Consider the following 288358-nt stretch of genomic DNA (forward strand, 5'->3'; position numbering starts at 1 on the left):
TATAAGCAGGAATCATTTCATCAAATCTATTTTAGAAAAATATTTTTTATAAGTGTATGAGAAAATCTGATTGTTAGGATACCAATTGTTAAGTGAATCCGAAAATGAAATTAACACTTTCATATATTCAGACATGATTTTTGCTATAGATCTTGAAATTAAATCAAGAAGATCAAACAAGCTCATGATCATGGATAACTTAAAATCTCATGCATAAAATTGTTAATAACCATTTAATATTACATCTTTATGCATTACTTTAAATCAAACGTGATTTCATTCAACAATGTTAATCAAACATGATACACATTATTACTTCTTAACCATGATCAAAATCATTTTATTTGTTTATCATGCAATATTATCATTTTTGAAATTATCAGCATGATCATAATTTTTGTATTTTTATTTTTAAACATGTAATTTTCAAGAAAATTAATTCTAAACTAAAAAAAAATATATATCATGAAAGCATCAAGTAATTTTAAAATAAACCAAAGGCATTTTATTTACCTCAATGTCGTAGGCTGGTAAGGCGTAGTTTGCCGCCTCGCTTTTGTTGACTTTCTCGTCTTCAGAGGAGCTCGATTCATCCCAATTTTTGCTCTTCTTCTTGCGTTTAAAGCAAGTATTTCCATTCTTTTTGCTTTTTAATTTTCGTTTCATTTGTAGTTTAAGTTCACCATCACTTGAGCTTACTCTCGAGTGGTCTTCAAATGTTCTATGTCCCAAATTCTTCCTGTTCTTTGGAAGGTTGGTTTGTTCATCATTGTCCTCATCACTTGAGTCATCGCTCAAGTGGCATTCATTTGTCCAGAGTTCCAAATCCTTCCTGTTCTTTGGAAGGTGATTGTGTTCAACATGTTTATCATGTGCATTGTGCACCATTTCATATGTCATCAATGAACCAATTAGTTCTTCAAGTGGTAAGTTGTTTAGATTTTTAGCTTCTTGTATTGCAGTTACTTTTGAATCCCACTTTTTAGAAAGAGAACGCAAAATCTTGTTTACGAGTTCAAAATCCGAAAAACATTTTCCAAGAGCTCTTAAACTATTGACGACATCCGTGAAACGGGTGTACATGTCGCCTATAGTCTCGCTTGGTTGCATTTGAAAAAACTCAAAATCATGCAATAAAAAGTTAACTTTCGAGTGTTTGACTCTACTAGTTCCCTCGTGCGTGATTTCAAGAATTCGCCAAATGTCAAAAGCCGTTTCACACGTAGAAATCCGATTGAACTCATTTTTGTCCAATGCGCAAAATAAGGCATTCATAGCCTTTGCGTTTAAAGAAAAATTCTTCTTCTCCAAATCCGACCATTCGTTCATCGGTTTGGAGGGAAGTTGAAAACCGTTTTCAATGATACTCCATAAGTATAAATTCGTAGAAATCAAGAAAACTCTCATTCGAGTTTTCCAATAAGTGTAGTCCAATCCGTTAAACAACGGTGGACGAAAGACCAAAAAGCCCTCTTGAAGAGCCATTTCTCACGGGTGTAAATCCGAAATGAGAAATACCCCGCTCTGATACCAATTGTTAGGATCGAGAGCACTAAGAGGGGGGGGGTGAATTAGTGCAGCGGAAATCTTACAGCAATTTAAAAACAAAAGCTGCGTTCATCCGATAAAAAATGATTTCGATATAAAAGTAGAATCACAGTGCAGTTTGCGTCTAAGCGCAGTTTGCGTCTAAACACAGTTTGCGTCTAAGCGTAGTTTGCGTCTAAGCACAGTTTGCGTCTAAGCGCAGTTTGCGTCTAAGCGCAGTTTTACGTCCAAACGCAGTTTTACGTCTAAACGCAGTTTTACGTCTAAACGCAGTTTTGCGTCTAAACGCAGTTTTACGTCTAAACGCAATTTTACGTCTAAACGTAGTTTTACGTCTAAACGCAGTTTTGCGTCTAAACGCAGTCTTACGTCTAAACGTAATTTTACGTCTAAATGTAGTTTTGCGTCTAAAAGCAGTTTTGAACCTTGAAAAGCGTTTTACGTAGAAAGCAATTTGCAGTTATAAATGGAATCCGAATGTAAGCGTAAGCTGCAGTGTGAAGATCGTACGAAAATACGATTTACGTTTGAATGCAGATTCTGAAAGATCAGAGCTTAGAAACTTGTTCGTAAAGGCGCAGAGGGCAGTAGCAATGTAGGAGGTTTGCAATAATGATAAAGTGCTCAAAGTAAAAGCAAACCAGAGATTTAGAGTGGTTCGGTCAGTCTTGACCTACTCCACTTTTGGCTTCCTCCTCCGACGAGGTCACCGACGTCAACTAGCTGCCTTCCTTCAATGGGCGAAGGCTAACTGCCCTTTTACAGTTTCTCTCCTTTTGACAGGCTCAGGAGACAACCCTTACAGATCCTTTCTCTCCTCTCTTTACAGCTCAAGACTTGAAGAACAGAAGGAGGAGAACTTTAGGACTTTACACAAATTTGAGCTCTTAGAATCACTGAAAAGATCAAGAATTCGGTGTGGATCTGTATCCTTTCAGTGTTGAACGGGTGGGGTATTTATAGGCCCCAACCCAATTCAAATTTGGAGCTCAAAACGATCAAATCCCGGAATTCCGGGATCAGGCGGTTGCACCTCTTGACTGGAGAGGTGGCACCGCCTGGCAGAGCTCAACGACTGAGCTCAGGCGATTGCACCTCTCTGCCAGAGCTCGAAGACTGAGCTCGATGGTTGCACCGCCTGGCAGAGCTCGAAGACTGAGCTCGGTGGTTGCACCGCCTGGCAGACCTCGAAGTCTGAGCTCGGTGGTTGCATCACTTGGCAGAGCTCGAAACTGAGCTCAGGCTGATGCACCTCTCTGCCAAAGCTCGAAGACTGAGCTCGGTGGTTGCATCACCTGGCAGAGCTCGAAACTGAGCTCAGGCTGATGCACCTCTCTGCCAGAGCTCGAAGATTGAGCTCGGTGGTTGCACCGCCTGGCAGTGCTCGAAACTTGAGCTCTGGCGGTGCTACCTCTTGATAGAGGAGGTTGCACCGCCCAGTCTAGCTCGAAGACTGAGCTCTGGGCGGTTGCACCTCCTGGCTGGGGCGGTTGCACCGCCCAGTCTAGCTGGGAGACGCAGCCCTGGCGGTTGCACCTCCTGGCCTAGGCGGTTGCACCGCCTGGTGCAATCAGGGTCCGAATGGTTCGCTCCATTCGGCCCAATTTGAATCTTTTCAGGGGCCCAAATGCCCCAAGATTAAGCTAATGGGATCACCTCCCATTTTCAAGCTTAATCATCGTGCTAACTATGATTAAATCTAAGACAACTTCTGCAGCTTTGCTCCGATGCGTCAATCGCTTCTTCCGGCGAGTTTCCGGCGAACTTCCGTCGATCATCCGATAAACCCTCGGTGATCCTTCTGTGGACATCTGGCATACTCCTGGACTTTGCGACGATCCACTTGGCGAGTTCCGACGAGCTTCGCTTGGCAAGCTTCTGGACTTCTCGGATCTGTTCTCGCTGAACCTCCGACGACCGTCCGAACTTCCGTCGAACTCTCGAACTCCCAACGTGATCATTATCTTGACTCCGGCGCAACACCTGCTGCTTGTCTTACTCTCATCGTAGTTAATCCTGCACACCAAAACAAAACTTCGATCGAGACAATTAATCCTAAGCAATTAACCAAGTTGTCCGACATGTCATTGGTCCCTCGACGCTTCGTCCGATTCTTCGGCGCATCGTCCTCTCCTGCAGCCTATTGCCCAATCGGCCAGTTAACTCTGCAACTCCGATATCCTTGGCACAATACCCGCTCTTCTTGGCCCGATGCCCGAGTTCACGGCCCGAAGCCTTCTGTCGATACGTCGACCGATCCACCGGCCCGACGTCCAATCTTCTGACATGTTCCTTCGGCACAACATGATTTTCCTGCTTTAATTATCTCATCCTGATTGTAGCACCCTGCGCCACTCAAAACGCAGATTAAATCATAAACATATATCAAGTAGTTTCATCATCAAAATACGAGATTCAATAGAGATAAGGTGCATGTGCCCTGAAACTCCCTTCGTCTTTGGCACCATGCAAGATGAGTCCGCTCCGTCAGAATGAAGGACCCATGGAACAACATGATCTTACTCTTGCCTCTGTAAGAGTTCATGTCCTTGACCTCTGTCTGAGGAAAGCACTGTGCCTTTACTCCATGTTCCAACTTCTTTGCTGGCTCACTTCATGCGGCTTGGGTACTTCGCCAAGTTACACCCAAGTTGCTCCGCTCCTCGTTTTTGCATTGAGTCGATGATGGCCCTCGCGCCCACCATTCCACGGGTCAGCCCTCCCTTGAGTTCGATCTCCACATCGACTCCAAGTGTGCCTTCATTTAAGTTGCTTTAGGTCCCTCCCCCACTTGATCTCGCAATGCATCCACCAATGCATTCTCTCGACGAGATCATGCGACAACTCCTCGCCGTTTGCTCAGTCCATCGAGCTTCGTGGAGTTGTTGTTTGTTGAGGTACTCCTCCTCAACATGTGAGGTCCGTCTCACATGATTCTCCCTCTGGAGAGCCGGGACTTATCCCTCTTGGATAACTACCCCGTTGGAGCAACATCTCTCTTCATTTCGGAAACCACCATCCCCTTGGACTACTCTGATCTGCTGAACAAACTGTGCATTGTTCTGCCTCCTGCAAACGCACTTGCTAGATTGCGACTCCACGTCAATACAGCCCCCGCTGCACCCCTCAAGGCCTAGCAACATGCTGAAATCATTGCACACTTCAGCCTCCTACGGACGTATCCTTCACATGCCAAAGAGAAAGTTTCAATGCTCCATGGCGCCGAGTCTCGGTCGCCTTGGGATGGCCACGAACATTCCATCGTCCGCATACAAGCCCATGCATGAGTACCAAATTCATCGAGATAGCAATTCCCCTCACCTCTGTGAGCTTTACATAACTCTTTTGGTCGTTGAGCAACTCATTCCACCTTGCATGGTCTCATTCTTGCCAAGCGCCTCGCTTGCCTAGAGCACCATCAAGTATAGTTGTCAACGTTGAGCCGTAGCTCAAACTCAGCCATCCCAACCTTTGTGCGCTCCACATTCTTCCAAGCTTGCCTATTCTCGTGGTGCCTCTTGCGCGAAGGGTTGGCCATTCCTCTGAATGCCAATATCATATTCCCGCTCCTTCGAGCGACTCCTTTTCCCTACATCGTAATGCCCGTTTTCCCCCAAACGGTCGCGCGTGTGCTAACTGCCCTCAACGCAGCCCCGCTAGGTCCCCCACGTTTGCATGTCAAGTGTTTCTATGAGTGCTTGTCCCACTCTGATACCATGTGACACGGACTTAGCTGGATTTGCCTAAGTCGTGCGGCACCCTTGCGTGTCCGTCCGCAAAGGTCAACCTCCCCGAAGCCTCCCATTGTCAGTTAGGACCGACAAAAGAGAGAACGGATTAGAGAGAACGCCTCAATCGGGATCCACAAGCAAACATGTCCGAAAAATACTTTATAGACAATGCAAATTACAAACAGACTTTACAAGCTCTGAACAGTGGCACAACAAAGGGTAAAATGGTCCATTACAGACTAAAAAGCTCTCGCACGTGTCCACATGACACAACCTTTATTTACAAGTCTAAAGAGGCCACCAACCTAACTCAAATGGGACTTTGAAGCCTTCGGCCGCCCCTCTATATGTTGTACAAGGCATGAACATGCCAAAAGACACGGACACACATAAGCATTACATCCAACATCTTGTTGAGAAGTTTGTCCGTGACAAAATGTCAAAAGCCGTTACGCACGTAGAAATCCGATTGAACTCATTTTTGTCCAAAGCGCAAAATAAGGCATTCATAGCCTTTGCGTTTAAAGAAAAATACTTCTTCTCCAAATCCAACCATTCGATCATCGGTTTAGAGGGAAGTTGAAAATTGTTTTCAACGATATTCAATAAATCCAAATTCATATAAATCAAGAAAACTCTCATTCGAGTTTTCCAATAAGTGTAGTCCAATCCGTTAAACAACGGTGGACGAAAAACCGATAATCCCTCTTGAAAGCCATGAAGAGCCATTTCTCTTGGGTGTAAATCCGAAATGAGAAATACCGGGCTCTGATACCAATTGTTATGATCAAGAGCACTAAGAGGGGGGGGGGGGTGAATTAGTGCAGCGGAAATCTTTCTGCGATTAAAACGAAACTGCGTTCGTTTGATAAAAACGATTTCGATGTAAAAGCCGATTCTAAGATTACTTTAACTTAAGATTAAGCGATATGACGATAAAGTAAATCTACGAAGGCAGTTTGCAGTTTACGATAAAAATCAGAATGCAAGCGCAAACTGAAATGCGATGTTCTTACGATAAAACCGGTATACGTCTAAATGCCAATTTTGAGGATACTGAACTTTGAGATACGTTTTATAAATACGTAGAAGGCAGTTTGCAGTTATGTTTGAAATCAAAACGTAAACGTAAACTGATATGTAATGATCGTACGAAAAAGTCGATTTACGTTTAAACGCAGATTCAGAAAGTTCTGAACTTAGAAACTCGTTCGTAAAAGCGCAGAAGGCAGTAGCTATTTAGGAGGTTTGTAGTAAAGATAAAATGCTCAAAGTAAATGCAAAACGAGATTTAGAGTGGTTCGGTCAATCTTGACCTACTCCACTTTTGGCTTCCTCCACCGGCGAGGTCACCGACGTCAACTAGAGGCCTTCCTACAATAGGCGAAGGCCAACCACCCTTTTACGGTTTCACTCCTTTTGACGGGCTTAGGAGACAACCCTTACAGAAATTTTCTCTCCTCTCTTTACAACTCAAAACTTTGAAGAACAGAGAGAGGAGAACTTTTGGCCTTTTCAACAATTTTGAGCTTTAAGAATCACAAAAAAAGATCAAGATTTCGAGTGTAAGTTGTTCTCTTTCAGTGCTGAATGGGTGGGGTATTTATAGGCCCCAACCCAGTTCAAATTTGGAGCTCAAAACTGTCAATTCTCGGAATTTCGGGATCAGGCGGTTGCACCTCCTGACTGGGGCGATTGCACCGCTTGGCAGAGCTCGAAGACTGAGCCTCTGGGCGGTGCCACCTTTGTCAGGGGTAGTTACACCTCTTTGCCAGAGCTCGAAGACCGAGCTCAGGCGGTTGCACCTCCTGACTGGAGCGGTTGCACCACCTACCAGAGCTCGAAGACCGAGCTCAGGCGGTGCTACCTCCTGTCAGGGGAGGTTGCACCGCCCAGTCTCGCTCGGAGGCTGAGCCCAAGCGGCTCTACCTCCTGGCTGGGGCGGTTGCACCGCCCAGTCTCCCTGGGAGACTTAGCCCAAGCGGTGCTATCTCCTGGCTTGGGCGGTTGCACCTCCCACAGCAATCAGGGTCCAAATGGGTAGATCCATTCGGCTCAATTTGGGTTTTTCAGGGGCCCAATTGCCCCAAGATTAAGCTAATGGGATCACCTCCCATTTCCAACTTAATCATTATGCTAACTACGATAAATCCTAAGACAATTTCTTCAGCTTGCTCCGGTGCGTCAATCGTTTCTTCCGGCGAGTTTTCGGCGAACTTCCGTCGATCATCCGATGAACCCTCGGTGATGCTCCTGCGGACTTCCGGCAAACTTCTGGACTTGCGACGATCCACTTGGCGAGTTCCGACGAGCTTCTTTGGCAAGCTTATGGACTTCTCGGATTTGTTCCCGCAGAACCTCCGACGATTGTCCGAACTTCCGTCGAACTCTCGAACTCCCAACGTGATCATTGTCTTGACTCCGGCGCAACTCCTACTGCATGTCTTATTTTCATCGTAGTTAATCCTACACATGTAAACAAAACTTCGATCGAGACAATTAATCCTAAGCAATTAACCAAGTTGTCCGGCATGTCATTGGTCCCTCGACGCTTCGTCCGATTCTTCAGCGCATCGTCCTTTCCTACAGCCTATTGCCCAATCGGCCAGTTGGCTCCGTAACTCCGATATCCTTGGCACAATACCCGCTCTTTTTGGCCCGATGCTCGAGTCCACGGCCCGAAGCCTTCTTTCGATACGTCGACCGATCCACCGGCCCGACGTCCAATCTTCTGACATGTTCCTCCGGCATAACATGATTTTCCTGCTTTAATTATCTCATCCTGATCAAGGCATCCTGCGTCACTCAAAATGCAGATTAAATCATAAACATATATCAAGTAGTTTCATCATCAAAATACGAGATTCAACATGTTGTTGTCCGAAGGTGACATATCCTTCGTCTATGCTAGTGAGCTTAGAGAATTGAGATGGATCTCTAATCATATGCCTTGAGCATCCACTATCAAGGTACCATCTCTTGCTCCTAGCTTGTGGTGATATATGTTTCTGCAAAAAAGGATGATTTTTAGGTACCCATTTAAACTTAGGTGCCTCAAAAACCGATCTAAATTGTTTGTCCTGTTGCACGGAGTTCTTTATGGTTCTTTTTGGAACCCAAATCAATTTATTAGGACTAATCTTCTTGAATGGACAATGATAAGTTCTATGTCCATGTTTACAACAAAAGTTGCACTTGTTTTGGTCTGAAACATGCAAGATAGGGCCTTTAATGAAAGTGGTTAGATTTTGGTGAGGACTTCTCACAAATCTGATTCCACTTCTTTTAGGAACGTGACCCTTATTTGTCATAATCATGTTCAAAGACTTACTACCAACCTCGAATTTCGTCAAGGTGTCCTTAAGTAGCAAGTTCTCCTTTTGGAGAGTTACTAGATCATGACATTTCATACATAGAGCTAAACTATCATTTAATTTATCAAAATTATTAATAAGAATATCATGCTCCTTTTTTAATAATTTATATTTTCTACTAATTATTTTGCATTCATCAAACAAGTAATTAACAATTCATCAAATGATAAATCTACATCAATTAAATTCGTTACCTCCTCTCCGATGGTCATTAGGGCGTAATGAGCAACTTGCTCGATGTTGGACTCCTCTTCTTCGGACGCGCTTGAGTCATCCCATGTTGCTTTGAGCGCCTTCTTCTTTGGTGTTCTCTTCTTGGCTTGGGGACAATCACTTTTGTAGTGTCTCAGCTTCTTGCATTCGTAGCAAATAACTTGGTCCTTCTTGGGTTCAAATTTATTTTTTGTGTCATTTTTAAACATGTTTCTTTTAATGATTTTTTAAAATTTCCTTGTTAGAAGTGCCAAGTGTAACATCCCCCATTTAAAAAAAAATTAGTAAAAGGTTTGTTTGTAAAAATAAGGATTATTTAATAATTATTTTATATTAAATGATATTATATTAAAAGTTTATAGCTAGGGACCTAAGAGTAAATATTAGATGTTTGATATAATTTATAAAAGATTCAGATTGAAGTTTAAAAAAAAAAAATGGACACGTGTCACTAGCTAACCTAAGTTTGGTGCCACTTATCTTTGCTCTAAAGATGACACATAGCCCCTTTCATGCATGCATGACACCATGCAACTTTTGCATTAGCCAAAACCCAAATAATTAGATGAAAGGTTAAAGAAATCAAACCTGAAGAGTTGCAACCAATGTGAGTTTGAGAAGAAGAAGAAGAAGAAGAAGAAGAGCTTGAGGTTTTTCATCAATTTTCTCACATTTGGGATTCAAATAATTTTAAGGCAAGTGTTCTAACCCCATCCCATAGTAACCTTAATCTCTGTTTCCATTTTTATTCTGCAAAATTTGAAAGATTTCAACTGAGAACCAGACCTTCTTTCATTTTGATATAAAGCTATGAATCTGTAATTTTTTGGGAATCTGACCTCTATCCAATGTTTTGGTTATAACATTTTGTAATAAACTCTGATTTAGACAAGACCTATTCCATTTGAAAGTAGATAAAAAATTCTTTATTTTGATACTAAGATCGAATGATTTGGAGTTTAAATGCCTACTAAGACTTCTGTTTAAATTAACCCTACAGATTCTGTAAAACAGGGACCGAAATTTCTGACATCTTGTTGCTTAACTACTTATAACTTTCTACTGTGAACTCAGATTTATACAAAGTATAATTTATTCGAAGCTAGACTCAAAATTCTTTCTGTATATACCTAATTTGAAATTTTTGGAGTACAATTGCTAACTAAAACATCTGCTTTCATCAACCCTATGGATTCAGTAAAATAGAGCTAATATTTTCAGACCTTTCGCTATGAAATTATCTGTAACTCCCTGTTATAAATTCCAATTCTTGTTAAACTTCATTTGCCTAAAACTAAATTCACAAAGCTTTCTAATGACACATATTTTGTATAAATTAGAGTATAATTGGTTATCCAAATAGTTCATACAGTGTTCCTATCAAATTCTGCCAGAATCGAGCTTTGGTCGATTTTAGCTTTATTTGTTTCTTCTCATTGGAAATCGATTTCGGCAAAAACTCTTACTTCAGTTAAGCTTTACATTATTACCTTAAATTCCTGTCTACTTTTGTCCTTTATTTATTTGTACATCTGCAGCTATCATCTAAAGATCATGGTTGCATCGTAATGATTCGGCACATGCATCCCATTGTAACGCATTTGCTTTCGATATGTGCCTTTTCCAGTTTCATTTTATTGGACATTGAATTTATCTAACTTTCTTATTTCAATTGAGCTATATATGATTTCTTGAAATCCTTGTATGCTCTTGCTTTTGTTTCCTTTCAAATTTGAATATATTTGTGAAAGATTATGTTTGTATCGTATTGACTCGAAAGGCATATGTACATTTCGTTGTTCCGCATGTGCTTCCAATATATGCTAATTTCATTACTCATACTGTCCCTTTGTACTCCGGTGTTTGTGGGATAAATGTGAACCTTTGCCAGAAATAGTAAAGGGAGTTATGCTTAGAGCCCGCGATGCTCTACCGGCCCCGTATGACTTCACTCAGACGTGGGTGGATGGAGCTCCCAAACGTGGGAGACTTATGTTTGTTGGTCATTCAGAAATGGATGGACCATATTATGTTATGATCCCACTTCACCTTCTATGTGTTTGATATGATATCCAAAGCTTTGGCTATGTTTCTATGCATGCTTTGGATAAGAATGAAATGAATGCATCGTCATGTGATATTTGAGCTTCTATTCATGTTTTGTTCTTTAATATATTTCCGAAATGTTATAAGTCTTTGTTATACCTTGAAAACTACCATATGTCATCGATATGCTCTTTATGCCAATGATATGCTCCAATTACCTTTCCTCGATTGTATAAATAAAACGTGCTTCGAACGATACAATATTATAATTCTGTATTCAAATAAAACATGCTACTGTTTCATCTTGTATCTCTGCTTTGTATTTTGATACCTCATTTGTTTGAAAACTGGTCTATTTGCTATGGATATGTTAGTCATTTGCTGAGCTTTATATGCTCACCCCGTTGCTATATAAATTTTTCAGAATAGCTTATCGCTCACTAAAATGTGTAAATTGGGTTGAGGCAATGGAAGACTAGAAGATTTTGGGGCAAATATTTTGTACTTGATAGGTTGATGTTGTATAAGTTCTTTTTGGGTGTAATGAAATATCAATGACAAATCTAGATTGATGTATCTTGTAAATATTTGAAAAGTACCTCTTACGTTAGGATTTTGGAAATGTTAAGTCTAAACTGTGTACCGATATAAACATGTAGTACATGTTGGTTTTGTGATTGCATTAATTACCGCACTTATGGATTTATGATATAGTTATGGTTTAGTTAAGTTGCTTTTGGATTTTAAGAATCATCTAGTGACATGATGTATGATTATAGACTGCACAGGTTTTGTGAATTGTGGATTATAGAGGTGAATGACTTGAATGTTTTTCTTAGTGACCTCAAATGTGTGATTGGATCCTGGATTGTTTGTTGAATTAAATATTATCAATCTTGAATTAGGTTCACACCTCCTAAATTCGGGAGGAGTGTGATAGAGTGGTATCAGAGCATGGTTTAAGGATCACTGAAACATTTGATACGTTGAAGTGCAAAATATATTGAGGTCTAGTGAACTATAGTGATTGGTGAAAATTTTCTTTGATGCATTGTAGGAATCTAGGATGACGAGGACATTTAGTCCTCCTACATCATCTGCTTTTGATTAATTAAGTGCGATAAAAGGGTTGATCGGGGATATTAAATCAGAGTGGCGCAGTAGAAGTGTGGTGAACCTAATACATTGGTAGCAAAAAAAAAAAAATAGATGATGCAATTAGAGAAGATATTTGATGTACAAAATTGTTCTGATGATCAAAAGAATTTATGGAGATCAAGGACAAGAATAGCAAGGATAAGTTTACCAAAAAAAAAAAAAGATTAGAAATAAATCAGAATGTGATAACAAGAGGGTCAAGAAATCATCGATTTAAAAAGGGAAGTCACCATAAAAGATTCAATCCTATGTACGATGTGAGTTAAATTATGAAATAAGTTTGTATTTGTAGGTGACTGGAGCCTATTTTGCTTATGAAAATTTGGATCATAAAATAAAAGACTATTCAGCCCATAAATCAACATCCCATAAAATTTGGACAAGAAGAAAGAATCACTGCCTCATAAATCATCAGCCCATGTCAGAGTGTATGTTATCACGGAATATTATTCTAAAGCTTTTGAATTAGTGGTCGAAGGTACTATTCATGTTTATGAAAGAATGCAAATATTTGTTTGACTATTTGTCTCATCTATGATTTGATTCATAATATTTTGCTTATCACATGGGCATTCAACCTGAACCACTAGATTATATGCTATATGTAAATACAGCTATTGGGGATTGTTTGATAACAAACTCAAAATGGTAATCATGTTTGATTTCTATTGGAGAACATGAACTTCTTACTGATTTGGTTCTCCTAGATATTTGGAGTTTTAATATTATACGAAGTATGGATTGACTATCTTCCAATCATACCAGTATAGATTGTTATACAAAATGATCACTTTTTGCATACTAGATCATCCCATCTTTTATTTTGAGAGTATTGGGCATGATTTACCTCCTTGCCTGATGTATTTCCAGATGACTTGTCTGGTTTACCTCCAGATAGAGAGGGTGAATTTACTATTGATTTGGTCCCTGGGATAATCCCAATATCTAAGCCTCCTTACAGAATGGCACCACTCGAGCTAGAGGAATTGAAAAAAAAAAGCAACTACATGAACTATTAGATAAGGGTTTCATTCGACCCAATGTTTCACTATGGGGTGATGATTGTGAGCAAAGTTTTCAAGAGCTAAAAAGGAGATTGACTAGTGCCCCTATTCTCACTATTCCAAGTGGTGATGAGGGATTTATGGTTTATACTGATGCCTCAAGAAAGGGTCTTGGATGTGTTTTGATGCAAGAAGGGAAAGTGATTGCTTATGCTTCTAGACAACTAAAGAGTTATAAACTGAATTATCCAACTCATGATTTGGAATTGGCAGCAATTGTTTTTGCTCTAAAGATTTGGAAGCATTACTTGTATGGGCGAACATTTGAAATCTTTACTAATCATAAGAGTTTAAAATATATTTTTACTCAAAAAGAGTTAAACATAAGATAGCGGAAATGGATAGAACTTCTAAAGGATTATGATTGTACCATTTGTTATCACCTGGGTAAAGCTAATGTTGTAGCAGATGCCCTTAGTAGAAAATCTACAAGTTTTATGGCGACTTTGGTTGTGAAGCAATGGAAGTTATTAGAAGAGAATTATGATTTGAATGTTATGAGAAAAGGGCAAGACTCAATGATATTAATGGCCTCCATCCAAGTGCAATCTCATTCAACAAATTAAAGAAGGACAACTATGAGATCGACGCTTGATCTACTTAAGGAATGAAGTAGAAAAGGGATTGAAACTGAATTTTCGAGTTTCAGAGGATGGCCTATTGATATTTGGGGATAGAATATATGTTCCAAATGACTCAGATATCAAAAATCAAATCCTGAGGGAAGGTCATAATTCAAAGTACACCATGCATTTTGGTAGCACTAAGATGTATAGAGATCTCAAAAGTCATTAATGGTGAAAAGGCATGAAGAAGGAGATTGCAATATATGTTTCAAAGTGTTTGACTTGTCAGCAAATCAAAACAAAATACTAAAGACCTAGAGGTTTGTTGCAACCTTTAGATATTCCTGAATGGAAATGAGAATGTATTACCATGGACTTTATTTCAGGACTACCCCGAACTTCTAGAAAGCATGATGCTATTTGGGTTATCATTGATAGGTTAACGAAATCTGCACATTTCCTACCGATCAATATGACTTATTCTCTTGATAGGCTTGCAGATTTATATATCAATGAAATAGTAAGACTTCATGGTGTTCCAAAGGAGATCATCTCTGATAGAGACTCTAGATTTCTATTTAGATTTTGGAGAATGTTACAGGAATCTATGGGCACTAAAGTCAAGTTTAGCACTGCTTATCACCCTCAAACTAATGGTCAATCAAAAAGAACCATTCAAAAACTTGAGGATTTGCTTCGAGCCTGTGTTATGGATTGGAAAGATGAATGGGATAAAGATATTTCTCTTATTGAGTTCACTTACAATAATAGTTATCATTCAAGTATTCAGATGGCTCCTTATGAAGCTTTATATGGGCGAAAGTGCAGGACGCCTATATGTTGGGAAGAAATTGGCAACAGAAAATTATTAGCACCAGAAAAAGTACAAGAGACTACTGAGAAAATTCAACTTATAAGAAAAAGGTTAAAGACTACTCAGAGTCGTCAAAAGAGTTATGCTGATAACAGAAGATGAAATATTGAGTTTCAAATCGGGGATTTTGTATTCCTGAATGTCTCCCTTTCTAAAGGCATTGTAAGATTTGGGAAGAAAGGAAAGTTAAGCCCAAGATTTATTGGACCTTTTGAGATTCTTGAGAGGGTTGGTTCTGTCGTTTACAGGATTGCCTTGCCACCATCATTGTGTCATATCCATGATATATTTCTTGTTTCAATGATCAGAAAGTATATACCTGATCCCTCTTATATCATTAAGTATGAGACGATGGTGATTGATAAAGATTTGTCTTATGTGGAAGAGCCCACTCAGATTATTGATAAAAAAAAAAAAAAAGATCTGGAGGAATCGGGTTATCCCTCTAGTTAAAGTGATCTGGAGATATCATTCTGGATAGAAAACAACTTGGGAGTTTGAGGAAGAAATGATGAAAGCTTATCCTCATATTTTCGTCGAATGAGGTATGATAAATTTAGGGGACTAAATTTTTCTTTAAGAAGGGGAGAGTGTAACATCCCCCATTTAAAAAAAAAAAATTAGTAAAAGGTTTGCTTGTAAAAATAAGGATTATTTAATAATTATTTTATATTAAATGATATTATATTAAAAGTTTATGGCTAGGGACCTAAGAGTAAATATTAGAAGTTTGATATAATTTATGAAAGATTCAGATTTAAGTTACGGTTTGATATAATTTATTCTGCAAAATTTGAAAGATTTCAACTGAGAACCAGACCTTCTTTCATTTTGATATAAAGCTATAAATCTGTAATTTTTCAGTAATCTGACCTCTATGCAATGTTTCGGTTATAACATTTTGTAATATACTCTGATTTAGACAAGACCTATTCCATTTGAAAGTAGATAAAAAAATCTTTATTTTGATACTAAGATCGAATGATTTGGAGTTTAAATGCCTACTATGACTTCTGTTCAAATTAACCCTACAGATTCTGTAAAACAGGGACCGAAATTTCTGACATCTTGTTGCTTAACTACTTATAACTTTCTGCTGTGAACTCAGATTTATACAAAGTATAATTTATTCGAAGCTAGACTCAAAATTCTTTCTGTATATACCTGATTTGAAATTTTTGGAGTACAATTGCTAACTGAAACATCTGCTTTCATCGACCCTATGGATTTAGTAAAATAGAGCTAATATTTTCAGACCTTTCGCTATGAAATTATCTGTAACTCCCTGTTATAAATTCCAATTCTTGTTAAACTTGATTTGTGTAAAACTAGATTGACAAAGCTTTCTAATGACACATATTTTGTATAAATTAGAGTATAATTGGTTATCCAAATATTTCATATAATGTTCCTATCAAATTCTGCCAGAATCGAGCTTTGGTCGATTTCAGCTTTCTTTGTTTCTTCTCTTTGGAAATCGATTTCGGCAAAAACTCTTACTTCAGTTAAGCTTTACATTATTACCTTAAATTCCTGTCTACTTTTGTCCTTTATTTATTTGTACATCTGCAGCTATCATCTAAAGATCATGGTTGCATCGTAATGATTCGGCACATGCATCCCATTGTTCCGTATTTGCTTTCGATATGTGCCTCTTCCAATTTCATTTCATGGGACATTGAATTTATCTAACTTTCTTATTTCAATTGAGCTATATATGATTTCTTAAAATCCTTGTAAGCTCTTGCTTTTGTTTCCTTTCAAATCTGAATACATTTGTGAAAGATTATGTTTGTATCGTATTGACTCGAAAGGCATATGTACATTTCGTTGTTCCGCATGTGCTTCCAATATATGCTAATTTCATTATTCATACTGTCCCTTTGTACTCCGGTGTTTGTGGGATAAATGTGAACCTTTGCCAGAAATGGTAAAGGGAGTTATGCTTAGAGCCCGCGATGCTCTGCCGGCCCCCTATGACTTCACTCAGACATGGGTGGATGGAGTTCCCAGATGTGGGAGACTTATGTTTGTTGGTCATTCAGAAATGGATGGACCATATTATGTTATGATCCCACTTCACCTTCTATGTGTTTGATATGATATCCATGTTAAGATCAAGAGCACTAAGAGGGGGGGGGGGGTGAATTAGTGCAGCGGAAAAACCTTCTGCGATTGAAATCGAAAACTGCATTCGTTCGATAGAAGTGATTTTAGTAAGAAAGCCGATTCGTAAATCACTTCAACTTTTGACTAGGAGAGATGCAGCAAAGATATGAACGTAGTTTGCAGTTATGATGGAAATCAGAATATAAGCGCAAATTGAAATACGGCGTTCGTACGATAAAACTGATTTGCGTCTTAAACCCCGATTCGGAAAGCACTGAACTTTGAAATACGTTCGTAAAAATACAAAAGGCAGTAAGCTATTGAGGAGGTTTGCAGTAAAGATAAGATGCTCAAAGTAAATGCAAACCGATATTTAGAGTGGTTCGGTCAATCTTGGCCTACTCCACTTTTGGCTTCCTCCACCGACGAGGTCACCGACATCAACTAGAGGCCTTCCTTCAATAGGCGAAGGCCAACCACCCTTTTACAGTATTACTTGTTGAATCTCGTATTTTGATGATGAAACTACTTGATATATGTTTATGATTTAATCTGCGTTTTGAGAGACGCAGGATGCTTCGATCAGGATGAGACAATTAAAGCAGGAAAATCATATTGTGCCGAAGGAACATGTCAGAAGATTGGACGTCGGGCCGGTGGATCGGTCAACGTATCGACAGAAGGTTTCGGGCCGTGGAATCGGGCATCGGGCCAAGAAGAGCGGGTATTGTGCTAAGGATATTGGAGTTGCGGAGTCAACTAGCCGATTGGGCAATAGGCTGCAGGAGAGGACGATGCGCCGAAGAATCGGACGAAGCGTCGAGGGACCAATGACATGTCGGACAACTTGGTTAATAGCTTAGGATTAATTGTCTCGATCGAAGTTTTGTTTTAAGTGTGCAGGATTAACTACGATGAAAGTTACACAAGCAGCAGGAGTTGCGTCGGAGTCAAGTTCATGATCACGTTGGGAGTTCGAGAGTTCGACGGAAGTTCGGACGGTCGTCGGAGGTTCTGCGAGAACAGATCCGAGAAGTCCAGAAGCTTGCCAAGCGAAGCTTGTCGGAACTCGCCAAGTGGATCGTCGCAAAGTCCAGGAGTTTGCCGGAAGTCCGCAGAAGAATCACCGAGGGTTCATCGGATGATCGACGGAAGTTCGCCGGAAACTCGCCGGAAGAAGCGATTGACGCATCGGAGCAAAGCTGCAGAAATTGTCTTAGATTTGATCATAGTTAGCATGTTGATTAAGTTCGAAAATGGGAGGTGATCCCATTAGCTTAATCTTGGGGCAATTGGGCCCCTGAAAAGATAGAAATTGGGCCGAATGGAGCTAACCATTCGGACCCTGATTGCACCAGGAGGTGCAACCGCCTAGGCCAAGAGGTGGCACCGCCTGGGCTAAGCCTCCCAGCGAGACTGGGCGGTGCAACCTCTCCAGCAAGGAGGTGGCACCGCCTGAGCTCAGTCTTCGAGCTAGACTGGGCGGTGCAACCTCCCTGACAGAGAGGTGGCACCGCCTGAGCTCAGTCTTCGAGCTAGACTGGGCGGTGCAACCTCCTTGACAGAGAGGTGGCACCGCCTGGGCTCAGTCTTCGAGCAAGACTGGGCGGTGCAACCTCCCTGAGAGAGAGGTGGCACCGCCTGAGCTCGGTCTTCGAGCTCTGCCAGGCGGTGCAACCTCTCCAGTCAAGAGGTGCAACCTCCTGATCCCGAAATTCCGGGATTTGATCGTTTTGAGCTCCAAATTTGAATTGGGTTGGGGCCTATAAATGCCCCACCCATTCAGCACTGAAGGGACACTGATCCACACCGAATTCTTGATCTTTTCAGTGATTCTAAGAGCTCAAATTTGTGTAAAGTCCAAAAGTTCTCCTCTTTTCTGTTCTTCAAGTCTTGAGTTGTAAAGAGACGAGAGAAAGGATCTGTAAGGGTTGTCTCCTGAGCCCGTCAAAAGGAGAGAAACTGTAAAAGGGCAGTTGGCCTTCGCCCATTGAAGGAAGGCAGCTAGTTGACGTCGGTGACTTCGTCGGAGGAGGAAGCCAAAAGTGGAGTAGGTCAAGACTGACCGAACCACTCTAAATCTCTGGTTTGCTTTTATTTCGAGTACCTTATCATTACTGCAAACCTCCTACATAACTACTGCTCTCTGCGCCTTCACGAACAAGTTCTAAGTGCTGATCTTTTCGAATCTGCATTCGGACGTAAATCTGTGTTTTTCGTACGATCAGCTTACGTTTGTGTTTTGATTCTGCAAAACTGTCTTCTGCGCTTTTATGAACTAGCTTCTGAGTTTAGATCCCTTTGAAACTATTTTAGACGCAAACTACGTTTAGACGTAAAACTGCGTTTAGACGTAAAACTACGTTTAGACGCAAACTGCGTTTAGACGTAAAACTGCGTTTAAACGTAAACTGCGCAAACTGTGTTTAAACATAAAACTGTGTTTTAGGCGTAAACTTCTTTTAAACGTAAAACTATGTTTAGACGTAAAACGACGTTTAGACGCAAACTGCGTTTAGACGTAAAACTGCGTTTAGACGTAAACTGAGTTTGGACGCAAAACTGTGTTTAGACGCAAACTGCGCAAACTGTGTTTAGACATAAAACTGTGTTTTAGACGTAAACTACTTATAGACGCAAACTGCGTTTAGACGTAAAACTGCGTTTAAGACGTAAACTGAGTTTAGACGCAAAACTGCGTTTAGACGTAAAACTGTGTTTAGACGCAAAACTGCGTTTAGACGCAAACTGTATTTAGACGCAAACTGAGTTTAGACATAAACTGTGCTTAGACGTAAACTGCGCTTAATCTTAAGTAATCTTAGAATCGGCTTTTACATCGAAATCTTTTCTATCGGACGAACGCAGCTTTCGTTTTTAAATCGCTAAAATATTTCCGCTGCACTAATTCACCCCCCCCCCCCCCCCTCTTAGTGCTCTCAATCCTAACAATTGGTATCAGAGCGAGGTATTTCTCTTTTCGGATTCACACCTGAGAGAAATGGCTCTTCAAGAGGGCTTTTCGGTCTTTCGTCCACCGTTGTTTAACGGATTGGACTACACTTATTGGAAAACTCGAATGAGAGTTTTCTTGATTTCTACGAATTTAGACTTATGGAGTATCATTGAAAACGGTTTTCAACTTCCCTCCAAACCGATGAACGAATGGTCGGATTTGGAGAAGAAGAATTTTTCTTTAAACGCAAAGGCTATGAATGCCTTATTTTGCGCATTGGACAAAAATGAGTTCAATCGGATTTCTACGTGTGAAACGGCTTTTGACATTTGGCGAATTCTTGAAATCACGCACGAGGGAACTAGTAGAGTCAAAAACTCGAAAGTTAACTTTTTATTGCATGATTTTGAGTTTTTTCAAATGCAACCAAGCGAGACTATAGGCGACATGTACACCCGTTTCACGGATGTCGTCAATAGTTTAAGAGCTCTTGGAAAATGTTTTTCAGATTTTGAACTCGTAAACAAGATTTTGCGTTCTCTTTCTAAAAAGTGGGATTCAAAAGTAACTGCAATACAAGAAGCTAAAAGTCTAAACAACTTACCACTTGAAGAACTAATTGGTTCATTGATGACATATGAAATGGTGCACAATGTACGTGATGAACATGTTGAACACAATCACCTTCCAAAGAACAGGAAGGATTTGGAACTCTGGACAAATGAATGCCACTTGAGCGATGACTCAAGTGATGAGGACAATGATGAACAAACCAACCTTCCAAAGAACAGGAAGGATTTGGGACATAGAACATTTGAAGACCACTCGAGCGTAAGCTCAAGTGATGGTGAACTTAAACTACAAATGAAACGAAAATTAAAAAGCAAAAAGAATGGAACTACTTGCTTTAAACGCAAGAAGAAGAATAAAAATTGGGATGAATCGAGCTCCTCTAAAGACGAGAAAGTCAACAAAAGCGAGGCGGCAAACTACGCCTTACCAGCCTACGACATTGAGGTAATTAAAATGCCTTTGGTTTATTTTAAAATTACTTGATGCTTTCATGATATATTTTCTTTTTTAGTTTAGAATTAATTTTCTTGAAAATTACATGTTTAAAAATAAAAATACAAAAATTATGATCATGCTGATAATTTCGAAAATGATAATATTGCATGATAAACAAACAAAATGATTTTGATCATGGTTAAGAAGTAATAATGTGTATCATGTTTGATTAACATTGTTGAATGAAATCACGTTTGATTTAAAGTAATGCATAAAGATGTAATATTAAATGGTTATTAACAATTTTATGCATGATCATGAGCTTGTTTGATCTTCTTGATTTAATTTCAAGATCTATAACAAAAATCATGTCTGAATATATGAAAGTGTTAATTTCATTTTCGGATTCACTTAACAATTGGTATCCTAACAATCGGATTTTCTCATACACTTATGAAAAATATTTTTCTAAAATGGATTTGATGAAATGATTCCTGCTTATAAATTCCATCTTGAAATATGAATGATAGTGTTTTTGCTTGCAAAGATTTGTTTCACATTCATATCTCCTATGATTCATGTGAAGAAAAAGAATTTATAAATCATAATACAATGAGATTTCTTATGCAAAAATAAAGTGCTTTTGTGATTCTTTGCTAAAGAGAATAATTATTAAAATCATGATCTTGGTAATTATAACATGAAGCTCTTTATAAATCAAGATCGTTCATTATGCTCCCTACATTTATCAAAAAGGAGTTCTTCAAATGAAATGTAATTCAATGAAGTGTCATATTGATATCTTGAAACTTGGAATATTTTAAAATATGATCTTGATAAGAATGTTTCAAGTTACTCTTTGTACTATATCTTTTCGAATGAATCATAAGCCTTGATATCATATATTTCATAATACAAGATTTATTTACCTTATGTCTTGAACTTTTATGCTTATCTTAATTTGGCATATAAAGACTAAGGCATGCTTAGATGAAAAAGAATCTCTTAAAAAATTCTTTTCCCATCTGATCGAGATTAATGATTTCATGATATTTTGTGAATCTCGAAATTAATTTTAATGACTTGATTATGAATTTCAAGTTAATGATTTGATTTGAATAAGTTTTATCTAAATCATAATCTTGATCTTGCAAAATTGAAGTCACAAATAATATCTTGTGGTATTCATGGATTGAAACATTGTATGCTTAAATTAATCATTCTCCTATGTTTCAAAAATTCCTTAAAAGCCTTATGTGATGATTGAAAACTAACTTGCTTTATGATGAATCACGAATCATGACTTGATCTATGATGTAAATGCCTTGAAATGATTGAAATATTTAACACTTTTATGCTCTTCCCCCTACTTTCTTCTTGTTTTCAATGATAAAATGGGGAGAAGTTTTGATCATGCATGGTAGGATATAATTTCACAAAATTGATATCATCATGATATGAAACATTTATGATGTGCAATTATGCATGCAATACTTGTGCTTTCTAATTATGATGTGATGTATTGCATATGATGTAAATCATGATTTAAAATGCTATGAGTGCCAAGTTACACATTTTGAGAAGAAATTGTTATATTGAAACATTAATGTAATTATGAATGGTGATATGATATCATGCATGTAATACTTCAACTTATGATAATGATGCATGCAATGATAAAATATTCATGATGAAAAATTGTCTTGACATTCATAACTTGATTATTCATCCTTTGTCATGATTTTGAAATCGTGTAAAAGGAAAAAAGAACTACAAAACTGTATTCTCTCTTTCTTTTTTACAATGACAAAGGGGGAGATAGCTAGCTTGTACAAGTCAAGAAGATGCAAAAACTTGATTGCTAGCTTGCCTATCTTAAGTAGCAAAGATTGCTAACTTGCTTATTTCAAGAAGAAAAATTGTCTTCTTGAACATCACTATCTTGAATATCTCAAGAAGCAAAACTTGCAATTTGCACATTGCAATAGGAAGCAAGAATCATGAGCTTACACAAGAAAGCTATCTTGCATTTGCTTTCGAAATTTTTGCTAGCTTATATATTGTGAAACTTGTATATCGTAAAAATTGCTAGCTTGTTGGTCTAAAGAGAAGCAAAAAGTTGCTATCTCAAAAGAAGCAAATGTGCTATCTTGCCTATCTCAAGAGGCAAAAATGCTAACTTGCGCATCTAGCAAAGTGAACAAAATTTTCAAGAAGCAAGAGTTGCCTTCTTGAACATCTCTAATTTGCTAGCTTGCATGATGTAGAACTTGCTATCTTGAACATTACCAAAAGTGCTATCTTAAATGATATAAAACTTGCATATCTAAAACTTGATAGCATGAATGTTCTAAGCATGATGTAACACTTGCTAAAACTTCTAGCTCCAAGATTGCATGATGATAAAACTTGATACTATGTTTTTCATGCAATGAGTTGAATCAATATCACAAACGATTGATTGTGATACTTCTACTTTTTGTTGATGACAAAGGGGGAGAAGTATGTTGATGAAAGTACGTTGATGACATGACATGTGATGCATAAGTTTATGCATATGTTCATGTTGACGTGTTGCAAGTATTCATGATAAATATTGCAATAACTTGAATTCAGTTTGAATTCAAGGTTCTATCAATATGGCATATTGATAGGGGGAGTTTGTTTAAACTCCGGGAGTTAAGTTTAACTCCGTCATCAAGTGATTGTCATCATAAAAAAGGGGGAGATTATTGAATCTCGTATTTTGATGATGAAACTACTTGATATATGTTTATGATTTAATCTGCGTTTCGAGTGACGCAGGATGCTTCGATCAGGATGAGACAATTAAAGCAGGAAAATCATGTTGTGCCGAAGGAACATGTCAGAAGATTGGACGTCGGGCCGGTGGATCGGTCAACGTATCGACAGAAGGTTTCGGGCCGTGGAATCAGGCATCGGGCCAAGAAAAGCGGGTATTGTGCCAAGGATATCGGAGTTGCGGAGTCAACTGGCCGATTGGGCAATAGGCTGCAGGAGAGGACGATGCGCCGAAGAATCGGACGAAGCGTCGAGGGACCAATGACATGTCGGACAACTTGGTTAATTGCTTAGGATTAATTGTCTCGATCGAAGTTTTGTTTTAAGTGTGCAGGATTAACTACGATGAAAGTTAGACAAGCAGTAGGAGTTGCGCCGGAGTCAAGTTCATGATCACGTTGGGAGTTCGAGAGTTCGACGGAAGTTCGGACGGTCGTCGGAGGTTCTGCAAGAACAGATCCGAGAAGTCCAGAAGCTTGCCAAACGAAGCTCGTCGGAACTCGCCAAGTGGATCGTCGCAAAGTCCAGGAGTTTGCCGGAAGTCCGCAGAAGAATCACCGAGGGTTCACCGGATGATCGACGGAAGTTCGCCGGAAACTCGCCGGAAGAAGCGATTGACGCATCGGAGCAAAGCTGCAGAAATTGTCTTAGATTTAATCATAGTTAGCACGTTGATTAAGTTGGAAAATGGGAGGTGATCCCATTAGCTTAATCTTGGGGCAATTGGGCCCCTGAAAAGATAGAAATTGGGCCGAATAGAGCTAACCATTCGGACCATGATTGCACCAGGAGGTGCAACCGCCTAGGCCAAGAGGTGGCACCGCTTGGGCTAAGCCTCCCAGCGAGACTGGGCGGTGCAACCTCTCCAGCCAGGAGGTGGCACCGCCTGAGCTCAGTCTTCGAGCTAGACTGGGCGGTGCAACCTCCCTGACAGAGAGGTGGCACCGCCTGAGCTCAGTCTTCGAGCTCGATTGGGCGGTGCAACCTCCCTGACAGAGAGGTGGCACCGCCTGGGCTCAGTCTTCGAGCAAGACTAGGCGGTGCAACCTCCCTGACAGAGAGGTGGCACCGCCTGAGCTCGGTCTTCGAGCTCTACCAGGCGGTGCAACCTCTCCAGTCAAGAGGTGCAACCGCCTGATCCCGAAATTCCGGGATTTGATCGTTTTGAGCTCCAAATTTGAATTGGGTTGGGGCCTATAAATACCCCACCCATTCAGCACTGAAGGGACACTGATCCACACCGAATTCTTGATCTTTTCAGTGATTCTAAGAGCTCAAATTTTTGTAAAGTCCAAAAGTTCTCTTTTCTGTTCTTCAAGTCTTGAGTTGTAAAGAGAGGAGAGAAAGGATCTGTAAGGGTTGTCTACTGAGCCCGTCAAAAGGAGAGAAACTGTAAAAGGGCAGTTGGCCTTCGCCCATTGAAGGAAGGCAGCTAGTTGACGTCGGTGACCTCGTCGGTGGAGGAAGCCAAAAGTGGAGTAGGTCAAGACTGACCGAACCACTCTAAATCTCTGGTTTGCTTTTATTTCGAGTACCTTATCATTACTGCAAACCTCCTACATAACTACTGCTCTCTGCGCCTTTACGAACAAGTTCTAAGTGCTGATCTTTTCGAATCTGCATTCGGACGTAAATCTATGTTTTTCGTACGATCAGCTTACGTTTGTGTTTTGATTCTGCAAAACTGTCTTCTACGCTTTTATGAACTAGCTTCTGAGTTTAGATCCCTTTGAAACTGTTTTAGACGCAAACTACGTTTAGACGTAAAACTGCGTTTAGACGCAAACTGCGTTTAGACGTAAAACTGCGTTTAAACGTAAACTGCGCAAACTGTGTTTAAACATAAAACTGTGTTTTAGACGTAAACTTCTTTTAAACGTAAAACTACGTTTAGACGTAAAACTACGTTTAGACGCAAACTGCGTTTAGACATAAAACTGCGTTTAGACGTAAACTGAGTTTAGATGCAAAACTGTGTTTAGACGCAAACTGCGCAAACTATGTTTAGACATAAAACTGTGTTTTAGACGTAAACTACTTTTAGACGCAAACTGCATTTAGACGTAAAACTGCGTTTAAGACGTAAACTGAGTTTAGACGCAAAACTGCGTTTAGACGTAAAACTGTGTTTAGACGCAAAACTGCGTTTAGACGTAAACTGTATTTAGACGCAAACTGAGTTTAGACATAAACTGTGCTTAGACGTAAACTGCGCTTAATCTTAAGTAATCTTAGAATCGGCTTTTACATCGAAATCTTTTCTATCGGACGAACGCAGCTTTCGTTTTTAAATCGCTAAACGATTTCCGCTGCACTAATTCACCCCCCCCCCCCCCCTCTTAGTTCTCTCGATCCTAACATCACTCCTTTTGACGGGCTTAGGAGACAACCCTTACAGAATTTTCTCTCCTCTCTTTACAACTCAGAACTTGGAAGAAAAGAGGGAGAAGAACTTTTGGCCTTTACAACAATTTTGAGCTCTAAGAATCACAGAAAAAGATCAAGATTTCGGTGTAAGTTCATGCCCTTTCAGTGCCGAATGGGTGGGGTATTTATAGGCCCCAACCCAGTTCAAATTTGGAGCTCAAAACTGTCAATTCCCGGAATTCCGAGATCAGGCGGTTGCACCTCCTGACTGAGGTGGTTGCACCGCCTAGCAGAGCTCGAAGACTGAGCCTCTGGACGGTGCTACCTCCTGTCAGGGGCGGTTGCACCTCCAGCCAGAGCTCGAAGACCGAGCTCAGGTAGTTGCACCTCCTGACTGATGCAGTTGCACCGCTTGGCAGAGCTCGAAGACCGAGCTCAAGCGGTGCCACCTCCTGTCAAGGGAGCTTGCACCGCCTAGTCTCGCTCGGAGACTGAGCCTAGGCGGTGCCACCGCCTGGCTGGAGCGGTTGCACCTCCTAGTCTCGCTCGGAGACTGAGCCCAGGCGGTGCAACCTCTTGTGAACCGCCTAGCAGAAATCAGGGTCCGAATGGGTTGATCCATTAGGCCCAATTTGGGTTTTTCATGGGCCCAATTGCCCCAAGATTAAGTTAATGGGATCACCTCCCATTTCCAACTTAATCATTGTGCTAACTACGATATTCCCTAAGACATTTACTGCAACTTGCTCTGGTGCATCAATCGCTTCTTCCGGCGAGCTTCCGGCGAGCTTCCGGCGAACTTCCGTCGATCATCCGATGAACCCTCGGTGATGCTCCTGCGGACTTCCGGCAAACTCCTGGACTTGCGACGATTCACTTGGCGAGTTTCGACGAGCTTCTTTGGCAAGCTTATGGACTTCTCGGATTTGTTCCAGCAGAACCTCTGACGACTGTCCGAACTTCCGTCGAACTCTCGAACTCCCAATGTGATCATTGTCTTGACTCCGGCGCAACTCCTGCTGCATGTCTTACTTTCATCGTAGTTAATCCTGCACACTTATCTCAACATATAGATTAGATAACAAATGACAATTGACTTCATCATCAAAATCCGAGATTCAACAATCTCCCCCTTTTTTATAATGACAATGAATTGATAATGGAGTTAACCTTAACTCCCCCTGTCTATATGTCATACTTGAGATAAGTCATTCTTGAATTCAAAACCTAAGAATTCAAGAGACATATTGATAAGTTAAAATCATTTGAACTTATCAATACTCCCATCATGATTCCCATCATGATGTATCTCTCTGAAGTTGATGTCAATGCTTGACATTCATTTTCAAATTTTAGATTACAAGTTTGAATGATGGTAATAGTAGCAATTCATCATATTGTAAGATATCAACATGTAAAGCTACGAAGTATGATTTTGATATCATTACATGATGTACACATTTCAAATATTTTAGCAAGTATTGCATTTCATCACATGGTAAGATATCAACTCGTAAAATTACGATGCAAGTTTTTTGTTTGATATCTTGACACGATACAAACAAGGCATAATGCAAATCAATCATAGCATCTGTTCATATATCTCTTGGTGATGCAAGCATGGCATAATCATAGCATTAGTGTTTATAGCATCAATTCATATATTTCTCGGTGATGCAAACATGGCATAATTATAGCATCAGTGTGTATAGCATCAATTCATATATTTCTCCCCCTTTGTCATCAACAAAAAGCATAGTAGTTGTGATACCAGGAGAACAATATAAGCAAATTTTGAGCATAAGTGCGATAATTGTTCATGCCTTTACTGGGTTCATGTTATTTTCTAATAGTAAGTGATAGGAAATCAAGCATATAAAGGAAAGCATGATACGTAGATTACTTTGAATACTTCTTCCTTTTTTATTTGTTATAATCTTTTTGCATGAAAAAGGAAAGCCATTTGTGATACCAGCTATTTGTGAGTTTACTTTGAGTCAAGATATATGTGTGAAACAGCTCTTTGCAAGTAAAAATACTATCATCCATATTTCAAGATGAAATTCATAAGCAAGAATCATTTCATCAAATCTATTTCAGAAAAATATTTTTCATAAGAGTGTATGAGAAAATCTGATTTTTAGCATTTCAATTGTTAAGCGAATCCGAAAATGAAATGAACACTTTCATGCATTCGGACAAGACTATGCTACAGATTTTCAAATACAATCATGAAGACAAAACATTTTTGTATTCAACACATAATTTCCAACATGTTATTTTGGCATGTAATGGCAATCAAGTGATTTGATCATTCAATAAAGTCCGAAAAATAATTTTAACTAGTTTATGTATTCGGACACATCAACATTCCTAATTCTCTTCTTATGAAATCAAATTGCTCTTCACTTATAGGTTTTGTAAAAATATCAGCTAGTTGATGTTTAGTATCAATGAACTCTATGATTACATCATGACTAGTAACATGATCTCGTATAAAGTGATGTCTAATATCAATATATTTTGTTCTTGAGTGTTGTATAGGATTCTTTGTTAAGCATATTGCACTTGTGTTATCACATTTAATGGGAATATTTTTAAGATGAACTTTATAATCTTCTAAGGTGTTTTTCATCCATACAACTTGTGCACAGCATGCACTTGCTGCAATATATTCAACTTCGGTTGTTGATAGTGCAATCGAGTTTTGTTTCTTAGATGACCAGGAAACAAGGGCCTGTCCTAAAAATTGACATGTTCTTGATGTGCTTTTTCTATCTAGTCTATAGTCAGCAAAGTCTGCATCAGCATAAGCAATTAACTCAAGATTCTCTAATTTTGGGTACCATAATCCTAGATTTGTGGTACCATTAAGATATCTAAGTATTCTTTTAACTGCTTTAAGATGAGATATCTTAGGGTTTGATTGAAATCTAGCACAAAGTCCTACACTGAACATAATGTCTAGTCTAGTTGCAGTGAGGTAAAGTAAACTTCCTATCATACCCCTATAAGTTTTTTGATCGAAGCTTTCTCCACTTTCATCAATTTCTAACTTAGTGGAGGTGCTCATAGGAGTGTTAATAGCCTTTGAGTTATTCATATTAAACTTTTTTTGTAAATTCATAGCATATTTAGTTTGACTAATAAAGATGTCATTCCTTAGTTGTTTGATTTGTAAGCCTAAGAAGAATGTTAATTCTTCCATTAAACTTATTTCGAATTCAAGACTCATAGTTTTAGCAAACGATTCACAAAGAGATTCATTCATGGAACCAAAGATAATATCATCAACATAAATTTGAACAATGAGAAAATTATTTTTAAAATTCTTGATGAATAATGTAGTATCAACCTTGCCTTTTGTGAAATTATTTTCAATAAGAAAAGAACTAAGTCTCTCATACCAAGCCCTTGGGGCTTGTTTTAAACCATAGAGAGCTTTAGTTAATCTAAACACATGATTAGGGAGGCTATTATTTTCAAATCCAGGAGGTTGTTCAACATAGACTTCTTCGGAAATAAAGCCATTAAGAAAAGTGCTTTTAACATCCATTTGAAACAACTTAAAATTATTACTATTAGCGTAGGCAAGGAGCATCCTTATGGCTTCTAATCGAGCCACAGGAGTGAAGGTTTCTTCGTAATCGATACCTTCTTCTTGGTTGAAACCTTTGGCCACTAATCTAGCCTTGTTTCTAGCCACGATATCATTTTCATCTTGTTTATTTCTAAAGACCCATCAGTACCAATAACTAAATGGTCATTTGGCCTAGGAACAAGCTTCTACACCTCATTTCTCTCAAATTGATTCAATTCATCTTGCATTGCGATAATCCATGAATCATCTTTCATGGCTTCGTCAACACATTTGGGTTCAATTTGGGAGAGAAAAGCGGCATTCGCACAAAAATTTTTAAGAGAAGATCGTGTTTGAACCCCCTTTGATGTGTCTCCTAAGATTAGCTCCTTAGAATGAGCATCTACATACTTCCAATCCTTGGGTAAGGATATTTCGGAAGTGGATGCATCCAAGTTGCTAGTTGGAGACGGGGTTTCATTTAAATTCAAGGAATCAAAATTAACATCATCATCAAAATTGTTTTTCCTGATTTCGGAAATCTCATTGAAAACAACATGAATTGATTCTTCAATAATTAAGGTTCTTTTATTGAAAATACGAAAAGCTTTAGAAACCGAAGAATAACCAAGAAAGATTCCTTCATCGGATTTAGCATCAAATTTTCCTAAGTTATCCTTTTCATTCAAGATAAAATACTTACACCCACAGACTCTAAAATATGAAACATTGGGTTTTTTGTTGTTCCATAACTCATAAGGAGTTTTGGTGAGTAAGGGTCTTACCAAAACTCTATTCAAAATATAGCATGCAGTGTTTATGGCTACGGCCCAAAAATATTTGGGTAGGCTATGTTCATTCAACATGGTTCTTGCCATTTCTTGTAAATTTTAATTTTTTCTTTCTACTACTCCATTTTGTTGAGGATTTCTTGGAGTAAAGAAATTATGGTTGTATCCATTGAGTTCACAAAATTCTTGGAAATCATGGTTTTGAAATTCTCCACCGTGATCACTTCTAATTGACGAAATCATAGACCCCTTCTCATTTTGAACAAGTTTACAAAACTTGGTAAAATATCTAAAGCATTCATTTTTCTGTTTTAAGAAGTAAGTCCATGTATATCTGCTATAGTCATCTACAATGACGAAGGTGTATTTGCTACCTCCTAGACTTGATGTAGAGATTGGTCCGAACAAGTCCATATGGATCAATTGTAGGGGCCTAGAGGTGCTTATTTGATTCTTAGATTTGAAACTACCCTTAATTTGTTTACCTAATTGGCAAGCATCACATACATTATCTTTGATGAACTTGATATGAGGAATTCCTCTTACAAGTTCTTTAGATGATATTTGAATGATTAGTTTCATGCTAGCATGACCTAATCTTCTATGCCATAGCCAAGCATCCTCATTCAAAACCGAAAAACACATTTCATGACACAAATCATTGATGTTAATAGTGTATACGTTATTTTGTTTTAATGCAATCATATACATGTTTTTGTGTGGTTTTTCAATGATGCAAGCATTAGATTCAAATCTGACAATGTATCCTTTATCACATAATTGATTGATGCTCAAGAGGTTATGTTTTAAACCATTAACTAACAAAACATCTTCAATAAAGAAGTTGGATTTGTTACCTATGGTTCCTTTGCCAATGATTTTACCCTTGTTGTTGTCTCCGAAGGTGACATAGCCTTCGTCTATGCTAGTGAGCTTAGAGAATTGAGATGGATCTCCGGTCATATGCCTTGAGCATCCACTATCAAGGTACCATCTCTTGCTCCTAGCTTGCGATGGTATAAGTTTCAACAAGAAAGATTGATTTTTAGGAACCCATTTGCTTTTGGGTGCCTCAAAAATAGATCTATATTGTTTATCATGTTGCATAGAATTTGTCATGGTTCCTTTAGGAACTCAAATTAATTTATTCGGACTAATTTTCTTGAATGGACAATAATACGTTTTGTATCCAAGTTTGCAACAAAAGTTGCATTTGCTTTGGTGTCGAACATGTAAGATGGGGCCTTTTATGAAGGTGGTTGGATTTTGGTGAGGACTTCTCACAAATCTAATTCCACTTCTTTTAGGAACGTGACCCTTGTTTGCAAGGATTATGTTCAATGACTTGCTACCAACCTCGAATTTCTTCAAGGTGTCCTTAAGTAGCAAGTTTTCCTTTTGGAGAGTTTCTAGATCATGACATTTTATGCATGAGCCTAAACTATCATGATATTCAGCTTTTAACTTATCAAAATTACAAGTAAGACTGTCATGCTCCTTTTTTAGCAATTTGTATTTTTTACTAATAATCTTGCATTCATCAAATAAGTCATGGAAGGCATTTAATAATTCATCAAATGATAAATCTGCATCTATTAAATTCGTTACCTCCTCTCCGATGGCCATTAAGGCGTAGTGAGCAAATTGCTCGGTGTTGGACTCCTCTTCTTCGGACGCGCTCGAGTCATCCCACGTTGCTTTGAGCGCCTTCTTCTTTGATGTTCTCTTTTTGGCTTGGGGACAATCACTCTTGTAGTGTCTCGGCTTTTTGCACTCATAGCAAATAACTTAGTCCTTTTTGGGTTCAAGTTTATTTTTTGCGTTATTCTTAAACTTGTTTCTTTTAATGAATTTTTAAAATTTTCTTATTAGAAGTGCAAGTCATCGTCACAGTCCTCATCACTTGAGTTTTCTCTCAAGTGGTCTTCTGAAGTTCTAAGTGTCATATCCTTCCTGTTCTTTGGAAGGATGTCTTCTTGCTCTTCATGAGCTTTGCAGGTCATCTTGTAGGTCATTAATGACCCGATTAGTTCTTCAAGAGGAAAGTTGCTTAGATCTTTCGCCTCTTGAATAACAGTGACTTTAGGATCCCAACTCTTAGGAAGGGGTCTTAGATTCTTATTTACGAGCTCAAAATCCGAAAAACTTTTTCCAAGTCCATTTAGACCGTTGACGACATCCGTGAAACGGGTAAACATGTCGCCAATGGTTTCACTCGGTTTCATCTGGAAAAGTTCGAAAGAATGTAACAGAAGATTGATTTTTGACTCTTTCACTCTACTTGTGCCTTCGTGAGTCACTTCGAGTGTGTGCCAAATATCAAATGCGGTTTCACAAGTCGAAACACGGTTAAACTCGTTTTTATCAAGTGCACAAAATAAGGCATTCATAGCCTTTGCATTAAGAGCGAAAGCCTTCTTCTCCAATTCATTCCAATCGATCATTGGAAGAGAAGACTTCGAAAATCCATTTTTGACAAGATTCCAAAGTTCAAAATCCATAGAAATAAGAAAGATCCTCATTCGGGTCTTCCAATAGGTGTAGTCCGTCCCATTGAACATGGGTGGACGTGTAATAGAATGGCCCTCTTGGTTTCCGGCGTATGCCATCTCTCTTGGGTTTTAATACATTAGAGAGTTAACCCCGCTCTGATACCAATTGTTAGGATCAAGAGCACTAAGAGGGAGGGGGTGAATTAGTGCAGCGGAAAAACCTTCTACGATTGAAATCGAAAACTACGTTCGTTCGATAGAAGTGATTTTGGTAAGAAAGTCGATTCGTAAATCACTTTAACTTTTGACTAGGAGAGATGCAGCAAAGATATGAACGCAGTTTGTAGTTATGATGGAAATCAGAATATAAGCGCACACTGAAATACGGCGTTCGTACGATAAAACTGATTTGCATCTTAAACCATGATTCGGAAAGCACTGAACTTTGAAATACATTCGTAAAAACACAGAAGGCAGTAAGCTATTGAGGAGGTTTGCAGTAAAGATAAGATGCTCAAAGTAAATGCAAACCGAGATTTAGAGTGGTTCGGTCAATCTTGACCTACTCCACTTTTGGCCTCCTCCACCGACGAGGTCACTGACGTCAACTAGAGGCCTTCCTTCAATAGGCGAAGGCCAACCACCCTTTTATAGTTTCACTCCTTTTGACGGGCTTAGGAGACAACCCTTATAGAATTTTCTCTCCTCTCTTTACAACTCAGAACTTGGAAGAAAAGAGGGAGAAGAACTTTTAGCCTTTACAACAATTTTGAGCTCTAAGAATCACAGAAAAAGATCAAGATTTCGGTGTAAGTTCATGCCCTTTCAGTGCTGAATGGGTGGGGTATTTATAGGCCCCAACCCAGTTCAAATTTGGAGCTCAAAACTGTCAATTCCCGGAATTCCGGGATCAGGCGGTTGCACCTCCTGACTGAGGCAGTTGCACCGCCTGGCAGAGCTCAAAGACTGAGCCTCTAGGCGGTGCTACCACCTGTTAGGGGCGGTTGCACCTCCTGCCAGAGCTCGAAGACCGAGCTCAGGCGATTGCACCTCCTGACTGAGGCAGTTGCACCGCTTGGCAGAGCTCGAAGACCGAGCTCAAGCGGTGCCACCTCCTGTCAGGGGAGGTTGCACCGCCCAGTCTCACTCGGAGACTGAGCCCAGGCGGTGCCACCGCCTGGTTGGAGCGGTTGCACCTCCTAGTCTTGCTCGGAGACTGAGCCCAGGCGGTGCAACCTCCTGCCTTGGGCGGTTCAACCGCCTGGCAAAAATCAGGGTCCGAATGGGTTGATCCATTCGGCCCAATTTGGGTTTTTCATGGGCCCAATTGCCCCAAGATTAAGTTAATGGGATCACCTCCCATTTCTAACTTAATCATTGTGCTAACTACGATATTCCCTAAGACATTTACTGCAACTTACTCCGGTGCGTCAATCACTTCTTCCGGCGAGCTTCCGGTGAACTTCCGTCGATCATCCGATGAACCTTCGTGATGCTCCTGCGGACTTCCGGCAAACTCCTGGACTTGCGACAATTCACTTGGCGAGTTCCGACGAGCTTCTTTGGCAAGCTTATGGACTTCTCGGATTTGTTCCCGCAGAACCTCTGATGACTGTCCGAACTTCCGTCGAACTCTCGAACTCCCAACGTGATCATTGTCTTGACTCTGGCGCAACTCCTGCTGCATGTCTTAGTTTCATCGTAGTTAATCCTGCATACTTATCTCAACATATAGATTATATAACAAATAACAATTGACTTCATCATCAAAATCCTAGATTCAACAATCCAAAGCTTTGGCTATGTTTCTATGCATGCTTTGGATAAGAATGAAATGAATGCATCGTCATGTGACATTTGAGCTTCTATTCATGTTTTGTTCTTTGATATATTTCTGAAATGTTATAAGTCTTTGTTATACCTTGAAAACTACTATATGTCATCGCTATGCTCCTTATGCCAATGATATGCTCCAATTACCTTTCCTCGATTGTATGAATAAAACGTGCTTCGAACGATACGATATTGTAATTCTATATTCAAACAAAACATGCTACTGTTTCATCTTGTATCTTTGCTTTGTATTTTGATACCTCATTTGTTTGAAAATTATCCTCTTTGCTATGGATATGTTAGTCATTTGCTGAGCTTATCACTCACCCCGTTGCTATATAAATTTTTCAGGATAGCTTATCGCTCACTAAAATGTGTAAATTGGGTTGAGGCAATGGAAGACTAGAAGATTTTGGGGCAAATATTTTGTACTTGATAGGTTGATGTTGTATAAGTTCTTTTTGGGTGTAATGAAATATCAATGACAAATCTAGATTGATGTATCTTGTAAATATTTGAAAAGTACCTCTTACGTCAAGATTTTGGAAATGTTAAGTCTAAACTGTGTACTGATATAAACATGTAGTACATGTTGATTTTGTGATTGCATTAATTACCGCGCTTATGGATTTATGATATAGTTATGGTTTAGTTAAGTTGCTTTTGGATTTTAAGAATCATCTAGTGACATGATGTATGATTATAGACTGCACAGGTTTTGTGAATTGTGGATTGTAGAGATGAATGACTTGAATGTTTTTCTTAGTGACCTCAAATGTGTGATTGGATCCTGGATTGTTTGTTGAATTAAATATTATCAATCTTGAATTAGGTTCACACCTCCTAAATGAGAATTAAATTCGGGAGGGTTGTGACACCAAGTCATCGTCATAGTCCTCATCACTTGAGCATTCTCTCAAGTGGTCTTCTAAAGTTCTAAGTGTCATATCCTTCTTGTTCTTTGGAAGGATGTCTTCTTGCTCTTCATGAGCTTTGCAAGTCATTTCGTAGGTCATTAATGACCCGATTAATTCTTCTAGAGGGAAGTTATTTAAATATTTAGCCTCTTGAATAGTAGTGACTTTAGGGTCCCAACTCTTTGGAAAGGATCTTAGAATCTTATTCACGAGCTCAAAATCTGAAAAAAATTTACCAAGTTCTTTTAGACCATTAACGACATTCATGAAACGGGTGTACATGTCGCCTATGGTCTCGCTTGGTTTCATTCGAAAAAGTTCAAAAGAATGTATTAAAAGGCTAATTTTTTAATCTTTCACTCTACTCGTGCCTTCATGAGTCACTTCGAGTGTATGCCAAATATCAAATGCAGTTTCACAAACCAAAACACGATTGAACTCGTTTTTATCAAGTGCACAAAATAAGGCATTCATAACCTTTGCATTAAGAGTGAAAGTCTTCTTCTCCAGTTCATTCCAATTGATCAATGGAAGAGAAGACTTTGAAAATTCATTTTCAATAATATTCTAAAGTTCAAAATCCATAGAAATAAGGAAGATCCTCATTCGGGTCTTCCAATAGGTGTAGTCTGTCCCATTGAACATGGGTGGACGTGTAATAGAGTGACCCTCTTGGTTTCCGGCATATGCCATCTCTCTTAGGTTTTAATCTGATTAAGAGTTAACCCCGCTCTGATACCAATTGTTAGGATCAAGAGCACTAAGAGGAGGGGGGGTGAATTAGTGTAGTGGAAAACTATCGACGATTTAAAATGACGTTCGCACAATAAAAACACTTTCGATGAAAAAACCATTTCAGAAAGTTCTTCAACTTAAGATTAAGCAAAGTACAGTTGAAGAAAAGCAATGGAGGCAGTTTGCAGTTAAGATAAATAGCATAATGTAAATGCAAACTAAGATTTAGAGTGGTTCGATCAATCTTAACCTACATCTACTTTTGGCTTCCTCCTCCGATAAGGTCACTGACGTCCACTAGAGGCCTGCCTTCAATAGGCGAAGGCCAACCACCCTTTTATAGCTTTACTCCTTTTGACGGGCTTAGAAGATAACACTTACAGATTTTCACTCCTCTCTTGAATGATCAAAACTTAGATGAAAAGAGGGAGAAGAACTTTTGGCCTTTTACAACACTTTTGAGCTCTCAAATTCTCAGAATAAGATCAAGATTTCAGGTACCCTTTCATGTAGAAAGGGTGAGATTTATATAGGCCCCAATTAGTTTGAATTTGAAGCTCAAAAATGTCATCTCAAGAATTTTCAAGGTCCGGGCGGTACTACCGCCATAATTGGGTGGTACTACCACCTGACTTTGCTCGGAGACTGAGCTCAGGCAATACCACCGCTTGACAGGGGTGGTACCACCGCCCAGCATTCCTGGGAGACTAAGCTCCTAGGCGGTGCCACCACCGGCCAGGAATTCTGGGTCCGAATTGTCACGGACTTAGCAGGTTTTGCCTAAGTCGTGCGGCACCCTTGCGTGTCTGTCTGCAAAGATCAGCCTCCCAGAAGCCTCTCATTGTCCCTTAGGACCAACAAAAGAGAGAGCGGGTTAGAGAGAACGCCTTAATCGGGATCCACAAGCAAACATCTCCGAAAAATACTTCATAGATAATGCAAATTACAAACAGACTTTACAAGCTCTGAACAGTGGCACAATAAAGGGTAAAATGGTCCATTACAGATCGAGAATCTCTCGCACGTGTCCACATGACACAACCTTTATTTACAAGCCTAAAGAGGCCACCAACCCAACTAAAGTGGGACTATTAAGCCTTCGGCCGCCCCTCTACATGTTGTACAAGGCATGAACATGTCAAAAGACACGGACATACATAAGCATTACATCAAACATCCTGTTTAGAAGTTTGTCCGTGACATTCTCCCCCACTTATACCTTCGACATCCTCGTTGAAGCCCTTGTCGACACTGCAACTCCTCGCCTTTGCTGAGTCTTCAATCTTCTGCTCTAGCTACAATGCGCCTCTTGGCTCCTAGTTGCTCTCCGTTGCTATTTTTTTTTTTTTTTTTGAGTAGTCGAACCTTTGATCCGCCATGCTGCTTCAACTCACCAATGACTCTGACTCTGGTGTGGGGTTGGTTGAGTTGTGTTGATCCTTGTTGATTCCTGTGGATCCCCCCAGATGAAGGAAAAGACCATCCTTACTACGCCAGTCTCTTAAATTCCTCATGCTACTTGAACTGGGTGGATGCTTGTTGGAGCTTTAACGAGCATCGCTCGCAAACTTCTGAAGTTTTGGGTCCTTCCTCCACAAAATTTGCTCATTGACTCTTCTTTCACTTAGTTGTCACATCCAAGTAGGTTCGCATCACTTCCGCTTTCGATTGGCATTTCGTTGGGAAATGAAGCGGATAATCTACTCTCAATAGCACTGGTCACCGTTGGTGAGGATTTGACAACTATTGTCTTCCATTATCTTCGAAGGGTCTTTGAACTTGCAGAGCTCCTCTACTGGATAGATAAGAGAATTGGGGTACTCGGTTTTGCCCATTCTCTTAAGAGTTGAGAAGGCAAAGGTTACTTGACTCTGCCCGCCTCCTCGAGGTTGTACTCCATGCATCGAGCTAGTTACTGGCCTTCGCCTACTCTTTGCTCACACTTCTGAAGCACTTGAAGTGTTTGCACTCCTTGCGTTGAGTTAGTTACTGTGATTCACCTTCTCAATGCCATCGAACTTCTGGAATGCAGGAAGTTTTCACCCCAACTTAGAGTAATTCGCTTATAGGTTTGGTCGCCTCTGGGATTGTACCGTCTTCTCCATCAACCCTGTCGCCTACTCCACTGAGTAGCAAAGGTACAGCACCACGTACTGCTTGCTTCGTTCCTTGGTTATGCACTCTTGCATGACCCGAAGTCCTTCACTTTCGGCTAACTTGATGAGAAGCTCGTTGACACCAGTCTTACGAAGTTCCTCGGCCTCTACCCTTCAGCCTTGTCTCGGTACTTGGAGATTGCCTCTGCATGCTCCACCTCCTCGGCCCCTTTCACGACCAAGCGCTCTCCCTCCATGAGAGCAAGGGATCAATGACTTTCACGGAAGTCCCGCCTCTGCGGTACCATGGCGCTGTCATGCCCAAGGCACTACTATCCGTCGCCTCGCATCTGCATCCCTTTTCTTCACAATCAGTAGATATGCCTCTGTGGCACTCCTCCGAGTCCACCTCCATTCTAACTGATGCTTGATTTTGGGTAGCTAAGTCCCTCTGGACTCGTCGTCGCTTCCTCGCCCCTTTCGACCCCCTGCTTCAACACCTATGTGTTCTCCAAGCAGTCTGTTTGGTTGATGGAAAGATAGACTGCAACTCCCATGCATGGCCTCTGCCATTACATTGTAGGGTTTGCACCGATTCTATTCTCCTTAGCTTCCTTGGTAGCAACGTTCGCTTACTCGGCCTTGTCCTCTGACTTGTCAGGCTCCCTTAAGCGAATATGAGCTCTGGAGCAGTCCAACTCTCCAGTTGCTTCGATCATACCTCTGCATGATCAAGTCCCTCCCATGGAACTCACTGGTACTTGCATTCGAACTTTTCCCTTGGTGGAACCCAGCCCCCATATGCTGATGACCAAGGTTTTCATCCGATGCAAAATTCGATGCACGCCCGGAAGACCTGCCTCTGTGGTACCATGCCCTTCACTCCTTGAATCCATAGCCCTTCTTACCGTCGTGTTGTTCACCGAAGTGGAGCTTCCAGTAGCTCCCGATCATACCTCCATATGATCTAGTCCCTCCCGGGACTAGGTCGTGTGTATCGCATTGCCAACGAACTGTTCCACCACGATCCGCTGCACCATGTCGCCTCCTGGTGACATCTTCATTGCATTCTGATCCTTATGGAATAAACTCGAATTATGAACCCTCCATGTGTGGCCTCTGCCAATACATCGCAGGGTCTCTTCCACCTTCGATTTTGTTCGCTCCTTTTGGCAATCGACATTCATCCACCCACTCTTGGGTCACACCTAGATGAAGCACCGCTCTAGGACAATCTATCGCCTAGTAGCTTCCGAAGTCCACCGACTTCACTGTAATTTGTGCACCATTGTCTGGATCTTGGGCCTCTGCCCCTACTAGCACAATCTCCACTGCGCACCGCTTCCTTCATGGCAACTTGAATGGCAACACTGTGGCATATTCTTCAAGAGCGCCTGCCTCTGCATCCTCTTGCCCCGTGCTAAGGCCTTCTGAACCCAACTTCGCCTCCACAAATTGAGTCGCCTTAGTTCCTCCATCAAATGCTTTTCCGAGATAAAGTGCATGTGCCCAGAAGCTCCCTTCGCCTTTGGCGCCAGGCAAGATGAGTCTACTCCGTCAGAATGAAGGACCCATGGAACAACATGATCCTACTCTTGCCTCTGCAAGAGTTCATGTCCTTGACCTCTGTCTAAGGAAAGCACTGTGCCTCTGCTCCATGTTCCAACTTCTCTACTGGCTCCCTTCATGCGGCTTGGGTACTTCGCCAAGTTACACCCAAGTTGCTCCGCTCCTCGTTTTCACATTGAGTCGATGGTGGTCCTCGTGCCCACCATTCCACGGGTCAGCCCTCCCTTGAGTCCAATCTCCACATCGACTCCAAGTGTGCCTTCATTTAAGTTGCTTTGGGTCGCTCCCCCACTTGATCTCGTAATGCATCCACCAATGCATTCTCTCGAGCGAGATCATGCAATGACTCCTCGCCGCTTGCTCAGTCCATCGAGCTTCGTGGAGTTGTTGTTTGTTGAGGTACTACTCAACATGTGAGGTCCGTCTCACATGATTCTCCCTTTGGAGAGCCGGGACTTATCCCTCTTGGATAACTGTCCCATTGGAGCAAAATCTCTCTTTGTTTCGGAGACCACCATCCCCTTAGACTACTCCGATCTGCTGAACAAACTGTGCATTGTTCTGCCTCCTGCAAACGCACTTGCTAGATTGCGACTCTTCGTCAATACAGCCCCCGCTGCACCCCTCAAGGCCTAGCAACATACTGAACTCGTTGCACACTTCAGCCTCCTATGGACGTATCTTTCACATGCCAAAGAGAAAGTTTCAATGCTCCATGGCGCCGAGTTTCGGTCGCCTTGGGATGGCCACGAACATTCCATCGTCCGCATACAAGCCCATGCATGAGTACTGAATTCTTTGAGTTAGCAATTCCCCTCACCTTTGTGAGCTTTGCATAACTCTTTCGATCGCTGAGCAACTCATTCCACCTTGGATGGTCTCATCCTTTACCAAGCGCCTCGCTTGCCTTGAGCACCATCAAGTATAGTTGTCAACGTTGAGCCGTAGCTCAAACTTAGCCATCCCAACCTTTGTACGCTCCGTATTCTTCCAAGCTTGCCTGTTCTCGTGGTGCCTCTTGCGCGAAGGGTTGGCCATTCCTCTGAATGCCAATGTCAGATGCCCGCTCCTCCGAGCGACTCCTTTTCCCTACATCTCCATGCCCATTTTCCCCCAAACGGTCACACGTGTGCTGACTGCCCTCAACGCAGCCCCGCTAGGTCCCCCACGTTTGCATGCTAAGTGTTTCTATGAGTGCTTGTCCCACTCTGATACCATCTGTCATGGACTTAGCTGGTTTTGCCTAAGTCGTGCGGCACCCTTGCGTGTCCGTCCGCAAAGGTCAGCCTCCCTGAAGCCTCCCATTGTCCCTTAGGACCAACAAAAGAGAGAATGGGTTAGAGAGAACGCCTCAATCGGGATCTACAAGCAAACATCTCCGAAAAACACTTCATAGACAATGCAAATTACAAACAGACTTTACAAGCTCTGAACAGTGGCACAACAAAGGGTAAAATGGTCCATTACAGATCGAGAATCTCTCGCACGTGTCCACATGACACAACCTTTATTTACAAGCCTAAAGAGGCCACCAACCCAACTAAAGTGGGACTATTAAGCCTTCGGTCGCCCCTCTACATGCTGTATAAGGCATGAATATGCCAAAAGACACGGACATACATAAGCATAACATCAAACATCCTGTTTAGAAGTTTGTCCGTGACAGAATGGGCTAATCTATTCGGCACAATTTGGATCTGTCAAGGGCCCAATTGCCCCCAGATTAAGTTAATTGGATCACCTCCCATTCCTAACTTAATCTTCATATTAACTATGATATTTAAGACATTAATACTACAACTTGCTTTGGTGCGTCAATCGATTCTTCCGGCGAGCTTCCGGCGAACATCTGATGAACCCTCGACGATGCTCCGGCGGACTTCTGGCAAACTCCTAGACTTGCAACGATCCACTTAGCGAGTTCCAACGAGCTTCTTTAGCAAGCTCCTGGACTTCTCGGATTTGTTCCCGCAGAACCTCCGATGACCGTCCGGATATCCGTCGAACTCTCGAACCCCCAACGTGATCATGGTCTTGACTCCGGCGCAACTCCTACTGCATGTCTTACTTCCATTGTAGTTAATCCTAGACACTTTTCTCAACATATGGATTAGATAACAAATGTTAATTAACTTCATCATCAAAATCCGAGATTGAACATAAATGTCCCCAAACCAAGAAGAGGACACCAAAGAAGAAGGCGCTCAAAACTGCATGGGACGACTCAAGTGCTTCCGAAGAAGAGGAGCCAACCAACACCGAGCAAGTTGCTCACTATGCACTAATGGCCGTTGGAGATGAGGTAACAAGTTCAATTATTGCAAATTTATCATTTGATGAACTATTAAATGCTTTTCATGATTTATTTGATGAATGTAAATCAATTAGTAAAAAATATAAATTAATAAAAAAGGAGCATGATTCTCTTATTAGTAATTTTGATAAATTAAAAATTGAGCATAATGATAGTTTAGCTCCATGTATGAAATGCCATGATTTAGAAATACTTCAAAAGGAAAACTTACTACTCAAAGATACCTTAAAGAAATTTGAGGTTGGCAGCAAGTCCTTGAATATGATCCTTGCCAACAAGGGTCACGTTCATAGAAAAGGCGGAATCAGATTTGTGAGTAGCTCTCACCATAATCTAACCACCTTTGTTAAAGGCCCTACCTTGCATGTTTCACCCCAAAAGAAATACAACTTTTGTTATAAATTTTGACATATAGCTTATCATTGTCCATTTAAAATGTGTAGTCCACACAAATTGATTTGGGTTCCTAAAGGAACCGTAAAGAACTTCATGCAAAATGATTAGTTAAGCTGATTGGTTTTTGAGACACCCAAGGTCAAATGGGTACCTAAAAATCATCCTCTTTTGTAAAAACGTATACCATCACAAGCTAGAAGCAAGAGATAGTATCTTGTTTTTGGATGCTCAAGGTTTATGATCAGAGATCCAAAATAACTCATAAAGATCTCTAACCAAAATAACAAAAAAGGGGATCATTAGAATTAAAACTATCAATTACAAAATCTTATAAGTTCATGATACAATCTTGTGTGATAAACACTTAACATTGATCTCTCAAATTTTGAAACTTGTGAACTCTTATGCATGAATTCCCCTTCTCACATCTTCCGAATTTCTAAATTTATCGGATACATTCCTTAATCTTTTTTTCCGGATCGAATTCTATCTAACAAGATCATGAATCTGTGTTCGGACATTCTTTGGATCACTCACATGAATTATGATCTTATAGTGTGCGCAATGAGCCATATGCATTTTTCCATACAAGTTTTCCGCTGCTAGTGTATAAATTTGATATGATGAATAATGAACTTATTGTAAACATATGAGTTCTATATAATGTTTGGGTATGGCATGTATTTTATGTGATCAATCTTGAACGTATGAATCTTCTCCTCTTATGATGTGAATTTTTACATGATGATGTAAATAAGGTTGTGTGCTTCACAAACAAAAACTTCCTTCAAATTGAAATCACCCACATCAGCCCCACACAACCTTATGAGTAGTGCTCACTTCTTGTAGATGGTGGCACCGCCCAATCGGAGGTAGCACCGCCATCTATCATGGGTGGCAGGCGGTAGCACCGCCCAGCCAGTAGTGCCACCGCCCGCAACCTGCCCCCTTATAAATCCAAGCTAGGGCCGTGTTAGGACTCTAGCTAGGAGAGTCCTAATTGAGAGAGACATTTATGTAAAACCTACCTAAGCCGACCCCTATTAAAGAGGTGAAGAGGCCGGCTAGGGTTAGGAGGTTGTTTCTTAGAGAAGAATAAGGAGTTGTAAAGGAATAGGAGTCTTGAGTAGGAGTCCTATTAGGAGTTGGTTAGAAGTAAGAGTCTTAAGTAGGAGTCTTATTAGGAGTTAGGGTTTAGAAGCCCTATAAATAGTCATGTATTCCTCCTCCTTTCATAAGCAATAGATGAATCTTTTCTGTAGCCTTTGAGCAGCAACTTGGAGGGATGAACCCCTATAGAGTTCCAAGGAGGTCGATCCCTTAAAGAGATCAACCCCAAGTTTAGAATCTGCAAGGGTTCTAACACCTGGTATCAGAGCAGTGTTCTTGGCATCTTGCTGCCCTTCCACAGCCACCTATCAACCCTCCACAACCATCCAAAGCAATTCCCACAATTGCTTAAAAGATCATCGTCGAATTCTGCCATCATCTCCACCACCGTGGATCATCCTTTAATCTCCCCATGAATTGTAACAAGTTCTGGTTTCCTACCTTACTACTGCTGCAATATAGTTATCCTTATTCGAAAATCCAAAAAAAAAAAAATTCCTATATAGCTGCATAAACTTTTCATCACAAAGTTTTCATCTCTACGACGAAAGATACATTGCAGAATTCCAACCGCATAGCACCATCTGTTTGATCTTGCTACTGTGCTTTTTCTATCCAAATTTCTATGAAATTTTTATGACATCTTTGACACTTCCTAACAGTGAATTTTCCTATTGTTTCATCGAAAAATTCTCAATATTAACTACTGATCTTTTATGCCCAATCTGCTACACTTGAAAATCTATGCTGCAAAAAATTTCAGCCGCATATTGTTGCCTTAACCCATCTATTTGCAATCTTTTTTAAATAAAATTTCATATACACTTCATAGATCATCTTGGCTTCCATCTAAGATTGATCTATTTAGAAATTCATCTCCAAAAATAATTTTGTGTTGCTGCAAATTTTCGTCGTAAGCCGCTGAAATTTTTCGACGAGAATTCTGCAATCGCAACTTGCACCAATTTCCTTGCTATTATACTGCCGAAATTTTCTTGATTAAATTAGACATCCTTGCTGTCATATAAACTGTGATTTTGCTATCAATTCCCTCCTCAATTCTCTCAAGTTTTTGGTGGAAATTATGTCGAGAAACCGTTGTTCCTTCGACGACAATTCTACTCTTACAAAGATAGCACATACTTGCTGCAACTTCCACTTATTTCTATCAAACCTTTGCTACCATCTACCACAGATCCAAAACTTTCATCCACAACCCTAAAACTTCACCAAACCACACCCTCAAACTGCACCCAAAATAGCCACAAAATAAGCCTAAACCGTAGCCTACATCCACCAATCTACGAACCCTTTCGACCATCACCTCTCTCAACCAATACATGCCTTTAACCCAACAACAAAAGAGATATCTTAATATCACAGATTTGGTGGCATATACTATGGCATCTGAGAAGGTAATCAATGCTAAATTCGAATCCTTTGAAGCGCGAATGGAGGATAAGATTCGGACGCTCTTTACCGAACTTAGATTGGGCCAACCACTAAGCCCGAAGAAATCACATAAAGGAGAGAGCTTTGCCCAATCGCACCAAGCCCAAAGATATGACTTCCAAGAGAGGGGAAGCTCTATGATTGACCCCAACTATCCATGCATGAGAGTGGACTTCCCTAGATGGGAAGAAGGAGACCCGATTGGTTGGATCTCGCGTGCGGAGCGATATTTTCAGTACCACAAAACCGCGGATGCATCTTTGGTGACAATTACAGCTATACATCTTAAAGGAGATGCTATACAGTGGTTTGACGAGTTTGAACATACTTATGGAGTCCTTTCATGGCAAAAATTCAAAGAAGGATTGCTGATCCACTTCAGACCAACCGATTACGAGAATATTGACGGACAACTAGCTAAGATCCGACAAACCTCCACCATTTAGGAGTACCAAACTAGGTTTGAAAGGTTATCTAATCAAACTCATGATTGGTCTCAAAAACAGCTATTGAGGACCTTCATTGAGGGCTTGAAGCCAGAGATCCGAGGAGAAGTTAAAGCGCGACAACCGTATACGCTTATGGCAGCCATCTCTTTCGCACGACATCAAGAAGAGCAATTGAACCATGAAGCTCGGAGGACTAGGGTCGCTCCTCAACTAGTAATATTGAACCCCTCAACCCCCTCTTCTGTCGACCAAGTCCCTACACCAAATAGGTTAACAAGAGAAGAGCTTCGGGAGCGATATGCGAAGGGGTTATGGTGGCATTTTGACGAGCTGTGGAGCCGTGAGCATCGTTGTAGTAAAGGGAGACTTCTTATGATTGAACCAATAGAAGAAGAGGTCATTAAATATCCAGAAAAGAGCCTTGAACATGAAGAAAAAGATGCAAAAGAAGAGCCACAACTGACCGAAGTTACGGTACATGCACTAGCCGGCTACTCAAACCCGCAAACGATGAAAGTTGGAGGCCTTCTCAAACTATAAACGATCACTGTTCTCATCTACACGGGCAGTACTAATAACTTTCTAAACAGTAATGTTACTATCCAGATGGCCTTACCTATCGAGAATTGCAGCAAGTTTGACGTTAAGGTCGCCGATGGATGGATTTTGAATTATGATTGTAGGCGCCCGCAAGTGAAACTGTTGCTGATCATAAGACCTTACGAAGAGATAATTACATATTTCTTCCTTCTTCCTCTTGATGATCATGAGGCTATGCTCAGAATTAAATTGTTGACGACATTAGGTGACACTGAACGGGAAACGTGGGGGCGACGTAACGATAATTTGCACACAACAAATGGAGAAGATATATTTGACGAATCGCACAACCTATCTCTTATCCGTCGGCATGATCATTATATAACGATTCTTTCAAGCAAACCTCCAGCAAATACTCGGCCATATCAGTATCTACATCTCCGAAAAGATGAAATAGAAAGGATTATAAAAGAGATGCTCAAAACAGGAGTTATTCGGCCAAGTTGCAACCTCTACTCTTCACCGGTGCTACTTGTACGCAAGAAGGACGGAACATGGCGAATATATGTTGATTACCGAGCTCTCAATGGCATAACCATCAAGGACAAATACCTTATTCCAATAGCAGATGAATTGCTAGATGAAAGGGAGCACAAATCTTCACAAAGCTGGACCTTTAATCCGAGTATCATCAAATACGAGTGTGCGAAGAAGACACACAGAAAACCACATTTTGAAGACACAACAACCACTATGAATTTTTGCTTTCTTCAATAGAAGGTGGAATATCTTTGGCATATCATATCAGAGGAAGGTGTGGCAGTGGACCCCTTCAAAATTAGAGCAATGCAAAACTGGCCGACCCCGAGAAACATAAAATTGCCACATGGCTTTCTGGGTTTAACAAGCTACTACCGCAAGTTCATGAAAAACTATAGAAAAATCAATGCACCACTTACTTCCTTACTGGAAAAAGATGTCTTCCAATGGTTGGACAGAACCTCCGCTGCCTTCGACAAACTTAAGGTAGCCATGACGATGACGCTAGTGCTAACACTACTAGATTTCAACCGACCCTTCATTATTGAGGCCGACATATCTGGAGTCAGAATTGGAGCCATTCTCATACAAGATGGTCGACCACTCGCATACACTAGCAAGACATTATCTCCCTCCCATCAAAATAAGTCAATATATGATAAGGAGATGCTCGCTATTGTGCGTGCAGCAACGAGGTGGAGATCCTACTGTTAGGACCGGAGCGGCACTAAGAGGGGGGGGGGGGTGAATTAGTGCAACGGTAAAGTATGATAAACTTTTGACGATTTAAATACTTACGGAAACTTCGTACGATAAAAGCAATGTTTCGTTTGAAACCGTTTCGATTGCGTTTTAACTTGAAGGCATATGTAAGAAGGAGACAAAGAAGTAAAGCATTAAAGTGAAGATGGTTTGCAGTAATATAAATGACAATAAGATAAATGCAAACCAAAGAAGACGGTAGTTTATAGTGGTTCGGTCAATCGTGACCTACATCTACTCCTCCGATTCCTCTTCCGTCGAGGCCACCGGCATCCACTAATAATCTTCCTTTACTAGGCGAAGATCAACCTCCATACACCCCTCTTACAACCTCTTACAAGTGGTTCACCCTTTTACAAAGATTTCAATAAAAAGAAAGGAGGTGAACACTCAAGCTATTGAAAATAAGACTTTTCCTAAAGCTTTTCTCAACTTCTAGCTTCTCAAAAGGTTGTTTTCTCTACTGAGAATTGAGGGGTATTTATAGGCCCTAAGAGGATTCAAATTTGGGCTCCAAAATTTGAATTCTCTTGGGTTTCCGAGGCTGGCGGTGCCACCGCCTGTTAGTGTCAGACACTGACAGTGGACTGGCGGTGCCACCGCCCAGCCAAGCGGTGCCACCGCCCAGCTCTCGAGTGCTGGGCGGTGCCACCGCCTAGGCCAATTCAGCTCACTGGTTGGGCTCCAAACTTGGCCCAAACCAGTCCGAACTCGGGCCCAATTGGCCCCTACTTGGGTTATAGGATTAACACCTAATCCTAACCCTAATTAATGTGCTAACTACGAATTTAAAGATATTTTCTAAGCTATTACAAAGTCCGTAAGTCAAGACTTCTTCCGGCGAGCTTCCGGCAAACTTCCGACGGTTTTCCGATAAACTCTCGGAAACCATTCTGCGGACTCCCGGCAAGCTCCTAGACTTCACGATTTTATCTTGGCGAGTTCCAATGAGCTTCTTCGGCAAGCTCCGATCTTTCTCAGAGAGCTCCGCGAACTTCCAACGAACCTTCCGGCGAGCTTCCGAAAAACCCTTCGGCAAGCTCCCTACTCATTCTCGGCTAGTTCCGGCAGCATTCCCGACGAACCTTCGGACTTCCGTCGAACTCTCGAACTCCCAACGAATCCTTCGCGCTTGACTCCGATACTTTATTTTGCTTTATATCTTCATCGTTATCGTAGTTAATCCTGCACACACAAGCCAAAACTCTACTCCGATCTAGACAATTATTACAAAGCGAATTGACATACTGTTGCCCGGCACGTCATTGGTTGGCGCTTCGTCCGATTCTTCAGCGCATCATCCTCTCTTGCGGCTTGTTGCCCAATCGGCGGTTGACCTCCGCAACCCCGATATCCTTGGCGCAATTCCACTCTTGGCCCGATGCCCGACGTCCGAAGCCTTCTGCCATCCAATATCCTAACGTGATCTCCTCCGGCGCAACGTCAATTCTTCCTGCGTTAACTTGTCTAATCCTGATCGAGTAGACCTGCATCACTCAAAATGCAGTTTAAATTATAAACACATGTCAAGTGGTTTCATCATCAAAATATGAGATTCAACAATCTCCCCCTTTTTTATGATGACAACCACTTGATGACGGAGTTAACCTTAACTCCCGGAGTTTAAACAAACTCCCCCTATCAATATGGCTTATTGATAGAAACTCTTGGATTCAAGAATCCAAGCAACATGTCATCATAAACTTATGCATAACATGTCATGTCATCATACTTCTCCCCCTTTGTCATCAACAAAAAGGAGAAGTTCCTACTCTTATGTGTTTAGAGATAAAAAGTTCCATACATTGCATGAAAAACATAGTATCAAATTTTATCATCATGCAATCTAGCAATTAAAGATGTGTAAGTTTAGCATGTTTGCTTTTCTTGAGATAACAACTAATTGCTTCTCTTTAGACTACAAGCTAGCAATTTTCATGATATGCAAGTTGCAAGCTAGCAAATTTTTTGCTTCCTTTGCAATGTTTGAGCTAGCAATTTTGCTTCCGTAACAAGTTAGCATGTTTTGTATTTTGAGATAGGCAAGATAGCACATTTGCTTCTTTTGAGAAAGCAACTCTTTTGAGATAGTGATCTTAGTAAATTTTACATCATGCAAGGTAGCAATTTTTGTGATGTTCAAGATAGTAAGTTCTTTCTTCTCTTTTGAGAAGTGCTATTTTTCACTTCCTTTACAAAGTGCAAGCTATCAAAGTGTTTGAAAAAATGAGCAAGTTTTGCCACATACAAGCTAGCAAAAATCTCGAAAGCAAATATAAGATAGCTTTCTTGTTGAAGTGTGTAAGCTATCGATTCTTGCTTCCTATTGTAATGTGCAGGTTGTAAGTCTTGCTTCTTGAGATAGGCAAGATAGTGATGTTCAAGAAGACAACTTTTGCTTCTTGAAATAAGCAAGTTAGCAATCTTTGCTACTTAAGATAGGCAAGCTAGCAATCAAGTTTTTGTATCTTCTTGACTTGTGCAAGCTAGCTATCTCCCCCTTTGTCATTGTCAAAAAGAAGGGAAGACCCTTTACATCAATTATGACAAAGGTAAGTATAAATCTTATTTGTGCATCATCATATTTTCAAATTAGAATATGCACATTTTTAAAAATCTTATATTGATTCATGCACGATATTGAATAAATCGATCAACATTATGAGGATATCATACATGATACTAAAATTTTTAACTATTTATCAACATTTTGATCATGATACCAAACATTCATCGTTTAGAGTATTCATGATACAAAACATTAAATCAATATTTATAATACATCATTTTAGCAACAACTCATAGTATTTTAAATCATGATTTACATCATATGTAATACATCACATCATAATTAGAAAGCACAAGTATTGTATGCATTATTGCAAATCATAAATATTTCAAATCATCATGGTATTAATCTGTCAAATTGCATCATGCCATGCATGATCATAACTATTTCCATTTTATCATTGTAAACAAGAAAGAATAAGGGAAGAACAAAATAGTGCATAATATTTCAATTATTTCAAGGCATACAAGCTATAAATCCAATGGCATCATGTCATGAAGGATAAGACCTCTTGAATTACAAAAGACATGATTCATTTTATCAAATCACTTCTTTTTATAAATAACAAAAATTGTAGGTGTACAAAGAAGAGATTGTGATTAAAAAAAATCTCAAGTAGTAAATCCAAGAAATCAAGATCATAATTTGAATACAATCTCATTTAAATTCAAATTGTCAAATTCATCAAAATCTCAACATTACTTTCAAGAGATTCAAAATGGTATACATAGACTTATCATAATAAACATCAAGATCAATAGGATAGAGAAAAATAAATTTTCAAGGAAAAAATATTTTCCTCTTTTTAGTTGTTTCAATTCATATGATTTTATTTTACTTATACCAAATAAAAACATGTATCATGTTTAAAAACGAAAGTGTAAGATTTATTGCAATAAAGATTAATAAGGCACTTTCATTTTGGTAAAAATCAATAATTCATAAATCACAAGATTCATCAAGCATAATTTCAAAATTTATTAAGCATGATCATTATGCATTACTTCAAATCAAACATGATTTCATTTATTTTCAAAATATTTATCACGATAGAGTATATAAGCCAAAGAAACTATTAAACATAAAGCATATTCATTAATGATGGTTTCATTGAGTATAAAGTATTTTCAACCAAAATCATTTGTCATTTGTTGTAGTCATACATTTTTCTTTTTAGTTGAATCTATCTTTTCATGCTTAGTTTGCATACAAGGGTCGTGCATCATTTTCGAAAACAACTTTCATCATGGTATAAATCGATAATCCATAAATCATAAAATATCATTATGGAAATCATCAATAATCAATGAACTATAAATTATCCAAAACTCATCATCATCATGCATACCTTTAAAAAATAAATTTATTAGGCATGATATCACATTTCATAAGGCATTTTTAATCAAGATCATTTTGTTTATTATAAACATACAATTTTTATGATTATTTTTAAAATTACTAGAACGATAAGCATGATTTCTATTTTTTTATTTTCATGTAATTAATCCTAAATTAAATTAAAAATAACTCATTGAAAAGTATTATGTAATTTCAAAATAATTCAAGAGAGTTGAGTTACTTACCTTGTAGTCGAAGCACATCAAAGTCCAATTCGTCGTTTCACCTTTGGAAGTTCTTGATTCATCCTTGGGTGCCTTCCTTTTCTTTGGCCTCTTCCTCCGTTCAAGTTCATTGTTTATTTTAGATTTTTTTTCAATAAACTTATTAAGATTTAGTGTTCGAAGTTCAAGTTCATCATTGTCCTCATCACTTGAGTCATCGCTCAAGTGGTATTCATTTGTTCGGAGTTTCAAATCCTTCCTGTTCTTTGGAAGGTGGTTCAAGTGTTCATTGTGTTCATCATGTGCATTGTGCACCATTTCATATGTCATCAATGAGCCGATAAGTTCTTCAAGTGGAAAAATATTTAAATCTTTTGTTTCTTGTATTGCCATTACTTTTGATTCCCAAGCTTTAGAAAGTGATAGTAAAACTTTACTAACAAGTTCAAAATTCGAGAAACATTTGCCAAGAGCTTGTAAACCATTGACGACATCCGTAAAATGGGTGTATATGTCAACAATGGTTTCGCTCGGCTTCATTCGAAAAAGCTCGAAATCATGTATTAAAATGTTAACTTTCGAGTGTTTGACTCTACTAGTTCCCTCGTGTGTGATTTCAAGTGTTCGCCAAATATCAAAAGCCGTTTCGCACATTGAAATCCGATTGAACTCATTTTTGTCCAAAACACAAAATAAGGCATTCATAGCCTTTGCGTTTAAAGAAAACATCTTCTTCTCTAAATCATTCCAATGGTTCATTGGAAGAGAAGACATTTCAAATCCATTTTCGACTATGTGCCATAAATTCAAATACAAAGAAAGTAAGAAAACTCTCATTCGAGTTTTCCAATAAGTGTAGTCTGTCCCATTGAAAAAGGGAGGACAAATGAGAGAGTGACCCTCTTGAAAGCCGTAAAGAGCCATTTCTATTTGGGTGTTAAACCAAGGTAGAAAAACGTGGCTCTGATACCAATTGTTAGGACCGGATCGGCACTAAGAGGGGGGGGGGGTGAATTAGTGCAACGGTAAAGTATGATAAACTTTCGACGATTTAAACACTTACGGAAACTTCGTACGATAAAAGCAATGTTTCGTTTGAAACCGTTTCGATTGCGTTTTAACTTGAAGGCATATGTAAGAAGGAGACAAAGAAGTAGAGCATCAAAGTGAAGATGGTTTGCAGTAATATAAATGACAATAAGATAAATGCAAACCAGAGAAGACGGTAGTTTATAGTGGTTCGGTCAATCGTGACCTACATCCACTCCTCCAATTCCTCTTCCGTCGAGGCCACCGACATCCACTAATGATCTTCCTTTACTAGGCGAAGATCAACCTCCTTCATACACCCCTCTTACAACCTCTTACAAGTGGTTCACCCTTTTAAAAAGATTTCAATGAAAAGAAAGGAGGTGAACACTCAAGCTATTGAAAACAAGACTTTTCCTAAAGCTTTTCTCAACTTCTAGCTTCTTAAAAGGTTGTTTTCTCTACTGAGAATTGAGGGGTATTTATAGGCCCCAAGAGGATTCAAATTTGGGCTCCAAAATTTAAATTCTCTTGGGTTTCCGAGGCTGGCGGTGCCACCGCCTGTCAGTGGCGGTGCCACCACCTGTCAGTGTCAAACACTGACAGTGGACTGGCGGTGCCACCGCCCGGCTCTCGGGTGTTGGGCGGTGCCACCGCCTAGGCCAATTCAGCTCACTGGTTAGGTTCCAAACTTGGCCCAAACCAGTCCGAACTCGGGCCCAATTGGCCCCTACTTGGGTTATAGGATTAATACATAATCCTAACCCTAATTAACATGCTAACTACGAATTTAAAGACATTTTCTAAGCTATTACAAAGTCTGTAAGTCAAGACTTCTTTCGGCAACCTTCCGGCGAACTTCCGACGGTTTTCCGATAAACTCTCGGAAACCATTCTGCGGACTCCCGGCAAGCTCCTAAACTTCACGATTTGATCTTGGAGAGTTCCAATAAGCTTCTTCGGCAAGCTTCGATCTTTCTCGGAGAGCTCCGCGAACTTCCGACAAACCTTCCGGCGAGCTTCCGAAAAACCCTTCGGCAAGCTCCCTACTCATTCTCGGCTAGTTCCGGCAGCATTCCCGATGAACCTTCGGACTTCCGTCGAACTCTCGAACTCCCAACGAATCCTTCATGCTTGACTCCGATACTTTATTTCGCTTTATGTCTTCATCGTTATCGTAGTTAATCCTGCACACACAAGCCAAAACTCTACTCCGATCTAGACAATTATTACAAAGCGAATTGACATTCTGTTGCCCGGCACGTCATTGGTTGGCGCTTCGTCCGATTCTTCAGCGTATCATCCTCTCTTGCGGCTTGTTGCCCAATCAGCGGTTGACCTCCGCAACCCCGATATCCTTGGCGCAATTCCGCTCTTGGCCCGATGCCCGACGTTCGAAGCCTTCTGCCATCCAATATCCTAACGTGATCTCCTACGGCGCAACGTCAATTCTTCCTGCATTAACTTGTCTAATCCTGATCGAGTAGACCTGCATCACTCAAAATGTAGTTTAAATTATAAACACATGTCAAGTGGTTTCATCATCAAAATTCGAGATTCAACACCTACTTGATTGGTCGATGATTTTAAGTTAAAACCGACCATAAAAGCCTCAGGTACTTTTTGGAGTGAAAGATATCATCCCTTGAGCAGCAAAAATGGGTAACAAAACTTCTTGGATTTGATTATGAAATAACTTACAAAAAGGGGAAAGAGAATATTCTTGCATATCACTTTCGCAACTACCCGAGAAAGCTGAAGTTTCGGCCGTTTCACTTCCGACCAGCGACTTCCTTGAGGATATTAAGTTGGAATGGCAGGAAGATTCAAAGACTAGCAAGATTATAAAAAATTTAGAGGAAGCACCAAGCTCCGTGGCTCATTACAATTGGGACTCAAAAAAATTACACTATAAGGGACACATTGTGCTTATGATAAATTCTACTTGTATCTTCATGAGCAGATTTTGGACAAAGTTATTCTATATGCAGGGTACTAAATTGAAAAGGAGTATGGCATATCACCCACAAATTGACGGCGAGACAGAAGTTCTAAATAGGTGCCCGGAGACAGCCCAAAGCCACCCGCCAAATATGACTATCTAAGGAGAACTCCAGACCCAGCCAAGTACCATTATTGATCGACGGATCGTGACTCGACGACAACGACCCACTACTAAAATGCTAATATAGTGGGTGAACCTACCAACAGAAGATGCCACTTGGGAGAACTATGACGACTTGAAGATCAAATTCCCAAAATTCATGAATCGTCGGCCTCGAGGACAAGGCTGATTTGAAGAGGGTGGGTCTGTTAGGACTCTAGCTAGGAGAGTCCTAATTGAGAGGGACATTCATGTAAAACCTACCTACGCCAACCCCTATTAAAGAGGTGAAGAGGCCGGCTAGGGTTAGGAGGTTGTTTCTTAGAGAAGAATAAGGAGTTGTAAAGGAATATGAGTCCTATTATGAGTTAGTTAGAAGTAGGAGTCTTGAGTATGAGTCCTATTAGGAGTTAGGGTTTAGAAGCCCTATAAATAGTCATGTATTCCTCCTCTTTTCATAAGCAATAGATGAATCTTTTCTGCAGCCTTTGAGCAGCAACTTGGAGGGAGGAACCCCTATAGAGTTTCAAGGAGGTCGATCCCCTAAAGAGATCAACCCCAAGTTTAGAATCTGCAAGGGTTCTAACAGGCCGATGGTAGAACCAACCCCAACTCATTCTCCACTCCCCCAAACAGCTCAAAAACCCCTTTGAACACCATTCTCTCCCTCTAGCTGCCCAAAAAATCCTTATTTCCTACTAGATTAAGGATCAATCTCCTACATCCTCTTAAAGATCACAACTACAGTATTCTTTAAATGGCATTGATTTCTCTTTTGTATTATCTACTCTTGCTTATTATCTATCTTTATAATAGCAGTTTTTATGGGTTCTAGAAGATCCTCTAGGGACAAAGGAAAGAGGAAATTAGAAGAAATTATGACTCCCTACTTTTCGATTCTAATCAATATGCCCTAAAATTTACATCCATAGAATCTAGATATATTCATAAGGGAAAATATGTTGATTTAGATGAACTAAGTGATTTGAAACCTACTCAATGGTTTGCAAACCTAGACATTCTCCCAATTCTTCAAATAAGTGAACCTATCTACCCTACACTTGTTAAGTTATTTTACAACAATCTACATGTATCTGAAGAAGAAAGGGTATCTACCTATCTATTAGGACGTCATATATCCATTACGGATAGATCAATTTGCGACATCATAGGAATCCTGGTAAAAGAAAGAGGTTGTTATTTTAGAGGACAATGGGATGATGAAATAGTTGGGACCACTTACGTTAATGCCTTAGGAACAATTTTTTATAATCCTAACTTAATGATACTTTCAAAAAGCTGTGAACACTTACTACCTTTAAGCACCAAAATACTTCATCACATCTTGATTAGTATCATTCTCCCAAAGCAATATCATCGTCATGAAGTAAGCCAAATGGAACTAGGTACCATGTATTGGATCATGAAGGGACATAATAATTTTTTTAGTTACCTAATCCAATAAAACATGATTGAAATATCAAAAAAGGACATGATGCTTCCATATGGTGGCTTAATCACAAGAATACTCCATGCCTATGATATTGTCATTCCACCCGACGAAGAAGTTATAAAACTAGATAGATTTAGTATCATAAATAAAAATCTACTTCAACGAATGAGATGTACATTCAGAGATGGTATGTGGATTAGATTGCCTAGAAGGACCGATCCCCTTCAATCTGAACCAGAACCATAAACACCAATATTTAGGGGTAATCAGTCTCCTCCAACTGATCCCTTTGAGGAATCACCTCCAGTAGAGCAAGCACCTCCTTCATCTATCAAAGACATAGGGATTCGGATGGATTGACTTGAACAATGCCAAGATCAAATCTTAACTGAGCTGCAGCAGATCCACCGATAGTTTGATACCTTGTTTAGACATTTTAACTTTCTACCACCTGAATAAGTTGTGTATGTATTTGGGAAAAGTACACATAATTGTTGAATCTCATATTTTGATGATGAAACTACTTTATATATGTTTATGATTTAATCTGCGTTTTGAGTGACGCAGGATGCTTCGATCAGGATGAGACAATTAAAGCAGGAAAATCATGTTGTGCCGAAGGAACATGTTAGAAGATTGTACGTCGGGCCGGTGGATCGGTCGACGTATCGACAGAAGGCTTCGGGTCGTGGAATCGGGCATCGGGCCAAGAAGAGCGGGTATTGTACCAAGGATATCGGAGTTGCAGAGTCAACTGGCCGATTGGGCAATAGGCTGCAGGAGAGGACGATGCGCCGAAAAATCAGACGAAGCGTCGAGGGACCAATGACATGCCGGACAACTTGGTTAAATTGCTTAGGATTAATTGTCTCGATCGAAGTTTTGTTTTAATTGTGCAGGATTAACTATGATAAAGATGAAGATATAAAGCGAAACAAAGTGTCGGAGTCAAGCGCGAAGGATTTGTTGCGAGTTCGAGAGTTCGACGGAAGTCCGAAGGTTCATCGGGAATGCTACCGGAGCTCGCCGAGAAAGATCGGAGCTTGCCGAAGAAGCTCATTGGAACTCAATAAGATCAAATCGTGAAGTCTAGGAGCTTGCCGGGAGTCCGTAGAATGGTTTCCGAGAGTTCATCGGAAGACCGCCGGAAGTTTGCCGGAAGCTCGCCAGAAGAAGTCTTGACTTGCGGACTTTGTAATAGCTTAGAAAATGTCTTTAAATTCATAGTTAGCACGTTAATTAATGTTAGGATTAGGTGTTAATCCTATAACCCAAGTAGGGGCCAATTAGGCTCAAGTTCGGACTGGTTTGGGCCAAGTTTGGAGCCAAACCAAGTGAGCTGAAATAGTGAAAGAGGTGGCACCGCCAGGGTTGGAGGTGGCACCGCCCAGGAGAGGATCTCCCAGCGAAGCTGGGCGGTGCAACCGCCCCAGGCAGGAGTTGGCACCGCCTGGGCTCAGTCTCCGAGCGAGATTGGGCAGTGCAACCTCTCCTGACAGAGGTAGCACCGCCTGAGCTCGGTCTTCGAGCTCTGGCAGGAGAGGTGCAACCGCCTCAGTCAGGAGGTGGCACCGCCTGGGGCTCAGTCTCCGAGCCAGACTCAGGCGGTGCAACCGCCCCTGACAGAGAGGTGCAATCGCCTGGGCTCAGTCTCCGAGCTTTGCCAAGCGGTGCAACCTCTCCAGTCAGGAGGTGCAACCGCCTGATCCCGGAATTCCGGGATTTGATCGATTTGAGCTCCAAATTTGAATTGGGTTGGGGCCTATAAATACCCCACCCATTCAGCATAGAAAGAGCAAGAGACCTACATCGAAATCTTGATCTTCTCTGTGATTCTTGAGCTCAAAATTGTTGTAAAGCCTTTAAGTCTCCTCCTTATGTTCTTTAAGCTTCTGAATTGTAAAAGTGAGGAGAGAAAGGTTCTGTAAGGGTTGTCTCCTGAGCCCATCAAAAGGAGTGAAACTGTAAAAGGGCAGTTGGTCTTCGCCCATTGAAGGAAGGCAGCTAGTTGACGTCGGTGACCTCGTCGGAGGAGGAAGCCAAAAGTGGAGTAGGTCAAGACGGACCGAACCACTCTAAATCTCTGGTTTGCTTTTATTTTGAGTACCTTATCATTACTGCAAACCTCCTACATAACTACTGCTCTCTGCGCCTTTACGAACAAGTTCTAAGTGCTGATCTTTTCGAATCTGCATTCAGACGTAAATCTGTGTTTTTCGTACGATCAGCTTACGTTTGTGTTTTGATTCTGCAAAACTGTCTTCTGCACTTTTTATGAACTAGCTTCTAAGTTTAGATCCCTTTGAAACTGTTTTAGACGCAAACTACGTTTAGACGTAAAACTACGTTTAGACGCAAACTGCGTTTAAACGTAAAACTGCGTTTAAACGTAAACTGCGCAAACTGTGTTTAAACATAAAACTGTGTTTTAGACGTAAACTTTGTTTAAACGTAAAACTACGTTTAGACGTAAAACTGCGTTTAGACGCAAACTGCGTTTAGACGCAAAACTGTGTTTAGACGCAAAATGCGCAAACTGTGTTTAGACATAAAATTGTGTTTTAGACGTAAACTACTTTTAGACGCAAACTGCGTTTAGACGTAAAATTACATTTAGACGTAAACTGAGTTTAGACGCAAAACTGCGTTTAGACGTAAAATTGTGTTTAGACACAAAATTGCGTTTAGACGCAAACTGTATTTAGATGCAAACTCAGTTTAGACGTAAACTGTACTTAGACGTAAACTGCGCTTAATCTTAAGTAATCTTAGAATCGGCTTTTACATCGAAATTGTTTTTATCGGACGAACGCAGCTTTCGTTTTTAAATCACTGAAAGATTTCCGCTGCACTAATTCACCCCCCCCTCTTAGTGCTCTCGATCCTAACAATAATTCCTCCTTGTTATGTTGTAATGCTATGTTGTTTACCTTAATGTTGTAAACTTAAAATGCTACTCAACTTTGATGATCGTAATGTTGTGCTTTTATGCTACTTACTTTGATAGTAAAATTCTACGCTAACCACCTTGATGGTTAAATTCTAAGCTTACTTTAATGAATATATCACTCTAAGAATTAGACTTGATATATCTTTTGAATGGATAAAGTCCTTGATATATTGGTATCTACGATTTGATGTATTATTTGATGAGCATTTGCGGAGTTAGGAATGTTAATATGTCTGAATGCATGAATCTGTTAAATTTTGATTTCGAACCTTCTTGATTCTTTGATCACTCATTTAAATTCTGTGCTTATAATTTTATGATATGAATTTTATATGATGATAAGGTTGTGTGCCTCAATAACATGTTTACTTTGAAGTTGGAAATTTTATGCTTTGATGCTAAAAGTTTCTATGATTATGAGCATGTTATCATACAATGATGCAATAGCATGAAGTTTACTTTGATGATTATGATTTCTATTGAATATTGAGAAGTTTTAATCATACATCGGATTCTTAATCCTTGAGTACTACAAAGCACTAATGATATTGCCTCACGCAAATAGTGATGAAAAGCTATGACAAAACATTTTATAAATGTATGAAGTATTTATACATATCTTGATGTTTGATTCATAGAAGTCATTGACAAATGCATCTCTCGGATTTATCTCTTGTGAATTTTTTTGAGAAATGGTTTTGATGTGATGCTCCTCTCATTATGAAGATTAATTCTCAGAATTTCTTTTATCCTTCATATGATGATTCTTTCACATGAATTCTTTCTTAATGAAGGAAAAAAATTTTATGATTTTTTATGAGATGAACACTTGCAAGAATGAGGATTTGATTTCACATGAATATTTTGATCCTTGTGAAGATTGAAGCATGATTTAATGAAACTCTTTTATCATTTTTAAAGTTGATTCTCAGTGGATTTTCCTCCTTTCTTTCCTTCTTCATGCAAAGTTTTGATGATAAATAAAAGGGAAGAAGTTAATGAAAGCTATCTCCTTAATGTTTGAATGATACTATATCATGAATGCTTGAAATATGATTGGTATGATTTTTTTTAAAATGTGACATGAATTTTTACCACACTTGCATTGTTGAATTGTTTTCCTTTTTGTTGATGACAAAGGGGGAGAAATAATACCAAAATACGGTAAATTGATGACAAATGTATGCATTGTATTTCATCATACACGCTTGAAATGTTTGCTTGATAAATTTTCTTCATTATGATAAGATATCTAGAGCTTAACTTGTAATTTTACAAATTGATATCTTGCCATAGAATGATGAATTACAATCTTTGTCATCTTTCATATTTGAAATACCATACTTGAAAATGGATGTCATGCCTTGACATCATTTTGAGAATAATTGATCATGATAGGAATCATGATATTGTTTTGATAAGTTTAAATAAACTTAACTTATCAAAATGTATCTTGAATTCAAAGGCCATGAATTCAAGAATAACTTTTCTCAAGTATGGCATATAGATAGGGGGAGTTAAGGTTAACTCCATCATCAATTGATTGTCATCATAAAAAAGGGAAAGATCATTGAATCTTGGATTTTGATGATGAAGTCAATTGTAATTTATTGATCTAATCTATATGTTAATAAAAGTGTATAGGATTAACTATGATGGCAATAAGACATAAAGCAGGTGTTGTGCCGGAGTCAAGATCAAGATCACGTTGGGAGTTCGAGAGTTCGTCAGAAGTTCAGACGTTTGTCGAAAGTTCTATGGGAACCAACCGAGAAGTCTAGGAGCTTGCCATAGAAGCTTGTCAGAACTCGCCAAGAAGATCGTCGTAAAGTCCAGGAGCTTGCCGGGAGTCCGCCGGAGCATTGCTGAGAGTTTGTCGGATGTGACGGAAGTACGTTGGAAGCTCGCCAGAAGAGCAATTAATGCACCGGAACAAGAAGTATAATAAATATATCTTAATTGTCATAGTTAGAGTGTAAATTAAGTTAGGATTGGGAGGTAATCCCACTAACTTAATATGGAGCCAATTGGGCCCTAAGTTGGGCTGGGCTGGGCTAGATTCAAGGCCCAACCAGGACCCTAAATTCCTGGTCGATGGTGGCACTGCTTGGGAGACTCGGTCTCCCAAGAATTCTGGGCAGTGGTACCGCCCCCTATCAGGCGGTAGTACCGTCGGCAATTATTGCTGCCAACGGTGGTATCGTCGGCAGTTATTACTGCCAGCGGTGGTACCGTCGGTAGTTATTACTGCCAGCGGTGGTACCGTCGATAGTTATTACTGCCAGCGGTGGTACCGCCCCTGTCAAGCGGTGGTACCACCCAGACTAAGCGATAGTACCGCCTAGTGTCAGATGTCAAGTGGTAGTACCGCCAAGACCCCGGAAATCTGGGATTAGACACTTTTAGGCTCTATTTTTGAAGCCATTGGGGGCCCATAAAAACCCTACCCTTTCCTGCATGAAAGAGCAAGAAACCTATTGGCATAATCTTGACTTCTTGAGCCTTAAAGTGTTGAAAAAGTTAGAGTTCTCCTCCTTCATCTCTTAGCCTTGTAACCATCCGAGAAAGAGGAGTGAGACTTGTAAGGGTTATCTTCGAAAACTAGCAAAAGGAGAAAAGCTGTAAAAGGTGGTTGGCCTTTGCCTATTGAAGGAATGCCTTTTATGGATGCCAAGGACCTCGTCGGAGGAAGAATCTAAAAGTGGATGTAGGTCACGTTGACTGAACCACTCTAAATCTGGTTTGCATTTTGTTTTGAGCAATTATCTTTAACTACAAATCATTTCATAGCAAAGTGCTTCTTCTCCTCATCTTGCTTTCACTACACTTATGTTCTCTTATGTTTTAAAGTTATTATCTTTCCAAATCGATTTCCTTCAAATATACAAAAGATTTTTTGAAATCGCAAAAGTTTTTTGCTGCACTAATTCACCCCCCCCCCCCCCCCCCTCTTAGTGTCACTCTTGATCCTAACAAAGCGCCCTCCTCTCTAGTAGTGATCCACATAGCAGAGCTGCGATGACGCTCCTCAAAACTCCAGGCCAGCTCTGAGGTGGAGAGGGAGAGGAGAATAGGAGTGGCAACCAAAAGGTGTTGAATCTCGGATTTTGATGATGAAACCAATCAATATGTGTTTATGTTTTAATCTGTATTTTGAGTGATGCAGGATGCTTCGATCAGGATGAGACAATTAAAGTAGGAAATATCATGTTGGGCCGGAGGAACATGTCAGAAGATTGGATGTCGGGCCGATGGATTGGTCGACGTATCAACAGAAGGCTTCGGGTCGTAGATTCGGGCATAAGGCCAAGAAGAGTGGATATTGCACCAAGGATATCGGAGTTGCGAAGTCAACTAGCCGATTGGGCAATAGGCTGCAGGAGAGGACAATGCACCGAAGAATCGGACAAAGCATAGCATCGAGGGACCAATGACATGCCGGACAACTTGATTAATGCTTAGTATTAATTGTCTAAATCAAAGTATATTTTACATGTGCAGGATTAACTGCGATAGCAAGGCATGAAGCAAAATGAAGTCCCAGAGTCAAGGACGTGACATCGTTGGGAGTTCGAGAGTTCATCGGAAGTCCAGACGTTCATCAGAAGTTCTGGCGGAACCAACCGAGAAGTCATAGAAGCTCATCGGAACTTGTCAAGAAGATCATCGTGAAGTCTATGAGCTTGTCGGGAGTCCGCTGGAACATTGTCGAGAGATCATTGGAAGTTCGTCGGAAGATCGCCGGAAGCTCGCTGGAAGAACCAAGACTTACAGACTTGTTTAGCTTAGAATATGTCTTAGGAATCATAGTTAGCATGTAATTGGGCTTGGATTTGGGCCAACCTAATTAGGAGCCAGCTAGGCACATGTAAAAACGGTGTTGGGCCCAATAAGAAGCCCAAACAGTGCCCTAAGAAACCTCACCATCGTGGCATAGTCTTCGAGACTATGTCAAGCGGTGGTACCGCTAGTCTGGGCAATTGTACCGCCCCTAGCAGGGTGCCAGGCGGTGGTACCACTAGTCTGGGCAGTGGTACCGCCCAGCACTACCCCCTAGACGGTGGTATCGTTAGACCTGGGTGGTGGTACCACCCAAGACAGTGTCAGCGTCAAACTAACACTGGGCAGTGGTACCGCTCAATACAGGCTGTGGTACCGCCCGTGCCCTGGGAACCTAGGATAGGAAAGTTTTAGGCTCTAAGTTTGAATCAATTTGAAGCTTATAAATACCCCTCCCATCCCTGGTTGAAGCACACAATATTGAGAGAAAAAAGTATAGAAAACTGTAATCTTGTGTGAGCTCCTCTCAAAGATCTAAAGTGTGAGAATAGTTTCAGAGAGGAGTGAGTGGGGGTGTAAAGGTTATCTCCTAAACCCGGTAAAAGGATAATTGAGTTGTAAAAGGTGATTGGCCTTTGCCTATTGAAGGAAGGCCTCTAGTGGACGTCGGTGATCTCGTCGGAGGAGGAAGCCAAAAGTGGATGTAGGTCAAGATTAACCGAACCACTCTAAATCTTAGTTTGTATTTACTTTCTGCTATTTATCTTAACTGCAAACTACCTTCATTGCTTTACATCAACTACACTTTCACATGCTCTTAATTTAAAGATCTTTCCGAAACAGTTTTCGACGAAATCATATTTTAACCGATGAAAGTTTTTCGCTGTACTAATTCACCCCCCCCTCTTAGTGCCGACCTCTTGATCCTAACAATTGGTATCAGAGCCATGGTTTTCTATTTTAGTTTAACACCCAAATAGAAATGGTTCTTTTTGGCTTTCAAGAGGGTCACTCTCTCATTCATCCTCCCTTTTTCAGTGGGACGGACTACACTTATTAGAAAACTCGAATGAGAGTTTTTTTGCTTTCTTTGGATTTGAATTTATGGCACATTGTCGAATCTGACTTTAAAATGTCTTCTCTTCCAATGAAAGATTGGAATGATTTACAGAAGAAGACTTTTTCTTTAAATACTAGAGCTATGAATGCTCTATTTTGCACCTTAGATGAAATGGAGTTTACTCGGGTTTCTTTGTGTGAAACGACTTTCGATATTTGACACACTCTTGAAATCACACACGAAGGCACAAGTAGTGTAAAAGATTCTAAAATAAATTTTTTGATATATAATTTTGAGATGTTTTGTATGGAACCAAGAGAGACTTTTGGAAACATGTACACCCGTTTTACGGATGTCATCAATAGTCTAAAAGCACTTGATAAAAGTTTTTCGAACTTTGAACTCGTTAACAAGATCTTAAGATCACTTTCTAAAAGTTGGGAATCGAAAGTAAAGGCTTTACAAGAGTCAAAAGATTTGAACCATTTCCCTCTCGAAGAACTAATAGGGTCTTTGATGACCTATGAATTAACGTGCAATGCACGTGAAGAACTTGAGAACCACCTTCCAAAGAACAGGAAGGATTTGGGATGGTGAACTTGAACTCATTGAACAATTGAAGACCACTCGAGCATAAGCTCGAGTGATGGTGAACTTGAACTCACTAAAAAATTTAAAAAGTTAATGAATTTAAGACCACTCGAGCATAAGCTCAAGTGAACTTGAGACCACTCGAGCATAAGCTCACTAAAAAATGAATTTAAGACCACTCGAGCATAAGCTCACTAAAAAATTTAAAAAGTGAACTTGAACAATTGAAGAACTTAAGAACCACCTTCCAAAGAACAATTGAAGAACACTCGAGCATAAGCTCAAGTAACGGTGAACTTGAACTCACTAAAAAATTTAAAAAGTTAATGAAACAAAAATTTAAGAACAAAAAGAACATAATTACTTGCTTTAAACGTAAGAAGAAGAATAAAAATTAGGATGAATCGAGCTCCTCTGAAGACGAGGAGAAAATCAACAAAGGTGAGGTGGCAAACTACACCTTAACGGCTTTCAATGATAAGGTAATCGAAACCCCTTAATTTATTTTGAAATTACATGATGCTTTTCATGATATATTTTTTTTTATTTAGCTTAGAAATATTTTTTTCTTGAAAATTGTATATTTAAAAATGAAAATACAAAAATTATGATCATGCTAGTAATTTTGAAGATGATAATAAAAATTACATATTTAATGAAAATGCAAAATTAAAATTGGATCATGCTTACCTTTCTAATGATTTTAAAAATAATCATAAAAAATATATATTTTATGACAAACAAATAAAATGATTTTGATTGAAAATATGATATCATGCTTAATGATGATGCATGTCTTTTGTTTGGAAGACTAAGCATGAAAAGTTGATTCACCTAAAAAGAAAAATGCATGACTACAACAAACAAAATGATCTTGATGGAAAATGCTTTATGAAATTAATTTCGATGATGCATAATTATGAAATTATGTAATGAAAATATTAAACATTTTGAAACCATGTTTCGATGTCATGCATAATGATCATGCTTAATAAATTTTGAAATTATGCATGATGATTTTTAAGTAATTTATGGTTTATTGATCTTGATGGTTTTTATGATGAAATTTATTTTTCAATCCTAAATGATTGATGATATATATATATATATATATATATATATATATATATATATATATATATATATATATATATATATATATATATATTATTGTATAAAAAGAACAAAGGCATGCTTGTATGAAACAACTAAATAGAGAAAAATTCTTTTTTTCTATCTTATTGACTTTGATGAATCTATTTTATCATCTTTTTATGAATCTCTTAAAAATGATTTTGATTTGACGATTTGAATTTGAATGAGCTTTATCTTGATTTTTTGATATTTATAACTTGAGATTTACTCTATAAAAATCAAGATTTTTTATCCTCAATGTTTCTTTTTGCCATCTACCATCCAAATGAATCATGATTGGTATCATTGCTATATTTCTTCTTGTCATGTACTAAAAAGGAAATTTTCCTAAATGAATCATGATTTTTCGAAACCATAATTTTTTATGATTCATAATGAATTGAGAAATTTTATATGCATAAATTAATATCTTGTTCTCCTACAAAATTGAATGAATTTTATCTATATCATGATCTCCTAAGAATTACTTTCATTATTTATTTAAGAGGAGATGTGTTAAAATGAATCATGTCTTTTGGTATTCATATGATCTCATCTTTCATGACATGATTTTTTGTCCTTGTATAACTCCTTGTATTCATCACCCAATTAATTTTTCTTGATGAGATGAAATGAATGTGATGATATAAAATTATGCATGAAATACTTTTAATATTATTTTGATGCATACAAATGTAAAGTTATGATCATGCATGGTAGGATGTAATGTAATTTGACTTCTTGATACCATCATGATTTGAAATAGATATGATTTGTATATCACACGATATGATTGAATCATTATTGTAAAAGAAAAAAGAGATTGTGAGCTTGCACATTGCAAAAGAGAACAAAATATAATATGCTAGCTTGAATGATAAACATGAGATTATGTTTATAATGCAAATTTATTGTTCTCATGATGTGAAAATTGATGTAAAGGGAGAACTACAAAATTGTGTTCTTCCCCTTTTTTTCGCCAATGACAAAGGGGGAGAAAGAGTTGCTAATGCGCACTTCTCAAAAGAGAAGAACTTGCTATATTGAACATCACCAAAATTGATATCTTGCCTATCTCAAGAAGCAAAATATGACAAACTTGCACACCTAGCAAAATGTACAAACTTGCATATTTCAAGAAGCAAGAGTTGCTTTCTTGAACTTCTCTAATTTGCTAGCTTGTATGATGTAGAACATGTTATTTTACTACCTTGAATATCTAAAATTTGATAGCTTGCATGTTCTAATATGATGTAGCACTTGCTAAATTTTTTCTAGCTTGCATGATGATAAAAATGGATATTATGTTTTTCATGCAATCATTTGAATCTATATTTCCAAACACTTGATACTGGTACTTCTCCTTTTTGTTGATGACAAAGGGGGAGAAGTATGTTGATGTCATGCATGATCTGATCATGACATGCTGCTTGGATTTTTGAATCCAAGAGTTTCTATCAATATGGTATATTGATAGGGGAGGGGGAGTTTGTCTAAACTCTGGGAGTTAAGATTAACTCTGTCATCAATTGGTTGTCATCATAAAAAAGTGGGAGATTATTGAATCTCAAATTTTGATGATGAAACCAATCAATATGTGTTTATATTTTAATCCATGTTTTGAGTGACGCAGGATGCTTCGATCAGGATGAGAGAATTAAAGCAGGAAAAATCATGTTGGGCCGGAGGAACATGTCAGAAGATTGGACGTCATGCTAGTCGATCGGTAGACGTATCGACAGAAGGTTTCGGGCCATGGATTCGAGCATCGGGCCAAGAAGAGCGGACATTGCGCCAAGGATATCAGAGTTACAGAGTCAACTGGCCGATTGGGTAATAGGCCGTAGGAGAGGACCATAAGTCGAAGAATCGGATGAAGCGTCGAGGGACCAATGACATGCCGGACAACTTGATTAATGCTTAGTATTAGTTATCTAGATCGAAGTATGTTTTACATGTGCAGGATTAACTATGATAGCAAGGCATGAAGCAAAATGAAGTCCCGGAGTCAAGGACGCGACATCGTTGGGAGTTCGAGAGTTTGACGGAAGTCCGGACATTCATCGGAAGTTCTGGCAGAACTAGCCGAGAAGTCACGGAGCTTGCTAAGAAGCTCGTCGGAACTCGCCAAGAAGATCGTCGTGAAGTCTAGGAGTTTGCCGGGAGTCGGCTGGAACATTGCCGAGAGATCTCCAGAAGATCGCCGATGTTGAATCTCGGATTTTGATGATGAAACCAATCAATATGTGTTTATGTTTTAATTTGCATTTGGAGTGATGCAGGATGCTTCGATCAAGATGAGATAATTAAAGCAGGAAAAATCATGTTGGGCCAGAGGAACATGTTAGAAGATTAGATGTCGGGCCGGTGGATCGGTCGATGTATCGACAGAAGGCTTCAGGTCGTGGATTCGAGCATCGGGCCAAGAAGAGTGGGTATTGCATCAAGGATATCAGAGTTGCAGAGTCAACTGGTCGATTAGGAAATAGGCTGTAGGAGAGGATGATGCACCGAAGAATCGAATGAAGCATCGAGGGACCAATGACATGCCGGACAACTTGATTAATGCTTAGTATTAATTGTCTATATCAAAGTTTATTTTACATGTGCAGGATTAACTACGATGCCAGTACGACATGTAGCAGGTGTTGAGTCAGAGTCAAGACCAGGATCACGCCGGGGGTTCGAGAGTTCGTCGGATGTCCGGACGGTCATCGGAGGTTCTACGGGAACAATCTGAGAAGTCTAGGAGCTTGCCAAAGAAGCTTGTCGGAACTTGCTAAGAGGATCGTCGCAAGTCCAGGAGTTTGCCGGGAGTCCACCGGAGCATCGCCGAGGGTTCGTCGGATGTTCATCGGAAGTTCGCCAAAAGCTCGCCGGAAGAAGCAATTGACGCATCGGAATACAAATTACAGTTATAATGTCTTAATTATCGTATTTAGTAGGTGGATTAAGTTAAGATTGGGAGGTGATCTCATTAACTTAATCTTATGCCAACTGGGCCCTTGATAGACCCAAATTGGGCCGAATGGATTAGCCCATTCGAACCCAGAATTCTTGGCAAGCGGTGGCACCGCTAGGGCCGGCGATGGCACTGCCCAGGAGACTTGGTCTCCCAAGAATTCTGGGCAATAGTACCACCCCTGTCAAGCGGTGGTACCACCGACAGTTATTACTGTCAGTAGTGGTATCGCCTGAGCTCGGTCTCCGAGCGATGTCAGGCGGTAGTACCACCCAGACTGAGTGATAGTACCACTCAATATCAGATGTCAGACGGTAGTACCGCCCAACTCTGGTAGTGGTACCGCTAGGACCCTAGAAATCTAGGAGATGCCACTTTTGAGCTCAAATTCAAATTGATTGGGGCCTATATAAACCCCACCCTTTCTGCATGAAAGGGTAACTAAAAAAGCTTGCTTTTATTCTGAGTATTTGAGAGCTTAAAAGTGTTTTAAAATGCTAGAAGTTTTTCTCCCTCTTTCTTTCTAATTGTTGATCATTCAAGAGAAGAGTGAAAATCTATAAGGGTTGTCTCCTAAGCCCGTCAAAAGGAGAAAATGTGTAAAAGCTGGTTGGCCTTCGCTTATTGAAGGAAGGCCTCTAGTGAAAGTCGGTTACCTCGTCGGATGAGGAAGCCAAAAGTGGATGTAGGTCAAGATTGACCGAACCACTATAAATCTCAGTTTGCATTTACATTCTGCTTTTTATCTTAACTGCAAACTGCCTCCATTGCTTTACATCAACTATACTTTCGTTTGCCCTCAAGTTAAAGATCTTTCCAAAATGGTTTTCGTATTAAGTCTTTTTGAACCAATGAAAGTTTTCTACTGCACTAATTCACACCCCCCCCCCCCCCCCTCTTAGTGCTCTTGATCCTAACAATTGGTATCAGAGCCTCGTTATTTCTCAATTGGTTTAACACCTAAGAGAAATGGCTCATTTCAACTTTCAAGAGGGTTACTCTCTCATTCATCCTTCCTTTTTCAATGGGACGGACTAAAACTCGAATAAGAGTTTTCTTGATTTCTTTGGATTTGAATTTATGGCACATTAGCAAATCCGGCTTTAAAAGGTCTTCTCTTCCAATGAAAGATTGGAATGATTTGGAGAAGAAGACTTTTTCTTTAAATGCTAGAGCTATTAATGCTCTATTTTGCGCCTTAGATAAAACAAAGTTTAATCGGGTTTCTTTGTGCGAAACGGCTTTCGATATTTGGCACTTTCTTGAAACCACACACAAAGGCACAAGTAGTGTTAAGGTTTCGAAGGTCAATCATTTAATGCATGATTTTGAACTTTTCAAATGAAACCAAGCGAAACCATTGTTGACATGTACACTTGTTTTACGGATGTCGTCAATGGTTTAAAAGCATTTGGTAGAAGTTTTTCGGATTTTGAACTTGTAAACTAGATTTTGCGTTCTCTTTTTAAAAATTGGAATTCAAAAGTAACTATGATACAAGAAGCTAAAAACCTAAACAACTTATCACTTGAAGAACTAATTGATTCGTTGATGACATATAAAATGGTGCACAATGCACATGATGAACATGGTGAACAAAATAACCTTCCAAAGAACATGAAGGATTTGGAACATAGAACATTTGAAGACCACTCGAGCATAAGCTCAAGTGATGGTGAACAAGAACTACTCACTAAGAAATTTAAAAAATTAAAAAAACAAAAATTTAAGAACAAAAAGAACGGAATTACTTGCTTTGAACGCAAGAAGAAGAACACAAAGTAGGATGAATCGAGCTCCTCCGAAGACGAAGAGAAAATCAAGAAAGGCGAGGTGGCAAACTACGTCTTAACGACATTTAACGATGAGGTAATTGTTGAATCTCGTATTTTGATGATGAAACTACTTGATATATGTTTATGATTTAATCTGTGTTTTGAGTGACGCAGGATGCTTCGATCAGGATGAGACAATTAAAGCAGGAAAATCATGTTGTGCCGAAGGAACATGTCAGAAGATTGGACGTCGGGCCGGTGGATCGGTCGGCGTATCGACAGAAGGCTTCGGGCCGTGGACTCGGGCATTCGGCCAAGAAGAGCAGGTATTGTGCCAAGGATATCAGAGTTGCGGAGTCAACTGGCCGATTGGGCAATAGGCTGCAGGAGAGGACGATGCGCCGAAGAATCGGACGAAGCGTCGAGAGACCAATGACATGTCGGACAACTTGGTTAATTGCTTAGAATTAATTGTCTCGATCGAAGTTTTGTTTTTGAGATAAGTGTGCAGGATTAACTACGATAAGAGTAAGACAAGCAGCAGGTGTTGCGCCGGAGTCAAGATCAGTATCACGTTGGGAGTTCGAGAGTTCGACGGAAGTTCGGACGGTCGTCGGAGGTTCAGCGTGAACAGATCCGAGAAGTCCAGAAGCTTGCCAAGCGAAGCTCGTCGGAACTCGCCAAGTGGATCGTCGCAAGTCCAGGAGTATGCCGGATGTCCGCAGAAGGATCACTGAGGGTTATCGGTTGATCGACGGAAGTTGGCCGGAAACTCGCCGGAAGAAGCGATTGACGCATCGGAGCAAAGCTGCAGAAGTTGTCTTAGAGTTAATCGTAGTTAGCATGATGATTAAGCATGAAAATGGGAGGTGATCCCATTAGCTTAATCTTGGGGCAATTGGGCCCCTGAAAAGATTCAAAGTGGGCCGAATGGAGTGAACCATTCGGACCCTGATTGCACCAGGAGGTGCAACCGCCCCAGCCAGGAGGTGCAACCGCCTGGGCTGTGGGGTTGGGAGGTGCAACCGCCCCAGCCAGGAGGTGCAACCGCCAGGGCTGTGAGGCTGGGAGGTGCAACCGCCCCAGCCGAGAGGTGCAACCGCCCAGAGCTCAGTCTTCGAGCTAGACTGGGCGGTGCAACCTCCTCTGCCAAGAGGTAGCACCGCCAGAGCTCAAGTTTCGAGCTCTGCCAGGCGATGCAACCACCGAGCTCAGTCTTCGAGCTCTGGCAGAGAGGTGCATCAGCCTGAGCTCAGTCTCGAGCTCTGCCAGGTGATGCATTCACCGAGCTCAGTCTTCGAGCTCTGGCAGAGAGGTGCATCAGCCTGAGCCCAGCTTGGAGCTCTGCCAGGTGATGCAACCACCGAGCTCAGTTTCGAGCTCTGCCAGGTGATGCAATCACCAAGCTCAGTCTTCGAGCTCTGCCAGGTGATGCAACCATCGAGCTCAGTCTTCGAGCTCTGGCAGAGAGAAGCAATCGCCTGAGCTCAGTCTTCGAGCTCTGCCAGGCGGTGCCACCTCTCCAGTCAAGAGGTGCAACCGCCTGATCCCAGAATTCTGGGATTTGATCGATTTGATCATTTTGAGCTCGAATTTTGAATTGGATTGGGGCCTATAAATACCCCACCCATTCAGCACTGAAAAGATACAGACCTACATCGAAATCTTGATCTTTTCTGTGATTCTAAGAAGCTCAAAAGTGTTGTAAAGCCTTTAAGTCTCCTCCTTCTGTTCTTCAAGTTTTCAGTTGTAAAGTGAGGAGAGAAAGGTCTGTAAAGGTTGTCTCCTGAGCCTGTCAAAAGGAGAGAAATTGTAAAAGGGCAGTTTGGCCTTCGCCCATTGAAGGAAGGCACCTAGTTGACGTCGGCAACCTCGTCGGTGGAGGAAGCCAAAAGTGGAGTAGGTCAAGGCTGACCGAACCACTCTAAATCTCTGGTTTGCGTTTATTTTTGAGCACTTTATCATTACTGCAAACCTCCCTCATTACTACTGCTCTCTGCGCTTTCACGAACAAGTTCTAAGTGCTGTTCTTCCGAATCTGCATTCAGACGTAAATTCGTATTTTCATACGTTACTGTTTACGTTTACGTTTGATTCTGCAGAACTGTCTTCCGTGCTTTTACGAACGAGCTTCTTTGCAGTTTATACTTACATTTTGATCCTATTGATAACTGCAAACTTTCCTCTACGATTTTACGAACGAGTTTCAGCATTTAGACGTAAAACTGCATTCAGACGTAAATCGGCTTTCCTTGCTCAATCATCAGATCTCAGTTCACGTTTACGTCTTGATTCCAACTGCATACTGCCTTCTGCGAGTATACAAACAAGTTTCAAAGTTTAGACGTAAATCTGCGTCTAGACGTAAAACTGCGTTTAGACGTAAATCTGCGTTTAGATGTAAATCTGAGTTTAAGACGTAAATCTGAGTTTAGACGTAAATCTGCGTTTAGACGTAAAACTGCGTTTAGACGTAAGTCTGCGTTTAGACGTAAATCTGCGTTTAGACGTAAATCTGCGTTTAGACGTAAAACAGCATTTAGACGTAAATCTGAGTTTAGACGTAAACTGCGCTTAGACGCAAAACTGCGCTTAGACGCAATCTGCGCTTAGACGCAAACTGAGAATTTGCTTTTGCATCATAACAGTTTTTGAACGAACGCAGCTTTTGGTTTTTAATCGCTGTAAGATTTCCGCTGCACTAATTCACCCCCCCCCCCCCCTCTTAGTGCTCTCGATCCTAACAATTGGTATCAGAGCGGGGTATTTCTCATTTCGGATTTACACCTGAGAGAAATGGCTCTTCAAGAGGGCTTTTCGGTCTTTCGTCCACCGTTGTTTAACGGATTGGACTACACTTATTGGAAAACTCGAATGAGAGTTTTCTTGATTTCTACGAATTTAGACTTATGGAGTATCATTGAAAACGGTTTTCAACTTCCCTCCAAACCGATGAACGAATGGTCGGATTTGGAAAAGAAGTATTTTTCTTTAAACGCGAAGGCTATGAATGCCTTATTTTGCGCATTAGACAAAAATGAGTTCAATCGGATTTCTACGTGTGAAACGGCTTTTGACATTTGGCGAATTCTTGAAATCACGCACGAGGGAACTAGTAGAGTCAAAAACTCGAAAGTTAACTTTTTATTGCATGATTTTGAGTTTTTTCAAATGCAACCAAGCGAGACTATAGGCGATATGTACACCCGTTTCACGGATGTCGTCAATAGTTTAAGAGCTCTTGGAAAATGTTTTTTGGACTTTGAACTCGTAAACAAGATTTTGCGTTCTCTTTCTAAGAAGTGGGATTCAAAAGTAACTGCAATACAAGAAGCTAAAAACCTAAACAACTTACCACTTGAAGAACTAATTGGTTCATTGATGACATATGAAATGGTGTACAATGCACATGATGAACATGTTGAACTCTGGACAAATGAATGCCGCTTGAGCGATGACTCAAGTGATGAGGACAATGATGAACAAAACAACCTTCCAAAGAACAGGAAGGATTTGGGACATAGAACATTTGAAGACCACTCGAGCCTAAGCTCAAGTGATGGTGAACTTAAACTACAGATGAAACGAAAATTAAAAAGCAAAAAGAATCAAACTACTTGCTTTAAACGCAAGAAGAAGAACAAAAATTGGGATGAATCGAGCTCCTCCGAAGAAGAGAAAGTCAACATAAGCAAGGCGGCAAACTACGCCTTAACAGCCTACAATGATGAGGTAATCGAAATCCCCCTAATTTACTTCGAAATTACATGATGCTTTTCATGATGCATTTTTCTTTTTCTTTAAATTTTCTTGAAAATTATATTTTTAATAATTTAACAATGAAAATGCAAAAATATGATCATGCTTGTAATCTTGAAAATGATAATGAAAATTGCATGTCTTATGTTAATGTAAGATAGAAATCTAATGATTTTACACCTAGTGAGATTAATCTTATTTATGTGCTTGAGAAGCAAGAATGTATATTTTGATGATTTTCATATTGCTTTTCAATGACGATACATGGCTTTTGTCTGGAAGGCTTGATATTTTTCATTGTCTTTGTTTATTAAATATAATGTATGGTTTTGACATAAGAATAAAGATTTGAGCATGCTATTATAAAGTCAATCATAAATTAAAACTAAAGAAGTTTTAGGCATTTATAAGAATCATTCAAAATTATGTTCAATGAAACCTTGCTTAATGTTGCAATGAAAATATTAAAGTTATACTTGATGATTTCAGATTTGACAAATGCTACACTTTAAATATGAATCATTCTTCAATCAGATTAAATGCTTCAATCATTTTCTAACTCTAGAGTTCTCGATTTTGGTGAAATACAAGTGATAAATTCATTTATGATATCTTGTAAATCACTTGAATTATGAATGAGTTTTTCTTTTTTATGATGTGTTAAAAGAATCACTTAAAAAGAAAATGTTTTTCCCATTTTATCGAGATTAATGATTTCATGATATTATGTGAATCTCGAAACTGATTTTGATGAAATAGTAATAACATTATTCATGTTATGAATCTTAAAAATGATAATATGCTTCATGTGATAATATGAATACATGAAACACTTATGATATTCTGTGTATTCATAAAATATTTATCTCATCATCCAATAACTCTTCTTGATATTCCTTATGAGATGAAATGAAATAATGCATGAAATACAAATGAGGAGTTAATGATCATGCATAATAGGATGTAATGAATTCTAGATACCATCGTTTGAATATCTATGATCATGTTGCCAAAATGATATATCATGAATGCTTGAATATCATGTTTGATATGCTCATGATGATGATTGATTTTTCGGTATCATGCATAAAATTTTTTGAAATGTAATGTTAATGAATTTGTGCATTGAAACTATAATGATGCACAAATAAGAATGATTACTTACCTTTGTCATGATTTAGAAATTGATGTAAAGGGTTTTTCCCTTGTTGACAATGACAAAGGGGGAGATAGCTAGTTTGCACAAGTCAAGAAGATGCAAAAACTTGATTGCCAGCTTGCCTATCGTAAGTAGCAAAGATTGCTAACTTGCTTATTTCAAGAAGCAAAAGTTGTCTTCTTGAACATCACCATCTTGAATATCTCAAGAAGCAAGACTTGCAACTTGCACATTACAATAGGAAGCAATAATCATGAGCCTACACAAGAAAGTTATCTTGCATTTGCTTTCGAAGTTTTTTGCTAGCTTGTATATTGTGAAACTTGTACATCGTAAAAATTGCTAGCTCGTAGTCTAAAGAGAAGCGAAAAGCTGCTATCTCAAAAGAAGCAAATGTGCTATCTTGCCTATCTCAAGAGGCAAAAATGCTAACTTGCACATCTAGCAAAACTTGACAAATTTGCATATATCAAGAAGCAAGAGTTGCTTTCTTGAACATCTCAAAATTGCTAGCTTGCGGGCCTTAAAATGTAGAAATTTTTTGCTAGCTTGTATATGGTAAACCTGCTATCATACTATCATGATGATGAGTATGTCTTATCTTTATGATTGTATTTGAAAAACTATGGCAAAAATACGTCCTAATGATTTAACGTGTTAAAATTATTTTTCGAACCTTCTTGATTGAATGATCGAATCACTTGATTGGCATAATGATTTTACACAATTACATGTTGAAAATTATGTGCTTGAATACAAAACTTCCATGATAACAAGCATGCTTTACTTTCATGATTGTAATTGAATATCTATAGCAAAACCTTGTCCGAATGGAAGAAAGAGTCAAATTTCATTTTCGGATTCTCTTGAATCTAACATATCAAGTTCACTCTCTTCCAAACTTAACAAGCATATGTCATATCAAGTTCAGTTCATATCTTTGATTTTTGACATATGTAATTAACTAGCAAATACATCTCTCATACACACATCATGTGAAAAATATTTTTTGAGAAATGGATTTGATGAATATGGATGAAAGTGTTTTTTACTTGCAAGGATTTATTTCACATACATATCTTGGTCCTTGTAAAAATAAAGCATGATTTAATCTCTCATCGATTCTAACTTCACTCGAAGTAAACTCACAAATAGCATGTATCACAAATAGTCTTCCTCCTTCATGCAAAAAGATAATAACAAAAAGGAAGAAGTTTTCAAAGCTATCTCCATGTCATGTTTTCCTTGAGATGTTTGTATAATTGATATCCTATCACTCACTGTTGGAAAATGACATGAACCTAGTTATGACATGAATAATTACAAGCACTTATGCTTAAAATTTGCTTATATCATTCTCCGTTTTGTTGATAACAAAGGGTGAGAAATATATGAATTGATGCTATGATTGCCAAACTTGCATTATGCCATGTTTTCATCATGCGTTAAGATATCAAGAACTTGTATCGTAATTTTACGCGTTGATATCTTACCATGTGATGAACTGCTATAATTGATAAACACTTGAAATGTTTGCATTATGATATCAAAAGCTTACATCGTAATTTTTTTCATGTTGATATTTGATATTAGCAAACTTGCATGATGATAAAACTTGATAGTATGATTTTCATGCAATGAGTTGAACCAATATCACACACACTTGTTTGTAGTACTTCTCCTTTTTGTTGATGACAAAGGGGGAGAAGTATGTTGATGACATGACATGTGATGCATAAGTTTATGCATATGTTTATGTTGACGTGTTGCAAGTATTCATGATGAATATTGCAATGACTTGAATTCAGTTTGAATTCAAGGTTCTATCAATATGGCATATTGATAGGGGGAGTTTGTTTAAACTCCGGGAGTTAAGTTTAACTCCGTCATCAAGTGGTTGTCATCATCAAAAAGGGGGAGATTATTGAATCTCGTATTTTGATGATGAAACTACTTGATATATGTTTATGATTTAATCTGTGTTTTGAGTGACGCAGGATGCTTCGATCAGGATGAGACAATTAAAGCAGGAAAATCATGTTGTGCCGAAGGAACATGTCAGAAGATTGGACGTCGGGCCGGTGGATCGGTCGGCGTATCGACAGAAGGCTTCGGGCCGTGGACTCGGGCATTCGGCCAAGAAGAGCAGGTATTGTGCCAAGGATATCGGAGTTGCGGAGTCAACTGGCCGATTGGGCAATAGGCTGCAGGAGAGGACGATGCGCCGAAGAATCGGACGAAGCGTCGAGAGACCAATGACATGTCGGACAACTTGGTTAATTGCTTAGAATTAATTGTCTCGATCGAAGTTTTGTTTTTGAGATAAGTGTGCAGGATTAACTACGATAAGAGTAAGACAAGCAGCAAGTGTTGCGCCGGAGTCAAGATCAGTATCACGTTGGGAGTTCGAGAGTTCGACGGAAGTTCGGACGGTCGTCGGAGGTTCAGCGTGAACAGATCCGAGAAGTCCAGAAGCTTGCCAAGGGAAGCTCGTCGGAACTCGCCAAGTGGATCGTCGCAAGTCCAGGAGTATGCCGGATGTCCGCAGAAGGATCACCGAGGGTTATCGGTTGATCGACGGAAGTTGGCCGGAAACTCGCCGGAAGAAGCGATTGACGCATCGGAGCAAAGCTGCAGAAGTTGTCTTAGAGTTAATCGTAGTTAGCATGATGATTAAGCATGAAAATGGGAGGTGATCCCATTAGCTTAATCTTGGGGCAATTGGGCCCCTGAAAAGATTCAAAGTGGGCCGAATGGAGTGAACCATTCGGACCCTGATTGCACCAGGAGGTGCAACCGCCCCAGCCAGGAGGTGCAACCGCCTGGGCTGTGGGGTTGGGAGGTGCAACCGCCCCAGCCAAGAGGTGCAACCGCCAGGGCTGCGAGGCTGGGAGGTGCAACCGCCCCAGCCGAGAGGTGCAACCGCCCAGAGCTCAGTCTTCGAGCTAGACTGGGCGGTGCAACCTCCTCTGCCAAGAGGTAGCACCGCCAGAGCTCAAGTTTCGAGCTCTGCCAGGCGATGCAACCACCGAGCTCAGTCTTCGAGCTCTGGCAGAGAGGTGCATCAGCCTGAGCTCAGTCTCGAGCTCTGCCAGGTGATGCATTCACCGAGCTCAGTCTTCGAGCTCTGGCAGAGAGGTGCATCAGCCTGAGCTCAGCTTGGAGCTCTGCCAGGTGATGCAACCACCGAGCTCAGTTTCGAGCTCTGCTAGGTGATGCAATCACCAAGCTCAGTCTTCGAGCTCTGCCAGGTGATGCAACCATCGAGCTCAGTCTTCGAGCTCTGGCAGAGAGAAGCAATCACCTGAGCTCAGTCTTCGAGCTCTGCCAGGCGGTGCCACCTCTCCAGTCAAGAGGTGCAACCGCCTGATCCCAGAATTCTGGGATTTGATCGATTTGATCGTTTTGAGCTCGAATTTTGAATTGGGTTGGGGCCTATAAATACCCCACCCATTCAGCACTGAAAAGATACAGACCTACATCGAAATCTTGATCTTTTCTGTGATTCTAAGAAGCTCAAAAGTGTTGTAAAGCCTTTAAGTCTCCTCCTTCTGTTCTTCAAGTTTTCAGTTGTAAAGTGAGGAGAGAAAGGTCTGTAAAGGTTGTCTCCTGAGCCTGTCAAAAGGAGAGAAATTGTAAAAGGGCAGTTTGGCCTTCGCCCATTGAAGGAAGGCACCTAGTTGACGTCGGCAACCTCGTCGGTGGAGGAAGCCAAAAGTGGAGTAGGTCAAGGCTGACCGAACCACTCTAAATCTCTGGTTTGCGTTTATTTTTGAGCACTTTATCATTACTGCAAACCTCCCTCATTACTACTGCTCTCTGCGCTTTCACGAACAAGTTCTAAGTGCTGTTCTTCCGAATCTGCATTCAGACGTAAATTCGTATTTTCATACGTTACTGTTTACGTTTAGGTTTGATTCTGCAGAACTGTCTTCCGTGCTTTTACGAACGAGCTTCTTTGCAGTTTATACTTACATTTTGATCCTATTGATAACTGCAAACTTTCCTCTACGATTTTACGAACGAGTTTCAGCATTTAGACGTAAAACTGCATTCAGACGTAAATCGGCTTTCCTTGCTCAATCATCAGATCTCAGTTCACGTTTACGTCTTGATTCCAACTGCATACTGCCTTCTGCGAGTATACAAACAAGTTTCAAAGTTTAGACGTAAATCTGCGTCTAGACGTAAAACTGCGTTTAGACGTAAATCTGCGTTTAGACGTAAATCTGAGTTTAAGAAGTAAATCTGAGTTTAGACGTAAATCTGTGTTTAGACGTAAAATTGCGTTTAGACGTAAGTCTGCGTTTAGACGTAAATCTGCGTTTAGACGTAAATCTGCGTTTAGACGTAAAACAGCGTTTAGACGTAAATCTGAGTTTAGACGTAAACTGCGCTTAGACGCAAAACTGCGCTTAGACGCAATCTACGCTTAGACGCAAACTGAGAATTTGCTTTTGCATCATAACAGTTTTTGAACGAACGCAGCTTTTGGTTTTTAATCGCTGTAAGATTTCCGCTGCACTAATTCACCCCCCCCCCCCCCCTCTTAGTGCTCTCGATCCTAACAGTAATCAAAACCCCCTTAATTACTTCGAAATTACATGATGCTTTTCACGATGCATTTTCCTTTTTTATTTAGTTTAGAATTAATTTTCTTGAAAAGTATATGTTTAATAATTTAATATAGAAAATACAAAAATTAGGAATCATGCTTATCATTCTAGTAATCTTGAAAATAATCATGAAAATTACATGCTTATGATAAACAAAATGATTTTGATTGAAAATGCCTTATAAAATCATGCTATATATGGTTAAGAAGTAATAATGTGTATCATGTTGATTTCCATTGTTATTTCTCGATTTTGATTAAATAAAATCATGTTTGATTTGAAGTAATGCATAATGATGTAATGAAAATATTAAATGTTTTGATAACATGATTGACGATTTTATGCATGAGATTTTAAGGTTATACACGAAAATTTTTGTGATTTAGTAGCCTTGATGGTTTTCATGATGAAATTCATTTTTTGGTTTTAAATATTGATGCATATGTTTACTTGGGATAAATGAAATAAATCACATGAATTGAAACAACTAAAAAGAGAAAAGGTTTCTCTTAGAAAATTTTATTTTTCCTACTTTCTCGATTTTTTCCAAAAGGGATATTAATGAATCTATTTATATTACTTTTATAAATCTCTTGGACCATGAAAATAATTTTGATGATTTAAATTTGAATAAATCTTTATCGAAATCATGATCTTGATTTCTCATGATTTATAACTTGAAATTTCTTATGAATCAAGATCTTATTTTTTTAACTCCCATGTTTCTTCTTGTCGTTTACTAAAGAAGAAAAATTATCCAAATGAATCTTGATTGTTCTTTCGGTATTCATGAATTGAATATAACTTGTGATTTTTTATGAATCATCATTTTGATTTCTTAACATTCGATACATGAGATTTTATTATGAATCAAAATTTCTCATTAATCGATCTCCTACGATTCTACTTGATATTTTCTTAAGAGGAGATTTTCTAAATGAATCATGATTTTTCCTTGTGAGTTCTTGGATTTATTACTTGATTTTCTTTTAAAACAAGATCTCTTCTTTATACTCCTATGATTTTTCTTGATATTTTATTTAAAGACGATATTTACTATATGAATCATGTCTTTTGGTATTAAGATTTTATCCTTCATGACATGATTTCTTTGTATTTATGGCTTTCATGGCTTGAAATGTTTTGAAATGTTTTGAAATGATGCATGCAACATTATGATTTTTCCCTTAGATTAAAATGCATGCAAAACTATGATTTTTCCCTTAGATAAAAATGCATGCAACACTTTGATTTTTTTGAAATAATGTGAAAATCAATAATTATCATTTTATGATAGAATGATGATTTGGAATCATGCATGTAATGATGATGTTATATTTTATATTTTATGATTTGGTATGATGCATGCAATGATGAAATATTCATGAATTTGAAATGATGTACGCAATACTTATGATAATGATGTACATGATGTATTGCATATGATGTGTATCATGAATGCTTTAAATGATGAATGTTTGGTATCATGATCAACATGTTGATAAATGCTTAAAAATTTTAATGTTTGAGTATCATGTATGATATGCTCATTAATGATGATTGATTTATTTTTCGGTATCGTGCATGAAAAATAAGGTTTTTGAAATTGTGTATGTTTTAATTTGAATATATAATGATGCACAAATAAGATTGATACTTACCTTTGTCATAATCTGAAAATTAATATAAGGGTCTTCCCTTCTTTTTGACAATGACAAAGGGGGAGCAAGAATTTATAGCGTGTATGAAAAGAGGTAAACTAGCTAGCTTGCACAATTTAAGATGAAAGCAAAAATTACACTTCTCAAAAGAAAAAAATTGCTATTTTGAACATCACCAATAATTGCTAGCTTGAAATCTCAAGAAAATGCAAAAATATGCTATCTTGCCTATCTCAAGATGCTAAACATGCTAAACTTGCAATTTGCAACGGAAGCAAAATTGCGAGCTCAAACATTGCATAGAAAGCAAAAATTTGCTAGCTTGCAACTTGCATATTTCAAGAAGCAAGAAGTTGCCTTCTTGAACATCTCTAATTTGCTAGCTTGCATGATGTAGAAGTTGCTATCTCAAAAGAAGTAAAAGTGCTATCTTGTATATTGTAAAACTTGCATATCTAAAACTTGTGGACTTCTCCTTTTTGTTGATGACAAAGGGGGAGAAGTATGATGTTATGCATAAGTTTATGCATAAGTTCATGATGACGTGTTGCAAGTATTCATGATGAAAACTGTAATGACTTGAATTCAATTTGAATTCAAGGTTCTATCAATATGCCATATTGATAGGGGGAGTTTGTTTAAACTCCGGGAGTTATGTTTAACTCCGTCATCAATTGGTTGTCATCATCAAAAAGGGGAAGATTGTTGAATCTCGTATTTTGATGCTGAAACCAATTGATAATTGTGTTTATGTTTTAATCTATGTTTTGAGTGACGCAACATACTTCGATCGGGATGAGACAATTAAAGTAGGAAAAAATCATGTTGGGTCGGAGGAACATGTTAGAAGATTGGACGTCGGGCCGGTGGATCGGTCGACGTATCGATAAAAGGCTTCGGGCCATGGACTCAAGCATTGGGCCAAGAAGAACGGATATTGTGCCAAGGATATCGGAGTTGTGGAGTCAACTAGCCGATTGGGCAATAGGCCACAGGAGAGGACGATGCGCCGAAGAATCGGAGGAAGCGTTGAGGGACCAATGACATGCCGGACAACATGATTAATGCTTAGTATTAATTGTCTAGATCGAAGTTTGTTTTACATATGCAGGATTAACTATGATGAAAGTAAGACATGCAGCAGGAGTTACACCGGAGTCAAGACCATGATCACGTTGGGGGTTCAAGAGTTTGACAAAAGTCTGGACGGTCGTCGGAGGTTCTGCGAGAATAAATCCGAGAAGTCTAGGAGCTTGCCAAAGAAGCTCATCGGAACTCGCCAAGTGGATCATCGTAGTCTAGAAGTTTGCCGGAAGTCTGCTAGAGCATCGTTGAGGGTTCGTCGGATGTTTGCCGAAAGTTCGTCGGAAGCTCACCGAAAGAAGCGATTGACGTACCGAAGTAAGTTGCAGTAAATGTCTTAAGAAATATCGTAGTTAGCACGTAGATTAAGCTAGGAATGGGAGGTGATCCCATTAACTTAATCTGGGGCCAATTGGGCCCTTGACAGACCCAAATTGGGCTAAATGGATCAGCCCATTCTAACCCAGATTTTTTGGCCGGCGGTGGCACCGCTTAGGTCGGCAGTGGCACCGCCCAGGAGCTCAGGAAAGCTGGATGGTGCAACTACCCAAATCAGGCAGTGGTACCGCCTAGGATCAGTCTCCGAGCGAGACTGGGCAGTGGTACTGCCCTTGTCAGGCCGGTGGTATCGCCTGAGCTCGGTCTCCGAGAGGTAGTACCGCCCAGTTATGGCGATAGTACCGCCAGGACCCCATAAATATGAGAGATGACACATTTGAGCTCCAAATTCAAATCAGTTGGGGCCTATATAAACCCCACCCTTTCCAGCATGAAAGGGCAACCAAAAGGCACCGAAAATCCAATCTTACTCTGTGATTTTTACAGCTCAAAAGTGTTGTATAAGCCAAAAGTACTGCTCCCTCTTTTCTTCCAAGTTTTGATCATTCAAGAGAGGACTAAAAATTATGCAAGGGTTGTCTCCTAAGCCTGTCAAAAGAAGTGAAACTGTAAAAGGGTATTTGACCTTCACCTATTGAAGGAAGGCCTCAAGTGGACGTCAGTGACCTCATCGGAGGAGGAAGCCAAAAGTGGATGTAGGTCAAGATTGACCAAACCACTCTAAAATTGCGGTGCTCTCTAGTTTGCATTTCTTCTTGCTACTTACCTTATTGCAAACCTCCATATGTGCTTTACTTCCTTATTACTTTTGTTGTACTCCTTTACGAACTTGCTTTCAAGTTAAGTTTCCGAAAACGGTTTTACGTCGGAAACGATTTCATCGTACGAATGCAGTTTTGATCGTCGAAAGTTTTTCGTTGTACTAATTCACATAGTGCTCTTAATCCTAACAGGTACCACCGCCCAGAATTCCTGGGAGACCAAGTCTCCCACCCGTCAGCCAGGAATTCAGGGGCTGAATGGGCTATTCCATTCGGCCCAATTCAGCCCTATCAAGGGCCCAATTGGCCCCTAATTAAGTTAGTGAGATTACCTCCCAAACCTAACATAATTTACACTCTAACGACAACAATTAAGATATGTTTACTGCACTTCTTGTTCCGGTGCATCAATTGTTGAATCTCGTATTTTGATGATGAAACTACTTGATATATGTTTATGATTTAATATGCGTCTTGAGTGACGCAGGGTGCTTCGATCAGGATGAGACAATTAAAGCAAGAACATCATGTTGTGCCGGAGGAACATGTCAGAAGATTGGACGTCGGGCCGGTGGATCGGTCGACGTATCGACAGAAGACTTCGGGCTGTGGACTCGGGCATCGGGCCAAGAAGAGCGGGTATTGTGCCAAGGATATCGGAGTTGCGGAGTCAACTGGCCGATTGGGCAATAGGCTGCAGGAAAGGACGATGCGCCGAAGAATCGGACGAAGCGTCGAGGGACCAATGACATGCCTGACAACTTGGTTAATTGCTTAGGATTAATTGTCTCGATCAAAGTTTTTGTTTTGAGTGTGCAGGATTGACTACGATGAAAGTAAGACATGCAGCAGGAGTTGCGCCGGAGTCATTACAATGATCACGTTGGGAGTTCGAGAGCTCGACGGAAGTTCGGACAGTCGTCGGAGGTTCTGCGGGAACAAATCCGAGAAGTCCGGAAGCTTGCCAAAGGAGCTCGTCGGAACTTGCCAAGTGGATCGTCGCAGTCCAGGAGTTTGCCGAAAGTCCGCAGGAGTATCACCAAGGGTTCATCGGATGATCGACGGAAGTTCGCCGGAAACTCGCCGGAAGAAGCGAGTGACGCACCGAAGCAAGCTGCAGAATATGTCTTAGGAAATAATCATAGTTAGCACTTTGATTAAGTTAGAAATGGGAGGGGATCCCATTAGCTTAATCCTGGGGCAATTGGGCCCCTGAAGAACTCAAATTAGGTCGAATGGTTCAACCCATTCGAACCCAGGTTGCTGTGGGAGGTGCAACCGCCCAGGCAGGGAGGTAGCAACGCCCAGGCTATGTCTCCCAGCGAGACTAGGCGGTGCAACCGCCCTAGCCAAGAGGTGCAACCGCCCAGGGCTCAGTCTCCGAGCGAGACTGGGCGGTGCAACCTCCTCTGTCAGGAGGTAGCACCGCTAGAGCTCAAGTTTCGAGCTCTGCCAGGCGGTGCAACCTCTCCAGTCAGGCGGTGCAACCGCCTGAGCTTGGTCTTCGAGCTCTGGCAGAGAGGTGCAACTGCCCCTGACAGAGGTGGCACCGCCTAGAGGCTCAGTCTTCGAGCTCTGCCAGGCGGTGCAACCGCCCCAGTCAGGAGGTGCAACCGCCTGATCCCGGAATTCCGGGATTTGATCGTTTTGAGCTCCAAATTTGAACTGGGTTGGGGCCTATAAATACCCCACCCATTCTGCACTGAAAAGAAACAGCACATACACTCGAAATCTTGCTGTCTTTCTGTGTTTCTTAGAGCTCAAAACTTCTAGTTCTCCTCCTTCTATTCTTCAAGTTTGAATTGTAAAGAGAGGAGAGAAAACTTCTGTAAGGGTTGTCTCCTAAACCCGTAAAAAGGAGTAAATCTATAAGAGGGTGGTTGGCCTTCGCCTATTGAAGGAAGGCTTCTAGTTGATGTCGGTGACCTCGTCGGTGGAGGAAGCCAAAAGTGGAGTAGGTCAAGATTGACCGAACCACTCTAAATCTCGGTTTGCATTTCCTTTGAGTATTTTACCTTCACTGCAAACTTCTCAATAGCTTACTGCCCTCTGCAATTTTACGAACGAGTTTCAAGTTTTAGACGAAAATCTGCATTTAGACATAAAACTGCATTTAGACGTAAATCGGCTTTCCTCGTACAATCATTATATTTCAGTTTACGTTTACGTCTTGATTTCAACTGCATACTGCCTTCTGCGATTTTACAAACGAGTTTCAAAGTTCAGACGTAAATATGCGTTTAGACGTAAATCTGCGTTTAGACGTAAATCTGCGTTTAGACGTAAATCTGCTTTTTGCAGATTACTTTTTGAGCTGTACAATAGCAGCACACTGTCTTTATACTTCTGCGTAAACTGCACTTAATCATAAGTAATCTTAGAATCGGCTTTTGCATCAAAATAGTTTTTATCGAACGAACGCAGCTTTCATTTTTGATCGCTGAAAGATTTCCGCTGCACTAATTCACCCCCCCCCCCCCTCTTAGTGCTCTCGATCCTAACAATTGGTATCAGAGCCCGGTATTTTTCATTTCAGACTTACACCTGAGAGAAATGGCTCTTCATAGCTTTCAAGAGGGCTTTCCGATCTTTCGTCCACCGTTCTTTAACGGATTTTACTACACTTATTAGAAAACTCGAATGAGAGTTTTCTTGATTTCTCTGAATCTGGATTTATGGAATATCATTGAAAACGGTTTTCAACTTCCCTCTAAACCGATGAACGAATGGTCGGATTTGGAGAAGAAGTTTTTTTCTTTAAACGCAAAGGCTATGAATTATTTTGCGCTTTGGACAAAAATGAGTTCAATCGGGTTTCTTTGTGCGAAACGGCTTTCGATATTTGGCGCACTCTTGAAATCACGCACGAGGGAACTAGTAGAGTCAAAGACTCGAAAGTTAATATTTTACTACATGATTTCGAGCTTTTTCATATGAAACCAAGCGAAACCGTTGTTGACATGTACACCCGTTTTACAGATGTCGTCAATGGTTTAAAATCACTTGGTAAAAGCTTTTCGGATTTTGAACTCGTTAACAAAGTTTTGCGCTCACTTTCTAAAACTTGGGATTCAAAAGTAACTGCTATTCAAGAATCGAAAAACTTGAACAAATTTCCACTTGAAGAACTAATTGGTTCATTGATCACATATGAAATGACGTGCAATGCACGTGAAGAACTTGAGAACCACCTTCTAAAGAATAGGAAGGATTTGGGACATAGAACATTTGAAGATCACTCGAGCATAAGCTCAAGTGATGGTGAACTTAAACTACAAATGAAACAAAAATTAAAAAGTAAAAAGAACGGAACTACTTGCTTTGAACGCAAGAAGAATGACAAAAATTGGGATGAATCAAGCTCCTCCAAAGATGAGGAGAAAATCAATAAAGGCGAGGTGGCAAACTACGCCTTTACGCCTTTCGACGCTGAGGTAATCAAAATGCCTTTAAATTACTTTGAAATTACATGATGCTTTTCATAAAGTATTTTTCTTTTTTATTTAATTTTCTTGAAAGTTACAAGTTTAATAATTTTATAATGAAAATACAAACAATTAGGAATCATGCTTATCATTCTAGTAATTTTGAAAATAATCATGAAAATTGCATGTTTATGATAAACAAAATGATTTTGATTAAAAATACCTTATAAAATCATGCTATATGTGGTTGAGAAGTAATAATGTGTATCATATTGATTTCCATTGTTATTTCTCGATTTTGAGTATATGAAATCATGTTCAATTTGAAGTTATGATTAATGAGTATATATTTTTGAAATTATGTATGATGATTCTTGATTATCGATTTTCATGATAATAACAGTGGCTTTAAAAAATTGATCAATGTTTTCATAAATGAAAAGGCATGCTAACATGAAATCGACCACTTAAAATGAAACACTTAAAAAGGGGGAAAATATATTATCAATGAAATCATGAATCTATTTATGTTATAAATTTTGTGAGCTATAAAAATGATTTTGATGATTTAAATTTGAAATGAGTTTTATCAAAATCATGATCTTGATTTATCAAATTGAATGAATTGAAAATGAATAATGATTTTCCTCTTGAATGATTGTGACTTGTATTCCTTGTATTCATGATATGATTTTTATGCAATTCTTTGTATTCATGAAATATTTATCTCATCACCCAATTATTTCTTTTCAATATTCCTCAAGTGATGATATGAATGCATGAGATATTCATGAATTTATTTTGATGTATGCAAATGAGAAGTTTCGATCATGCATGGTAGGATGCAATGTAACAAATTAATACCATGATGATTTGAAATATTTATGATTTGAAATGATGCATATGCTTTTTATTATGATAATGTATGATGTGTATTATGAATGCTTAAAAAATTAAATAAATAAATGTTTATATCATGTTAGATGGTTTTACATATTATGCATGATAAGCTATAGTGATGAGTGAAACAATGATTGAAATAATATGAATAATGATTTGGAATCATGCATATAATAATGAGTTTGTATGTTTTGAAAATGTGCATGTTTTAATTTGAAAATATAATGATGCACAAATGAGATTGATACTAACCTTTGTCATGATTTAAAAATTGATGTAAAGGGTTTTTCCCTTCTTTTTGACAATGACAAAAGGGGAGATAGCTAGCTTGCACAATTCAAGAAGAAAGCAAAAATTGCACTTCTCAAAAGAGAAGAAATTGCTATCTTGAACATCACCAAGAAGTGCTATCTTGCAAATCTCAAGACACACAAATGCAATCATGCAAATTTTGTAATTTTGCACATCATTAAAATTTATGATGCTTTGGTGATTATGCATGTTCTAAAATGTTATAAAATTTACTAGCTTGCATGATGTAGAACTTAGCTATATTGAACATCACCAAGGAATGCTATCTTGCCTATCTCAAGAAGCAAAAAGTTAACTTGCACATCTAGCAAAACTTATATTTCAAGAAGCAAGAGTTGCTTTCTCGAACATCTCAAAATTGCTAGCTTGTGGGCCTTAAAATGTAGAAATTTTTTGCTAGCTTGTATATGGTAAACTTGCTATCATACTACCATGATGATGAGCATGCCTTATCTTCATGATTATATTTGAAAAACTATAGCAAAAATATGTCCGAATGATTAAACGTGTTAAAATTATTTTTCGGACTTTTTTGATTGAATGATCAAATCACTTGATTGCCATAATAATTTTACACAATTACTTGCCATGATTACATGTTGGAAATTATGTGCTTGAATACAAAAATTTTCATGATAATAAGCATGTTTTACCTTCATGATTGTAATTGAATATCTCTAGTAAAACCCTGTCCGAATGTATGAAAGTGTCAAATTTCATTTTCGGATTTTCTTGATCCTAACAATTGGATTTTCTTGATACATTATCCTCTTCCAAACTTAACAAGCATATGTCATATCAAGTTTAATTCACATCATTGATTTTTGACATATGGAATCATCTAGCAAATGCACTTATCATGTGAAAAATATTTTTCGAGAAACATATTTGATGATTCCCTCTTATAAAAGGAAGATATTTTTACATACAAGGATTTGACTCACTTACATATCTTAATCCTTGCAAAAATAAAGTGTGCTTTAATATCTTATCGATTTGAACTTCACATATGGCTTTCCTCCTTCGTATAAAAAGATAACAAATAAAAAGGAAGAAGCAATAAAAGTTATCTCCATGTCATGTTTTCCTCGAGATGTTTGCATTACTGGTATCCTATCACTCACTGTTGGAAAATGACATGAACCAACTTATGGCATCGCACTTATATTTAAAATTTGCTTATATCGTTCTCCTTGTTGTTGATGACAAAGGGGGAGAAATATATGAATTGATATGTTTGCTATCACTGATGCTGATATGTTTGCTATCACTAATGATGATATGGTTACTATTACTGATGTTGATATGTTTGCTATCACTGATGTTGATATGGTTACTATCACTGATGCTATGATTAGGCCATACTTGCATCACCAAGAAATATATGATTGCTATCATTGCTATGATTAGGCCATACTTGCATCACCAAGTAATATATGATTGCTATCATTGCTATATGCCCTGTATCAAGATATCAAACAAAAATTTGCATCGTACGAGCTGATATCTTACCATGTGATGCAATGCTACACTTGCTAAAATATTTGAAATGTGTACATCATGAAATGATATCAAAATCTTGCTTCACAGCTTTACATGTCGATATCATGCAATATGATGAAATGCTACAATTGATAAACACTTGAAATAGTTGCTAACACTGCAAAGGAAGCAAAAATTTGCTACCTTGCAACTTGCATATTTCAAGAAGCAAGAGTTGCCTTCTTTAATATCTCTAAACTGCTAGCTTGCAAGTTCTAAAATGTTGTAACATTGCTAGCTTGCATGTGCTATCTTGTATGCCGTAAAACTTGCATATCTAAAACTTGATAGCTTGAATGTTCTAAGCATGATGTAACATTTGCTAAATTTTCTGGCTTCAAAACTGCATGATGATAAAACTTGATATTACGTTTTTCATGCAATGAGTTAAACTTATATCACAAACACTTGATTGTAGTACTTCTCCTTTTTGTTGATGACAAAGAGGGAGAAGTAGTTGATGACATGACATGTTATGCATAAGTTTATGATGACATGTTGCTTGGATTTTTGAATCCAAGAGTTTCTATCAATATGGCATATTGATAGGGGGAGTTTGTTTAAACTCCGGGAGTTAAGTTAAACTCCGTCATCAAGTAGTTGTCATCATAAAAAAGGGGGAGATTGTTGAATCTCGTATTTTGATGATGAAACTACTTGATATATGTTTATGATTTAATCTGCGTCTTGAGTGACGCAGGGTGCTTCGATCAGGATGAGACAATTAAAGCAAGAACATCATGTTGTGCCGGAGGAACATGTTAGAAGATTGGACGTCGGGCCGGTGGATCGGTCGACGTATCGACAGAAGACTTCGGGCTGTGGACTCGGGCATCGGGCCAAGAAGAGCGGGTATTGTGCCAAGGATATCGGAGTTACGGAGTCAACTGGCCGATTGGGCAATAGGCTGCAGGAAAGGACGATGCGACAAAGAATCGAACGAAGCGTCGAGGGACCAATGACATGCCGGACAACTTGGTTAATTGCTTAGGATTAATTGTCTCGATCAAAGTTTTTGTTTTGAGTGTGCAGGATTGACTACGATGAAAGTAAGACATGCAGCAGGAGTTACGCCGGAGTCATTACAATGATCACGTTGGGAGTTAGAGAGCTCGACGGAAGTTCGGACAGTCGTCGGAGGTTCTGCGGGAACAAATCCGAGAAGTCTAGAAGCTTGCTAAAGGAGCTCGTCGGAACTTGCCAAGTGGATCGTCGTAGTCCAGGAGTTTGACGGAAGTCCGCAGGAGTATCACCGAGGGTTCATCGGATGATCGACGGAAGTTCACCGGAAACTTGCCGGAAGAAGCGAGTGACGCACCGAAGCAAGCTGCAGAATGTCTTAGGAAATAATCGTAGTTAGCACTTTAATTAAGTTAGAAATGGGAGGTGATCCCATTAGCTTAATCCTGGGGCAATTAGGCCCCTGAAGAACTCAAATTGGGTCGAATGGTTCAACCCATTCGGACCCAGGTTGCTGTGGGAGGTGCAACCGCCCAGGCAGGGAGGTAGCACCGCCCAGGCTATGTCTCCCAGTGAGACTGGGCGGTGCAACCGCCCCAGCCAAGAGGTGCAACCGCCCAGGGCTCAGTCTCCGAGCAAGACTAGGCGGTGCAACCTCCTCTGTCAGGAGGTAGCACCACCAGAGCTCAAGTTTCGAGCTCTGCCAAGCGGTGCAACCTCTCTAGTCAGGCGGTGCAACCGCCTAAGCTCGGTCTTCGAGCTCTGGCAGAGAGGTGCAACCGCCCCTGACAGAGGTGGCACCGCCCAGAGGCTCAGTCTTCAAGCTCTGCCAGGCGATGCAACCACCCCAGTCAGGAGGTGCAACCGCTTGATCCCGGAATTCCGGGATTTGATCGTTTTGAGCTCCAAATTTGAACTGGGTTGGGGCCTATAAATACCCCACCCATTCAGCACTGAAAAGAAATAGCACATACACTCGAAATCTCATTGTCTTTCTGTGTTTCTTAGAGCTCAAAACTGCTAGTTCTCCTCCTTCTATTCTTCAAGTTTGAATTGTAAAGAGAGGAGAGAAAACTTCTGTAAGGGTTGTCTCCTAAGCCCGTAAAAAAGAGTGAATCTGAAAGAGGGTGGTTGGCCTTCGCCTATTGAAGGAAGGCTTCTAGTTGACGTCGGTGACCTCGTCGGTGGAGGAAGCCAAAAGTGGAGTAGGTCAAGATTGACCGAACCACTCTAAATCTCGGTTTGCATTTCCTTTGAGTATTTTACCTTCACTGCAAACTTCTCAATAGCTTACTGCCCTCTGCAATTTTACGAACGAGTTTCAAGTTTTAGATGAAAATATGCAATTAGACGTAAAACTGCATTTAGACGTAAATCGGCTTTCCTCGTACAATCTTCAGATTTCAGTTTACGTTTACGTCTTGATTTCAACTGCATACTGCCTTCTGCGATTTTACAAACGAGTTTCAAAGTTCAGACGTAAATCTGCGTTTAGACGTAAATCTACGTTTAGACGTAAATCTGCTTTTTGCATATTACTTTTTGAGCTATACAATAGCAGCACACTGTCTTTATACTTCTGCGTAAACTGCACTTAATCATAAGTAATCTTAGAATCGGCTTTTGCATCAAAATAGTTTTTATCGAACGAATGCAGCTTTCGTTTTTGATCGCTGAAAGATTTCCGCTACACTAATTCACCCCCCCCCCCCCCCCCCCCCTCTTAGTGCTCTCGATCCTAACATCAATTTCTCTTTCGGCAAGCTTCCGACGTACTTCCGACGAACTCTTGGGCTGCTCCATTCGGCCCAATTCAGCCCTATCAAGGGCCCAATTGGCCCCTAATTAAGTTAATGGGATTATCTCCCAATCCTAACATAATTTACACTCTAACTACAACAATTAAGATATGTTTACTACACTTCTTGTTTCGGTGCATCAATTGCTCTTTCGGCGAGCTTCCAACGTACTTCCGGCGAACATCCGACGAACTCTTGGCAATGCTCCAGAGGACTCCCGGTATGCTCCTGGACTTTGTGACGATCTTCTTGGTGAGTTTCGACGAGCTTCTATGGCAAGCTCCTAGTCTTCTCTATTGGTTCCCGTAGAATTTCCGATGAACGTCCGGACTTCCAACAAACTCTCGAACTCCCAATGTGATCTCAATCTGGACTCCGGCATAACACCCGCTTTATGTCTTACTGCCATTGTAGTTAATCTTGCACACTTTTTTCAACATATAGATTAGATCAAACAAATTACAATTGACTTCATCATCAAAATCCGAGATTCAACACTTAAGACTCCTACTCAAGACTCCTAATATGACTCCTACTCAAGACTCCTATTCCTTTATAACTCCTAATTCTTCTCTAAGAAATAACCTTCAAACCTAGCCAGTCTCTTCACCTTTTTAAAAGGGGTCTGCTTAGGTTTTACATGAATGCCCCTCTCAATTAGGACTCTCCTAGCTAGAGTCCTAACAGACCTGCCTTCTTCAAATCAGCCTTGTCCTCGAGACTGACAATCCATGAATTCTGAGAATTTGACCTTCAAGTCATCATAGTTCTCTCAAGTGGTAACTTCTACTAGTAAGTTCGCCCACTGTATTAGCACCTCAGTAGTGGGTCGTCGTCGTCCAATCACGATCCGTCGATCAATAATGACACTCGACTAGGTATGGAGTTCTCCTTAGGTAGTTGTATTTGGTGGGTGGCTTTGGGCTATCTCCAAGCACCTGTTTACCACTTCTGTCTGGCCATCGGTTTGCGGGTGATACATCGTACTCTTTTTCAATTTAGTGCCCATATAGCATAATTCTTTTGAGTCCCAATTGTAATGAGTCACGGAGCTTAGTGCTTCCTCCATTTTTTTTTTTTTATGATCTTACTGGTCTCCGAATTTTTCTACCATTCCCTCTTAATATCCTCAGGGATGTTGCTAGTTAAAAGTGAAATGGCTAAAAATTCAGCTTGCTTGGGTAGCCGTGAAAGCGCATCTACAACAATATTCTCTTTTCCCTTTTGGTAAGTTATTTCATAATCATATCCAAGAAGATTTGTGACCCATTTTTTTGCTCGGGGGAAGATATCTTCTACTCCAAAAAATATTTTAGGCTTTTATGGTCGGTCTTAATTTGAAAGTGTTGCCCGATCAAGTATGATCTCCCTTTGGCCACCGCATGCACAATCGCAAGCATCTCCTTATCATAAATAGTCATTTTGAGATGGGAAGAAGATAATTCCTTACTAGTATAAGCGAGGGGGCGGCTATCTTGCATTAGTACAACACCAATTCTGACTCGGGAGGCATTGGCTTCAATAAGAAAGTCTTACCGAAGTCGAGTAGCGCTAGTACGTGCGTTGTCGTCATTGCAGCTTTAAGTTTGTCAAAGGTGGTAGTTGCTTTGTCTAACCATTGAAAAGCATCTTTTTTCAGCAAAGAAGTAAGTGGCGTACTGATCTTTCCATCATTTTTTATGAACTTGCGATAGTAGCCTATTAAACCGAGAAAGCCACATAACAATTTTATGTTCCTCGAGGTCGGCCAGTTCTGCATTGCTCTAATTTTGGAGGGGTCCACTACCACACCTTCCTTTGATATGATATGCCCAAGATATTACATCTTTTGTTGAAGAAAGTAAATATTTGTAGTGGTCGTTGTGTGTTCAAAAGGTGGTTTTCGGTATGTCTTCTTCACACACTCGTATTTGATGATACCCAGATCAAAGGTCCAGCCTTGTGAAGATTTCTGCTCCCTTTGATCTAGCAATTCATCTACTATTGGAATAGGGTATTTGTCCTTGATGGTTATGTCGTTGAGAGCTTGGTAATAAACACACAATCGCTATGTTCCATCCATCTTTTGTACGGGGGAGCACTAGTGAAGAGTAGGGGCTGCAACTTAGCCGAATAACTACTGTTTCAAGCATCTCTTTTACAATCCTTTATATTTCATCCTTCTGGAGATGTGGATACTAATATGGCTAAGTATTTGCTGGATATTTGCCTTAAATGATCATTATACAATGATCATGCCGACGGGTAAGAGGTAGGTTGCGTGGTTCATCAATTATATCTGAAAATTCAACAAGCAAAGGAAGTAGATTTGGATCTTCAAATTCTATTGGCTTTTCCTTAGTTTACTGCTCAAGTTGTACTATAAAGCCACTACATGCTTTATGCAAAACCTTCTCTATTTGTTGTGTGCAAATCATCGTTACGTCGCCCCAACATTTCCCGTGCAATATCACATGTTTCTCCTTAATATAAAATTTTATAATTAGTTTCATAAAATTCTAAGAAACATCACCTAATGTCATCAACCATTTAATTCTGAGCATGGCCTCATGATCATCAAGAGGGAGGATGAAGAAATATGCAATTATCTCTTGGTCCTACAGCAATAGTTTCCCCCACAAGTATCTTTGGTCACACTTTAGGGTTCTGCCGTCGGTGACCTTTACATTGGACTTGCTACAACCTTCGATATGGAGTGTCATCCGAGCTGTAACCTTACTATTTAGGAAGTTATTAGTGCTGCCCGTGTCGATGAGAACAGTGATCGGTTGTTGTTTGAGAAGGCCTCCAACTTTCATCGTTTACGAGTTTGAGTAGCCAGCTAGTACGTGTACCGTAATGTCGGTCAGTTGTGGATTTTTCTTCTGCATCTTCTTCATATTTAAGACTCTCTTCTGGATGTTCAATAACCTCTTTCCTACTAGTTTAATCATAAGAAGTCTCCCTTTACTATAATAATGCTCACGTCTCCACGGCTCGTCGTAGTGCCAACATAACCCCTTCGCAGATCGCTCCCGAAGCTCTTCTCTTGTCAACCTTTTTGGTGCAGGGACTCGGTTGACAATAGGGGGGCTGAGGGCTTAGTATTTCTAGTCGGGGAGCAACTCTAGTCTTCTATGCTTCATGGTTCAATCGCTCCTCTTGAAGTCATGCGAAAGAGATGGCTGCCATAAGCGTGTACAGTTGTTGCGCTTTAACTTCTCCCAGGGTCTCCAGCTTCAAGCCCTTAATGAAGGTCCCCAATAACTATTTTTAAGACCAATCATGAGTTTGATTAGATAACCTTTCAAACCTGGTTTAGTACTCCTGAATGGTGGAGGTTTGCCGAATCTTTACTAGTTGTCTGTCAATGTTCTCGTAATCGGTTGGTCCAAAGCGGATCAGCAGTCCTTCTTTAAATTATCACCATGATAGGATTCCATGAGTGTGTTTAAACTAGTCAAACCACTGTATGACATCCCCTTCAAGATATATAGCCGAAATTTTCACCATAGATGCATCCGCAGTTTTGTGGTACCGAAAATATCGCTCTGTGCGCAAGATCCAACCAATCGGGTCTCTTTCTTCCCATCTAGGGAAGTCCACCCTCATGCGTGGATAGTTGGGATCGATCATAGAACCTCCCCTCTCTTGGAAGTCATCTCTTCGGACTTAGTACGATTGGTTAGAGCTCTCCCCTTGATGTGATTTATTCGGGCTTAATGGTCGACCTGTATATGCCTCCAAATCTATGATGTTAAGATCTCTCTTTTGTTGTCGAGTTAAAGGCATGTATAGGTTGAGAGAAGTGATGGTCGAAAGAGTTGGTGGATTGGTGGATGTAGGCTATGGTTTAGGCTTGTTTTGTGGCTATTTTGGGTGCAGTTTTGAGGGTGTGGTTTGGTAGAGTTTTAGGGCTATGGATGAAAGTTTTAGATCTATGGTAGATGGTATCAAAGGTTTGATAGAAATCAATGGAAGTTACTACAAGTATGTGTTGTTTTGTAAGAGCAGAATTATCATCGAAGAAACAGCGGTTTCTCGATGAAATTTCCACCAAAAACTTGAGAAATTTGAGGAGAGAATTGATAGCAAAATCTTAGTTTATATGATAGTAGGGATCTCTAATTTAATTAAGAAAATTTTGGTAGTATAATAGCAAGGAAATTGGTGCAAGTTACAATAGCAGAATTCTCGTTGAAAAATTTCAACGGCTTACAACAAAAATTTGCAGTAACACAAAATTATTTTTAGAGATGAATTCCTCAATAGATCAATCTTAGATGGAAGCCAAGATGATCTATAAATTGTATAAAAAATTTTATTTAAAAAACATTGCAAATAGATGGGTTAAGGCAACAATATATGGCTGAAATTTTCTGTATCACAGATTTTCAAGTGTAGCAGATTGGACGTAAAAGATCAATGGTTTATATTAAGAATTTTTCGACAAAACCAAAGAAAAATCCACTGTTAGGAAATGCAAAGCAATCATAAAAATTTCATAGAGATTTGGATAGAAAAAACATAGTAGCAAGATCAAACAAATTGTGCTATGCGGCTAGAATTTTATAGTGTAGATTTTTAAGTATAGCAGTTTAGACATAAAAGATTAATGATTTATATTAAGAATTTTTTGATAAAAATAAAAGAAAATCTACTATTAGGAAGTGTCAAAGCTGTCTTAAAAATTTCGTAGAGATTTGGATAGAAAAAATGTGGTAACAAGATCAAATAAACTGTGCTATGCGGCTGGAATTCTGCAATGTATCTTTCGTCATAGAGATGAAAACTTTGCGACGAAAAGTTTATGCAGCAATATATGAACAATTTTTTTTTAGATTTCTGAATAAGGATAACTAAATTTGCAGTATTAGTAAGGTAGGAAACAAGAACCTATTGCAATTCATGGGGAGATCAAAGGGTGATCCGTGGTGGTGGAGATGACGATGGAATTTGGCGACGATCTTTTCAGTAATTGTGGGAATTGCTTTAGGCGACTGTGGAGGGCTAATGGATGACTGTGGAAGGGCGACGAGATGCCAAGAATGTTGCTCTAACATCAGGTGTTAGAACCATTGTAGATTCTAAACTTGGGGTTGATCTCTTTAGGGGATCGGCCTCCTAGAATTCTATAGGGGTTCCTTCCTCCAAGTTGTTACTCGAAGGCTGCAGAAAAGATTTATCTATTACTTATTAAAAGAGGATGAATACATAGCTATTTATAGGGTTTCTAAACCCTAACTCCTAATAGGACTCCTACTCAAGACTCCTATTCTTTTATAACTCTTAATTCTTCTCTAAGAAATAACCTCCAAACCTTAGCCGGCCTTTTCACCTCTTTAATACGGGTCGACTTAGGTAGGTTTTACAAGAATGCCCCTCTTAATTAGGACTCTCCTAGCTAGAATCCTAATAGTGTGACCTTTTAGGCCCAATATTGAACTAGCCATGAGTCATATCTATCAAAACTCCTTCTAGCTTAGTGAATTATAATCTCTATAATAATTCACTCAACTCATCGACTACAGACATACTAAACCACTACGCTATAGTCCTTAGATGATACAGGGGAATCTAATCCATTGGACCTATTTGTCCTCAGTTATCATGTATCTATAGTCCATCATCTATCTAATATCCTAGAGAGCGTATACCGGACATGGTGTTGTCAGGCTCATATAGGGATCTCTTCGAGTCTCGTTCTAATCAAATTCTCCCAAAGAACTCTTTTTCTCTCAATCGAAATGACCCTGGCCAACAATTTGCTGAGTAAGATATTCCTCTCATAATATCGATAATGGATGATCCTTTATCAACACTCAATAGTCTATTAGGAAAAGAGTCGGCACAAAGAGGGGGGGATGAATTAGTGTAGCGGTAAAATTACGTCGGTTCAGAAAACCTTCATATGATAAAAACTGATTTCGACGAAAATTATTTTGGAGAGCGGTTAACTTGAAAGCGTTTTTGTAAAGATAGCTTAAAAACGTATGGAAGATGCGTAGTGGATGTAAAGCAATTTAAGAGATTTGGAGTAAAGTAAATTGCTTAAATATAAAATTACAAACCAGAGAAGAACACGCCGATTTTATAGTGGTTCGGTCATCGTGGCCTACATCCATTCCACCGATTCCTCTTCTGTCGAGGCCACCGGCATCCACTATCAATCTTCCTTTATAGGCGAAGATCAACCTCCTTCTTACAACTCTTTCTCCTATTACTGGGTTTAGGAGATAACTCTTACACCCCCACTCACTCCTCTCTCAAATTATTCTAAAACTTAGAACTTTGAGAGGAGTTTCACATAAGATTATAGTAGAGTTTCTTTCCTTTTTACTCTCAATACTTGTGTGTCTTAACTAGGGATGAGAGGGGTATTTATAGGCCTCAAGTTGATTAAAATATGGAGCCTAAAAACATCTCATCCCAGGTTTCCTGGGTTCGAGCGGTATCACCGCCAGTGCTGGGCGGTACCACCGCCAGTGTCAATCTGACACTGACACTGCACTGGGTGGTACCACCGCACAGTCTGGGGGTACCACTGCTTGGCACTGGGCCACTAGGTGGTACCACCACCCAGACTACTGATACCACCGCCTAGCACCCTGCTAGGGGTGGTACTGTTAGGATCGAGAGCACTAAGAGGGGGGGGGTGAATTAGTGCAGCGGAAATCTTACAGCGAAAAAACCAAAAGCTACGTTCGTCCGATAAAAATCGATTTCGATATAAAAGTAGAATCACAGTGCAGTTTGCGTCTAAGCGCAGTTTTGCGTCTAAGCGCAGTTTGCGTCTAAACACAGTTTGCGTCTAAGCGCAGTTTGCGTCTAAGCACAGTTTGCGTCTAAGCGCAGTTTGCGTCTAAACTCAGTTTTACGTTCAAACGCAGTTTTACGTCCAAACGCAGTTTTACGTCCAAACGCAATTTTACGTCCAAACGTAGTTTTGCGTCTAAACGCAGTTTTACGTCTAAACGTAGTTTTACGTCTAAACGCAGTTTTACGTCTAAACACAGTTTTGCGTCTAAACGCAGTTTTACGTCTAAACGTAATTTTACGTCTAAATGTAGTTTTGCGTCGAAAAGCAGTTTTGAACCTTGAAAAGCATTTTACGTAGAAAGCAATTTGCAGTTATAAATGGAATCCGAATGTAAGCGAAAACTGCAGTGTGAAGATCGTACGAAAACACGATTTACGTTTGAATGCAGATTCTGAAAGATCAGAGCTTAGAAACTTGTTCGTGAAGGCGCAGAGGGCAGTAGCAATGTAGGAGGTTTGCAGTAATGATAAAGTGCTCAAGGTAAAAGCAAACCAGAGATTTAGAGTGGTTCGGTCAGTCTTGACCTACTCCACTTTTGGCTTCCTCCTCCGACGAGGTCACCGACGTCAACTAGCTGCCTTCCTTCAATGGGCGAAGGCTAACTGCCCTTTTACAGTTTCTCTCCTTTTGACAGGCTCAGGAGACAACCTTTACAGATCCTTTCTCTCCTCTCTTTACAACTTAAGACTTGAAGAACAGAAGGAGGAGAACTTTAGGACTTTACACAAATTTGAGCTCTTAGAATCACTGAAAAGATCAAGAATTCGGTGTGGATCTGTATCTTTTCAGTGCTGAATGGGTGGGGTATTTATAGGCCCCAACCCAGTTCAAATTTGGAGCTCAAAACGATCAAATCGATCAAATCCCAGAATTCTGGGATCAGGCGGTTGCACCTCTTGACTGGAGAGGTGGCACCGCCTGGCAGAGCTCGAAGACTGAGCTCAGGCGATTGCTCCTCTCTGCCAGAGCTCGAAGACTGAGCTCGATGGTTGCATCACCTGGCAGAGCTCGAAGACTGAGCTCGGTGGTTGCACCGCCTAGCAGAGCTCGAAGTCTGAGCTCGGTGGTTGCATCACTTGGCAGAGCTCGAAACTGAGCTCAGGCTGATGCACCTCTCTGCCAGAGCTCGAAGACTGAGCTCGGTGGTTGCATCACCTGGCAGAGCTCGAGACTGAGCTCAGGCTGATGCACCTCTCTGCCAGAGCTCGAAGACTGAGCTCGGTGGTTGCACCGCCTGGCAGAGCTCAAAACTTGAGCTCTGGCGGTGCTACCTCTTGACAGAGGAGGTTGCACCGCCCAGTCTAGCTCGAAGACTGAGCTCTGGGCGGTTGCACCTCTTGGCTAGGGCGGTTGCACCGCCCAGCCTCGTAGCCCTGGCGGTTGCACCTCCTGGCTGGGGCGGTTGCACCGCCCAGCCTCGCAGCCCTGGCGGTTGCACCTCCTGGCCTAGGCGGTTGCACCTCCTGGTGCAATCAGGGTCCGAATGGTTCGCTCCATTCGGCCCAATTTGAATCTTTTCAGGGGCCCAATTGCCCCAAGATTAAGCTAATGGGATCACCTCCCATTTTCAAGCTTAATCATCATGCTAACTACGATTAACTCTAAGACAACTTCTGCAGCTTTGCTCCGATGCGTCAATCGCTTCTTCCGGCGAGTTTCCGGCCAACTTCCGTCGATCATCCGATAAACCCTCGGTGATCCTTCTGCGGACATCCGGCATACTCCTGGACTTTGCGACGATCCACTTGGCGAGTTCCGACGAGCTTCGCTTGGCAAGCTTCTGGACTTCTCGGATCTGTTCTCGCTGAACCTCCGACGACTGTCCGAACTTCCGTCGAACTCTCGAACTCCCAACGTGATCATGATCTTGACTCCGGCGCAACACCTGCTGCTTGTCTTACTCTCATCGTAGTTAATCCTGCACAACAAATCAAAACTTCGATCGAGACAATTAATCCTAAGCAATTAACCAAGTTGTCCGACATGTCATTGGTCCCTCGACGCTTCGTCCGATTCTTCGGCGCATCGTCCTCTTCTGCAGCCTATTGCCCAATCGGCCAGTTGAGTCCGCAACTCCGATATCCTTGGCACAATACCCGCTCTTCTTGGCCCGATGCCCGAGTCCACGGCCCGAAGCCTTCTGTCGATACGTCGACCGATCCACCGGCCCGACGTCCAATCTTCTGACATGTTCCTTCGGCACAACATGATTTTCCTGCTTTAATTGTCTCATCCTGATCGAAGCATCCTGCGTCACTCAAAACGCAGATTAAATCATAAATATATATCAAGTAGTTTCATCATCAAAATACGAGATTCAACAATCTCCCCCTTTTTGATGATGACAACCACTTGATGACGGAGTTAAACTTAACTCCCGGAGTTTAAACAAACTCCCCCTATCAATATGCCATATTGATAGAACCTTGAATTCAAACTGAATTCAAGTCATTGCAATATTCATCATGAATACTTGCAACACGTCAACATGAACATATGCATAAACTTATGCATCACATGTCATGTCATCAACATACTTCTCCCCCTTTGTCATCAACAAAAAGAAGAAGTATCACAATCAAGTGTTTGTGATATTGATTCAACTCATTGCATGAAAAACATAGTATCAAGTTTTATCATCATGCAATCTTGGAGCTAGAAGATTTAGCAAGTGTTATATCATGCTTAGAACATTCATGCCATCAAGTTTTAGATATTCAAGTTTTATAACATATAAGATAGCACTTTTGGTAATGTTCAAGATAGCAAGTTCTATATCATGCAAGCTAGCAAATTAGAGATGTTCAAGAAGGCAACTCTTGCTTCTTGAAAATTTTGCTCACTTTGCTAGATGCGCAAGTTAGCATTTTTGCCTCTTGAGATAGGCAAGATAGCACATTTGCTTCTTTTGAGATAGCAACTTTTTGCTTCTCTTTAGACCAACAAGCTAGCAATTTTTATGATATACAAGTTTCACAATATATAAGCTAGCAAAAATTTCGAAAGCAAATGCAAGATAAATTTCTTGTGTAAGCTCATGATTCTTGCTTCCTATTGCAATGTGCAAATTGCAAGTTTTGCTTCTTGAGATATTCAAGATAGTGATGTTCAAGAAGACAATTTTTCTTCTTGAAATAAGCAAGTTAGCAATCTTTGCTTCTTAAAATAGGTAAGCTAGCAATCAAGTTTTTGCATCTTCTTGACTTGTACAAGCTAGCTATCTCCCCCTTTGTCATTGTAAAAAAAAGAAAGAGAGAATACAGTTTTGTAGTTCTCTTTTCCTTTTACAACGATTTCAAAATCATGACAAATGATGAATAATCAAGTTATGAATGTCAAGATAATTTTTCATCATGAATATTTTATCATTGCATGCATCATTATCATAAATTGAAGTATTACATGCATGATATCATATCACCATTCATAATTACATTAATATTTCAATATAACAATTTCTTCTCAAAATGTGTAACTTGGCACTCATAGCATTTTAAATCATGATTTACATCATATGCAATACATCACATCATAATTAGAAAGCACAAGTATTGCATGCATAATTGTACATCATAAATGTTTCATATCATGATGGTATCAATTTTGTCAAATTATATCCTACCATGCATGATCAAAACTTCTCCCCATTTTATCATTGAAAACAAGAAGAAAGTAGGGGGTAGAGCATAAAAGTGTTAAATATTTCAATCATTTCAAGGCATTTATATCATAGATCAAGTCATGATTCGTAATTCATCATAAAGCAGATTAGTTTTCAATCATCACATAAGGCATTTAAGGAATTTTTGAAACATAGGAGAATGATTAAATTAAGCATACAATGTTTCAATCCAATTCAAGTCATGAATATCAATGCTTTCATATTGTGAGTATCAATTCATGAATACCACAAGATATTATTTGTGACTTCAATTTTGCAAGATGAAGATTATGATTTAGATAAAACTTATTCAAATTAAATCATTAACTTGAAATTCATAATCAAGTCATTAAAATTAATTTCGAGATTCACAAAATATCATGAAATCATTAATCTCGATCAGATGGGAAAAGCATTTTTTAAGAGATTCTTTTTTTTTTACCTAAGCATGCCTTAGTCTTTATATGCCAAATTAAGATAAGCATTAAAGTTCAAGACATAAGGCAAATAAATCTTGTATTATGAAATATATGATATCAAGGCTCATGATTCATTCGAAAAGACATAGTACAAAGAGCAACTTGAAACATTCTTATCAAGATCACATTTTAAAATATTCCAAGTTTCAAGATATCAATATGACACTTCATTGAATTGCATTTCATTTGAAGAACTCCTTTTTGATAAATGTAGGGAGCATAATGAACGATCTTGATTTATAAAGAGCTTTATGTTATCAAGATCATGATTTTAATAATTATTCTCTTTAGCAAAGAATCACAAAAGCACTTTATTTTTGCATAAGAAATCACATTGTGTTATGATTTATAAATTTTTTTTTTTTTTTCTGCACACGAATCATAGGAGATATGAATGTGAAACAAATCTTTGCAAGCAAAAACACTATCATTCATATTTCAAGATAGAGTTTATAAGCATGAATCATTTCATCAAATCCATTTTAGAAAAATATTTTTCATAAGTGTATGAGAAAATCCGATTGTTAGGATACCAATTGTTAAGTGAATCCGAAAATGAAATTAACACTTTCATATATTCAAACATGATTTTTGCTATAGATCTTGAAATTAAGTCAAGAAGATCAAACAAGCTCATGATCATGGATAACTTAAAATCACATGCATAAAATTGTTAATAACCATTTCATATTACATCTTTATGCATTACTTTAAATCAAACGTGATTTCATTCAACAATGTTAATCAAACACGATACACATTATTACTTCTTAACCATGATCAAAATCATTTTGTTTGTTTATCATAAAATATGCAATATTATTTTCGAAATTATCAGCATGATCACAATTTTTGTATTTTTATTTTTAAACATGTAATTTTCAAGAAAATTAATTCTAAACTAAAAAAGAAAATATATCATGAAAGCATCAAGTAATTTCAAAATAAACCAAAGGCATTTTAATTACCTCAACGTCGTAGGCTGGTAAGGCGTATTTTGTCGCCTCGCTTTTGTTGACTTTCTCGTCTTCAGATGAGCTCGATTCATCCCAATTTTTGTTCTTCTTCTTGCGTGTAAAGCAAGTAGTTCCATTCTTTTTGCTTTTTAATTTTCGTTTCATTTGTAGTTTAAGTTCACCATCACTTGAGCTTACGCTCGAGTGGTCTTCAAATGTTCTATGTCTCAAATCCTTCCTGTTCTTTGGAAGGTTGGTTTGTTCATCATTGTCCTCATCACTTGAGTCATCGCTCAAGTGGCATTCATTTGTCCAGAGTTCCAAATCCTTCCTGTTCTTTGGAAGGTGATTGTGTTCAACATGTTCATCATGTGCATTGTGCACCATTTCATATGTCATCAATGAACCAATTAGTTCTTCAAGTGGTAAGCTGTTTAGATTTTTAGCTTCTTGTATTGCAGTTACTTTTGAATCCCACTTTTTAGAAAGAGAACGCAAAATCTTGTTTACGAGTTCAAAATCCGAAAAACATTTTCCATGAGCTCTTAAACTATTGACGACATCCGTGAAACGGGTGTACATGTCGCCTATAGTCTCGCTTGGTTGCATTTGAAAAAACTCAAAATCATGCAATAAAAAGTTAACTTTCGAGTGTTTGACTCTACTAGTTCCCTCGTACGTGATTTCAAGAATTCGCCAAATGTCAAAAGCCGTTTCACACGTAGAAATCCGATTGAACTCATTTTTGTCCAATGCGCAAAATAAGGCATTCATAGCCTTTGCGTTTAAAGAAAAATTCTTCTTCTCCAAAACCGACCATTCGTTCATCGGTTTGGAGGGAAGTTGAAAACCGTTTTCAATGATACTCCATAAGTCTAAATTCGTAGAAATCAAGAAAACTCTCATTCGAGTTTTCCAATAAGTGTAGTCCAATCCGTTAAACAACGGTGGACGAAAGACCGAAAAGCCCTCTTGAAGAGCCATTTCTCTTAGGTGTAAATCCGAAATGAGAAATACCCCGCTCTGATACCAATTGTTAGGATCGAGAGCAATAAGAGGGGGGGGGGGGGGGGGGGTGAATTAGTGCAGCGGAAATCTTACAGCGAAAAAACCGAAAGCTGCGTTCGTCCGATAAAAATCAATTTCGATATAAAAGCAGAATCACAGTGCAGTTTGCGTCTAAGCGCAGTTTTGCGTCTAAGCGCAGTTTGCGTCTAAACACAGTTTGCGTCTAAGCGCAGTTTGCGTCTAAGCACAGTTTGCGTCTAAGCGCAGTTTGCGTCTAAACTCAGTTTTACGTTCAAACGCAGTTTTACGTCCAAACGCAGTTTTACGTCCAAACGCAATTTTACGTCCAAACGCAGTTTTGCGTCTAAACGCAGTTTTACGTCTAAACGCAGTTTTACGTCTAAACGCAGTTTTACGTCTAAACGCAGTTTTGCGTCTAAACGCAGTTTTAGGTCTAAACGTAATTTTACGTCTAAATGTAGTTTTGCGTCGAAAAGCAGTTTTGAACCTTGAAAAGCATTTTACGTAGAAAGCAATTTGCAGTTATAAATGGAATCCGAATGTAAGCGAAAACTGCAGTGTGAAGATCGTACGAAAACACGATTTACGTTTGAATGCAGATTCTGAAAGATCAGAGCTTAGAAACTTGTTCATGAAGGCGCAGAGGGCAGTAGCAATGTAGGAGGTTTGCAGTAATGATAAAGTGCTCAAGGTAAAAGCAAACCAGAGATTTAGAGTGGTTCGGTCAGTCTTGACCTACTCCACTTTTGGCTTCCTCCTCCGACGAGGTCACCGACGTCAACTAGCTGCCTTCCTTCAATGGGCGAAGGCTAACTGCCCTTTTACAGTTTCTCTCCTTTTGACAGGCTCAGGAGACAACCTTTACAGATCCTTTCTCTCCTCTCTTTACAACTTAAGACTTGAAGAACAGAAGGAGGAGAACTTTAGGACTTTACACAAATTTGAGCTCTTAGAATCACTGAAAAGATCAAGAATTCGGTGTGGATCTGTATCTTTTCAGTGCTGAATGGGTGGGGTATTTATAGGCCCCAACCCAGTTCAAATTTGGAGCTCAAAACGATCAAATCGATCAAATCCCAGAATTCTGGGATCAGGCGGTTGCACCTCTTGACTGGAGAGGTGGCACCGCCTGGCAGAGCTCGAAGACTGAGCTCAGGCGATTGCTCCTCTCTGCCAGAGCTCGAAGACTGAGCTCGATGGTTGCATCACCTGGCAGAGCTCGAAGACTGAGCTCGGTGGTTGCACCGCCTGGCAGAGCTCGAAGTCTGAGCTCGGTGGTTGCATCACCTGGCAGAGCTCGAAACTGAGCTCAGGCTGATGCACCTCTCTGCCAGAGCTCGAAGACTGAGCTCGGTGGTTGCATCACCTGGCAGAGCTCGAGACTGAACTCAGGCTGATGCACCTCTCTGCCAGAGCTCGAAGACTGAGCTCGGTGGTTGCACCGCCTGGCAGAGCTCGAAACTTGAGCTCTGGCGGTGCTACCTCTTGACAGAGGAGGTTGCACCGCCCAGTCTAGCTCGAAGACTGAGCTCTGGGCGGTTGCACCTCTTGGCTAGGGCGGTTGCATCGCCCAGCCTCGCAGCCTTGGCGGTTGCACCGCCCAGCCTCGCAGCCTTGGCGGTTGCACCTCCTGGCTGGGGCGGTTGCACCGCCCAGCCTCGCAGCCCTGGCGGTTGCACCTCCTGGCCTAGGCGGTTGCACCTCCTGGTGCAATCAGGGTCCGAATGGTTCGCTCCATTCGGCCCAATTTGAATCTTTTCAGGGGCCCAATTGCCCCAAGATTAAGCTAATGGGATCACCTCCCATTTTCAAGCTTAATCATCATGCTAACTACGATTAACTCTAAGACAACTTCTGCAGCTTTGCTCCGATGCGTCAATCGCTTCTTCCGGCGAGTTTCCGGCCAACTTCCGTCGATCATCCGATAAACCCTCGGTGATCCTTCTGCGGACATCCGGCATACTCCTGGACTTTGCGACGATCCACTTGGCGAGTTCCGACGAGCTTCGCTTGGCAAGCTTCTGGACTTCTCGGATCTGTTCTCGCTGAACCTCCGACGACTGTCCGAACTTCCGTCGAACTCTCGAACTCCCAACGTGATCATGATCTTGACTCCGGCGCAACACCCGCTGCTTGTCTTACTCTCATCGTAGTTAATCCTGCACAACAAATCAAAACTTCGATCGAGACAATTAATCCTAAGCAATTAACCAAGTTATCCGACATGTCATTGGTCCCTCGACGCTTCGTCCGATTCTTCGGCGCATCGTCCTCTTCTGCAGCCTATTGCCCAATCGGCCAGTTGAGTCCGTAACTCCGATATCCTTGGCACAATACCCGCTCTTCTTGGCCCGAAGCCTTCTGTCGATACGTCGACCGATCCACCGGCCCGACGTCCAATCTTCTGACATGTTCCTTCGGCACAACATGATTTTCCTGCTTTAATTGTCTCATCCTGATCGAAGCATCCTGCGTCACTCAAAATGCAGATTAAATCATAAACATATATCAAGTAGTTTCATCATCAAAATACGAGATTCAACAGGTACCACAACCCAAACTGGCGGTGCCACTGCCTAACACAGTCTCAAAGATTGTGCCACAATAATGCCACTTCTTGGGTCATTGTTTGAGCCTTCCGTTGGGCCCAGCATAGTCCTTACATAGGCCCAATTGGCCCCTAATTAGGTTGGCCCAAATTTAATCCCAATTACGTGCTAACTACGAATTCTAAGACATTTCCTAAGCTAAACAAGTCCATAAGTCTAGTTTCTTCCAGCGAACTTCCGGCGATCTTCTAGCAAAGTTACGACGATCTTCTGATGAACTTCTGATAATCTCTTGGTAATGTTCTAGTGGACTCTTGGTAAGATCTTGGGCTTCACGATGATATTCTTGGCGAGTTCCAATGAGCTTCTTTGGCAAGCTCTAAGACTTCTCGACTGGTTCCTACAGAACTTCTGATGAATGTATGGACTTTTGACGAACTCTCGAACTCCCAATGAAATCGCGTTCCTGACTTTGGGACTTCATTTTGCTTTATGCTTTGCTATCATAGTTAATCCTACACATGTAAAAACACACTTTGATCTAGACAATTATTACTAAGCTTGAATCATGTTGTCCGGCATGTCATTGGTCCATCGACGCTTCGTTTGATTCTTCGGCGCATCGTCCTCTCTTGTGGCCTATTGTCCAATCGGCCTGTTGACTCCATAACTCTAATATCCTTGGCGCAATGTCCACTCTTCTTGGCCCGATGCCCAAATCCATAGCCCGAAGCCTTCTATTGATACGTCAACCGATCATTCGGCTCGACGTCCAATCTTCTAACATGTTCTACTAGCTCAACATGATTCTTCTTACTTTAATTGTCTCATCCTGATCGAAGCATCCTGCATCACTAAAAATACAGATTAAATCATAAACACTTATCAATTAGTTTCATCATCAAAATATGAGATTCAACATAGCCCTCATAAGGTTAGCTGACACTCTCGATGACTAGTTGTGCTAAATCTGAAACTTCTAGGCCTATAAGTCCAATACCAAAAAGTGGAGTACTCATACAAAATATCTTTGGTATCTCAAGTCTAAGGATCAGATATACCATTGAGATAACAGAATCATTGTTTGACAATGAGATATCATCAACTATCCAACATTTCATTAGTGGATTAATCAATGAACTCATTCTCCAATGAGTACTTGCATGGTATCCCTAGTGTCTCCATATGAGTAACTATGAGACTAGCCACATTTATGATATAGATAGGTATATAGCACACTAGTTTATTCGGTTATCTCAATGTCCCTCTCGAGTAACTTACGACTGGGATTATTTAGGGTTTGTGTTTAAAGGTGAATTGGTCTTATTATTGTGATCTCATCATGATCTGATTTTCATTACACAAATTCATGAACATCATAATATATGCAATGGGTAATATTGTACAAGAGATCTTAAAATCTTGTTAACGAGTTCAAAATTCAAAAAACTTTTACCAAGAGCTTTTAAACCATTGACGACATCCGTAAAACGAGTGTACATATCAACAATGGTTACGTTCGGCTTCATTCGAAAAAGTTCAAAATCATGCATCAAAAATTTGATTTTCGTATCTTTAACTTTGCTAGTGCCTTCATGTGTGATTTCGAGAGTGTGTCATATGTCAAAAGTCATTTCGCACATAGAAACCCAATTAAACTTAGTTTTATCTAATGCACAAAACAGGACATTTTGCATTTAGAGAAAAAGCCTACTTCTCCAAATCATTCTTATGGTTCATTGAAAGAGAAAATATTCGAAAACCGCTTTCGATAATATTCTATAAATTCAAATCCAATGAAAGCAAGAAATCTCTCATTCGAGTTTTTCAATATGTGTAGTTTGTCCCATTGAACAAGGGAGGACGAATGAGAGAGTGACCCTCTTGAAAGCCGATAAGAGTCATTTCTCTTGGGTATTAAACCAAATGAGAAATATAATGCTTTGATACCAATTGTTAGGAATAGAGTTGGCACTAAGAGGGGGGAGTGAATTAGTGAAGCGGATAAAAATGTCGGTTTCAGAAAATCCTCTCGTATGATAAAACCAAACTCGGAAATGCTTAACTTTAAAAGTGAAGTAAGAGTGTATTGAAGACAATTTGTAGTTAATGTAAATTGCAAGAAGTAAATACAAACCAGAGAATATGCTAATTTTATAGTGGTTCGGTCATCGTGACCTACATCCACTCTGTTGATTCCTCTTTTGTCGAGGCCACTGGTTATCCTGAGTTTCTTGGGTCCGGACGGTACCATCGCCTATGCTGGACGGTACCACCGCTAGTGTCAATCTGACACTGACACTACACTGGGTGGTACCACCACCCAATCTAACGGTACCACCACTTGGGAGGCTGTGTTGGGTGGTACCATTGCCCAGATAGGTGGTACCACCGCTCAGATTGGTGGTACCACTACTTGCAGCCTCTCGGAGGCTGTGTCTGGGCGGTACCACCACCTGACACAGTCTCGGAGACTATGCCATGACGGTGTCACATCTTGGGGCATTGTTTGGGCCTTTTCATTGGGCCTAACACAGTTCTTACATGGGCCCAACTGGCCCCTAATTGGATTGGCCCAAATCAAATCCCAATTACATGCTAACTACGAAATCTAAGGCATACTTAAGCTAAACAAGTCCCGAGGTCTTGGTTTCTTCTGGCGATCTTCCAGTGAACTTCCGACGATCTCCCGGCAATGTTCCAATGGATTTCCGGCAAGCTCCTAGACTTTACGATGATCTTCTTGGCGAGTTCCAATGAGTTTCTTCTAGCAAGCTCTTGGACTTCTCGGCTGGTTCCTACAAAACTTCTAACGAACGTCTGGTCTTTCGGCAAACTCTCGAACTCCCAATGAAATCGTGTTCTTGACTCTAGGACTTTATTTTGCTTCATGTCTTACTATCATAGTTAATCTTGCATATGTAAAACACACTTCGATCTAGACAATTATTACTAAGCTTGAATCATGTTGTCTGACATGCTAGTGGTCCATTGACGCTTCGTCCGATTCTTCAACGCATCATCTTCTCTTATGGTCTATTGCCCAATTGGCCAGTTGACTCCACAACTCCGATATCCTTGGCGCAATATCCGCTCTTCTTGGCTCGATGCCCAAATCTATGGCACGAAGCCTTCTGTTGATACATCGACCGATCCTCTAGCCCGACGTCCAATCTTCTGACATGTTTTTCTCTGGCCCAACATGATTCTTTCTGCTTTAATTATCTCATCCTAATCGAAGCATCATGTATCACTCAAAACGCAGATCAATTCATAAATACTTATCAATTGGTTTCATCATCAAAATCCGAGATTCAATATTTATATCATTTTATAGTATGCAAGCTATCAAATTTTACACATATAAAAGTTAGCAAAATTTTATATGTTTTGAGATGTTCAAGATAGACTATTTGTCCTCTTCTTGAAATGTGTAACTTAGCAAATATTGCTTCTTTTGAGATTTGCAAGATAGTACTTCTTGCTTCTCTTTTGAGATTAGCAAGCTAGCAAGTTTGCCTCTTTTTGTGATGTGCACGCTAGAAATTCTTTTTCCCCTTTTGTCATTAGTAAAAAGAGGGGAATAACAAAACAATGGTGCAATTCATCAATTTCCAAATTACAATAAAAATATAGTGTCATTCTTATTTCAATATGTCATATTTAGATAAACCTTGAATTTAAATTGAATTCAAGTCAATACAATTTTTATCATGATTCATATCATATGCAATACATCATTTACATCATTTTTATAAAATCATAAGTATTGCATGTATCATTTCAAATCATAAATATTTCATATCATGATGGTATCAATTTTGTCAAATTACATCCTACCATGAATAATCAAAACTTCTCCCCATTTTATCATTATAAACAAGAAAGAAGAAGGGAAGAATATAATGGTATAAAATATTTCATTCATTTTAAGGCATATAAGCCATAAATACAAAGAAATCATGTCATGAAAGATAAGACCATATATCATTTTTGATAAATTTCTTCTTTTATAAATAGAAAGCATGATAGGAAAAGAAGACTCAAGTTATAATTCTAAGAATTCACAAGAAAAATCATGTTTTATTTGACAAAAGGATTATCAATTCACGTATTTGAATAAATATTTTTAAATTATCACTTCAACTCATTCAATTTGTCAAATCAACAAAGTCCCTTTCAAGAGATTCAAAATGAAATGAAGAGATTTATCGATCTCTTGAAATGCTAGTGATTTCCTTTCTCCCCTTTGTTATTGTAAATAAGAAAGAAAAAGAGGGGAATAGAATAAAGGTATAAATATTCAAGTCATCACATAGAAGATATCAAGAAAAATTTGGTGATAAGATGTACTTCATGAATACAAGAAATTTTATGTAATAAAACTCAAGACATAAACATCAATAAATTATTCGATAGGATATATCATCTTATTATTAAAATAAATCATACGAAAAGAAATCCAAAATCATCATGTAAAATCATCAAAATCTTTTTCATAGTCCAAGAGATTCATAGGTTCATTATGATAATTTTTTTCTTTAGACGATAAAATCATATAAGAAAAAAATGATTCATATAAAATACATATGAATAAATTAAGTGTTTGGTTAAATATGAAAACAAATTATCAAATCTAAAATGATCATCAAAATCACTTTTCAGATAATTTAATGAAAGCAACATAGATAGATTAAAAATAGCTCAAGTTCTTTTAGTTCCAAATTTTATAATTGATTTCATGTTCAAGTTTTTCATACAAAAGCCATGCTTCATTATTTATAATAAAAAAATAATATAAAAATCATAGAAATAATCAAACTCAATAAACCCAAAAATCATCATTACTTCAAATCATCATGCATAATTATAAAATCATCAAATCAAAATTATTCTAAAGAGATTCACAAAAGTGATACAAATAGATTCATTAATCTCCTTTTTTGAAAACTCGATAAAGTAAAAAAGAAATCTTTCAAGGAGAAACATATCTTCTTTTTAGTTGTTTCAATTCATGTGATTTATTTCATTTATGCCAAGTAAATACATCCATCAATGTTTAAAACTGAAAGTGCAAAATTTATTACGTCAAAGATCAATAAGTCATAAATCACAAAAATCATCATGCATCATTTCTAAATCTCATGCATAGTATAAAATTATCAAGCATGATACCAAAACTTTTAATATTTTTATTACATAATTACATCATTATGCATCATCGAAATTGATTTCATCAAACATAAAGCATTTTCTATTAAGATCATTTTATTTGTTGTAGCCATATATTTTTCTTTTTAGGTAAATCTAACTTTTTATACTTAGTTTCTATACAAAAGCCATACATCATCATTTATAATCGGAAGGCAATATGAAAATCATTCAGATATATATTATTTCTTCTTAAACACATACATAAGATTAATCATATTTGGTGTGCAAGCATTAGATTAATATTTTATTATATTTTCATAAAAACATATAATTTTTATGATCATTTTCAAAAAATTACTAGAAGGATAAGTATGATTCCTAATTTTTTATATTATCATTACATTATTAAACATGTAATTTTTAAAAAAATATTTTTTCTAAACTAAATTAAAAATAACTCACGAAAAGCATTATGTAATTTCAAAGTAAACTAAGGGCATTTTGATTACCTCATTATCGAAAGCCATTAAGGTGTAGTTTGTCACCTCGCCTTTGTTGATTTTCTTCTCGTCTTTGGATAAGCTCGATTCATCCCAATGTGCTTCCCTCTTCTTGTGTTCATAGCAAGTAGCTGCATTCTTTTTGTTCTTTAATTTTTGTTTCATGAATATTTTAAATTTTTTAGCGAGGAATTCAAGTTCACCATCACTTGAGCTTATGCTCGAGTAGTCTTCTTTTGTTCGAAGTGTTAAATCTTTCCTGTTCTTTGGAAGGTAGTTCTTATGTTCGTCAAGTGCCACATTAGTCATTTCATAGGTCATTAAAGACCTAATAAGTTCTTCGAGAGGGAAATAGTTCAAGTTTTTTTATTCTTGAATATCCATTACTTTTGAATCCCAAGTTTTAGAAAGTGATCTTAAGATCTTGTTAATGAGTTCAAAACCCGAAAAACTTTTACAAGTGCTTTTAAATCATTGACGACATCCGTAAAATGGGTGTACATGTCTCTAATGGTTTCACTTGGTTTCATATGAAACAATTCAAAATCATACATTAAAATATTAATCTTAGAGTCTTTTACTCTACTAGTGCCTTCGTGTGTGATTTCGAGAATGTGTCAAATATCGAAAGACATTTCGTACAAAGAAACCCGATTGAATTCATTTTTATCTAAGGCGCAAAATAGAGCATTCATAGCTCTAACATTTAAAGAAAACGTCTTCTTCTCCAAATCATTCCAATGGTTCATCGAAAGAGAAGACATTCGAAAACCATTTTCTATAATACTCCATAAATTTAAATCCAAAGAAAGTAAGAAAACTCTCGTTCGAGTTTTCCAATATGTGTAGTCCATCCCATTGAACAAGGGAGGACGAATGAGAGAGTGATCCTCTTGAAAGCCAAAAAGAGCCATTTCTCGTTGGGTGTTAAACCAAATGAGAAAATAAGGCTTTGATACCAATTGTTAGGAATAGAGTCGGCACTAAATGGGGGGGTGAATTAGTGCAGCAATAAAATAACATCGGTTCCAAAAACTTTTCGTATGATAAAAGCCAAACTCAAGTATGCTTAACTTGAAAGCATGTTCGTAAATGTATTTAAGGCAGTAAGCAAGTAAAATGGTTTGCAGTAAAGTAAATTGCTCAAGATGAAATGCAAATCAGATTTTAGAGTAGTTCGGTCATCGTGACCTACATCCACTTTGTCGATTCCTCTTCCGTCGAGACCACCGGCATCTACTATCGGTCTTCCTTTTAATAGGCGAAGACCAACCACCTTTTACAACTCGATTATCCTTTTACTGGGTTTAGGAGATAACCCTTACACCCCCACTTACTCCTCTCTCAATCTATTCTAACACTTAGAACTTTGAGAGGAGTTTCACACACAATTACAACAAAGTTTTCTTTCTTTTTTGCTCTAGGTTGTGTGTATATTAACCAAGGATGAGAGGGGTATTTATAGGCCTCAAGTTGATTCAAACTTGGAGCCTAAAAACATCTTATCCCGGGTTTCTTAGGTATGGGCGGTACCACCGCCTATGCTGGGCGGTACCACCGCCAGTGTCAATCTGACACTAACACTGCACTGGGCGGTACCACCACCTAGATTGGCGGTACCACCACCTGACACAATCTCAAAGACTATGCCACGACGGTTCCATCTCTTGGGTCATTGTTTGGGCCTTTCATTGGGCCCAACATAGTCCTTACATGGGCCCAACTGCCCATAATTGGGATGGCCCAAATCTACTCTCAATTATGTGCTAACTACGAAATCTAAGGCATACTTAAGCTAAATAAGTCCCTAGGTCTTGGTTTCTTCCGGCGAGCTTTCGACAATCTTCTAGTAAACTTCTGATAATCTCCTAGCAATGTTCCTACGGACTTTCGGTAAGCTCCTGGACTTCAGACGATCTTCTTGGCGAGTTCTGATGAGCTTCTTCCGACAAGCTCCTAGATTTCTCAATTGGTTCCTATAGAACTTTCGATGAATGTCAAGACTTTCGATGAACTCTCAAACTCCCAACGAAATCACGTCATTGACTCCGGGACTTCATTTTACTTTATGCCTTGCTATTGTAGTTAATCTTGTATATGTAAAACATACTTCGATCTAGACAATTATTTTTAAGCATGAATCATATTGTTCGACATGTCATTGGTCCATCGACACTTCATCCGATTCTTCGGCGCATCGTCCTCTCTTGTGGCTTATTGCCCAATCGGCTAGTTGACTCTGTAACTCCAATATCCTTAGCATAATATCCGCTATTCTTAGCCCGATGCTCGAATCCATGGCCCGAAGCCTTATGTCGATATGTCAACCGATCCTCCAACTCGACGTTCAATCTTTTGACATGTTCCACTGGCCCAACATGATTCTTCCTGCTTTAATTGTCTCATCCTGATCGAAGCATCTTTCGTCACTAAAAATGCAGATCAAATCATAAACACTTATCAAGTGGTTTCATCATTAAAATACGAGATTCAACATAAACTACTGCTTGATAGTCTAGCAATATCATCGCTTGTACCACCGCTTGTTTGGGGATACCATCGCTTGTCTGAGCAGTACTACTGCCTGATAGCTTGGGAACCCAAGTTATGACTGTACCATTGTCTGTTTGGGTGGTGCCACTACTTGACAACTTGGGAACCCGGGCTCCAGAAGTACCACTCTCAACCCAACACTAGGTTACTAAATTGGCCTTTTAATAAGCCCAATTCAACCTTAGTTCAAACCAAATGAGCTCTTAATCAAGTTAGCATGGTTACACCTCAAAACCAACTCAATTAGACTTTAAACGACTTCGATCAAGACTTAACAATTACAATCATGAAGCCTATGCTATTTGGCATGTCATCTATTCATTTGGCATTTTCTTCGAACCTCTAGTGCATCGTCTTTTCCTTTGGTATATTGCTTGATCCATTGGCATGTTGACCTCCCACAATATTTAATTTTTTAGCATAATGTCTGATCCTTCCACCTCGATGCTCGAACTCTAGCATGATGCTCTCCGGCTTAACATTTGACTCTCTTGCTTCAATAATTTGCTTTTCCATGATTGAAGTTTCTCTTACGTCACTTATCTCAAATGCTTATAAGCCTATAAACTCATCAATTTATTTCATCATCAATATTTAAGATTCAATAGTATCATCAACCATCCAACATTCTATAAGCTGATTAATCAGTGAACTCATTCTCTAATAAGCACTCACGTTGTATCCATAGTGTCCCCACACGAGCAACTATGAGATCAGCTACCTCCATCATCCATACATCACATCAGTTTCTTCGGTTATCTCAATGTCCCTCTCAAGTAACTTATGATTTGAATTATTTAGGGTATGTGTTTAAAGATAAATCGGTCTTGTTATCATAATCTTATCACGATTCGATTTTCATTACATAGATCCATGAACATCATAATATATGTAACACATAACATAAAGTGAGAAAATATCAATAATAATATAAGTAAAGAGATTATGCAGTGTCACATGTGTCATCACTCACATTGACTTGCAAGACATTTATGACTAGTAGTAAGCATGTACAAGCTCATGCCAATGCATATATAGATGATGACCTATGGGTATTTTGTGTGTATAATTCTTAAATATATTATGTTTGAAAATTTTTTTGGTTACACGTTAGAATTATGTACAAGTGTCAAAAATTTCTCTATCAAATTTATTTAATAAATTAGTATATTTTAAATTTAAAATTTCCTACTTTCTATTATATTCCTATCGAAATAGTAATAAAAATTGAAATGTGACATCCTATTTTAGTCATATATATAGGCTATGGGTGAAATAATGAGTAGGATGTTATACAGATATAGATTAGGAGGAGATGGAAGCTAATGGTGAGGATGCTAAAGAGTGGAAGGAGGTGGAAACCAACCAAGGGGGAGAAGACAACTAATGGGGAGGGAGAGGAGAAGATGATATTAAAGATTAATCGGGAGAATGACAGAGATAGAGATGATTCATGGGTTGATGGAAAAGATCTGACTCAATTTGACATGAAGGAATTTGATCAATTGACCTAGATCAAGATATCTCGATTGGATCGAATTGACCCATAGATTGATCGAGAATGAAATAATCGGATTTAGGTATTATCAAAATTTTAAACAAAAGCAATGCCCTCGTAAAAATTAAATATAGGTGGGCTATATTTTTATAAATCTAGAGATTTTTTTCAATAAATTATCAAAAAAATATTTTTATAAATTTTATATTAAATCATGTAAATATGTTATTAGACACTCGAGTTTAAGATCATCGTAATATCTATATAAAAATAAAATACATGAGGATGTTTGGTGAAATATAGGCATATTGATTATCCCAAAAAAGAATAAAAATATAAGAATATAAGCGTATTGATTTATGTAAACACAAGCATATATCAATATTTCGAAAAGGACCTTTCAAAAGTCAATTTTTTGGATATTAAATTTAGCATATGAAAATGTCTAATCTATTTATACGGTACGTGAATCAGATGGGTATGGACGCAAATCGGTGGGTTTGAAAGGGTATTTGCACATAAATCTTTTTTTTTTTTGATATTAACCGTCACCTGTCATTTCACAGTGAATCGATAGAGCTCATCCGCTGTGTCTCATGGCGACCAACCTCTTCCTCCTCTCCGGTTCCTCACAGTCCTCCACGTCCTCCCACCTCGCTAGCGCTGTCTCCTCCTTTCCTCTCTTCCCCAACCTAAAAATCGCCGCCTTTTGTCCCTTCACCATAACCCTATTGCCAATCCGACTCCCCTGCAAACCCTACCCAATCTCCTGCCGGGCCTCTTCGGCTTCTCCTTCTCCTTCTCCTTCTCCCCCTCCCCCGCCGACCTCCGTAGAGCTGGATGGGACGGGCGCGGCCGCCCCTACCCGCGGTGACCTCTACCTCGAGCGCCAGCAGTCCATGTCCGCCGCCGCCCTCGTTCTCAAGAAGAATAAGAAGGAGGGAAAGAAGAAGAGAAGAAACGACGCCAAGCTCCCTACCAACGTCGCTTGCTGCTACGGCTGCGGCGCTCCTCTCCAGACAACGGAAGTCGATGCCCCTGGCTATGTTAATGCCGAGACCTATGAGTTGGTACGCTTCATGTTCTCGTGGACTGAAGGCCATTTCTTGATTCGGTCTTTCACATGCCCACGAATATAGGGTATATGGTACATGTTGCTCGGAACATAGGAAAACGTTAGCCATTGAACCAAATAAACGTTTTTGTTGCTTGGATCCTATTTTCTTGGATTTACTATGAAGGATTGGTGGCTTGGCTACAAGATGAAGATAGATTCCCATGCTTTATCAATGGTAACAAAATCATTCTTACCACTAGTTCTTTTCTGATGGCTGTTTGTCGATTCTTTTTCTCAAATGTCAATTAAACCTTACCTTTGTAGGGTATATGGCACCTCTTCGGAACATAAGAAAACGTTAGCTAGGTTTGCTAATTTCATTTTATTTGGTCCATTTTTTGCACGATTCTTTGCTATTGAGCTGAAGAAACCATTTTGTTGCTTGGATTCTTTTGTATTGGGTTCACCAAGGAGGTCAAAAATGGGGATCTGACTGCAAGGAAGAAGATAGGAACCTCTTCATAACTAAAACCAATCTTGCTACGAGATATCTTTGATGGCAGGTATGTAGGGTTATATGATGCATGCTGCTTGGAACATAGAAAAACCTTAGCGGGGTTTGGAACTTGTCATTCTGACTCATCATTAATGTTTCTTTGTCGTTAGCCAAAGAAACCATTTTGTGGTTGCTTGGATCTTTTTGTATTGGTTCACCAAGAAGGTGAAGACTGGATGATCTAGCTGCAAGGTGGGGATAGAATCCCTTGCTTTATCAGTGATAACTAAAACCTTTGCCACCTTCTCCAAAACATTATATATATATATATATAAACACAACTACAACTACAACAACAAAAAACTGAAAACTAAAAAACTCCTGGGAACTAGATTTCATCTATATAAACTCCTTGAGATAGGAACTCTAAATTTATAGGTGTTAAAAGGGTAGCTTGTAACTCCTGGGAACTAGATATTGTATCAATTATAATAAGATGTCTTAATTCATCTATCAAGAAGATAATCCTTAAATATAATGTTGATGTACATCAATTACAATGGTAAGGTTATAATTGAGTTATACAGGACAGGTCTTGGTACAACGATAATATTGCTCTTTTGCGATCAGGGAGACTAGGGTTCGAGTCACAAAAACAATCTCTTTAAATATTTAACGGTAAAGTTGCGTACATTGACCCTCCTTAAATCCCACATTGGCGGGAGCCTTGTGTATTGGGTATGCCCGTTTATGTACATCAATTGCAAGAACCTTGATTTTTTTTTTTTTTAGTTAGAATCTTTAGTCTGTTATGCTCTTCAGTCATGTTTGGTCAGGGTAAGGGATTATTAGATTTTAGATAATTTGAACTTTTTATCATGTTTATATCATATGCAGAAGAAAATACACCGCCAGCTTAAGACAATTCTTTGTGGTCGATGCAAGCTTTTGTCCCATGGACACATGGTGACTGCTGTGGGTGGGCATGGTGGTTACTCTGGTGGTAAACAGTTTATTTCTGCTGAAGAACTACGAGAAAAGCTCTCTTATCTACGTCATGAAAAAGCACTGATTGTTAAACTAGTAAGTGATCATATCCGATATTTTTAGTTCTCTGCTTTTAGTAGCTCTGGCTGTGTATCTTTGAAGAACTATGTTACGGGTGCCTCGAATGTCCTTTTTGTTGAATTCATGATCTCAAACTCTTATGTTTACTTGTTTAGTAAGTTGGTATGAGTTTTAGAAGAATGTGGCTCTATTTCATTTGCTCATTTTTGTGTTGCATTTTGTTCTTGATTGAAAAGGGCGCTTATCAAGTTGTATCATAAACACCATACTGGAGTACTACCAAATGATGAAGTTAGGTCGATAAAACAATTGGTCAATGTTGCAATAAATGCATAGAAGAATCCACAAGTATCTACCATTCGGAGCATTTCCATGTGGCTATTTGAAATGTTCTATTGTTATGCAACAAAAGTAGATCTCACTCAAATATCAGCCTATGACATTTATTGCTGAGGCTATAAGACCTTTTTTCTTTTATGTTAGTATAAATTATAATATTGATAAAATCTTCTGCTGTGGGGCCCAAAATAATGACCTTTGGTTGGGAGACATGAATGAGGTCAAATTCTTTGATGAATGTGGGATGTCAGATTGTATTCCTGATGATATTTTATTTATTACCAAAAGTTTCCCAAGCAGCAAATTTTGTATTTTCTCTGTTCTATTTTGGTTCCCTTTCTTATAATTGAGTTAAAGAATGTCATCCATGCTTTATTTGGTAGATGCAATTTATTAAGAAGGGGCATTGAGAAGGGCAGCCTGATGTACAAGCCTATTTTTACCCCTGCAAGCAGACAGGTTGTTTTTGCCACTCAAGCCTTTGTCAGTTATATCTCACCTATATCATAGAGGAACAACCTTCCCAGACACCAATCCGATCCTCTAAAATAAAGGAGACAAAACGGACACTAATTTTGCTATTTAGGTGTAATGCAAAACATGAGAAAAAAAGAAGATAGGTTAAAAGGTTTTCATCAGTGTGGTAATGTTTGATGTAACAATTTATCTTGGGTTAAAAGGTTTTCATCAATGTGGTAACATTTGATGTAACAATTTATCTAAGTCAAGTTAAAAGTAGTGAGCTTTTTCTCTTCTACATACATAATCCTTATGTGTTCACACGTTATAAAATATGTTGCAAATACAAGGATGAGGGCAGTAGGTTGATTGGTTGACATTGCTTTAGTAAATTAAAAAGGAGGGAGCAAAAGGATGAAAATTAGTATTGTGCCTTCAACGTCTATGCATGTATATGATATCACCGACTAGTGCATTCTGCATTCTGATTACGATTCATAATGTGAATGTATGCAAAATTCTCCTTTAATTATATACTTACCACTGAAAGCTCTTTTCTATCTACATCTCAATATCTGTAGGTTGATATTGTTGACTTCAATGGCAGTTTTTTGGCACGTATACGTGATCTAGCTGGTGCTAACCCTATCATATTGGTCATAACTAAGGTGATATTCTTTCACATGTTTAGTGTTTACATTTTAGTGGTTGTTCTAATGATGTGGATGCAAAAGAAATCTTGCTTATTTGAATTTGAAGGTTGATCTGCTGCCTAGAGGCACAAATCTAAACTGTATTGGAGATTGGGTTGTTGAGGCCACTACTAAGAAAAAACTCAAGTAAGAGCATCTTTTATCGTTGCAATTAGTTCACTTATTATTACCTTTTACCTTTTAGGATATGATCATTCTTTTTCTTAACTCGTCTACAGTCTATAACATAATGACACATCAATATTTATCATGGGTTTGCATAATTTGTGTGTTGTATGTGCTTTGTGCATTTCTATGCATCTTGTTCATTGCAATCTTGGGGTATGTACGGTAAACTGTTCTATCAATTTTGATCTTGCCTTGATGAGGTTCCTATAAAAGAGAGAGAACCTTTTATAGCTTGAGCGTGCAAAATTATAATGTGATGTCCAAAGTTTCATTGAGTATCCATTTGGTAACATGGAAAGTAAATAGGGAATGAAAATGGTAATGAATTGTTGATTCAATTGTTGTTTGTTTGCAATAAGGCAATCACTTTCTCATTTCTGAGTACAGTGTGCAATAATTTAGGCTTTGATTTTTCGACCCTCAAAGATAAATAGTGATTCTCAGAGAGATTTTCTCCTGACACTATCTTGTGACACAAAAACCTTTTAATCTCTTCCCTTCTTTTTTATATAAGATAGGATTTGCTTAAACTAATTAAAACTAAACTACCAGTGTTTTTAAAAGCACTATGCGTCAAGGTCCCAAAACGCCCGAGGTGCTAGGCGCTCGCCTGAGCGCTTGCCCAAGTGAAGTAGACACTCTAGAATATTAAAATATAAAAAATATATGTTATGATTGATAAACATGATTATAAAAATAAAAAAGTGACATCAAATTGAAAACACATAAAGTACCAAGTCACATTGTCCATCTTCTAATAACAAAAATGTCAAAATAATAGAGTTTTACATCAAATTCAATGATTATCATAATCAACATTGTTATTCTCAAGCTTATCATCTTCTTCCTCTTCCTCTTGTCCATCTTTATTAAAATATGTTTCCTCTTCAACAATGGCATGTGATGAACTTGAGGCTTGTGCTCTCATGTTTGGTTTTGTCCTTTTCCTAGTGTATGCTTGCACTTCTCTAATATTTGAGGCTCTTGCCACATCTCCTCATGTCAAGCTATCATTTCAAATACAAGCTCATCTTCGGCATTTTGCAAGTTTGCACCCATTTCTCCTACCAACCTGATAAGACCCTAAAGTCTTATCATGGAAGAAAGGGAAGAAATGGGGAAGATAATGATCGCTTCGAGGGGATCGGCCTCCTTGATCGCTTCGAGGGGATCGGCCCTCCTTGATCGCTTCAAGGGGATCGGCCCTCCTTGATCACTTCGAGGGGATCGGCCTCCTAGGGTTGTCCAAAGACAGAATAATATTTTTCATAGATTACCGAAAAGAAGTAGTTACATTCCTATTTATAGAGTTCCACCTAGGGTCCATCAGGACTTGAACTCTAATAATAAATAAATATTAAATAAACCTCTACTTGACTCTAACTGAACCAAACCGACTCAATAAACAACTGGACTAAACAAACTCAATAAACATTATTCAAAAGCTCAGAAAAAGGTTCCTAACAGTTCCTCCCTCTTCAAATCAGCCTTGTCCTCAAGGCTGAGCAGCATCAATCTCGGGGAGCTTCTCTTTCAGTACTTTAGCCATAGACTATCTGCAACGCATCATAACCTGTTGATCAAGTAAGTATGGTCTCCACTTTTTGAGAGTGTAAGCAACAGGTCGATCTTTCAGTGTAGTAATCGTTGCATGAAACTTCTGAACCTTTGCTATCACAAGTGAAAATCCGTCCATCAATGATCTTTACTTCGAATCTGTCATAGTCTTCAATGTGGTGGGCCAATCGGTCAATAGTCTCACTATCCATAGAATTGTTAGTGCTACCGGTATCAATCAAAACTATAATAGGCTGATGCTCTAGAGCAGTGATTTAAAAAGCGCTAGGCGCCAAGGTCCAAAAACGCCCGAGGCGCTAGGCGCTCGCCCGAGCGAAGCGAGGCGTTAAAATATAAAAATATATAATATAATTAATAAATATAATTATTTAAAATTTTAAATAAAAATATGCTATTATATTAAGAAAATCTAAGATACAAAATCATTATGTCACATTAACAAAAAGTTTCAAAATTCAAAACATTAAAATTTTACATCAAAGTCATTCATCATAATCAATATTATTGTCATTTTCACACAAATCATCTTCATTGAATTCGTCTTCTTCCTCTTGTTCTTCGATTCCTTCCTCTTCATCAAGATATGTTTCATTCTCTATGTCTTCAACAATAGCAGGAGCCGAGCTTGAAGCTTTTGCACTCATTTTTCTCTTTGACATCTGTCTTGTATATGTTTGTAATTCTCCAGCACCTGAAGCTCTTGCCACATCTCCCCACGTCAATCTATCATCTTCAAATACAAGCTCGTCTTCAGCATCTTGCAAGTTAGCACCCATTTCTCCTACTAACCACTCATTTGAATCATCAATATCTTGCAATGAGATTGAATCAAATCTATTTTTCAAATCATGACGAGTCTTCAAAGCTTGATTATACTTTATGTAAACAAGATCGTGCAATCGTTGATGTTCTAACCGATTTCTTCTCTTCGAGTGAATCTGTCATGTCATATAATTTAAAAATATATTAATACATATATCTAAATAAATAAATTAATTAAAATAAAAATATTTAGTAATACTTACATGCTCAAAGACACTCCAGTTTCGCTCACAACCCGAAGCACTACATGTCAAACTAAGTACTTTGATAGCAAATTTCTGTAAGTTCGGGGTGGAATTTCCAAATAGACTCCACCATTCAGCTGCAAAATTTATGTTATTATTAGCAATAATATAGTAACATAATATATATTAAATTAATTATATCAAATTATTAATACCTAGAGAGGTAGTTGTCCTGGATCGAACGGCAATTGGAATTCCAAAAAGACTTTCAGCATTTTTATATAAAGATAATTCATGAATAATCTTATCTTGAACCTCAATGCTGGGAACTAATCTTGCAACACACTGATATAACCCACCCAAAACTTCTGCATCAAATCCGACAGATTTAATCTTATAAAAGAATTCAGGGTTCAAATAATATCCTACTGCATGTAAGGGACGATGAAGTTGACAATTCCATCTTTCGTCAATGATTGTAAAAATTTTCTCATATTTTTCTTCATTTTCATTAAAAGATCTTTTAATCGTCTCCTTTGCTCTATCCATAGCCTCATAAATATATCTCATTGCAGGCTTATTTTCATTATCCACCAACCGAAGGACTCGAACAAGAGGGCCCATTACCTTTAATATATAAACTACATGATTCCAAAAGGATGACATTAAGATGATATCAGTAGCCCTCTTGCCTTTTGCTTCTTTTGCCTATTTACTTGTCACCCATTTCTCAGAGGTAAACATATTTCTCAGAGTATGTTTTTGACGATGCACGCTCTGTAATGTCAAGAATGAAGTAGCAAATCGGGTAACACCATGTCTCACTAATTCTTTATTCCCTGTAAATTCTCTTATCATATTCAAAGCCCCAATGTGATTATAAAGAAATCCAACAACAAAAATTGCCCTTTCTAAGGTTTTCTTGATTTCTACGATCTTTCCAATATCTTCCAACATTAAATCAATACAATGTGCTGCACATGGAGTCCAATACAAGTGGTCTTTTTGATTCAAGCAATTTACCTGAGACAAAGGATAACAAAAATGATAAGACTTAAGAGTTTAACACAATTAATTGAAGATAAAATAATTAACAAAATTAAAAGATGAATATTACCAGCTAAAACATAGTTACTTCCATTGTCGGTTATGATTTGAACGATATTTTGTTCTCCAATTTCTTCCACGAAGTTGTCAAGTAAATCATATATCTTGTCTCCAGATTTTACATAAGATGAAGCATCTATTGACTTCACAAACATAGTCCCTAAAGAACAATTAACCATAAAATTAATTATACTCCTGCACCTCCTGTCAGTCCAAACATCTGACATAATAGAGCAACCATGTGTTGCCCATGATTCTTTATGACCCTTTAGTAAGTCATTTGTATAATTCAATTCTTTTTGCAGCAATGAAACTCGCATCTCATAATAACTTGGAGGTTTTAATCCTGCACCATATCTTCCAATAGCTTCAATCATATCTTTAAAACTGTCTAAACGAGTTGTACTAAGGGGAAGACCAGCCTGATAGAAGAAGCGAGCAATGTGCTGAATTGTTCTTCCTCTTATTTCTTTATCACAAGCATCACTTATATTTGTTTGTCTCAATTTTGAGTCTCCTGCTTGCCCTTGTTGTTTCTGGGATCCTTGAAGCATATATAGATCCATCGGTCCTTTTCTACCTTTCTTAGTACTCATAACTTCTTTTCCCTTTTTGTCGTATACTCTTTTTTCACTTGGGTTAATACTCGCAGAATAATCTTCTTCTTCATCCCTGAGATGTTCAACATTGTCTTCTGGTAAATTCCCATAAGATTCATTCTTTTGCGTCTTCTTTTCATTCATATAATTCAGCAACTCTTTTTTTACCTCAGGTGGACATTTTTTGCAAGCTGCTGCATTCTTGAAATTTCCTACTAGATGTTGTTTTGCACGAAAAATACCACCTCTGGTAGTCTTATCGCAAAATATGCAAGTCACTGCATTAGGATCTTTCGGATCCTTCAAATAATTATACTTCCATGCAGGATCTTTTTTTGATACCATTGGAGACTCTATTGAGTTGCACTCTACACTTGCCATTTTTGTTGAAACCTAACAATAATTTAAAATAAATAAAAATTAACAACATTAAAATCAAAATAATATATTATTAATCTATTAACAGAAAATTAATCATTTCAAAATTCAAATAAACTTAATATTAAAAGTATACTGAGGAGAAACGAGGAAGTAGCAGCGGCGAGCGGCGGCAGCGGCGAGCGGCGGCAGCAGCAGCAGCGGCGAGTGGCGACAGCGGGAAAGGGAAAGGGAGCGGAAGGCGCGAGCAGCGGGAGGCCTCGAGGGAGGCGCGAGCAGCGGGAAGGCTTGCGGGAGGGCTCGCAGGAGGCGCGAGCAGCAGGAGGGCTCGCGGGAGGCGTGAGTAGCGGGAGGACTCGAGGGAGGCGCGAGCAGCGGGAAGGCTTGCGGGAGGGCTCGCAGGAGACGCGAGCAGCGAGAGGGCTCGCAGGAGGCGCGAGCAGCGAGAGAGCTCGCGGGAGGCGCGAGCAGCGGGAAGGCTCGCGGGAGGGCTCGCGGGAGGCGCGAGCAGCGGCAGCGAGCGACGAGATCGCGATCGGGATCGGGATCGGGATCGAGAGCGGCAGCGGCAGCAGGTTAGTGTTGGGTTAGGGTTAGGGTTATATCGGTTTAGTTGGTTCGATTGAACCAACGAACAACCGAACCAGACCTAAAATTCTGGTTCGGTCGCCTTAGTTTACCCAGGCGCTCGCCCAAAGCGCCCAGCGCCTGGGCTCGGGCGAGCGCCCAGGCGGCGCCTGTTTGAAGCGCGTCGCCTGGGACATTAGCGAGGCGCTCGGGCCTCGCCTCGCCTCGCCCGAGTGCCTAGGCGAGCGCCCGAGCGCCTTTTGCAATCACTGCTCTAGAGTTCCGGCAACTTCCATAGTTTGCGGGTTAGAGTAGTCGGCTAATATATGCATTGTATGTACGGTAGGTTCAACGTCTTCATTAGAATTTATGCCTTCATGATCGGAGTCCAACTCTTCTGCTTTCGGTTCCTCTCCAATTGGCTCAATCATCATATGCTGCCCTTGTTTACATTGGTGCTCCATACTCCACTTTTCATCATAGTACAAACCCTTTGCTGAATTTTTCTTGAGTTCTTCTTGGGTTAGTCCTCGGGTGTCAAGGCTTTAGTTGGGAATGGATATGGTGGGTGGCATATTGATCATCTGGTGGTTATCACTTCTGTTTCCATGATTTTCCCTGTTGATTTTTTTCTCATGTAGATGTGCGAATGAGATCGCAGCTATCATAGTGCGAGGTTGACGAGCCTTAACTTCACACCGGATCTCTGGAATAAGACCTTCAATAAATGTATCCAGAAGTTGTCGTTCCGACTAATCTCTAGCTTGATTTGATAATCTTTCAAACCTACTCTGATATTCCAACACTGTAGAAGTCTGACAAATTTTTGAGAGCTGCCCATCCACCTTCATGTATGAGTAGATTGTGTCACAATCTTGGGGCCCTTTTCTAGTATTTTCAGATCTATGCAATGTAGAACTTGAGCCTCCATTTTGTTGAAATTTGCTAAGGCTCTCCAGTAAGCTCTTTTTGAAATCATTAAGTGTTTCTTGCAGTCGGTTCTCAATTCTGATTTCTAATGCTTCCATTTGTGCTTTCACCGAGTTATCAGTGGTCATTGCATAAGACTACAAATTTGTAATCTTAACTTCTGTTTTTAGTGTCGGTCAAGGGCATTAACATTGTCGATGCGAAGTTGCCGAGGAGGTGGACGCCAAGGGCAATGCTGCGGTCGCTGCGTTGGAGGAAGAGTAGTTGCCCTATGTTTGTGTCACTGCGTGAGATGAGAGCGCCAAGGCTGAAAGGTGACGGTTGTGGCTGTTGTGACCTAAGGAAGCAATCACCGAGCAGCCGTGTTGAGGCTGCGGTGATGGCAACCGACAACTACAGCAGCAAAGGCAGAACAAGAGGGAGGTGGCGTTGAAGCGGCCGGGGTTGAGGCTGCAGTGGTGGCAACCGGCGGCTAAGGCAACGATGCAGAGCAAGGGGGTTGCAGCAACGGTGTAGATCGAGGGGGTTGAGGTGAAGGCTGCGGTGGCTGGCAGTAGCAGTCGTTGCTGGCCGGAGCGCAGCGGCAGCGGTGGAGAAGGAGGCAGCGAGGGTCGTGGCAGGCTGCAGCAACAAAGGAAGCTATGTTTCTGCAACCGTTGCAATGAGGGCTGCGGCAACCGGAGGCTGCCAGGCTGGGCGGCGAGCGGCGAGCGGCGTCGTCGCTGGCTGGGCAGCAGTGGCGACGGTGGTGGCAACCGACGTTCGTAGCAGCAAGGGGATCAGCGACTGCGGCAGCAAGGGGACCCGCGACTGCGACGGTGGTAACTGCCCTGTTTCGGTCACCACGAATGCAGAGCAAATGGAAGCAGCGGTTGGGAAGCGGGCGGGAGCAGCGGCTGGGAGGTGAGCGGCGATCGTCGCACGGGGGAGTAGCGGTTGGAAGGCGACGGCGACGGCGCTCGAGGCGATGGCGATGGCTGGAAACAAGGGCAGCAGATGTGAGTTGCCCGTGATTGCCCTGTTTCGGTTACAAAAGATGCAGAGCAAGGGGGAGTGGCGGCGGTCGTTCTCGCCCAAGCCAGGGGAAGCGGCGGCTGGGAGGCGAGCAGCGGTCGCCGCACGGTGGCTGGCAGTGGTGGTGGGTCGGCTGGAAGGCGACGGCGCTCGAGGCGTGGCTGCGATCGACGAGGGGCTGCGGCAATAGAGGAAACTCTGTTTCTGCAACCGTCGCAAGGAGGGGCTGCGGCAACTGGCGGCTATGGCTACGGCTGCGGTGCCGGCAGTCCTTCTCGTTCGAGCGAGATGGGGACGCGAGGAGAAGAGGTCGCTGGCCGGGTGATCGAGCGGCGGCAATACGGCTGGGAAAAGTGGTGGTGACGCGGCTGGGAACAAGGGCAATCCGTGAGTTGCCTTGTTTCGGTCGCCGCGAGGAGGGCGACAATCGACGGTTGTTGCTGCGACCCAAGGGGAGGCGGGCGGTGGTAGAGAGGCAGCGGTGGTGGCGCGGCCGGGAGCAGCGTCACCAACGATCGCCGAGGAGAGGTCGAGCGGCTGCACTGCGACGCAAGGGGCGGCGGCAGTAGGGCTGGGATGGACGCTGGCAGCGTCGTCTCCTTGCCGCGGAACAGCGGCGGTGGTGGTCGCCGGCCGAGAAGCGGGGCGATAGTGGGCGCTGGCCGGAGAGCAGCAGTGGCGGGTGGGCTGGCCGGAAGCAGGGGACGCAGGGGTGGCTGCGGCTTCTTCTTCCTCTTGTGTTTCTTTTTTTTTTTTTTTTTTTTTTTTTTTTTTGAACGAGATAAGGCAGCGAGGAGGTCGTGGTCGAAGGTCGCTGGCCGGGGAAACAACAACAACGGTGAAGAAAGAGTTGCCTTGTAGTGGTGGTGGGGAATAAGGGAAGCAAGGTTACGATAGGTTGCGCCAAGGATCGTTGCTCTGATACCAAATGATAAGACCCTAAAGTCTTATCGTGGAAGAAAGGGAAGAAATGGGGAAGATAATGATCGCTTCGAGGGGATCGGCCTCCTTGATCGCTTCAAGGGGATCGGCCCTCCTTGATCACTTCGAGGGGATCGGTCTCCTAGGGTTGTCCAAAGACAGAATAATATTTTTCATAGATTACCGAAAAGAAGTAGTTACATCCCTATTTATAGAGTTCCACCTAGGGTCCATCAGGACTTGAACTCTAATAATAAATAAATATTAAATAAACCTCTACTTGACTCTAACTGAACCAAACCGACTCAATAAACAACTGGACTAAACAGACTCAATAAACATTATTCAAAAGCTCAGAAAAAGGTTCCTAACACGACCATATTTGAATCATCAATGTCTTGTAATGAGATTGAATTAATATTAACTTGCAAATTATAATGAGCTTTTAGTGCTTGATTATGCTTTATATAAACCAGATCATGTAATCGTTGATGCTCTAACCGATTTCTTTCCTATGTAAATCTATCATGTCATACAAATTAAAGATATATTAATACATCTATCTAAAAAAAGAATAGATTAATTGGAACAAAATTATTGTTATATACTTACATTCAGTGTTTTTAATAGATGCTCGGGCGAGGCGAGGCCAGGTGACGCTCGAGCGCCTCACACAAGGTTCAGGCTATGTGCTTCAATAAAGCACCGTATTGTCATGGACAAAATTATAAACAAGGTGTTTGACGTAATGCTCATGTATGTCCGTGTCTTTCGGGTTTGTTCATGCTTTGCATAGTATGTAAAGGGCTGACAGTAGGCTTAGCAGCCCCATTTTGTTTGGTTTTGGTGGTCGTCCTAGGTTTGCAAACAAAGATTGTGTCATGTGGGCACTTGTGGGGATTTCGGCCTGTAATGGACCATTTTGGACCCTTTGTTGTATGATCGTTCAGAGCTTGTGAAGTCTATGTTTGTAATTTGCATTGGCTCTGAAGTGTTTGCTAAAATGGTTGCTTGCGGATCTCGAGTTAAATGCTTTCTCTAACCCGTTTTCTCTTTTGTAGGTCCTAAGGGACCATAAGAGGTTTCGAGGAGGTTGACCTTTACGGACGGACATACAAAGGTGCCGCACGACTTAGGCAAAACTAGCTAAGTGCATGATAGTATGGGCGCCTCGGGTGAGCGCTCGATTGAATCTCATGAGTTGAACCAAATTATGGACTTCGGTTTGATTCAACAATAACTTAATTGGTTTAATTGAACCAACTAAGCCCAATAATAAACCGAAGCCCCCTCGGCGTGCCCTCGACCTAGTAAACCCTAGTCTCTCTCGTTGCTTAACCCACCTCTAGGCTGTCGTCGTTGCCCTCTTGTGCAGCTCCTTCCCTTGTCAATGGACAAGTTCAAAGCTTCATCTATCGTCGATGGACAGGTCCGAAGCTCCCTTCGTAGCTGTTGCTTTCGTGCACAGCTCCCTTAGTCGCCTCTGCTTTTATGTGTAGCTCCCTCTTCCATCGAGGGATAGGTCCACAACTTCCTCCATTGCCACCGGACACATTAGAAGCTTCCTTTGCCCCGACGCTATCGCTCGCAGCTTCCTTTGTCGTTGCCGCCATTCAAAGCTTCCTCTGTTGTCGTCGTCGCCATCCGAAGGTTCCGTCATTGTCCTCTCATTCCCCATCTCAATTCTAACCCGGTGACTATTCTCAGACCATGTTTGAATAGCTTATGTTATTTAAAACTATTAATATGTTATTAGTCGTTATTTAGAACTGTTAATCCTCATTTAGCATTAGTAATCCCTATTTAGAACTATTATTAGTCCCTATATAGCACTATAAATCTCTATTTAGCATTGTTAATTGCTATTTAGAACTATTATTAGGGTTTCAGGCAAGGTTCGCTATATCGCAGTATATCACTCGGTACGGGCGGTACGCACTGGTTCGATAGGGGGACCGGTATGGGTCGTACATCGATATGCCCCAATGTGTCATGTGTTGGGATGCTTGGTACGTACCATGTCGATAGTTGGTCAGTACATCAATACAAACTGATAAGGTGAATGATGGTTTCAGGAATAATGATAAGTGTACAAAGTAATTCAGAAGATTTGTAAAAAAACTCGAGAAAGGATCTCTGTTGGAAATACAATTATCTAAAGGATACTAAAGATCCTAATATGGTGGCTTGTATCTTTTGTGAGAAGACTTCTAGATGTGGCATTTTCCATGCAAAGCGACATCAAGTAGAGAACTTCAAGTGTGCATCAACATGAATTAAGTGTCCATCTGATGTAAAAGGAGAGTTGCTGGCTTATATGCATTAAGTGCGTGTTGATGCATTCTTGAAGTTCCCTACTTGATGGTGCCTTGCAACCTTTAGTAGTCTTCTCACAAAAGATATAAGTCATTGCATTAGGATCTATAGAATCCTTTAGATAATTGTATTTTCAATTGGGATCCTTTCTTGAGTTTTTTAACGAATCTTCTGAATTACTTTGTACACTTGCCATTATTCTTGAAACCCTAATAACAGTTCTAAATAGGGATCAACAGTGCTAAATAGGGACTAATAACAGTTCTTAATAAGGATTAACAGTGCTAAATAGGGATTAACAATTCTAATTAGGGGTTAATAGTTCTAAATTGGGACTAATAATAGTTTTAAATAACCTAAGCTATTTAAACATGGCTTGAGAAGAGGGTCATCAGCCTACGGTGGAAGGTGGGGAAGGAGAGGGCTATAATTGAGGTAGAGGAACCTTTGAACGACGACAATGGTGGCGAAGGAACCTGCAAACGACGACGTCGGTGGTAGAGGAAGTTTCTGATGTGTCCATCAGCGACGGAGGAAGCTGCAAACCTATCCCTCGACGGTGGATGGAGCTGTGCATGGAGGCAACAACGACAAACTAAAGGGGGTGAGGTTTGGGATTTACTATAAGGCTTAGTTGGTTCGATTGAACCAAGTTACTATTCAATTAAACTAATGTCCACAATTTGGTTCGACTCGTGGGATTCAATTGAGCGCTTGCTTGAGCCACATGGTGCTTGGGCCCAGGCGAGCACCTAAGCGACACTTTAGTGAAGCACGTCGCTCAAATTTTGTGCGAGGCACTCGGGTCTCGTCTCGCTCGAGTGCCTATTAAAAACACAATAAACTACTGTAAACATAAAATAAAATATCAAAAAAATAAAATATAATATTTTGTATTTATAAAAAATTCAATGTATAATAGATATACATTAAATAATATATATGGATAATGAAAACATACATATAAAATTTTAAAAAATAAATAATATCATAAACATAATATAATATAAATATTACACAATTTATAAAATATAGAAAGTAATATACATATTAATAAAAATATATCGAGTTGTGGATACTTGGTGTATGGATTTGATTTGATCTGATTTGATTTTGATAACACAATAATTTCTATCTTGCTTAGGTCTTAAATTTTAATGCTTATGATTTAGGGGAGGGAGTTTACTATTTGCAACCCTTTTCTATTATTTACAATCTCTTTTTAAAATTTTTTAATATTTCTAAACGACCCTTTGCAAATGGACTCTTCTTCCTCCACTCCTCCCCAAAGGATGACGTCGATGGGGCGACAACGATGGCATCAACAGCATGGATGAAATAAGGGATTGTGGGGAAGGAAAAAAAAAGAAAAAAGAAAATATTGATAATATTGGTAATATTGGAACTGTAAATAATAAAATAATATATTATTATTTTTTAAAGGCTTATCAATAGTGTGGGGGTTGTCAATAGTAAAAAAAGGGGCTGCAAATAGTAAGCTTCTAATTAAGGGTGTCAGCTCCTTTTATATTCATGGTTTTGAGAAAATGCAAGTTTTCTGTTTGTTATCCTAGTTACCCTTCTTCTTTGTTTTCTCTTCCGTTTTCTTGTTTATCTCTTCTCTCTCTCTCTCTCTCTCTCTCTTTATTTATCAACCACATCTCTGCTGTGTTATTGTTCAGGATAAGGGTCAAATTTGATATCGATCACCATAGGCAATGAGTGGTAACACGGTATGCTCTTGGGGTATTTTGTCTCTTGGGACATTTTCCTTTTGTTTCATTGACATTTTTGGTTCTTGGACATTTAGCTCATTAGTAATTGTGTGATTTAGCTGATTAGACCAAAACATAATGCTAATGATGTTGGCTATTCTTTTGAACAAGAGGTTCTAGGAGAATTCTATTTGAAACTTATTTAGATTTCATTCACAAATGGACTACTGCCCTAAGATGTACCTTTTATTGCAGTGTTATCAGTGTCCACCTGACTAGTTCAAAGTCTTTTGTGGGGATTGCTGGTGTCATATCAGAGATCCAAAAGGAGAAAAAGGTTCTTTTTCATTCACTATTTCCTCGCCTAATTATCCCTACATCATTTGAACTTACTATAACATCATTTTAGGTCTGTTGTGTTCCTTTTTTTTCTATAAATTCTCTTTTTAGCTTGATCTTTATAATCTATGCTACAAAACAATTAAATCTGAGAATTGTCAATTCGTATTTTGATTCAAAAAAATGGGTTTGGTAGTTTGGGGTCTCAGGATTGATTAAGATCTACCAGATCATCTGATCTATATGATTGAAATCTGCCCGGATACATCTAACCAGCTCATTCCAACACTGATTGGGGCATTAGCGGGAAGAAAGGAAAAAAGAATAGAAAAGAAAAAAAATTGAGAAGAGAGAAATACAAAAAACAAACAGCTACTTGGCAAGTGGTAGTGCTGGCATAGCCAGAGGGAGGTAGGTTGTTTAAGAGGATGCCTATGATCTTTTCATTAAACTATATCAGTACAGACGTTTCTATTTTAGGATTTATGGCTAATTATGGTGTTTTTTCTTTTGTGCAGGGCCGAGATGTCTATATTCTGGTTCGTATTTTCTAAAGCTTGTAAACATTACAAATGTTTCCCTGTATGCATGTATTTATATGATAAAGCCATGCCTTAAATAAAATATAGTATCATGATATCGTCATCTTTGAAATTTATTAGATGTCCTCTTTGAGTCTTGGACATATTGTATGATTATATCATGTATTCCAATTATTGGAACAATGTCACATCTACATTAAGTATCTATGGCTTATTTGGTCTCAGGCCTATCAGGTTTTTCATTTTTCCCATCTCTTTGGTTCACAATTGAATTTGTCTAAACTACTCTTTGTTATGTGGAAATTTTGCTGTTATATTGTATAGCTAATTTTTTATTAGTTTACTCGGTTCTCCATGAATATTTTGTGAATCTTAATGGAACATTTCTACACATTGCTAAACAAATTGCATTGCCTTTATTCTTGATTTTCATTTATAGTTTATTATCTTTACCTTGTTTGGTAATACTTTTTAACAAGGTCTGTCATATCGAAGCGTACCATCCATACCTGGCGGTACGTACCGGTCCGACAGGTTACCGGTATGCGGACCACCTGGTACCGCTATAGTACTACAGTATTATACTGTAGCACTGCTACAGTGCTATGGTACTATAATGTAGCATTGCTACAGTATGAAAAGTATAAAATTATTCGGTACACCAGGATGTACCGCTCGATACACCCTGATGTACCACCCGGTACACCGGTACCGTACCAAGCCTGGGTCGAAACATTGGTATGGTACGGTACGACGAACCTTGCTTTTTAAGGCTAGATTTTAATATATTAGTTAGGTTAGGTCTTAACTTTGGTTTGAATATGAGTTCTAAAGCACTATTCCCATTTCTATGGTTTCTTTGAATTCATTTGTTGTGATATTCTTGGTTAGTTTTTCCTTCTTTAAGTTTGCTTAAAGCTCAAGCAATGTAGATTCAGAACAAGGGTAATTGGTCTTTTTTGTATTCAATTTTTTGAGATGATTAATGAAAATTTGTGTTGAGTTTGTACCTGTTGAGTGTATTAACCTAGTCTTGTTCTTCTCTCTCTTGTTCTTCCTCTCTTATCAATCTGCCATGTTGCCTATTATGATATTTGGTATGTTTGTGTTTGCCACAATGGCTCATCGTGATGTCTAATCCAACCATCCCACTTCTCCACCTACCCTCACGACAATCGTAGATGGTTTGCCAGACATATAGGCAGTTCTTTAATTTACAAAGTTAAATAGGAGGAACTAGATGCAATTAGAGATTTTTTTTCTCTCTTGTGAATCTACCAAAGGATCATATCCAAAAACTTGTTAAAGATCAAGTCCTGATAATTCCGAAGTAGCAACAATAAAAGAAGTGGCATCTTTGCACCAGAAATCATACCAAAAGGCTCTGCAGCAGCAAGCCATCTGACAAGCTGGTTATATGATCCTGCAAGGGAAGCATCTGACAGATTAATAGGAGAAAGAGAAGCAATAATAAAAACTAAAAGACTTAGAGAGCCAAGAGAAGAGGAGGACAACGCCGTGGGCTGCATGACACTGAATACAAGAAACACTCACCTTCTATTTATTAAATCTCTTCCTTGAGTTTCTAGAAACACTTCAAGGGAAGAAAATAATAAGATAATCTTACAGTATTACCTAAGATCTAAGAAGCATTGACACATGCTTTTGGTGGACGTCTCCGTGTCTGACACTCAGACACATGGACACATGTTGGACACTCGCATGTGTTAGGATCAAGAGTCGGGACTAAGAGGACGGGGGGGGGGGTGGGTGAATTAGTGCAGCGGTAAGATAACAACGGTTTAAAAACTTTCGTATGATAAAACTGTTTCCGACGTAAAACCGTTTTCGGAAACTTAACTTGAAAGCGAGTTCGTAAAAGTATTGAAGGCAGTAAGCACTTAAAGAGGTTTGCAGTAAAGATAAATTGCACAAATGTAAATGCAAACCAGATTTTAGAGTGGTTCGGTCAACGTGACCTACATCCACTTTCGGCTTCCTCCTCCGACGAGGTCACCAGCGTCCGCTAGAGGCCTTCCTTTAATAGGCGAAGGTCAATCACCTTTTACAACTAAATTCTCCTTTTATTGGGTTTAGGAGATAACCCTTACACCCCCACTTACTCCTCTCTCAAACTATTCTAACACTTTAGATATTTGAGAGAAGCTCACACAAGATTGCAGTAGCGTTTCTATACTTTTTTTCTCTTAATACTTGTGTGCTTTAACCAGGGATGAGAGGAGTATTTATAAGCTTCAAGTTGATTCAAACTTGAAGCCTAAAACTTTCCCATCCCGGGTTCCCTGGGCACGGGCAGTACCACTGCCCAGGTCTGGCGGTACCATCGCCCGGGGGGCAATGCTGGGTGGTACCACCGCCTGGCACCTTGCCAGGGGCGGTACAACCGCCCAGACTAGCGGTACCACCGCCTGACATAGTCTCGAAGACTATGCCACGACGGTGAGACTTCTTGGGGCACTGTTTGGGCTTCTTATTGGGCCCAACACAGTTCTTACATAGGCCTAGCTGGCCCCTAATTGAGTTGGGCCAAATCCAAGCCCAATTACGTGCTAACTATGAAATCCTAGGACATTTGCTAAGCAAAACAAGTCCCTATGTCTATTCTTCCGACGAGCTTCCGGCGAACTTTCGACGAGCTTTTCTGGCAAGCTCCAAGACTTCTCGGCTGGTTCCTCTAGAACTTCCGACGAACGTCCGGACTTCCGACGAGCTCTCGAACTCCCAACGTAATCGCGTCCTTGACTCCGGGACTTTATTTTGCTCCATGTCTTGCTATCGTAGTTAATCCTGCACATGTAAAACACACTTCGATCTAGACAATTAATACTAAGCATTAATCAAGTTGTCCGGCATGTCATTGGTCCCTTGACGCTTCGTCCGATTCTTCGGCGCATCGTCCTCTCTTGCGGCGTATTGCCCAATTGGCCAGTTGACTCCGAAACTCTGATATCCTTGGAGCAATATCCGCTCTTCTTGGCCCAATGCCCAAATCCACGACCCGAAGCCTTCTGTCGATACGTCGACCGATCCACCGATCCGACGTCCAATCTTCTGACATATTCTCCTCCGGCACAACTTGATTTTTCCTGCTTTAATTGTGTCATCCTGATCGAAGCATCCTGCTTCACTCAAAACGTAGATTAAAACATAAACACATATCAATTGGTTTCATAATCAAAATATGAGATTCAACAGCATGCGGCATTGCACTTGTGTGGTCCTCACGTGAGTGCCATAAGCTTTGCAAAAAAAGAAATCTGAAATCATCACAATGAAACATATATCAATTATATTTGGAGATTGTTAAATATTATTTGATGATTTTAATTTTTTCAACCTATATGATGATATTCATTTGTTCACATTGCTGAGTTTATAAAATTGAAGTATAAATACTATAAAACATGTTAATCGAATATTATATATACATATATATTAAAAAGTACATGTGTCCTCGCCGTATTCGCGTTCTAATTTTTTTAAAAATGACAAGTTGCCGTGTCCGAGTTGTGTCGTATCCATGTTGTGTCTGTGCTTCTTAGCCTAAGATTGACTCAAACTTATTTGTGGGAATAGTGAATCTGGAATATTTTATTTTTTAAAAAAACCTTAAATTCATTCCTACAATACTCTTAAAAGATAAATATATCGATATCTGGCTGTATTGCTAAAGCCCCAACCACTTGAGTTTGGCAAGAAGGCACACTGTTTGGAAATTCCCTTTTTATATCGAGAGATCCTTTTAGGTCTTCTCTGACTAGCTGACTCACTCCTAATCTTCTTTTTTTCTTTCTTTGTGGTTCTTGCAGCCTAATTGGTTTGCCCTTATTGATGCAATTTATGGTTCCAGGGTTCTGTCTGAACCACCTTAGGCCATCACATCAAAATTGATGCATCCTTGAACTGGCTGAGCACAATCATTTCTTATATTATGCATTTTGTAAGGGAACTAATTCCTCCCGATATGCTCATCTTTGCTCGAGCCATTCAATCTCCTGACACTAATCAACATCATATATATGTGCTGACAATTAGACTAATCTCATGTCTTTAAATATGGCTACAAAGAAGACTAGTTCATGGAAAATGAGGATTAACTAGCCAAATTTCGTGATCTATTGTACTTCTTAATAAAGATAGGAAACTGTTCAGGAATACTGAACTTCAAATGCACGATGGAATACATGCAAGAGACTGAGAAGGATGATGCCCAGACTTTGTCATATTCTTTCTACTGTCTTGTCTTGGTTTACTGACCCAGGGTGAAATTTGAACTAATTCATCGAAACATGTAAACATGTTTGATGATTTGGAGTGTAAACATGTAAACATATTTTTGTTGGTCAAGACATGTATCCTTTTGCTGTCTCTTCCGTTGTGTGACACTTGTCACTTAGAATAACTCACTTGTGATTTACATTAGTGACAAGTATTACTGTCATTGTTACAGGGGTCTGCAAATGTTGGCAAGTCTGCATTTATCAATGCTTTGCTCAGTAAGTTCTTTATCTTGACAACCATCACTTGTCTTATATAGAAGTGAACCTTATTATTTCTACTGTGCAACCCATAGCAACCATAGATGACTTTTATAACAACTGACTGATTATTGGTTGAAGTTTGATCACTTTATACTAAACCATCTTTTCCTTTATGTTATCCGGTAATTTGGCAGAAGCATTTACATTTCATTTATAAATCAAGTAATGATTTTCCATGGAAGTTGATCTGTTTAGTCTAAGGTTATTTCATCTAGTAATTTGTCCAAAGTTGTTTATCCTAATGTTGTACACTAATGTCGTACATCAATCTAGACTTTGTTCATGAATTTGCTTGCTCTCACTGTCTTACTTGGCATGACTTAACATGAATTCTGAGAAAAAAAGAACTGGTAAATAAAAGAAGAGCTTGAACCTGCTTGGACCAACCTGAAAAGTAGTGGTTTTTTGCCATCGAACTGGTAAATGCTGTCCTCTATGGACAGGTCTGGGCGGTATTTAGAACCCTGGTTTGAACTGCAACTAGATTTTTTGATTGTGCAAGTCCTCAAAGTCAAACCTAATGATTAGTCTGTATAGATTTATGTAAGATGTACGTTTACATTTATCTGATATAATTAGCATCTCAAAATTTCTGCTGTATTATATTTGTCAAAATGCCTAGGTGCTCATAGGCAGTAACGTCTTGAAAAGCTTAGGTGGAATGTCTGTTTGCACAGGTGAGCACCTATGATCAGTATGCATGATTTCCTTAACAGCTTGATAAATAAATATTAGCTTAGTATTTTTTTAATAATTACAGAAAAATTACAATTGCATTTGTCTTTGTAAAAATATATACTGTAGGATTTCTTATATGTATAATGCGCTAGATTTTTCTCATATGTATAATGCACTAGATTTGTGTTCCTAAGATAATTTTCTTGAATTGTCACACTTTTTTGTATTTATTGATATTCTATGAATTAGAAAATTTTACCTCGGTTAAATGAGAAGATTTATATTGTGACCTTGCCTTTTATTCTGACAATTATCTTATGATCCCTTTCCTTGGGATTATTTTATGCATAAAAACTTCAACTTATTGATCAGTATATTAAAATTTATGCTCTTGTAAATATAGAGTTAATGGCAAGAAAGGATCCGGTTGCTGCAGCTGCTCAGAAATACAAACCAATGCAATCAGCTGTTCCTGGAACAACCCTGGGTCCTATTCAAATTGAAGCCTTCCAAGGAGGAGGGGTGCGTACTTTGGATTAGTTGAGTTGCCAGAACTTGGTTTCTACACGCGTATTAGAATTTGATGAGTTTAGTTTCTCCATTCTGTTCTTACTTGCAAATAATACAGATTCCAGTTTGCTGCCAATATATGTTTTCTCAAAAATAGTTGCTAAGATCTAACTCCTGTTTTCTGTTTTTCTGTGGAGAAACAGACATACTTGTGTGATGTATAGATGTGGCAGGATAGGACAAACTGATGTGAGAAATTTTGATATTGAAGGATCTTATATATGGGTGAAATGATTACAATAAAAACATGGTACCTCTACATGTATAATGTTCTCTCTAATTCTCTCCCTCTTATTCTGATGTTAGAGGGACAGTGTCTCAGTATATCTCTTTGACAATACCGTACACAGACCTGTGATGAACCAATACCTCAAAAGTATCTTGGATACGCACTGGAAGAGTCCAGCTTATTGCTTCAGAACTGTGTAAATAAATAGAAAATGCATGCTAGCTGTTATTTCTGATTTCATATTCTTTGGCCATCATTTTTCTCATGCATTTACAAATTTTCTTACAACATTGGTAGAAGCAGAAGCAGTCAGGTTGCTCCTCAGCAACCTAGGTGATAGGGTTCTCAAGCTCAAACTTTCCATACCACTGAAGCGACCCCCATAAATATAAATTGTCATGTCATCAGCAATTATTTTCATTTTGTACTCAACATGTTTCAATTATGTTTCTTGTATTGTATTCTTTTAAGGAAATATTCTATTGGATTATATTGAGTTATGATATTTTTTTCTTAATCATGTCATAACATATTTATGAGAATAGTAATTACTACATGTTTTTGTGGGACAGAATTTGTTTGACACACCTGGTGTGCATCTTCACCACCGGCAAGCAGCAGTGGTACATTCGGATGATCTGTCTTCTCTTGCACCTCAAAGCCGTCTAAGGGGACAATCATTTCCTGTACAATGATCTTTCATTTGAGATGTATTTGAGATTTTGCACAGAAGATATTTTTTTGTAGTTTTTTTCTTGAAATGATTGTGAAAAGCAGGTTATCTCTATTGGTACATTCACCGACTCAGAAGCTGTAGGCATAAATGGATCTTCACTATTTTGGGGAGGACTTGTCCGAATTGATGTTATCAAGGTTTTCTATCAACATTCTTTTTTATAGCACTCAAGGATGAATCTACAGATTTCATGCTGCCAAGTATTTGTAGCCATTGTGTGTGAAAATGCAGGTTCTTCCAAGGACACGTCTGACATTTTATGGGCCCAAGAAATTAAAGGTTCATATGGTTTCAATGGCCAAAGCAGATGAATTTTACCATGTATGTGATTGCTAATCTTTTAAGGTTTTGAAACTAAGATTTTGCTTCACCTTGTTCTACCTTTGTATCATACATCTTTTCTTGCTTATAATTAATTCATTGGCATTCAAGTTTAGCTGCATATTATCTTAATTATATGCTGAGGTGCCTTCTGAAAAATTACTCTATCACGGTCAGAAGGTTTGGCAAACGTGGTGATTTGTGCGCTTTAGGAAATAGTTTGTGCCTTTGATATCAAGCTGGGAGTATCAACTGTACTTTGTTCTTCTTCTTCACGGTCAGAAGGTTTGGCAAACATGGTGATTTGTGCGCCTTAGGAAATAGTTCGTGCCTTTGATGTCAAGCTGGGAGTATCAACTGTACTTTGTATTCAACTATACTAAAATCTTTACCACTATGGTAGATGGCAGCTTGCTGATTAACTGCTTATTTCACTTCTTTCTTTTATTTGAGCACTTTTCTCTCATATGAAATTTGTATATTAACCATTTCTTGCATTTGTCTAATGTCATTTAAGTTTTGATTTCCAGAAAGAACTTGGAAACACACTGACACCCCCATCGGGCAAGGAAAGAGTTGAATCTTGGTTAGGTCTTCAAGCAGTTAGGCAATTGCTGATAAAATTTGAAGATACAAACAGGTATTGTTTCATTACATAATGGTATTGCTTGTCTGATAAGAGAAATGTCTCATTATGGATGCCATGCCATATGTCCCAAGTGCCAAAGCACCTGTGTAAGAGTCCCAAAGAGTGAAAAGAAAATGCAGCAGGTGCCATCAGGATCTTCGACTGTCCTGATGACATCTGGAGACCACTTTATCTTTCTGACCAACTGTAGTCTTACCTTTCATTATTAAATACAATGATTTAGTTGAGTATCAGGGAATAAGGTTTGATAAGTTTGTCTAATGTTTGTTATGATCAATCATGTCATCATCAAACAATTTGCATCACCTAGTAGCTGACTCTTCCTACATAATTAAATGAGTCACTATGATGATAATCGTCAGTGTATCTTAGAAAAACTGTATTATTAAATTCATTTGCTCAAGCTATTAATGCTACAATATTGATCTATGAGGTAATATCACATGTGCAGACTATCGTTGCCAAAATATCTGGTCTGATTTAAATGATGATTGTAACAATGTGTTTCAATTTGAATCTTATCGTATCCTTGACATTGATTTGTAAGGTGATCAATGTAGCTACGGTCATTTTTGCTGGATACAGAAATTTAATAAAGTAGTCCAATTTAATTGTCCTCGCCAAGTTGGAAGTGATTTTGGTTAGAAATGGCTGCAAGATTATCTAGAGAAGATGCCGGATGCTATGTATAGGACAAGTAGCTCATTCCTTTAGGAGTATGATAAGGTACAAGAATGTGAAAACATAGTTCCTTTTGTGTATGGTCACTGCTGATTCCTTGTGCTGCTGCTTACATTTATGCTAACATGCTATTACATCTGAACTGAAGTTCTTGTTTGACCCTCATGCTAATATCCTTGTTGTTCAACTTTGTTTCATTTTGATTGAAGGATCATTTTTTAGTTGCCTTAGCTGAGGGTTTTCTTTATAATCTTAGCACGTCTCTGGATTGACTTGGCTGAATTCTATCAATGAATGTTGACTGCTAATACATTACTTTGACATATTTGTTACTTCAAATCTGGTGATTTGAGAATATCAGAGTAACACAGCTCTAAGATATAAGATATATGCTGAGCCAAAGCTTTAACCTTGCAAATCATTTTGTTGGACAGGCCTGCTTGTGACATTGCGATATCCGGTCTAGGATGGATAGCAGTTGAACCCGTCGGTGCAGCAGAACCCAATGACCCAGATACGAGGGTGAAGGCAGGGGAACTGCATCTGGCTGTTCATGTGCCGAAGCCCGTCGAGATCTTCATAAGGCCACCAATCCCTGTCGGTAAAGCCGGTGAAGAGTGGTACCAGTTCCAAGAGCTGACAGAGAAAGAAGAAGAGTCGCAGCCAAAATGGTTTTACTAACTTCAAATTAGTTGGTAATCTAGTATCCAATTTTTCTTGCCCAAATATTTATCAGGTAATCTTGTGTAGCCTCTCTTGCATACGTAATAATTGTTTGATCCTTGGAAACACTGTTTATTTGATACCTCTCAAAAGGTCGAGTTGTTTACAATATGGTCGTCAATACTGTTTATTTGATACCTCAGATTACAGTAACAGTAAATATTGTTATCGTAATTATTATTAAAGGGAGAAAATATAAACTACCAATGGCATCATTGACTGTGGTCATGATGGGGTCAAAATGTGGCAGTGCTACACGATACGATGATGCCTATTAGTCTTAGAAACGATGACGAGAAGACAAAAAATGGTGGTATGTGTGTTTGCTGTACAATTCCAACTAATTTGCTCTACTTTCACATCAATGGCGACTGAAGAGGCCTCGACTGCTTCCGCGGCCTCCGACGAAGTGGGACTACGATGCCTCCCTCGTCTCCCGTGTCCGCGTCGTCGCTGGTGGCGTTGCTGCTGCTGCCGCTTGCGCTACCGCTGCCGCTGCCCTTGCCGTTTGAAGTCGACCCCCCATTCAGCGTCTCGCCTCCCTCGCTCCATCCCAATTCCGCCATCATATCCTGCAGCTGCGTTCGCTCAAATCCACCGACGACGTGTTACCACCGCACGCAAAAGACGAAGCAGAGCTCCCAAGCGTAAACCTCGCTCACCTTGCAACTGATGGAGCAGAACCTGATTCCAGGGTCCTTCGTAGAGGGCGGGAATATGAAACAGCACGTCCTGCACGCGTGATGTTCGATGATTTGTCCCGGTGCGCGAGGATCTCTCCTCCTTTTGATGTACACCACGCTGGCCCCGTTGTTGATGAGCTTTTGGATGTCCGAGGTGTCGATGAGCCCGGCGATGCTTTCTTCCAACACCGCCTCCTTGCGCGTGGCTTTGAACACCTTTTGGAATGGAAGAAGCCATCATCAGAATGCGAGGTCACGACGAAGGATGGTTGGTTGGTTGGTTGGTTTGACTCACCTGGATGATGTGTTGGTGCTCGTGGTTGTGCGCTGGTCTGCACAGGGCGCAGAAGGGAGTCATTCGGCAGTCGAAACAGTAGAAGTTGCAGGGTTTTTCATGGAGTTCACATTTTTCGTGAAACAAATCATGTGCGCTGATGAAATCCAGCAGCATCTGAAGCTTCATGTTTCCCATGTCACCCATCTGAATCAGCTGGAGAGTTAGGGTTTGTCTCAACTATTTGATCATCGTTTAGTAGCAGTCTTCTTCTCTCCATATATATTACTCTTAATATTCTTACATTCTTTTACAGGACTACTGGTAAGAACTCAACTGAGGAAGAAGGATGAACCAGCTAAGTCCGTCTGCAAGCAGAACAGAAGCCTAAACAAAGGTGGTTTACCATGGGTTTGTAGGTAAGACACACAGAAAGGAATTCTTTGGTCCTCTACGTAGGTAGTACCTGCCATGCATGCATGGGTGTGCAGTATTTTTTTATCATCAACTCTCTCTCTGTCTCTCTCTCTTTCCTCCTTCGATAAGCACACATCAAGGCACTAATTCTAAGTCTGCATGGAGATCTCTCTCTTTCGGGTTTCCAAGAGTTGCATAACTTCTACCCTGTTTAAACTCCGGTCGAATAAAGTTAAGACTAATTACAATATTAATCATTGTAATCAGCTACATTTAGTATTTCGATCCTTACACTATTAAAAATTATATTTATAAAAGTGAAACATTTAATCTCTTTTTTCTTCACCAACACTTGTTAGGTTTCAATTTCATAAATTTAAGAATCTCTATATAACTTTTGAAAATACATGGATCGAGATGTTAAGAGTAACTAATTACAAGGGATAATATATAAGTAGCTTAACAAAGATAAAGGATCTTTCGAGCTTATACGATTTGTAATTACAAGTCAAACAATTAGGCATTAGTTAGCCAAGCTAGCATAATATTTATTCACATGATTCGTAATTACAAGCCGAATAATTAGGCACTAGTTAGCCAAGCCGACATAATATTTATTCACATGCATGTATTTGTTGTTTTGGTTTTTTTTTTTTTTTTTGTGATTCATAGCTTCGGATCTAATTCTCTAATCGTTGCAGTGTTCTGCTCCGACTTAAGCTTCGAACCTTCGGGCTCACACGCTCATCAGATATCACAGCAACTGCTGCTTGTGCTTATGATGCCAAAGAAGCAAACAACTCATGGTTGAGGATGAGAAGAAGAGAGGAGGACAAGGACAACATGCAGGTAATGATCAAGAAGGACCATGGCTTAGAAGATCATCATAATATATATATACTCCTAGTTCTCGATTAAACAAAATAAAAAAAAAAGATCATCATGACTGAGCAATCGAATCGTATATAGAAACAGCACAGGAGCACTGCAAGAATTAACCTTGGATTGGATTGAGAAGGAAGAAGACGATGCGACGGCGAGAAGCAATCGTTGAGCGGCGGAAGAAGCTATTGGTTGATGGCTCGATAGCTTCAGAAAACTACAGTTCTTCGTCCACGTTTCATGTTGTATTTATAGGCTCAAATCTTCGGAATCGTGTACGATGCCAAGTCGGAGTCCGTTTCAAACTCGTGTCTTCGTTCTGGAGTTTTGAATACGTGCGTGTATATATATATGTATATATATATGTATATATATATATATGTATATATGTATATGTATATATATGTATATATGTATATATACATATACATATATACATATATATACATATATACATATATATATACATATATACATATATATATATATATAGAGTAAATGTAACTTATTAATGAAGGAATTCCAGAAAAATGAAAGATATAAAAAAAAAAGAAAGGGGATAGAGAATGGTCAACCATTTGATTATTGTCAATTCATTAATCCTTCATGCAATCTTTTTATTTTTCCCTTAGTTTTGAGCAAAATACTTTAATCTTTTTTATTTCAAAATTTCCGACTTTTTTTACTCGATTTAAAAGTTGTCATCAACGATGAAAAGAATCCCAAATGAGTTGGGGATCGCTGAGTCGTACATCACTAGATTACTAAAATTGCATCGTCTTATATAATATACAGGATGCCCATAAAATAACGAATATTATAAAAATGCAACATTTTGTCATATTATCAGTACAAAATGACCAAAAATCCCTCCCAATTTTGAGCAATAATCTCACACATTAAAAGAAATAATCTCTCATATTTTCATCATATAATGCCCAAAATACCATATTTTTAAAGGCAATGCAATAATAAAAAAAGATACCACATCTTTGTCACCTTATCATTTACCCTCTCAATTCTTAGTAATATGGTAAATCGCCCTCTTATACATTTGAAATTACCATCTCTTTGTCATGGACAAACTTCAAAACAAGATGTTTAATGTAATACTTATGTATGTTCATGTCTTTTGGTATGTTCATACTTTACACAACATGTAGAGGGACGACTAAGGGATTAATAGTCCCATTTTAGTTGGGTTTGGTAGCCGCTTTAGGCTTATAAATAAATGTTATGTTATGTGGACACTTATGATAGATTTTCAGTTTGTAATGGACCATTTTGACCCTTTGTTGTGTAACTGTTCAGAGCTTGTAAAGTATGTTTATAATTTGCATTGTCTATGAAGTGTTTCTTGGAATGTTTGCTTGTGGATCCCGAGTGAGGCATTCTCTCTAATCCGTTTTCTCTTTCGTAGGTCCTAAGGGACCATGGGAGGCTTCGGGGAGACTGACATTTGCGGTCGGACACGCAAGGGTGTCGTACGACTTAGGCAAAACCAGCTAAGTCCGTGACAAATGGTATCAGAGCAAGACAAGTACTCATAGAAACACTTAGCATGTAAATGTGGAAGACCTAGCGGGGCTGCGTTGAGGGCAGTCAGCACACGCGCGATCGTTTGAGGGAAAACGAGCATGGAGATGTAGGGAAAAGGAGTCGCTCAGAGGAGCGGGCATCTGAGATTGGCATTCAGAGGAATGACAACCCTTCGTGTAAGAGGCACCACAAGAACAGGCAAGCTTTGAAGAATGCGGAGCGCACAAAAGTTGGGATGGTTGAGTTTGAGTTACGGCTCAACGTTGACAACTATACTTGATGGTGCTAAAGGCAAGCGAGGCGTTTAGTAAAGGATGAGACCATGCAAGGTGGAATGAGTTGCTCAGTGACCGAAAGAGTTGTGCAAAGCTCACAAAGGTGAGGAGAATTGCTAACTCAAAGAATTTGATACTCATGCATGGGCTTGTATGTGGACGATGGAATGTTTGCGGCCATCCCAAGGCGACCGAAACTCGACGCCATTGAGCATTGAAATTTTCTCTTTGGCATATGAAGGATATGTCCGTAGGAGGCTGAAGTGTGCAATGAGTTCAGCATGTTGCTAGGCCTTAAGTCGGTAAATGTGAGACAATTAGATTGACCCACATGGCCTTCCATCGTTATAAGTAGGAACCGATTCCCGATGTAGGTTGAGTTGGTCGAGTCCCTCGAGACTCACCTATATCGCGATTCGCTATCTTGCTTACGACATAGAGATGTCACCGGTGACCTGAGGCCATGGTATACTTGGTCGAGTCCCTCGAGGGTATATCATCAAATCAGACTCATCTTGTAACGAAGGTGTTGACTTAACCGAGCATCATGGTTGGTCGAGTCCCTCGAGGCCATGGTGATTCGGAGGCCGAACAGGACGGGAATCACAAGGAGTTGTGATCGGCAAGAGTTGCCTACCTTTTAGGCTTAGTGTGATTGGTCGAGTCCCTCGAGGTTACACTAAGACGCTGATTGTATCCTGATCCCCACTAGAAGTCTGTCGGAGACTTCCGTTTCACGTGCTGAAGGTGTCGCGTGACTCGTTAGTAAAATAGTGGGAGCATATTAAGATAGAAATTCATATCTTGATAGTTTATTTCTTGCAAAATCTGTATGTTATTCATTTCTACTGCATCTTTATTTTCAGAAAATGTCGCTTTTAAATCCCTTACGTGGCATACTTGATGTCAACCGCCTCACTGGTCCAAATTATACGGATTGGCTCCGTAACTTGAGAATTGTTCTCACAGTGGAGAAAATCGTGTATGTCCTTGATACAGTGATGCCTACGCCCGAAGAAGGGGCAAGCGAGGATGAGATCGCTCGCTACGTGAAGTACATTGATGACTCCACTCTTGCTCAGTGCTATATGTTGGGCTCTATGACTCCAGAGTTACAGAGACAACATGAAAAGATGGATGCCAGATCCATTATCCTACATGTCCGCAAATTGTTTGAGGAACAGGGAAGGACTCAACGATATGAGATATCCAAGAGTCTTTTCCGCGCTAGGATGACTGAGGGGACACCGGTTCAGAACCATGTCCTAAAGATGATTGAGTGGATAGAGAAACTCACAGGTCTAGGAATGGTCCTAGAGGATAACTTGTGTGTGGACATTGTGCTTCAGTCCCTACCAGATTCCTTTTCACAGTTCATAATGAATTTTAATATGAACAAGCTTAAGGTGACTCTACCAGAGCTCCTCAATATGTTGAGGGAGGCAGAGAGTACTATTAAGAAAGAGAAGCCAGTTCTCTACACTGGTGAGACCAGAAAGAAAAGGAAAGCAGAAAGGTCCCTTAAGAAGGGAAAGGGCAAGGGCAAACAAGGTAAAGCAAATGTTGCTAAGAAAGACCCAGCAAAGGACAAAGGCCAATGCTTCCACTGTGGTAAAGATGGGCATTGGAAGAGAAACTGCAAAGAGTACCTTGCAAAAAGGGCGAAACAAAAGCTTGATGAAGCTTCAGGTACATTCATTATCAGTCTCCATTTGTCAGACTCTTATGATAACACATGGGTATTGGATACCGGTAGTGCTTATCATATATGCAATTCGTTGCAGGTTCTGGCAAGGCCTAGGAGACTAGAGAGAGGCGAGATGGACCTCAAGATGGGTAATGGAGCAAAAGTTACTGTATTAGCTGTTGGCGAGGTCGCCCTACATCTGCCTAGTGGAGCTTTTATTGCATTAGATGCATGTTATTTTGTTCCTTCTATTATCAAAAACATTATCTCCATTTCATGTTTAACAATTAGTGGATATAAATTTATTTTTGAGAACAATGGTTGTTCGATATTATTAGATGATAAGATCATCACGAAAGGAACATTGCATAATAGTTTATTTATGTTAGACACCACTCCACATATCATGAATGCAAATGTGTCCAAAAGGAAACGAGATGAGTTGAACAGTGCATACCTGTGGCATTGTAGGCTAGGTCACATCCATGAAAGAAGGATTCAAAAGTTGCTAAATGATGGATATCTAGATCCATTCGACTATGTGTCATATGCAACTTGTGAGCCTTGCATTCGTGAAAAACTGACCAAATCTCCGTTTAGTAGAATTGGAGAGAGAGCCAATGAGTTGTTGGAACTCATACATAGTGATGTATGTGGACCCATGTCAACTCATGCCATTGGAGGTTACTCCTACTTCATTACATTTACTGATGATTTCTCAAGGTATGGATATGTGTACTTAATGAAGTACAAATTCGAGGCCTTTGAGAAATTCAGAGAGTATAAGAATGAGGTGGAGAACCAGACTGGAAAGAGTATCAAAACTTTTCGATCAGATCGAGGAGGTGAGTACTTAAGTACAGAGTTTACTCAGTTCCTCAAGGACCATGGGATATTATCCTAATGGACACCTCCTTATACACCACAGCTCAATGGTGTCTTTGGAAGGAGAAATTGTACGTTATTAGATATGGTACGGTCCATGATGAGTTTCGCTGACCTACCCATCTCATTCTGGGGATATGCCCTAGAAACCGCAGCTTACCTTCTGAACAGAGTTTCAACTAAGTCGGTAGTGTCTACACCATATGAGATATGGAAAGGGAAGAAGTATGATCTTAAGGTTGTTAAGATTTGGGGCTGCCCTGCCCATGTTAGAAGACACAACCCCGATAAGTTAGAATCAAGGACAGAGCGATGCAAATTTGTGGGATACCCCAAGGAAACTTGTGGGTATTATTTCTATCATCTCGAGGACCAAAAGGTCTTTGTAGCTAAGAGAGCAGTGTTCCTTGAGAAGGAACACATTCTTGACGTAGATAGTGGGAGAATGATAGAATTGAGCGAGGTTGGAGAACCAAGCTCAAGCACCACTCTACAGCCCGAGTCTGTTCAAGTACCTAATACACAAGTATCAACTTTACGCAGGTCTGATAGAGTATCCCATCCTCCTGAGAGATATGTGGGACATATTAGAGCAGAGGATGTAGAGGATATTGATCCTCAGACCTACGATGAGGCTATTATGAGTATAGACTCCGGGAAGTGGAAAGAAGCCATGAATTCTGAGATGGATTCTATGTACTCTAATAAGGTTTGGAACCTAGTTGATGCGCCCGAAGGTATTGTACCCATCGGTTGCAAGTGGATCTTTAAGAAAAAGATTGGAGTAGATGGAAAGGTAGAGACCTATAAAGCAAGGCTAGTGGCTAAGGGGTATCGTCAAAGGTAAGGTGTTGACTACGACGAAATCTTCTCATCCGTAGCAATGATAAAATCCATCAGAATTCTATTGGCTATTGCAGCACACTATGATTATGAGATTTGGCAGATGGATGTGAAAATCGCATTCCTCAATGTGAACCTCGAGGAGGAGGTGTATATGATGCAACCTGAGGGATTCGTGTCCAAGAACTGCCCAAATAAGGTGTGTAGGTTGCTTAGATCCATTTATGGACTAAAGCAAGTTTCCCGAAGTTGGAACATAAGATTTGATGAGGCAATCAGATCTTATGACTTCGTTAAGAACGAAGATGAGCCTTGTGTGTATAGGAAGGTAAGTGGGAGCGCTATCACCTTTTTGGTGTTATATGTGGATGACATCCTCATCATTAGGAATGACGTAGGAATGCTATCCACAATAAAGACTTGGTTATCTAGACACTTCTCCAAGAAGGACTTAGGGGAAGCATCCTATATCTTGGGGATTAGAATCTATAGAGATAGATCCAAAAGGATGCTTGGCTTGTCCCAATCCAGGTACATAGAAACCATTGTCAAAAGGTTTGGCATGAAAAATTCCAAGAGAGGTCTCATACCGATGAGACATGGGATATCGCTTTCTACGAATATGACCCCAAAGACTCCAGAAGAAAGGGCAAACATGAATATGATACCTTATGCCTCAGCAATAGGGTCTATCATGTATGACGTGCTATGTACTAGGCCTGATATAGCGCATGCTCTGAGTGTCACGAGCAGGTATCAAGCAGATCCAGGCTTGGAGCACTGGAAAGCAGTAAAGTGTATCCTTATGTACTTGAGAAGGACTAAGGATCTTTTACTAGTATATGGAGGTAATAGCCTTAAGGTTGAAGGCTACACTGACTCAAGTTTTCAGTCTGATGTCGATGATAGCAAGTCGAATTCAGGGTATATGTACACCTTGAATGGAGGAGCAGTGTGCTGGAAGAGTTCCAAGCAAGATACCACTGCTGACTCGACCAAAGAGGCGGAGTACATTGCTGCATCAGATGCAGCAAAGGAGGGAGTCTGGGTGAAGAAGTTCATCACAGATTTGAGAGTCGTTCCGGGTAGCGAGGAGCCGATCTCCTTATATTGTGACAACAACGGGGCGATTACTCAAATAAGGGAACCCGAGTCTCATCAGAAGTGTTCTGAGGTGGTTCCAACTTATCAGAGAGATCGTAACCCGAGGATATGTAGCAGTGGAAAGAGTTCCATCCGAAGATAACATTGCAGATCCACTGACAAAGTCGTTGTCTCATTTTGTCTTTGAGCGTCACAGGGGTCTGATGGGGATCAGACACATAGGTGATTGGCTTTAGGTCAAGTGGGAGATTGCTAGTCATAGGTGCCCAGCAAGCCAATCACGTGAGTGATGGCACGTGTGACTTGATACAGAATCTTTTTGCTTATTATATTTTGGCGTATATCACTTTATAACTATTGCATAAATGCATATATATATTGTAATGTCCTTGGATTTGTGCAATGGGAATCGGATCGTGATGAGATCACGATAATGAGATCGATTCACCTTTAAACACATATCCTAAATAATCCCGGTCATAGGTTACTCGTGAGGGACATCGTGATAACCGGATAGACTAGTGTGCTGTATACCCGTCCATATGATGGATGCAGATGGTCTCATAGTTGCTCGTGTAGGGACACTAGGGATACAGTACAGGTGCTCATTGGAGAATGAGTTCGCTGATTGATCCGCTTACGGAATGCTGGATGGTTGATGATGCCTTATTGTCAGACAGCGATTCTGTAGTCCTAGTGGTGTATCTGGTCCTTAGACTTGAGACACCAAGGATGTCCTGTATGAGTGCTCCACTCTTTGATACCAGACTTATAGGTTTGGTTGTCCCAGATCTAGTATAGCTGGTCATTGGGAGTGGTAGTCGACCTTACGAGGGCTATTGAGTGTCGACAGAGGATCATCCACTCTCGGCGTCATGAGAGGAATATCCCATGTGTTCTTGCTCAGACAAATCCCTGGCCAGGGTCATTCGGGTTGAGAGAGAAAGAGTTCTCCGGGAGAATCCGATTAGAGCGAGACTTGAGTAGAAACCGTATGGGTCTGACAGCACCATGCTCGATATACGGTCTCTAGGATATTAGATGGATGAGGGACTATAGGTACATGGTAACTGAGGACAGACAGGTCCAATGGATTGGATTCCCCTATATCGTCTGGGGACTACGGCGTAGTGGCCTAGTACGTCCGTAGTCGATGAGTCGAGTGAATTATTACAGAGATAATAATTCACTGAGTTAGAAGGAGTTCTGATAGGTATGACTCACGGCCAGCTCGATATTGGGCCTAGAGGGTCACACACATATGGTAGGCATTGCGATGAGTAGAGGTTCGGATATGAGATATCCGACGGAGCCCTTGTCTTATTGGATGCAGATCCAATACCCACTAGGGAAGGACCCATTAGGGTTTGACACGAGATCTCTATAAATAGGAGGGATTCACAGCCTCATAGGCTAGAGTCTTTGCTTGCCTTTCCTATTCTCCTCTCCCTCTCCACCTAAGAGTAGGCCTGGAGTTTTGAGGAGCGTCATCGCAACCCTGCTGTGTGGATCACCGCTAGAGAGGAGGACGCTTGACCTCCTTCACCCTCTCCTAAGGATCTGCAAGGAAACAGGGATATACGATCTCCCTAGGTAACACAATCTCTATACGCAGTTTTGTGTTTTGCGGAATTTTGCGCACCAATCTTCGAACGACGACGAACATCTTTTTGGGAATCGGGGATTTTTGTTTTCTTGATCTTCCGCTGCGCATATGATGTCGCCCCCCAATGATTTCCCAACAGAGCATGCAGAGGTAAACTCCAAGTACCGAGATAAGGCTGAAGGGTAGAGGCCAAGGAATTTCGTAAGATTGGTGTTAACGAGCTTCTCATCAAGATTGCCGAAAGTGAAGGACTTCGGGTCAGGCAAGAGTGCACAACCAAGGAACGAAGCAGGCAGTACGCGGTGTTATACCTTTGCTACTCAATGGAGTAGGCGACAGGATTGATGGAGAAGACGGTACAATCCTAGAGGCGACCAAATCTATTAGAGAATTACTCCAAGTTGGAGTGAAAACTTCCTGCATTCCAGAAGTTCGATGACATTGAAAAGGTGAATCACAGTAACTAACTCAATGCAAGGAGTGCAAACACTTCAAGTACTTTAGAAGTGTGAGCAAAGAGCAGACGAAGGCCAGTAACTAGCTCGATACATAGAGTACAACCTCGAGAAGGTGGGCGAAGTCAAGTAACCTTTGCATTCTCAACCCTTAAGAGAATGGGCGAAACTTAGTACCCTGATTCTCTTATCTATCCAGTAGAGGAGCTCTGCATAGGTTCAAAGACCCTTCGAAGATAATGGAAGACAATAGTTGTCAAATCCTCACCAACGGTGATCAGTGTTATTGAGTGTAGATTGTCCGCTTCATTTCCCAACGAAATGTCAATCGAAAGTGGAAGTAATGCGAACCTACTTGGAAGTGACAACTAAGTGAAAGAAGAGTTAATGGGCAAATTTTGTGGAGGAAGGACCCAAAACTTCAAAAGTTTGCTAGACGATGCTCGTTAAAGCTCCAACAAGCATCCACCCAATTCAAGCAGCATGAAGCATTTGAGAGACTAGCGCAGTAAGGATGGTCTTTTCCTTTATCTGGAGGATTCGTAGGAATCAACAAGGATCAACACAACTCAGCCAACCCCACACCAGAGTCAGAGTCATTTGTGAGTTGAAGTAGCATAGCGGATCAAAGATTCGACTACTCAAAAATAGCAGCGGAGAGCAGCTAGGAGCCAAGAGGCGCATTGCAGCTGGAGTAGAAGATTGAAGACTCAGCAAAGGCGAGGAGTTGTAGTGTTCACAAAGGCTTCCATAAGGATGTCGAAGGAATAAGTGGGGGAGAATGTCACGGACAAACTTCGAAACAAGATGTTTGATGTAATGCTTATGTATGTCCATGTCTTTTGGTATGTTCTTGCTTTGCACAACACGTAGAAGGACATCCGAAGGCTTAATAGTCCCATTTTAGTTGGTTTGGTGGCCACTTTAGGCTTATAAATAAATGTTGTGTTATATAGACACTTATGAGAGATTTTCGGTCTGTAATGGACTATTTTGACCCTTTGTTGTGCAACTATTCAGAGCTTGTAAAGTATGTTTGTAATTTGCATTGCCTATGAAGTGTTTCTTGGAATGTTTGCCTGTGGATCCCGAGTGAGGCGTTCTCTCTAACCCGTTTTCTCTTTCGTAGGTCCTAAGGGACTATGGAAGGCTTCGAGGAAGCTGATCTTTGCGAACAGATATGTAAGGGTGCCACACAACTTAGGCAAAACCAGCTAAGTCTGTGACATCTTGTCACATTATCATTTTAAAATGATCAAAGAAACCCTCCCGATTCTAAGCAATACACAAACATAATCTATCTCGTAGACTAAAATAATAAAAGGAAAAAATCACTCTTCCACCCATTTTCCCAATATCCCATATATTTTGAAGACTTTTTATCGTTGTATTCTAGTTCGCTCAGTAGGTGTTTCACGACTTTATCGATCGTTCTGTTCGAAGCTTAGGCGATCAGAGAATGAATTCAACAACATATCATTCAAGAACAGGTTTCCAAACTTTTCATCAAGAAAGATTCCCAAATTATCATCCGATGGGATCAATGATTCAAGTCAATGCTCTTGGCTACTCTTTTTACATCTAACACCTCAAGTTTGACCAATTAATTTTGCTAGAGCTTGTAGGTCCACTAGCTTGAATTGGGGTAGTGATTTCCCTGTTAATTTTTGTGATAATGAGCATCATACACTGCTTTGATGATTATGGATTAATTTAAAATATATTTTCTAAAAAATAATCAAAAATATTCTTCTTTTGTTTTTTTTTTTTTTTGAGATGCTAACTCAGTTGGTAATGATTTTATTAGATCACTACAACATTGTAAGATCAAATATCATCTTCACTACTTAAATCTTTAAAATAAATAACAACATACATCTTGTCACATTGTAACCGACCATAATGCACAATGATTGAAACATCACTCGCCTCCAATTTTCAAAATTCATTCACTTTAATGCTTCAATCCAAATTAATTTGGTTATCTACATTGCTAGATTGTAAAGTCCTTTCTCGAACCCACCTCCTTGCACGCTTAACATTGACCTTGATTGACAATTTGATTAATACTATGAACACTACTGTTCTTATTAGAGAAACAGAGAGCGAGAGAGAGAGAGAGAGAGAGAGAGAGAATTCCTTTTTGTTTCCAAAATAAGTCAATATATGGATAGGTCCAACGTTTTCAATGTAAAAGAATCTAATTTACTCAGGATTACAAAACCCTAAACATCTGACAAAAGAACTGCAACTACATAGAGGAACATGTCATGTACAAAAAGGTCACCCTGGGAAACCAAATCAAGATGGTGAGAAGGATGAAATGGAGATTTCACCAGATGAATGATCGAAGAACGCCTCTATCCCAGCAAAAGAGTCAGCTGCATTGACGGCAAGAGGCTTGCTCAGAAGCTTCACTCCTTGTTTCCAGTATCTGCTAACTGAAATCGACATCCAAAGGATGGAATATTAGTAGTGCAGCAGACCATGAGCAGCAAGCTCAAAAACATCAAATTTGGAATACTGGAAATTTATTAGATCATCATTATCATTTTAAGCTGCTAACAGCACTTGATTTCTCACTTGGTCCAGTTGACACAACAAGGGATTTTTTATTGTCCAACACCCAATCGATCCAAAGCGCAAAACCATGGCATATTCCCAACTTGGAAAACTCAATCTGCAGGATAATACAAAGTGGTAATATTTAATAATCATGACTATAACAACATCAACAAAGCCAAAAAGCATCAACTATTTGAGGCTATAGATTTAGTTTGTAGATCTCCTGATTATATTATAGATTCAGTCTTATCCAGACATAAATAATCCTGCATCTTGAACAGGTAAAAACTGTCGACCGCATCATCCAGGATTACCTTTATTTTTCCAGAACATGCGTGAATGGGTTCTAAGAAATTGAACTCAACAAGTGGAAGAATCTCACTGAGTTCCTGTAGTAGACACAGTTAATGAGTGAATAAACTTTCATAGTGGAGCCCATCGTACCAACAATCCAAATAACCAGGATTTTGCATGATTATTTAATTGTGTTTCAAATCTCTTTTGAACTTTCACATAATTACCTCAACCTCACCACACTGCCAAATGTAATAAGGCAGGCAAGGACCTTCCAGCATTGGAGGCAAGTCGCCACAGGCCCCTAAAGTCTTATTTACCACCGAGTGATCAAAGCCTTCAACCTTTTTGAGGCTGCAACGACTTCTCCATAGATCCTTCACATAAAGAAAAGTAATTCTCCATCACCATAAAGAAGTGCCATAAAATTAGCTTGAAGCCAGTGGAAATTGTCGAATGTAAAATAGGAATAGAAAGGAACTCACTGGAAGTGACATAGCACAAACTTTTAATATTCCTTTGCATGGCATGATGACGGCATCTTCAGACAAAATAGAGTCGAGTAGTGTCCTCTCCTTCCTTCATTTTTAGTTAAAAGAGGTTAAGGAAACCATAGAAATACTATAAAACCCCTGCTAACTACAGAATGCATCAAAACTTAGCATCTTAATTCATTTAAATCTAGAAGTAACTGCTAGCTCAGGTGATCCCCCTGTCAAGTTTACATTGATGGAAAGGGGTCACTTCATACACCTCAGTACTGAGCTGAAGGAGTCAAAAATCAAAGCTCAAACCATTAATTTGCTATCACAAAGACAGGGCCAAGTGCAGCTGAAGCAACATGATACATTCCAGTGGTAAATTAAGACAGGACCAAGCTGAGTCCAAGTTTGTTGAGATTAAGCAAAATGTCTATTAATTGAGGTTAAATTACAATTCATAGTATTTAGGGGTGTGTACAAACTATCTAATTATTCATTCTTTGGTGCAGTTAAGATCACCAATTTTATCTTCACAGAGTGAATAAGAATTGTAACAGGAACTCAATTGACTATTAAATAATTAGTTTTAGGAGTCCCAGAAAAAAGGGTCCTAATCTGTCTGGAAGATGGGTCCAGATCAATTAAAGTAGGGACAAGATCATCATAATCTTTGTTTTTACTCAAGTTTTGTGAATGAAAGAGTGAGTTTCTATGATTCACTAGCCCTATTACCTATTGTTTCTTGAAGTCTTTTATTTTATTTTATATATACTTTGCTGGTTTCAACTGACAATCCTTAACCCCACTGCATCCTCCAGTCCATCAAAATATACATTACACAACCACCAACGTCCAGAGACCAAACAACAGTCCTAGTGCTTGGTATTGATACTAGTTAGCGGGTATGATATATGATATGCAAATATAGTCAACGGAAATTCAGAACATATGAAGGTCGAAATACTGATGCAACTTAAAATTTTGCCTTAGAATGCTTGGATGAGGAATTATACACACAAGAAAATCCTAGCAAATTTATTCATGTCCACCATGATTGTGTGCTCATGGCATTGAAATTCATTCAGGTTAACAAAGAAAATATATTTTAATAAGGAGTTGTGCTCATGACATTGACATTCATTCAAGTTCTAAATGTTATCTCTGATTGTCTTCTTTCATATAGCAATTTTACAAGGCATATTCAAGAGCTTGTTTGTGTGCTGTGTGGGTTCAAAATGGCAATATAGTACAGGGTAAATGATTTCAATCATGATATTATTAAGCTTATATCACCAACAAATACAATCATATAAAACTACTAAAATTTTTGGTTGTAAAGATAATAAGAATGCCAATAAAAACAACATGTTTAACAAGGTAAAAAACCAAAATTGAATCAACAAACCACAAGCAGAATGCAATAACTTATAGACAAGACGATAATGATTTTAATATTGAGAAAGTCATTAAATTTTATAGCATAGTAAAAATAATGACTATATCTTGTGCTTCGATCTACTTGCATATGATAACAATACAATCTATTAACATATTCATTAATCTTATGCAAAAAGAAAAATGCAATTTGACCATATGGTTCAAGGAAATGCAAATGCCTGAAAGACAGAAGAACCAATGTGTCAATTAGCAAATTTCAAGAGGAAATAAACAGCTGTTATGGATACTCGTAAAACTCGATGACTAGGATTTAGTTTCATAAACATAACAAAGCCAACAAGAAATTTTTTTAATCTCTAACCAAAATCGCAGATTCTGCCATGGGAGCGCCCCTTCATTTCCATAGTAAAATGGCTCTCCCACCAAAAAATCAACCTGAAAAGCAAAACAGTAAACAATGTTCTATAGTATCTGGAGAAATACAGTAAATAGAACATACATGATGTGATTTAAATTTTATACATTGTCTCATTTTCTTCATACAATGGTTGGATTGGAAATGAGCAAAAACTATCTGACCAAGTAAATAATTTAGGTTTATGTTAAGAAGTAGATAAATAATTGATCATATGCATTACCAGCCTATCACCATGAGAGAAGCTTAAGAGGGAAAACAGAGTTGCACTCGCTACATGTTCTTAGATCACACATCAGACTGTGGCAACGGAAGGTTATATAGCTTCCACCATGATGCAGGATGGGTGGGGATGATTTAGGAATGCCTTGGTCAGAATTGTAATGCATATAGGGCAGTAAGCCGATACAACAAAACAGTTCAAAGAAAAAGACACCTATTTCAAATAAACCCTAAGCAGATAATACAATCACCTTTTGCTGTATAAGATTATCTGTGAACAAATATGATGCCCTCTTTCCAATGACCTTCACCCGATCCATAGAGAAACCATTTGAATCAGCAATGGCTCGCAGATACTGGGAACCTTTTTCTTGAACCCCAGGGAAACTTGATATTGTATTTGCATTTTTGGAGAGAGATGAAATAAGAATTGTCAAGAACACGCTATCATCAGCAACAATACACAATGGAGCAGATCTGACATTCAACTGTTACAAAAAGTTCAGATATATGAGCAATACATGCATGAAAATGAAAAAGCACAAAAGTACTTGCATGAGATTGTCAATGCATGAGGAGAAGAGCTTCTCTGAAGTTTAGATATCAACATCAGTAACAGGATTTAGAGCACATGCAATCTATCAATAACCTTTATCATGCTTGTATATACCAAGAAGTAAATAAGAAAGAAGTCCAAATGATGTGGTCACCATTTTTTCATATTCAACAGTCAAAAGCAACAGAAAATTGAAAATTTTTACATTGCTAAGCAATAAATTTGAAATTTTCCAAATCATTTGCAGGTTCACTGGATAGCTTGACTACAAGCTGTTTGCTAAAAGATTGCTTGAACTATCAACATTGGATAAACAATAAACATAACTATAAGTCCTTACTGTATTTCTCATAGCATTTATAAATCCCGACCTCCAATCTTTATCTCCATAAACTGCAACTCTTTCCGGTGAAAGCTCTAAAAGACAGTTCCCAAAGTTGAAGTTGTTACAGCATGTTTGGTCATCACACTTAAGATGATATGAAATCTTAATTTCATCATAAGCAGCTTTAAAGAGAACAAGTTTATCCTTCGAAACAGGCAGTCCTGCCCCTGAAATGAACCAAACACATTGCTTCCAGTGATCACACCAATTCTCATTACCTATTCACAAAAAAGAAGGTCATTAAACACCTTAATTGGTCATTGGCCGTAACTATTTGACTAAATCTATAATGCAACTACACGACACAAGGTTGTCAACATAGAATCTTGACAGGTTCCGTTTGACAATTTATGAATAAACTTGAAAAGACATCTATATGGGGCCTTTATTTGCCAGAAGTTGATGTCACATTTGAGAAATCATGAACATAAAAACAGAGCATCTAAGAGCTACTAGAATGCTTAAAAAGAAATTATCATCTTTTCCCTGTATGTAAATAAATTAACATATTTCCTTAAGGAATAGAATAGGTGTCAGCATGACTCATGTACTGGTCAATTTTTCACTATGCTATTTCTATCACAAGCAAATTCAAAAGACATCCATAAATGGTTTTTTTCACCAAAGTATTAACTTCCACTGACTTCAACAAGTAGACAAAATTTAATGCAATCATCACATGTAGTAGAAAGATATATTGTTTGGACGAAATACATATATGATGAAATCATGTCATCCATAAGTACATATACAAGGTAGCTTTGTGAGAATGATTAGAGAAGAAGGATCAGACATGCATAACAAAAAATACTTGGTAGCATGTCGGGCTAGTTCACAAGTACTAGGATATAAGAACTAGGAATGAACAATGCATTCTCTCTCTCTTAAACATGATTAGAAATAGATCCCAAGTCTACTTCTGAGTCAATGTAAGCTCCTTTTTCAAGCCTCCAACCTTCCAATGTCCACGAAACTCTCCTGTGAGATTTTGCTTTAAATACAACATACCCTATGAACACAAACCACAAGTTACATTGTCAACATTTAAAAACAGGGAGACTTCCATAGTGATATTTGCCCATGAAATAAAGTCTTTTTTTACATTGTCAACATTAAAAAAAAGGTAGACTTCTGTAGTGATATTTGCCCATGACATTAACATAGTTTTTTTTTCACTGTTTTAACCTACATGCTTTTGTTCATTATATAAGGTCTATAAATGAGTGACTTAAGTTAAAATGTTGTACGTTAAAAAAAAAAAGCTCAGGATATCAGTATTCTTGAAAGCATATATGACAGGGAATAACTAGGGCAAAGACAAAAGTAACCAGAAACATGTTAGGTATCTAAAGTCACTCTAATGTCATGTATTCAAGATGAAATTCATAGAGGCATGTTGTCTGTTGATGATATTCTAACTATCAATGAGAACAGAATAGGAACCAAAACTAAAAAGAACAATTGAACAAAACTTTAAAATTTATTTTAAGTGGCACTAATCATAAGGTACAGTTATAGCAACATTAAAAGAAGAAATGAATGTTCATTAAAATAGATGAGCAAGAAACTTCTGAAGGTAAAATAAAAGATTCCAATATGTTGGATACCTGATTTATAATTAATTTAACATAAACGGGATACTAACAAGACAATTTCTTATTAAATCAAGCAGGTAGTTGATGAGAAGAAGCACATGGAAAGTTGTGTGAGAATCTAAAGCCCCTTGAGTTACAAATGTTGACAAACAGTCATTAGGCAAAACATGAGTTAAAATGTTCAAGAGATTGAACATATCAAAACACAAGAAAATGAGAAAGTTATGCTTCTATAAAGTATAAAAAAACATATCTAGATTAGAGAAAATTTTGGGGTTGTACCATCAAGGACTATTCTCATTAATGACACAAGTGAAAGTAATGGAAGAGCAAATAAGTTATTAGAAATTTCCTGAACTATCTTGCGATAGTGCTTTGACAAAGCTTAATGTCACATAAGGATCCATGGAGCTGACCCTAAAATGTTGTGACCAACGGCTTACTGCTATTGTTGTTATTGTTCATATGCATAATATTTAATTCATTCGATTATCATTTATATCAAGAATCACATGTTAACATGTTTCATTTAACTTTCTGCCATTATATCAAGAATCATATATTGTTTATATTCCGCAGGTTTACTAACATTCCTAATTTTACTTATTTTTCCTTTAAAGAGGGGCTGAAACACCAAATTAGTCATCTAACTTAGACAATCTGGCTAATTCCATCAAACCTAAATCTCAGTTATCATTCAAAATGAAACCAAAACTAATGCTTCAAACTTGCATAAAAAGCAGCAAAAGAAACATAATCCAGATCCAACTTGATCAATTTTAGCTAGATTCCTTAACCCATTTAATGGATTATTAATTTACTCCACCAAGGCAAGCAGTTTCCACAATGTCATCTTAGGTATAAATTTTCATAAAGAACAAGAATTGTTTTTCTAACAAACACAGCATAAAAACTTTAAAATGGCAGCCAGCAAGTAGTTACAACTGGTGTAGTGTCTTCTTGATATGTCCTATTGGGGTGTAAATATTATGTAGTAGAGATATTGAGATCAACTTTCTAGGTTTCAAAGGAATAGTCACCGAATAGATGCACATTGCTTTGTTCATTAGGATAAACATTACAATGACTCAACTCACCAGGGATACAATTTTCTACCATTCCATTATCAGGACAGTTTGTCCATCTAGGAGCTGTAGAGTAGAAGATTGAACCCTCCTCATCCAACTGAAGCACCCACCTGCAAATTGAAGACCAAATAAGCATCATCCACTGTAAAGTTTCCATCTCAGTTGACTACATTTGCATGACCATTACCAAGAAATTACAGCAATAACATTTCCGTCACCGCTAGCTTTTATCGACATTTCAATTTCACCATGACTCTCTGGTTTCTTCCAAAAGTCAAATTCAAATATTTTGAAGGGTTCTGATAACTGTATGGATAGTGGATATTACACAGGGTCTAAAAAAATTATAGAATCTAATGTATCATCGAGCCTTGGAAAAGAAAAAAAAAAGTACCAATCGTATCTCTCTTGACATTGCAGTGCAGTGCATGGCATATTGCTGTTTTTTTATGCCAATAACCCTCTCCAAACCAGCAGGTGTAAGATGAATCCCATCTGATAAATTTATTTCGTTGCTAAATAAATCATGCAGCTTCCACAAGAATGGGCTCTCAACTAGCTGGAACATTAACAATGTAGCCATGTAAGTTAAATTCTTTTCAAAGATCTTAGCTACTTTCCGGCAATAAAGATGATTTTATCAAGGGTATAATCAATAACAACAACAAACAAGAATAATGTAACTATTCGGTATCAACTACATGCATCTTTTCTCATCATTGGGCTTTGCATAAGACATTCAAGAAACTTCTTGGAGTTTCTAATATATTCTTCTTAGGTTTCCATCCACCTCTCTGTTAGGATCCTTTTTATTTTCTGAGTTTTGAATAATGTTTTATTGAGTTTGTCTAGTTCAGTAAGAGTCGGATAAGGACTTATTTGAGATTTCTTTATTTATTAGGAGTCTAAGTCTTGACGGACTCAAGGGTGAAACTCGCCTAAGTCCACCCCCTCGCCGCTCCTAGCCCTCGGCGACGCTGCTCCCAACCACGCCACCACTGCTGTCTCTTAGCCTCGGCAGCAACCTTCCCTCGCAGCGACCGAAATAGAGCAACTCCCCACACCCATCGCCCTTGTTTCCTTCTTCTCCACCATCATCGACAACAGCCCCCGCAGCCTCAACCCTCAGCCGCTCGCGATCCCTCAACGCTCTTACCCTACGCAGCAGTAGAAACAAGGCAAAACCCCCCACTACCTCCTCACACCTTCTGCCGCAATTGTTGATCGTCGCTGCTTCCTTCTTTCTTCCCTATCGGCATCGATAGCAGCCACCGCAACCTCAACCCTCGACCGCTCGTGATCCCTCGGCATCGCCAGTGTCTCATCCCACGGTGCAACAGAAATAGAGCATTACTGCCAGTCGCGTCGCCATCGCTGCTTCCAGCGCCACGACCATTACTACCTCCCAGCCACGCCCTCAACACTACCTCGGGCTGACGCCACTGAAAGTTGCACTAAATAGGCAGTGCTAATGCCCTTGACCAGACATCAAAACAAGAACTAGGGATTATAAATCTGCAATCTTACGCAATGGCCAGCAACAACTCAGCAAAAGCTCAATTAGAAGCCTTGGAAATCAGAATTGAGAACCGATCGCAAGAAACCCTTAACGATTTCAAAAAGAGTCTATTAGAGAACTCTAGCAAATTTCAACAAGATGGAAGTTCAAGTCCTGCGTTGAACCGATCTGGAGATACAGGAAAAGAGCCCCAAGAACATGACATAAGCTACCAATGCATTAAGGTGGAATTTCCAAGATGGAAAGATGGGGATTCAACCAGTTGGATCTTCAGGGCAGAAAATTTTTTTCATTTTCACAGAACTCTAGAAGAATCTAAGGTGGAAATAACCCCAATCCAACTAGATGAAGATGCAATCCAATGGTATTGATTGGTACGAAACCTATCACGCGGTCCCCTCATGGGAGTAATTTAAGAGAGGGCTTCTTATTCGCTTTAGACCATCTGAATATGAGAATATTGATCAGTAGATCGCTAAAATTCGTCAGACTTCAACAGTGTTTGAATATCAAAACAAATTTGAACGATTATCAAATCAAACTAAAGACTGGTCCGAACGACAATTTGTGGGTACATTTATCGAAGGACTTGATCCAGATATCCGGTGTGAATTTAAGGCTCGCCAACCCCGCACTATGACAGTTGCGATCTCATTTGCACGTCTGCATGAGGAAAAAATCAGCATAGAGAATCGCCGAAATAGAGGTATCAACAAACAGGTGATCAGCAACCCACCCATCCCATCTACTCCCAGCTAAAACCCTAACACTCAAAGACTAACCCAAGAAGAACTCAAGGAAAGATCAACGAAGTGGTTGTGTTAGCATTGTGATGAAAAGTGGAGTAAGGAGCACCGATGCAAACAAGGGAAGCTTTTGATGATTGAGCCTATTGAGGAGGAACCGAAAGCTAACGATTTGGACTTCGATCATGAAGCCATAGAAACTGATGAAGATGTTGAACCTATCACTGTATCACACATACAATGCATGCAATGGCCGACTACTCTTAACCTGCAAACTATGAAAGTCGAAGGAACTTTGAAACATCAGCTTGTTATTGTTTTGATTGATACTGGTAGCACTAACAATTTTATGGATAGTAAAGTCGCTACCCGATTGGCCTACCACGTCGAAGGTTGTGATAAATTTGAAGTAAAGGTCGCTGATAGACGGATTCTAACCTGTGATAGCAAGTGCCCAAAGATAAAACTAACTGTGCAAGGCCAAGAATTGCTTGTGAATTTCTTTTTACTACCTTTGGAAGACTACGAAGTGGTTCTTGGAATTGAATGACTATCAACCTTGGGTGATGTTTCCTGAAATTTTTCTAAACTAATCATGAAGTTTTTTATTAATGGAAAGCAGGTGATCCTAAAACGAAGACGCGGAAGTAAGATCACAACTGTCACTAACCATCGGATGGAGAGGGGTTCTTCAGAAGACACACACCGAATTCTTGGTACAATTGCAGAGCATTTAAAAGGAAACAACAGTGCACATCGAGACCGAAAATATTGAATCATTGCTCAAAGAGTTTGCAGATGTATTTGCATAGCCACAAGGATTCCCACCTCTTCGACCTCATGATCACTGAATTCCGATATTACCCGGGAGAGCACCAACCAACGTTCTGTCACAGACAAAATTCTAAATAGGATGTTTGATTTAATTCTCTTATTTATCCAACAGATGAGCTCTGCATAAGTTCAAAGATCCTTTGAAGATAACGAAAGACAATAGTTGTCAAATCCTCACCAATGGTGATTAGTGCTACTAAGAGTAGATTATCTACTTCATTTCCCAACAGAATGTCAATCGAAAGCAGAAGTGATGTGAATCTACTTGGAAGTGACAACTAAATGAAAGAAGAGTCGATAGGCAAATTTTGTGGAGGAAGGACCCAAAACTTCAAAAGTTTGTGAGGCGGTGCTCGTTAAAGCTCCAACCAGTGATTTAAAAAGCGCTAGGCGCCAAAAGGCGCCAAGGTCCAAAAACGCCCGAGGCGCTAGGCGCTCGCCCAGGCGCTCGCCCGAGCGAAGCGAGGCGCTAAAATATAAAAATATAAAATATAATTAATAAATATAATTATTTAAAATTTTAAATAAAAATATAAAAATATATAATATAATTAATAAATATAATCACATTAACAGTATAAATCTGCTGACGGAGAAACGAGGAAGCAGCGGCGAGCGACGGCAGCAGCGGCGGCAGCGGCAGCGGTGAGCGGCGGCAGCGGCAGCAGCGGCGAGCGGCGACAGCGGCAGCGGGAAAGGGAAAGGGAGCAGAAGGCGCGAGCAGCGGGAGGGCTCGCGGGAGGCGAGAGGGCTCGCGGGAGGCGCGAGCAGCGGGAGGGCTCGAGGGAGGCGCGAGCAGCGGGAAGGCTCGCGGGAGGGCTCGCAGGAGACGCGAGCAGCGAGAGGGCTCGCAGGAGGCGCGAGCAGCGAGAGGGCTCGCGGGAGGCACGAGCAGCGGGAAGGCTCGCGGGAGGCGCGAGCAGCGGCAGCGGGAGCAGCGACAGCGAGCGACGAGATCACGATCGGGATCGGCAGCGGCAGCAGGTTAGGGTTGGGGTTATATCGGTTTAGTTGGTTCGATTGAACCAACTAACAACCGAACCAGGACCGAACCAGACCTAAAATTCTGGTTCGGTTTACCCAGGCGCTCGCCCGAAGCGCCCAGCGCCTGGGCTCGGGCGAGCGCCTAGGCGGCGCCTGATTGAAGCGCGCCGCCTGGGACATTAGCGAGGCGCTCGGGCCTCGCCTCGCCTCGCCCGAGCGCCTAGGCGAGCGCCCGAGCGCCTTTTGCAATCACTGGCTCCAACAAGCATCCACCCGGTTCATGCAGCATGAGACATTTGAGAGACTGGCGCATAGTAAAGATGGTCTTTTCCTTCATCTGGAGGATCCGCAAGAACCAACAAGGATCAACACAACTCAGCCAACCCGACACTAGAGTCAGAGTCATTGGCGAGTTAAAGCAGCATGGTAGATCAAAAGTGGACTACTCAACAACAACAGCAAAGAACAGCTAGGAGCCAAAAGGTGCATTGCAATTGGAGCAGAAGATTGAAGACTCAGCAAAGGCGAGGAGTTACAATGTCGGCAAAGGCTTCGACGAGGACGTCGAAGGAATAAGTGGGGGAGAATGTCACGGACAAAATTCTAAACAGGATGTTTGATGTAATGCTTATGTATGTTCGTGTCTTTTGGTTCATTCATGCTTTGCATAACATGCAAAGAGACGGTTGAAAGCTTAACAACCCCATTTTAGTTGGGTTTGGTAGCCGTTTTAGGCTTGTAAATAAAAGTTGTGTCATGTGGACACTTGTGAGAGAACTCGATCTGTAGTGAACCATTTTAACCCTTTGTTGTGCAACCGTTCAAAGCTTATAAAGTCTGTTTGTAATTTGCATTGTCTATGAAGTGTTTCCTGAAATGTTTGCTTGTGGATCCCGAGTGAGACGCTTTCTCTGACCCGTTTTCTCTTTTGTAGGTCCTAAGGGACCATGGGAGGTTTCGGGGAGGCTAACCTTTGCGGACGGACATGCAAGGGTGTCGCACGACTTAGGCAAAACCAACTAAGTCCGTGACAGTTCGACCCAATAGATAACCACACTTCCATAAGACAGAGATAGAGAAGATTGTCAAAGTGATGCTAGAAACAAGGGTTATAAGAGCTAGTGTTAATCCATATTCCTCCCCAGTCCTATTGGTAAGAAAGAAGGCTCATGGCGGATGTATATGGACTACAGAGCAGTGATTTAAAAAGCGCTAGGCGCCAAAAGGCGCTAAGGTCCACAAACGCCCGAGGCGCTAGGCGCTCGCCCGAGCGAAGCGAGGCGCTAAAATATAAAAATATATAATATAATTAATAATTTCAAATAAATAAAAATTAACAACATTAAAATCAAAATAATATATTATTAATCTATTAACAGAAAATTAATCATTTCAAAATTCTAATAAACTTAATATTAAGAGTATACTGTATACTGAGCCTGATGAAGAAACGAGGAAGCAGCGGCGAGCGGCGGCAGCAGCAGCGGCGAGCGGCGGCAGCAGCAGCGGCGAGCGATGGCAACAGTAGCGGCGAGCGACGATAGCGGCAGCGGCGAGCGACGACAGCGGCAGCGGGAAAGGGAAAGGGAGCGGAAGGCACGAGCAGCGGGAGGGCTCGCGGGAGGTGCAAGCAACGGGAGGGCTCGAGGGAGGCGCGAGCAGCGGGAAGGCTCGCGGGAGGGCTCGCAGGAGGCACAAGCAGCGAGAGGGCTCGCGGGAGGCGCGAGCAATGGGAAGGCTCGCGGGAGGTGCGAGCAGCGGGAAGGCTCGCGGGAGGCGCGAGCAGCGGCAGCGAGAGCAAGAGCGACGAGCAGCGAGATCGCGATCGGGATCGGCAGCGGCAGCAGGTTAGGGTTGGGTAAGGGTTAGGGTTGGGGTTATATCGGTTTAGTTGGTTCGATTGAACCAACTAACAACCGAACCAGAGCTAAAATTCTGGTTCGGTCGCCTTAGTTTACCCAGGCGCTCGCCCGAAGCACCCAACGCCTGGGCTCGGGCAAGCGCCCAGGCGGCGCCTGTTTGAAGCGCGCCGCCTGGGACATTAGCGAGGTGCTTGGGCCTCGCCTCGCCTCGCCCGAGCGCCTAGGCGAGCGCCCGAGCGCCTTTTTCAATCACTGCTACAGAGTACTCAACAACATTACGGTGAAAGACAAATATCCTATTTCAATGGTAGATGAGCTGTTGGATGAATTGGGAGGAGCCTAGGTTTTCACTAAATTGGACCTACGATCGAGCTATCACCAAATTAGAGTCCATGAAGATGATATTCAGAAAACCGCCTTTAGGACACATAATGGCCATTGTGAATTTCTAGTAATGCCTTTTGGGTTAACTAATGCACCCTCTACCTTTCAAAGTTTAATGAATGATATATTCCGGGCTCATCTTCATAAGTTTATTTTGATTTTCTTTAATGATATTTTAATATATAGTCCCTCCTTAAAGAGTTATTTATTACATTTACAGACTTTGTCTTTACTATACTTCGTGAGCATTGTCTTTCTGTCAAGAAATCAAAGTGCAGCTTTGGGCAACCAGAGGTTGAATATCTCGACCATATCATCTCTTAAAAGGGTGTTGCAGTTGATCCTTCAAAAATCTAAGTGATGAAAGACTAGCCAATTCTGAAATCAATCAAAGCTTTAAAGGGATTCTTGGGACTCACGAGCTATTACCGAAAGTTTGTGAAGAATTATGGCAAAATTAGTGCCCCCTTGACATCACTTCTGAAGAAAGATGTATTCAGATGGTCAGAAGAGGCAACTCAAGCGTTTTTAACTATTTGAAGACTGTAATAACTATTACACCGGTGCTTACTCTACCCGATTTTAACAAGTTGTTTGCGATTGAGTATGACGTTTCTAGAGCAGGTATAGGAGCTGTATTAATGCAGGAAGGTCGACCCATTCCTTACACTAGTAAGGCTCTTTCCCCTTCCCATCTGAGTTTATCCATTTATGACAAGGAGATGCTAGCCATTGTACATGCAGTCACAAAGTGGAGACCCTATTTAATTGGTTAGCAGTTTCAAATACGCACTGATCACAAAAGCCTCAAATATTTCTTGGAGCAAAAGATTTATTCTTTAGAGCAACATAAATGGGTCACGAAACTACTGAGATTCAATTATAAGATTATTTATAAAAAGGGGAGCGAGAATCTAGTTGTAAATGCATTTTCACTCCTTCCAGAACAAGCTGAACTAGTAGCTATCTTAATTCCTACTTGCGAGACTTTGGAATTTATTAGGAGGGCATGGTCAAATGATCCTGAGATCTAGAATATTATTAGAAGACCAAAAGAAGCTCCGGATTCTGTCCCAAATTATAGTTGAGAGTCGGTGGACTTGCGCTATAAAGGCTGAATAGTTGTAGCACCACATTCTTCTTGTCAAGAGATAATTCTAAAGGAGTTCCATTCATCACAAATTGCTGGTCATTCCGGATTTTTCCGCACTTATAAACGAGTCTGACAATTATTTTACTAGAAATGTATGAAAAATTTTATCAAGAAATTTGTTACTAAATGTGATGTTTGTCAACGCCACAAAAGTGAGACAGTAGCCACCCCAGGTTTACTTCAACCGCTCTCTATTCCTAATGTTTGCTTGGACTGATATATCCATGGACTTCATTGACGGACCCTCCCCATCACAAGGAAAAAGTACTATACTTATAGTTGTAGATGGGCTTACAAAGTATGCTCATTTTTGTGCTTTACGACATCCTTATACTACCGCAAGTGTTGCTCGTATTTTTATGGAGAACATAGCTAAATTTCATGGGAGTCCCCGTTCCATTGTTAGTGACAAAGACAAGGTTTTTACTAGCACCTTTTGAAGAGAGCTTTTTCGTTTACAAGGTACCTAGCTAAGTATGAGTACTGCTTACCATCCACAAACAGATGGACAAACTGAAGTGGTAAACAGGTGCCTAGAAAATTATCTCAGATGCTTTACCAGTGACAAACCGAAGGAATGAATTAAATGACTTCCTTGGGAAGAGTGGTGGTATAATAACTCCTACTATTGTTCTATTAAAATGACTCCCTTTGAAATAGTTTATGGTCGACCCCCACCTACAATTATAAAATATGTACTCGATTCCTCTAAAGTTGATTAAGTGGACAAAGAATTGCTTGATAGAGACAGGATTATTCAGCTTTTAAAAGATAACCTTACAGCCACACAAGCAAGAATAAAACAACAAGCTGATAACCACCAAAGTGAACGAGAATTTACCATGGGTGATTGGGTTTTCTTTCATCTCTAGCCCTACAAGCAAACTTCCATAAGGGTCCGATCCTCTATGAAGTTGTCTCCTCAATTTTTTGAACCTTATAAAGTATTAGAACGTATTGGACCAATTGTCTACTGTTTAGATTTTCTTGCTAGCTCTAAGATACACCTAGTGTTTTATGTTTCCTGCCTTAAAAGGAAGTTAGGTGAAGATGAGATAGTGCAATACCATTTGCCAAATATCTTTGTTGTTGGTGGAAGTTCAAACTCAACCGCAAGCCATACTTGATCGATGAGTTATAATGTGCCACTGACATCCTGTGACTGAAGTGCTGGTGCAATGGGCCAACTTACCAAAGGAAGACGCCACTTAGGAGCCCTACAGGGTGTTGAGAGAGAAATTTCCCGAGTTTGATGTTGTTCAACCTTGAGGATAAGGCTGAATTGAAGGAGGAGGAATTGTTAAGATCCTGTTAGAATCCGTTTTATTTTCTGAGCCTTGAATAATTTTTTATTGAGTTTGTCTACTTCAGTAAAAGTCAGATAGGAGCTTATTAGTAATTTTTTTATTTATTATGAGTCCAAGTCCTGATAGACTCAGGGGTAGAACTCTATAAATATGGATGTATCTGTTTTTTTTCATGATCTATGAAATGTTATTCCAGTCTTTTGGTAAACCTTAGAGGTCGATCCCCTCGAAGTTATCATTCCTTTTATTTCTTTTCTTCTCTGATAAAACCCTAGGGTCTTATCACTCTCCTCCCACCAATTAATGCTAATTTTTATCAAGAATATAAAAGAACCAAAAAAGGACCACAATATCACTATCAAACTAAAAGCCATCAAATATCTTATATCCTTTCAAATTCTAACCCCTCAAAAAAGACTAAATAAAGACAAACCTATAAATTACTAAAAGGAAACTACAATGTGGAAATTTTCCATGTCAGTTAGTTCTTAGACCTGATATATGTTTAGCTAAATTTTAAAACATTGTCCATTGCAAAAGAAACTGGACACCAAATGGCTGCTCCCATTTTTATGCATCATGCCAATTCTAAAAAGACTTATAGTTAAAGTTTGTAAGCTGCATAAACAATAATTAAGTTGAATTAAGTTTCAATTATGCTTTATACACAAACACAAGTCGCAAGTTAGTAAATGAGAAGAAGACAAAGTATTATAGAGAGGAATGGGTTGGTAATGATGCTTAGTAAAATTAATAAAATGATTTTACTTCATTCATAATAAGTTCTTGCTATGTTCTCTATAATCTCGACATGCCGTATTACCAAGAATAATATTTTTCATATCAATAGGTTAGGAATTCTAATTAATGCTAATTATTAATCATGAATAATAAATTATATTATGGATCATGATATATTAATCTTAAACTCTTTTACACATGATGTTATGCTGAAATATTTTTTGTTGTCATATTCATGCAATGTCATGTCCTACCTTTCAAATTTTCACAAATCAGAACATCTGTACAGTTGTAATACAGTGACCTGTATTTGTGGATTTGCTCAGTAGAGTGTAGGCCTGTTATGTTAAGAATTTCAAGTTAATATTTCATGAATACGGTCAACTAACAGTTCAACAGTATCTCACATTTCAGAACTCATTAAAACTAGAAAAAATTCATGATTTTTAACTAGTCATTCTAAAAAGATACACCTGTATCACCTTAAAAGTAACAATCAAAAGCAAGGAATACCACTTCAAACTTGTCTAGGAGTAACAACAAGAAATACCATTCAAATGGATCAATCAAAAACAAAAAACAAGGTAAACCTATTTGTCAAATGCAAGATAGTTCTACATACAAGTACAGGAAAATATCAAACTATTTGTCATTCTTCTGTAACCAGTAAACATGATTTTGTGCTCGAGATCTGGTAGAAAATGAAGGAAACAGTAGTTCATAAACCTCACTGTGTGTTAGAAGGGGGGAGAAGGGCATAGTTAAAAAAAGTTTCAATCATTTCAACACAAAGTGCAGGTAACACATAACAAGAAACATTTACCTGCCCATAAGTGGTGGCACGATATGGAACTGTCTGTGGATTTTTAGCGAGTAACATATCATGAGCCTGTTGCAGAGTTGGTATTAGTCCTTCTCCCAACAATTCTGAATCTAGTATCTCACTTACCTGCGTCAATCCTTAATTTCAGTTTATAGGTAAAATGTTGCACATCAGCACATGCTTAATCAAATAATCAGAGCAGAGATATGAGTCATTGTGGGTTGATTGAGATGTGACTGCATCAAATTCTTGGAGACTAAAAGCACATCAAGTAGTACTTTCCCCACATAAATGCTACCGATCACAAGAAACAGCTATTGGCAAATTCCTAGTGGTCATTCAATCTGATTTAGCTACAACAAGAACAAAGATAGTTTGCTATTGGCCAATAAAGATTTCAGCTAACAAAAACAAAAAATTAGTATTAGGTTTGATTTGGCCATTATTTTAAAGGAATTAAGAGATGAATGAAGACACAAGAAGCAGCAAATCTCCTTTCTCCTTTTGTTTCTGACTTGAGACCTATATAATTCTTTCTTTTCCTTTTTTTCTAGTTTCTTATTTCTTAAAGAGGCAAATTATCGAAGTTCCTAACGGTTGAATTTACAAAGGGTGTGCAGAATGCAGCAAGTTAAGGATCCTTATGCAGAAACAAGGTGCATTTTAAATAGCATTCTAAATGTCATTCCTAATCCTCTGCCTTAAATACTAATCCTCGGTGAGGCTTCTCTTTCACCTCTCAAGCACTTTTGTGCTCGTGAAAAAGCAGCCCATATAAACCAAAAATTTCCAGTCCCATCGACTTGAATTTCAATTTTTAAAAGTTTCACATTACAAATCCATTGCCTTGATGGGCTAGCTATAAACTTTACAACAAAATGAGTTCTTTAATAGAGAAAACAATTGATGTCAGGATGTCTCTTAAAACAACTTAAGTACTAGGTAAAGAGAAGAAATCTTATGGATCGAGATTTTATATCCCAAGTCGAACAACTCCCAGAATGGTACAATGCCAAGAAACTGAACAGTACTCCAACAATACCACTCAGTAAGACTAGAAAAAATAACAATAGTACACTGAGCAGTACTAAGCTATATGGTACACAGCTTGAGCTTAGACTGATAATCACTGATCAACTGTTATTTAAAACTCTGCTCACAATACAGAATCAGGCCGATACCAGGCTTATGTACAGTATGGGTATACTGCAATATACCACGATAAGAAGTCCTGAAGTCCCAACTATCTAGGTTATCAATATCTCAGATCTCATAAACTATATAGATTTTCTGACATTGACCTTTCGCCAGGGAAATAACACTAGTCAAATGAAGAGATCCAATCTACATTTATTATATCTAATAACGTTTTATTAGATCCTGGACACACTGGTATACATCAGAAGAGTCAGTGTCTGATGAACCAATATAGACTGGTCTATAAGGACTAATATTTTTAATAGATGATTTGAACAACTAACTCATACTTGAAAAGCGATCCATACAGGTATCGATGAGAGCTAGACGCATTAAGCTTCAACTGTAAAATTAGATTCTAAAAAGCTTGTATGTCTTCCCTTCTATTTCAGAAGTTAGATAGCTATCTTCATAATCCATCTATATGGAAAAAAGTTGTGCCAACCCAAATGATCAATAACTAAGATTTCCTCTAGCAGTACAAGGAAAACCTTTGATTTCAACCAAAAATTTGCTGCATATTTCTAGCTCTTAATCAATATAACTCTGACCTTCAAACAGTGAATCTCAATTTTAAATCTTCCTTCTTCCAAGTTCAAATGGTCTCACTAGTTAACAGTTAGTTTTTGACATCTAACAAAACAAGCAGCCTTTACATAAGTATAACTAAAGCATGGTGTTTTGGTTGCATTGATTGGGTTGTCCTACAGTTTCAGAAAACCAAGATCCTAACATGATTTGACTGTAAATCATAATCATGCTGTTATACAGAACTATCAAGAGATATATACAATTACAGGTTTAATGAGAGCAAAAATGCATGATATATAGCTCCAAATTCCAATAAATATTCCTCAGAAAATAATGATAACTGGTATAATTCTCTCCACTGGGAACACAAATGTAAAGGGCAAAGCTAAAATAGAGGGATCCATTAATCAATTGTCATTTATCACCTTGATAGTTATTAAGTAAACTTCTCATATGGATTGCATAGTCAATCTTAATATGTATAGTTAAAAGAGTTCATCTAGTAGGATGTGTTAAAACTTAAAAGTTGTCTTCATTCCTTCCAGCTCATATGTCAACATGAAGAAAGGATTAAATCTTAAGTATAATGAACTCAAAAAATCCCTAAAAATTAGAAACTAAATAAAAAATGTAGGAAGAATAATTTCATTTGTTACTTCATCAGGAATAAACAAACAAATTTATATGAAGGATCTTAAACCCATAAAAGTAAAATACAGCTATCCTATTACAGTCCAATACAACTATACATGTAAATTTTAGACCGGTATCCTATTTAATTTACAAATATAAATATTTAGGAACATAACTACACAGGAATACAACCATATAAGAATATGGCCTCCATATTCTAGGAATTCAACATTCATAAGACGATGACAACGACAACAACAACAATGCCGTAAGTCCCAACTAGGAATACAACATTCATATCAATAGCAATAAAAACTTACCAACACTTCTGCAGGTGATTGTAAGTCAACACCAACAAGGAGCTCATCAGATCGCTTATCGAAGACCTTTACCTTCTTCTCCATTTGATTTTCCCATAGCACCCTCCGCATCAGCTTCCCCATGGGAAGGTAAGATTCACAAGCTGACACCTTTGCCTCCGAGGCCTCTTCAAATTTCGCCATTGTACTTGCCGCCATCATTGACAATAGGCCAGTTCCAGCTCTGCAACCACAATGTAATTTGTTTCACAGCTTTGGCATCTCTATGTGACTTGCATTGAGCCTAAAGCCATAACTGAATCAATGTCAACTTAGTTTCCCTGCATTTGAACCCCAAATTCATATGAAAAATCAATTGCATTTCCATAATGTCACTTCTATTCTTTTTATGTTATAAACTTACAATTGTCACCATAGCAGCTAGTATTGGTAAATCAACTAAGGATTCCACATAAGAAAAAGAATAACAGAGTGTCAAACAGTCATGAATAATCTAGCATCGAAGTTTGAGTAGAAATCAAACCTATGAAATTTTCATGAACTATATTTTAATATTTCCATTTCACTAAAATATTTGACATAATGGACAAGAAAGATGCTAACTACTAGTTCCATCATCAATTTGCCACTCATAGTCGAATCCATTTACAGCCAGTAGGGGAATGTTAGATACCCTTTTAAACTTCCCCAGTAAAGCTTGACAAAACAATGGGCTGAAAACCAAAATCCAAGTCCTATGAGAAACAATAATTCTCAAAACTAAATTATGTTTGAACCCATTGTAGGACCAATTAGCAACCAAGATAAGAACTGTCATATCCCAAAACTATTATTATGTCATTAACAAAATGTCCTACAGTAGTTACTTAGGCTTCATCTAAATCGCTAGTTATTTTAATTAAAATCAAAACTAAACAGATACCGCACTTTCTTGAAATTTTGACAAAAATTAAAACAAACTCCTTGCCAAGCCTTCTCAAATGTAGATTAGTCTATCGCCTCCTGAATCCCGAGTTCTCCTGTAGACACTAATACCGCAGTACAAGTATAACTATTGTCAAACATAACCACCTAAAAGAGATAATTTCTAACACTTTTCCCTTGTTTGCTTTGATATTATTCACTGAGAAACATCTTATCAAACGATAGATACATCATCGTTAATCGACTAGTGTTCCGACTGACCTGAATTAATACCACACAAGATATCTTCCTTTTCGATCCATGGTTATAGAGCCATGGCAAGATCCAAAACGATCAAAGAAAAGATACACTCACCCAATGTCAAGGACGTGGCAGGGCTTCTTGATGGTCTTCTCGATGGCTGCGCGGAAGGCCCAATTCCGATAGGAATCATTGAGCATATCGAGGTAAGACGTGGTCGCCAGCAGGTTCTCGGACGTCTTCTCCTCCAATTCCTCTCTATCTCCTCCTTCCTCGACGACGATCCACTCCGAGTCGCCGGTGAGGGGGTTGACTCGGAGCTGGAACGCCCGGGTCTTGGGACAGGCGGTTGTTGCGCTCATCTCTCGGACGGAGAAGACCTTGGCGTCGCGGCCGTGCGAGGTCGGCGGGAGGAGGGAGCTGATGGAAGAGGTGGATATCGCCGCTCAAGAGCCGGCCAGCGAAGTCTTCGGCGACAACAGTTAGCCGTGTAGGGTTCATGAATCAAATCAATCCTTTATTCCACCCGTTCAGGGTTCACATCCACCTGATTCATGATTGGCTGGACCGGTGGGCCCTTTGAATATCCCGCTTCGTCCCGCACCTTCTCCGATCACCGTCCGTAGGCTCATAAAAGCAGAGATGCGTGCAGGGCCCTTGATCGGCTCGCTGGAGTTTTGCTTACAACCGTTCTTGTAGCAGAGCTGTCAACCAGCCGTCGAGTCCGTACTCATCCAAAGCACCTATGAAGTCATCGCTCGCCTCAGCGACCCCGTCCTTATCCGAGCCCCCTTGCCCATTCGTTGTACCCGGCCACAGCAGGGGCTCCCGTCCTCCGCCGCCGGCCGCCACGTGTCGTCTCCGCCGATCCGAGGAGGGCACTTGACTCGTGGACCCCACACTGTCTGGCCAGGTGGCCCCGCCGCTCCAGGGGGCCGCTGCCGCCGGCCTCGTGTCCAGCCCTCCTTCTTTCCCCTGCCCGCTCCCCGCCTACTTGGCACCTGTTCGCGCCACCACACGTGCCACCGGTGCCGCAGCCGTCATAATAGATAAGTACCCCACGGTCACCTGCTTGGCCCTCACATTCGTCACAGTGCTGCCATGGGACCTCAGGAGAAGCAACCAAGGAAATGCTGCCCGCTGCGGAGATCGAGGAAGGGGTGCATGAAGGGCAAGGGCGGTCCCGAGAACCAGGCATGCACGTACCGAGGGGTGCGCCAGCGGACGTGGGGCAAGTGGGTTGCGGAGATCCGCGAGCCCAACCGCGGCGCCCGCCTGTGGCTCGGCACCTTCAGCACCGCCCTGGAGGCCGCGCAGGCCTACGACAACGCGGCCCGCTCCCTCTACGGCGACTGCGCGCGGCTGAACCTGTCCGACAGCCGCCCCTCGTCCGTGGGGGATAACTCCACCGGGTCGACGCCGCCGCCTCCCGCTGCGGCACTCGTCAAGCCGGGCTTCCGGTCCTCGTCCTCCTGGTCCAACGAGACCAGCACCGGCGACTCACAGGCGAGCTTCCCGGACAGCATCGGCTTGCCGGCCGCGCATTTCTACGCCGACGGCCTCTACAGTTTCGACGATTATGTTTCTGGGTTGCCGAAGCCAGAGGATTTCGGGCTGGAGGCCTTCCACAGCGTTCCATTCTTAGACGAGCAGGAGCTCGACACACAGTTCATGAACTTTGAACCACTGCAAGTGTCATCGTATTCTTAAGCAGTTCTATGTGTATACCGATATAAACTGGATCACCGCGTCCTACATACTCGAACCGTTGTCTGTCTGTATACCGATGCATGTAGCTCTATCGATGTAAATTGGATCGACGTCTTCTTCCTTTCTATAGATGAAGAACAGAGCAGCTATAGACGCTTACACTTGTTCTCTTCCCGGTGATCTGCGTCTTTGACTTTGTGTTCGTTTCTCTGTGACAAATGAAGGCAGCTTAGCTGCCATTTTACTCTCTTGCAATCTTCCATATCGGACACAAGGTGAGTTAATGATCGACCAGCAAAACTGGGCCTTTGCAGCAGAACAGGTGGGATCTTGTGCAGAGGTTCTTGAACGGATGATTACTAGTTTGACTTAATCTACCAGGGTACTACGTCCACAATAAGCATAAAATAATATCATACGAAATAAATTAATGTCAAAATTAAAATCAAATAATATATATCAAAAATTAGATTTACATACATTTTTAATATTATTTCAGAATATCTATATCAAATCTGAAAATACACCATATTCCAATCCAAAAGCACCATGGTTCAATGCATAGCAAGTAATAGAGCAAATCTATAAAGAGAAAATTATATTTTTATTTTTTTAATCTTTCACACAACTATGGTCAACAATGAAGTAAAGAGATTAACTTAGTTATGTTCTGAACACAAAAGATAATTAGGAGAGTCCCTCCTACTAACCAATCAGGTATCATAATATAAGAGGAATTTCTTTCTATTCTAATAACTCTAATTATAATTTAATTAAAATTTTAATATATCTTAATAAAAATTAATCAAGGTCACATAATTGAAGTTAGCATTCTTCCACTTAACCTATTAACAGACAAGATATAAAACAAAAGGATTCAAAATCAAAATAAATAAAATAAAAATTATTTAAAAATAATTTTACCTGATTAGATTTTTAAATTTTAAAAAATATTTTAATGTGCACATAAATTTTATAAAACAAGTCAATAAATCCAATAAATATAATAATATCATATTAGATTTGACTATTAATGTGAGTCTATCTATAATTAATGTCGTACTTTCTTCTATATACAATAACATTGTTAGTAGTTATATTATTGAAATATATTCTTTCAAATACTCTAAACTGTAATGGTGAATGGATTAGCCATCAATATAATGAAATTAAAGTTCTTAATTAACACTAATTATTATTAAACTCTTTCTTTTACCATCAAGTACTTTATATCAATATGCTTAAAATTACTAGAGAACTTGTTATTCTTAGAGAAGAAAAATATTGTGATATAGAAAAAAATATTATTTAATAATTTGACAATTAAGTCTAATAATGCCAAGTCATGATATAAAATTTTATAGTCAAAACTTAATTAATGACCTTAAAAGATGTCACAAAATTAGGTTATAACGTAATAATGTATTACTTTATACTTTTTTTTATAATTACAAAATCGACAAATAAAAATATCATCATTTCAAATCGATCTAATCTCCTATATGTAAGCATATAATCATTTATTTCTTGTAGATATTTTATTATTTTATTTGTAGCTCTCTAATATTTCATTCTTAGGTACTCTAATATCTACCCATTATTCTAAATACAAAACTGATATCTCGTCGAGTATATCCTTAAGTATATAATAAACTTCCAACCGTGCATACATAAGAAATATTTTTCATTCATTTATTTTTTTGAGTTATTTTAAAAAATAGCTTTAATTATTTTTTTTTTACTTTTTAACATTCATTGAATAAAGTTGTATACTAATTCTCTCTAAGACTTGATTAATATATTATTTCTAAGATAATTTTAATAATAATTGAGATGTATCCCTAAATATTTTCAAAGGAAAATGAGAGAATTAGTAGAGATGCACCCCTTATCATTTTCACAAGTTATGAAAAGTAGAGATTTTGAAAAGTAATATGATGTAATGAAAAATAAAATCAAATCAATAGATCATAATAATATCTAGGTGCTAGTCAAATTACGTAACAATTGTATAAGAATCAATTATAAATTGATCTATGAAACTAGACATGACTCAAAAGGTAATATCAAATCATATAAAGCCAAACTTGTGCAACGATTTTTCTTAAAAGAAAAATATCGACTATAATGAGATTTTTTATTTTAAAAAGAACTCATTAAAAATAGTCATAATATTTATAACTCTTTACGATCTTGAGTTACATTATATAGATGTAAAAATAAAATTTTTAAATAAAAATTAAATAAGAAAATTTATATAAATCAACCTAAAGGATATGTTAAAAAAGAAAGAAAATGAGAATTTGACTTATAAATGTAAAAAATTCATTTATGACTATAAACAAGCTTTTAGATAATGATTTTATAAAATTATTATTTTTTATATTTTTAAAAATATTATTTATTAGGGTTCATATTTAAAGGTTAGTGAGAATTAGTTTATTATATTGGTATTATATGTAGATAATATTTTACTTAGCAATAATAATCTTGATTTATTATATGAAACTAAGAAATGTCTCACTATGAACTTTAAGGTGACTGATATAATTAAAATAACTTATGTTATTAGCATCAAGATATTTAACGATATATCTTAATTATTGCTAAAACTATCTTAGAAATGATATTTTCTAAACTAATTTAAAAATAACTCATGATATGCATTATGTAATTTCGAAATAAAACAAAGGGGTTTTGATTATCTCATCATCGAAAGTCGTTAAGATATAGTTTATCATCTCACCTTTGTTGGTTTGTTCTTCGTCTTCGGATGAACTCGATTTGTTCCGAGCCGCCTTGAGTGCTCTCTTCTTCTTTGGCAACTTCTTTTTAAGTTCATTTTTATTCTTTAATTGTTATTTCATAAACTTTTTAAATTTTATAGTGAGAAATTCAAAGTTATCATCATCACTTGAGCTTTTGCTCGAGTGGTCTTTTTGAGTTCTAAGTGTCAAATCCTTTCTATTCTTTGAAAGATTGTTCTTATATTAGTTTTGTGACATACAACTCATTTCATAGGTCATTAAAGACCCGATAAGTTCTTCGAGAGGAAAAGTATTCAAATCCTTGGCCTTTTGAATGACCATTACTTTAGGATCCCAAATTTCAGAAAGAGATCGTAAAACTTTATTAACAAATTCAAGATTCGAAAAATATTTGCCAAGAGCTTTTAGTCATTGACGACATCCATAAAACGGGTATACATGTCAATAATGGTTTCACATGGCTTCATACGAAATAGTTTAAAATCATGCATCAAACGATTGTTTTTGAATCTTTAACTTTACTAGTGCCTTCGTGTGTGATTTCAAGTGTATGCCAAATATCGAAAGTCATTTCATAAATAGAAACACGATTAAACTCATTTTTGCTCATGTTGAATCTCAAGTTTTGATGATGAAACCAATTGATAAGTATTTATGATTTAATCTACGTTTTGAGTGACGTAGGAAACTTCGATTATGATGAGACAATTAAAGCAAGAAGAATTATGTTGGGCTAGTCAAATATGTCAAAAGATTGAATGTCGGGACGAAGGATCAGTCGACGTATCATCAGAAGGCTTCGGACCGTGAATTCGGGTATCGGGCCAAGAAAAGCGGATATTGCGCCAAGGATATCGAAGTTACGAAGGTCAATTGGCTGATTGAGCAATAGGCCATAAGAGAGGACGATGCACCGAAAAATCGGACGAAGCGTCAATGAACCAATGACATGTTTGACAACATGATTCAAGCTTTGTAATATTTGTCTAGATCGAAGTTAGTTTTTATGTATACAGAATTAACTACGATAGCAAGGCATAAAGTAAAATGAAGTCTTTGAGTCAAGAACGTAATTTTATTGGGAGTTCGAGAGTTTGTCGAAAGTCCAAACGTTCGTCGAAAGTTTTGCCGGAACTAACCGAGAAGTCTAGGAGCTTGCTAAAGAAGCTCGTCGGAACTCGCTAAGAAGATCGTCGTGAAGTCCAGGAGCTTGCCCGGAGTTCGCTGGAACATTGCCGAGAGATCATTGGAAGTTCGTCGGAAGATCACCGGAAGCTCGCCGGAAGAAACTAGACTTACAAACTTGTTTAGCTTAGTAAATGTCTTAGAATTTGTAGCTAGCACATAATTGGGATTGGAATTGGGCCAACCCAATTAGGGGCCAGTTGTGCCCATGTATGAACTATGTTGGGCCCAATGAAAAGGCCCAAATAGTAACCCAAGAGGTGACACCGTCGTGGCACAGTCTCCGAGACTGTGTGAGGTGGTGGTACCACCCGTGAGGCTGCAGGTGATGGTACCGCCCAGTGTCAGACTGACACTGGCGATGGTACCACCTAGCACAGGCGGTGGTACCACCTGTACTTAGGAAACCCAAGATAAGACCTTTTTAGGCTAAGTTTGAATCAACTTGAAGCCTATAAATATCCCTCTTATCCTTGGTTAAAATACATAAGACTTGATAGTGAAAAAGAAAGAAATGCTATTGTAATCTTGTGTGAACTCCTCTCAAAGTTCTAAGTATTAGAATAGTTTGAGAGAGGAGTGAGTAGGGGGAGTAAGGGTTACCTCCTAAACCCAGTAAAAGGAGAATCGAGTTGTAAAAGGTGGTTGGTCTTCGCCTATTGAAGGAAGACCGATAGTGGATGCCAGTGGCCTCGACGGAAGAGGAATCGACGGAAGAGGAGTGGATGTTGGTCACGACGATCGAACCACTATAAAATCTGGTTTGCATTTACTTCTTGCAATTTACATTAACTGCAAACTACCTTCAATATGTTTACGAACACGCTTTTAATCTAAGCATATTTCCGGAATCAGTTTTAATCATACGAAGAGTTTTTATTAAATCGATGGTTTTACCACTGCACTAATTAACCCCCCCCCCCTCTTAGTGCTAATTCGTTCCTAATAGTTGGTATCAGAGCCTCATTTTTCTCATTTGGTTTAACACCCAAAGAGAAATGACTCTTTTCGGCTTTCAAGAGTGTCACTCTCTCATTCATCCTCCCTTGTTTAATGGGACGGATTACACATATTGGAAAACTCGAATGAGAGTTTTCTTATTTTCTTGTTTTCTTGAATCTCGATTTATGGAATATAGTCGAATTTGGTTTTCAAAAGTCTTCTCTTCCGATGAACGATTGGAATGAGCTGGAGAAGAAGACTTTCTCTTTAAATGCAAAGGCTATGAATACCTTATTTTGCGCCTTAAATAAAAATGAATTCAATCGGATTTCTACTTGCGAAACGACTTTTGACATTTGGCCTACTTTTGAAATCACACACGAAGGCACGAGTAGAGTAAAGGATTCTAAAGTCAATCTTTTAATGCATGATTTTGAACTATTTCATATGAAACTAAGTGAAACCATTCGAGACATATACACCTATTTTACGGATGTCGTCAATGGTTTAAAAGCACGTGGTAGAAATTTTTCGGATTTTGAACTTGTAAACAAAATTTTATGTTTACGATGCATGGATTTGAAAGAAAAGAACATGCATGTATGAAATCAATCAATAAGTTGAAACAAAAGGAGGAAAGTTTTTTTCTTGAAAATTTTCTTTTTCTCTATCTTATCGATTTTTCACTAAGAGACCAATAAAATTATTTATGTCATTTTGAATCTCTTGAAAGAAATGCTGAGATTTTGATGATTTTGATGATTTTAATTTGAATAAGTTTTATCAAAATCATGATCTTGGTTTCTTGGAATTACTTAAGATTTTTTGAATCAAGATCTCTTCTTTGTACTCCTACGATTTTTCTTGGTATTTTACTAAATAGTAGATTTTCTATATGAATTATAAGATTTCTTATGCATGAATTGAAATCTTTTTCTCCTATATTTCCTTTTATGATTTACTAAAAAAAATATCTTTTTCAAAATTTATGACTTAAAATTTCATTTGAATATCTTTTATTATTTGATCTCTTAAGATTTCTCTTTGAATATTTAAGAGGAGATTTGTCAAAATGAATCATGTCTTTTGGTATTCACATAATCTCATCTTTCATGATATGATTTTTTTTGTCTTTGTATAATTCCTTGTATTCTTGAAGTATATCTCATCATCTAATTCTTCTTGATATTCTTCATGTGGTGATATGAATGCATAAAATACTCATGATATTGTTTTGATGCTCTAAAATAATATAAATTTACTAGCTTATGAGTATCATGTATGATATGATGATTGATTTATTTTTAGTATCATGTATAGAGTAAGGATGATATGTAAAGTTTTAAAATTGTGCATGTTGTAAATTAAAACTATAATGATGCACAAATATATTGAAATAAGGTTGATACTTTACCTTTGTCATGATATGAAGATTGATAAAAAGGAAAAAAATTACAACATTGTATTCTTCCCTTCTATTTGACAATGACATAAGGAGAACAAATTTTGCTAGCTTGCATACTTCAAGCAAAAAGCTTTCTCATCTCAAAAGATGCAAAAATCCTCCAACTTTCATGTGTAAAATTTGCTAGCTCACAAATTGTAAGGAGAAAAACTTGCTTGCTTACTTACACATCTAAAGAGAAGCAAAAATTACAAACATATATATCGTAAAAAGATGCCAAACTTGTTAGCTTGCTTCAGGTAAAATATTATATCTTGCTAGTTTGTTATCTTGCATTATTTTTCAAAAACTTGCTAGCCTTCACACTTCAAATAGAAGTAACACTTGCCAGTTGTAAAATAATGTAAAATCTTGCAAGCTTGTACTTTACAAAAGAAGCAAAAATCGTACTTCTCATAAGAGAAGAAAGAGCTTGCTATCTTGAACATCACCAAAAATTGCTAGTTTGCCTATCTTAAGAAGCAAAAATATAAACTTGCAAAATTTACAATCATGCACATCTTTAAAATAAATAATAATTTAGTGATTATGCATGTTATAAAGTGATATAAAATCTGCTAGCTTGCATGTTCTAAATATGATGTAACACTTGCTAAATTTTTTAGTTTACAAATTACATTATGATAAATGCAATGTTTGACATTATATCTCTAAACACTTGAAAGGTGTACTTCTCCTTTTTGTTAATGACAAAGGGGGAGAAGTATGATGTTATGCATAAGTTTATGATAACATATTGCTTGGATTTTTGAATCCAAGAGTTCTATCAATATGGCAAATTGATAGGGGTAGTTTATTTAAACTCTGGGAGTTTGTTTAAACTCCGTCATCAATTGGTTGTCATCATAAAAAAGGAGAAGATTGTTGAATCTCATATTTTAATAATGAAACCAATTAATAGTGTTTATGATTTAATTTACATTTTGAGTGACATAGGAAGTTTCGATTAGGGAGAGACAATTAAAGGCAAGAAGAATCATATTGGGTCGGAGTGGAACATGTCAAAAGATTGGACGTCGAGCCGGAGGATCAGTCGACGTATCAGCAAAAGGCTTTGAGCCATGAGTTCAGGCATCGGGCAAAGAAGAGCAGAAATTGTGCCAAGTAGATCAGAGTTGTGGAGGTCAATAAGCCGATTGGGCAATAAGCCGCAAGAGAGGACGATGTGCCGAAAAATCGGACAAAGCGTCAATGAACCAATGACATGCCGGACAACATGATTCAAGCTTTATAATAATTGTCTAGATTGAAGTAGGTTTTATTTGTGCAGGATTAACTACAATAGTGATCAAGGCATAAAGCAAAATGAAGTCCCAAAGTCAAGAGCGATACTTCGTTGGGAGTTTGAGAGTTCGTCGGAAGTCCGGACATTCTGTCATGGACAAACTTCTAAATAGGATATTTGATGTAATGCTTATGTATGTCCGTGTCTTTTGGTATGTTCATGCCTTGTACAGCATGTAGAGGGACGGTCGAAGGCTTAATAGTCCTATTTTAGTTAGGTTGGTGGCCTCTTTAGGCTTGTAAATAAAGGTTGTGTCATGTGGACACGTGTGAGAGATTTTCGATCTATAATGGACCATTTTACCCTTTATTGTGCAACTATTCAGAGCTTGTAAAGTATGTTTGTAATTTGCATTGTCTATGAAGTGTTTTCGGAAATGTTTGCTTGTGGATCCCGAATGAGGTATTTTCTCTAACCCGTTCTCTCTTTTTTGGGTCCTAAGAGACATGGGAGGCTTCGGGGAGGCTGACCGAAACTATGCGACGATGGAATGTTCGCGGCCATCCCAAGGCGACCGAAACTCGGTGCCATGGAGCATTGAAACTTTCTCTTCGGCATGTGAAGGACACATCCGTAGGAGGCTGAAGTGTGCAACGAGTTCAGCATGTTGCTAGGCCTTGAGTGGTGCAGCAGGGGCTGTATTGACGTGGAGTCCGCAATCTAGCAAGTGCGTTTGCAGGAGGCAGAACAATGCACAATTTGTTCAGCAGATCAGAGTAGTCCAAGGGGATGGTGGTCTCCGAAACGAAGAGAGATGTTGCTCCAATGGGACAGTTATCCAGGAGGGATAAGTCCCGGCTCTCCAAAGGGAGGAATATGTGGGACGGACCTCACAAGTTGAGAAGGAGTACCTCAACAAACAACAACTCCACGAAGCTCAATGGACTTAACAAGCGGCGAGGAGTTGTTGCATGATCTCGCTCGAGAGAATGCATTGGTGGATGCATTGCGAGATCAAGTGGGGGAGCGACCCAAAGCAACACAAATGAAGGCACACTTGGAGTCGATATGGAGATCGGACTCAAGGGAGGGCTGACCCGTGGAATGATGGGCGCAAGGGCCACCATCGACTCAATGAAAAAACGAGGAGCGGAGCAACTTGGGTGTAACTTGGCGAAGTACCCAAGCCGCATGAAGGGAGCCAGCATAGAAGTTGGAACATGGTACGGAGGCACAGTGCTTTCCTTAGACAGAGGTCAAGGACATGAACTATTGCAGAGGCAAGAGTAGAATCATGTTGTTCCATGGGTCCTTCATTTTGACGGAGTGGACTCATCTTGCATGGTGCCAAAGACGAAAGGAGCTTCTGGGCACATGCATCTTATCTCGGAGAAGCATTTGATAGAGGAACTAAGGCGACTCAATTTGCGAAGGCGAAATTGGGTTCAGAAGGCCTTAGCACGGGGTAAGAGGACTCAGAGGTGGGTACTCTTGAAGAATATACCATAGTGTTGCCATTCAAGTTGCCATGAAGGAAGCGGTGCGCAGCGGAGATTGTGCTGGTAGGGGTAGAGGCATAGGATCCAAACAATGGTGCACAAATTACAGTGAAGTCGGTGGACTTCGGGAGCTACTAGGCGATGAACTGTCCTAGAGCGGTGCTTCATCTAGATGTGACCCAAGAGTGGGTGGATGAAGGTCGATTGTCAAAGGAGCGAACAAAATCGAAGGTAGAAGAGACCCTGCGATGTATTGGCAGAGGCCACACACGGAGGGTTCACAATTCAAGTTCATCCCACAAGGATCAGAATGCAATAGAGATATCACCAGGAGGCGACATAGTGCAGCGGATCGTGGTGGAACAGTTCATGGCAAATGCGATACACATGATCTATTCCCGTGAGGGATTAGATCATATGGAGGTATGATTGGGAGCTACTGGAAGCTCCACTTTGGTGAATAATATGATGGCAAGAAGGGCTATGGATTCAAGGAGTGAAGGCCATGGTACCGCATAGGCGGGTCTTCCGGGCGTGCATCGAATTTTGCATCGGATGAAAACCTTGGTCATTAGCATATGGGGGCTGTGTTCCACCAAGGGAAAAGTTCGAATGTAAGTAACAATGAGCCCCATGGGAGGGACTTGATTATGCAGAGGTATGATCGAAGCAGCGGGAGAGTTGGATTGCTCCAGAGCTCATATTCGCTTAAGGGAGCCCGACAAGTCAGAGAACAAGGTCGAGTAAGCGAACGTTGCTACCAAAGAAGCTAAGGAGAACAGAATCGATGCAAACCCTACAATGTGATGGCAGAGGCCATGCATGGGAGTTGCAGTCTGTCTTTCCATCGACCATAGGGAGCTGCTTGGAGAACACAGAGGTGTTGAAGTAGGGGGTCGAAAGGGGCGAGGAAGCGACGACAAGTCTAGAGGGACTTAGCTACCCAAAATCAAGCATCGGTTAGAATGTAGGTGGACTCATAAGAGTGTCACAGAGACATATCTACTGATCGTGAAGAAAATGGATACAGATGCAAGGCGATGGATAGTAGGGCCATGGGCATGGTAGCGCCATGGTACCGTAGAGGCGGGACTTCCGTGAAAGTCATTGATCCCTTGCTCTAATAGAGGGAGAGCACTTGGTCGTGAAAGGGGCCGAGGGGGTGGAATATGTAGAGGCAATCTCCAAGTACCGAGACAAGGCTGAAGGGCAAAGGCCGAGGAACTTCGTAAGACTGGTGTTAATGAGCTTCTCATCAAGATAGCCGAAAGTGAAGGACTTCGGGTCATGCAAGAGTGCATAACCAAGGAACGAAGCAAGTAGTACGCGGTGCTGTACCTTTGCTACTCAGTGGAGTAGGCGGCAGGGTTGATGGAGAAGACGGTACAATCCCAAAGGCGACCAAACCTATGAGAGAATCACTCCAAGTTGGGGTGAAAACTTCCTATATTCCAGAAGTTCGATGGCATTGAGAAGGTGAATCATAGTAGCTAACTCAACGCAAGGATTGCAAACACTTCAAGTGCTTCAGAAGTGTGAGCAAAGAGCAGGCGAAGGTCAGTAACTAGCTCGATGCATGAAGTACAACCTCGAGGAGGCGGGCGAAGTCAAGTAACCTTTGCCTTCTCAACTCTTAAGAGAATGGGCGAAACCAAGTACCCCAATTCTCTTATCTATCCAGCAGAGGAGCTCTGCATAAGTTCAAAGACCCTTCGAAGATAATGAAAGACAATAGTTGTCAAATCCTCACCAATGGTGATCAGTGCTACTGAGAGTAGATTGTCCGCTTCATTTCCCAACGAAATGCCAATCGAAAGCAAAAGTGATGCGAACCTACTTGGATGTGACAACTAAGTGAAAGAAGAGTCAATGAGCAAATTTTATGGAGAAATGACCAAAAACTTCAGAAGTTTACGAGACGATACTCGTTAAAGCTCCAACAAGCATCCACCTAATTCAAGCAGCATGAGGAATTTGAGAGACTAGCGCAGTAAGGATAGTCTTTTCCTTCATCTAGGGGATCCGCAGGAATCAACAAGAATCAACACAACTCAGCCAACCCCACACCAGAGTCAGAGTCATTGGTGAGTTGAAGCAGCATGGCAGATCAAAGGTTCGACTACTCAAAAACAGCAGCGGAGAGCAACTGGGAGCCAAGAGGCGCATTGCAGCTGGAGCAGAAGATTGAAGACTCAACATAGGCGAGGAGTTGCAATGTTCACAAAGGCTTCGACGAGGACATCGAAGGAATAAGTGGGGGAGAATGTCACGGACAAACTTCTAAACAGGATGTTTGATGTAATGCTTATGTATGTCCGTGTCTTTTGGTATGTTCATGCCTTGTACAATATGTAGAGGGACGGCCGAAGGCTTAATAATCCCATTTTAGTTAGGTCGGTGGCCTCTTTAGGCTTGTAAATAAAGGTTGTGTCATGTGAACACGTGTGAGAGATTTTAGATTTGTAATGGACCATTTTACCTTTTGTTGTGCAACTATTCAGAGCTTGTAAAGTCTGTTTGTAATTTGCATTGTCTATGAAGTGTTTTCGAAAATGTTTGCTTATGGATCCCGAACGAGGCATTTTCTCTAACCCGTTCTCTCTTTTTTGGGTCCTAAGGGACATGGGAGGCTTCGGGGAGGCTGACCTTTACGGACGGACACGCAAGGGTGCCGCACGACTTAGGCAAAACCAGCTAAGTCCGTGACAATTCGTCGGATGTCCTACCAGAATTGACCAAGAAGTCCAGGAGCTTACCGAAGAAGCTCGTCAAAACTCGTCAAGAAGATCGTCGTAAAGTCCAGGAGCTTATCGGGAGTACGTTGGAACATTGCCGAGAGATCATCAGAAGTTCATCGAAAGATCGCCAAAAGCTCACCAGAAGAAACCTAGACTAACCGGACCGGATTTACTTAGTGTATGCCTTAAATTTAGTAGTTAGCACATAATTGGGATTGGAATTAGGCCAAACCAATTAGGGATAAATTAGGCCCATGTATGGACTATGTTGGGCTAAGTGAAAGACCCAAATAGTGACCCAACATGTGGCACCGTTGTGGCACAATCTCCGAGACTATGTCAGGTGATGGTACCGCTAGACTAGGCGGTGGTACCATCGAGTGTTAATGTCAAGCAGTGATACTACCGGTCTGGGTGGTGGTATTGCCTAGACACAGTCACTTAGGCAGTGGTACCACCAAACTGGACAGCGGTACTGTCCAGTGTCAATGCTACAAGCGGTGGTACCACCCAACATAAGCGGTGGTACTGTTAGGACCCAAGAAACTCAGGATGAGACATTTTTAGGCTCTAAGTTTGAATCAACTTGAGGCCTATAAATACCTCTCTCATCCCTAGTTAACTTACATAAGAATTAAGTGAAAAAAAAGTAGAAAAACTAATCTTGTGAGAACTCTAAAAGCTCCAAGTATTAGTATAGTTTTAGAGAGGAGTAAAAGGGGTATAAAAGTTATCTTCTAAACTTATGAAAATGAGAAGAGGGTTGTAAAAGGGCAGTTGATTTTCACTCATTGAAAGAAGATCGTTAGTGGATGTCGGTAGCCTCAACGGAAGGGGAATTAGTGGAGTGGATGTAGATCACGACGATTGAACCACTATAAATCAGTTTGCATCTTTGTTCTGCTTTTAATTATCATATTGCAAACTGATTTACTTATTTTATTTGCTCATGACATTCTTATAAACGTTTCAAAGTTAAGCATATTTCCGGAATCGATTTTAATCGTACGAAGGATTTCAAAATCGACGTTTTTACCGCTGCACTAATTCACCCCCCACTCTTAGAGTCGACTTGTTCCTAACAATGAAATCCTTCTGCCGGCACGTCATACAATCTTCTAACATGATGCTCTCCAGCTCAACGTTTGATTCTCCAACTTTAATTAATTTACTTTCCATGATCGAAGTTAGTCCTACATCACTCAAATGCTAATTAAATATTAACTTTATCAATTGATTTCGTCATCAAAATATGAGATTCAATAATATTAAAGTATTATAAACTCTTAAAAATTGTTAAGTCTCTTCCTCCTTGATTCTAAAAGTTATTCTAAGAGAGGTGAGAGTTCTTTTGTAAAAAAAAAGGTATAAGGGTTCTATCTTAACCGGTGAAAAGGAAAAAGAGTTGTAACAATGGTAGTTAATCTTCGCCCATTAAAAGATGATCGGTAGTGAAAGTCGATGGCCTCGAAAGAAGAGGAATCGAGATGGCCTCGAAAGAAGAGGAATCGAGAGTGGACGTAAGTTGGGATAACCGAACTACTATAAATCAATTTTCATTTCTTCTTTTACCTTGATTTACTATTACATATTGATTTACCTACTAAGCAATTCTAACTCACTTTTTATCAATTACATTTTCATTACAGATTTATTGATCGAACTTTTAAATCAAAATTTTTTTAAAGCACTAATTAATTCCCTTCCTACCAATTATTCATGATAGGTGGTACTATATAACTCAGGCTATGGTATAACATAAGTCTATAAATGATGCAAATAGTATTATTTTAGGAGTATCGATAGCAGTACCACTATGAACGATGATAGTATTATCAATACCCTAGTTTTAAATTTTTTTTCCTTGATTTGCTCTAATTTTTGGGGGCTTTTAGGGGTTATAAGTACCCTTTCTCTTTATACTTATTTACTTGCTTTAGTTAGATTTCATACAATTGCTTCCATCAAAATTACAAGTTTTGCTTAAATTTACACACGTACTACTTTATCCTCCTCCCTGTTAATGTCATTACTAATCCTAAAATTATCACCTTCAGCTTCCTCCACTATCTCATGCTCTCCCCTTTCCTCTGTGTTTGACAATATTAACCCTTCCCTTTGGAACAACCCCCTCGGCCCATGCAACTTCGACCGCTACACCCACCCCCGTCTCTCTCCCTCTTCCGTTTTGTCAATGGATTTGACTCCAAGGTTGACTCAATACTATCTTCATCTTCATCCATTACCCGTCTCCTCCCCCTCCCATTATGATTTGTCCTATGAAATTATTTTAAATTTACACAAAATAAAAGAATATATTGATTCATTATTTGGATATTATTACCCCTTCACGGTGAAAGTGCCAAGTAAACTTAATACCTATGCCGTCACACTCATAATTGAACATCGTTAGATTTGTTTCCAAGATCATGCTGAAAATATATTGGTTTTTTGAATATAACTCTCCTTAAATTTACACAAAATAGAAAAAACAAAGTGTGTGGTAAAATCGATAATATTTGTCATTTACATTTATTCATGAACATGGTTATAATCATTTTCAAAATAGATATTGTTATATTTTATGTGAATGTATGGATGTTTATATTTTGATTTGGCTTCTAAAAATGAGTGTAAGGATATTCATTTATAATTATAACAACATAAATATTATTAATTTCACCTAAAACTTTCACAAGAAAGGGGCATCAATGGTATTTTTATTTTTACATGAATTAAGATATATTTTTATATATTTGAAATATTTTAGTATGATTCTATTTTATATAAAAATATCTATCTATGAGTATTAAAATATTAAAATATTATTTATTTATCTTAGACCTCCGCATGATTTAAAAATGAATATGATGGCATCATTTATGTGTGTAATAATATCTAAATATTGAATCAATATTTTTTTATTTTTATATAAATTTAAAGATATTTATATTGAAGCAAAACAAATTTTTACTATAATTTTGAGAACGAGTCAATGAATTTCATTATGTGTGTGAGAGATAACCAATAAAGCTAGAAGGGATCGTAATAAAGAAGTCAAGATTGTCAATGGAATCAAAAGGGAGAGAGTAAGAGCAATGCAAGAAGTTAGGGGGGAGTAAGTGATCCTCAAGGGAGAATTCAACATTGTTGATGGTGGGTTGAGGAAGAGGACCAATGAAGTCAAAGTGAGTAAAGAGATTGTTCCTAAGGGAGGAGACAAGATGAAGGATAAGAGGATAGATAAGGGAAATGAAGAAAGTTGAAAGTAACCAGGAGTTAAAATTATCAACGAAAGGATAGAAAAGGAGAGTGGTTCATCCCAAGGGGAGAAATCAAAATCCTTAACATAATAAAGGAGAGAGGATGAGTTCACTACAAGAAGTCAAAGGTATCAAAGCGAGAGAGGATCATAAACTTTAGGAAGTATTAATCGATTTACCTTTTTAATTAAAATTATCATAATCAATTAGATTGATGATAGAAAAAGTACCAAAATGTGCTTATATGCTACCTTGAACACATGAGAGATAGAGCTACCTTTGAAGGTTAGACTGTTGAGTAACAAGTGCTGTAGGGGAAATAATTTAATGTCACTGGTTACATTCTATTGACTTGATTTGCATTGCTTTTTTTAAAGTTTCTTGTCTCTCTTCTTCTTTGCTTCTTTCATATACCTAATACTGAGTTGCTTGATTGATGTAGGATGAGATTTTCATCTACTTCTTTTCTTGATTGTTTTTCTAATTTGAAAATAAAGGAAGGGAATGAGAGAGGAAAATAAAAATAATAATAATAATAGAAGAAAAGGGATAACACTGCCTCACAAAGAGAATTTTTAGGATGAAGATCTTGCACATATGTATGCCACGCAGGTCGGACTAATACTATCGGAGAAAGAAATATGACATCACACTTCTCATGCATAATGTAGGGGGAAAAAAATCCTAATTTATTTCATAATTTGTGATCCCTTTACAACACCTTTTTCACTTGTTAAACTACCTAAAAACAACAAAAAAATATTTTTTTTAAATTTGATTTGAGGAATATTTTTTTTTCTCTTTGTAGCATATCTCTAATGATATATTTCCATCCCTGAGAATCTTCCTCTTAGAGATAAAATCTTTTTACTTTTTTACTTTAAAGATTTTCAATCAATTCTATTATTGTCTCCTTCCTTTGTTTAACTTGGTTTTTTTTTTCTTTTTCTTAGAAAATCTTGGTAATAAGTCTAAAATTGTAGCAAATCAAATGTTGCCACGTAGTCACTTATAAAATTTGCAAGAGATACCTTAAACTGAAGATATATATATATATATATATATATATATATATATATATATATATATATATATATATATATATATATATATAAGAAATAACTAAAATGGTACCACATAATTGATTCATGGACCAATTGGGCATTCGAAGAAAATCAACAATTGGAGATGAGAAAATTTTTATTATGATATTACTTTTAAATTTATAAGGTCCATATATACGCATATTTTGGTGGTTGAGTACTGTCCATGCATTGCATATATGCATTTAAATTGTACTATGATATTAAAAATGCCTTTTATCAAGATATTGAGAAGAAACAAAAAAGTGCAAAATCTCAAAGTTCTACGAGCTTGATGGGGTAGATGACTCCAAAGAATACCTGGAAACTAGGTAGGACATCACTTGGATGAATAAGCATTATACTTTATACCAAATCAATAGGAGGACAGGGAAGAAAAGAATAGCATTTTAGGCTAACTTTTCCCACAATTTTATGTGCTTCATCTCTGATGCCTTTAACCCGGTGGTGGTTGTCATCCTTCGTTTAGGAAACATCAGGTTTACTGATGAAAAGAAAGAAAAAAAAATTCTTATCGAATTTGATGAGATAATTATAATTAATATATTAACTTATGGTCCAAAATACCTAGGTTTAAATTAAAAATTTAAAGATAGTTGACTCATGTGGCTCTTGCGAGCTCTCTTAAATTTTTATCTGTGATTAGTAGTACATTCCGTTATCCACTACTAATCCTTGTTATCCATTTTTGATGTATGACTAGTTTGTCGCGATGCGACTTAATAAGTAATGTATTAATTTGTTAATTCTAAACTAGTAGATTCTTCTAGCCTTCACAAATTATTTAATATATATATATATATATATATATTTATGTAAAACTAAATCAAGATGTTATAAAATATTAAATTTTATATAATCATTGAGGTTATGTATTTTCGAGCTCTTTCTGTATCAATCATAGTCATAGTTACCATTTGGGAGTATCGAACCTGCAAAACTAAGTAGAGACATTCCTAATAAATATCTCTCTCATGATTAAATTATTTTAAGGTTATCGGATAGTTTTGATAAAAATATATTTTCAATACGCGAGGAAATACACGTGAGAGTCCTTTGTAGGTAGGTGGCTTTGAGGATCATGGGGTGATCACATACTATTCTCAAGTCAGATGGAAAATGATGCGATTGATTGTCAACGTGTTCATCACATATTATGTGACGATAAAATCTCCATGATATCATTTACCATCTCATTTATAAAACATATTCTATTATTTAAAATGCCACGTAGAAAAGCACTGATTATTATTATTATTATTATTATTATTATTATTATTATTATTATTTTGGGTAATGAGAACATAGGAAAAGCATTCGATCAGGCAGCATTTCAAATGGAGAGTATTTTGTTTTTCCATGAACAAATGTCAAAAAGTTCCTTTGAGCAAATTGACACCCTTTGTTCAGCATGCATTTCTAAGTTTCACTTACTTTCTATATGCCTCACCGAGCACAGTTTGAGCAGGCCCTGTAAATGAGATCAAGAACAAGTATAGCTGTCAAAGTCTCAAATCTGGATCTTAAGTAGCTTACTGATTAAAATGTATTCAACACAAACAAAATTAAGAGCTTCAAGGACTGCTCAGTTTGCCATTTGTGGTAAGGTACCGTCGAGACGATCGATATTTGACCATACAATCTTTAATATGTGATTCCTAATTTTTAAAATATTAGTTTTCACATGTCGTGTGTTATTAATATTTGAATGTGTTTTTCAACAAAAGTAAGAGATGAGTAGGAGATTTTATTATAGTATGTATCGTGTTAGTGGTGACATCAATGTCATTATCGATTAAACTTTAATTAAATTTTTAATTGATATATTTTTTATTTTATTTTAATTAAATAATTTGATAAGTTAGGGATTAATTTTATGTAAGAAAAAAGACAATATTTTCTTTTCTTCGCCCCCTTCGTAATAAATTTTATTCAGGAGGATGCATGTACCCAAACATAACACCGTTATTGGGAACCGGCAGCAGGAACGGAGGGTGGTGTGGCTTCCCCTGAATCCCGTGCCTCTACCGTGGCAGGCGTCAGGAACAAGCCTCGGTAGATCCCGCGACGCGAGGCCCCCGGCGTCAGTGAGTGGACAAATCCCTGTCCCGTGCCTCCTCCGGGACAGGGGATGGATCCTGGCGGCGGGCCCCGCCTCGGACGAAACGACGTCCGCAGCTTCAAACCCTGACGCTTTAAATGACGCCGTCGACGGGCCCACCCGGGGAGTGCTCGATAAAAGGCCGAGGGCGAAAACGGTAGCAGCGCCCTCGCCACCTCCGTCCCCATCCTTCACGCATCTCGAAGGATTCCATCTTCCCTTTGCTTTAGGGATCCGCTGCCGCTCTCTCGTGCGATCGTTGTTGTACGTGGGTAACTTCGATGATTATGTTTTGTAGATTGTTATGTCTTACTTGAAATCTTCTTCTTCTTCTTCTTCTTCTTCTTCTGATGGAAACCGACTAACGAGAAGGTTGTCTTCACTATTAGCATGCAAGGAATTTTGCCTAGTTCTTGTACTCGTTATTTAGGTGTGGATTATTGGACAATGATTGTCTAACAAATGGAATTGGTTCTTTGGATCAGAACGATGAGCGACAAGATAGTAATAACCTACAAGCGAAAGCGTTCCTCATCACAATCTGATCTTACCAAAGCCAGAAAAGTTGATTCTTCGGAAAAGACTGAGCAGGAAATGCTCCCAAAAGCTGAACTTGATGCTTTCGATGAGAGGTTTGATCAAGTTAGCGTGGTAACGAATCAAACCTATTTTCTTTTGCATAAAGATGAAAGTATGATGCACTTTGTATTGCCCGTTTTATTTTCTTTTGTTTAACAAGACAGTGATGTTTCTTTTAACTGAATAAAACTATTGTTTTCTTTGGTGGTGTAAGGATTTGATTGTACTTTTTTTTATAAATCACAATTAGATTTGTATATTGTATCAATTCACAATGTGACCATGCTTTATGTTTTACCTTCAGTCCGAATGCTACTGCTCTAGAAATATCTGTCGGAAAGCATTCACATTGAGACTAGCAACTTTATGCTATTGTATATCGTAATTGCCAAACATGTTACAACTTCGCATCAGATGTCTCCAAAGTGAACTGAATGTGTGTTTGTGTGTGACATTACATGCTTTTAAGAACCTTATCATGTTGGGAATTACCCCTGGACGGGAACTATGGTGGAGGACGATTAGATTATCGTCCCTAAACCCTATATAATGTTGCGTCTCATGTTACATTCAACATATATGCTAGTTCATTGGAAGCAGAATGGATAGGAAGGTGAAGAAGTTATTGCAACATTAATTCTAAAGTACTACTTAAGAAGGGATTAATATGATAAATTGCCATCTAATTCCAAAGGAACATTTTTGCTTGCCAGTGAGAAACAGTGAAGTTTTAGGTTAGACATTTTTTTTCCTTATACCGCTATAAACTTAGTCTATTTTCCAAGATGCTTTTGTTTTCTTAATTTGGCATTGTAAATATCAAGGAATGCTCTTATCCTTTTAAGATGTTTTGCGCTTTTTCATATGTAAACCATATGTCATGTCCCATCGGATATTGACTTTACATAATTAATGTATATTGTCATAGATTATTTTTCTATCATCACAATATGAATATCTGCTAGTCACGTAAGTTGATTCAGTAATCCATACCGATATTGCATTCATGCCATTTTCTTCAGCATATAAAAGGTAAAGATTTATATATATATGATTGTTTAATTTTGTTAAAATTGGAAAGTAATAATGTTGGTGAGTTTATTAGGGAACCTTGAATGTTATGGAGAACTTAAAACTCGAACTACTTGACGATGTGGATTAGTATAGTCCAGTGCTACCTTAGTTATAGAATTGATTTAGTGTTCGCAAGGCACTAATTTTTGTTTGAAGGAAGTTTTAGTGGCTTACCATATAGGATTGGATTAATTTATAATTACTAGCTATTCCTGGGACCTCTTAGTTCTGCATTTCTTAGGTAAAATTTTGAAAGTATCCTTTGCCTCCATTTTTATCTTTTTATTCTGACATATGAATCCTACATCTATTGGGAGCCTACTTTAGTGGACCAGGATTTACAGGAGGGAGGAACTTTATATGGATATCTGATTTAGAACCTTCTTTTTGTTGTTGTCCATCTACTTACTTCTCTCTGAATAAGTAGATGTCTTTGTTGGAGATATTTTCTCTTTGAATTTTGATGTCTTTGTTGGATAAATTGACGATAAAATATGCTGCATCAAGCTGTTCCCCATGCCTTCAAGGTGCATTTATTTTGGCCTTCTGGCATGTGAAAGAATGATGTTTATAAATTTTCCATATTAGGAGAGAAATTCTTGTATTCTAACTTCTTAAACTATTTGTGGCTTCTCGCTAGATCCATTCTTACCTTCATGACGACTTTCCATTTCCTTTGAGTGTTTATTAACTATGCCACCCACACTATTGTTACTGATAAAATCAGGTCAATAAAAAAATACATGGGTGCAGGAATCAAATCATGGTACTGTTGATCTAGAAAATGCTGTAAGTTGGAACTTTCACTCAGTTGGACCTGACTTCCTAGTGTTATTTTTTGAAGAAAGTGCTTAGAATATATGAAGTCCTTTTCTATCTGATTATCATTTTTCTTATAAGTGATAACTTCAATCTAGCAGATGTTGACATTCTTTGGTTGTTTGAACTATGGTATGCAATTTCGAATAGTACTGTCCGGTACGGGCGGTACGTATCGGTCCGACGACATATCGGTACGTGGACCGCCCGCTATCGGACTGAACGTGCTACGGTGCTACATTGCTACAGTAAGAGGAAGAAATATTTAAAACCACTCGGTACGTCCTGATATACCGCTCGGTACGCCTTGGTGTACCGAGCAGTACACGATACCGTACCATACCGAGCCAACCTCGAAACACCGGTACGGTACGATATTGCATTCCTTGGTTTGAACATGTACCACATGCACATACATAATGAACATTGGTTTTTGGTGCTGTCATGATTGTTCGAAAGTTGGATCCTAATGACTTATTTTTACATGAATTTAATTCTTTATCATCCATCCATTTGATAGCTAGTTCCTATGGTGATTTATCTGATCATCACACAGGATGATACAGCACTGCCTGTCTACTGTTAGATCATTAGAATTGTAACTATAGCATAATACCACTTGGTTAATGTGGTTTAGGAATATGAAGTCTATAGTTAAATTGATGTGCCATAAACTGGATAAAAACCTTAAGGAATGCATCCAACTTGATATCATAAATAAGTATTAGTAACTTTCTAAATTGAACAAAAGCATGTTTCAGCATTAGATTGCGAGACGAGACATGAACAAGTGCATCACGTATGAAGAAAGCAGAGCCTTGAACTTTCTAGTCGATCTACTAAATCAAGAAATAGATGGATTATTTCCGGACATCAAATGTAGTCTTTTCTTGGTTTAGTTTAATGGGTCGATTTACTTTCAACGTAGTTAAATTTTTTAAGAATAGGTTATCATGTTATTTTCTAGTTTTCATGTTGTTTATGACCAATCTTGATATATTTGTTAATAGACGATATGTTATTATATAAATAATACTATTCTTGCTTCTCAATGAATATGGTTGCCTTGTATAACCGAAAGTGGAGTCTTGTATGGCAGGTTTCTTGTTTGATAATGTGAACTCTACATGTCTATATGGTACAATTTCTTAATACTTGATAAATCTAGTATCTCTGATATTTAAGTTGCAGCATATATTGCTTACTGTGATTCAATATCTTCTTTGGCTTCTTTTCATGGATAACTGTTATCAGTGATACAGTTATATGATAACTGTTTTTTGAAATATTAGATTCAGGCTATATATTGAGGTTTAAGCAAATATAAATAAAACAGAATGAAAACTGTAGTTGAACTGTGCTTGAGTTTAGTTAAAACAGACCAGATTGAGCACCATAAGTCCAATGCTCAGCTTGGCTGGCTTACCTGGAGTGATATTAAGTGGATAACACAAGATTTATGTGCATTTTTATTCAGTATAAAATTAAAAGCCAGTGATTGTTGGTAGGGAGTTGCCACTGCATGCTGATATCATACTGAAGCAGTAATACTCAATGAGACAAAGAACTTGGGGGTTAAAGAATGAGAAAGAGTGGCCATCTCTAAAATGTTATCAAGCAATTCTGCAACAGTTCTTTCAGAGGAAAATGCAAATTTTAAAAAAATATTTATTCTAAAATTTCATCATTTCATTCTATTTGTTGACAATTTAGTTGAGGAAAATGCAAAATGTCATCAAGGCTTCGAATGTTATTGCTAACTTTGCCCTGTCAGATTTTTTTGGAGTCACTTATTGCATTGAACTAAGCAAGAAACCAAACTTTAATTTGTCATTACTGACACCACCAGCAAATTGTTAGCTTATTTTGAAGCATTGATTGTATAAACAAAATGCTTAGCTTCTCCATATTTCTAGGACTCTTCATCTAAGGGAACAAATTATTTTCTTGTTGAGAACATCAACATTTCATTTGCCATTATTGTCCTAAACCCGATCTTTCAGGCCTTATTGATTTCAAGCAGGATAAAAAGACGTTTAATAGCAATGTATGCAATTTTGAATAGTACCGCCCAGTATGGGCGATACGTACCGGTCCGACGGCATACCGATACGTGGACCACTCGTTACGGTACGGAACGTGCTACAATGCTACAGTAAGAGGAAGAAATATTTAAAACCGCTCGGTAACAGTGATATAGTGCTCCAATGGTCAAATTAACCGTTGGAGCCCTTTCTCATAGTATTTAAACTCTTCTTCTCCCTTATTTCATTCCATTATATTCTCATACTCTTTTAAACTATCTTAAACTTTTTTTTTCTCACATTTGTGCTCTCATAAACTTTACAAAAGAACGATTTATGAATTGAATCGAAGCTAATTTGGGAAGATTAAGAGGAAGAACTTTCTAATCAACAGGTGTGTTTACATAAGAACAATCCATAATGGACTGAAATACGAACCTTGAACAAGATATTCTTTAAAGCTCGAAAAAGATATGTAATACTATTCTTACCTAATTTACATTGATTTTGTTAAACTTATGCTATTACTATATTTATTTCTAACTTAAAAACCCTATCCTAACTTCTTTTTTTTTTCAGGTATTTTCGGAGGGTTTTACACCTGAATTATGTGTATCGCTTGGTACACGGTACCGTACCATATCGAGCCAACCTCGAAACATCGGTACGGTACGGTATTGCATACCTTATTTAATAGTGCTCTAGAATGAAACCACTAGAATTATAGTGGTTGGTGCATTGAGCCTAAGGACTCATAATTTAGAAAAAAAGATTTTTTTTTTAATTTGGTGCTCTTGTAATGGAATATTTTAATCTAAATCAGTAGGGGTAAACTTGTCACGTGTAATAACACTTATGTTAATCAGCAAGGAAGAGCATGGTACTCTTCCAAGTAAATTTTTTGGCACTTCCGTTCAAGCTTATTCAGCAAGAAAATAGACCAGCTTGTTTCTTATTCGATCAAGCGTATAATTGCTTTCTCTGTTGAACTAACTACCCATATAAGGCATCATATCCGGTTCATGTCATTGCCATCCATGTGGGAGTTACGACAATTAAATTTAATTCAGAGCATATCAAGATATATAGAATATGATGAATGATATGATTCATCATACTCCATGCATCTTATTAGCATAAGCCACAATTTTCTCGTAAGCTGAGATTTGCTTCGGTGATGTTGAGATGGATGTGCATGTCTAGTAAGAGATAGGTTAGATGTTTAAATTCATGAATATGTATTTCACCGGTTAGGTAAGGTGAGTAAATTTGATTGTGGTGCCAGGAGTTGATGTAAAAAGACTCTGGGAGAAACGGTGAGGGATGTGATGCCTCTTAGTTTCTAGTGATTTGAATAGAGCTCAATTGCTGAAAGTGTTTCATGTCGCCAAATGGTGTAGATTATGTGGTTATCTTCGGTATTTGAATATTTAAATTATGAAATAAATGTAATTAACTCACTGTGCTATCTCTTAGATTGTGTATGTTATGCGTGACTAACTCAATATGGTATGTAGGTGAATTCTGATAGTTGGAACTTATATTGCATGGTTGAATGGATCAAGCATGTTGAGAGTGAATTTGGTTCTCTGCATGCAATAGTTCTTGCAAAATTGAATGTTATGCTATTAATGTGACTAACTCTCTCAAAACATTTTGGACAGATGCCTGATATTGGAAAAGAAGCCGCATCTAAGATTGAACCACATGAAGCCTTTTCTCGAGCGAGATGGTAAATTTACTTTTTAGGTCATGGTTTTACTCTCTATTCTTTGTTTTGGTGGCAGCAGTAGTAAGTCTGTTTGTACACAGTGATGCAGAAATAGTTGGAGAGTCACAACCTCCATGTTCACACGGTGAATCCATGGGGTTGACCACAACTGACACAACCAAAAACTACATTACAGTTGAAAACGAGCAGCCAGATTTAGCCCAAAATGAGATAGTGACCAGAGAGGAAACAGGAGATAAGGTGGTTGAGGAGAGAGGTCATGAGAACCTTGTTAAGCCTCAAAGTTCTACTCCAAATCGTGCGGCAGTATTGCCGGATGAGAATAGTGATGGTAAGGCCAAAAAAACAGAAGGGCTGGTAAATGTTGATAAGGCACTGCAGGAGTTCTCTGATGTGGAGAGGATTGGTGTGTATAGCGGACAGGCATCATACAGAATGGCTTCTTCCTCTTTGCGCCCGGTTGGTTCATCTGTGCAGAATCAACTTGATCCGGTGAGTTCTAGCATAAGAAATTAGCACTCTTAGGAGGCTTGCTGAACCTGCCGGTTTACTATGATTCGGCCGGTTTGGCTGATTTAGTATGGTACGATCAATATTTGCCGATTTGATAGTCGAAGGTACACAGTGTCCAATATATATATATATATTCTTTTAACTAGGGTTCGGGCCAAATAAGTAAAATATAAATTTTATAAATTATAAAAAAAATGATACAAAATAAATAAAGGAAGAGATAAAAGATTTGACCACCTCTCAGAGATTAGATTTTTCTTTTTGTTAATCAACTAAAATTTTCGTATATGGTCCCCGCCATAGGACTTTAAAAAAAAAAGTTATTTTTATATCATGTCTCCCGTCCCCTTTTTTTTTTTTATTAATTTCATTTCCATTTCATTTAATGGCAATAGAGTAAACTTACTTTTTCTATTAGATCATTCATATATTAATCAGATAAATTAAGCAAAAATTAACTAACTATTTTTTTCTTTGTTTGGTGAATACTTTCTGCTGGTTTTTTTTTGTTTATTAAACCCTCACTAACTAGTCCTCTTTACAAGCCTGCCTGTGTTTTTTCCGAATGCATATTATTTTAAATCAAAATGAAAGGAAAACATATGTTGTGCGTATTCTATTTTATTGTTGTAAGACGATTCCTTTTTTTCTCTTGGCCTCAGGAAAGCAGATCAAAAGGAAAACTACCGTTCTCAAATTTAAGATGCCCTGCACATAAAAAGCATCAGCTTACGGAAGCATCAGATACCTCTTACGTTTGTGCTAATTCTCCGGACATAGTAGGCCCTAAAATTTCTCTGGAGGATTTCCGAAACATGCCATCGTCATCATCCGGTTTGAACTTCGAAAACAGTGTTCATCAAGATGACAGGGTCAGGGAAATCCAATGGCCCGACTTTGGTGACACTGCATCCAAATCACAGCATCAGCAGATGTTTAATGATGCTACGCATGCATGGCATAGTACATTATCGGATAAGCCCAGGAGGATTTTAGCTCCATGGTCAGAACCAGAGTTGGATTTTCTTTGGATTGGAGTGAGAAGACATGGATTAAACAATTGGAATGCCATCATAAAAGATCCAATCCTTTGCTTCTTGAGATCAAGGGTGGCAAAAGACTTGGCTGAACAATGGAGTAGAGAACATAAAAAGCTTCTTGATGATACACCTTCTCAGCCAACAAGACCATATTCTGCACCAGCTCTCTCACCATCTCCTTTTATGCCGAGATCTGCAACACATGTTTGTTATTCTGGAAACATTAGTTTACCGTCAGGCCTTCAAACAGAGAGAGCAGAAACAACATTTTCCCCCAGAGGATTATTCATTCATAATGAGAACACTCGTGGGAGCATTCCTGTGGGAAGAACTCCTGTGAATCATCATCTTGGCAGCAATCCAGCAAGATCTGATTACTCAACCACAGGAATTAGATACCCGAGGAATTTTGAAGCACACGACATCAAAAATCAGTTTGAGACATCTACTTTACATAGAGGATTACTTGAAACGCCCAGGTATGAGGTGCAATCTCCTCCAGGCAGTAGTATTACTCTTCCTCACTGGCTCAGTGAAGCACTGAAAAGAAATCAAGAGAGATTAGGATTGGCTGACCCAAGCACTGGGCGGTCTATACTTAAGAACGAGGAGAGAATCTATAATCCCAATTTTGAGAATTTACCTGCTCCAGATCATACTGTGGCTTCTCATGGAAATGCTGGCGGTACAAGGGTGGATGAACCATGGTTCCCGGAGAGATCATGCATGATTCCTGTTCGAGGCATAACTTTTCAGGGTTTTCCATCAGTTGATCCAGGATGGGATACAAAAAGTTTTGATTCATCTGCACCCAGTACCTTGGGTATGATTATTGGGGAAACATCCAAGGATGCAGTTGATGCAGGTTTAGGTCCAAATAATGCATTAGATTGGAATAAGAAAAGTTCTGGTTCAGTTGGACCCAGTAACTTGGGAATGATTCATGAGGACACATCCTCAGAAGACACCATATCAGATGATCAGATAGGAAAAAACCAGACATACAAGAAACTGGTTTGAAATTGGCCATTTATACAGGTTTTCTTTTCTTTCTTATGGGCCTCTCTATTTCTGCTGTTTATGCATGGCCATTTATGTTTCCCTTAATATATTGTTGTTGTAGATAATTATCAGATTAGGATGCCTATATTCACTTAAAGCTCTTTGTCTTCCTCTTGTAGACATGACAATGCACTGTTTACCAAGACTTCAATCTGCTAAGATGCATTATTGTGGAACTTATCCTATGACTTTTGTCTTCTTTGCATATGTACTTTTATACAAAGCTATTTCTTCTAAGAAAATTGAGTACCAAATTCTGTTAATTCTATTTTCTTAAAAAAGAAGATCTTGTTAATCTACATCCAAAAGATGATAAAGTAAACTTGTACTGTTTCTGGTTCTCATCAAGCAGATTAATCTACACATCAGTGTGTTATAGTTGTGGTAAACCAAGTCCTTATGAATGTTATAATCTCGATATGTGAATGGATTACATCAGCAAAGTTTCTTGTTGTCTCTTGTATGTGCAAAAACGAGTCACTTGGATGAACTAACAAATTAAAGAGTTTCCAGAATGACAGTATAAAAGACAATATTCTCTTTGGTGTACTGTTACCCAAGAAGAGAGTCAACTAATTTCTTCATCATTTTCTCTTTAGATCAATGTGCTTGATCAGAAGTAGTGAAGCTAGGGATGTGGTATTACTTAAACTAATGAATTGGCTGCAAGCACAATTTTACCTTGAAAATGATCTGAAGGGCCAAAGTCTAAATTAGGAATATTCGATCTCCTGTAAGCTTCTGAAAGTTATTCATACTGGCTACTCTGACAACTTAAAATGTCAATTATATTTGAGTTTGTAATAATTTCCTTTGTTGTGAATCAGATAAGGAAATTGGGAGGTACCTGATGGCTTGACCAATCCACATTGGACAAATGGAACAGCACAAAACACTAGCAATTAACCAGAGATGTACAAATTCATTACGACTAAATTTCTCTTAAGAGGCTCACAATCAATCAAATAGCACCTAAATTGCAAAGACAAGTTGCTTATAATTAGATATTCAGCTTTTCTAAAGAGTGAATCATACAATTCATAGGTTTTCTGTTGTCTAAGCTTGCATTACTGTGATGAATGATGCAAATACACAGGATAGAAATTAAAGTTCCTCTGGACCATGCTTGACGAGCTGCAGGATTTGAATCTTAAAACTAGTGAATTATTATCTTTTCCTTGCCTCACATGTGACTGCACAATTAAGTGGTGATCAGATGCTTGGACCATATTGTGAAGAGAATGATCATGAGACTCACATTAGTCATCACTAATGATCTCAAAAACAAGGCTAATATACCTTCTCAAAGCCAAGCACCCTTTGCTCAATCACATGGACATGCCATTCTACTCCTCATTCTACCTTGTTAGATTAAGATCCCAAATCCAACAGTGACATGGGATACAACATCCAAAGTTACTGCTTCTAGAAGTTAAAGGTACTCATTCACTTCCCTTGTTCAAGAGAATGAAGCTTAGCTCTTATACCCCTAAGCAGGCAAGCCTCAATAGGTTTTCAATGCTCGATCAAATTAGACAGAAAACAACCAAGATGGCATATAGTTGCCTTCTCTTTCATACAAATCTCAAGTAATGGTGAAATTTGATACTGCATTTTGATCACTTAAGACATAAATTAGTCCTAGGTGTGTACTTGATATATAGATACAAGACTAGAGCCCGATGGCAGATGGGAGACTTAATGGGTAATGACTACAAATTTTGTCTTTGTTCCCTTCAAATAAAACAGATTGGAAAATTCACTACCTGAGGCCAAAAAATTCCTCCAAACTTACCAATGGATGATACCAAATCATAAAATTAGCGATGGAACAAGGAAAGACAAAAAGTTGTAGAGAACAGAATGGCTCACATTGACACAAGCTTTGGGCTGTCGTTCAGCATTACCATCCCAGCAGCTAACTCAGCATCGAGTGGACTGAGGTGCAGGTCCCATCATTTGCTTCAAGCTGCAAAAAATTGCATAAGATTTATAAGATTCAGGTGAAATTTGAGACTTTCAAGAACATGGCATTTTCATTTATCATTGATCAAGTAACAGAAAGACAATAACTAATTTCTGGTTTTTAAGTCATAGAACTATTAAAGTACCTAGAATATATCACAAAGAAGTCATATTAGTTTTCAGGTTTCTTGGTTGATTTTGTTTCTTACAATTTCTACCCTGAACATTTTTTTCTTTTGTGAATAACCTGCTATCAGTTTCTAGTTATGAGGTCAAGACACAGCACCTCAAAGTATACAAGCTTGAACAACTTTCATGACTGAATAATTATCCCATCCAGAAAGAAGTTTCAATTGATAAAGAAGGATTGTCCTCCTCAATCAAGGCTTCATGATATCCTGGCCTATGTGTTCTATATATAGTTTTTCTTTATTTGCTCATGCTGACCTTTAGATAGCTGTCTATGTACACGCCTTGTGCTAAACTCCAAAGTCAAGCCGTCTCCACATGGTTCCTCCATGAGTTATTCCTACTATGGTCAATGACAATGTTATGTCATCATCATAACTTCCCAAAGTTCCCATTAATTTCATCCATGTTATTTTAAATATTTCCTCGATTTCTCCTTTGACACCAATCCATGCTGTTCTAGGGTCCTGGTAAGAACAAAATTGTTGATCACTTTTACTTGTAATATAGGCTGGGATGGAATTATCCACTAAAAACAAGTTATCGATAACCTAGATATCTCTTTGGAACATGATTTCTGAAGTGCAACCTTCTAGAACGGTAAAGGATTAGGGAAAGATCTTACTCTGAAGAAGTGCTGCAGCAGATTAGAGAAAGAGATTTGCGTATGAGAATAATATATTCTTTTAACAGCAATCGAAGTTTGCAGATGCTAACTTTTTCTCCTTCCCATTTCTCAGGCTTTTCACTCCCTCCTCTTTTTACCTGTGCTTGGCAACTTTTTTTCTGTCTTCAAACTAGTGATCTTCCATTCTTATGCAGGTTTCTGAAATGACAATATATATTGCTATTGTGCTAACTCAACAACAGCATCTCCTCTCACTGCTTATAGCCTAGAAATACAGTTCAAATTCCAATCTATGGAACTGAAACACCTGATTAATTTTTGACCTATCAATCCTATGTGCAGTTGCCCTAACACTGCTCTTATCACATAACAGCAACCCTAATTTTTCCCATATCCTTATTCTAAGAGCCAGTAACATAGTGCGGCAATATGCTACTATGCCATAAGCAATCACTTGTGCATCCGTCACCGGAAAAGATGAACTGAATTCCTCAATGACGCGTGGTATCCTATTCAATCAGTTGGTACTTAAAACGCCTACTTGCGCGAGGCAAGTTGGGTGTCAAAGTGATCTAACATGAAAGAAGGAGATGTGAAATGTTTCTTAAAGAGCAGCGCATTAAACTCGATGCCACAATGAATTCTAGTTGATGAGAAATCAGAAACCAAATCTTTACTATCAAGCATCAAATCGGCCATAGGGGTACCGTTTCTTGTGGCGCTTCGAGCGGGAATGCTCATCCCGGACATCCTCATTAGCCGCCGCGTCCTCCGCCTGCTTCAGGATCTCGTTGTAAACCTCATCGTCGCGAGGTCATCCGAGACCAATTCCGTCAAGGAGATCGGTACCCGAGGGGATTGAGAGCGGAAGGCAGCAAAGAATCAAAGGAATTTGGGATTGAGAAGCCGGGCGCTTCTTCACCTTCCTGTGCGGACACTTCCCTCCCATCTCTTCCTTCTTCTTATCACTCGCTTGGGGATCGTCGAGAAGGCGGCGGCAAAGGAGAGAGACGCGGAGGAACCCTATGAGCCTGAGGAAGTGCTTTTGCATACACCCTTCAAAAGCTTGGCATTTGCGTTTATTATCGATAGGACCGGGTTTGAGCCCAGGCCTGCGAAGCCCAGCCCATGAAGCCCAGTCCAATTACATGCTCAAGATATAATTTAAATTATCGATTATAAAAAAAAAATAAATCAACAACACGATTAATGATGACTGGGCGGGGCTTTTGAGTACTACAGGCATCGCGGATGATTCATCGGCACACCGTTGATGCAGGTTCTTGGATACTACAAGCGCGCACGATCGCTCGGGTAATAGGAGTAACAGTTGCCGTCGTCTTCTTCTTCTTCTGCTTCCCAGGTAGGGCGTGGCTGTGATCTCCTTTTAAGTCCACCATGGCGTCGTCCCGAGTTCCTCTTCGCGTCTATCGGCCAGTCCGCGGAAGACCACCGCCACCGACCGTGGACGACGACGCCACTGGATGAATCCAGTGACGGACGACGCCGATGAGCTGTACGGAGTACGTGCAGCATCCAGCTCTCCGTGGTCCGCTTCGTCGAGCGGGGCCCGTCGAGACAGACCATGATCGACGAAGCCACGTTTGGCTGGGTCCCGCCCACTAGGACCCAGACAGACGCCACTGGGGTAATCCAGTGACGTCTCTCATTGATCATGGGCAGGTTAAGTCGACCTCTCTCATTGGCAGTCCAGTCGTCTCGCCATCAAGAAGACCGACAAACAACAGCCCAGCGACTTAGTTCTCGTCATCAACCCAAATACTAGCAACAAATTGCCTCCTCGTTCATGTTTCCTTCTCTATATGCTTGTTCTTTCTGTGGGCGACGTCGCGGGTGGCGCTAACGATTCCGTTGCATTGCAAAGGCTGCATCAACAATATCGAGAACACCATTCTGAGGGTTAGAGGTAGGGCTTGGTGATCCAGTTAGAAATTCGACCGTTTGATTGGGATCAGACGTACCAATCGCTCGGTGTTTACTAGGAGTGAGCGAAGGTCGTCGGGGCAGACCGACCCACGTCACGTCTCACATGCGTAGGATCCCACCCAGCCGGACCAATCATCTGTGCGCAAGTCATTACGTGCTTTATACCCACGTAGTTAGCAAAATGCCGCAGACAAAGAATAGAGAACCACACAACATTTGGGAGCATTTGATAATTTAAGGCATTAAAAGGCTAGAGTACTAATCAAACTTATAATCCATAAAACAGCCTGAATTACTAGGAGAAAACCGGGAATTACCACTAAGGATCTCACCATAATTCATCCCTAGAATCACGGAGTCTGATTCAAACCTAACACGCCCAAGGCAGAGGAACCCAGGCGATCAAACGGCGAGACCTTTGGCTGGGGGATTGGAAGGAGACTTTTTCTTGGGCTTCTCCACTACGATGGCTTGTGTGGTTAGGAGCATTCCAGCGATGGATGCAGCATTCTGAAGTGCACATCTGGTGACCTTTGCAGGGTCGATCACACCGGCTTCCAACAGGTTCTCGTACTTGTCCGTCATTGCATTGTAACCAATTTCCCACTCGCCATCCTTGATCTTCTCCACCACCACTTCTCCCTCCACACCAGCATTTTGAGCAATCAAAGCTGCAGGTGCCACCAGTGCCTGTTCATTGCAATTAAAAAACCAAAGGATTTGCATCAGCATATTTATGAACCAAATCTGATCAATATATGTTCTAGTGCAAAACAAGATTTTGCATCAGTGCCTGTTCATCGCAATTTCAAAGCCAAAGGATTTGCATCAGCTCATTTATGAACCAAATCTGATCAATGTATGTTCTAGTGTAGAACAAGAATTATTTGCATGGTACATCTCCAATCAAACCAAAGAACTAATATTGATAACAGATATAAAATGTGTTGGATGTTGGTATGACCATATCCAAATCTTTTTCATCAACAAAAAAGTGATGCTGATATGCAGCACTCAAATATATTTAAAATGGATAAGAACCAAACAATATTCATAACCATCTTGACATGGGTGTGCATCAATACCAGATCTTGTGGTAAATAGTTATGCGTGTATATTGGTCAATCAGTATTAGAGATCAGAATACACATGTATGTGTATGTCAGATAACTGAAGTACTCAACTAATACGATAAGAAATGGAGGGTTCAAAAAGAGATATATTACTAAAATAACAATGAGATTCACTTTGATTTTGTGTTTTGATCACTTATTTTCTGGGCATTCTGATAACCAGATTTGGATAAAATTAAACCTATATTTGTATCAGAAGTGGGAATATTCAGCTGACAATACAAACTTATATAGGCAAATACAAGGCAAGCATTGCATAACAATATCTGGCTACTGGCTAGACTCTGACATGGGAGCAAATAGGTCCCTAGAATTTTAGGACAAACAGAACTTAAAAAAGATCTTATAATAGGGCTTAAATGAGAAACTACATGGTTGGATAGCTCACCTTCTGTACAATGTCAGCACCCAGAAGCTCATCATGATCTTCCAGTTTTTTCTTGATGGCAGGTACACTGGCTGAGAGATGAACATAGGCAGCACCGCCACCAGGTACAATACCTTCCTCGATAGCTGCAAAAGTGGCATTCTTGGCATCCTCGATCCTAAGTTTGCGGTCCTCGAGTTCAGTCTCTGTTGCAGCACCTACTTTAATGACTGCCACTCCACCAGATAATTTTGCAATTCGTTCAGCTAGTTTCTCAGAATCATAAACTGAGTCTGTCTCAGCAAGTTCCTTCTTTAACTGAGCAATTCTGGACTGGATCTCATCTTTGGTTGCAGCATCAGAAATTATTGTTGTAGAGTTCTGAGAGATGGTTACTTTTCTTGCTGTGCCAAGCTGCTCAACGGATACACTCTCTATCAATAAGCCAAGATCTTTAGCCTGGAACTCAGCCCCTACAGCAGTGTACAGTAAACGGAGAACATTTAAAATGACAAGCTAAAGGTCATGTCTGATTAAGAAAAATATTTCTTTAATTTGAAATTAAGCGCAATTGATAGAAATGAGAAGATTGGTTATTATTGAGGATAGAATTCAAGTGACAATAACTCCTTAGAAGGATCATGAAGTCCAGCTTGAACAACACAGAAGACCAAAAGTTAAACATCTGCGACCAGAAAATGCATGTTAAGCCAATCCATGCCGCAACTACAGAGTTGCAGCAAAAATTGGACGGCACGCAGATCATTTCACAGTCGATACCTTAGAAAATAAGGTAAATCACATGGGAGGACCCACAACTAGAAATTTTGAAACTGTATCCAAGCTTCAATTTCTAGCAATTAATAGCTCGAACTTCTGTATAGATGCAATCAACTCCTGCCATCAAATTTGTTGATGGAATGCTGACAAGTAGGCACAATCAAACCCTCAAAGCAGCAGGAAAGCTGATCTGCAACAACATGAGAGAGAAAACATGTCGAGAGGGGAGAGAAAGAGAAGTTGAGAAAATAGAGAAGTGTAAAAGACAGTGAGGAGACAAAAATCTTTCATCTATTCTTAGTTCCTATCAAAGTTTGCAATTTCGATCCATTCAGACGGTATGCATCGGTACGCCCAAAAAAATCAAAAATAACTCAAAAATACTTGAAAAATAGAAAAAAAAATATATTACAGTTTTTAAATTGAAAATAAATATACATTTAATATAATTTTAGAGAAAATAATCTAAATTAGGACAGAATAGTGACACATATCTTTTTAAGACTTTGAGAAGTAACTTTGTGGTACGTTCTGAATCATCCTTCTGTTAATACTGAATTATCTACAAAGAAATGACTTGAATTGTTAGATGTGCGTGAGAATGAGTTTGAGAGAGTTGAAAAGATTGAGAGAGTGATATAAGTTGAAAGAGAGGGGAGGAAAGGATTTAAAAACTCTTTCTTATAGTTCAAACGGTCAATTTGATCGTTTGAAATAAGGTAATCTCAGCCCTTGATCGGTATCGATCGAAATTCGATTATTACCGACTGGTATAGGTCGATAACGATAAGATTTTGACCGTTACCGCCTAGTACAGACCTCGTATCGCCTGATATAGGGTTAGGTTATGGTACTGCTCAGTCTAAGGCGGCTCGTATACCCGTCCTGCTTTAGACCGATATATACTACTAGTCATAGGTGCCCTACAAGCCAATCACGTGAGTGATGACACATGTGACATGATACACATTCTTTTTACTCATTATATTATTTGGCATTGTATCACTTTATATTGCTTGTTGCATATATGCATATATATATATTTTGATGTTCATGGATCTGTGCAATGAGAATCGGATCGTGATGAGATCATGATAATGAGACCGATTCACTTTTAAACATAGATCCTAAATAATCCCGATCATAGGTTGGTCGAGAGGAACATCGAGATAACCGAACAGACTTATGTACTGTATACCCGTACATATGATGGAGGCGGCTGGTTTCATAGCTGCTCGTGTGGGGACACTAGGGATACAGTGCAAGTGCTCATTGGAGAATGAGTTCACTGATTGATCCATTCACGGAATGCTGGATAGTTGATGATGCCTTGTTGTCAGATAGCGATTCCGTTGTCCTAGTGGTGTATTTGATCCTTAGACTTGAGCCACCAAGGATATCCTGTATGAGTACTACACTCTTTGATACCGGACTTATAGGTCTAGAGAGGTTCCAGATCTAGCACAGCCGGTCATCGGAAGTGGTAGCCAACCTTACGAGGGCTATTGAGTGTCGATAAAGGATCATCCGCTCTCGATGTCATGAGAGGAATATCTCATGTGTTCTTGCTAAGACAAATCCCTAGCCAGGGTTATTCGGATTGAGAGAGAAAGAGTTCTCCGAAAGAATCTGATTAGAGCAAGACTCGAGTAGAAACTATATGAGTTTGTACCATGCCTGGTATACGGTCTCTGGGGTATTAGATGGATAAGGGACTATAGATACACGGTAACTGAGAACAGATAGGTCCAATGGATTGGATTCCCCTGTATCGTCTGGGGACTACGGCATAGTGGCCTAATGCGTCCATAGTCGATGAGTCGAATGAATTATTATGAAAATAATAATTCACTAAGCCAGAAGGAGTTCTGACAAGTATGACTCACGGTCAGCTCGATATTAGGCCTAGAGGGTCACACATATGATAGGCATTGCGATAAATAAAGGTTCAGATATGAGATATCTGTCGAAGCCTCTATCTTATTAGATATCCAATAAGCTCCTGAATTATTGAATCATATGGATGAGATCCAATAAGAGCCAATAAGATATTATTGGACATAAATCCACCAATCTAAGAGGCTTGGGTAGTTGGATGGAGATCCAATACCCAATAGGTTAGGATCCATTAGGGTTAAGTTAACAAGGCCTTCATAAATAGGAGGGAACCAAAGGTTCATAGGTTAAAGCTTCTCTTAGTTGTCATCTCTTATTCTCCTCTCCCCTTCTCCTCCTCAGATAGCAGGCTTGGAGATTTGAGGAGCGTCGTCGCAACCCTACTGTATGGATCACCGCTAGAGAGGAGGGCGCTTGATTTCCTTCATCCTCTCCTACAGATCTGCAGGGAGTCAGGAATATATGATCTCCCTACGTAAAACACAATCTCTCATATACGCAGTTTTCAGTTTTATAGATTTTGCGCACCAATCTTCGCATGACAACAAACACAATTTATGAGAAATTTGAGAATTTTTGTTTTCTGTTCTTCCGCTGCGCATGTGATATCACCCCTAGATTTTCCTATATATACCACCCGTACCGAGCGGTATGGGTCGATACTACAAACCCTAGTTCATACTAACTTACATAATCCCTAACCGATGTTAGAGAAGTGGAACACCTTGGACCATGATTTATAAGATCAGCTTTCCTCGAAGTAGCAGGAAAGCTGATCTGCAACAAAATGAGAGAGAAAATGCATCGAGGGGGGAGAGAAAGAGATGTTGAGAAAATAGAGAAAAGTGTAAAAGACAATGAGACAAAAATCTTTCATCTATTTTCAGTTCCTACTAACTTCCACAATCCCTCACAGGTGTTGGGGTTGTGCAACACCTTGGACCACAATTTATAAGTCAGTGTACCAAACCTCACCATGTGGCAAGATTAAAAAGCTCACTAGATGTTGGAGTTGTGCAACACCTTGGACCACAATTTATAAGTCAATTGACCAAACCTCACCATGTGGCAAGATTAAAAAGCTCACTAGATGTTTCTTGACAGCAGCCAATACGACGTAGCTAAGGCAGGTCAAGAGGAAAAGGAAAGGCTGAACTACAGTCCCTGCACTTCTATCTGTTACTACTTTTTCATTTTTTTATGTTTGACCTGTTACTGGTGTTGACACCATTTAGGAAGGCTAGCTGATGCCTCCTCATCTTTTCTACTTCTTTAATAAATTCTTTCCCCCACATCACCGTTTCCACTCTTGCCGCCGATTATCTAACCATATATCACCATTCTACAACAGCAAGTCTTAATTGTCACGGTACCAAAAGTTTGAGGAATTAATGCAACAAGTTTGGAGACCAACCAGAAATTAACCTATAGTTAAGAAAGCCATGTAATTTACCCTAACAGTACAATACATTGAAATCCAGAAAAGGCTTCCATGGTCTTTCTGGTGAAAAGAACTCCATCTATTCTACATCCTAAACTGAAAAAAGTACTAGAAGTCTTTCTGCCATTTTTCCAATAGAACTATCTTCAGTGTAAGTATATTTAAAACTATTTGCACAGCAGTTTTTCTGCATAACACGATTTACAGTTACCAGACATGTTTGAATCCTCCAAGTCATAACTATTACTTAATTTCTAACAAGATCAATAAGAATAGTAGAAGGGATAAAAGAAAGCTCACATTTGGGCTTTTGAACACTACTCCAAACATGGAATTCAGCAAATATGAACAATCATGACCAAAGAAGTGATCACCTTTTGCCCCTATAGTTCACATATGGGCTTTAAAACAAGAAACAGAGAATCATATGCAGTTGCATACCTGTTGCTGGAGCAGCACACCGCTGTTTGCATGCCACGTAACTAACCCCAGTCAGGTAAATGCCAGTGTGCATTATGCCAATACAAAAGTATGCCTTAAATGAGCTAACAACCCTCTAATGTATAATACATATGTGCTAACACCTTGATTTATGACACGAAGATTTTCTTTGAAGGGTTGGAGCAGGAGACTCCGCATAGCTGACTACTCGAGTTCTTTTACATTCACAGTAACCAGTCTTGTGCTACATGTGATGGCAACCTTAACAATATTTCTCATGTTTTATTTGATGGCTCACATGTCCATTATTTTGAGAAAAGAATCTTGTGCAAAATCAGTTGATCTATTAAGCTTAGTATTTTCCGGGCAGGTCAATGATGCTTCACTCTCTGATGGTGAGCCCTTGCAGCATTCTAGTATTCTTTTTTCTCCAGATGTTATTATTACTTACACTTTATGGTTCATATGAATGATTACCATTAGCCAGTGGAAGATTAATCTTAATGCTTTGTCTTAATGATTTACTTGGAAGCTAAAGAATGATTTACATACCATAAATTGGATCATTGAGCTTATTCCTATCGGAAAAGAGTTATGTGAAATCCCATTTCCAAGGGAACAGTTAATGGCCCACACAAGTTGTCAGGTCAGAACCACCTCCCCTTGCCAACTCAAGTTGTATAGTGATATGTCTGTGGTTGAATTGCTATTGCAAGAACCAGAATTCCAATTCATACTCCCAATGGTTGTCAATTAATTGCAAAACATAACAACACGAGGACTACTAATATTTTTAAAGCTGAATCAGAGGCTTTAACAGATGTTCACGCTCTTGTTGAGTATATCTGGGTGGTCTCACACTCAAATTCTGATGTCTATTGGACAGAGGGAAGCCTCCTTGGAGAATCAAACACTATATCAGCAACTGTTTATACTAACTTGTTATGTAGACTGAAATCTGTCTTCATATCTTTTTAGAGAGTAATCAAGCAATCAATTGGCATGCTAATGAGGGAGAAGGATTGTTTCTTTTCGTGTCTAACCTATCTTGAGATCCAATATATCTAAAGCTGCTTGCATTCAGTTTCAAATTTATTTTGTTCTTAGAGAAAAAAGTTTTGGTGAAACAGATGGCTCCTACCAATGGACAAGTAATGGCATAACCTTTGATAAAGAAGCAACTTTATAAATGGTCTACCTGTCATAATTGCAATGTCCTGAAGGATAGCCTTTCTCCTCTCACCAAAACCAGGTGCTTTTATTGCTGCAACATTGAGAATGCCCCGCAACTTGTTCACAACAAGAGTTGCCAAAGCCTCCCCAGTTACATCCTCAGCAATAATGAGCAGAGGAACTCTCAACTGTGTCACTTTCTCTAACAGAGGAATGATTTCCTTTATCGTCGAAATCTTCTGATCAGTCACTAGGACCTTGGCATTTTCAAATTCCACGATCAACTTCTCAAGATTTGTGACAAATTGTGGGGAAATGTAACCTCTGTCAATCTGCAATGTGATGATTCTTACATTGAAAACAAAGACACATGAAATGACAAAAGAACAAGAGCTGAAACATGTATATAAGATGGCAAACCTCCATCCCTTCCTCGACATCAACTGTTGTCTCAAATGATGATGAAGATTCAATAGATAAAACACCATCAGGGCCAACTTTATCAATAGCATCGGCAATCATGTTGCCCACGAACTCATCATTGCCAGCTGAAATAGTGGCAACAGCTGCAACAAAAGATAATTGGTCTTTAGGATAATAATAACTCTTTAACCTACCACTTCCCCCATGGGATAACAGAAAAAAAGAATATTTGCTAATTGCTGCAGCTACTCATATGTTTCTTTCTTCATCAAAGATAATATCATCTGAAACACATACGAACATGTATAGCCATTGAAAGTTTCAGATACCTCAACAAACAAATATTTTACCTTCAATGTCACCTCGTCCCTTCACTGGCCTTGCTTTCTTCTCGAGCTCTTCAACTAGTTTCTGCACAGTCTTGTCAATCCCCTTCTTGACAGAGACAGGATTTGCACCAGAGGTAACACTTAACAAACCCAACTTAATGATTTCACGAGCAAGGACAGAAGCAGTTGTTGTCCCATCACCAGCTGAGTCATTGGTCTTGCTCGCAACCTTCAAAACACAACACAAAAACCCATAAATATCAGCTCGTTCTTATTGTAACGCTTGAAGAAGCATAAAAAAATCAACCAAAAAAGCTAACAAAAAATTACGAATGACAAAGTGCTGGAGGAAGAACAGAAGCTATGAAGAAGCTGCAGTACCTCTCGTATCAGTGCTGCACCAGCATTCTCCATGGGATCAGCCAGCTCAATAGACCGGGCAATTGTGACGCCATCGTTAACTACTTTTGGATTCCCAAACTCATCCAACACCACGTTCCTCCCTTCATTTGTACCACAACATCAAGAACAAAATCATAATCTTGCAGCTCCATTTATAATCAAGAAACAGCATTTATAATGCAACTAAAAATGCAAGATCCAACTTTCTAATTGATCCCGAAGCAGAAACATTGTGTTTAAGATGAACAACATCTTTCTAATCGATACGTGACAAAAAATGGCATATTGTCTCGTTGTTGACATGCAAAAAACCATGATGGCGGAAGCGGCAAATAGGACAGAACCATGCACAAAAAGGGCAATGGTTGCCACATCAGAATAGGAGACAAAGCTAAAACCAAAATACCTCTGGGACCAAGGGTGACTCCCACGGCGTCCGCGAGCTTCTCGACGCCGGCTTGGAGGGAAGACCGGGAGCTCTGGTCGAAAGCGATCTCCTTGGCCTTGGCCCGCACTATCATCGGTTTGTAGCCGCCGCTCGCCCTTCTCCTCAGTCCCGATCGCTGCACCCTCGAAGACCAAAATCCGATCACACAAGCCACAACAATAACCGACAAGTAGCGCGATCACCGAGAAAGCATATCAAAACGGGAGAAAGAGACCTGTCGAGGGGATCCGATGAAGGAAGCGACCGAGATCGCATTCGCCGCCGCCATTACGTCACAGGAGGGATCGGGATCGGATGCAGAAATGGAGATCGAGGCGGCTCGAGAAAATGGGCGAGGGTAGGGAGATCGCGATCGGGAGTAGAGAGTTTGGAGGTCTCCAGAAGATTCGACTTCAAGCAAGAAAAAGTGGAAAGTGTGCTCGGTTTAGGGTTTAAGCGATACGAACGAGTCCCGCTGATCAACAGCGGACCAGACCGGACCAGCGGGCTAACCGGATTTCGCAGCTTCGGTTCGTTAATTGGACCGTTCTTGTATTGACCATAGTTTTGATTGATGTTGGAAGTAGTTAGTTATATTCATTTTGCATGAAGAAAATTATTTTATGTAATCCTTAAATAATATTTTAAGCCCTATTATAAAATTAATTTTGGAGTTTCCTTAGTAGAAGGATCGGTTGATTTTAGATTGATGTCATTTTAGCACTTATTTATCTTTGATAAAGAAAAATAAAATATAGTTGATGATAAAGTTCAAAATTATGTATTTATAAATTTCCCTAAAGTTAGTAATTTACAAAATTTGCTCCTCTAAAGCTTAAAAACTTAAGAGAAGTCATTGTAGTTGATCGTTAGTATAAACTTTGAGTTAAAAAATGACGTTAATATCATTTCAGAAATATTAAAAAATAATAGATCAAATAATCAATGAGAATTATAAAAAGATAATTTTGGCACACAAATTTAAAATATTTGCAAAACATAAATTTTTGAAGGAATATATATAAACATTTTAATTCAAAATAACAAAATATGTTATTTCCCAAATTTGAAAGAATGGATATGCAAAATCCCATAAAATTGATTAATATATGACACGGAAGATTTAGCATACAAAGCAATGTTAACACTGCTAGAATGTGATGGGGAAGATATCAACAATTTAAACAGATCTAATTAAGACATTTCGACAACTTTGCAAGCCAAGCAACAACAGTTCTATAGTTAATCATTCTAAGGAGTATTACATGGATAAAAGAAGTATACAGAATCTACTTGGTAAGGATGGCATTTTAGCATGTTGACCTTGGACATGGTAAAACTAGTTCCTTCTGATATTGACTTGAGGAACCATAAGTTCTCCAAAAGAATTGGAGAACAGTATGCCGCAACACCACACATACAAAGATCGATAGAAATTTCATCATCTTCGTCATCGTCATCATAGAAATCAACATGTCCGTACAAGTTTTGCCTTCCATCCCTGCCACGCCAGCCGCATATTTTCACCCATTTTCCAATACCCGATAATTCTCTTCACACCTTTCTTTTTTGTTTCTCCCGGTTTTCCTTTTTCCGAACAACTCCTTAAAGGGGCTTCTGGTGCTCCAGTCTCTGTGCTTTCGATGATCCGTTGCACCATCTCCAGCACATCACTCATCTTGGGCCTAGACTTCGGTTGCCGAACCAGGCACCTATTTGCCACTGTGACAAGTTTTGATGCAGATTTTAAAGAGTAATCACCTTCTAGCTTTGGATCCATGATTATACGGATCTTCTTGACATCAGTTATATAGGGTCTGACCCATTCTAAGAGCTTCTGTTCACCTTTCGGACGGTTTTTATCTATTGGCTGACGCCCTGTGATAAGTACATACAGAAAAACTCCATAGCTCCATATATCACTCTTGGCAGTCAGCCGACCAGTTTGCATGTACTCAGGAGCTGCATAGCCAAAAGTTCCTACGACCTGTTCAATGTTATGATGGAATTAGGAATAGTTATTATAAGTAGTATTTAATCATACAGCAGTTCGTGGAAATAATAATAATTCCATTTGATAATAAATCAGGTTACTAATTCTCTTTCTTTATTAGTACCAGTTGGGCAGTTGACAAAAAATTTTCCCATGATATCCATAATCCTGCTACTGGCATATCTTTGGGTCTAAAGAACTTTGTGCTACTTCTATAACTGTGGCACAAACACATTGCACCATCTTCCCTGTGCCTCTGAGCTCATCCACGCAGCCATTAGAGCTGGTAGACATTCCCAGTCCACCCAGACTCAGGAGATTGACTCCTAGTCAGCCATGGACCACAGCAGTCCTTGCCTCAACTGGACAATGCTATTAAGCCTAAATTACAGCTCAATAAGCCAGAGGAACTGCGGTCCAAGTCTGAATAGGAACAGGAGTTGATCAGGTCCATCATGAACCTATCAAGACTAGCATAGGGAAACCAGACACCAATTTTGACAAGGAATAAGGACCAGTTGCATCTTCGCGGTTGCCTAAAGTAGAAGCACAAGATAGGCAATTCGGCCAAGATAAACAAGGGCATAATAGCAATATTTTGCAAGGATTTCTTCTCCTTTTACAGTTAGTTGACTTCAAATAGGAAACTGACATCTGTAAATAATTCCTGTGTGTCTCTTTAAGACATCTTTGCACATAAGTACCACAGTTGGCCCACATAGATGATCGATATAACCTGACAGCTTCATACAAACTTTTGACAAGAGCAGTGGCAAGCACTTATTCTAGAATATATGGTATGAACTAACCACAACTAATAAAACCATGACAACTGAAGAAACCTAAAAGCGAAGAGAATAACTACAAAGACATTTGTGCACTTGTAATCATGTAGGCATGAGATTGTCATCATCATGTATTTGGAAAAGAAATTAACTCACTCAAATCCTACCCATGTATCTATGAAGCAAATGTGGGAGCTTCACAATACCATTCATATATTTATGCAAAACATTAGAAGGAATAAGGTATTAATACTAGATAAACATAAGTATGTCATAAGAAATGTGGTAGCTAGAAATATTAGGCCATTTAGCATCACTTACCGCCGTGGAAACATGGCTTAGTCCTTCTGCTGGTCCTTGTCTAGCCAAGCCAAAGTCAGACAATTTTGCATTCCAGTCCTCATCCAAGAGAATGTTGGAGGCTTTAAAATCACGAAAAATAATCTACCAAATAGAAAAGAAATTCAGCTACACAATATGTGGATACAATGAGATTAACTATTTCTTTCAATTTAAATTGAATTGCTTGAGTACATGACCAACAAAACCAACTGTTAGAGTTGTTGTCTTTAATTTTTGACAAATATCAGAAAATGTTCCATGGAAGCAAACAATAAATATCATGTAGTTGCTAAGAACTTGGAAAAAATACATTCAACACAGGCAACTCTTGACCAGAGCTAACCAGAAAGGATCCAATCTGCTTACAAGCATTACCTGCAAGTAAGTCAGGTCTGTCCAAGTCTGGGATCATCAATGTCAGTAGTTAAGGTAAAAGACTGATACGAGGATTTAATTGCCACTAGAAGTCAACTAACAAAGATGATGACAAAAGGACTGGGAAGATTTTGTCTAAGCTTTTCTTTTGAGCGACCAAGCACTAGCTTTATACCCTATCTTACAACACCATCAGGGACCCTATATGAACAAGCTCAAAGTCACATGTAGAAAGCATGAAGTATGACGAGTTCAGACTCAAGATTTGAGGTCATAAAATATTGTGTTCTTGACATTAATCAACAAAGAGTCCCTAACAGAGATAAAATAGAGGTGGAGGCTAACTAGACAAATATCCATCCTCAAGGTTCGACATGCTTGTCAGAAACAATCGTGCTTTGACTTCAATATCAACTTTTACTAAAAAAAAATTATACTTAATATCTTCATTATCTAAAGTCTTCTCCACTACAAAGTTCTAAACATCAAGCTTAGTAGTATAGCATAAATCTAACAAACCACATCCCCTGATAGAAACAAATCAATTATAATCAATCAGATCCTATAAGTAAATCAAATTAAGGACAAACTAAACTAATAGATAAGTTGATCTGAGACCTGAAAATCCATTTCTTCATGCAAATGTGTCAATCCACGAGCAGCATCAAGAGCTACCCTTAATCTCATGGACCAAGAGAGTGTCGTCCTAGATAGAACTGACAGGTGGTCCTCCACACTTCCATTAGGCATATATTCATATACAAGAAGGCGCTGTATTCCCCTTTCATCATCTTCAGCACAATAGCCTACTAATTTGACGAGATTTGGATGCTCCAGCACCCCAAGAACATTTACTTCTGTCAACCATTCCTTGTGCCCCTACAAGAAACATGATGAGGGTTCCTTCCCACTTAATTGCATAATTCTAAGCACATAATGCAAAAATTTGATAAACAAGACTACGAAATGTACATACAAACAGAAGTCAATAGAAGGCAGAAACATCAGTCGTTACCATCCATCATAATGTGAGATTTCTATTAGAATTTCTACTTTTACTGTGACAAAGACAATATTATCATAGATATATAGCCTCCTAGCACGCTTATAGAGATGAAAACATTTCTCAATCATCCTCACTAGTTGGAAACATCTAACTTGAGATCAATCCTTCACTCAAACACAAAGGACTAAAATTAGATATATTACATATTACACATGGAATCACTAAAAGAAAGAAACAAATGCTGTGTTGACATGGCAACTTGAAAACTTAGATCAAATTGCCAAAAACTTAGTACATAAGCAGCAGGAAGACATAAAATCATGCAGTATGACAGAAGGATGGTTTATATCATTGTTATTTGGCTAAAACAGTGTAGGAGCACATGTTTATTCTGTATTCACATGTCTCAATGTATGATTTAGTGTGTGAATAGGGTGGCCTAGGTGAGCATAATCTAACCATAGCATGGCTAGCTTACCAAGAAAACCAATTAACAATCATAAAAATTTAGATCATACTTCACCATGAAGGTTTAAGCTCCTTAGGTAAAGTATGTTCATATGTCCATCTGATGAAGCCAATTGTTCAGTAAGGATAAAAAGCAAAACACCAGAAATCACAGAGCAAGAAAAAATATGCAAAAAAACCTTGCCTGCAGTCCTTTGCGATTCAGTTGTTTCACAGCTATCTCAATCTTTGCATCCGGATCATCAAGGCTCTTGATTGTTCCCCTATAAACACATCCAAAGCCACCTTCCCCAACCATGAGTGACCGGCTAAAGTTCTTTGTGGCATTCCTCAGCTCAGAAAATGTGAAAACCCTGAGATTAATTGGTCTCTGAGAGAAACTAGGGTATTGTGGCCTTCCCACTGAATCAGTACCAGAATCAGTGACATCCCCCGAGTTGAACTCAGATCCTGATCTCCTCATGTCACGCTCGGTTGATGTGGTACTGTTCGACCGAACAGATGCAGACAGTCTTGCCTGGAGCTCCGCCTTTGTCGCTCCATTTCGGAACGGGAAACACTTCATAGTAAAGAACCTAAATTTGGTGTTATAGATTTTCACATTAGTCACAGGAGAATCGGAAGCCTCGGAATACCATACTCACTCAAAAATCCTAAAATCACCTTTCAAAACCCTAATTAAATGGAAGAAGACCAAACACTGTCTTTCATATTCAAGATAATTTTGTTCTGTAAAGAACAAGAACCAAATAGAAAGGAACGGAAGATAAAGACAATACACATAATCCCTACAAAATGATTCTCTAGCTTATAGGGTTTCCCCAAGAAAATTCAAATATTAACATAAATGAATTCCTTTTTCTTCTTTTAGTCACGTGAAGGAAAATGGATTTGTGATTCAACTGGCATCAAATTTTATCTTTGTAAGAGGTAAACGAACGTCTGTGCACACAAATTAAGAAAGGGAGAAACAAATCCACCGTTTTTTTCACGTTAATCTCACAATTTTTCATATTTAAGACTCCATTGTCACTCACTCGCTACAATTAGCCTTGAAGATCCCATAACTGAAATGTAATCAACCAAAATCCCTAACCAACTCAAAACCCATCTTCCGTCAAATCAGTCCTCAGATATCCGTTTTCCATCGAATAGCAAAGACTAAACATTAGTCAAGCTCAAGTTCGGGGGAAAAGGCCCAGCTTTCAGAAAAAGAGGCTTCAGCGAATTTGAACTCACCTTCTTCTCCGACAGCCAAGAAACCGGCGAACGGGAGCAGACACTCGAGGCAACTGGCGGATCTTTCCCGAGACGAGGTCCTCACATGCTCGATCAAAGACCAGCGACTCGCCAAGTCAAAAGCGAGACAGCTGCACCTTCCGCTCACCCACCATATAGCGAGAAGAGAAGTGAAGGGAAGTAATTACGACAACCATACGAGGGACGAAACGACAGACGAGGCAAATGAGAGATCGAGATTCTCTCCCCCTGATGACCGTCCGATACGGTGGGCGCCACCTCGAGGCTGATTCTTGGCCGTTAATTTGCACCGGAGAAGGCCAGTAACGGAGCGCGGATGCCTGCACCACACGCTACGTATCACGTGTACTGCACGTGAGATCGCGGACGGGGGGCCACCTGGCCGAGGGGAGACCATCGCGACCGTCCGTTTCGCCCACCTCATCGGTAGCGAGTCGCGGGTGGCTGCGGAGGACGGGCGATTTCGGTTGTTCACCACGTAGCGGGGCCCACAAACTGGCGTCCACTAGCTCATCGGTCAACATTGACGGTTTGAAATCTGCGTGTCGTCCGGAAGCTTTTTTTCCTTTTCTTTATATATATATATATATATATATATATATATAACAATGAGTGATACGGAAAAAATATATATCGATAACATAGTTAGCGAGAAAAAAAAAGGGACCGATCAATAATTTAACCATGCATATATTAGTCTAATATAAAATACTAAAAAATATTTTATTATAACTTAAAAAAAAATATTTTATTATAACTTAAAATACTCCCAGGGTTAAACCCATTAGATCATAATAACCAATATCAAATTTTAATTATTATTTACTTAAAATATTTATTTTTTATTATAAAATTGACTAAAACATTGAAGTGATCATGAATCCCACTTAAAAACTTCGTTGTAAAGTCGAATTGATTTCTTGAGACCCTCTTAATTCCATACAAGCTTCTTACATATACCAGCTCAAATTAAGTCATGTTGATCCAAATATTATAAATATTCACTAAATCATTTTGGTGCCATCTGGTTGACCTATGTTGTAAGAATATCATCCCATCAATCCACTTAATGAGTGTCTGAGCGAGGGGTACTCCGTCCTTAACCCATAATACATTCACTCGTAATAAATAATAATTGACGTTTCTAGCTCTTGACACTTTCATCTCGATGCAAACCACTAATATAGTATTGATAATTATTCAATGATCGTGTCTTCTCTTCACTGGTGGAACCCCCAGTGATGGCACTAGTCCTAAAGCAATTAATAGCCCCGTCGTGCTGCCTTGATACCTTGGTCGATTGTGACATATATCACTCAAAATGCCCTTGATCGATTGAGCACCAACCAAATAGAGCATCAATGGACCTCATCACCCTTAGTCAATGACTCCCAAGTCTAAGGCCTAATTTGTGGACTCTACCAAGTACATCCTTTGGGTGTAACTATAATAGATGAATCGATGGCTAGAAGACATGCGTCAGAAATTTCATATGGCAAGGGAAGGAGATTTAACTTCACCTCAATCGAGTCCCAGTTCATCCAAAAAATCCAAAATGAGTTAATTATGACAAGTTTCTGAATTTTGATCTTAGAGGCATTTGATGGGTGTGGATCTCACCGAGTATGTGGTGACTTTTATGCTCAAATAGCGCTACACGATAAATCAGAGGTCTTGATGTGTCACATATTATTTATAACACTACGAGACATGACCTAAAAGTGGTACTCTTATCTCAAACCACTTTCGATAAACTCTTTCACATAGTTGGTCAAAAAGTTTGAACAACATTTCATTAGGAATATGCACCCCAAGCATTAAAATGCCACCCTTCTAATGATCTACCAAGTAGAGGATGAGATGTTGGTGTACTTCATCACCAAATTCATAACTAAAGCATGAGGAATTACTAAGACCGACCCCATGGTCCTTATATAAGTATTCATAATGGGCTGAGGTAATCTCGGCTTTTCTAGTATCTAATAAAGAGGTAATCGACCATTGCACCCAAGATGCTCCAACATGACAACTAATATATTCTATCTAAATTTAAGATCTTGTTAAAGTACAAATAATCGCATAAACACCCAAAACAAAAATGATCTGTCTCATCTCTCACCTTAACGTCACCTCAATAAAGAGTAAGCGAGAGGGGCCATCCTGACCATGTGTGGACATGATCCCCCTCGATATGTCATGAACTAAGGTCTTTCTCCAAATTAAGGTGAAGGGGTTACTATAAGACTCCCACCCAATAAAATTTTTATTTGGAATTAGAGACAAATCCAACTACTACTAGTTTCATGAAGACCACGATCATGACACTAAGGATTGCTACCTTTGCTTAGCCATCTTGGCTTCAAGGTAAACCACCTTTGCTTCTAATTTAGTCATGATCTGTGGGTCAACCTTTATTCTTCAGCTCGACTACTTCAACTTGGATCTTGTTAACTTCTTTTGTCATATGAATGATGACTCCTAAGCTCTAACTTGATCGACCAACTTTATCGATAGTGATTATTATAAAAAGGAAGAAACATAAACCATCATAAGTTCTAACCACAATAGATCAAAGGGCAACTTGGGAAATTAGAATCACTTAATGCTATTGCTCATTTTATCATTGTGACAGTGAGAACCTCGAAAAGCAAGGTATATAATTCCTTACCCAATGGGGGGATCAACACTCTTAGATGCCCTGAGTTCTTTCCACTTGTGTGCTAAGGGCTTCCCTTTCATCAAATCAATAGCTCTGCCATTCGGATTGTTGAGAAGGAAATTGACCAATGTTTGTATAGGTCCTAAACATAGCTGCATTGAGATCGCTTCTACGTTGGATCTCTAATTCTTGCTTGTTGATCGCTCGGTGCTTCTAAGATCTTTCTCTTTTGCACCATCCCTTACTCCCATGAGGATACCTCCATTGGAGCAAACTATTGAGAGATCATAAGGTAGGCATCTTGAGCATTGCCTTATCTTGGTAGAAGCGGTAGGGGCCAAGGAGCCTATTGCAATCGAGGCAAAGGGAGTCAGACCTAGAGGTGACTGTTACTACTATCCTCATCTTCATTTTCCCAAGATTTATACCTACGAACAAAAAAAGGTATTAAGTGTCATATCAAGTAAAACTTCGAGGGATAGAACATATTCTAAGGAGTCGGGCTTAGGTTGACACTGATAAGCCAACCTTCCTCCATGTGCTCAAAGGCTAAGAAAGATGACAAGGCCTCTCTTAACTGAAGCGCCTGACTCTTCTCGACTATTAGGAAGGTGTATTAATGTATAAATAGAGGTGTACATGCACGTTAGGTCATATGGATGATGCCCGATTCAAGGTACTTTCATTTAAGACTCGACTAGGTTGAGTACCTATGGTGTAGGCATTCCAAATATTTGAGAGTCAAAATTAAGTCTTGATCATAGGCCTTCTTCATAATTTGAATATCTTTGATAATGTTCGAATCCACTTTGGTTGTCTCCACTAAGGAGTAGGAAGATGACGTACTCCTTGCCCTCGGGCTATCAAAGGATAGGTTCCTTGACCCTCTTAGTTACATGTTGGTTAAAAGAATAAAACTTAGGTAATAAGGAAGAAGACATCTTCCAAACCTAACAAAAAATACTGAAAATGATGCTTCAGAGGTTTAAGAGGCAATAAGTGGGGATAAAAGATAGAGCTCAAGAAGCAAAGAGAGCCTCACAGTTGTGGAGATGGCCCCTTTATAACTCTCGACCACCGCTTCAACATCTAGAAGTCCCATCAAGTTTCCTGCTCAAATTTCCCTCTTGATCTTCCTACTCATCGACTGAATATTTTGTAAATTTTTGCTTTGCTGAAGCATTGATCAATACAAGTGTTAACTGGCTATTCGAGAGCTTCTTGATGCATCCTTTTAAACTAAGCATTAAAATGCCCTTGATACATTCTTCTCTGGCTAAGTATCAAAATGTGTGTGATACATCATTCTTGGGCTAAGCATCAGAAGTCGCTTAATATGCCCTCTTTGGGCCAAGTGTCGAAGGCAACCTAACGGGTCTTTTTTAGACTAAGCCTCGGTAGTACCTAATGCATTAGTCATCGATGTATTGAATCCTTCAAATTACCAAAGTGTGCCTTCCAAGGGGAGAAAATGATAGAAGAAATATTTATCATAATTATGACTTAACATGTGACAATATAATTAGTAAAGTAAAAACAAATCCCAATCAACAATTAAGTCATGTGAATGATCACATGATACCACATAATATTCTCCTAGGTTAAGCCCACTATAAAAGTGTACTAGGTCACAATAATTGAAGTTAATTACTATTTATTAGAAACTCTCACTTTGACTAGAGCGTTAGAGATACTATATTGGAACTATATTCGACTTTGATGTTTGTGCAGATTAATATCTTATCGAACTTGTGGAACTTTATTAGCTTTATATAGACATCTTGCGTAGGTTCGAACCAAGTTAAGCTGATCCAAACATCACCAAATCATAGAGTTAATTGGCTAGACCAATAGATCAAATGGTTCAATCATAAATTTTATTTAAATTATTTTAAATATATTATATATTTATATTTATATTTCATATAATAAAAATCTAAATTTTAATCATCCAAATAATTGAAAGTATATAACCAAAACATGACCATACAATAATAATAATGCATGTAGCGTTGTATTGGAAATGAATGTTGAACCATAGATATCCGAAGTCAACCAAAAACGTCACTAGCTTTAAGTAACATAAGGTACACGGAATCATAAGATTGAAGACTCGTTCATGGATGTTCTATATAAATAAAAATAATTAAAAATAATAATAATAAAAGATAAAAATGATGATATGAAAAGTATATATATATGTGATATGAAATATATTTGTTTCCAGTTAAAACTGGACATGTGACATCGTAGTAAGTAAAAAATAAATAAATAAAGATCCTTAACCGACAACCACGCCAGTTAGCCAAAGTCATATAGGAAATATTCTAAAAAATATTTCTTATTGCATAGAATATTCTTACGACCTTGAGCAACCGTTTAAAGACTTCGTATCACTCCTAGTGAAGATCGACATCATATCGGGTGTGATTAAAGACTTGTAGCATAATTTGGATCGGTACCGAGTTGGATTAGTCAATCATTCTTATTCTGCGATTGACATCCACTAACATGAAAGAGTGGAGAAGAGATGATTAAAACAAAAAAGTGAAAAATGGATAAGGATAAGTGAAGACAAAAAAGAGAAGAGGAAAAAGTGTATGTGATAAAACAGGCTACTAAAAAGAATGGCCAGAAAACATCTACTTAAACAAATAAAAAATACCCAAAATAAATATAGAAGAATAGCTTATACAAGGTAATATCCTTGTATAAGCTACAAATAAAAACAATCCCTTTATTTATATTCATGAAAAGCTTTTATACGTACATTCATAATTAGTGTTCCTTGGATAATCGACGCGATTTGTGGAGCGACACTAATACCCTTATACATACTCCATTGTTACCCTAAGAATACGTTAGAAAAAAGGGGACATATATATATGATCTTAATTTACAGGAGTAAATTTACTGGTCACAGACTCTGCAAGTGTAGATATACAAGAACTTGTAAGTTAGCATAAAACTACTCATTCAATAACTTTTTCTTTTTCTCCCCTTATTTTACCTTTTCTCGGCTCTTCCCGTCTCCCCTATCAAACTTGTGTGTGTGAAGTATTTTTTGGTGTTTCGTCGTGCATAAAGAAATAAAAGAATCATGGCATATTAATAATGATGGAGAATTATGTACGTCTTAAGATACTTATACATAGACCTCACCTCAACTCACCTGTGTCCATAAGCTAAATTTTAATCAAACTACATAGACCTCTTGGATTCATAAGGTGTTAGGATTTTAATAACACTATGTTTATATAAATTATAAATTTTAATTGATTTAAATTTGAATTGAAAAAATAAGTATAATAAATTATAATAATAATCAAGTTAGTAAATATAGAAATAAGACATGGAATGATAGGACAATGTATAATATTTAATTTTTCTAATATGTATATATATATATATATATATATATATATATATATATATATATATATATATATATATATATATCTACTTTTGATTCTCCTATCCTTTAAGACTATCAAGTATTTCCACCGAATTTATGAAAATTAATTATTATTTTATAATAATTTTATTTTTAAGAGATAAAAATGTTAGGACTCTAGCTAGGAGAGTCCTAATTGAGAGGGACATTTTGTTAGGACTCTAGCTAGGAGAGTCCTACTTGAGAGGGACATTCTGTTATGACTCTAGTTATGAGAGTCCTAATTGAGAGGGACATTCATGTAGGAGGTTTTTTCTTAGAGAAGAATTAGGAGTTGTAAGGGAATAGGAGTCTTTAGTAGGAGTCATATTAGGAGTTGGTTAGAAGTAAGAGTCTTAAGTAGGAGTCCTATTAGGAGTTAGGGTTTAGAAGCCCTATAAATAGCCATGTATTCCTCCTCTTTTCTCAAGCAATAGATGAATCTTTTCTGCAGCCTTTGAGCAGCAACTTGGAGGGAGGAACCCCTATAGAGTTCCAAGGAGGCCGATCCCCTAAAGAGATCAACCCCAAGTTTAGAATCTGTAAGGGTTCTAACAAAAAAACCCTTATTGATAGGGGAAAAAATCGTTGATGTTTTTGTCATCTCAACATGGTCCGGACCCATATGTGCATGGGTATCCAAGGTACTTTCAAGGTGAAAACGAGCTTATAAGATGTCACATGCATGAAGACTGAGATCGATGAGGTCTTTCGATTTGATTCCTTTGATATCTAATTTAATAACTCGAGGTATATAAGTATTGATGTAAGTGGTCAAAAAAGATAATCTCTTTCATTGTATTGAAGATGAGCTTTATACATAGTCGTAAAGAGATAGAATATTCTATGAAATATTTTATAAAGAGACAACCTCTAACCACCTCCAATAATTTCCTCTTAACCTTTTATCCATATAGGTAATAAGGGAGGAACAATCTATAACCGTCTACCTTGGACCATCCTTATCCATAAGGGCAGATAGGTGGAGGGTAGCCTCTATCTTCTCCTTTCACCTTGGACACCGTATGAAGATCATATGAGATGACAATTGATTGATGATATTCTCTCAGTCATTTATACTAGGGGGGTTGAGTTAGTGCTATAGAAAATTTGAATTGATTTTAAAATTTGATCGATAAATCCATATAAAAAACGTGATTAACCAAAAATGCAAGTAAATGTTGCAAGTAAAGTAAATGAGTAAGAACAACAAATCAAAAGTAATTTAGAATCACATCTAAACTCAAGGAGGAAAAGACTCAAATAATGCTAAAAGAGAGAGTTTATAATACTTTTATACTCAGGAACATGTGCTCCATTAACCAAGCCTGAGTGAGGTATTCATAGACCCTAAAAGACTTCAAGATGAGAGCCAAAAATTCAATTCCTAAAAATTTTGAGGTACTAATAGTACTACTGTAGGCACTAGGTGTTACTACCATTGTAATAGGGCTATGAATCCTGCTCTGGTGGTACTACTATAGGCCTAGGTAGTACTACTACCATCCTAGGTGACCCTAGGTGAATTAGTGTATTAGTAAATTTGAACTGATTTTAAAATTTGATCAATAAATCTATGCCGAAAATGTGACTAACTAAAAATGCAAGTAAATGTTAAAAGTAAAGTAAACGAGTAAGTAATAACAAATCAAAAGTATGAGAATAAATACAAACTGATTATAGTGATTCAGTCTTCTTGACCTATATCCACTCTTGATTCCTCTTCCCTCGAGGTCATTGACTTTCACTACTAATCTTCTTTCTAACGAGAGAATATCAACTATCCTTGTTATAGCTTTTCTCCTTGTAATAGGCTTAGGAGAGAACCTTTGCACTCACTCTTTTATAAGATCTCTCACTTCCTATAATTTAGAATCATATCTAAACTTAAGGAGGAAAAGACTCAAATAGTGCTCAAAGAAAGAGTTTATAACACTTTTATGCTCAAGAATAGATGCTCCATTAAACAAACTTGAGTGGGGTATTTACAAACCCCAAAGGTTTTAAGAAGAAAGGCAAAAATTCAAATCTCTTAAATTTCGGAATGCTAGTAATACTAAATAGACACTAGGTGATACTACTACTATAATGGGGCCATGAATCATGGCTATGGTAACACTACTAGATTAGGTAGTATTACTACCACCCTAGGTGGCCCTAGGTGAATTAGTGCATTAGTAAATTTGAATTGATTTTAAAATTTGATCGATAAATCCAAATAGAAAAAGTAATTAACCAAATATACGAGTAAATGTTGCAAGTAAAGTAAATGAGTAAGTAATAATAAATCAAAAGTAGGAGAATGAATGCAAATTGATTGTAGTGGTTCAGTCTTCTTAATAAACATCCACTTCTGATTCCTCTTCCCTTGAGGCCACTAGCTTTCACTATGATCTTCTTTCTAATGAGCAAAGATCAACTATCATTGTTATAACTTTTCTTATTTTAACAAACTTAGGAGAGAATCTCTATACTTACTCTTTTATAAGATCTCTCTATCTCCTACAATTTAGAATTACCTCTAAACTCAAGAAGGATGAAAAGATTTAAAAAATGCTTAAAAGAGAGTTTACAATACTTTTATACTTAAGAATATGTGCTTCATTAACCAAGCTAAGGTGGAGTATTTATAGACCGTAAAAGACTTCAAGAAGAGAGCTAGAAATTTAAATCCTCGAAATTTTGGGGTACTGGTAGTGTAGGGAAATCTAGGGGCAACATCACATGCACAGCGGAAGAACAAAAAATAAAATCTCTAAATTTCTCAAAGATATATTCATCATCGTGAAGATTGGTGCGCAAAATATGTAAAACTAAAAATAACATGTGAGATAGTTGTGTTACCTAGGGAGATCGTATATCACTAAATCCCTACAAATCTATAGGAGAGGATGAAGGAGGACAAGCATCATTCTCTCAAGTGGTGATCCATATAGTAGGGTTGTGACAATGTTGTTTAGATCAAGTCGATACTAAGAGAGGGGAGGGGGGGGGGGGGTGAATTAATGCTATAGTAAAACTTTATATCGATTCAAAAATCTCGTTCGATAAAAGCTGATATCGGAAATAAGCTTAACTCAGAGTGCATGTTTGTAAGCGTAGTGAAAGTAATAAGTAAAGCAGTTTGCAATGAAAGTAAAGAGCTTAAAGTAAATGCAAACCGAGTTTTATAGTGGTTCGGTTGTTGTGACCTACATCTACTCCTGATTCCTCTTCACTTGAGGTCACTGACTTCCATTACCGATCTTTCTTCAATGCGTGAAGATCGACTACCCTTTTACACTTTTTTCTCTTTTTCATAAGTTTAGGAGAGAATTTTTATACCTCTCTTTTAGACCTCACTCCTCCCTTACAAATCTTCTAACTTTAGAAGAAAAAGACATAAATCTAAAAAAGTTATAATTTTTACTCAAGTATTCTTTCTCTCTCTTTTGCTCAAATTCATGCTCTTCTATGCAGAAATAGCTGGGGTGTTTATAGACCCCAAATGACTTCAAAATTAGAGCCAAGAAAGGTCTTATCCTAGGTTTTTCGGGTCCTAGTGGTACCACCGCTTGTGTTAGGTGGTACCATTGCCTGTAGCATCGACACTATATGGTACCACCGCCTAATCTGGTGGTACCACTACCTAACATAATTTGAGAGACTATATTTGGGTGGTACTACCACACAGACTGGTGGTACCACTGCCTGACACAGTTTGGGACACTATGTTTGGGTGGTACCACCATCTAGACTAGTGGTACCACCACTTGACATTGGGTGATACCACCTCCCAGTCTGGTGGTACTACCGCCTAACATAGTCTTAGAGACTGTCTTGGAGATTGAGCCTCTAGCGGTGCCACTGCCTGACCTAACTTTTGGCTTATTGAATGAACCTTTATCTTGGCCCAAAACATTCTCACTTTGGGCCAATTGGCTCATAATTGAGTTGACTTAATTACATTCTAAACCAACCTAATTATAACTAAAACTACTTTGATCTAGACAATTATTATAAAGTATTAATCATATATTATCCGGCATGTCATTGGTTCATCGGCGCTTCATCCTCTTTTGTGTCCTTTTGCCGAATTGGCATGTTGATCTCCGCAACTCTGATCTCCTTGGCATAATGTCTGCTCTTCTAGACTCGATGCCCAAACTCATAGCACAAAGCCTTTTGTAGACACGTCGACCAATCATTTGGCTCGATGTCCAATCTTCTAACATGTTTCACTTTGACTCAACATTGATTCTTCCTACTTTAATTGTCTCTTCATGATCGAAGCTAATCCTACGTCACTGAAACATACATTAGATCATTACTTTATCATTTAGTTTCATCATCAAAATTCAAGATTCCACAATCTCCCTCTTTTTTATGATAACAATCAATTGATGATGAAGTTTAAACTAAACTCCCCCTATCAATATGTCATATTAATATAAAGCATAATTTAAATAAATGATGACCTTTTAGGCCAAGTTGAAATGATTTTAATCACATCATATGTAATACATCATATACTTTATCATAATAAAATCATGAGTATTGCATGTATTATTCCAAAATATAAATATTTCAAATCATCATGGTATTAAAGTACATTACATCCTATCATGTATGATCATGATCATACCTTCTCTCCCTTTGTTATCAACAAAAAGGATAAGTGCAACTAGCAAATTTTTGAGATATAATTTTAAATCATTGCATTATAAACATAGTTTCAAGTTTTGATTTATTATGCAATGCAAATTGATCTTCAAGATATCATCATCATGTCTCCAATGGTTTCACTTGATTTCATATGAAACAATTCAAAATCATGCATCAAAAGATTTATCTTAGAATCTTTAACTCTACTAGTGCCTTCGTGTGTGATTTCAAGAGTATACCAAATATCGTGCGTAGTTTCGCAATAGAAACATGATTAAATTCATTTTTATCTAGAGCACAAAACAAAGCATTCATCGCTTTATCATTCAAAGAAAAAATTTTCTTCTCCAAATTATTCCATTCATTCATTGGATTAGAAGACTTTTTAAAATCACATTCAATAATATTCTATAAATCAAAGTTCAAAAAAAGCAAGAAAACTCTCATCCGAGTTTTCTAATAAGTGTAGTCCATCCCATTGAACATAGGAGGATGAATGATAGAGTGACCCTCTTGAAATATGATAAAAGCTATTTCTCTTAGGTGTTAAACCAAATGAGAAAAACTGAGCTTTGATACCAACTGTTAGGATCAAATTGACACTAAGAGGAGGGGTGAATGAGTGCTATTATAAAACTTTATGTCGATTCAAAAATCTCGTTCGATAAAAACTGATATAGGAAATAAGCTTGACTTATAGTGCACATTCGTAAGCATAGTGAAAGTAGTAAGTAAAGTAGTTTGCAATGAAAGTAACTTAAAGTAAATGCAAACCAAGTTTTATAGTGGTTCGGTCGTTGTGACCTACATCCACTCCCGATTCCTCATCACTCGAGGCCACCTGCTTCCACTGTCGATCTTCCTTCAATGGGCAAAGATCAACTACCCTTTTACACTCTTTTCTCATTTTCACAGGCTCAGGAGAGAACCTTTACACTCTTTTAGACCTCACTCCTCCCTTAGAAACCTTCTAACTCTAGGAGGAAAAGACTCACAAATCTAGAGAAATTACAATATTTACTCAAGTATTCTTTCCCTCACTTTTGCTCAAATTCGTGCTCTTCCATGCGGGAATAGTTGGGGTATTTATAGACCCCTAATGACTTCAAAATTGGAGTAAAAAAAGGTCTCATCCCGGGTTTCCCGAGTCCTAGCAGTACCATCGCTTGTGTTGGGCGGTACCACTACTTAGTCTAGTAGTACCACTGCTTGATACAGTCAGAGAGGTTGTGTCTAGGTAGTACCATCGCCTATACTAGCGATACCACTGCCTAGTCTGGTGGTGCTACCGCTTGACATAGTCTCGGAAACTGTCTTGAAGACTGAGCCTCTAGTAGTACCACTACTTGACCCAACTTTTGGGTCATTGAATGAGCCTTTCTCTTGGCCCAAAATAGCCCTACTTTGGGCCTAACTGGCCCCTGATTGAGTTAGCTTAATTACATTCTAAACCAACCCAATTACAATTAAAACTACTTCGATCTAGATAATTATTACAAAGCATTAATCACATGTTGTCTGCCATATCATTGGTTTATCAGCGCTTCGTCCAATCCTTCAGTGCATCGTTCTCTTTTTCGACCTTTTGCCCAATCAGCATGTTGACCTCTGCAACTCCGATCTCCTTAGAGCAATGTCCACTCTTCTAGACCTGATGCCCGAACTCATGGCATGAAGCCTTCTGTCGACACATCAACCGATCCTCTGACTCAACGTCTTATCTTCTGACATATTCCACTCTGGCCCAACATTGATTCTTCCTACTTTAATTGTCTCTTCATAATCGAAGCTAGTCCCGTGCCACTTAAACACACATTAGATCGTAACTTTATTAATTGGTTTCATAATCAAAATTCGAGATTCAATAGATGCTCCTCAAATCTCTAGGCCTGCTATTTGAGGAGGAGAAGGGGAGAGGAGAATAAGAGGTGGCAACCTAAAACCTCTAGCCTATGAGTTTTTTGTTCCCTCCTATTTATAGAGGCCCCTTATCAACTTAACTCTAATAGATCCTACCCTATTAGGTATTGGATCTCTATCCAACTACCTAAGCCTATTAGATTAGTGGATATCTATCTAATAATCTCTCATTAGCTTTTAATGGATCTCATCCATAGGATCCAATAATTAAGAGGCTTATTGGATATCCAATAAGACAGGGGTCCGACGGATATCTCATATCCAAACCTCTACTCGTCGTAATGCCTATTATATGTGTGTGACCCTTTAGGCCCAATATCAAGCTGGCTATGAGTCATATCTATCAAAACTCCTTCTGGATCAGTGAATTATTATCTCTATAATAATTCTCTTGACTCATCGATTGCGAACGTACCAGGCCACTACGCCGTAGTCCCTAGACGATATAGGGGAATCCAATCCTTTAGACCTATCTATCCTCAGTTATCATGTATCTATAGTCACTCATCCATTTAATACCCTAGAGACCGTATACCGGGCATGGTATTATCAGGCCCATGCAATTTCTACTTGAGTCTCGCTCTAATCGGATTTCCTCGGAGAATTATTTCTCTCTTAATCCGAATGACCCTGGCTAGGGATTTGTTTAAGCAAGAACACATGAGATATTCCTCTCATGACACCGAGAGTGGATGATCCTTTATCAATACTCAATAGCTCTCGTAAGGTTGCCCGGCTGTGCTAGATCATCCTTGAGTGGAGTACTCATATATAACATCCTTGGTATCTCAAGTCTAAGGACCAAGTATACCACTGGGATGACGAAATTATTGTCTGATAATAAGGCATCATTAATCATCCAACATTCTATGAGCGGATCAATCACTGAACTCATTCTTCATTGAACACCTGCATTATATCCGTAGTGTCCCCACACGAGTAATTATGAGACTAGTTGCATCCATCATATGGATGAGTATATAACACACCAGTCTGTTCGGTTATCTTGATGTCCCTCTCGAGTAACCTATGATTGGGATTATTTAGGATCTGTATTTAAAGGCGACTCGATCTCATTATCGTGATCTCATCATGATCCGATTCCCATTGCACAGATACAAGGACATCACAATATATTCATATAATAGGTAATATAAAGTGATAAAATATTAAAAAATAATAATAAGCAAAAAGACTATATGTCAAGTTACACATGCCATCACTAACATGATTGTCTGATGTCAATGATAGCAAGGCTACACGGACTAGCAATCTCCGATTTGACCTAAAGCCAATCACCTCTGTATCTGATCCCCATCAGACCCTTATGATGCTCAAAGACAATTTGAGATAATGACTTTATTAGTGGATCTGCGATGTTATCTTCGGATGAAACTCTTTCCACTACTACATTTCCTTGAGTCACGATCTCTCTAATTAGGTGGAACCTCCTTAGTACATGCTTAGACATTTGATGAGACTTAGGTTCCTTCACTTAAGCAATCACCCTGTTGTTGTCGCAATATAATGGAATTGGCTCCTTGCTGCTCGGCACGACTCCTAGATCTATGATGTATTTCTTCATCTAGACTCTCTCTTTTGTTGCCTCTGCTGTAGCAATGTATTCGGCCTATGTGGTCAAGTCAATAGTAGTATCTTGCTTGAAACTCTTCTAGCATACTACTTCGCCATTTAAAGTGTACACATACCCTAAATTCGACTTGTTATCATCGACATCAGACTGAAAACTCGAGTCCGTGTAGCCTTCAACCCTGAGGCTACTACCTCCATATATAGTAAAAGATCCTTGGTCCTGTTGAATCTCATATTTTGATGATGAAACCACTTGATATGTGTTTATGATTTAATCTACGTTTTGAGTGACATAGGATGCTTCGATTAGGATGAGACAATTAAAGCAGAAAAATCATATTATGCCGGAGGAATATGTCAGAAGATTGGACGTCGGGCCGGTAGATCGGTTGACGTATCGACAGAAGGCTTCGGGCCATGGATTCGGGCATTGGGCCAAGAAGAACGGATATTATGCCAAGGATATCGGAGTTGCGGAGTCAACTGACTGATTGGGCAATAGGCCGCAAGAGAGGACAATGCGTTGAAGAATCAGACGAAGCATTGAGGGACCAATGACATGCTGGACAATTTGATTAATTGCTTAGGAGTAATTTTCTAGATCGAACTTTTGTTTTACATGTGTAGGATTAACTATGAAAGCCTGAAAACATAAAGCAAGTCTACCGAAGTCAAGTTTGATGGGTGTTTGAGAGTTCGAAGATTCGTCGGAGATGATGCCAGAACCAACCGAAAAGAAATTGGGGACTTGTCGAAGTTTTCGGAAGTCCGTCGAAGAGATCGTTGGAGGTTCATGGAGATCATCGAGAGGGCTTGGCTACTCGAAAAACTTGCCATAAGATCGGAAGCCTGCTGGGAGTCCGCCGGAAGAAATCCGAAGGTATATCGGAAGTCCACCGGAAGATCACCGGAAAGCTCGCTGGAAGGAGACTCGACGTTTGCCGGTTAAAAACTTGCTTAAGACTATGTTTTTAGTTACGTAGTTTGCATGTAATTAGGGTTAGGATTAAGGATTAATCCTATATCCTAGTTAGGGGCCAATTGGGCCTAATATTACCTGGTTTGGGCTAGATTTGAAGCCCATCTAGTGACCCATAGGGTCGGGCGATGGCACCGCCCAGAACCCGAAAGGTTGGGCGGTGGAACCGCCGGACTAGGTAGTGGCACCACCTAGAACCCGAGAATCGGGTGGTGGTACCACCGGACTGGGCGGTGGCACCGCCTAGCACCCAAGAGGTCTAGTAGTGGCATCGTTGGACTGGGCGGTGGGACCGCCGGACTGGGCAGTAGCACCACCTAGCACCCGAGAGGTTTGGCGATGGCACCACTAGTACACTATTAGTGTCAAACATTGACAGGCGGTGGCACTGCCAGCATCGGGAACCCAAGAGAATTCAAAATTTGGAGCCCAAATTTGAATCCTCTTAGGGTATATAAATACACCTCAATTCTCAGCAGAGAACACAACCTTTGAGAAGTTAGAGATTGAGATAAAGCCTTAGCAAAGTCTTTAGCAAGTCTTGTTTTCAATTGCTTGAGTGTTCACCTCCCTCTTTCTCTTTGAAAATCTGTAAGAGTGTGATCCACTTGTAAAAGGTTGTAAGAGGGGTATTTGTCCTTCCCCTTCAAAGTGATTTGCTAGTGGAAGTTGGGAGCCTCATCGAAGAAGGCATCACAAGTGGATGTAGGCCATTTTGACCGAACCACTTTAAATTGGTGTGTTCCTTGAACGTGTGAGTGTTTACCTTTCTTAAACCGTTATTTATATAGCAGCAAACTTTCGATTTTTATCTTCTTACTTTACTCGAGTTACTTTCACCAAGTCATTCATTGTCGAATCGAAATCTCTACGCATTTACGAAATCATTTTCAAACTTACGAGTTTTAATCCGCTGCACTAATTCACCCCTCCTCTTAGTACCGCTCCGATCCTAACAATTGGTCTCAGAGCCACTATTTTCTACTTTGGTTTAACACCCAAATAGAAATGGCTCTTTATGGCTTTTAAGAGGGTCACTCTCTCATTTATCCTTCCTTTTTCAATGGGACGAACTACACTTATTGGAAAACTTGAATGAGAGTTTTCTTACTTTCGTTGAATCTCGATCTTTGGAATATTGTCGAAAATAGATTTCAAAAATCTTCTCTTCCGATGAGCAAATGGGATGAATCGGAGAAGAAAGTTTTTGCTTTAAATGCAAAGGCTATGAATGCCTTATATTGTGCACTTGACAAAAATGAATTTAATCGCGTTTTGATTTGTGATTCGGCTTTTGATATTTGGAGAAATCTTGAAGTCAATCATGAAGGCACTAGCCGAGTGAAAGAGCCCAAAATCAACATTCTTGTGCACTCTAACGAACTTTTCCGAATGAAACTAAGTGAGTCCCTCGGAGACATGTATACCCGTTTCACAGATGTCATCAATGGACTCAAAGCTCTTGGTAAAGATTTTTTTAACTTTGAACTTGTAACTAAAATCTTAAGATCCTTTCCTAAATGTTGTGATCCAAAAGTTACGGCCATTCAAGAGGCCTAGGACCTTAAAACATTTCCTCTTGAAAAATTTATTGGGTCTTTAATGATATACGAAATGAACAATGTGACAAAAGGAGAACTTGAGAATAACCTTCCATAGGATATGAAGGATTTGGGATATAGAACACATAAAGACTACTCGAGCATAAGCTCAAGTGATGGTGAACTTAAACTACAAATGAAACAAAAATTAAAAAGTAAAAAGAATGGAACTACTTACTTTGAACGCAAGAAAAAGAACACAAAATGGGATGAATCAAGCTCCTCCGAAGACGAGGAGAAAATTAAGAAAGGTGAGATGGCAAACTATGCTTTAACCGCTTTCCATGATGAGGTAATCGAAATCCCCCTAACTTACTTTGAAATTACATAATACTTTTCATGAATTATTATTTTTATTTAGGATTAATTTTCTTGAAATTTACATGTTTAATATTTTAATGCTTTAAAAATAAAAATACAAAAATATGATCATGCTCGTAATTTTGAAAATGACAATGAAAATTACATGTTTTATGTTAATGCAATAAAATGTTATATATAAATCTTATGTATGTGCTTGAGAAGTAAGGATGTGTATTTTGATAAATTACGATTTTGCTTGAAACCATGCTTGATATCTTAATAAAAATATTAAAATTTTGATACTATGATTTGATGATTTTATGTGTGAGATTGTAAAGTTATATATAATGATTTTTGTGATTTATTGATCTTGATGGTTTTTATGATAAAATTTATTTTTTCGATCCTAAATGTTGATGCACATATTTATCTGGCATAAATGAAATAAATGACATGAATTTAAATAACTAGAAAGAGAAAAGCATGGTTCTTGAAAATTATTTTTCTCTATCTTATTGATTTATATGAATATCTTGAAAATGATTTTGATTTGATGATTTGAATTTGAAATGAGTTATATCAAAATCATGATATTGATTTGACAAATTGAATGAGTTGAAAACGAATGATGATTTTTCTCTTGAATACAATTTGTAATATTTTTCTATATATAAATTATCATATTGATTTCTCGATATTTAATACATGAAATTTTTTCATGAATCAAAATTCTTTCATGATGTGATTCTTCTTGGTATTCACTAAAAATGATACATTCAAATTAACCTATGCTACTCGACATCTTGATAATTTATGACTTGAATTTTATTATGTAAAATTTCTTGCATTCATGAAATGTATATTTCATCACCAAAATTCTCTTGATATTTTGAATAATGTATGAAATACAAATGAGAAGTTAATGATTATGCATGATAGGATGTAATGAACTTTGACATTTAGATACCATCATTTGAAAAGCTATGATCATATTGCCAAAATGATGTATCATGAATGCTTGAATATCATATATACTATGCTCATAATGATGATTGAGTTATTTGTATCATGAATGAAAAATGAAAGATATAGTTTTGAAATTGTGCATGTTTGAATTTGAAAATATGATGATGCAAAATGATGAAATTGTGTAATAAAAATATTAAACATTTTGAAACCATGTTTAGTGTCATGCACAATGATCATGCTTAATAAATTTCGAAATTATGCATGATGAATCTTGCGATTTACGGATTATTGATTTTTATCATAATGAAAGTGCTTTATTGATCTTTGTTGTAATAAATCTTACACTTTCAGTTTTAAACATGATACATGTTTTTATTTGGTGTACATGAAATAAAATCATGTGAATTGAAACAACTAAAAAGAGAAAAATATTTTTTCCTTGAAAAATTATTTTTCTCTGTCTTATTGATCTTGATGATTATTATGATAAATCTATGTATACTATTTTGAATCTCTTGAAAGTAATGTTGAGATTTTGATGAATTTGATGATTTGAATTTAAATGAGTTTGTATTTAAATTATGATATTGATTTCTTGGATTTACTACTTGAGATTCTTTTTTAATCACAATCACTTCTTTGTACACCTACAATTTTTGTTATTTATAAAAAGAAGAGATTTGATAAAATGAATAATATCTTTTGTAATTCAAGAGGTCTTATCTTTCATGACATGATGCCATTGGATTTATAGCTTGTATGCATTGAAATAATTAAAATATTTTACACTATTTTGTTCTTCCCTTATTCTTTCTTGTTTACAATGATAAAATGAAAAAAGTTATGATCATGCATGGTAAGATGCAATTTGACAAATTAATACCATCATGATATGAAACATTTATAATTTGCAATGATGCATGCAATACTTGTGCTTTCTAATTATGATGTGAAGTATTGCATATGATGTAAATTATGATTTAAAATGCTATGAGTTGCTAAAATGATGTATGTTGATTAATGCTTTGTGTCATGAATGCTCTAAATGATGAATGCTTGGTATCATGATCAAAATATTGATAAATAGTTAAAAATTTTAGTATCATGTATGATATGCTCATAATGTTGATTGATTTATTCAATATCGTGCATGAATAAAATATAAGGTTTTTAAAAATGTGCATGTTTTAATTTGAAAAATATAATAATGCATGAATAAGATTGATACTAACCTTTGTCATAATTGATGTAAAGGGTCTTCTATTCTTTTTGACAATGACAAAGGGGGAGATAGCTAGCTTGCACAAGACAAGAGAAGCAAAAAAATTATAAATATACACATTGCAAAAAGGGGCAAAACTTATTAGCTTGCTTATCTCAAAAGCAAGAAATGCTATCTTGTAATCTCAAAAAAATGTGCTATCTTGTCTATCTCAAGAAGCAAAACTTACAACTTGCACATTGCAATAGGAAGCAAGAATCATGAGCTTACACAAGAAAGCTATCTTGCATTTGCCTTCGAAATTTTTGCTAGCTTGTATGTAGTAAAACTTGCATATCGTAAAAATTGCTAGCTTGTAGTCTAAAGAGAAGCAAACAGTTGCTATCTCAAGATGCTAAACAGGCTAAACGTGCACTTTGCAATGGAAGCAAAATTGCAAGCTTAAACATTGCAAAGGAAGCAAAATTTGATAGCTTGCAACTTGCATATTTCAAGAAGCAAGAGTTGCTTTTTGAACATCTTAAAACTGCAAGCTTGCATGTTCTAAAATGTTATAAAATATTGTAAAGTAGGACATGCTATTTTACTATCTTGCATATCTAAAACTTGATAGCTTGCATATTCTAATATGATATAGCACTTGCTAAATTTTTACTGCATGATGTAGCATTTGCTAAATTTTCAAGCTTACAAATTGCATGATGATAAAACTTGATATTATGCAATAAGTTGAATTCATCTCTCAAACACATAGAAAGTGAAACTTCTCCATTTTGTTGATGACAAAGGGGGAGAAGTATGATCATGCATGATGATAAAATTTTACACTATATTTTTTCATGCAATGTATTGAACTTTATATCTCAAACACATAGAAAGTGATACATCTTCTTTTTGTTGATGGCAAAGGGGGAGAAGTATGATCATGATGAATATTTGCAATGACTTGAATTTGGCTTTGAATTAAGGTTATATTAATATGGCATATTGATAGGGGGAGTTTGTTTAAACTCTGGGAGTTAATGTTAACTCTGTTATCAAGTGATTGTCATCATCAAAAGGGGAGAGATTGTTGAATCTCGTATTTTGATGATAAAACCACTTGATATATGTTTATGATTTAATCTGTGTTTTGAGTGATGTAAGATGCTTCGATCAGGATAAGATAATTAAAGCAAGAAAATTATATTGTGCTAGAGGAACATGTCAGAAGATTGGACGTCAGGTCAGTGGATCGGTCGACGTATTGATAGAAGGCTTCGGGCCATGGATTCGGGCATCGGGCCAACAAGAGCGGGTATTGCGCTAAGGATATCATAGTTGCGGAGTCAACTAGCCGATTGGGCAATAGGCCGCAAGAGAGGATGATGCGCCGAAGAATCGGACGAAGCGTCGAGGGTCCAATGACATGTCGGACAACTTGATTAATTGTTTAGGAGTAATTGTCTAGATCGAACTTTTATTTTACATATGCAGGATTAACTATGAAAGCCTGAAAACATAAAGCAAGTCTACCAGAGTCAAGTTTGATTGGTGTTCAAGAGTTCGAAGATTCGTTGGATATGCTGCCGGAACCAACCGAGAAGAAATCGAGGACTTGTCAAAGTTTTCGGAAGTCTATCGAAGAGATCGTCGGAGGTTTGCGGAGATCATCGAGAAGGCTCGACTACTTAAAGAACTCGCCATAAGATCGGGATCCTATTGGGAGTCCACCGAAAGAAATCTGAAGGTGTATCGGAAGTCCGTCGGAAGATCGTCGGAAAGCTCGCCGGAAGGAGACTCGACGTTTGCCGGTTAAAAACTTACTTAGGACTATGTTTTTAGTTACGTAATTTGCATGTAATTAGGGTTAGGATTAAGAGATACTCCTATATCCTAGTTAGGGGCCAATTGGGCCAGATTTGAAGCCCATCTAGTGACCCGTAGGGTCGGGCAGTGGCACCACCCAAAACTCGAAAGGTTAGGTGGTGGAACCGTCGGACTAGGCGGTGGCACCACCAGTACACTGTCAGTGTCAAACACTGACAGGCAGTGGCACCGCTAGCATCGGGAACCCAAGAGAATTCAAAATTTGGAGCCCAAATTTGAATCCTCTTAGGGTCTATAAATACCCCTCAATTCTCAGTAGAGAACACAATCTTTGAGAAATTAGAGATTGAGATAAAGCCTTAGCAAAGTCTTTAGCAAGTCTTGTTTTCAATTGCTTGAGTGTTCACCTCTTTCTTTGTTAGGACCCTTTTTCTGAGCTTTTGAATAATGTTTATTGAGTCTGTTTAGTCCCGTTGTTTATTGAGTCGATTTGGTTCAATTAGAGTCAAGTAGAGGTTTATTTAATATTTATTTATTATTAGAGTTCAAGTCCTAAGGGACTCTGGGTGGAACTCTATAAATAGGGATGTAACTGCTTCTTTTCAGTAATCTATGAAAAATATTATTCTGTCTTTTGACAAACCCTAGGAGGGCCGATCCCTTCGAAGCGATCAAGATGGGCCGATCCCCTCGAAGCAATCAAGGAGGTCGATCCCCTCGAAGCGATCATTATCATCCCCATTTCTTCTCTTTCTGACTTTAGGATCTTATCATTTGGTATCAGTGCGACGATAATACTTTAGGGTCTTATCATTTGGTATCGGAGCCTACGATAAGACCTTTAGGGTCTTATCACTCTTTCTCTTTGAAAATCTGTAAGAGTGTGATCCACTTATAAAAGGTTGTAAGAGGGGTATTTGTCCTTTCCCTTCAAAGTGATTTGCTAGTGGAAGTTGGGAGCCTCATCGAAGAAGGCTTCACAAGTGGATGTAGGTCATTTTGACCGAACCACTTTAAATTGGTGTGTTCCTTGAATGTTTAAGTGTTTACCTTTCTTAAACCGTTATTTACATAGCAGCAAGCTTTCGGTTTTTATCTTCTCACTTTACTCGAGCTACTTTCACCAAGTCATTCATTGTCGAATCGAAATCTCTATACATTTATGAAATCTTTTTCAAACTTACGAGTTTTAATCCGCTGCACTAATTCACCCCCCCTCTTAGTGCCGCTCTGATACTAACAAGTCCTTCTCAAATACTTAAGTATACACTTTACTATTTTCTAATGCTCCAAGCCTGGATTCGCTTGATACCTGCTTATGACATTCAAAGCATGCACTATATTAGGCCTGGTACATAGCATGACATACATGATAGACCCTTCACTATGGCATAGGGTATCTTATTCATGTTTGCTCTTTCTTTAAGAGACTTTGGGGATATACTCCTAGAAAGCGATATCCCATATTTCATCGATATGAAACTCTCTCTTAGCATTTTCCATGCCAAATCTTTTGATAAAGGTGTCTATGTACCTGGACTGGATCAAGTCAAGCATCCTCTTGGGTCTATCTCTATAGATCTGAATCCCCAAGATATAGGATGCTCATTCCTACATCATTCTCAATGATCAGGATGTCATTCACTATATTAGGCCTGGTACATAGCATGACATACATGATAGACCCTTCACTATGGCATAGGGTATCTTATTCATGTTTGCTCTTTCTTTAAGAGACTATGGGGATATACTCCTAGAAAGTGATATCCCATATTTCATCGATATGAAACTCTCTCTTAGCATTTTCCATGCCAAATCTTTTGATAAAGGTGTCTATGTACCTGGACTGGATCAAGTCAAGCATCCTCTTGGGTCTATCTCTATAGATCTGAATCCCCAAGATATAGGATGCTCATTCCTACATCATTCTCAATGATCAGGATGTCATTCACATATAATACCAAGAAGGTAATAGCGCTCCCACTTACCTTCCTATATATACAAGGCTCATCTTCATTCTTAACGAAGTCATAAGATTTGATTGCCTCATCAAATCTTATATTCCAACTTCAAGAAGGTTGCTTCAGTCCATAAATGGACCTAAGCAACATACACATCTTATCTGGGCAGTCCTTAGACATGAATCCCTTAGGTTGTATTATATACACCTCCTTCTTAAGGTTGCTATGGAGGAACACATTTTTCACATCCATTTGCTAGATCTCATAATCATAGTGTGCTGCAATAGCCAACAGTATTCGGATGGATTTTAGCATGACTATAGGTGAAAAGGTTTCGTCATTGTCAACACCTTGCCTTTGATGATCCCCCTTAGCCACTAGCCTTGCTTTATAGGTCTCTTACTTTCTATATACTATAATCTTCTTCTTGAAGATCTACTTGCAACCGATGGGTACAATACCCTCAGGTGCATCAACCAGGTTCCAAACCTTGTTGGAGTACATGGAATCCATCTCAGAATTCATGGGTTCTTATCACTTCCCGAAGTCTATACTCATAGTAGCCTCCTTGTAGGTCTGAGGCTCAATATCCTCAACATCCTCTCCTCTAATATATCCCACATGTTGAATCTTAGATTTTGATGATGAAATCAGTTGTTAAGTTATTGATCTAATCCATATGTAAATAAGAGTGTTGCATGATTAACTACGATAATAAATAAGGCATAAAGCAGATGTTGGGCCGGAGTCAAAGATCAGACGATACGTCAAAGATTTGGACGATGTTCTGGAAGCTCGCCGAGAGTTCGTCGGGAGTTCACTGAGAGTTTGTCGGGAGTTCGTTAAGAATTCTTTAGGAGTTCACCAAAAGCTTGCCGAAAGTTCTCCGGAAGTTTGTTGAGATTTCGTCGAAAGAACAATTGACATACTTGACAAAGATTTCTTAGTTAATACCTTAATTGTCGTAATTAGAACTTAGATTGAGTTAGGATCGAGAGGTAATCCTACTAACTTAGTTAGGGGCCAATTGAGCCCAAAACAAGGTTGAGTTGGGCCGAATGGAAGGCCCACTCGACCACTTGGAGCCATGCCAAGTGGTGGAACCGCTTGAGGCTCAGCCTCTCAAGTGGTCAGGGCGGTGGTACCGCTAGAACCCAGTCTTCAAGGCTTTATCAAGTGGTAGTACCGCTAGACTGGGCGATGGTACCGCCTAATATTAGAGTGTCAAGCGATGGTACCACCCAGTACTGGCGGTGGTACCGCTAGTACCCCAGAAATTTGGGATAAGACACTTTTTGGCTCCGTTTTTGAAGCCATTGGGTCTATAAATATCTCACTCTTTTCTGTATGAGGCAGCAATATAGTGTGAACAAAATCTTGAAGTGTTGGGGTGTGAAAGTGTTGTAAAAGTGCTAAGTGTCGTCCTCCTCCCTTTTTAAGTTTTGTGATTATTCAAGTGAGGTGTGAGGTTTGTAAGGGTTACCTCTTAAACCCGAAAAAGGAGAAAGTGTTATAAGAAGGTGGTTTGTCTTTGCCTATTGAAGAAAGACCATTAGTAGACGTCGGTGATCTCGACAGAGGAGGAATTAGAAGTGGATGTAGGCCATAATGACCGAACCACTATAAATCCAGTGTGTTCTTTCCTTACTGCTTACTTTCATTACTTAGCTGCACTCTGCATTGTTTACTTCAAGTCGACATCTTCTCGATACTATTTCTTCATTACGTTTTTATCAACTTGGAAAGATTTGGAATCATAATCGTAACTTTTATCGTTGTACAAATTCACCCCCCTCTTAGTGTCGTATTGATCCTAACAATTAGTTTCAGAGCAAGGATACTCTCAATTTGGTTTAAAACCCAAGAGATATAGCTTTTGCGGACAATCATGATGGTTATTTTATTACATATCCTCCTATGTTCAATGAAATAGATTACATATATTGGAAAACTAGAATGAGGATTTTCTTAATTTCTATGGATTTCGAGTTATAGAATATCATTGAAAATGGATTTCAAAAGTCTTCTCTTCCAATGAATGATTAGAATGATTCGGAGAAGAAGACTTTCTTGAATGCCAAAGCTATGAATGCTTTATTTTGTGCTTTGGTTAAAAATAAATTCAATCGAGTTTCTATTTGCGAAATGGGTTATGACATTTGACATATACTTGAAATCACACACGAAGGCACGAGTAGGGTTAAAGAGTCAAAAATCAATCTTTTGGTTCATAGTTATGAATTGTTTCATATGAAACCAAGCGAGATCATTGGAGACATATACACCAAGTTTACGGATATCGTCAATGGTCTAAAAGCACTTGGGACGATTCATACACATCCAAAGACAAGGAGCCAACTAACAAAAAAAGTTACTAACTACGCTTTAATGACGCTTGGCAATGAGGTAGGTAACTCAATAGAAGCCCATTTATCCTTTGATGAATTGTTGAATGCTTTTCATAATTTATTTGATGAATGTAAAATAGTTAGTAAAATACATAAATTATTAAAAAAGAAGCATGTCTCTCTTGTTGATGAATTCAATAGATTAAATATTAAGCATGATATTGAAATATTGCCTCCTTGTACAAAATGTAAAGATTTAAAGACACTTAAAAAGGAAATTTTGCTGCTACATGAAATCTTAGAAAAATTTGAAATATGAAGCAAATCCTTAAACATGATCCTTGTGAAAAGGGATCATGTTCATAGAAGAGATGAATCGACTTTATGAGTAACACTCACCAAAAGCCAACCATCTTTATTAAAGGCCCAACTTTGCATATTTCATCCCGAAATAAGTGTAACTTTTATTGTAAATTTAGACATTATACTCATAAATGTCCATTTAAGTGGTATAATTGATGTAAGTTAATTTGGGTCCCTAAAGGAACCATAAATGACCTAATGCAAAATGATAAGGCACCCAAGGTTAAATGGATACCTAAAAGAAAACCATATTTCTTGTAGATATGTTTACAATCACAAGTTAGGAGTAAGAGATGATACCTCGATAGTGGATGCTCAAGGCATATGACTAGAGATCCAACTTAATTCTCTAAGCTCATTAGCCAAGACGAAGAGTTTGTCACCTTTAGAGACAACAACAGAGATAAAATCATTGACAAAGGAACCATAAGTAACAAATCAAACCTCTTGATTGAAGATGTGTTATTAGTATATGGTTTAAAGCATAATCTTCTAGGAATTAGTCAATTATGTGATAGAGGATATATCATAAGATTTGAATCTAATGCTTGTATTGTTGAGAGACCACACAAAAATACATCTATGATTGCCTTAAAACATAACAACGTGTATACTATTGACATTGACCATCTTTGTAATGAAATGTGCTTTTCGATTTTAAATGATGATGATTGGCTTTGACATAGGAGATTAGGTCATGCTAGCATAAAACTAACCTCCTAAATTTCATCTAGAGAACTAGTAAGAGGAATCCCTAACATCAAGTTTGTCAAAGATAAAGTGTGTGATGCATGTTAACTAGGAAAGTAAATAAAAGTCAGTTTCAAGTCAAAGAATCAAATAAGCACATCTAGACCATTGCAATTGATCCATATGGATTTATTTGGACTAATTGATACAACAAGCCTAGGAGGTAGCAAATATATATTTGTAATTATTGATAATTATAGTAGATACAATTAGACATACTTCTTAGTGCATAAAAGTAATTGTTTTAAGTATTTTTCAAAATTTTATAAACTTGTTCAAAATGAAAAAGGCTTTATGATTGCATTTATACATAGTGATTACGGTGGTGAGTTTCAAAACCGTGAGTTTCAAAACTTTTGTAAATCAAATGGGTACAATCATAATTTCTATACTCCAAGAAACCCATAACAAAATGGAGTAGCTGAAAGAAAAAATAAGAGCTTACAAAAAAAGGCAAAAACCATCTTAAATGAACATAGCCTACCCAAATATTTTTAGGCCGAAACCGTTAACACGACATGCTATATCGTGAATAGGGTTCTAGTAAGACCATTACTTTCCAAAACTTCTTATGAATCATGGAATAATAAAAAATCTAATGTTTTGTATTTTAAAGTTTTTGATTATAAATGTTTTATTTTAAACGAAAAAGATGTCTTAGGAAAATTTGATGGAAAATCTGATAAAAGCATTTTTCTTGGATATTCTTCTACTTCTAAAGCATTTTGTGTGTTTAATAAAATAACTTTAGTTATAAAAGAATATATTCATGTTATTTTTAATGAGATTTCTGAATTTAAGAAAAATAATTTTGATGTTTTAAATTTGAATGAAACCTCTCCTCTCACTAGCAACTTGGATGCATCTTCTTCTAAAGAATCTTTATCTAAGGATCGGAAGTATATAGAAACTCATCCTAAAGAGCTAATCATTGGAGATATATCAAAAGATATTCAAACTCATTCTTTTCTTAAAATTTTTTGTACAAATACAACCTTTTTATCTCAGATTGAACCTAAATGCATTGACGAGGCCCTGAAAGATGATTCATGGGTTATTGTAATATATGAGAAATTAAATCAATTTGAGAGAAATAAGGTATGGAAGCTTGTTCCTAGACCTAGTGACCATTTGGTAATTGGTACTAAATGAGTCTTTAGAAACAAGCAAGATGAACATGGTATCGTGGTTAGAAATAAGGCTAGATTAGTGGCTAAATGTTTCAACCAAGAAGAATGTATCAATTATGAAGAAACCTTCACTCCTTTGGTTAAACTTGAAGCCATACGGATTCTCTTTGCCTATGCTAGTTGTAATAATTTTAAGTTATTTCAAATGGATATTAAAAGTACTTTTATTAATGGCTTTGTTTCCGAAGAAGTCTATGTTGAATATCCTCCTAGATTTGAGAATGCTAACTTTCCGAATCATATGTTTAAGTTGATTAAGGCTCTCTATGGATTAAAATAAGCCCCTAGGGCTTGGTACGAGAGGCTTAGTTATTTCCTTATTCAATATAATTTTATGAAAGGCAAGGTTGATACCACATTGTTTATTAAATATTTTAAAAATAAATTTCTCATTGTCCAAATTTATGTTGATGATATCATTTTCGGTTCTTCAAGTGAATCTTTGTGTGAATCATTTGCGAAAAGTATGAGTCAAGTATTTAAAATGTGCTTAATGGGTGAATTAATTTTTTTTTTCTAGGATTACAAATTAAATAACTAAGTGATGAATTTTTTATTAGTATGCTTTAGATATATTGAAATGATTTAATATAGATAGTGCTAAAGCTATTAATACACTAATGAGCACTTCTATAAAGTCAGATTTGGACACTAATGGAGAATATTTTGATCAAAAGACTTATAGGAGTATGATATGTAGTTTATTATACCTCATAGCAACTAGACCCGATATCATATTTAGTGTAGGACTATGCACTAAATTTCAATCTAATCCTAAGAAATCTTACTTAAAAGTCGTTAAAATAATTTTTAGATATATAAAAGGAACTCTTAATCTAGGACTATGATATTCAAATTCTAAAAACTTTGAGTTACTTGCTTATGCCGATATTGATTTTGCTGGTGATCAAATAGATAGAAAAAGCACATTAAGAACATATCAACTCTTAGGTCATGCACTTGTCTCTTGGTTTTCCAAGAAACAAAACTCGGTTGCATTATCTACAACCGAGGTTGAGTATATAACAAAGGTGCATATTGTGTATAAGTTATCTAGCTGAAAAACACTTTAGAAGATTATGGAATTCACTTGAAAAACATACCTATAAAATATGATAACATTAGTACAATATATTTAATAAAAAATTTCATTCAACACTCTAGAACTAAGCATATTGATATTAGGTATCATTTTATAAGAGATCATGTTAATAACCATGACATATCTCTAGAATTTATTGATACAAAACATCAATTAACTGATACTTTTATAAAACAATTGATTGAGGAACAATTTGATTTTATTAGAAAGGAATTAGGTATATTAAATCTTTCTTATGCATGAGTTCCTCTTTTATATTTTTTGGATTTCTTGAATTTTAAAAATTGAGTCTTCTTTTTTGATATCGTTTACTATTATTTCTTCTCTTTACAAAAGAAGAAATATGATTCATGGATCATTAGTATGCTATGAGCTGACCATTTCCATCCTTCTTCTTTCTATTTATGAAAGTAGAACTTTGTTGATATGATATTTACGCAAATGAGTGTTGGCACCACATAATGATTGTGATCTTGCTTGTCTCAAAACAAAAGGAGGCAAAAGTATTTGCTTGCTGCATATCAAAAGAAAAATGCTAGACAAAGAAAACTAACACCAAAACAAAACACTGACGGTGGCATCATTGGACTAGTGGTAGCACCGCCAATACTCACTGATTGTAGGTGGTAGCACCGCCCAACTTGTCACGAACGGTCGTCGCGCACCCGCAACAACTCCGTTCAATGAACCGTTCGTCGCTCCCACCCGCATGTACAGCTGCTTGACAGCATGTTTTCTCATGGTTTTGGGTCATTTTGCTTGTAAATATGTAAGTTCGAACAAGCTGCAGCGTTGCAAAGCGACCGTTCACCGAACCGAGCAAAACAACCCCAAAATAGCCCAAAACAGCTCCGTTTTCGCGTGCCGCGGGAGGTGAGTGGAGAGCTGCCTCCGCTCACCAAAATGTCAGCCATCTCAGACCCCAGGAACCCCCCTGGGTGGCACATGGCTGGATGGGGCTTCGGTTATATACCGGGCGTTGAACACTCTTTCGCAAGTTCGCACGTGACCTTTACGGGAACTTGGTTTTGCGCCCGGGACCAGGTGAGCGGCTGTTTGTGGGCTTGCAGCTGTTCGTTCATCCTTGAAAGCCTTGTTTTCCTCCCTCTCCCTCTTTTCTCTTGTGCACACAAGGTGTTCGACGATTTGCTTGTAAAGCTTCCCTTTTCGCGAGACTTCGGGACTTGTCCATTGCTCGTTCTTTCGATCTAACTTTCTTTCTCTTTTACAGGTCCTTCGGGACCTGCGAGAGGTTACAAAGTGGCTGATCCTTGCGGAGCAAGATCGCAAGGGCGAAGCGCGACTTAGGCAACGCAAGCTAAGTTCGCCTCTTTGCCACAAGGGTGACTCGCGACTTAGGCAACGCAGGCTAAGTTCGAGTCTTTGGCCGCAAGGGTGCCTCACGCCTTAGGCAATTCCAGCTAAGGTCGTGACATTGTGGTATCAGAGCGGGCAAGCTCTTCGATCGAACAGCGAACGAACTTCGCAACTTCGCCATGGCAAAGCATCGTGGCGAATCAAGCAAGACGGGGCAAGCCGGACCCTTGCCCCAAACAGCCGCAGGTGGGCTGCATGTGCACACTCGCTCTCATGCTGTTGGAGCCGCTCAAGAGGAGCGCGGCAGCGAACAAGATGAGCGAGACGTTGGCAACTCTCCGCGAGCGGAGAAAGCGCAATCTGGTGCGCTAACTGGGAAAAAGAGTCATAAGGAGATACTGACGACGGCGGAAACCCGCCTGGATGTTCTGGAAGCGAGCATGGAGGAACTCTACCATGGCCAACAAAGACTTGTTGGGGTAGAGAGCTCGTAAGAGGAAGCGGAGTCCAGGATCGACAAGGTCGAGGCCTGTTAGGATCGAGAGCACTAAGAGGGGGGGTGAATTAGTGCAGCGGAAATCTTACAGCGATTAAAAACCAAAAGCTACGTTCGTTCAAAAACTGTTATGATGCAAAAGCAAATTCTCAGTTTGTATCTAAGTGCAGTTTGCGTCTAAGCGCAGATTGCGTCTAAGCGCAGTTTTGCGTCTAAGCGCAGTTTACGTCTAAACTCAGATTTACGTCTAAACGCTGTTTTACGTCTAAACGCAGATTTACGTCTAAACGCAGATTTACGTCTAAACGCAGACTTACGTCTAAATGCAGTTTTACGTCTAAACGCAGATTTACGTCTAAACTCAGATTTACGTCTTAAACTCAGATTTACGTCTAAACGCAGATTTACGTCTAAACGCAGTTTTACGTCTAGATGCAGATTTACGTCTAAACTTTGAAACTTGTTTGTATACTCGCAGAAGGCAGTATGCAGTTGGAATCAAGATGTAAACGTGAATTGAGATCTGATGATTGAGCAAGGAAAGCCGATTTACGTCTGAATGCAGTTTTACGTCTAAATGCTCAAACTCGTTCGTAAAATCGTAGAGGAAAGTTTGCAGTTATCAATAGGATCAAAATGTAAGTATAAACTGCAAAGAAGCTCGTTCGTAAAAGCACGAAAGACAGTTCTGCAGAATCAAACGTAAACGTAAACAGTAACGTATGAAAATACGAATTTACGTCTGAATGCAGATTCGGAAGAACAGCACTTAGAACTTGTTCGTGAAAGCGCAGAGAGCAGTAGTAATGAGGGAGGTTTGCAGTAATGATAAAGTGCTCGAAAATAAACGCAAACCAGAGATTTAGAGTGGTTCGGTCAGCCTTGACCTACTCCACTTTTGGCTTCCTCCACCGACGAGGTTGCCGACGTCAACTAGGTGCCTTCCTTCAATGGGCGAAGGCCAAACTGCCCTTTTACAATTTCTCTCCTTTTGACAGGCTCAGGAGACAACCTTTACAGACCTTTCTCTCCTCACTTTACAACTGAAAACTTGAAGAACAGAAGGAGGAGACTTAAAGGCTTTACAACACTTTTGAGCTCTTAGAATCACAGAAAAGATCAAGATTTCGGTGTAGGTCTGTATATTTTCAGTGCTGAATGGGTGGGGTATTTATAGGCCCCAACCCAATTCAAAATTCGAGCTCAAAACGATCAAATCGATCAAATCCCAGAATTCTGGGATCAGGCGGTTGCACCTCTTGACTGGAGAGGTGGCACCGCCTGGCAGAGCTCGAAGACTGAGCTCAGGCGATTGCTTCTCTCTGCCAGAGCTCGAAGACTGAGCTCGATGGTTCCATCACCTGGCAGAGCTCGAAGACTGAGCTTGGTGGTTGCATCACCTGGCAGAGCTCGAAACTGAGCTCGGTGGTTGCATCACCTGGCAGAGCTCGAAACTGAGCTCAAGCTGATGCACCTCTCTGCCAGAGCTCGAAGACTAAGCTTGGTGATTGCATCACCTGGCAGAGCTCGAGACTGAGCTCAGGCTGATGCACCTCTCTGCCAGAGCTCGAAGACTGAGCTCGATGGTTGCATCGCCTGGCAGAGCTCGAAACTTGAGCTCTGGCGGTGCTACCTCTTGGCAGAGGAGGTTGCACCGTCCAGTCTAGCTCGAAGACTGAGCTCTGGGCGGTTGCACCTCTTGGCTGGGGCGGTTGCACCTCCCAGCCTCGCAGCCCTGGCGGTTGCACCTCCTGGCTGGGGCGGTTGCACCTCCCAACCTCGCAGGAAGACATAGCCTGGGCAGTGCTACCTCCAACCCTGGCGGTGGCACCTCTTTCACTATTCCAGCTCACTTGGTTTGGCTCCAAACTTGGTCCAAACCAGTCCGAACTTGGGCCTAATTGGCCCCTACTTGGGTTATAGGATTAACACCTAATCCTAACCCTAATTAACGTGCTAACTATGAATTTAAAGACATTTTCTAAGCTATTACAAAGTCCGCAAGTCAAGACTTCTTCTGGCGAGCTTCCGGCAAACTTCCGGCGGTCTTCCGATAAACTCTCGGAAACCATTCTGCGGACTCCCGGCAAGCTCCTAGACTTCACGATTTGATCATAGCGAGTTCCAACGAGCTTCGTCGGCAAGCTCCGATCTTTCTCGGCGAGCTCCGTGAACTTCCAACGAACCTTCTGGCGAGCTTCCGAAAAACCCTTCGGCAAGCTCCCAACTCATTCTCGGCTAGTTCCGGTAGCATTCCCGACGAACCTTCGGACTTCCGTCGAACTCTCGAACTCGCAACAAATCCTTCGCGCTTGACTCCGACACTTTGTTTCGCTTTATGTCTTCATCGTTATCATAGTTAATCCTGCACAACAAAACAAAACTTCAATCGAGACAATTAATCCTAAGTAATTAACCAAGTTGTCCGACATGTCATTGGTCCCTCGACGCTTCGTCCGATTCTTCGGCGCATCGTCCTCTCGTGCAGCCTATTGCCCAATCGGCCAGTTGACTCCGCAACTCCGATATCCTTGGCACAATACCCGCTCTTCTTGGCCTGATGCCCGAGTCCACGGCCCGAAGCCTTCTGTCGATACGTCGACCGATCCACCGGCCCGACGTCCAATCTTCTGACATGTTCCTTCGGCACAATATGATTTTCCTGCTTTAATTGTCTCATCCTGATCGAAGCATCCTGCGTCACTCAAAACGCAGATTAAATCATAAACATATATCAAGTAGTTTCATCATCAAAATACGAGATTCAACAATCTCCCCCTTTTTGATGATGACAACCACTTGATGACGGAGTTAAACTTAACTCCCGGAGTTTAAACAAACTCCCCCTATCAATATGCCATATTGATAGAACCTTGAATTCAAATTGAATTCAAGTCATTGCAATATTCATCATGAATACTTGCAATACATCAACATGAACATATGCATAAACTTATGCATCACATGTCATGTCATCAACATACTTTCATCAACATACTTCTCCCCCTTTGTCATCAACAAAAAGGAGAAGTATCACAATCAAGTGTTTGTGTGTGATATTGGTTCAACTCTTTGCATGAAAATCATAATATCAAGTTTTATCATCATGCAATCTTGGAGCTAGAAGATTTAGCAAGTGTTACATCATGCTTAGAACATTCATGCTATCAAGTTTTAGATATGCAAGTTTTATAGCATATAAGATAGCACTTTTGGTAATGTTCAAGATAGCAAGTTCTATATTATGCAAGCTAGCAAATTAGAGATGTTCAAGAAGGCAACTCTTGCTTCTTGAAAATTTTGCTCATTTTGCTAGATGCGCAAGTTAGCATTTTTGCCTCTTGAGATAGGCAAGATAGCACATTTTCTTCTTTTGAGATAGCAACTTTTTGCTTCTCTTTAGACCAACAAGCTAGCAATTTTTATGATATACAAGTTTCACAATATATAAGCTAGCAAAAATTTCGAAAGCAAATGCAAGATAAATTTCTTGTGTAAGCTCATGATTCTTGCTTCCTATTGCAATGTGCAAATTGCAAGTTTTGCTTCTTGAGATATTCAAGATAGTGATGTTCAAGAAGACAATTTTTCTTCTTGAAATAAGCAAGTTAGCAATCTTTGCTTCTTAAAATAGGCAAGCTCGCAATCAAGTTTTTGCATCTTCTTGACTTGTACAAGCTAGCTATCTCCCCCTTTGTCATTGTAAAAATGAAAGAGAGAATACAGTTTTGTAGTTCTCTTTTCCTTTTAGAACGATTTCAAAATCATGACAAATGATGGATAATCAAGTTATGAATGTCAAGACAATTTTTCATCATGAATATTTTATCATTGCATGCATCATTATCATAAGTTGAAGTATTACATGCATGATATCATATCACCATTCATAATTACATTAATGTTTCATATCATGATGGTATCAATTTTGTCAAATTATATCCTACCATGCATGATCAAAACTTCTCCCCATTTTATCATTGAAAACAAGAAGAAAGTAGGGGGAAGAGCATAAAAGTGTTAAATATTTCAATCATTTCAAGGCATTTACATCATAGATCAAGTCATGATTCGTGATTCATCATAAAGCAAGTTAGTTTTCAATCATCACATAAGGCATTCAAGGAATTTTTGAAACATAGGAGAATGATTAATTTAAGCATACAATGTTTCAATCCAATTTAAGTCATGAATATCAAAGTTTTCATATTGTGAGTATCAATTCATGACTACCACAAGATATTATTTGTGACTTCAATTTTGCAAGATCAAGATTATGATTTAGATAAAACTTATTCAAATTAAATCATTAACTTGAAGTTCATAATCAAGTCATTAAAATTAATTTCGAGATTCATAAAATATCATGAAATCATTAATCTCGATCAAATGGGAAAAGCAATTTTTTTATTTTTTTATTTTTATTTTAAGAGATTCTTTTTCATCTAAGCATGCCTTAGTCTTTATATGCCAAATTAAGATAAGCATGAAAGTTCAAGACATAAGGCAAATAAATCTTGTAATATGAAATATATGATATCAAGGCTTATGATTCATTCGAAAAGATATAGTACAAAGAGCAACTTGAAACATTCTTACCAAGATCACATTTTAAAATATTCCAAGTTTCAAGATATCAATATGACACTTCATTGAATTGCATTTCATTTGAAGAACTCCTTTTTGATAAATGTAGGGAGCATAATGAACGATCTTGATTTATAAAGAGCTTCATGTTATAATTATCAAGATCATGATTATGATTATTCTCTTCAGCAAAGAATCACAAAAGCACTTTATTTTTGCATAAGAAATCTCATTGTATTATGATTTATAAATTCTTTTTCTGCACATGAATCATAGGAGATATGAATGTGGAACAAATCTTTGCAAGCAAAAACACTATCATTCATATTTCAAGATGGAATTTATAAGCAGGAATCATTTCATCAAATCTATTTTAGAAAAATATTTTTTATAAGTGTATGAGAAAATCTGATTGTTATGATACCAATTGTTAAGTGAATCCAAAAATGAAATTAACACTTTCATATATTCAGACATGATTTTTGCTATAGATCTTGAAATTAAATCAAGAAGATCAAACGAGCTCATGATCATGGATAACTTCAAATCTTATGCATAAAATTGTTAATAATCATTTGATATTACATCTTTATGCATTACTTTAAATCAAACGTGATTTCATTCAACAATGTTAATCAAACATGATACACATTATTACTTCTTAACCATGATCAAAATCATTTTATTTGTTTATCATGCAATATTATCATTTTCGAAATTATCAGCATGATCATAATTTTTGTATTTTTATTTTTTAAACATGCAATTTTCAAGAAAATTAATTCTAAACTAAAAAAGAAAATATATCATGAAAGCATCAAGTAATTTTAAAATAAACCAAAGGCATTTTAATTACCTCAATGTCGTAGGCTAGTAAGGCGTAGTTTGCCGCCTCGCTTTCGTTGACTTTCTCGTCTTTAGATGAGCTCGATTCATCCCAATTTTTGTTCTTCTTCTTGCGTTTAAAGCAAGTAGTTCCATTCTTTTTGCTTTTTAATTTTCGTTTCATTTGTAGTTTCAGTTCACCATCACTTGAGCTTACGCTCGAGTGGTCTTCAAATGTTCTATGTCCCAAATCCTTCCTGTTCTTTGGAAGGTTGGTTTGTTCATCATTGTCCTCATCACTTGAGTCATCGCTCAAGTGGCATTCATTTGTACAGAGTTCCAAATCCTTCCTGTTCTTTGGAAGGTGATTGTGTTCAACATGTTCATCATGTGCATTGTGCACCATTTCATATGTCATCAATGAACCAATTAGTTCTTCAAGTGGTAAGTTGTTTAGATTTTTAGCTTCTTGTATTGCAGTTACTTTTGAATCCCACTTTTTAGAAAGAGAACGCAAAATCTTGTTTACGAGTTCAAAATCCGAAAAACATTTTCCAAGAGCTCTTAAACTATTGACGACATCCGTGAAACGGGTGTACATGTCGCCTATAGTCTCGCTTGGTTGCATTTGAAAAAACTCAAAATCATGCAATAAAAAGTTAACTTTCGAGTGTTTGACTCTACTAGTTCCCTCGTGCGTGATTTCAAGAATTCGCCAAATGTCAAAAGCCGTTTCACACGTAGAAATCCGATTGAACTCATTTTTGTCCAATGCGCAAAATAAGGCATTCATAGCCTTTGCGTTTAAAGAAAAATTCTTCTTTTCCAAATCCGACCATTCGTTCATCGGTTTGGAGGGAAGTTGAAAACCGTTTTCAATGATACTCCATAAGTCTAATTTCGTAGAAATCAAGAAAACTCTCATTCGAGTTTTCCAATAAGTGTAGTCCAATCCGTTAAACAACGGTGGACGAAAGACTGAAAAGCCCTCTTGAAGAGCCATTTCTCTCGGGTGTAAATCCGAAATGAGAAATACCCCGCTCTGATACCAATTGTTAGGATCGAGAGCACTAAGAGGGGGGGGTGAATTAGTGCAGCGGAAATCTTACAGCGATTAAAAACCAAAAGCTGCGTTCGTTCAAAAACTGTTATGATGCAAAAGCAAATTCTCAGTTTGTATCTAAGTGCAGTTTGCGTCTAAGCGCAGATTGCGTCTAAGCGCAGTTTTGCGTCTAAGCGCAGTTTACGTCTAAACTCAGATTTACGTCTAAACGCTGTTTTACGTCTAAACGCAGATTTACGTCTAAACGCAGATTTACGTCTAAACGCAGACTTACGTCTAAACGCAGTTTTACGTCTAAACGCAGATTTACGTCTAAACTCAGATTTACGTCTTAAACTCAGATTTACGTCTAAACGCAGATTTACGTCTAAACGCAGTTTTACGTCTAGACGCAGATTTACGTCTAAACTTTGAAACTTGTTTGTATACTCGCAGAAGGCAGTATGCAGTTGGAATCAAGACGTAAACGTGAACTGAGATCTGATGATTGAGCAAGGAAAGCCGATTTACGTCTGAATGCAGTTTTACGTCTAAATGCTCAAACTCGTTCGTAAAATCGTAGAGGAAAGTTTGCAGTTATCAATAGGATCAAAATGTAAGTATAAACTGCAAAGAAGCTCGTTCGTAAAAGCATGAAAGACAGTTCTGCAGAATCAAACGTAAACGTAAACAGTAACGTATGAAAATACGAATTTACGTCTGAATGCAGATTCGGAAGAACAGCACTTAGAACTTGTTCGTGAAAGCGCAGAGAGCAGTAGTAATGAGGGAGGTTTGCAGTAATGATAAAGTGCTCGAAAATAAACGCAAACCAGAGATTTAGAGTGGTTCGGTCAGCCTTGACCTACTCCACTTTTGGCTTCCTCCACCGACGAGGTTGCCGACGTCAACTAGGTGCCTTCCTTCAATGGGCGAAGGCCAAACTGCCCTTTTACAATTTCTCTCCTTTTGACAGGCTCAGGAGACAACCTTTACAGACCTTTCTCTCCTCACTTTACAATTGAAAACTTGAAGAACAGAAGGAGGAGACTTAAAGGCTTTACAACACTTTTGAGCTCTTAGAATCACAGAAAAGATCAAGATTTCGGTGTAGGTCTGTATATTTTCAGTGCTGAATGGGTGGGGTATTTATAGGCCCCAACCCAATTCAAAATTCGAGCTCAAAACGATCAAATCGATCAAATCCCAGAATTCTGGGATCAGGCGGTTGCACCTCTTGACTGGAGAGGTGGCACCGCCTGGCAGAGCTCGAAGACTGAGCTCAGGCGATTGCTTCTCTCTGCCAGAGCTCGAAGACTGAGCTCGATGGTTCCATCACCTGGCAGAGCTCGAAGACTGAGCTTGGTGGTTGCATCACCTGGCAGAGCTCGAAACTGAGCTCGGTGGTTGCATCACCTGGCAGAGCTCGAAACTGAGCTCAGGCTGATGCACCTCTCTGCCAGAGCTCGAAGACTGAGCTTGGTGATTGCATCACCTGGCAGAGCTCGAGACTGAGCTCAGGCTGATGCACCTCTCTGCCAGAGCTCGAAGACTGAGCTCGATGGTTGCATCGCCTGGCAGAGCTCGAAACTTGAGCTCTGGCGGTGCTACCTCTTGGCAGAGGAGGTTGCACCGCCCAGTCTAGCTCGAAGACTGAGCTCTGGGCGGTTGCACCTCTTAGCTGGGGCGGTTGCACCTCCCAGCCTCGCAGCCCTGGCGGTTGCACCTCCTGGCTGGGGCGGTTGCACCTCCCAACCTCGCAGGAAGACATAGCCTGGGCGGTGCTACCTCCAACCCTGGCGGTGGCACCTCTTTCACTATTCCAGCTCACTTGGTTTGGCTCCAAACTTGGTCCAAACCAGTCCGAACTTGGGCCTAATTGGCCCCTACTTGGGTTATAGGATTAACACCTAATCCTAACCCTAATTAACGTGCTAACTATGAATTTAAAGACATTTTCTAAGCTATTACAAAGTCCACAAGTCAAGACTTCTTCTGGCGAGCTTCCGGCAAACTTCCGGCGGTCTTCCGATAAACTCTCGGAAACCATTCTGCGGACTCCCGGCAAGCTCCTAGACTTCACGATTTGATCATAGCGAGTTCCAACGAGCTTCGTCGGCAAGCTCCGATCTTTCTCGGCGAGCTCCGTGAACTTCCAACGAACCTTCTGGCGAGCTTCCGAAAAACCCTTCGGCAAGCTCCCAACTCATTCTCGGCTAGTTCCGGTAGCATTCCCGACGAACCTTCGGACTTCCGTCGAACTCTCGAACTCGCTACAAATCCTTCGCGCTTGACTCCGACACTTTGTTTCGCTTTATGTCTTCATCGTTATCATAGTTAATCCTGCACAACAAAACAAAACTTCAATCGAGACAATTAATCCTAAGCAATTAACCAAGTTGTCCGACATGTCATTGGTCCCTCGACGCTTCGTCCGATTCTTCGGCGCATCGTCCTCTCGTGCAGCCTATTGCCCAATCGGCCAGTTGACTCCGCAACTCCGATATCCTTGGCACAATACCCGCTTTTCTTGGCCTGATGCCCGAGTCCACGGCCCGAAGCCTTCTATCGATACGTCGACCGATCCACCGGCCCGACGTCCAATCTTCTGACATGTTCCTTTGGCACAATATGATTTTCCTGCTTTAATTGTCTCATCCTGATCGAAGCATCCTGCGTCACTCAAAACGCAGATTAAATCATAAACATATATCAAGTAGTTTCATCATCAAAATACGAGATTCAACAGAGGCCCTAGTCGACCGATTGTCTGATGACACCAAGGACTCCATGCAGCACTTACAGGATGTTGTGGCGGAACTCATGGCAAAGGTGGCTATGCTCACAAGAATACTAAATGCGGGAGGAGGCAACACCCGCGTTGCACCGCCAAAAAACTTGAGGGCACCTGAGCCCCATGGATACGGAGGAGCTAGAGATGCCAAGGAGCTCGAGAACTTTCTGTTCAACATGGAGCAATACTTCCGAGCTACGAGGCCCGATTCCGAAGATACCAAAGTTTCTATAGCAACAATGTATCTAAACGGAGATGCGAAACTTTGGTGGCGAACTCGTTGGGAGGAGATCCAACAAGGTCGGTGTCGAGTCGACACATGGGAAGACTTGAAGCGGGAGTTGAGAACTCAGTTCCTACCGGAGAACACAGAGTTCGTCGCAAGAAGGAAGTTGAGACAACTCCGCCAAAGTACCACCATCCGAGACTATGTGAAGCAGTTTTCTGCACTAATGCCGGACATACAGGACATGTCCGAGAAGGACAAGTTGTTCAGCTTCCTTGATGGTTTGAAACCATGGGCTCAACAGGAGCTGAATCGAAGGAATGTTACCGATGTAGTCGGGGCAATTGCAGTTGCAGAAAGGCTCACCGACTTTGTTTCCTCTGAAGACCCTGTGAGAAGGAAACAATCTTCAGGCAATCGCCCTCCAAAACAGTCTCGAGGGAAGGAGCTCGGGGGCGAACAGAAGAAGAAGAGCTCCCACAAAGGGCCGAACCCGAAAGGCAAGGCCTCAAAACCTAGAGGATGCTTCTTGTGCGGAGGACCGCACATGGTAAGGGAGTGCCCACAAAAACAAGCACTCAATGCATTGACGGCTTCCATCCACCCTCCCCGATCGGACAAGGGTAAAGCTGTTGCCCTTAGCTCAAGTAGTTCTGAATCCAGCAGCGACGATAAGGAGTCGCAAGGACCCCAAATGGGAGCAATGCATTTGCTGAACGCTATGCGGGGTCAAGTGGGGGAGAACATGAAGACAAAGGCACAAAAAGTAGGAAGTAGCGAACTGATGTATGTGAACATCAAGCTAAATGGCCAAACGACCCGTGCAATGGTGGATACGGGCGCTACCCACAACTTCATAGCCGATCGCGAAGCACAGCGACTTGGGTTGACCTTGGAGAAGAGCCCAAGCCGAATGAAAGCGGTGAACTCGGAGGCCAGGCGAATCTCCGGGTTGGTGAAGGGTGTTCCTATCAAAATCGGGACTTGGAGCGGAAACACCAACATGATGGCCGTGCCACTGGACGACTTCCAAGTGATTCTTGGAATAGAGTTTATGCACGCTGCGAAGTTGGTGCCGATGCCGTTCTTGAACTCCCTATGTATGATGGGAGGCGATGACCCCTGCGTGGTTCCCGTCTCTCGGAGAGGAACCAAGGAGCCCCAACATATTTTGGCATTACAATTGAAGAAAGGGGTGCGAAAGGGCGAACTGACGTTCGTGGCTGCTATGAAGCTAGAGCCACTCAACGAAGAGGTCATTCAAGAACCTGCTGTGGTGGCGAACGTCCTGAAGGAGTTCAAAGACGTTATGCCACCCGAGTTGCCGAAGACTCTTCCACCACGCAGAGGCATGGATCACAGTATCGAGCTAGAGCCAGGAGTGAAGCCTCCAGCGAGACCACCCTACCGCATGCCCCCGTCAGAGTTGGCAGAACTCAGAAAGCAGTTAGGTGAACTGCTAAGCGGTGGTCTCATCCGCAGCTCAAAAGCACCTTTCGGAGCTCCAGTCCTCTTCCAGAAGAAACAAGATGGGAGCCTCCGATTATGCGTCGACTACCGAGCCCTCAACAAAGTAACAGTGAAGAACAAGTATCCCATCCCGCTCATTGCGGACTTGTTCGATCAATTGGGCAAGGCGAAGTATTTCTCAAAACTCGACCTTCGGTCGGGATATTGGCAGGTGCGCATTGCTGAAGGCGACGAAGCAAAGACTACTTGTGTGACCAGATATGGAGCGTTTGAGTTCTTGGTGATGCCTTTTGGCTTAACCAACTCTCCGGCCACATTCTGTACTCTCATGAACCAGCTATTCAAGGAGTATTTGGATAAGTTCGTGGTCGTCTACTTGGACGATATCGTCGTCTACAGCCAAACGCTCGAGGAGCATGTCAAGCACCTTCGGACGATTTTCAAGGTTCTCAGGGAGAACACGTTGTTCGTAAAAAGGGAGAAATGCTACTTTGCTCAAACTGAAATCCTATTATTGGGGCATCGAATCGGTGATGGCTCTATTCGGATGGACAAGTCGAAGGTGCAAGCAATTGCGGAATGGCGAACTCCAAAGAAGGTGCCAGAGTTGAGATCCTTCCTTGGTTTCGTCAACTACTATCGACGCTTCATTGCCGGGTATTCGAAGCGGGCAACCCCATTGACGGAGTTACTGAAGAAGGAGCAGCCTTGGAAGTGGTCGGACAAATGTGAGATAGCATTCCAAGACCTGAAAGCTGCTGTCCTAGAAGAACCAGTGCTCAAATTGCCAAACTATGGAGAGCCCTTTGAAGTCCACACAAATGCTTCGGACTTCGCTATTGGAGGAGTACTCATGCAGGAAGGTCATCCGGTGGCCTACGAGAGCCGCAAACTCAACGAGACCGAGAGACGGTATCCAGTGCATGAGAAGGAGATGACAGCAGTGATCCACTGTCTACGAGTTTGGCGACACTACCTTCTCGGGTCGCGATTTGTGCTGAGGACAAACAACATCGCCCTGAGTTATTTCCAAACTCAGAAGAAGCTCTCCCCAAAGCAAGCACGGTGGCAGGACTTCCTGGCTGAATTTGATATGGCAATAGAATACAAGCCCGGGAAGGCGAATGTCATGGCCGATGCGCTGAGTCGGAAAGTGGAATGCGTGAATGCTGCACAACTAGAGGGCAGAGGCCAAGCAAGTCAGTTACACTCTAACTTCCTTTCCCGAATCAGAGATGGACTATATAGTGATCCCCAGGCAGTTATCCTGATGCAGCTCATCAAAGAAGGCAAGACACGACGATTTTAGGTCCAGGAGGGACTTGTTTACACAAAAGGGAATAGGCTTTATGTTCTCCGAGTGGACAATTTAAGGCGTGAACTCTTAAAAGAGTGTCACGATTCCCTTTGGGTTGGACACCCCGGCATTCACAAAATGTTGGCTCTCGTGGAGAGGGCCTTTTACTGGCCAAAGATGGGGATTGATGTGGAGGAGTATGTTCGAACATGCCTTACTTGCCAACAAGATAAGGCGGAGCAGCGGAAGCCGGTGGGACTTTTGGAGCCGTTGCCCGTACCAGAAAGGCCATGGGAGAGCATTTCCTTAGACTTCATATCAAGCTTGCCACTTGTAGGGGGACTTGGATCGATACTCGTGGTGGTCGATCGGTTTTCAAAGTATGCAACTTTCATTGCTGCTCCCCTACACTGTTCAGCTGAAGAGGCGGCCAGACTGATGATGAAGGGTGTAGTGAAGTATTGGGGAGTCCCACACAATATCATTAGTGATCGTGACGCTCGGTTCCTAGGACGATTCTGGACCGAGCTATTCAAATTGTTGGGGTCAAAGTTATACTTCTCTACAAGCCTCCACCCCCAGACGGATGGCCAGACTGAAAGAATAAATTTGCTCTTGGAGCAGTATCTCCGGCACTACGTGAGTGCCAATCAACAAGATTGGGTGAAGCTGTTGGACATCGCCCAATTCTCCTACAACTTGCAGCGGAGCTCTGCATCCAATAAGAGCCCCTTCGAAATTATCACAGGACAACAACCGTCGACTCCGCACACTATGGAAATTGGGTATACTGGGAGTAGTCCATCAGCCTATCATTTCGCAAAGGAGTGGCATCGAAATGCCGATATTGCGCGAGCTTACTTGGAGAAGGCGGCAAAACGGATGAAGAAGTGGGCAGACTTGGGAAGGCGACCACAAGAGTTCAAAGTTGGCGATTTGGTGTTGGTAAAGCTCCAACCAGCATCACTCCAATTCTTCAGGAACAAAGTTCACAAAGGATTGGTGCGTAAGTATGAAGGGCCATTCCCAATTATCAGCAGAGTAGGCAATGTTTCTTACAAGTTGCAGCTACTGGCGTGGTTCAAAATTCATAACGTTCTTCACGCCAGCAACCTGAAGGCCTACCATTCGGATCCGCAAGATGCTTCTCGAAGTGTTCCAACTCGGCTTCCTCCCATCACAGCCTCCTACGAGAAGCGAGTGGAAACCATTCTGGCGGATCGTAAGATAAAGCTACCCAGCGGAGCGGAACAGACAGAGTACTTGGTGAAGTGGCGAAAGCTTCCCTGAACTGAAGCCAGTTGGGAGCCTGAAGACGCCCTGCGACATGAAGAAGAAGTCATCAACAACTACCAACAAGCGTCGATGAGGGCGTCAACAATTTAAGTGGGGGAGAATGTCACGAACGGTCGTCGCGCACCCGCAACAACTCCGTTCAACGAACCGTTCGTCGCTCCCACCCGCATGTACAGCTGCTTGATAGCATGTTTTCTTATGGTTTTGGGTCATTTTGCTTGTAAATATGTAAGTTCGAACAAGCTGCAGCGTTGCAAAGCGACCGTTCACCGAACCGAGCAAAACAGCCCCAAAACAGCCCAAAACAGCTCCGTTTTCGCGTGCCGTGGGAGGTGAGCGGAGAGCTGCCTCCGCCCACCAAAATGTCAGCCATCTCAGACCCCAAGAACCCCCCGGGTGGCACATGGCTGGATGGGGCTTCGGTTATATACCGGGCGTTGAACACTCTTTCGCAAGTTCGCACGTGACCTTTACGGGAACTTGGTTTTGCGCCCGAGACCAGGTGAGCGACTGTTTGTGGGCTTGCAGTTGTTCGTTCATCCTTGAAAGCCTTGTTTTCCTCCCTCTCCCTCTTTTCTCTTGTGCACACAAGGTGTTCGACAATTTGCTTGTAAAGCTTCCCTTTTCGCGAGACTTCGGGACTTGTCCGTTGCTCGTTCTTTCGATCTAACTTTCTTTCTCTTTTACAGGTCCTTCGGGACCTGCGAGAGGTTACAAAGTGGTTGATCCTTGCGGAGCAAGATCGCAAGGGAGAAGCGCGACTTAGGCAATGCAAGCTAAGTTCGCGTCTTTGCCACAAGGGTGACTCGCGACTTAGGAAACGCAGGCTAAGTTCGAGTCTTTGGCCGCAAGGGTGCCTCACGTCTTAGGCAATTCCAGCTAAGATCGTGACAAACTGGCGGTAGCACCGCCCACAACCCTGCCTTATTAAAACCCAAGTTAGGGTCGGTAATAGAAGCACCCCCAACCCTCTCTACATCCCTCTAAACCTCTCAACACCCCTCATTCTTCTTACTATCCCTCTAGAAACTCAAGAACACCCTCATCCTTTACAAAATTAAGGATCAATCTCAAACCCCCCTTTGGTGATCACAAGAACGTTAAACTACAAAGGTAGTTCCTAAACCCAATTGTTTCTCTCATTCTCCATTCATTACTTGTTCTTATTCTTTGTGATATATGTAGTCTTCATAATATCTAGAAGATCCTCAAGGGACAAAGGAAAGAGGAATTAGATGAAACCTATGATACCATACTCTTTGATTCCCCTCAACATACCCTTAAATTCCCAACCTTTGACTCTAGAAGTGTACATAAGAGAAAATATATAGATCTAAAAGAATTGAGTAATTTGGAACCAATTCAATGGTTTGCTAATTTAAATGTCCTCCCATTTCTTTAAATAAGTGAAGATATTTATCTTAGACTTATTCGATTGGTTTATAATAACTTGCATGTAGATGAAAACGATAGGGTGCCCATTTATATCTTAGGGTATCATATACCCATTATGGATAGCGTAATTTACAACCTTATCGGAATTCTGGAGAAAAGGATATATTGTTATTTTAGCGGACAATGGGACGCAGAATCGGTTGGGATCACATATTCTGAGGCTTTAGGTACCATTTTTGGTAACCTAAATTTGTTTATAATTCCAAAAAGTTATGTATTTATTATCTTTTAGCACAAAATTACTTTATCACATCATGACAAGTATTCTACTTTCAAAATAATACCATCATGATAAAGTTAGTCAAATGAAATTAGGAACCATGTATTGGATTATGATAGGAAATGATAACTGTTTTGGATATCTTATACGATAAAACATGATTGAACTATCAACAAAGGATATGATGATATAATATAGTGGCTTAATCACTAGATTAATCCATGCACATGACATAGTCATTCCACTGGAAGAAGAAAACTTGAAGCTAGATAGGTTTAATGTTATAAATAGAAACCTATTAAGAAGATTAAGATATATAGTAAGAAATGAGGTTTGGACTAGATTACCTAGGAGGACTGAACCTCCCCCACTTGAACTAGAACTAGAAACACCTATATATAGGGAAAGTCAATATCCTCCTATAGTTATTTTGAGGCAGCACCTACAACTGAGCCAGCACCCTCCTCATCAGCCGATACCATAGTGACTCGATTGGATCGAATTGAACTATATCAAGATCAAATCTTAACTAAGTTACAACAAATTCATATATAGCTTAATACTTTGTTCAGGCATTTCAATTTACCACCATCTGAATAGCTTGTGTATGTCTTTTTGTTGATAACAAAGGAGGAGAAGTCGACGGATTCTTCCATGTATTCTTTAATGTGATTCTTCCATGTAGATGTGTTCACGAAGCCCAAATGTTTAATTATGAGGAAGCTAAATTCATGAGGACCAACTTGCACATAATACATTGCAACTCTTCAAGCTCCATGGTGATTGGAGTGGAGAAAGAAATGAAAAATAAACGAAAAAAGAAGGCAACAGAATTGCAGGATAAGACCAAGTGGAACAACGAACTCTATGCTAATTAATGCAGGACATAAATAAGAAAGAAAAGTCAAGCAACTAAGTTGCATGCACCAATTAAAGAAGAAGTTCGCAACTCTCCTGGATTCAAACATTAAGATGAACAGAATAAACTGAGACCAGAGCTTAGTTGCAGGAGAAGACCAAGTTGACCAATGAACTCTATGCAAACTAGTGCCGGACATAAGAAAGAAGAATTAAGCAAATAAGATGCATGCACCAACTAAAGAAGTTTACTACTTTCTGAATTCAGACATTAAGATGAGCAGAATACACCAAGACCAGAGATTGTGGAATACTTTGATGCTTACAGCATAGCATCACAGGTCACAGGCATGCCTTTGAATACTACAAACAGGATACAGAATTTTGATTGGCATGTCTAAGCCTAGTTTTGATGCATATCATTGTTTAAATCTCCTCCATAGCCAAAGGAGTTACTATATAAACAAAGAATGAGGCTTGAAATTAATTATGCCAAAGATCACAAATAAATAACAACAATGACTGGTTTTTTAAGCATCCGATGACTCAAAATGACGAGAAAGGAAAATGAAAAGTATCAGTACCAGCTAGTGGAAGTATCTACATTGATAATTTTGGTTAGTGTTTTAAGGCTTAAGGAGTGTTTGAAATGTAGATACTAATCAGGAAGTATACCACAATTTGTATCAATTTGGCACGTCTTATGCAGTGATATCAGCAATTACATTCTATGTCAATTGGAGTGGTTGGTGACTGATCCTCTTTTTATTTTCTTTAAATGTTCATACTATATTTCTTCTGTAGTTATTGTATATGTATATGTATATTATTCTTCCGAGTACTCTTTAATACTACCGTGCAATTATATATGCTTTATTATCATGCATGAAGTGATTGTGTATGTTATACTTGGATGACTTTAATTTATAATAATACAAACTTTGATATTTTGCAATTCAAAATTGTTTAATTTGCATTCAAAGGTCATGATTCCTTTTTGAAATTCAAGTTTGGTTTATCTCAATTTGGCATATAGATAAGAGGAGTTAAGGTTAATTCCGTCATCAATTGGTTGTCATCATGAAAAAGGGGGAGATTATTGAATCTCGGATTTTGATGATAAAATCAATTGATAAGTTATTGATGATGAAATCTCGCAGGTGGGGGCTAGCAGCCCATAGGTGCCCCACCCATGGGCACTGCCTGCAGGCACAGTGCAGCCCACGGGCGACTTGCCTATAGGGGTGCCGCCTACAAGGGCGGCACCTAGGGGGCAACGATCGCCCTCATGGTGCTGTGCCGCCCACGGGCATAACACCCGCAGGCGAGCCGCCCACGGGCGAACCATTGGGGTAGAGGCAATGCCCCCGCCGCCCCCTCCTATAGCGGCCGTCGCTAGTAGGGTGGTGACAACTGCAGCACAACAAAGGAGATGGGGAGGGTTACGTTTTTTTGGCACAATATAGTTTTGCCCATCGAAATTTTAGAAATTCAAAATTCTATCCTTTTATCCAAGTTATCAAAATACCCCTCATAATTCAAAAAATTCTCTACATATTCCTGATTTTAGAAAATATTAATTAATTAAAGATTTAATTAATTATTATTATTATTTAGTAATCCTATATGATGATAATGTGTACATGTAATGTATGATGTGGACCGATGATCATGGACCGTGTGATGTGTGTGTACTTGTGATTATTATTATTGGGGCCTACGAGCCTCCATTTTATTTCTCATTTATTGTCGGGCCTACGTGCCTATGATTAAGTTGTAATCACATGAGGAAGTACAAGAAGAGCGTGGAAGTGATAACGGGACCCACGAGATGGACGATCGCGATGCATGGAGATGCCAACAGAACTGATGAGGATGAGATGGACGATCACAGGGCATAGAGATACACCGCTGCGCACATAGATCTTGATGTGAGTGATTAGACAATTGGCTTGGGCCTGATCATATTAGGCAGTGGTCTATGATCATCTAGTGTGATTAATCATGTGATATGTGATTGCTTATACACCTACTAGATATGTATATATATTTACATGTGATGTAGATATATATTAAATATGTATGTGCGTGACATGTCATATTAGGAGACTAAATCAAAATCCCCTCGTTCGATAATATTAAGTTAGTAAACGTGAAGCAATTTGATTGACCCATGTGGCCTTCCATTGTTATAGGTAGGGATCGATTCCTGATATAGGTTGAGTTGGTCGAGTCCCTCGAGGCTCACTTATAATGTGATTCGTTATCTTATCTACGACATAAAGATGTCACCGGTGACCTGAGGACATTGTATGCTTGGTCAAGTCCTTCGAGGGTATATCATCGAATCAGACTCATCTTGTAACGATGGTATTGACTTAATCGAACATCATAGTTGGTTGAGTCCCTTAAGACCATGGTGGTTCGGAGGTCGAATAGGATGAGAATCACAAGGAGTTGTGATTGGCAAGAGTTGCTTACCTTTTGGGCTTAGTGTGATTGGTCGAGTCTCTCAAGGTTACGTTAAGATGCTGATTGGATCTCGATCCCCACTAGAAGTCTGTCGGAGATTTTCGTTTTACGTGCTGAGGGTGTCGTGTGACTCGCTAGTAAAATAGTGGGAGTAGATGATAAAAGTCTATATCTTATTTATTTATTTTTATAAAATCTGCATGTTATTTATTTCTGCTATATCTTTATTTTCAGAAAATATCGCTTTCAAATCCCTTACGTGTCATACTTGATGTCAACCGCCTCATTAGTTCAAATTATACGGATTGGCTCTACAACTTGAGAATTGTTTTCACGGCAGAGAAAATTGTGTATGTCCTTGGTACAGTGATGCCTACGCCCGAGGAAGGGGCAAACGAGGATGAGATTGCTCGCCATGTGAGTTACATAGATGACTCCACTCTTGCTCAGTGTTACGTGTTGGGCTCCGTGACTTCTAAGTTACAGAGATAGTATGAAAAGATGGATATCAAATCTATTCTCCTACATGTCCGCAAACTGTTTGAGGAATAGGGAACAACTCAGCGATATGAGATATCCAAGAACCTCTTTCGCGCTAGGATGACTGAGGGGACACTGGTTCAGAACCATATCCTAAAGATAATTGAGTGGATAGAGAAACTCATAGGTATAGGAATGATCCTGGAGGACAACCTGTGTGTGGATCTTATGCTTTAGTCCCTACTAGATTCCTTTTCATTGTTCATAATGAATTTTAATATGAACAAGATTGAGGTGACTCTCCTTGAGCTCTTTAATATGTTGAGGGAGGCAGAGAGCACTATCAAGAAAGCAAAAAAGTCCCTTAAGAAGGGCAAGGAAAGGGTAAACCAGGTAAAACAAAGGTTGCTAAGAAAGACCCGACAAAGGACAAAGGCTAGTGCTTCCATTACGGCAAAGGTGAGCACTAGAAGAGAAACTACAAAGAGTACCTTGCAGAGAGATCGAAATAGAAGCTTGGAGAAGCTTTAGGTACATTTATGATCAATCTCCATTTGTTAGACTCTTATGATAACACATAGGTATTGGATACCAGTAGTGCTTATCATATTTGCAATTCCTTACAGGTTCTGGCAAGACCCAGGAGATTAGCGAGAGACGAGATGAACCTCAAGATAGGTAATGGAGCAAAAGTTACTGTAGTAGCTATTGGCGAGGTTACCCTACATCTACCTAGTGGAGCTATTATTGCATTGGATGCATACTATTTTGTTCCTTCTATTATCAAAAATATTATTTTCATTTCATATTTAACAATTAGTGGATATAAATTAGTTTTTGAGAACAATGGTTATTCAATATTATTAGATGATGAGATCATCATGAGAGGAACATTGCATAATGGTTTGTTTATGCTGACATTGCTCCACATATCATGAATGTAAGTGTGTCCAAGAGGAAACGAGATGAGATGAATAGTATATACTTGTGGCATTGTAGGCTAGGTCACATCCATGAGAGAAAGATCCAAAAGTTGCTAAAGGATGGATATCTAGATCCATTTGACTATGAGTCATATGCAACTTGTGAGCCTTGTCTTCGTGGAAAACTGATAAACTCTCCTTTCAGTGGAACTAGAGAGAGAGCCACTGAGCTGTTGGAATTCATGCATAGTGATGTATATGGACTCATGTCAATTTATGTCATAGGTGGTTACTCCTACTTTATTACTTTTACTGATGATTTCTTAAGGTATGGACATATAAACTTGATGAAGTACAAGTCCAAGGCCTTTGAGAAATTCAGAGAGTATAAGAATGAAGTGGAGAACCAGATTGGAAAGAGTATCAAGACTCTTCGATCAGATTGAGGAGGTGAGTACTTGAGTACAAAGTTCACCCAATTCCTTATGGACTATGAGATTCTATCCCAATGGACACCTCCTTATACACCTCAGCTCAATGGTGTATCTAAAAAGAGGAATCGTACACTGTTAGACATGATACCATCCATGATGAGTTTCGCTGATCTACCCATCTTATTCTAGGGATACGTCCTAGAGACCGCAACTTACATTCTGAATAGAGTTCTAACTAAATTGGTAGTGTCTACACCATATGAGATATGGAAAGGGAAAAAGCTCGATCTTAAGGTTGTTAAGATGTTGGGCTACCCTACCCACATTAAAAGACACAGCCCCAATAAGTTTAAATCAAGGATAGAGCGGTGCAAGTACGTGAGATACCCAAAGGAAACTTGTGGGTTTTATTTTTATCATCCTGAGGACCAAAAGGTCTTTATAGCCGAGAGAGCAGTGTTCCTTGAGAAGGAGCACATTCTTGGCGGAGATAGTGGGAGCTTGATAGAGTTAAGCAAGGTTAGAGAACCTAGCTCAAGCACCACTCCACAGCCCGAGTCTGTTCAAGTACATAGCACACAAGTTCCGACTTTACATAGGTCTGATAGAGTATCTCATCATCTCGAGAGATATATGAGATATATTAGAGGAGAGAATGTTGAGAATATTGATCCTCAGACCTACGAGGAGCTATTACAAGTATAGACTCTGAGAAGTAACAATAAGCCATGAATTATAAGATGGATTTCATGTACTCCAACAAGATTTGTAACCAAGTTGATGCACCCGAGGGTATTGTACCCATCGGTTGCAAGTGGATCTTCAATAAGAAGATTGAAGTAGATAGAAAGGTAAAAACCTATAAAGTAAGGTTAGTGGCTAAAGGGTATCGTAAAAGGCAAGGTGTTGACTATGATGAAACCTTCTCATCCGTAGCCATGTTAAAATCCATTGGAATTTTATTGACTATTACAACACACTATGATTATGAGATTTGGCAGATGGACGTAAAAACCACGTTCCTCAATGGCAATCTCGAAGAGGAGGTGTATATGATATAGCTTGAGGGATTTATGTCCAATGATTGCCTAGATAAGATGTGTAGGTTGCTTAGATCCATTTATGGACTAAAGCAAGCTTCCCAAAGTTGGAACATAAGATTTGATTAGTCAATCAAATCTTATAACTTCATTAAGAATGAAGGTGAGCCTGTTGAATCTCGAATTTTGATGATGAAATCAATTGATGAGTTTGTCATTTGATGTGTGTTTAAGTGACATAGGACTAGCTTTGATCAAATGAGGCAAATCGATTAAAGCAAGAGGAATCAAACGTTGGGCCAGAGCAAACATGTTAAAAGATTAGATGTCGAGTCGGAGGATCGATCGACGTGTCAGCAGAAGGCTTCGATTTGTAAATTTGGGCATCAGGCCAAGAAGATTAGATATTATGCTAAGGAGATCGGATGTTATGAGAAGACAACATGCTGATTAGACAATATATTAAAGGAGAGGACGAAGTGCTAAAGGATCGGACGAAGTGTCGGAAGAACCAATGACATGCCGAACAATATAGGATTCACTTGTAATTGATTATATCTAGATTGAGTTAGTTTAGAGTCTAATTGAATCAGTTTAGAATGTAATTAAACCAACTTAATCAGGGGCCAACTCAGCCTAAGTTTGAGCTATATTGGGCCAAGTGAAAGGCCCAAATAGTGACCCAACAGGTGGCACCATCGTGGCATATTCTCCGAGACTATCAAGTAGTGGTACCGCCCAGACATTATCTCCCAAACGGTGGTACTGCCCAATGCCAGTGCTATAGGCGGTGGTACTGCTAGGACCTAGGAAACCCGGGATGAGACCTTTTTTAGCTCCAATTTTGAAGTCATTTGGGGTCTATAAATACCCCAGCTATTCCTGCATGGAGTAGCAAGAATTGAGCACGAAATTGAGTTAAAAAAGGAGAAAAGAAAATTTGAAAACTCTATTGGGATTTAGAGTCCATTCTTTTAGTATTTAGAAAGTTCTTCTAAAGAGAGAAGTGAGGTCTAAGAAAGAGAGGTTGTAAGGGTTGTCTCCTAAACCTGTGAAAAGGAGAAAGAGTGTAAAAGGGTAATTGATCTTCACTCATTGAAGAAAGATCGTTAGTGGATGCCAGTGGCCTCGATGGAAGAGGAATCAGTGGATCTTGACAAATATTTTTCGAATCTTGAAATTGTTAATAAAGATTTACGATGCCTTTTTAAAACTTAGGATCCTAAAGTAATGGCCATTCAAGAGGCCTAGGATTTGAATACTTTCCCTCTTGGAGAACTTATCGGGTCTTTAATGATCTATAAAATGACATGCAAGGTGCATGATAAACTTGATGAATATGAGAACCACCTTCTAAAGAATATGAAGTATTTGACACTTAGAATAAATGAAGACCACTTGAGTGAAAGCTCAAGTGATGATGAACTCGAACTTCTCACTATAAAATTTAAAATGTTCATTAAATAAAAATTTAAAAATAAAAATGAACTTAAGAAGAAGTTGCCAAAGAAGAAGAGATCACTTAAGGTGGCTTGGAACGAATCGAGTTCATCTGAAGATGAAGAACAAACCAACAAAAGCAAGGTGGCAAACTAAGCCTTGATAGTTTTCGACAATGAGGTAACCAAAACCCCTTTGCTTTATTTCGAAATTACATGATGCATTTTATGAGTTATTTTTAAATTAGTTAGCAAAAAAAATATATATATCATGCTTCTTTTTCTAGTTATTTTGAAAAAAATGATCATGACAATTGCATGTTTTATGATAAAGGAACAAAATGTTAGATTTAAATCTAATGATTAATCCTATGTATGTTTTTTTTACAAAAAATAATGTGTATCTAAATTGATAATTTTTTATTTTGATTAAAGATGCCTTATGTTCCATGAAAGCATGCTTGATGATCTAATAATGCATAATGATAATGCTTAATGTGTTTATTTTTTGAATTTATGCATGATGATTCTTGTGATTTATGGCTTATCGATCTTTGTAGTGATGAAATTTACTTTTTCAGTTTTAAATAAGATGGATGGTTTTCATATGAAAAACTTGAGCATATTTATATGAAATATAAAATGAAACACATAAAAAGGAAAATGTATATTCATTGGAATTAAAATGATAAATCAAATCTCTTGTTTAAAGAAGTCATATTTTTAATGTGTCATATTTTTTTGTCATGATGATGAAATTTATTTTTTGGTCTTAAACAATGATGCATGTTTTTATTTTGCATAAAAAAGATAAAGACATGCTTGTATGTAACAAATAACTTAAAATGAAACATCTCTATCTTATTGATTTTTTGATAAAAGATTTATGAATTTATGTATATTATACTTTTGTGAATCTCTTTGGACTATGAAAATGAATTTGAATGAGTTTTATCGAAATCATAATTTCTCGAGATTTATAACATGAAATCTTTTATGAATCAAGATCTCTTATTTGATCTCTTATGTTTCTATTTGCCATTTACTAAAGAGGAAAATAATCCAATTCATGATACTGATTTATCAATATTTGATACTTGAAATCTTTCTATGAATTAAGATCATTTTCTCATATTTTTTTTTGCTATTCACCAAAATAGAAAAAAGGAGACTTATCTTAATAAACCATAATATGCTACTTGACATCTTGAGAATTTATGAGTTGAGTTTTGTTATGCATTTCTTTCATTCTTCGTTCTTGTTTACAATGACAAAAGAGAGAAAGAAAATCGCTAGCATTTCAAGAGATTGATAAATCAATTAATGTCATTTTGAATCTCTTATGATTTTGATGATTTGATGATTTGAATCTAAATAAGATTTTTCCAATCGAATCATGAAACTTCTCTTGATTTCTTAACTTATGATTTTTTTTATGAATCAAGATTTCTTACTCTTTATTTTCATATGATTCTTGCATTTTGTTTAAGATAAAATTTTCTATATGAATCATGTCTTTTGGTATTCACATGATCTTATCTTTCATGATATGATTTCTATAATTCCTTGTATTCATGAAGTATATCTCATCACCAAAATTTTCTTGATATTCTTTATGTGATGATACGAAATTATGCATGAAATATTCATGAATTTATGTTGATGCATACAAATGAGAAGTTATGATCATGCATGGTAGGATGTAATATAATTTGATATTTTGATACCATCATGATCTGAATTATTTATGATTTGGAATTATGCATGCAATACAATCATTTGTTGCTAAAATGATGTATCATGAATGCTTGAGTATCATGTATGATATGCCCATAGTGATGATTTATTTTTGGTATCATGCATGAAGTAAGAATGATATGTAAGGTTTTAAAATTGTGCATATTTTAATTTAAAACTATAATGATGCACAAACATATTAAAATAAGATTGATGCTTTACCTTTATCATAATTTGAAATTTACTAAAAGGGAAAATAATTATAACATTGTATTCTTTCCTTCTATTTGACAATGACATAGGGGGAGCAAATCTTGCTAGCTTGCTATCTTGTACTCTTTTTCAAAAACTTGCTAACCTTCATACTTCAAAGAGAAGTAACACTTGCCAAATTGATAGTTTGCATGTTGTAAAATGATATAAAATTTTACTAGATTGCCCTTTGCAAAGGAAGCAAAAAATTACACTTCTCAAAAGAGAAAAACATGCTATCTTGCACATTTAATGTAAGTTTGCTAGCTTGCTAGCTAGCTTGCATACTTCAAAAAGAAGGAAAAAGTTACTAGTTTGCACATCATAAAGAGAAGCAAAAAAGCTTGCTCATCTCAAAAGATGCAAAAATTTTGCCAACTTTCATATGTGTAAAATTTGATAGCTTGCATATTCCAAAATTATGTAAAACTTACTAAATTTGATAGCATACAAATTATAAGGAGAAAAACTTGCTAGGAAGCAAAATTGCTAACTTATACTTCTCAAAAGAGAAGAAAGAACTTGCTATCTTGAACATCACTAAGTTTTCTAGCTTGTATATTTCAAGAAGATACAAAAATATGCTATCTTGCACATCACAAAGAAAAGCAAACTTGTAAACTTGCATATCTTAAAAATTGCTAGCTTGCATGATGTAAAACTTGCCAGAATCACTAGCTTGTAATCTAAAGAGAAGCAACAAGTTGCTATCTCAAGAAAAGCAAACATGCTAAACTTGCATTGTCAATATTCATGATGCATGCAATATTGAAGTACTTTTATGTTTTAAAACATTGAATGATTTTCCAAATTTAATGTTCTATCAATATGATATATTGATAGGGTGAGTTTAGTTTAAACTTCGTCATCAATTGGTTGTCATCATAGAAAAGGGAGAGATTGTTGAATCTCAGATTTTGATGATGAAATCAATTGATGAGTTTGTTATCTGATGTGCATTTAAGTGACACAGGACTAGCTTCCATCAGAAGAGGCAAATCAATTAAAGCAGGAGGAATCAGACGTTGGGCTGGAGCAAACATGTCAAAAGATTGGATGTCGAGCTGGAGGATCAGTCGACATGTCCGTAGAAGGCTTCGGTCCGTAAATTCGGGCATCAGGCCAAGAAGATCGGACATTGCACCAAGGAGATCAGAAATTGCGAGAAGACAACATACTGATTGGGCAAAATACCAAAGGAGAGGATGATGCACCGAAAGATCGGACGAAGCGCTGGAAGAACTAATGACATGCCGGATAACATAGGATTCGTTTGTAATTGATTATATCTAGATCAAGTTAGTTTATAGTCTAATTGAGTTGGTTTAGAATGTAATTAGACCAACTTAATTAGGGGCCAACTCGGCCTAAGTTTGGGCAGTGTTAGGCCAAGTGAAAGGCCCAAACAGTGACCCAACAGGTGGCACCGTCGTGGAATAGTCTTCGAGACTATGTTACTCGGTGGTACTGTCGGTCTGGGCAGTGGTACTACCTAGACTTAGTCTCTGAGACTATCAGGCATTGGTACCACCCAGACATAGTCACCTAGGCGATAGTACCACTAGACTGGGTGGTGGTACTGCCCAGTGTCAGTTGTATAGGTGATGATATTGCTAGGACCCGGGAAACCCAAGATGAGACTTTTTTTGGCTCTAATTTTGAAGCCATTTGGGTTCTATAAATACCCTAGCTATTCCTACATGGAGTAGCAAGAATTGAGCATGAAATTGAGTTAAAAAAGGGGGAAAGAAAAATTGGAAACTCTGTTAGGATTTAGAGTCCATTCTTCCTAGTATTTAAAAAGTTCTTCTAAAAGGAGAAGTGAGGTCTAAGAAAGAGAGGTTGCAAGGGTTCTCTCCTAAATCCATGAAACGGAGAAAGAGTATAAAAGGGTAGTTGATTTTCGCCCGTTGAAGGAAGATTGTTAGTGAATGTCGGTGGCCTTGATAGAAGAGGAATCGGTGGAGTGGATGTAGGTCATGACGACCGAACCACTATAAATTGGTTTACATTTTTGTTTTGCTGTCTATCTTTATTGCAAACTGCTTTACTTTCTTATTACTTTTGATGCATACCCTTCTGTACGCTTTTAAGTTAATATCTTTCCGAGATCGATTTTCAATGAACGAATATTTTTCAAATCGACATGATTTTTATCCGCTGTACTAATTTACCCCCCCCCCCTCTTAGTGTCGACTCATTCCTAATAGAGCCTTATGTGTATAGGAAGGAAAGTGAGATATGTGGATGACATCTTGATTATTAGAAATAATGTAGGAATGGTATCCACGATAAAGACTTGGTTATCTAGATACTTCTCCATAAAGGACTTAGGGGAAGCATCTTATATCTTAGGGATTCAGATTTATAGAGATAGATTTAAGAGGATGCTTGGCTTATCCCAATCCAGGTATATAGACGCTATTGTCAAAAGATTTGGCATGGAAAATTTCAAGAGAGGTCTTATACCGATGAGACATGGGATATCGCTTTCTATGAGTATGTCCCCAAAGACTCAGCAAATTTCAAAAAGATGGGAGCTCAAGTTCTACGTTGCATAGATATGAAAATACAAGAAAAAGGCCCCAAGATTGTGACACAATCTACTCATGCATGAAGGTGGATGGACAACTCGCCAAAATTTGTCAGAATTCTATAGTATTAGAATATCAGAGTAGGTTTGAAAGATTGTCAAATCAAGCTAGAGATTGGTCGGAACGATAACTTCTGGATACATTTATTGAAGGGCTTATTCCAGAGATCTGGTGTAAAGTTAAGGCTTGTCAACCCCGCACTATGATAGCTGCGATCTCATTTGCACATCTATATGAGAAAAAAATCAATCAATCAATGAAATGTTATTCCACTCTGTGGACAAATCCTAGGAGATTGAACCCCTCGAAGTGATCAAGGAGGGTCGATCCCCTCGAAGTGATTAAGGAGGGTCGATCCCCTCGAAGCAATCAAGGAGGCCGATCCCCTCGAAGCGATCATTATCATTCTCTTTCTCGCTTTTCTTCCACGATAAGACCTTAGGGTCTTACCATTTGGTATTAGAGGCCTTATCATTTCTTTCATTTATTTTATGATAAGACTTTAGGGTCTTATCAATTGGTATCAGAGCGACGATAAGGCTTTAGGGTCTTATCATTTGGTATCAGAGCAACGATTCTTGGCGTAGCCCGCCATAGCCTTGCTTCCCTTCTTCCCCACCACCACTACAAGCCAACTCTTTCTCCACCGCTGTCGCTGTTTCCCTGGCCACTCGACCACCGTCGCTACTTCTCCCCGGCCAGCGACCTTTGACCACTGCTCGACCACCACTCGACCTCCTCGCTGCCTCAACTCGTTCAAAAAAAAAAAAAAAAAAAAAAGAAGAAACAAGAGAGGAAGAAGAAGCCGCTGATAACAGAGAGATTTTCTCTGATAAAAGAGAGATATCCTCAACTGCATAGCAGATGAGATTTCCTCAACTGCATGAGGAAATCTCTCTGCTTAGTTAAAGAAATATCCTCTTTCACTATGTATAAATAGACTTCACATTATACTACTTGAAGTGTGCTTTTTGCTTTATCCTTATAATTTCATTCTTCATTATCTCATTCTATCATGGTATCAGAGCCATGTATATTTAGTAAAATAGTCGACAAAAATAACATAAAAGCTAAACTTGTCAAAAGAAGTGACAGGAGCAGGGCCCCAAACATCAGTATAAATAATTTCAAATGGTTTAGAACATGATATAGAGGAAACACTGAAAGGAAGTCTATGACTTTTATTATGAAGACAAGCATCACAATAAGTAACAACCCGATTATTTGTAAGAGTAGGAAGAGAATAACGAGAAAGTAATTTATTTTGGATAGGGAGAGAGGGATGACCGAGACGCCGATGCCACACATCGATTGAAGCTGCAACGGAGGAGTAAGCAGTGGGCTGTTGTATTTGTGGAAGTGACGGCCATTCATAAACATTGTCCTTACTCTGGCCTTGGACCAATGATGCCCCCGTGCTCAAATCCTTAACAAGAAAAGAGTTAGGAAAGAATTCAATGGAGGTATTATTTTGTTTGCAAAATTGAGAAACGGAAATGAGATTTCGTTTGATGTAAGGTGCACATAAAACATCATCGAGTGTAAAGGTTGTGGTAGGTGAATTAAGCAGTGTAGAACCCGTATGAGTAATAGGAATTCCTTTACCGTCACCGATGATGATGTCCTCAGTGCCACCATAGTTGTTGTGGATGGACAAGTTCTGGAGATCTGAAGTGATGTGGTGGGATGCGCCAGAGTCCACAATCCAATTATGATCACTAGTCGTTGGAGTAGTCGTGAGATTTGCTTGAGGCCAATGTGATTGAGCAGGAAGTCTGGGTCGAGATCGACAGACCTTTGCAGAGTGACCGACTTTATCACATAGTTGGCAAACAATTCTTTGTTGGTTTGAGTAGTGAGGGCGCCAGGACTGCGGTTGATTGAAGGAGCCACCTTGGTTGTTGTGATTGGAATGTTGAGGATGAGGAGGAGGAATGGTTGGTTTAGAGCTCAAAGGTTCAGAAGGTGTCTTGATCAAACCTTTGTTGACAATCTTGTTATACGAATTGCCCCTCCTTTTTTGAGTGACTTGAGCTGTGATGGATGGTCCTGGCGGTTTGTCCTCGCGCTTGAGATATATCTCAAAGTCAATCAGCTTGTCGTAAAGTTCTTCGAATATGATTGGTGAATCACGCGCCCGTATTGCTGCTGCCAATTCCTTGTACTCGTCTCCGAGGCCATTGAGGATATGAACAGTAACTTCTTCATTGCTGAGGGAATGACCTACCAAGGCCAAGTTATCGATGATAACCTTTATGTTATGTAGATAATCAGCAAAATTACTTCCCTCTTGTTTTATCTTCATGAGGCTGGATAGGAGACTAAGCATGCGAGTGCGAGAACGATTGGCCAAGGTGGTTTGCAACTTGCACCAAGCTTCGGCAGCAGTGTCACATGAAGAAATGAGTGGGGCAAGAGATCCAGCGACCGAGGCTTGAATTGCTTGAAGGATGAGGCGATCCTGGCGTAACCATAGTTTGTGATCCGGATTTGGTACTGGATCGGATGCGCCTGGGATGTTGAGCATCGCCGGTGGACAACGATGAGAACCATCGACATAGCCTAAAAGATCATAGCCAAATAATATATTAGAGAATTGAGCACGCCATGATGCGTAGTTACCACCGTTGGATAATTTGAAGGGGATGAGGGTTGCTGCATTTATGGAGATAAGGCTTGTATGTAGGAAGGTACTATGGTTCCCTGTGGGAACAGTAATGGGTGCATCAGAGGTAGATGATGATGACATATGGAAGTTATGAGCAGGGAGAAAGAAGTGTTGGTATAGATCAATGTCACCTGAGGTGGTGGCAAATAAGATCTGTGTTGAAAGAATAAGGTCTTCGTTGAAGGAAAAGACCTAAGCAAGATGGTGTAAAGCTGTAGATTTCTATGCAGCAGCAGTTCTATAGGAAGGACTCTGGGCAGTGATGCAGCTAGTGGCGTGATCAGCTTTGTGCAAGACAGCTGCAGATCTGTGTGCAATAGATCAGCAGTGAGGAATCTTGGCAACGAGGCAGCAACGTGGAAAGTTACCGAAGGCTGCTTGTCTCTGCGAAGGCAGAGCAGGATGCTGGCTGCTGGGAGGCCTACACCCAGAAGGTCCTCTCGGAAGCAGTGAGGATAATGTTGCCGGAGTCGAGGACAGCGGTGGCAGAGGCGTTGGAGGAAGAAGGCCAGGAGCTGGTCGATGGACCAGCGCGCGGAAGCAGAGCAGATCTGGAGTAGAGGGTTAGTGACGGGGCGTTGGCGGCGATGAAAGTTGGGAAGTGAGAGGTGGATGACTGCGGTGGTTTGATGATGATGCAGCAACAGCTTCCATGGCTTGCCGTGAAGCTGATGGGTGAGGTTGAAAGACTCAAGGAGGAGAACGCCGCTCTGATACCATGATAGAATGAGATAATGAAGAATGAAATTATAAGGATAAAGCAAAAAGCACACTTCAAGTAGTATAATGTGAAGTCTATTTATACATAGTGAA

At 39.1% G+C, this 288358-nt stretch overlaps 6 protein-coding genes and 2 long non-coding RNA genes across 15 annotated transcripts; 4 read left to right on the forward strand and 4 right to left on the reverse strand.

The window, feature by feature from the left end:
• The first annotated feature begins 118418 nt into the window (after positions 1 to 118418).
• LOC135585113 (putative nitric oxide synthase) lies at positions 118419 to 144459 on the forward strand. Of its 3 annotated transcripts, none has more exons than XM_065160077.1 (13): positions 118419 to 118925; positions 120306 to 120491; positions 121856 to 121942; positions 122034 to 122113; positions 134543 to 134624; positions 135145 to 135165; positions 139640 to 139685; positions 140812 to 140930; positions 141780 to 141893; positions 141982 to 142080; positions 142175 to 142264; positions 142795 to 142904; positions 144029 to 144459. In XM_065160077.1, the coding sequence occupies exons 1-13, from the start codon at positions 118452 to 118454 to the stop codon at positions 144273 to 144275; spliced, it is 1755 nt and encodes a 584-aa protein (XP_065016149.1). In that variant the 5' UTR covers positions 118419 to 118451; the 3' UTR covers positions 144276 to 144459. The 3 variants fall into 3 exon arrangements, with proteins under 3 accessions (XP_065016149.1, XP_065016150.1, XP_065016151.1); XM_065160078.1 differs by having other exon boundaries at positions 118420 to 118925; positions 141985 to 142080; XM_065160079.1 differs by lacking the exon at positions 118419 to 118925 and adding an exon at positions 118950 to 119147.
• Positions 144460 to 144888: 429 nt separating this feature from the next.
• LOC108951919 (uncharacterized) lies at positions 144889 to 146906 on the forward strand. 2 transcript variants are annotated; one of them, XR_010498206.1, is made up of 4 exons: positions 144889 to 145503; positions 145591 to 145693; positions 146393 to 146540; positions 146661 to 146906. It is a non-coding gene; the product is annotated as an uncharacterized LOC108951919 (long non-coding RNA). The 2 variants fall into 2 exon arrangements; XR_010498205.1 differs by having other exon boundaries at positions 146393 to 146906.
• A 10188-nt stretch (positions 146907 to 157094) lies between these two features.
• On the reverse strand, positions 157095 to 178666 carry LOC135643247 (protein arginine N-methyltransferase 7-like). Of its 4 annotated transcripts, none has more exons than XM_065159976.1 (14): positions 178280 to 178665; positions 177002 to 177224; positions 174321 to 174446; positions 164362 to 164526; positions 164155 to 164273; positions 163977 to 164077; positions 161240 to 161502; positions 160595 to 160831; positions 160068 to 160141; positions 158312 to 158405; positions 158054 to 158203; positions 157847 to 157921; positions 157551 to 157647; positions 157095 to 157408 (listed from the first exon to the last, which is right to left on the reverse strand). In XM_065159976.1, the coding sequence occupies exons 1-14, from the start codon at positions 178525 to 178527 to the stop codon at positions 157269 to 157271; spliced, it is 2112 nt and encodes a 703-aa protein (XP_065016048.1). In that variant the 5' UTR covers positions 178528 to 178665; the 3' UTR covers positions 157095 to 157268. The 4 variants fall into 4 exon arrangements, with proteins under 4 accessions (XP_065016048.1, XP_065016050.1, XP_065016052.1 ...); XM_065159978.1 differs by having other exon boundaries at positions 177002 to 177321; positions 178280 to 178418; XM_065159980.1 differs by having other exon boundaries at positions 177002 to 177284; positions 178280 to 178410.
• Positions 178667 to 178962: 296 nt separating this feature from the next.
• Positions 178963 to 180019, forward strand: LOC135643248 (dehydration-responsive element-binding protein 2C-like). Its single transcript, XM_065159981.1, has one exon. It carries the CDS (start codon positions 179267 to 179269, stop codon positions 179873 to 179875), a length of 609 nt encoding a protein of 202 aa, XP_065016053.1. The 5' UTR covers positions 178963 to 179266; the 3' UTR covers positions 179876 to 180019.
• An 18279-nt stretch (positions 180020 to 198298) lies between these two features.
• LOC103973508 (uncharacterized) lies at positions 198299 to 205053 on the forward strand. The gene is made up of 4 exons (XM_009388089.3): positions 198299 to 198428; positions 198650 to 198815; positions 204325 to 204392; positions 204473 to 205053. Exons 2-4 carry the CDS (start codon positions 198654 to 198656, stop codon positions 204906 to 204908), a joined length of 666 nt encoding a protein of 221 aa, XP_009386364.3. The 5' UTR covers positions 198299 to 198428; positions 198650 to 198653; the 3' UTR covers positions 204909 to 205053.
• A 783-nt stretch (positions 205054 to 205836) lies between these two features.
• LOC135643002 (uncharacterized) lies at positions 205837 to 209600 on the reverse strand. Its single transcript, XR_010498119.1, has 4 exons — positions 209420 to 209600; positions 208880 to 208976; positions 206589 to 206678; positions 205837 to 206485 (listed from the first exon to the last, which is right to left on the reverse strand). It is a non-coding gene; the product is annotated as an uncharacterized LOC135643002 (long non-coding RNA).
• A 2334-nt stretch (positions 209601 to 211934) lies between these two features.
• LOC135643001 (ruBisCO large subunit-binding protein subunit alpha-like) lies at positions 211935 to 220969 on the reverse strand. The gene is made up of 8 exons (XM_065159496.1): positions 220784 to 220969; positions 220528 to 220684; positions 220101 to 220222; positions 219741 to 219948; positions 219388 to 219533; positions 218993 to 219299; positions 213258 to 213709; positions 211935 to 212426 (listed from the first exon to the last, which is right to left on the reverse strand). The coding sequence occupies exons 1-8, from the start codon at positions 220835 to 220837 to the stop codon at positions 212139 to 212141; spliced, it is 1734 nt and encodes a 577-aa protein (XP_065015568.1). The 5' UTR covers positions 220838 to 220969; the 3' UTR covers positions 211935 to 212138.
• A 737-nt stretch (positions 220970 to 221706) lies between these two features.
• On the reverse strand, positions 221707 to 226958 carry LOC103973498 (serine/threonine-protein kinase PCRK1). Of its 2 annotated transcripts, none has more exons than XM_009388074.2 (5): positions 226757 to 226958; positions 225702 to 226092; positions 224662 to 224922; positions 223648 to 223770; positions 221707 to 222535 (listed from the first exon to the last, which is right to left on the reverse strand). In XM_009388074.2, exons 2-5 carry the CDS (start codon positions 226080 to 226082, stop codon positions 222017 to 222019), a joined length of 1284 nt encoding a protein of 427 aa, XP_009386349.2. In that variant the 5' UTR covers positions 226083 to 226092; positions 226757 to 226958; the 3' UTR covers positions 221707 to 222016. The 2 variants fall into 2 exon arrangements, with proteins under 2 accessions (XP_009386349.2, XP_009386350.2); XM_009388075.3 differs by having other exon boundaries at positions 224662 to 224913; positions 226757 to 226921.
• Positions 226959 to 288358: the final 61400 nt, after the last annotated feature.

The sequence above is a fragment of the Musa acuminata genome, chromosome BXJ3-7 (assembly GCF_036884655.1).
Source record: "Musa acuminata AAA Group cultivar baxijiao chromosome BXJ3-7, Cavendish_Baxijiao_AAA, whole genome shotgun sequence".
Lineage (NCBI taxonomy): Eukaryota > Viridiplantae > Streptophyta > Magnoliopsida > Zingiberales > Musaceae > Musa > Musa acuminata.

What these genes read in the sequence shown, in the direction of transcription:
- LOC135643001 (XM_065159496.1), bottom strand. Translation starts at nt 220,837, where the DNA reads ATGGCGGCGGCGAATGCGATCTCGGTCGCTTCCTTCATCGGATCCCCT. An exon ending in AGTCACCCTTGGTCCCAGAG is followed by an intron (nt 220,223 to 220,527) that starts GTATTTTGGTTT and finishes GTACAAATGAAG; the next exon opens with GGAGGAACGTGGTGTTGGAT. An exon ending in GGGACGAGGTGACATTGAAG is followed by an intron (nt 219,534 to 219,740) that starts GTAAAATATTTG and finishes CTTTTGTTGCAG; the next exon opens with CTGTTGCCACTATTTCAGCT.
- LOC135643248 (XM_065159981.1), top strand. Translation starts at nt 179,267, where the DNA reads ATGGGACCTCAGGAGAAGCAACCAAGGAAATGCTGCCCGCTGCGGAGA.
- LOC135585113 (XM_065160077.1), top strand. Translation starts at nt 118,452, where the DNA reads ATGGCGACCAACCTCTTCCTCCTCTCCGGTTCCTCACAGTCCTCCACG. An exon ending in GCCGAGATGTCTATATTCTG is followed by an intron (nt 135,166 to 139,639) that starts GTTCGTATTTTC and finishes TCATTGTTACAG; the next exon opens with GGGTCTGCAAATGTTGGCAA. An exon ending in ATTTATCAATGCTTTGCTCA is followed by an intron (nt 139,686 to 140,811) that starts GTAAGTTCTTTA and finishes TTGTAAATATAG; the next exon opens with AGTTAATGGCAAGAAAGGAT.
- LOC135643247 (XM_065159976.1), bottom strand. Translation starts at nt 178,527, where the DNA reads ATGAGCGCAACAACCGCCTGTCCCAAGACCCGGGCGTTCCAGCTCCGA. An exon ending in TGCCACGTCCTTGACATTGG is followed by an intron (nt 177,225 to 178,279) that starts GTGAGTGTATCT and finishes TTGTGGTTGCAG; the next exon opens with AGCTGGAACTGGCCTATTGT. An exon ending in TGTTGTGTCAACTGGACCAA is followed by an intron (nt 157,409 to 157,550) that starts GTGAGAAATCAA and finishes TGTCGATTTCAG; the next exon opens with TTAGCAGATACTGGAAACAA.
- LOC103973508 (XM_009388089.3), top strand. Translation starts at nt 198,654, where the DNA reads ATGAGCGACAAGATAGTAATAACCTACAAGCGAAAGCGTTCCTCATCA. An exon ending in GGTTTGATCAAGTTAGCGTG is followed by an intron (nt 198,816 to 204,324) that starts GTAACGAATCAA and finishes CATTTTGGACAG; the next exon opens with ATGCCTGATATTGGAAAAGA. An exon ending in GCCTTTTCTCGAGCGAGATG is followed by an intron (nt 204,393 to 204,472) that starts GTAAATTTACTT and finishes GTTTGTACACAG; the next exon opens with TGATGCAGAAATAGTTGGAG.
- LOC103973498 (XM_009388074.2), bottom strand. Translation starts at nt 226,082, where the DNA reads ATGAAGTGTTTCCCGTTCCGAAATGGAGCGACAAAGGCGGAGCTCCAG. An exon ending in TGAATCGCAAAGGACTGCAG is followed by an intron (nt 224,923 to 225,701) that starts GCAAGGTTTTTT and finishes TGTTTCTTGTAG; the next exon opens with GGGCACAAGGAATGGTTGAC. An exon ending in ATGAAGAAATGGATTTTCAG is followed by an intron (nt 223,771 to 224,661) that starts GTCTCAGATCAA and finishes TCTATTTGGTAG; the next exon opens with ATTATTTTTCGTGATTTTAA.